Source organism: Echeneis naucrates, chromosome 2 (assembly GCF_900963305.1).
Source record: "Echeneis naucrates chromosome 2, fEcheNa1.1, whole genome shotgun sequence".
Lineage (NCBI taxonomy): Eukaryota > Metazoa > Chordata > Actinopteri > Carangiformes > Echeneidae > Echeneis > Echeneis naucrates.
In genome coordinates, this window is record NC_042512.1 from 7,100,827 (window position 1) to 7,378,307 (window position 277,481).

The 277,481-nt window shown below is 41.6% G+C and overlaps 3 protein-coding genes, 3 long non-coding RNA genes, 108 other non-coding genes and 1 pseudogene across 115 annotated transcripts; 56 read left to right on the forward strand and 59 right to left on the reverse strand.

Annotated features, from left to right (window-relative positions):
• Window positions 1-23,379: 23,379 nt before the first annotated feature.
• trnaa-agc (transfer RNA alanine (anticodon AGC)) lies at window positions 23,380-23,452 on the forward strand. The gene has a single exon. It is a non-coding gene; the product is annotated as a tRNA-Ala (tRNA).
• A 424-nt stretch (window positions 23,453-23,876) lies between these two features.
• trnac-gca (transfer RNA cysteine (anticodon GCA)) lies at window positions 23,877-23,948 on the forward strand. The gene has a single exon. It is a non-coding gene; the product is annotated as a tRNA-Cys (tRNA).
• Window positions 23,949-24,663: 715 nt separating this feature from the next.
• On the forward strand, window positions 24,664-24,736 carry trnar-ucg (transfer RNA arginine (anticodon UCG)). The gene has a single exon. It is a non-coding gene; the product is annotated as a tRNA-Arg (tRNA).
• Window positions 24,737-27,573: 2,837 nt separating this feature from the next.
• On the reverse strand, window positions 27,574-27,764 carry LOC115058555 (U2 spliceosomal RNA). Its single transcript, XR_003842110.1, has one exon. It is a non-coding gene; the product is annotated as a U2 spliceosomal RNA (small nuclear RNA).
• A 4,792-nt stretch (window positions 27,765-32,556) lies between these two features.
• Window positions 32,557-32,630, reverse strand: trnat-agu (transfer RNA threonine (anticodon AGU)). The gene has a single exon. It is a non-coding gene; the product is annotated as a tRNA-Thr (tRNA).
• Window positions 32,631-33,762: 1,132 nt separating this feature from the next.
• Window positions 33,763-33,834, forward strand: trnae-uuc (transfer RNA glutamic acid (anticodon UUC)). The gene has a single exon. It is a non-coding gene; the product is annotated as a tRNA-Glu (tRNA).
• A 714-nt stretch (window positions 33,835-34,548) lies between these two features.
• On the reverse strand, window positions 34,549-34,620 carry trnac-gca (transfer RNA cysteine (anticodon GCA)). Its single transcript has one exon. It is a non-coding gene; the product is annotated as a tRNA-Cys (tRNA).
• A 301-nt stretch (window positions 34,621-34,921) lies between these two features.
• Window positions 34,922-34,993, forward strand: trnae-uuc (transfer RNA glutamic acid (anticodon UUC)). The gene has a single exon. It is a non-coding gene; the product is annotated as a tRNA-Glu (tRNA).
• A 714-nt stretch (window positions 34,994-35,707) lies between these two features.
• trnac-gca (transfer RNA cysteine (anticodon GCA)) lies at window positions 35,708-35,779 on the reverse strand. Its single transcript has one exon. It is a non-coding gene; the product is annotated as a tRNA-Cys (tRNA).
• Window positions 35,780-35,895: 116 nt separating this feature from the next.
• On the reverse strand, window positions 35,896-35,978 carry trnal-cag (transfer RNA leucine (anticodon CAG)). Its single transcript has one exon. It is a non-coding gene; the product is annotated as a tRNA-Leu (tRNA).
• A 75-nt stretch (window positions 35,979-36,053) lies between these two features.
• On the forward strand, window positions 36,054-36,135 carry trnas-gcu (transfer RNA serine (anticodon GCU)). Its single transcript has one exon. It is a non-coding gene; the product is annotated as a tRNA-Ser (tRNA).
• Window positions 36,136-37,090: 955 nt separating this feature from the next.
• trnae-cuc (transfer RNA glutamic acid (anticodon CUC)) lies at window positions 37,091-37,162 on the forward strand. The gene has a single exon. It is a non-coding gene; the product is annotated as a tRNA-Glu (tRNA).
• A 227-nt stretch (window positions 37,163-37,389) lies between these two features.
• On the forward strand, window positions 37,390-37,461 carry trnam-cau (transfer RNA methionine (anticodon CAU)). Its single transcript has one exon. It is a non-coding gene; the product is annotated as a tRNA-Met (tRNA).
• Window positions 37,462-38,377: 916 nt separating this feature from the next.
• Window positions 38,378-38,451, forward strand: trnam-cau (transfer RNA methionine (anticodon CAU)). The gene has a single exon. It is a non-coding gene; the product is annotated as a tRNA-Met (tRNA).
• A 605-nt stretch (window positions 38,452-39,056) lies between these two features.
• trnan-guu (transfer RNA asparagine (anticodon GUU)) lies at window positions 39,057-39,130 on the forward strand. The gene has a single exon. It is a non-coding gene; the product is annotated as a tRNA-Asn (tRNA).
• Window positions 39,131-40,198: 1,068 nt separating this feature from the next.
• Window positions 40,199-40,271, forward strand: trnak-uuu (transfer RNA lysine (anticodon UUU)). Its single transcript has one exon. It is a non-coding gene; the product is annotated as a tRNA-Lys (tRNA).
• Window positions 40,272-41,231: 960 nt separating this feature from the next.
• Window positions 41,232-41,303, reverse strand: trnag-ucc (transfer RNA glycine (anticodon UCC)). The gene has a single exon. It is a non-coding gene; the product is annotated as a tRNA-Gly (tRNA).
• A 2,158-nt stretch (window positions 41,304-43,461) lies between these two features.
• trnat-ugu (transfer RNA threonine (anticodon UGU)) lies at window positions 43,462-43,535 on the forward strand. Its single transcript has one exon. It is a non-coding gene; the product is annotated as a tRNA-Thr (tRNA).
• Window positions 43,536-44,104: 569 nt separating this feature from the next.
• trnar-ucg (transfer RNA arginine (anticodon UCG)) lies at window positions 44,105-44,177 on the forward strand. The gene has a single exon. It is a non-coding gene; the product is annotated as a tRNA-Arg (tRNA).
• Window positions 44,178-46,990: 2,813 nt separating this feature from the next.
• Window positions 46,991-47,064, forward strand: trnat-cgu (transfer RNA threonine (anticodon CGU)). The gene has a single exon. It is a non-coding gene; the product is annotated as a tRNA-Thr (tRNA).
• Window positions 47,065-51,876: 4,812 nt separating this feature from the next.
• On the reverse strand, window positions 51,877-51,959 carry trnal-cag (transfer RNA leucine (anticodon CAG)). Its single transcript has one exon. It is a non-coding gene; the product is annotated as a tRNA-Leu (tRNA).
• A 4,851-nt stretch (window positions 51,960-56,810) lies between these two features.
• trnak-uuu (transfer RNA lysine (anticodon UUU)) lies at window positions 56,811-56,883 on the forward strand. Its single transcript has one exon. It is a non-coding gene; the product is annotated as a tRNA-Lys (tRNA).
• Window positions 56,884-57,149: 266 nt separating this feature from the next.
• Window positions 57,150-57,223, forward strand: trnat-cgu (transfer RNA threonine (anticodon CGU)). The gene has a single exon. It is a non-coding gene; the product is annotated as a tRNA-Thr (tRNA).
• A 476-nt stretch (window positions 57,224-57,699) lies between these two features.
• On the reverse strand, window positions 57,700-57,781 carry trnas-aga (transfer RNA serine (anticodon AGA)). The gene has a single exon. It is a non-coding gene; the product is annotated as a tRNA-Ser (tRNA).
• A 3,770-nt stretch (window positions 57,782-61,551) lies between these two features.
• LOC115057197 (uncharacterized) lies at window positions 61,552-65,013 on the forward strand. Its single transcript, XR_003841911.1, has 3 exons — window positions 61,552-61,600; window positions 63,008-63,109; window positions 64,953-65,013. It is a non-coding gene; the product is annotated as an uncharacterized LOC115057197 (long non-coding RNA).
• A 19,611-nt stretch (window positions 65,014-84,624) lies between these two features.
• LOC115057111 (NACHT, LRR and PYD domains-containing protein 1b allele 2-like) lies at window positions 84,625-88,786 on the forward strand. The gene is made up of 8 exons (XM_029523967.1): window positions 84,625-84,643; window positions 85,333-85,409; window positions 85,846-85,901; window positions 86,042-86,256; window positions 86,719-86,990; window positions 87,262-87,375; window positions 87,566-87,707; window positions 87,931-88,786. Exons 2-8 carry the CDS (start codon window positions 85,377-85,379, stop codon window positions 88,245-88,247), a joined length of 1,149 nt encoding a protein of 382 aa, XP_029379827.1. The 5' UTR covers window positions 84,625-84,643; window positions 85,333-85,376; the 3' UTR covers window positions 88,248-88,786.
• A 6,428-nt stretch (window positions 88,787-95,214) lies between these two features.
• trnag-gcc (transfer RNA glycine (anticodon GCC)) lies at window positions 95,215-95,285 on the reverse strand. The gene has a single exon. It is a non-coding gene; the product is annotated as a tRNA-Gly (tRNA).
• A 2,945-nt stretch (window positions 95,286-98,230) lies between these two features.
• Window positions 98,231-100,396, reverse strand: LOC115057135 (stonustoxin subunit alpha-like; the record flags this gene model as incomplete). Its single annotated transcript, XM_029524010.1, has 4 exons — window positions 98,231-98,858; window positions 99,227-99,273; window positions 99,351-99,524; window positions 100,239-100,396. Coding segments are annotated over 4 exons (906 nt in total), but the record flags the coding sequence as incomplete, so codon positions are not given.
• An 11,527-nt stretch (window positions 100,397-111,923) lies between these two features.
• Window positions 111,924-112,005, reverse strand: trnas-uga (transfer RNA serine (anticodon UGA)). The gene has a single exon. It is a non-coding gene; the product is annotated as a tRNA-Ser (tRNA).
• Window positions 112,006-112,030: 25 nt separating this feature from the next.
• On the forward strand, window positions 112,031-112,149 carry LOC115058331 (uncharacterized; annotated as a pseudogene).
• Window positions 112,150-114,070: 1,921 nt separating this feature from the next.
• Window positions 114,071-114,143, reverse strand: trnak-uuu (transfer RNA lysine (anticodon UUU)). Its single transcript has one exon. It is a non-coding gene; the product is annotated as a tRNA-Lys (tRNA).
• Window positions 114,144-115,937: 1,794 nt separating this feature from the next.
• Window positions 115,938-116,019, reverse strand: trnas-aga (transfer RNA serine (anticodon AGA)). The gene has a single exon. It is a non-coding gene; the product is annotated as a tRNA-Ser (tRNA).
• Window positions 116,020-116,668: 649 nt separating this feature from the next.
• trnar-ucg (transfer RNA arginine (anticodon UCG)) lies at window positions 116,669-116,741 on the reverse strand. The gene has a single exon. It is a non-coding gene; the product is annotated as a tRNA-Arg (tRNA).
• A 139-nt stretch (window positions 116,742-116,880) lies between these two features.
• trnaf-gaa (transfer RNA phenylalanine (anticodon GAA)) lies at window positions 116,881-116,953 on the forward strand. The gene has a single exon. It is a non-coding gene; the product is annotated as a tRNA-Phe (tRNA).
• Window positions 116,954-117,512: 559 nt separating this feature from the next.
• trnat-ugu (transfer RNA threonine (anticodon UGU)) lies at window positions 117,513-117,586 on the reverse strand. The gene has a single exon. It is a non-coding gene; the product is annotated as a tRNA-Thr (tRNA).
• Window positions 117,587-118,429: 843 nt separating this feature from the next.
• Window positions 118,430-118,501, reverse strand: trnaa-ugc (transfer RNA alanine (anticodon UGC)). The gene has a single exon. It is a non-coding gene; the product is annotated as a tRNA-Ala (tRNA).
• Window positions 118,502-119,746: 1,245 nt separating this feature from the next.
• trnag-ucc (transfer RNA glycine (anticodon UCC)) lies at window positions 119,747-119,818 on the forward strand. The gene has a single exon. It is a non-coding gene; the product is annotated as a tRNA-Gly (tRNA).
• Window positions 119,819-120,605: 787 nt separating this feature from the next.
• Window positions 120,606-120,677, reverse strand: trnaw-cca (transfer RNA tryptophan (anticodon CCA)). Its single transcript has one exon. It is a non-coding gene; the product is annotated as a tRNA-Trp (tRNA).
• A 1,082-nt stretch (window positions 120,678-121,759) lies between these two features.
• On the reverse strand, window positions 121,760-121,841 carry trnal-aag (transfer RNA leucine (anticodon AAG)). Its single transcript has one exon. It is a non-coding gene; the product is annotated as a tRNA-Leu (tRNA).
• Window positions 121,842-129,188: 7,347 nt separating this feature from the next.
• trnan-guu (transfer RNA asparagine (anticodon GUU)) lies at window positions 129,189-129,262 on the reverse strand. The gene has a single exon. It is a non-coding gene; the product is annotated as a tRNA-Asn (tRNA).
• A 4,483-nt stretch (window positions 129,263-133,745) lies between these two features.
• trnam-cau (transfer RNA methionine (anticodon CAU)) lies at window positions 133,746-133,818 on the reverse strand. Its single transcript has one exon. It is a non-coding gene; the product is annotated as a tRNA-Met (tRNA).
• A 1,159-nt stretch (window positions 133,819-134,977) lies between these two features.
• On the forward strand, window positions 134,978-135,049 carry trnam-cau (transfer RNA methionine (anticodon CAU)). The gene has a single exon. It is a non-coding gene; the product is annotated as a tRNA-Met (tRNA).
• Window positions 135,050-135,812: 763 nt separating this feature from the next.
• On the reverse strand, window positions 135,813-135,885 carry trnak-uuu (transfer RNA lysine (anticodon UUU)). The gene has a single exon. It is a non-coding gene; the product is annotated as a tRNA-Lys (tRNA).
• A 5,750-nt stretch (window positions 135,886-141,635) lies between these two features.
• On the forward strand, window positions 141,636-141,709 carry trnat-agu (transfer RNA threonine (anticodon AGU)). The gene has a single exon. It is a non-coding gene; the product is annotated as a tRNA-Thr (tRNA).
• A 917-nt stretch (window positions 141,710-142,626) lies between these two features.
• On the reverse strand, window positions 142,627-142,700 carry trnai-aau (transfer RNA isoleucine (anticodon AAU)). Its single transcript has one exon. It is a non-coding gene; the product is annotated as a tRNA-Ile (tRNA).
• Window positions 142,701-143,740: 1,040 nt separating this feature from the next.
• trnaa-ugc (transfer RNA alanine (anticodon UGC)) lies at window positions 143,741-143,812 on the reverse strand. The gene has a single exon. It is a non-coding gene; the product is annotated as a tRNA-Ala (tRNA).
• A 2,542-nt stretch (window positions 143,813-146,354) lies between these two features.
• On the reverse strand, window positions 146,355-146,545 carry LOC115057785 (U2 spliceosomal RNA). Its single transcript, XR_003841956.1, has one exon. It is a non-coding gene; the product is annotated as a U2 spliceosomal RNA (small nuclear RNA).
• A 1,385-nt stretch (window positions 146,546-147,930) lies between these two features.
• On the reverse strand, window positions 147,931-148,002 carry trnam-cau (transfer RNA methionine (anticodon CAU)). The gene has a single exon. It is a non-coding gene; the product is annotated as a tRNA-Met (tRNA).
• Window positions 148,003-151,314: 3,312 nt separating this feature from the next.
• On the forward strand, window positions 151,315-153,806 carry LOC115057212 (uncharacterized). Of its 2 annotated transcripts, none has more exons than XR_003841914.1 (3): window positions 151,315-151,375; window positions 152,243-152,366; window positions 153,749-153,806. It is a non-coding gene; the product is annotated as an uncharacterized LOC115057212 (long non-coding RNA). The 2 variants fall into 2 exon arrangements; XR_003841915.1 differs by lacking the exon at window positions 151,315-151,375 and adding an exon at window positions 151,907-152,133.
• Window positions 153,807-155,797: 1,991 nt separating this feature from the next.
• Window positions 155,798-161,899, forward strand: LOC115057078 (NLR family CARD domain-containing protein 3-like; the record flags this gene model as incomplete). Its single annotated transcript, XM_029523961.1, has 6 exons — window positions 155,798-155,848; window positions 156,000-157,800; window positions 157,906-158,079; window positions 158,167-158,340; window positions 158,428-158,601; window positions 161,734-161,899. Coding segments are annotated over exons 1-6 (2,526 nt in total), but the record flags the coding sequence as incomplete, so codon positions are not given.
• Window positions 161,900-164,569: 2,670 nt separating this feature from the next.
• trnad-guc (transfer RNA aspartic acid (anticodon GUC)) lies at window positions 164,570-164,641 on the forward strand. Its single transcript has one exon. It is a non-coding gene; the product is annotated as a tRNA-Asp (tRNA).
• A 6,370-nt stretch (window positions 164,642-171,011) lies between these two features.
• Window positions 171,012-171,083, reverse strand: trnad-guc (transfer RNA aspartic acid (anticodon GUC)). The gene has a single exon. It is a non-coding gene; the product is annotated as a tRNA-Asp (tRNA).
• A 2,124-nt stretch (window positions 171,084-173,207) lies between these two features.
• trnam-cau (transfer RNA methionine (anticodon CAU)) lies at window positions 173,208-173,279 on the reverse strand. The gene has a single exon. It is a non-coding gene; the product is annotated as a tRNA-Met (tRNA).
• A 6-nt stretch (window positions 173,280-173,285) lies between these two features.
• Window positions 173,286-173,358, reverse strand: trnar-ccu (transfer RNA arginine (anticodon CCU)). Its single transcript has one exon. It is a non-coding gene; the product is annotated as a tRNA-Arg (tRNA).
• A 1,220-nt stretch (window positions 173,359-174,578) lies between these two features.
• On the reverse strand, window positions 174,579-174,650 carry trnag-ucc (transfer RNA glycine (anticodon UCC)). The gene has a single exon. It is a non-coding gene; the product is annotated as a tRNA-Gly (tRNA).
• Window positions 174,651-176,599: 1,949 nt separating this feature from the next.
• On the reverse strand, window positions 176,600-176,678 carry trnas-uga (transfer RNA serine (anticodon UGA)). Its single transcript has one exon. It is a non-coding gene; the product is annotated as a tRNA-Ser (tRNA).
• Window positions 176,679-182,387: 5,709 nt separating this feature from the next.
• trnal-aag (transfer RNA leucine (anticodon AAG)) lies at window positions 182,388-182,469 on the forward strand. The gene has a single exon. It is a non-coding gene; the product is annotated as a tRNA-Leu (tRNA).
• Window positions 182,470-182,744: 275 nt separating this feature from the next.
• On the forward strand, window positions 182,745-182,826 carry trnas-aga (transfer RNA serine (anticodon AGA)). The gene has a single exon. It is a non-coding gene; the product is annotated as a tRNA-Ser (tRNA).
• Window positions 182,827-183,074: 248 nt separating this feature from the next.
• On the reverse strand, window positions 183,075-183,146 carry trnaw-cca (transfer RNA tryptophan (anticodon CCA)). Its single transcript has one exon. It is a non-coding gene; the product is annotated as a tRNA-Trp (tRNA).
• A 1,159-nt stretch (window positions 183,147-184,305) lies between these two features.
• On the reverse strand, window positions 184,306-184,387 carry trnal-aag (transfer RNA leucine (anticodon AAG)). Its single transcript has one exon. It is a non-coding gene; the product is annotated as a tRNA-Leu (tRNA).
• Window positions 184,388-184,938: 551 nt separating this feature from the next.
• On the forward strand, window positions 184,939-185,012 carry trnat-ugu (transfer RNA threonine (anticodon UGU)). The gene has a single exon. It is a non-coding gene; the product is annotated as a tRNA-Thr (tRNA).
• Window positions 185,013-185,425: 413 nt separating this feature from the next.
• On the reverse strand, window positions 185,426-185,507 carry trnas-gcu (transfer RNA serine (anticodon GCU)). Its single transcript has one exon. It is a non-coding gene; the product is annotated as a tRNA-Ser (tRNA).
• A 1,596-nt stretch (window positions 185,508-187,103) lies between these two features.
• On the forward strand, window positions 187,104-187,185 carry trnas-aga (transfer RNA serine (anticodon AGA)). Its single transcript has one exon. It is a non-coding gene; the product is annotated as a tRNA-Ser (tRNA).
• An 820-nt stretch (window positions 187,186-188,005) lies between these two features.
• Window positions 188,006-188,087, reverse strand: trnal-uag (transfer RNA leucine (anticodon UAG)). Its single transcript has one exon. It is a non-coding gene; the product is annotated as a tRNA-Leu (tRNA).
• Window positions 188,088-188,116: 29 nt separating this feature from the next.
• Window positions 188,117-188,198, reverse strand: trnal-uag (transfer RNA leucine (anticodon UAG)). The gene has a single exon. It is a non-coding gene; the product is annotated as a tRNA-Leu (tRNA).
• Window positions 188,199-190,632: 2,434 nt separating this feature from the next.
• On the forward strand, window positions 190,633-190,714 carry trnas-cga (transfer RNA serine (anticodon CGA)). Its single transcript has one exon. It is a non-coding gene; the product is annotated as a tRNA-Ser (tRNA).
• A 153-nt stretch (window positions 190,715-190,867) lies between these two features.
• trnar-ucg (transfer RNA arginine (anticodon UCG)) lies at window positions 190,868-190,940 on the forward strand. The gene has a single exon. It is a non-coding gene; the product is annotated as a tRNA-Arg (tRNA).
• Window positions 190,941-191,564: 624 nt separating this feature from the next.
• Window positions 191,565-191,637, forward strand: trnak-cuu (transfer RNA lysine (anticodon CUU)). Its single transcript has one exon. It is a non-coding gene; the product is annotated as a tRNA-Lys (tRNA).
• A 444-nt stretch (window positions 191,638-192,081) lies between these two features.
• Window positions 192,082-192,153, forward strand: trnaq-uug (transfer RNA glutamine (anticodon UUG)). Its single transcript has one exon. It is a non-coding gene; the product is annotated as a tRNA-Gln (tRNA).
• A 2,731-nt stretch (window positions 192,154-194,884) lies between these two features.
• trnar-ccu (transfer RNA arginine (anticodon CCU)) lies at window positions 194,885-194,957 on the forward strand. The gene has a single exon. It is a non-coding gene; the product is annotated as a tRNA-Arg (tRNA).
• Window positions 194,958-197,746: 2,789 nt separating this feature from the next.
• trnag-ucc (transfer RNA glycine (anticodon UCC)) lies at window positions 197,747-197,818 on the reverse strand. Its single transcript has one exon. It is a non-coding gene; the product is annotated as a tRNA-Gly (tRNA).
• Window positions 197,819-199,258: 1,440 nt separating this feature from the next.
• On the reverse strand, window positions 199,259-199,337 carry trnas-uga (transfer RNA serine (anticodon UGA)). The gene has a single exon. It is a non-coding gene; the product is annotated as a tRNA-Ser (tRNA).
• A 5,602-nt stretch (window positions 199,338-204,939) lies between these two features.
• trnar-ucg (transfer RNA arginine (anticodon UCG)) lies at window positions 204,940-205,012 on the reverse strand. The gene has a single exon. It is a non-coding gene; the product is annotated as a tRNA-Arg (tRNA).
• A 1,569-nt stretch (window positions 205,013-206,581) lies between these two features.
• On the forward strand, window positions 206,582-206,653 carry trnap-cgg (transfer RNA proline (anticodon CGG)). The gene has a single exon. It is a non-coding gene; the product is annotated as a tRNA-Pro (tRNA).
• A 1,284-nt stretch (window positions 206,654-207,937) lies between these two features.
• Window positions 207,938-208,009, forward strand: trnaw-cca (transfer RNA tryptophan (anticodon CCA)). Its single transcript has one exon. It is a non-coding gene; the product is annotated as a tRNA-Trp (tRNA).
• Window positions 208,010-209,495: 1,486 nt separating this feature from the next.
• trnas-aga (transfer RNA serine (anticodon AGA)) lies at window positions 209,496-209,577 on the reverse strand. The gene has a single exon. It is a non-coding gene; the product is annotated as a tRNA-Ser (tRNA).
• Window positions 209,578-211,826: 2,249 nt separating this feature from the next.
• Window positions 211,827-211,898, reverse strand: trnae-cuc (transfer RNA glutamic acid (anticodon CUC)). Its single transcript has one exon. It is a non-coding gene; the product is annotated as a tRNA-Glu (tRNA).
• A 721-nt stretch (window positions 211,899-212,619) lies between these two features.
• On the reverse strand, window positions 212,620-212,692 carry trnak-cuu (transfer RNA lysine (anticodon CUU)). The gene has a single exon. It is a non-coding gene; the product is annotated as a tRNA-Lys (tRNA).
• Window positions 212,693-213,158: 466 nt separating this feature from the next.
• Window positions 213,159-213,230, forward strand: trnap-agg (transfer RNA proline (anticodon AGG)). Its single transcript has one exon. It is a non-coding gene; the product is annotated as a tRNA-Pro (tRNA).
• Window positions 213,231-213,990: 760 nt separating this feature from the next.
• Window positions 213,991-214,062, reverse strand: trnap-cgg (transfer RNA proline (anticodon CGG)). The gene has a single exon. It is a non-coding gene; the product is annotated as a tRNA-Pro (tRNA).
• Window positions 214,063-215,974: 1,912 nt separating this feature from the next.
• trnaq-cug (transfer RNA glutamine (anticodon CUG)) lies at window positions 215,975-216,046 on the reverse strand. The gene has a single exon. It is a non-coding gene; the product is annotated as a tRNA-Gln (tRNA).
• A 535-nt stretch (window positions 216,047-216,581) lies between these two features.
• trnay-gua (transfer RNA tyrosine (anticodon GUA)) lies at window positions 216,582-216,663 on the forward strand. The gene is given in 2 exon segments: window positions 216,582-216,618; window positions 216,628-216,663. It is a non-coding gene; the product is annotated as a tRNA-Tyr (tRNA).
• Window positions 216,664-217,075: 412 nt separating this feature from the next.
• Window positions 217,076-217,147, reverse strand: trnae-cuc (transfer RNA glutamic acid (anticodon CUC)). The gene has a single exon. It is a non-coding gene; the product is annotated as a tRNA-Glu (tRNA).
• Window positions 217,148-220,847: 3,700 nt separating this feature from the next.
• Window positions 220,848-220,929, forward strand: trnal-aag (transfer RNA leucine (anticodon AAG)). The gene has a single exon. It is a non-coding gene; the product is annotated as a tRNA-Leu (tRNA).
• Window positions 220,930-222,102: 1,173 nt separating this feature from the next.
• trnak-uuu (transfer RNA lysine (anticodon UUU)) lies at window positions 222,103-222,175 on the forward strand. The gene has a single exon. It is a non-coding gene; the product is annotated as a tRNA-Lys (tRNA).
• Window positions 222,176-224,565: 2,390 nt separating this feature from the next.
• On the reverse strand, window positions 224,566-224,648 carry trnal-cag (transfer RNA leucine (anticodon CAG)). The gene has a single exon. It is a non-coding gene; the product is annotated as a tRNA-Leu (tRNA).
• Window positions 224,649-225,681: 1,033 nt separating this feature from the next.
• trnac-gca (transfer RNA cysteine (anticodon GCA)) lies at window positions 225,682-225,753 on the forward strand. The gene has a single exon. It is a non-coding gene; the product is annotated as a tRNA-Cys (tRNA).
• Window positions 225,754-227,024: 1,271 nt separating this feature from the next.
• On the reverse strand, window positions 227,025-227,214 carry LOC115057838 (U2 spliceosomal RNA). Its single transcript, XR_003841967.1, has one exon. It is a non-coding gene; the product is annotated as a U2 spliceosomal RNA (small nuclear RNA).
• A 2,438-nt stretch (window positions 227,215-229,652) lies between these two features.
• Window positions 229,653-232,188, forward strand: LOC115057163 (uncharacterized). Its single transcript, XR_003841902.1, has 4 exons — window positions 229,653-229,715; window positions 230,599-230,734; window positions 230,816-230,926; window positions 232,128-232,188. It is a non-coding gene; the product is annotated as an uncharacterized LOC115057163 (long non-coding RNA).
• A 7,052-nt stretch (window positions 232,189-239,240) lies between these two features.
• Window positions 239,241-239,310, forward strand: trnag-gcc (transfer RNA glycine (anticodon GCC)). The gene has a single exon. It is a non-coding gene; the product is annotated as a tRNA-Gly (tRNA).
• A 5,984-nt stretch (window positions 239,311-245,294) lies between these two features.
• trnad-guc (transfer RNA aspartic acid (anticodon GUC)) lies at window positions 245,295-245,365 on the reverse strand. Its single transcript has one exon. It is a non-coding gene; the product is annotated as a tRNA-Asp (tRNA).
• Window positions 245,366-245,851: 486 nt separating this feature from the next.
• Window positions 245,852-245,925, reverse strand: trnan-guu (transfer RNA asparagine (anticodon GUU)). Its single transcript has one exon. It is a non-coding gene; the product is annotated as a tRNA-Asn (tRNA).
• Window positions 245,926-246,687: 762 nt separating this feature from the next.
• Window positions 246,688-246,775, forward strand: trnay-gua (transfer RNA tyrosine (anticodon GUA)). Its single transcript is given in 2 exon segments — window positions 246,688-246,724; window positions 246,740-246,775. It is a non-coding gene; the product is annotated as a tRNA-Tyr (tRNA).
• A 771-nt stretch (window positions 246,776-247,546) lies between these two features.
• Window positions 247,547-247,619, reverse strand: trnaq-uug (transfer RNA glutamine (anticodon UUG)). The gene has a single exon. It is a non-coding gene; the product is annotated as a tRNA-Gln (tRNA).
• Window positions 247,620-247,751: 132 nt separating this feature from the next.
• On the forward strand, window positions 247,752-247,824 carry trnaf-gaa (transfer RNA phenylalanine (anticodon GAA)). The gene has a single exon. It is a non-coding gene; the product is annotated as a tRNA-Phe (tRNA).
• A 1,402-nt stretch (window positions 247,825-249,226) lies between these two features.
• Window positions 249,227-249,299, reverse strand: trnar-ccu (transfer RNA arginine (anticodon CCU)). Its single transcript has one exon. It is a non-coding gene; the product is annotated as a tRNA-Arg (tRNA).
• A 912-nt stretch (window positions 249,300-250,211) lies between these two features.
• Window positions 250,212-250,284, forward strand: trnak-uuu (transfer RNA lysine (anticodon UUU)). Its single transcript has one exon. It is a non-coding gene; the product is annotated as a tRNA-Lys (tRNA).
• A 2,388-nt stretch (window positions 250,285-252,672) lies between these two features.
• LOC115058096 (U2 spliceosomal RNA) lies at window positions 252,673-252,862 on the forward strand. Its single transcript, XR_003842024.1, has one exon. It is a non-coding gene; the product is annotated as a U2 spliceosomal RNA (small nuclear RNA).
• A 3,300-nt stretch (window positions 252,863-256,162) lies between these two features.
• On the forward strand, window positions 256,163-256,234 carry trnaq-cug (transfer RNA glutamine (anticodon CUG)). The gene has a single exon. It is a non-coding gene; the product is annotated as a tRNA-Gln (tRNA).
• A 262-nt stretch (window positions 256,235-256,496) lies between these two features.
• Window positions 256,497-256,569, forward strand: trnak-uuu (transfer RNA lysine (anticodon UUU)). Its single transcript has one exon. It is a non-coding gene; the product is annotated as a tRNA-Lys (tRNA).
• A 720-nt stretch (window positions 256,570-257,289) lies between these two features.
• trnas-aga (transfer RNA serine (anticodon AGA)) lies at window positions 257,290-257,371 on the reverse strand. Its single transcript has one exon. It is a non-coding gene; the product is annotated as a tRNA-Ser (tRNA).
• Window positions 257,372-257,657: 286 nt separating this feature from the next.
• trnal-aag (transfer RNA leucine (anticodon AAG)) lies at window positions 257,658-257,739 on the reverse strand. The gene has a single exon. It is a non-coding gene; the product is annotated as a tRNA-Leu (tRNA).
• Window positions 257,740-258,006: 267 nt separating this feature from the next.
• On the forward strand, window positions 258,007-258,080 carry trnat-cgu (transfer RNA threonine (anticodon CGU)). The gene has a single exon. It is a non-coding gene; the product is annotated as a tRNA-Thr (tRNA).
• Window positions 258,081-259,481: 1,401 nt separating this feature from the next.
• Window positions 259,482-259,552, reverse strand: trnag-ccc (transfer RNA glycine (anticodon CCC)). The gene has a single exon. It is a non-coding gene; the product is annotated as a tRNA-Gly (tRNA).
• A 776-nt stretch (window positions 259,553-260,328) lies between these two features.
• trnak-cuu (transfer RNA lysine (anticodon CUU)) lies at window positions 260,329-260,400 on the reverse strand. Its single transcript has one exon. It is a non-coding gene; the product is annotated as a tRNA-Lys (tRNA).
• A 418-nt stretch (window positions 260,401-260,818) lies between these two features.
• On the reverse strand, window positions 260,819-260,890 carry trnaf-gaa (transfer RNA phenylalanine (anticodon GAA)). Its single transcript has one exon. It is a non-coding gene; the product is annotated as a tRNA-Phe (tRNA).
• A 1,147-nt stretch (window positions 260,891-262,037) lies between these two features.
• On the reverse strand, window positions 262,038-262,119 carry trnal-aag (transfer RNA leucine (anticodon AAG)). The gene has a single exon. It is a non-coding gene; the product is annotated as a tRNA-Leu (tRNA).
• Window positions 262,120-262,726: 607 nt separating this feature from the next.
• Window positions 262,727-262,798, forward strand: trnae-uuc (transfer RNA glutamic acid (anticodon UUC)). Its single transcript has one exon. It is a non-coding gene; the product is annotated as a tRNA-Glu (tRNA).
• A 3,975-nt stretch (window positions 262,799-266,773) lies between these two features.
• trnak-uuu (transfer RNA lysine (anticodon UUU)) lies at window positions 266,774-266,846 on the forward strand. Its single transcript has one exon. It is a non-coding gene; the product is annotated as a tRNA-Lys (tRNA).
• A 2,215-nt stretch (window positions 266,847-269,061) lies between these two features.
• Window positions 269,062-269,133, forward strand: trnaa-ugc (transfer RNA alanine (anticodon UGC)). The gene has a single exon. It is a non-coding gene; the product is annotated as a tRNA-Ala (tRNA).
• A 613-nt stretch (window positions 269,134-269,746) lies between these two features.
• trnak-cuu (transfer RNA lysine (anticodon CUU)) lies at window positions 269,747-269,819 on the reverse strand. Its single transcript has one exon. It is a non-coding gene; the product is annotated as a tRNA-Lys (tRNA).
• Window positions 269,820-270,462: 643 nt separating this feature from the next.
• trnal-uag (transfer RNA leucine (anticodon UAG)) lies at window positions 270,463-270,544 on the reverse strand. Its single transcript has one exon. It is a non-coding gene; the product is annotated as a tRNA-Leu (tRNA).
• A 2,908-nt stretch (window positions 270,545-273,452) lies between these two features.
• Window positions 273,453-273,524, forward strand: trnag-ucc (transfer RNA glycine (anticodon UCC)). Its single transcript has one exon. It is a non-coding gene; the product is annotated as a tRNA-Gly (tRNA).
• Window positions 273,525-274,677: 1,153 nt separating this feature from the next.
• On the forward strand, window positions 274,678-274,788 carry trnal-uaa (transfer RNA leucine (anticodon UAA)). The gene is made up of 2 exons: window positions 274,678-274,715; window positions 274,743-274,788. It is a non-coding gene; the product is annotated as a tRNA-Leu (tRNA).
• Window positions 274,789-276,363: 1,575 nt separating this feature from the next.
• On the reverse strand, window positions 276,364-276,435 carry trnag-ucc (transfer RNA glycine (anticodon UCC)). The gene has a single exon. It is a non-coding gene; the product is annotated as a tRNA-Gly (tRNA).
• Window positions 276,436-277,481: the final 1,046 nt, after the last annotated feature.

The following is a 277,481-nucleotide window of genomic DNA, read 5'->3' on the forward strand; positions in this document are numbered from 1 at the left end:
TGATCAGTATAAATGTCTTGGCCTGACGTTGGACCAACACATGACATTTAACCCAGCTGTCAGTGTTTTAGCTCAGTCTGCAGGTAGAGCCCTGAACAAGTCTGAACACTGTGCTCATCTGGGAGTTCATACTTTCACTCTGTTCTGTAATGTGTGTGTGTGTGTGTGTGTGTGTGTGTGTGTGTGTGTGTCAGTCGATGCTTCTGCTGTCTGGGGATTCTGTGAATATTCTCTTTGTAATACTCAGCATCATAGAGCTATTGGTTATCTTACAGCAGTACACAAATGGACCTCAGTGTTGGCTCTTCATGGTGATTTGGGTTGGGAGCCCTCGAGTATCAGACATAAGAGACAAATGCTCCAGCTGTGGAACAGATCTGTGAAGCTGCCTCATCATAGAATTACTAAAAAGATATTTCATTCTGACACTTTGCATCACCATCCCTGGGCCAGTGAGCTGAAATTAATATTTTATACAAGTGATTTATGAATTCTTTCTTCATTTGTCCTGCTCGTGTGATGATTGACCTTTTCTTTGCAAAGAAAATAAAAATTTGTCGGCCGGAAAAAGTCTCTATTTCATTCTTCACCAGCAACAGAGAATTTCCACAACAGAAATTACACACAAATGTGTCTACAGTAGTGGACTAACAAAGGTCAGTGGAACTCCTCTCATGGGCTGTTGTCACAAGGAGCTTTGTGAACACTCCTACAGAGGTTAAATACCTGGGTCCAACTCCACTGTCTGTCAGACTAGTGAGGACTGATGAACTGATGAAGCCCCTGAGATAAGAGGCCAAACATCTTCTTAGACAAACCTAAGTGCAGTTGCTTTCAATTCAACATGCAAATAAATAAATAAATGAAAAAAACACACAAACTACAATCTGCATATCAACATACAGATATTCATTAATATATGATGTCCCCTTTCAGAAATAGAAGATTGATTGATAAACTGGTTGCAATTAAAATGTAATTTTCAAATTAATAGAAATCTGTTTTCCAAAGTTAATTTCAAACCATTTGACAGTTTAAATGTTAAAACCTGAAGAGGATTTTCCCTCATAAATATAAACCTGTCTGCAGGTCAGAGTCACCACAACTGTAACATCATATTAATCTGAGAGCAGAAATAAAACATGAGTCTGACCTCAGAGTCTCCAGTCTACAGTGAGGACTCTTCAGAAAACCACACAGATCCTTCAGTCCTGAATCCTTCAGGTCGTTCTGACTCAGCTCCAGTTCTCTGAGATGGGAGGGGTTGGACTTCAGAGCTGAGCCCAGAGAAGAACAGCTGATCTCTGACAAACTTGAGTTGTCAAATCTGAATAAGGAATAAAATATGCAGATAAAATCATTGATAATCAGTCAGAAATGTTCAGAAGACTTTAAAGTAAAGTTCCACCACATTCTGTCTGGATGTTTGATAGATATATACTTTTATTTATCCCAGTCTGGGAAATTGCTGTGAAACAGCAGCATTACACCCAGATATCAACCAACTTAGAGGGACATATACAGTAAAGATAAAATATATGCAGTAAACATAAAAATAATGAATATAATAAAAAATATCGAAGTGTTTTAGTGTAATTGTCATTTCAGCCACTGGAGGCTGAAGTTCAGCAGCTCCTCACTCTAAAACAAAGTGATTCATTCAGCTGACCTGCGGCTGCAGTGGAATACAGGACATACTTGTGTGTAGGAATACAGCAGGTGGCTGCTTCATAAATATGTGGCAGCAAAGGAAAGTTAGTTATTAGGACATTAGATTCAGTGGTGGATTAAAGATCTACCACAGTGGACTGACCTCAGAGTCTCCAGTCTACAGTCTGGACTCTCCACAAGATCACGCAGCTCCTTCACATCTGGATCCTGCAGGAGGTTTCCTCTCAGGTCCAGTTCTCTGAGATGGGAGGGGTTGGACTTCAGAGCTGAGGCCAGAGAAGAACAGCTGATCTCTGACAACCAACAGCATCTCAACCTGAAAAAGAAGAAATCATGGAGATCAGATGACTGATTATCAGCATACCTTTCAAGTATCCCGTTTTGGCTGGAATTTTCCCATATTTGACCCTCCTTTCCCAGCCCCCTCTGGTATTAGTATTTTCCTGTAAATTTCCTGTATTTAACCTGCATTTATTAAAAATAATAATAATACCCCAGTCTGACCTCTGCCACCTGCTACACTAACCTACTGCATGTACTGTAGGTGTCACAATGTTAGTGTGACATTGTCAGACTAGAGGGACAACAATGTGAGAGAAAAAAATAACGGCAGGGAAAAACAGAGATAAGGCAGGAAACCAGCTCCTTTGTTTCCTGTCTGACATTTTTGGACATACTGATTAATCCAGGTGTGACTGACCTCAGTAGTCATAACAACAATGGTCAGACACACCTGGATTAATCTGCATGTCCAATAATGAAAGACAGGAAACAAAGGAGCTGGCTGACGTTCAGGACATAGTGGAGCTGCATAAAGCCAATTGCAGTTTGTAGGTAGCTGACAAGTGGTGATTTTAGCTTTCTTGTCCATCTATCTAAAAATGTACGGGATACTGGAGCTTAGTTGGGGTGGTGGGACGTCTTGCAGCAGGTGCTGGAAAATATCCCTTATTTTCAAATCCAAAACTTGACAAGTATGAATCAGTCAGAAATGTCTTGATCCAGAACTTCTCCATCTCCTCAAACTCATCACCCACTTTAACATCTCAAATGTTGCTGGTCCACATCAGACCTTGTTCCAATACAAAGACCAAGACCAAGATTTAAAGATCCAGTCCAGATCCAAGACTAAGGTCTCCCTTGGTCCTGGTTTCTGTCTGGAGATCAAACATGTGAAACCAACTCTTTGGTTCCTGGAAGACTTTTCCTGATTAATATATTGAACACGTAAATTCAAGTTTTGGAAAAGACTGACAACTTGTATTATTATTATTAGAAACAACTGGAAACATGAAACAACAGCTATGTTTAATGAAGGTGAATACATTCAAGTTAAATGTGAATATAAATGCTGGATTAAACAAATCCTCAACAACAACTGAACAGACCTCAGAGTCTCCAGTCTACAATCTGGACTCTCCAGAAAACCACACAGATCCTTCAGTCCTGAATCCTGCAGGTCATTGTTGTGACTCAGGTCCAGTTCTGTGAGATGGGAGGGGTTGGACTTCAGAGCTGAGACCAGAGAAGAACAGCTGATCTCTGACAAACTGCAGCTCTTCAACCTGAGTAAAGAATAAAAGATGTGACTTTAGGAGACAAAGTTCCTGCTTGAATGTGTTCAATGTTTCATCATCTGTTCAGAGCTGAAGGTTTAGAAAGTAGAAGTTTAGAAATGAAAGTCCAACAGCTGAAACACATAGAACTGAGCTCTGGCAGGTAAGTCCACTCTAAAACCAGTCGAAACAGTCCGCAAACAAGCTTCAAAGTTCTACACAGAAAACCAAACTTATCATTAATGATACATTTGAAGATGACATGTCTTGGCCTGACGTTGGACCAAAACATCACATTTAACCCAGCTGTCAGTGTTTTAGCTCAGTCTGCAGGTAGAGCCCTGAACAAGTCTGAACACTGTGCTCATCTGGGAGTTCATACTTTCACTCTGTTCTATAATGTATGTGTGTGTGTGTGTGTGTGTGTGTGTGTGTCAGACGATGCTTCTGCTGTCTGGGGATTCTGTGAATATTCTCTTTGTAATACTCAGCATCATAGAGCTATTGGTTATCTTACAGCAGTACACAAATGGACCTCAGTGTTGGCTCTTCATGGTGATTTGGGTTGGGAGCCCTCGAGTATCAGACATCAGAGACAAATGCTCCAGCTGTGGAACAGATCTGTGAAGCTGCCTGATCACAGAATTACTAAAAAGATATTTCACTCTGTAACTTTGCATCACCATCACTGGGCCAGTGAGCTGAAATTAATATTTTATACAAGTGAATTATGAATTCTTTCTTCATTTGTCCTGCTCGTGTGATGATTGACCTTTTCTTTGCAAAGAAAAGAAAAATTTGTCGGCCGGAAAAAGTCTCTATTTCATTCTTCACCAGCAACAGAGAATTTCCACAACAGAAATGACACACAAATGTATCTACAGTAGTGGAGTAACAATGGTCAGTGGAACTCCTCTAATGGGCTGTTGTCACAAGGAGCTTTGTGAACACTCCTACAGAGGTTAAATACCTGGGTCCAACTCCACTGTCTGTTAGACTAGTGAGGACTATTCAGACCGATGGGTTGAACCGATGAAGCCCCTGAGATAAGAGGCAAAACATCTTCTTAGACAAAGTGCAGTTGCTTTCAATTCGACACGCAAATAAATAAATAAATGAAAAAACTACAAACTACAATCTGCATATCAACATACAGATATTCATTAATATATGATGTCACCTTTCAGAAATACAAGATTGATTGATAAACTGGTTGCAATTAAAATGTAACTTTAATTTGAAATAATTTGAAAGTTACTTTCAAACCATTTAAAAGTTTAAATGTTAAAAACCTGAAGAGGATTTTCCCTCATAAATATAAACCTGTCTGCAGGTCAGAGTCACCACAACTGTAACATCATATTAATCTGAGAGCAGAAATAAAACATGAGTCTGACCTCAGAGTCTCCAGTCTACAGTGAGGACTCTTCAGAAAACCACACAGATCCTTCAGTCTTGAATCCTTCAGGTCGTTCTGACTCAGGTCCAGTTCTCTGAGATGGGAGAGGTTGGACTTCAGAGCTGAGACCAGAGAAGAACAGCTGATCTCTGACAAACTGGAGTTGTCAAATCTGAATAAAGAATAAAAGATGCAGATAAAATCATTGATAATCAGTCAGAAATGTTCAGAAGAATTTAAATCAAAGTTCCACCACATTCTGTCTGGATGTTTGAAGTGTTTCTTTAGTGTAATTGTCATTTCAGCCACTGGAGGCTGAAGTTCAGCAGCTCCTCACTCTAAAACAAAGTGATTCCCTCAGCTGACCTGCGGCTGCAGTGGAATACAGGACATACTTGTGTGTAGGAATACAGCAGATGGCTGCTTCATAAATATGTGGCAGCAAAGGAAAGTTCTGCTTTGATGTGAAGATAAAGCTGTAAAATCTTCTAAATGAAGAACATTTCAACATGTGTGGGACTGTTTGTTTTCAAAGTGTGTAGAAGAGCTTTTTGATGTTGACTCCATCCACAGCAGCTCATCACTCAGCTTCTGTACCGCTGCTCTGAACTCCATCTACTGCAGTAACACACTGACTGAGTATGACCACACCACAAAGAAACACAACTATCACTGTGCTGCACATGAACTGTGCTCAGTGCAGGGAAACCTGTGGTGGAGCTCCAATCCTTTGGAAATAACAGCTTTCAGAGCATAGGGGGGCCACGGCCACGTGTCTGAAAGCCCCATGAGGGCTGGAGTCTCAACAACACAACTGACTCTGGTCCTCAGCTCCACACCCTCCAAGTCTGAAGACATTTATTAGGACATTAGATTAAAGATCTACCACAGTGGACTGACCTCAGAGTCTCCAGTCTACAGTCTGGACTCTCCACAAGATCACGCAGCTCCTTCACATCTGGATCCTGCAGGAGGTTTCCTCTCAGGTCCAGTTCTCTGAGATGGGAGGGGTTGGACTTCAGAGCTGAGGCCAGAGAAGAACAGCTGATCTTTGACAACCAACAGCATCTCAACCTGAAAAAGAACAAATCATGGAGATCAGATGACTGATAATCAGCATACCTTTCAAGTATCCCGTTTTGGCTGGGATTTTCCCGTATTTTACCCTCCTTTCCCAGCCCCCTCTGGTATTAGTATTTTCCCGTAAATTTCCTGTATTTAACCTGCATTTATTAAAAATAATAATAATACCCCACTCTGACCTCTGCCACCTGCTACACTAACCTACTGCATGTACTGTAGGTGTCGCAAGGTTAGTGTGACATTGTCAGACTAGAGAGACAACAATGCGAGAGAGAAAAATAACGGCAGGGAAAAACAAAGATAAGGCAGGAAACCAGCTCCTTTGTTTCCTGTCTGACATTTTTGGACATACTGATTAATCCAGGTGTGACTGACCTCAGTAGTCATAACAACAATGGTCAGACACACCTGGATTAATCTGCATGTCCAATCATGAAAGACAGGAAACAAAGGAGCTGGCTGACGTTCAGGACATAGTGGAGCTGCATAAAGCCAATTGCAGTTTTTAGGTGGTTGACAAGTGGTGATGTTAGCTTTCTTGTCCATCTATCTAAAAATGTACGGGATACTGGAGCTTAGTTGGGGTGGTGGGATGTCTTGCAGCAGGTGCTGGAAAATATCCCTGATTTTCAAATCCAAAACTTGACAAGTATGAATCAGTCAGAAATGTCTTGATCCAGAACTTCTCCATCTCCTCAAACTCATCACCCACTTTAACATCTCAAATGTTGCTGGTCCACATCAGACCTTGTTCCAATACAAAGACCAAGACCAAGATTTAAAGATCCAGTCCAGATCCAAGACTAAGGTCTCCCTTGGTCCTGGTTTCTGTCTGGAGATCAAACATGTGAAACCAACTCTTTGGTTCCTGGAAGACTTTTCCTGATTAATATATTGAACACGTAAATTCAAGTTTTGGAAAAGACTGACAACTTTTATGATTATTATTATTAGAAACAACTGGAAACATGAAACAACAGTGATTTTTAATAAAAGTGAATACAATCAAGTTAAATGTGAATATAAATGCTGGATTAAACAAATCTACAACAACTGAACAGACCTCAGAATCTGCAGTCTACAATCTGGACTCTCCAGAAAACCACACAGATCCTTCAGTCCTGAATCCTGCAGGTCATTGTTGTGACTCAGGTCCAGTTCTCTGAGATGGGAGGGGTTGGACTTCAGAGCTGAGACCAGAGAAGAACAGCTGATCTTTGACAAACTGCAGTTCTCCAACCTGAGTAAAGAATAAAATATGTGACTTTAGGAGACAAAGTTCCTGCTTGAAAGTGTTCAATGTTTCATCATCTGTTTTAGAAATGAAAGTCCAACAGCTGAAACACCTAGAATTGAGCTCCGGCAGGTAAGTCCACTCTAAAACCAGTAGAAACAGTCCACAAACAAGCTTCAAAAGTTCTACACAGAAAACCAAACTTATCATTAATGATATATTTGAAGATGACATGTCTTGGCCTGACGTTGGACCAACACATGACATTTAACCCAGCTGTCAGTGTTTTAGCTCAGTCTGCAGGTAGAGCCCTGAACAAGTCTGAACACTGTGCTCATCTGGGAGTTCATACTTTCACTCTGTTCTGTAATGTGTGTGTGTGTGTCAGACGAGTATCAGACATCAGAGACAAATGCTCCAGCTCTGGAACAGATCTGTGAAGTGCAGGCGTACCATTATAGTTCGAGGAACGGTCTTACATATATTATTTGTTGATGAAAACAAGCCGATTTTCCGGCACTCACCGTATAATATTAAGGAAGTGACGTCGTAACACCTTCCTGGTCACCCATTACCCTGGTGACATCATCTAAAGTGGAAACAAAAATCCAATTTTTTCCCCCTCCCCCCTTTTCTTATGTCTTTTATCTTTTTACATGTTTTAACATACATAGAGATTTCTTTACCTTCCTGTCTTAATCATTTCAATTTTAATGCCTTTTTTTTTTTTTTTACAATTAAATTAATACTTATATTTACCTACTTTTAGTATGGATTTATTTATCTATTCATTTATTTATATATATATATATATATATATATATATATATATATATATATATATATATATATATATATATATATATATATACTTTTATTTCTCACATATCACAACAGATCTCTCTTGTGCATGAATAAAATTAATATGCATGGAGTGACCTCTTTCCTTTTTTTAAGAAAAACATCTATTTATATTTTCTAAGAAAAACTAACTTGGTGTTCAAATTTGAAATTTTAACTAATACAGAATGCATTGTTGTTTTACTTTTTATACAAGCACTTACTAATTGCACTTATTAACTAATTTATTTATATTTACTTATAACCCTTCTTATGGAGATTATTATTTTTTTTATTTTTTTATTTTTTGTTCTTTTTCTTTCTGTTTATTTCATCTATCTTTACCTTGGACAGCACTAACTGAATTTTAGCTATATGGTACTGCCTGACATACTTACAATTGGGGAAAGGTATTTTGATTTTATTGTACAAACACAAACACACACAGCACACATCTCCTTTTTTTATTTTTATTTATTTATTTTTTTATATTTTTTCAATCTAATGTCTAATTTGTTCTTAAACTTTACTTTTACTTTTTATTTATTTTTTAGCCCCCTTTTTTTTTCTTTTGCCTCCAACCCACCCCACCTCCACCCCAATTCTAAACTTAACCCCCCCCCAAAAAAAATCCTAACCTAAACCCTTTCCCTCCCAAACCCTAACCCCTTCTCCTCCCATATCCTAACCTTAACCCTCTCCCTTCCTAACCTTAACCCTTTCCTTCCCTCTCTATCCTAACCTTAACCCCTTCCCCTACCTTTCTATCCTAAACTTAACCTTGTCCCCAGCCCCTAATTCCAAACCTCCCCCCCCCCCCCTTCCCCTTTTCTATTTATTTAATTTTTTATTTTATTTTTTTTTTCTCCGCCCCTTCCCCCCCCAAATAAAAAGGAAAAAAAGAATTAAAATATACCTTAAAAAGTTACTTAAGCCACCTGTGCCAGTGCGGCTCAAAGATGCCAAAATGAGCCTTTTGTCCCCCAAACCTAACCACCAGCCCTCACCCCCACCCTTTAACCTTCAAAAGGAAGTCACAAGGGGTATAGCTTTGCTTCTGTCGTTCTGACGTTCTGTCCTGGGGTGACTCCTCCTCCTGCTTCCAGCTCTGGATCATGCTGGGCTGTGCTGCATTGTGATTTGGGTTTAACAACTTTTGTTTTTTGTTTTGATTTTTACATGTGCAGTTTTGTTTTACTTGTTTATGTTACAAATAGCAGTCTTAGTAGCTGTCATAGCTTTAGGTGAGGGAATTTGTTTTTGTCAATCTTGTTCTCCTATTTCATCATCAGGGAAGTAGGGTTGTTTTTTTTATTTATTTTTCTTCAGGTTATATTTTTCAAACCTTACTTGACTATGATTAAAAATCAGATAAACAACAACAGAACAACAAACATACTCATTCAAGTCAAGACACAGTAACACAAACACTGTATAGTGATGCATTGATTCTGTTCTATGTTCAACCAATAGGTTGTGGTAGAAAACAAAACAGCAGAAAAGCCCTTTACCTCCTGACAGGAAAGGGAGGGGAAAAGGAGTGAGTGGAAAAAAAAAACAAAAATAAACATAAAAAAATGAGTTAACAAATGAGTGGCAACTGTGAACTGGTGGAAGGAAAAAGCTATTGACACAAACAGCAAGGAGACCAACAGAGAGGAGTGAGAGTGAGGGGAACAAAGAAAAGCTGTCCAGGTTCATTCAACTCTGCCTGCTAATCAAAGAAATGTTGGGAAAATAAGAAAGCAGTAACACGAGGAAGAGAACCAGCTGGATTCACTGGAGGTTTGGAAACCCATGGCCTGAGGAGTGGTGATGATCCCAGGAGTACCAAGGAGGAAAAAGGTGCCTGTATACTGGGACTCCATACCTGCCTGGAGGAGCCCCACAACAGAGCTAAGCGCACGCACACATCCTCATGCTGTTACACAGGAAGCTGGACTAACTGGTGGACTAACCCACACATCCCTCCATTCTTTTTGGGGCATTGATGATTTAAGTTTTGTGTTGCCATGATTTGTGATAACAGGGTGAACTGTGTACTGTGATATTTTGTTTATGCCGATTAACCTTCTGAGCAAATATTGTTTGGATAGATTTTGATTTGTAGTGTGTATATTGTGTTACACATTACAGGTGCTTGTTTTAAAGGAACCTCAATTTGATTTATGTATTAAAACCCCCTTTGATTTAGATTTAGCCTTGACATTTTCTCCACATATCTTTTTTGTAGGTAGGAGTAACAGCTATCCGGGTAATTTTTTTAGGTTACCCACACACCTAAATAATTACATCAAATCTGACAGGACAATAGTGTCTTTTGATCCAGCTCCTGTCTGCCGCCCAACTACAAAGTGTGTTTGTAACCGTTTCTAGACCCCAAGCTAGAAGGTTCATTCATCCACAGAGCATCATATCAGCAGTCCACTCAACCTCTGGAGTCTTTGAGCCCCTTAAATATTTCCTCCATCATCACAACTGTGACAGACAAAAGCAGCAGAAAGGTTGTGTCCACTTCTCTAGAAGTACATGATCCTCGGTGAACACAGAAGACACCACTACGAACCAAAACCTCTTCAGTTTTCATTTTTTACTCATTTAAATAAAAATTTATCATAAAAACCTAAATCCAGTTTTAGTATTCACACGAACATGAACTCTGACCTGAGAGTTTCCAGCTCACAGTGTGGACTCTTCAGTCCAGCAGACAGCAGCTTCACTCCTGAATCCTGCAGGTTGTTGTTACTCAGGTCCAGATCTCTCAGACTAGAGGACTGGGAGCTGAGGACTGAGGACAGAGCTTCACAGCTTCTGTCTGAGAGGTTACAGAGGCTCAGTCTGAAGAGGAATCAGCAAAATAAGTTAAATTATTAAAGAAACATGTTTTTGATTCTCAAGTAAAAAAAGATTCATTTGATCTGGTTGGATTTATTTGCACATACAGAACTTTGCTGGAGGCTTTGACCACTGGCAGCAGCCTCAGAAGAGCCTCCTCTGAAGCAGAGTATTTCTTCAGGTCAAACACGTCCAGATCTTTTTCTGATGACAGTAAGATGAAGACCAGAGCTGACCATTGAGCAGGAGACAGTTTATCTGTGGAGAGACGTCCTGATCTCAGGGACTGTTGGATCTCCTCCACCAGAGAACCATCATTCAGTTCATTCAGACAGTGAAACAGGTTGATACTTTTCTCTGGAGACAGATTCTTACTGATCTTTGTCTTGATGTACTGGACTGTTTTCTGATTGGTCTCTGAGCTACTTCCTGTCTGTGTCACCAGGCCTCGTAGGAGAGTTTGGTTGGTCTGCAGTGAAAGACCCAAAAGGAACCGGAGGAACAAGTCCAGGTGTCCATTTGGACTCTGTAAGGCCTTATCCACAGCACACTGGTTGAGACGTGTTGTTTTAGATCCAGTCCTTATTAGTTTAAACTTTCGAGTTTTTTGTTTTTCTGACATCAGATTGACTCCAGAGTTGATGAAGGTCAGATGGACATGAAGAGCAGCCAGAAACTCCTGAACACTCAGATGGACGAAGCAGAAGACCTTGTCCTGGTACAGCCCTGTCTCCTCTTTGAAGATCTGTGTGAACACTCCTGAGTAAACTGATGCTGCTCTGATATCGATGCCACACTCTGTCAGGTCTGATTCATAGAAGATCAGGTTTCCTTTCTGCAGCTGCTCAAAAGCCACTTTTCCCAGAGACTTAATCATCTTCCTGGTCTCTGGACTCCAGTGAGGATCTGACTCAGCTCCTCCATCGTACTTGACCTCCTTCAGTTTGGACTGAACCACCAGGAAGTGGATGTACATCTCAGTCAGGGTCTTGGGCAGCTCTCCTCCCTCTCTGGTCTTCAACACCTCCTCCAGAACTGTAGCAGTGATCCAGCAGAAGACTGGGATGTGGCACATGATGTGGAGGCTTCGTGAGGTCTTGATGTGGGAGATGATCCTGCTGGCCTGCTCCTCATGTCTGAACCTCTTCCTGAAGTACTCCTCCTTCTGGGGGTCATTGAACCCTCTGACCTCTGTCACCATGTCAACACACTGAGGAGGGATCTGATTGGCTGCTGCAGGTCGTGTGGTTATCCAGAGGCGAGCAGAGGGAAGCAGTTTCCCCCTGATGAGGTTTGTCAGCAGCACGTCCACTGAGGTGGACTCTGTAGGATCAGTCAGGACCTCAGTGTTGTGGAAGTCCAGAGGAAGTCGACACTCATCCAGACCGTCAAAGATGAACACAACCTGGAACTGATCAAAGCTGCAGATTCCTGCTTCTTTGGTTTCAGTGAAGAAGAGATGAACAAGTTCCACCAAGCTGAACTTCTTCTCTTTCAGCACATTCAGCTCTCTGAAGGTGAAGGGGAATGTGAACTCTATGTCCTGGTTGGCTTTGTCTTCAGCCCAGTCCAGAGTGAACTTCTGTGTTAAGACGGTTTTCCCAATGCCAGCCACTCCCTTTGTCATCACTGTTCTGATTGGTTGGTCTCTTCCAGGTGGGGGTTTAAAGATGTCTTCTTGTCTGATGCTTGTTTCTGCTCTGTCCTGTTTCCTGGATGCTGTTTCAATCTGTCTGACCTCATGTTCCTCATTGACCTCTCCAGTCCCTCCCTCTGTGATGTAGAGCTCTGTGTAGATCTGATTCAGAAGGGTTGGGTTTCCTGCTTTAGAGATCCCCTCAAACACACACTGGAACTTCTTCTTCAGGCCAGATTTGAGTTTACGTCGACAAACTTGAGCACGACTTTCTGAATAAACATAAAAATTATAAAAAAATAAACTACAAGGTATTTATTTACTTCTAAGGAATAAGAATGATAATATCTCTCTCTGTCTCCTGATTTAAAATGCCTAATTGATCCATCATGTTAAATCCTCTTACTGCTCTGCAGACAGTCAGCCAGCTCCTCCTGCTTCATCCTCCTCAGGAAGTTCACTGTGATCTTCAGAAATGCCTCTCTGCTCCTCCTCTGCTCTTCATCCACCTCATCATCCTCATTCTTCATGAATTGTGGGTAATCTGGACTCAGACTCCTTTTGATTTTCTTCAGCTCGTTCTTCACAAAACAGACGATGTTCTCCTCCAGCAGCTGGAACACAATAACATCCTGTGTAAAGTTCACTCTCAGTATAAACTGATGGATCAAAGCATCAGATCATCAGTCAGCAGAGTTCAACTTTAGCTGCTGCTGTATCATCTGCTGCCACGTCTCTTTCCAGAGCTACACAGAAAGATTCAGACCTGCTGACTTCACTAAACTAACTTCACTGGTGTAACTTACTAAGTTTGACTTTAGATTCTGACAACACAGAGATCCTGATCATCACATGAAGACCAAACTGATACAGCCCTTCAACACATCAACTTAGGAAGTGAAAATTCAGGGTATTAACTGTGACTGTGGCTGAAGATGGATCAGACCACCTGAACTAGTTCACTGATGAATTATTCCATCTTTAAACCCTGTAGAGACAGAGTCCATGGAGGTCCAGGACTGAATCTGATTAACTTTGGTCTTTGTTATTAAGTCACAGCTCAAATTATCTGGAAAACAACTAAATAAACTTTTCTTTAAGATTCACTGTAGATGAAGAAGGAGGAGCAGAAATGTCTTTGACTCAAGTCTTTGTTGGTGTCTGTTGTAGTCACTGGATGAACATTTACACACCATAAATATGGAGTCCAGGTCTGTGTGATGATGTTTGTCAGACTGAACTCTGAGGAGAAAAGACACAAACACACAGTTTGTTCCAGGAGTTTTCTATGAACACCAGAGAAACTGATAGACAAGCTTTGATACCTTTAATGAGTCAGACAACAACAAATGATCAGCTTTTACCTTTTTTCTTTGATAAAGTCATCCATAGACTGATCACTCTTCATGGACACACAGCTGGATACAGCAGACTGTTGTCCTCCCTTAAAGTCAATAGGACGATTCATAGACCGATCACTCTTCATGGACACACAGCTCAGTTCAGGAGAATCCGGTCTTGATTTCTGGTTGCTAGAAGAAACAGAGTTGACATTAACAGAATTAACCAAATAAATGGGCAGAAAATTATCAGTTTAAAATAAATCAGCCAGCTTTCATTTGTATCGCCACAAATCAACCAGAATATTTTATTGTGCAATGTTTTTATTGTTGTTGTTCATTTTAATAACATTTACATGTCAATGTGACTGTTTGGATGCTTTTCATTTGAATAAAGTGAAGTAAGTATTACTGAGTGCAAGTAGAAGTAGAAGAAGAAGAAGAAGAAGTAGAAGAAGAAGAAATATATCTCTACATGCAGGCAGCACAGCAGCATCGTAGTTAGTGCTGTTCCTCCACAACAGCCATGTCTGTAGGTCTGAGTGTGAGTGTGGCAGATTGTTTGTCTGTCTGTCTGTCTGTCTCTGTGTGTTGGTCCTGTGATGGACTGGTGAATATGAATGAATGAGTCTCCACATTCTGGTTGAGCTCCCAATTGAGACGAGGACAAACTAAACAGCAGCAGTAAAATACCAGTGAGAGTGAATAATGATGGAGCAGTGATCTGAGTGCTGAGCTCTGACAGATGGACAGTTAGAGATCCTCATCTCACCTCTGAGCTTTGGTCTGACTCTCATGTTCCCCACACAGAGTGGTTTTAGAGGGAGGGGCTCCCTCCTCTCTGTCCTCACACTGATTCATAGCTGAGCCTCCACCTTCACACAAACACAACAAAAAGATTTACATCACAGGACACATAATCATCATTATTGCCACTAATACGTCATTAACTTAAGACTTTTACTCACAACAACAAACTGTTTGACTTTTCGTTCTCTGTTTTGATTTCAGTCAGATTCTGTTATAAACAGAGAACATTCCTGATTCATGTTAATTCCAATCTGCAATGTTATACATTGGCATTAGCACTTTATTTCAAACGAACTCAGATCACCATTTACTTTTAGCAGTGCAAATGAAAGAATTATTGAACCTTGACACAGTTATGATCACCATAGTTTGGCACATTTGAAGGTCCAGAGTTTTAATGAAATAAATTTTTGAGGGCCAAATGATTCCTTCAGAAGCCAAGTTAAAAAAAAAAAAAACAAACGTTACAACTAAACCAGTCTGACCTGTCAGGAAACCCCAGACCAGAGGAAGTGGTTCTCTCATCTGATGAAAACGATAAACTTTAAACATTTGTTTCTTTGGCACATTATTTAAATAATGGGCCTCCACAATGTCACATAGAAATCTGTCTGATTTGTCAGTAATCAGAAAGTTTCAGAGAAATGTATCTCAGATCTGATGGTGCTTCTTCTCTCTGTTCACTAGATGGTGGTATCTGACTGTAGAATGTTTGACAGCACTGTGATTTAATTCATGTCACCTTATTGAGCAAATAACTTGTGACAATGTAAAGATTTGCCTCAATTGATTCCCAACAATAAAAACAAACCTTCAGTGGATTCACTGTATCTGGAAATGCTCAGAGTGGACCATTAACAGTCAGAGTTCAATTTACTGATCCAAGTTCGTCCAAAGTATCAGACCAGTTCTGACATGTTTGTTCTGTCATGGCTCAGCTAGGAAATCAAATTCAGCCTTATCAAGAAAGTTGATAAAACTTTCTGCTTCACTGAAGATTAATTTGTGGTGACCACTTAAACACCTTTAAAAAAAATAAAATCTGTTTTAACTCTGGTGATTTAAAATCTTGAGTTTACTAAGTCTAAGAATCTTACTTTATATCAGAGCAAGAACAAAGTGAAGGAACGATTCACTACAAATTCCAGATAAAATACTGATAGATTCAGTCTGTAAATAGGAAGAAAGGAAGGAAGGTAAATAAACAGCTCAGTGTGATCACAGTGATCCTGTTCAGACATTTACAGATTCTCACCTGCTGAACTCATTTCGGGGAGACTTTCTGACACTTTCCAGCTTCATGTGAAGAGAAGAAGCTGCTTGTTCTCCCTCATCAGTCCTGGTGTCTGTTTGATCTGAGGAAAAGTTACATCCTCATAACTTCAGAGTTCAATTATTAAAAGCTTTAGTGAGGTGAAAACTGTTCTAACCTGTGTTAGAAACCAAATCAGCACCAGAGGACTCTTTGGGATGGTGGTGTGATTCTGCAACAACACCTCTAATGTCCTGACCCTCAACTCAGCAGACGAAGATGTAAATGTGCTGCAACAATGTGAATTTCTAAGCATGGATAAAATTTAAGCAGTTAAGCGTCTGCGTGGTTTCCTCTGGGTACTCTTGTTTCCTCCCATCGTCCAAAGACATGCATGTACAGGTTAACTGGCGATGTTAAATTCACCGTAGGTGTGAGTGGTTGTTTGTCTCTGTTTCTCCTTATGTGTTGTCCCTGCAATGGACTGGTGACCTGTCCCCTTGCCCAATGTGAGCTGGGATTGGCTCCAGCAGCGCAGCAACCCGGATACGGATAAAAGCGGATGAAGATGAATGAGAGTAAGTGAGAAAACAAATCATTCAGAGCCAACAACAACAACAACTATGTCATCCTGAGTTCGACCAACAGATGGAGCCATCAGAAATCTGAATTTATTCATTACTTCAATGTCAATATTTGTATACCTCAGTAATTGTCAAAGAGGACAATAACATGTAATGAAGAAAAAAAAATTATGTAAAAACAAGACAAAACATAAATGTCCAGGGGCAAGTGTTTCCTATTTTTTTTTTTTTTTTTGTATTTTGTTGTTTGCTTCAACTTTAAAACGACATCTCTTTTCATCATCACCTTCTTCTCTGCTGTCTTCAGTTTTTCCACTTCCACAACTTTCCACTTCCATGTCTTTTGGTTTTGTTATTAAAAAGCAACAGAACTGAATAAATGCTTTCAGGAGACACAGACCTTGAATATTACATGTTTTCAATCAGTGTTCTCATGGATTAAAGTGATAAACAATAAAAAAATATGTTCCTAAGAAATTATTGTTGGCTCATCTTTGTTCTTGAACAATATGGAAAGATTTGACATTCGTGTTACTGAACCAGTTTTCTTCCTCATCACAGGAAACAAACATGATGTGATGAAGTTCTACTATCTGTCCACTAGATGGTGATAAACAATGTGGGAACATTTTACATTAAATCAGTCACAGTGTGGAGGAATCAAACTGTTTGTGCTGAACAAACTGGTCATATTAAAGTGCTGCCTTTGTTTCTTATTGTTTCTAAATGTATTGGAAGACAAATGAACCGAGGAAACTGAAGTCAAACTGAGTTCAGAGGCCTCTTAGAGAGCTGACCAGTTCTGAGGAACCTCCATCAATAAACTCAGATTATAATCAAACTGCTGCCAAATGTAACATAAATTCTAAATCAACAAGTACAATGTGATCACAGTGATCCTGTTGATCAGAAATATACAGATTCTCGCCTGCTGAACTCACTTCAGGTTGATTTACACACATTCCAGCTTTGTGTGTTCAGAAAACATGCTGCTGCTCGTTCTTCACTTCCTCATAACTCAACTTTTCTTCCTCCTTTTAAAAAACAAACAGGATGTAATGAAGTTCTACTATCTGTCCACTACATGGTGATAACCAACACACCTCAGTTGACTGGTTTGCATTTAGTTTAGTATTTTTCTTTAGGAAAAATTTCATGATTGTATAAGTAAGCAAAAAAGTAAAAGCTCAATTTTACTGAAGAGGAAACAATGATTGATCAAACTGACAAAAGAAAACACACATTTTTTGAAAGCCCAAGTTCTGACGTAAATGAAACAAGGTTAATGGCAGAAAGTAACTTTAGAAGAGAACACTGTTAGTCCTAAGATACAGATTGTCAGGGAATTGAAAAAGCAGCAGTCTGATTTAGAGCTGTGGCCAAGAAATACATTACTGCTCACAACATTAGTGTGCGATGCTGCTGGAGGAGGAGAGGGGACCCTGCTGCTCTCTACACTTGATGATCTATCCCAATCACACAGAATAATAATCTGACTGATGTAGATCATGCAGGTTTCTGTTTATTTCTATAAAGATCCTTATCATCATTATAATTATTAAAGTGTATAGTGACATTTACTCATAGATAGAATTATATTCATTCTTATTAGAAAAAAAAATCTTTTATCACTTTGTCTAGCTCCCTGTCTTTTTGTCATGTTCTTCAGCTCTTCAACAGCCCATCTCAGTTAGTAACTCTTCTTTATATATCTGAGAAGGTAGCTGGTTGAAAATGATCATCATGGTCTCAGATATGAGCATCAAACTGTCAGCTTTCAAAAAAAAAAAAAAGTAAATATCAATTGCTAAAAAATAGGTTTTCAAAAGTTGTTGATCCAAACACAGTCTGAGCTCTCTGTGGAAAACTGAATATGACTTACAGTAAAATCTGATTCCAGAGCAGCTCTGAACTTTCTGTATCAGGTAGATCCTTCATCCTTTGATACTATCAGACATTACGGTCTGTTCTCAGCTCAGCTGGAGTTTTTCTCTGTTCGTCAAAGTGAACTCTGACCTCCATGTCTCAGTGTCTCAGTGTTACAGAAGTCCACTGTGAGTCTTCGTCCCTCCACAGTCCACAGGGACAAACTGACAGTGAAATAATAATAATGTTAACACTCACCGGCCTCAGCCTTCAGTTTCCCTGCTTCTGCTCCGACAGCTTCAAAATGGAGGCTGAACTTTTAACACTTTCACATTCAGCTGCTGCTGCTGTCTCGAAATTAAAGCAGTTGTCCTAAATCCAGAATCTTGCCCCAATCATCCCGAAAATCACACTAGAGTAGAGTCTGGAGTTATTTCCTGATAAAACATTAAAAACTGATCTGATGGTTGAGTCCTCCTGCAGCCAGCTCCCTCCGATGATGAAAAGAGCGGAAGTCGCAGCCGCGAGAAGGAGCGATGAGACGTTGCAGTGCAGTCAGACAGTGTTGGAAAAGTTCCCTTTCTACATTAACTAGCTAATAGTTCAGTTTACAAGTTTTTAAATGAACTAGTTCAGACCATGGTTTATGAAAGTTTGCATTAAATTATGTACACAGTTTGTGAGTGAGCGGTCACTGTTTTGCTGTTTTTCTGACATGTCCCGAATTTTACCCATTCTGAATTGGTCACGTTAGTCCAGGGACATTTCTGTCTTTGTGCGCATGCGCTCATCCATTTGAAGCGAACGTGAGAGAGTGTGGATGCATCTGTGTCGCGTGGGAGATCAATGAAAGACAGGAACTGCCTTTGATCTCCAGTGACGTCACACAGCCTCGTTGTTGATGTTCTGTAAAAATCTGCATCAGTGAAACATTCATTCATACACAAGGACATCACGTATATTGTTGGAATAGAAAATCTTGTTTTTTCTGTGTGTGCTCCTGAGAAAGAGGCTCATGTGCTGGTTGAAGTGAATCAGCACAGCTTCTGTCAGGAACATCTGTTTGTTGCTGACAACATCTGGATTACAGATTACACATCAGACTGATATTATCTGTGTCATGGTGTTCAGAGATTTCAGCAGCTCACATCCAACACAGAGACTCTGAGCAGGCCAAAGCACCTGCTGGCCTTCGTGGCTAAGCAACAGAGTTCCATCACTCATGAACAAGACCTGAGATACTTGAACTCCTTCACTTGATACAAGGACTCATTCCCCACCTGCAGCAGAAACCACCATACTTTCTGTTAACAGAAGAATGCACTGAGCGATTGTGCCTCAGAGACATGATGAGCAGAGTGAAGCCCTGCTGGGTTTGAATGCAGGATGTCCTGTTTACAATACAGACACTTTAAGCAGATAAGCATCAGTACTGACTGTTTCTCTGCAGTCTGTCTCTGAAACCACGTCTGTGTGGGTGAACTCTTGTGCTCCTCACAGTTGTGTGTCACTTCCTCAAAGGTTTGAAGTGATGTGTGAGTCTGAAGCGCTGCTGCCTTTTGTGACGTCACTGCCGTAAAAGCTAAAAGCCCCATCAGGAAGTGCGTCCCTCGCCTGTAATCCAAGTTACCGGGAGGCTGAGGCTGGAGGAGCGTTTGAGCTCAGGAGCTCTGGGCTGCAGCGGACTATGTCGATCGGGTGTCCGCACTAAGTTCGGTATCGATATGGTGCTCCGGGGGGAGCCCGGGATCACCAGGTCGTCTAAGGAGGGGTGCACCGGCCCAGGTCGGACACGGAGCAGGTCAAAGCCCCCGTGAATAGACGCTGTAGTTCAGCCTGAGTAAGACAGCGGGACTCAGTCTTTATGCTGCCACTATATATATGTATATATACACACACACAACACGGCCTCATCCTTTATTCACACTGAAATCCTCCACAAACTGAAGGACTCTCCACCTGGAGCAGAGGACCAGACATCAACAACACAACAGTCTGTGAACTTCATTCATTTTAACATTAGAAAAAAGCTGCAGCTGCCACCAGATCAGGAAAATTAAAATGAACAGATTAAAATAGAATTCATATGTGTTTTATATTTTACTAACTGTAGCAGTGAGCAATAAAGGCATAAACAACAAAATAAAGGAATATTATGTTGTTGGATGACAATTGTGATGTGCGAAACCATGGACACTATCAACATTTCCTCCTTCAAGGGCTTGTTGGTGTACAGGTATGATTCTCACTCAGGGTGCAAGAGTTCCCAGTTTCAAATCCTGAACGAGCCCCTCATATGACATTTTGAATGAATTTGCTTTAACTCTTTATGAATGTCTTCTTCTATGGCAGATACAGTTTTCCAGCCCATTAATGTTGTTCACCCCTCTCCCCTCATTTATTGTTGTTTTTTATTGTTCAGTCATTTCTGACAAGGATTCATTTTCAAGTCCCACCTGCCCCCCAAAAAATGCCAATGAAATACACCAACCTTACAATTTTCAAATGTAATGAAGTAACATCAAGTAACATGATGTTTTTATCTGTCACCAACTTAAGTGGTCCATGTCATCAAGTTTTTTATCTGTTCTGATGACGATTGGAAATGTCTGTTTATTGTTTATCACTTGTTAGGATCCCTGTTAGCTGTCACTGAGGCAGCAGCTACTCTTCCTGGGGTCCAAATGAAAATGCACATCTGCAGTCAAACAGGTTCAGGTAGATGCAGAGTCCAACATTAAAACAAACCACAACAACAACCTCAGCTGTAGTATACACATTACACTTCCATTACCAGATCCTCTGCATATACATGTACTTCAGAGTGGTTCTGTGGCTTAGCTGGTCAAAGTGTCTGTCTAGTATACAAGAGGTCCTGGGTTCAAGTCCCAGCAGTACTTTGCTTCAGAATGTGACACATTGTTGATCTAACAAGCTGGCAGCTGAACCTTTTCTTGCCTGGACAAGCACTGAGCGAGGTGCCGTATTCCACCCTGAACAGTAAATGTTTCAGCTGTGTGCTGTACCTATGATACTTACATTGAGGTAACTCATCTGTACATGTGAGCCATGAAGGCCAGCACGTACTTTGGCCTGTGAGCTGTGAAGCATCGGACACAAAAACACACAAAGACAACACATGACGCCCTGAGAGACGATACCTGAGCAGGAGAACTAGTCACTGCATGTACAGCTGCTTCTTATCTGGAGTTTTTTTCTGTCATCTATAATAAAGTAGAAAAGAGACACAGCTCCACAGTAACAGAGGTGTGCTGCTGTAACGCTGAGTGCTGGATTCATGTTCAGTTTATGGTCTTAGAATCAGTGATGCATTCATGTAGAAACATCAGTTTAATGTTGCTGATTTCATCATGTTATATTCTGCTGACCAGACTGAATCAATAAAGTTTTGTTTCAACACGTCTTCGTTTAAATGTTGGTTGTATTTTGCATTTGTCAGCTGAATCCACAGAGTGACTGAAATGATGAAGTAAATCCAGGAAAGGAAAAACATTTGGCTCTGAATCTCAATGTAGATTTGAACAAAGAGCTCCAGCTGAAGAAAACAATGCTGTCTGTTTCCAGATGATGAAGAACTCAGTTCTCAGTTGATGCTCAGTTATCTCCATCTAGTGGACAGATGGTAGAAGTTGATTCCTGAAAAGAGGAAGTGACTTTTCCTCAGATCAAACTGTTGAAGGAGAACGAGCAGCTTCTTCCTCACTGACTCACTCAACCTCTGTCTCCTGGGTTTGGATTTAGGTCTGGGTCTGGGTCTGGGTCTAAGACCAGGTGAGCTGCTGAAATCTCTGAACACCATGACACAGATAATATCAGTCTGATGTGTCATCTGTAATCCAGATGTTGTCAGCAACAAACAGATGTTCCTGACAGAAGCTGCTCTGATTCACTTCAAGCAGCACATGAGCCTCTTTCTCAGGAACACACAGAAAAAATAAGATTTTCTATTATTCTATATTCTATTAATATACGTGATGTCCTCGTGTATGAATGAATGTTTCACTGATGCAGATTTTTCAGAACAACATCAACAACTAATAACTCCACAACGAGACTGTGTGACGTCACTGGAGATCAAAGGCATTTCCTGTCTTTCATTGATCTCCAACATGACACAGATGCATAAGTCATACTATCTCACGTTCGCATTAATCTTCAGCGTTGATTATGAAGCACAGGAAGTCTTTATCTTGCGCAACACCCTGATCTCTCAACTATCCACTCAGCTTGGAGCAATTTATCCTGTGTAGTCATCCTACCAAATTACCAAAGTGAACACAAGTGTAATGTGTATACTGCAGCTGAGGTTGATGGTAAAGTGGTTTGTTTTAATGTAGGAGCAAAAGTTGAACAATATGGAGACTTTACTTGGGACAGTTGTCATTGGAAGCTTGTTCACATTGTGAAGCTTTTAAATGCAGTTTATTTTACTGAGGACAAAGAAAAAGACCGATTCACTTGTAGAGCTGCTGGTAAAACAGGGACAGTCTGAGATTGCTTGGACATCCTGACTGCACAAAAGAGAGACATTTCAGGATGCCTGATCCAACAAACATTTGGCTCCTCGCCCAGTTTGGTTCTTTCTTCTGTCAGCAGAACTCAAAGGTATCTGGCAGGACCATGATTGTCTTTGGAGCTTCATTAACAGAGTGCACTCTACTGTGGAGGTCATGAGAAAAAGTGGGAGGAGTCTTTGATCTCTTTGATGTCATTAGAACCTTTGTGACAGACCTTTGTGTTTTCTTCCTCTACGATACAGACACAAACTGTCAGTACTGATGCTGAGCTGCTTAAAGTGTCTGTCTTGTAAACAGGACATTCTGCATCTCAGTCAGAGTTGACCTCACCCGAAGTACCCCATAACTCTTGCCAAATGACTTTTTATGACCTGCTTGTTTTGACCTACATTTCCAATATTCTGCCTCCTCTTTCAACCACACCATGAAATATTGTGAGGTTGAATGCTGCACGCTGACTGCTTGTGTGTCCAAATGGCTTCAAAGACATCTTTTTGCCATTCACTCCTCCAAACCTTTGGACACAGCTTTGAGCTTTCTCACAGGTGACACAGGTGTGCTGTATTCAGGCTCCAGTTTCTTGGCGTGGGTTCAAATCCCACCACTGCCAGGTCATCTCTCTCTCTGCCATTATTTAATATATATTATATTTATAATATAATAATATACATTATATTATATGTATATATATCATATTCACTTTGGGTTTGTTTCGAGAACATGGGGGTGATGGCTGGGGAATTAGCTCAAATGGTAGAGCGCTCGCTTAGCATGTGAGAGGTAGTGGGATCGATGCCCACATTCTCCACAAGACTTTAGCTCTTTGTTGGAACACAGCAACAAGTGAACTAAAAACAGCAGGTCCCTGAGTGGGCTTTGGAGGCTTTTGGTAAACAGGACATCCTGCATTCAAACCCCAGCAGTGCTTCACTCTCAGCTGTTACAGCTTTTAGTTGCAATCTCTGGACAAGACAAGAGAAACAGTAATTTAGTGGTTGTTGCGCAGGCGGAAATTTGGTGATTGACCGCTTTGCACAGGACACAAACTTTGGTAAGAGTCATGATGGTCAGCAACTGATATTGGCGAAATAACATAAGGGCTCGTCCAGGATTTGAACCCAGGACCTCTCGCACCCAAAGAATTCAAACCCCAGCAGTGCTGTGGTTCAGACTTTACAGTATGTTTTCAGTCAGACCTGCTGATCTGCAGTGATGGGCTGTGTGTGTTTATGGGGGGTGTAGCTCAGTGGTAGAGCCTTTGACTGCAGATCAAGAGGTCCCCAGTTCAAATCTGGGTGCCCCCTGCCAAACTACATGTTTTCATATGCAAACACAAACTCTGTTTGTCTGTGATGTTTCTCATTTCAGTGCACCTGGTGTTGGTATTATCTTTCACTGCCTTCTGTAACTTTTGTTCACAGGGAGACAGAAATGCCTGAATTACGCACCCTGCACAACACAGACTAACCTCAGGGGAACAGACCGCCAGCACAACAATGCTGTCGATAAGGATCTTTCCCATTTGGGTTACTTGAAGTGATGGTGGCCACTAATGCAACACTCCGTTTATAACAGTTTTACATTTAATTAAATACTTCACTGCAAAAATGACACACATATGACATTATGGGAAATCAAAACTGTGTACAAACGTTTGGAGGAGAAAATGGAAGAAAGATGTGTTTGACAGCCTTTTGGACACACAAGCAGTCAGCCTGATGCATCAACCTCACAATATTTCATGGTGTGGTTGAAAGAGGAGGGAGAACATTGGAAATGTAGGTCAAAGAAACCTGAGCTTGCACCTCACTCAGGTACCACCTCTGATGCCGAAACTCGGGATTGAACTGAGCTGAATTGAGCTGAGCTATTGAGCCCACTAATGCAGGATGTTCTGTTCACCATCCACTTCTCCAAAGTCCCACAGTGAAGGCATTCAAATGCACATCTCTCACAGTGTTATCATGCCAAGAGAAAGAACTGACTGATTCTGACAATGGGACATCACCATGGCCCAGTGACCACGTGGCCTAATGGACAAGGCGTCTGACTTCGGATCAGAAGACTGAGGGTTCGAGTCCCTTCGTGGTTGGACAGTTATGTGTTACAGGTTATACCATATTTAATGGTTCTGGTGAGAGGAGAGTGCAACTGTAATAACATCAACATGTAGTGGCAGTGATCAGCAAATTGATCAATATAGAATGTAGTTTGTTATTTGTATCACTGCCTCAGCAGAGGTGGGTTTTGGGCCCAGCACTCTTCCACTGCTCCACTGCTGCTTCACACTCTGCTGTGAACCGATCCAATGAGTGCTGTCGTTCTCAGGCTGATGGTGCTGAAAGGAGCACATCATCTGCAAAATCCTCCAGATACTGACCTGGAACCCCTCCTCACCACGGCTCTCAAAATAATTTTAATAAGAGTTTGGTCTAGACCTGCTCTATATGTACTTGACGTAACTTCATTATGATGTTTTGACGTGAGTTTAAAAAAAGAGGCCAAAACATTAGGAGTTTGCCTTTAAGTGGACTTCAATGGCTGCTGTTTTGTCATCACATGTACACTTGTGTTCACTTTGGTAATTTGGTAGGATGACTACACAGGATAAATTGCTCCAAGCTGCGTGGATAGTTGAGAGATCAGGGTGTTGCACAAGATAAAGACTTCCCATGCTTCATTATCAACGCTGGAGATGACGGGGGCCTCGGGGCCTCATACATGCAAAGCATGCACTCTACCACTGAGCTACATCCCCTGCATGGTGCACAATGCCAGCTGTTATGTTATGAACGACAGATGAATGACAGTGTGAAGTTTGCTGTCTGGTTGTGTTACTTGAAGGATCTTGACAAGACACTTGCCACAGTGAAGACGCCAGCTGAAGCCGTAACATAATGTCACATCAACGGCGTGGCCATTTGACTGCAGGTCAAGAGGTCCCCAGTTTTTGGGTGTCCCCTGCCAAACCTGCATGTTTTCATACGCAAGCATGAACTTTGGTTGACTGTGATGTTTCTCATTTCAGCCCACCTGGTGTTGGTATCGTCTTTCACTGGCTTCTATAACTTTTGTTCACAGGGAGATGAAAAATGCCTGAATTAGCTGATTAGTTTTCATTGACAAGAAACAAACTGGCAGTGGTGGGTGGTGACAGTGAAGGTTTCAAATCCAGTTCAGTCCAAATAGTTCCAGTTTTGTTGTTGCTTCTGTCTGCAGAACTCAAAGGTATCTGGCAGGACCATGATTGTCTTTTGAGCTTTATTAACAGAGGGCACTCTACTGTGGAGGTCATGACAAAAAAATGGGAGGAGTCTTTGATCTCTTTGATGTTATGAGAACTTTTGTGACATCACAGAATCAGCATCTCCTTTGATGGTTACTGATGGAACAGGAAAAGGTCAGATCCTGATATAATCTTGTGATCTTGTCAGACTTTCCTTCCTTAATTGTAGATACCTAACATTCTGCCTAATACTATACTTAAGGTAGTTGAACAGGGGTGCAGATTATTGGACACATTATGTGAATGGCTCGCACCCAAAGGGAGAATCATACCCCTAGACCAACGAGCCCTTGACATGCATGTGAGAGGGAGCTGGATCGATGCCCACATTCGTCACAAATCCATGACTGTGGTGTTATTAGCACCACGCTCTAACTTGATGAAGATTTGATACAACCATTTTGTGGACTGAACTTCCATCAAAGGCTTGCAGAGAAACAACACGGTAAAGCAAAGCACAAAACTGTCCTGAGGATCTATCCCACATATCCACTCAGCTTGGAGTGATTTATCCTGTGTAGTCATCCTACCAAATTACTGACTGAACACAAATGTACATGTGATGACAAAAAAACAGCCATTGGGAAGAAGCTGCATTGCCTGAACAGGGACTTGAACCCTGGATCCTCAGATTAAAAGTCTGATGCTCTTCAGGAAGCTCTGACTTCATTCTCCAAGCTGCCCCCTCGTGGTCATTTGATACACTGCAGGTGGAAATCTCAGTACCTTTTAACCACCACAGCTGCTTTGACACTACAACCTGAATGCAGCAAGCAGAGTGGTGCAGTGGAAGCGTGCTGGGCCCATAACCCAGAGGTTGAGAGGTCAAAACCATCCTCTGCTGTTTATACACACTGGATGTCCCATCATGAGACATGAGTTTATCAGCAGCACTGATTAACAGGAAAACATGTAGAATGTTGTCTGTCATATGTATAATATTGATGGTTGTAACCTACGGCTACACCTAGAGCATCAGACTTTTAATCTGAGGGTCCAGGGTTCAAGTCCCTGTTCAGGCGACATCACGTATATTGTTGGAATAGAAAATCTTATTTTTTCTGTGTGTGCTCCTGAGAAAGAGGCTCAAATCCAAACCCAGGAGACAGAAGTTGAGTGAGTCAGTGAGGAAGAAGCTGCTCGTTCTCCTTCAACAGTTTGATCTGAGGAAAAGTCACTTCCTCTTTTCAGGAATCAACTTCTACCATCTGTCCACTAGATGGAGATAACTGAGCATCAACTGAGAACTGAGTTCTTCATCATCTGGAAACAGACAGCATTGTTTTCTTCAGCTGGAGCTCTTTGTTCAAATCTACATTGAGATTCAGAGCCAAATGTTTTTCCTTTCCTGGATTTACTTCATCATTTCAGTCACTCTGTGGATTCAGCTGACAAATGCAAAATACAACCAACATTTAAACGATGACGTGTTGAAACAAAACTTTATTGATTCAGTCTGGTCAGCAGAATATAACCTGATGAAATCAGCAACATTAAACTGATGTTTCTACATGAATGCATCACTGATTCTAAAACCATAAACTGAACATGAACACTCTGTACACTCAGCGTTACACACATGAAGACAACATCATGTGTTTAAGGTGATGTTGAGCTGAACAGGACTTGTATTGAACACACAGAGGGAGTGCACCGTTCCTGGAGATACTGCAATACCAGGTCGATGCGTGGAGTGGACGGAGCAAGCCCCTATTCCATCTCCCTGTTCCAAAAATCTATTTAATATATGGTCCCCGGGTAGGGGACGTATCAGATATTAAACTGATAAGAACAGATACTACACTTGATCTTAGCCAAAAGGCCGAGAAGCGATACCGCTCAGCTGTCGGAGGTAACGGAGTGTTTCTCCGCACCGACCCGCTCAGTGAGGGGTCAGAGTCGGCTTCAGTAACAACATCACTCCAAGAGAGAGACACAAACAGAAGACATGAAGAAACGAAGGAGGGATCAGAAAACAACCACAGACATGTTATTTTCACAAAGTTACGTTGTAGAGCAAAGAAAACGTCTCTTCTTGGTCACCTGAAAAACTTCATATCTATGTCAATTTACCAGCTGAATATTATTGTGAAAACATCAGTTTGTCCTCTCATGTGATTGGCCTCATGGTGTGTCCATCAAAATAACCCCCCTGTCTGCACGGATTCTCTGAAGATTCGGCTCTCCTCGACTGAACTCGGCTTTTTTCGACCGAAAGTGAGAATAATAAAATGAAAGAGTAACTTTGTCATCCACAGAATAAAACCACAAATCACTGAACACTCATATATTTAAAATAGCATTAAAAGTACTTTAACCCAATATTAGCTTAATGCTAACATACAATGGAAAACGTCATAGACCGGCTAACGAGATTATCCATTTTCAGTTTAAATTATTTTCATGTTATGCCATGTGATGATTTTAGGCATAATACAACAAATTGTCACATAATTTCTGATACCAATGAAAAATCTAAAAACAACATGTTTCTATAAAGATGAGAGTTAGTAGAGCAAAAATCAACCTTTTTTGTGCCTCTTATTTAAATTTTTTACAAAACCCTTTTTTCTGGTATACATGTCACTGACCCAAACACAAATGAATGAGGACAAAAAACAGCAAAGCAAAAGTAAAAAAAAAAGACCAAATATGTTACAGTTTACTTTTGGTCAACCAGCAAATATCCTGCAGTCAGCCGCTTCGGTCTTTCTCTTTATAGTCATCACAACCAAACGGTTTCTCTTCTGTATGGACCTCCATGTGTAATTTAAGACTTTTTTTTGGCTTAAATCTTTTCCCATAAACATCACAGCTGAAGGGTTTCACTTCTGTGTGGACCTTCATATGTTGTTTAACTGTATTCTTTAGCTTAAATTGTTTCCCACAAAAATCACAGCTGAAGGGTTTCTCTTCTGTGTGGACTACCATGTGTGATTTAAGCATTCCCTTTAGTTTAAATCTTTTCCCACAAACATCACAGCTGAAGTGTTTCTCTTCTGTATGGACCATCATGTGTATTTTTAGGATTCCCTTCAGTTTAAATTTTTTGCCACAAACATCACAGCTGAAGGGTCTCTCTTCTGCGTGGACCTTCATGTGTTTGTTCAGGATTTTCTTAAATTTAAATCTTTTCCCACAAACATCACAGCTGAAGGGTCTCTCTCCTGTGTGGACTACCATGTGTGATTTAAGAGAATCCTGTCGCTTAAATCTTTTGCCACAAAATGAGCAGCCAAACGGTCTCTCTTCTGAGTGAACTACCATGTGAAACGTAAGATGGGCCTTCTGCAAAAAATTTTTCCCACAAACATCACAGCAGAACAGTCTCTCCCCTGTGTGGACTACCTTGTGAATCTTCAGATACCATTTTTTTTTAAACGTTTTCCCACACTTATGGCAGCTGAATGGTTTTTCACTGCTGTCACATCTTCTAATATTTACATCACCTTCATCTATTTTCACATCTAACTGGGCCACTCTGGTTTCATGATAATCATCTTCACTGATTTCAGTATCAGAGGAGTCTGAGGCCTCTTCCTCTGGATCTGGATCTGGTTGAAGAGGACTCTGTGGATCACAGCTCCTGGGCGGTTCATTCATCTCTTCATCCTCACTCTTCACCTGAAACGGCCTCAAAGGGTTCCTGGTCTCCTCCAGTCCTGGTACCTGGTCCTCCTCCTGTTCCTGTTTAAGGACTGGACTCTCTGAATCCTCCGGATCCGGACTGGAGGTGAACTCAGGAGGAACCTCTTTTTTCACCATCAGCTGCTGAACATCTGGAGGAAACGATTCAATAATGAATCCTCTTTATTAGCTACAATATGAACACAGTTATTCCTCCAGCTGCTTCATTCTACATCTGCCAAATACAGTCCTCAGCCTTTCTCCCTCATAAAAACAACCGACCCGTTTTGTGGATCAGGACTCGGGGCTGCAGCAGCTCCAGCTGGCTCCTCTGCCGGTCGATCTCCTGCCTGAAGCCCGAAGCCTCCTCCTCATATCCGGCTACCATTCTGTCCACGGCCGCTAAGATCTCCCGGGAGGCGGCAGCGAGTCTGTCGGTGACAAAACCCCGCAGGACTTCTGCTGTGGACATTTTACCTTGTTCACCTTTCAGCTGAGGAACAAAAGACCATCAGTCCTGTTTGTGTGCTGCAAATATACGGATATTATCAGTATGAGACACTTTATCAAAACATTTCCTATATTATTCTTTTAAACATTGATTCAATGTGGTCATTAACCTGCAATTTGCCCTTTAAGGTAACATTTGTGACTTTCTAACTACTTTCTTAACCCTCCACCCTCCATATCATTGATAAAACTTGCTGACTTGTGATTGACTTCTGAAATCACCAACATTACCCCAACAAATAGCACTTACTGCTCTCAGAACACAAGTCTGTGCTTCAGTTGGGGAAACGTTGGTGACAAATGCACTAATTCAGCTGATCTGAAGAAATTTATTAATTTTTGTCCAAATTCCATCCAGGACAACCCCAAAGAGAAGCACTTGTACAACAGGAAGTCTTCCGTCTTTTTATTTGAAATGATCATTGTTGCATTCTAAGAAGAAGTTGTTGTTTTTGTCAGTCAGCACTGCTCCAACAAGTAGCACTTACTGAATTCAACAGTCAAGTCAGTGCTCAAGTTAAGGTAACATTTGTGACTTTCAAACTACTTTCTTAACCCCCAATTGATAAAATTATAAAACTTCTTGTCCTGGTGATTGAATAAAAGACAGAATTGCATTCCTCGTTTTTTTTTTTTTTTTGTCCAATTTCCAACCAGGACAACCCCAAAGAGAAGCACTTATGCACAAAGACTTCATGAGTGTCTCTGATTGGAGTGATCCGGGTTAGATCTGAAGAAAACATAGCTCCAAAAATTACTGTTGTTTTTGTCAATTCACACTGAAAGTGGAAAAAGAGACCAATTGAATTGATTAAGTCACATTAACTTTCATTTTTACCTCACTTAGGATCTTCTCCTCAAGAGTCTTTGCATTAACTTCCCAGTCGTGTCCAATGGACTCCCTTTCAGGCTTCTACCTGAATTTATCTTATACCTGAATGAAACCACTCCCACAGCTCCCTGCCTACTTTGTTCGGGCGGTTTCAATGGTCTTGGTAATGGTTTGTAATGAAGAACATATTTAGTCCATCAGGAACAGACAACGATCCTCTTAAATTCATGAGGACCATTAGCATATGGTGAGAGGACTGTTAACTGCAGTGATTAGGGATTAGGGTTGTGTTGTTGCAGCTGATCTGAAGAAATCTATTTAAAATTGCAAATCATCATCATTTTTACTGAATTTCTGAGCAGGACAACCCCAAAGAAAATCATTTATGTAGAAAGGAATAATTGTAGCTGTCTGAGTTAGAGCTTGCTGTTGTGTTTGTCAGTCAACAAATAGCTCTAATAAATAGAGCCAGTGCCGTTGATAAAGATCAACTAACAGTCCTGTTGTTCCATGGTGTAATGGTTAGCACTCTGGACTTTGAATCCAGTGATCCGGTGGAACCTCTGTCTTTTCACCTGCTGCAGCAGCTCAGAGCCTCTGTGGTTCAGTAAAGGTCCAAAGAGGATGTAGCTCAGTGGTAGAGGACATGCCATATTGTGAATGAAGCTCACAGGACAGTCATGGTCACATACTCTTCTCTCCTCCAAACCTTTGAGGTTTCTCATCATGTCATTCCTTCTGTGAAGGTGGTAGAGTGGCCGAGCAGTCCGACCTGCTGGATTAAGGCTCAAGTCTCTTCAGAGGCAAATAGTTTCAACTGCCAGCTTGTTATATCTGTAGTATCTAACATTATGAACAAGGCACTGCTGTGATTCAAACCCAGCAGACAGGTGCTTTGACCAGCTAAGCCACAGAACCACTCTGAAGAACATGTATATACAGAGGATCTGGTGATGGAAGTGTAATGTGTATACTGCAGCTGAGGTTGATGGTAAAGTGGTTTGTTTTAATGTAGGACTCTGCATCTACCTGAACCTGTTTGACTGCAGATGTGCATTTTCATTTGGACCCCAGGAAGAGTAGCTGCTGCCTCAGTGACAGCTAACGGGGATCCTAACAAGTGATAAACAATAGACAGACATTTCCAACCATCATCAAAATGTTTTCTTTCATCAAATGTTCCTAAACTTCTATTAAAGGCAGCATTACTGCAGCAGTCAGCACCGTCGTACAGTGTTGGGGAAGTTACTTTAAAATGGAATCAGTGACAGATTACTAATCACTGTAAAAGGGATGAAACAGAACTATTTCATTCCTTCAAAATGCTATAAGATAAATATATTCAACCACTTTTTGATTCATTTTATTCCATTCAGAAAGTAAAAATAATATATTTTATGACATCATTACACACAGTGACATATTTCAAGTGTTTATTTCTTTTAATATTGATCATTGTGACCTACAGCTGATGAAAACCCAAAAGTAGTTTATTTCAACAACATTTGACTTCACCCACAAGGAACTGCTGGGATTTAAACAGACAGACTGCTGTGTCCTTTTAATTGAATTGAACTTCTGCAGTTACATGAGGACCCAGTCAAGTGGTGGTATGCTGATGAAATTTTGAAGTTAATATGGCCTTATCTCAACAAAGAGGCACTGCTGGGATTTGAACCCAGGATCTCCTGTTTACTAGACAGGCGCTTTGACCAACTAAGCCACAGCACCACCGTGATGGATAAAGATGTACAGAGGATCTGAAAATATCGCAATATAAGTGGCTGACCATCATGACTGCTACCAAAGTTTGTCTCCCGTGAAAAGCAGTCAATCACCAATTTCCCTTCTCCTCAGCACAGCATGAGCCACAAAGTTACTGTTGCTTCACTTTACAAGATACTGCAAATAACACAATCAGCCAACCTCACACAGCTCCATATAATAACAACAACGAAAAATACAGGTTCTGAGGTTATTCTGAGATGGAGAAATACTGAGTATCTGGTTCCAGAACAGCGGACAGGAGTCGGTTCAATCAACATTTAGAATAATTCTAGCTGGAACTGCAGACTGGAACATCATAAAGTACTTCAAAAAGTACTTTGTATTTTAAACATAACAGCTGAAGAAGGGGACGTTTTACTTCTAAATCCCTCCTGATAGCCGGCAGGAGCTTCACTTGGACTTTGCTCACACTTCTGGAATATCCAGGCAGGGAAGGTTGTTGTCTTGTTATTTTTACAATACTTAACTACAATACTTAAGTCAGGAAACTGTGACAAGGCTTTTGAAATTCCTTCCACCTGCCTCCAACAAAATGTTCATGAAATATGCCAAACTTTAAAATTTAAAATGTGATGAAGTAACAGTAATGAAGTAACATAGTTTGTTCGCAGTTGTGAACCATGACACAACTGAACATCTTCTTTTCTCACCTATTTTGCTTCATCTGCTTTTTAGTGTCCAGGACACAGAGGAAGAGGACGTCTCCACATGCACACTTGTTCTTGATGTTTTCACTTACTGTTAAATTAAAAAAATAAAATTTTAATTCATCCAAGTGTAATTAGTTGTTATGTGATATATATTATATATATTATATATATATATATACATAAAATAACTTTGTCCCCAAACACACCTGACAGCAGTAGAGGTGAAAGAAAAGCAGTTTCTGTCAGAAGTGGGATTTGAATCCACACATCAAGGGGAGGTTTTTCACTCAGACAGCTGTTTGCCACTGTTGGTCGAGGGCGTTCCTCCTTCCTGTTTCTCCACCATTCTGGGGCTGAGGGGCTCACAGTGGGCGGAGGCTGCATCCATCAGAGAATGTCTCTCCTATCTCTGATAAGAACGCATGTCCCATATGGTCTAGCGGTCAGGATTCCTGGTTTTCACCCAGGCGGCCCGGGTTCAACTCCCGGTATGGGAATTCTCTTGGATTACACGACACAAACTGGTGGAGGTGAAAAGGCTCCAGTGACGTAGAGCTCCTGGCACATCAGTAGACCTCCTTTTTGTGAGCTCCCCTGTCCTGGTGTAGAGGGCAACACCTGGCAGGTCCTGTAGGCACTCTGGACCCTCCAGATGTGCTCCATCCTCCCACTGCCCAGCAGGGTAACTCCAAAGGAGTCATTGCTACTGTTTCATCTGAAAATTCTGTCATTCCGTGAATCAAAATGGCCGCATGGTATTGCATGGTACGTCGCACAATACTGTAATTAATATTTAACCCTGACTAGTCTGCAGCTCAGCTGCCTCATACACAGCTAACTGCAACTGTGTAGCTGACACTGTGCTATCAAAGCTAGCATCAACTCTTCTGTTTCCTCATCAGAGACTGGCAGAATGAATGTGATGCAGATTTTTACAGAACATCCAACCTTCCAACCACCATAATTAATTGAATTTTTGGTAGGATGACTAGGATGACTATGCTGACTGGATAATTGAGAGATCAGTGTTAGACAAGATAAGTACTTCCTGTGCTTCATTAGCAGAGAGACAACAGGGTAAAGCAAAGCACAACACTGTCCTGAGGATCTATCCCACATCGAAGTGATGGTGGCCATTGGTGCAATCCTGAAATGAGAAACATCACAGTGAAAAAGTTTGTGTTTGCATGTGAAAACACTTAGCGTTTGGCAGGGGGCACCCAGATTTGAACTGGGGACCGCTTGATCTGCAGTGAAACACTCTACCACTGAGCTACACCCCCCATTAACACACACAGCAATTTTGGTCTTTTAAAAGTTTGGGCGGTCAAAAGTAGGCCAAAACAACTTTGTCCACAAACACACCTTGCTGCAGTAGAGGTGAAAGAAAAGCACTTTCTGTCAGAAGTGGGATTTGAATCCACACATCAAGGGGAGGTTTTTCACTCAGACAGCTGTTTGCCACTGTTGGTCGAGGGCGTTCCTCCTTCCTGTTTCTCCACCATTCTGGGGCTGAGGGGCTCACAGTGGGCGGAGGCTGCATCCATCAGAGAATGTCTCTCCTATCTCTGATAAGAACGCATGTCCCATATGGTCTAGCGGTCAGGATTCCTGGTTTTCACCCAGGCGGCCCGGGTTCAACTCCCGGTATGGGAATTCTCTTGGATTACACGACACAAACTGGTGGAGGTGAAAAGGCTCCAGTGACGTAGAGCTCCTGGCACATCAGTAGACCTCCTTTTTGTGAGCTCCCCTGTCCTGGTGTAGAGGGCAACACCTGGCAGGTCCTGTAGGCACTCTGGACCCTCCAGATGTGCTCCATCCTCCCACTGCCCAGCAGGGTAACTCCAAAGGAGTCATTGCTACTGTTTCATCTGAAAATTCTGTCATTCCGTGAATCAAAATGGCCGCATGGTATTGCATGGTACGTCGCACAATACTGTAATTAATATTTAACCCTGACTAGTCTGCAGCTCAGCTGCCTCATACACAGCTAACTGCAACTGTGTAGCTGACACTGTGCTATCAAAGCTAGCATCAACTCTTCTGTTTCCTCATCAGAGACTGGCAGAATGAATGTGATGCAGATTTTTACAGAACATCCAACCTTCCAACCACCATAATTAATTGAATTTTTGGTAGGATGACTAGGATGACTATGCTGACTGGATAATTGAGAGATCAGTGTTAGACAAGATAAGTACTTCCTGTGCTTCATTAGCAGAGAGACAACAGGGTAAAGCAAAGCACAACACTGTCCTGAGGATCTATCCCACATCGAAGTGATGGTGGCCATTGGTGCAATCCTGAAATGAGAAACATCACAGTGAAAAAGTTTGTGTTTGCATGTGAAAACACTTAGCGTTTGGCAGGGGGCACCCAGATTTGAACTGGGGACCGCTTGATCTGCAGTGAAACACTCTACCACTGAGCTACACCCCCCATTAACACACACAGCAATTTTGGTCTTTTAAAAGTTTGGGCGGTCAAAAGTAGGCCAAAACAACTTTGTCCACAAACACACCTTGCTGCAGTAGAGGTGAAAGAAAAGCACTTTCTGTCAGAAGTGGGATTTGAACCCACGCCTCCAGGGGAGACTGCGACCTGAACGCAGCGCCTTAGACCGCTCGGCCATCCTGACAACGAAAGCCAGCTAATGAGCCTGCTATTCCAGCTAGAATTATCCTAAATATCTGCCTTCGAGGTCATCAAACATGACGAGGTGGCCGAGTGGTTAAGGCGATGGACTGCTAATCCATTGTGCTCTGCACGCGTGGGTTCGAATCCCATCCTCGTCGGTGGTTGCTTTAGTCTGTCTAAGTTGCAGCCTGCTATTCCACTTAAAATTATCTATCCAGTCAGAATTATCCTCAAGGTCAGCTGGTGAGAGCGATCAAATCCATGACCACAGGGATTTGATCATACTGTGATAAATGACATTCTCCATGTTTTCCTGAACCCAAATCTGTAAACATTAGTCAAAGGAGACAGGAGACCTTTTATAGAGGTTGTGCATGTGTGCAACTCAACGTGAACATGAACCAACTAAGATCAGCTGTTCTGGAACTGGATACTCAGATTTTCAAAGAGAAATTGGCAGCACTGATGCTGAGCTGCTTAAAGTGTCTGTCTTATAAACAGGACATCCTGCATCCAAACCCAGCAGTGCTTCACTCTCAGTGGAGTTCCTGCTCATCACCTCAACTAAGCAGAAAGTCATCTCTGCAGTTGTTCTCTGAAACGTCTGTATCTGTATCGTAGAAGAAGTAAACATTTTACATTTTCTTGCAAAAGAAAAAAAAACACAGAAGCACACATTCACCATATAAGAAGTGGAGACAGTTTGGCTCCATCAATGACATGATCATGATCAGCTGACACTAGCTGTGGTTCCATGGTGTAATGGTTAGCACTCTGGACTTTGAATCCAGTGATCAGATGTCCAGTGATCAGAAAGAACAAGAGCAGTCACACCATACAAGCATTTGAAAATAAAGCTAATTTAGATTATTTTATTTGTATCTTTACCTCAACAAAGCGCAACACAGCGTGCCAGCATTCAACTTCCCAGCAGTGCCTCTTTATTGAAGTTTAAGGTTGTTGAGATAACCTCATGTAACTTCTTCTGCAGGAGTTTAGTCAGTAATTTGGTTGAGTAGTAAGCAGGATAATATGGAGCAGTTATTTCAGTAATTTCCAACACCGTGGAGATGATGTTTAGAACTATACGAGGCCGCATCGAGGTAGTATCTTTCCCTGATGGTCTAGTGGCTAGGATTTGGCGCTCTCACTGCCGCGGCCCGGGTTCAATTCCCGGTCAGGGAAAGTGATTTTTACTGAAAAATACAGGTGATTGAAAAATTGAATTATTTTGAACTCTCTCGAGATAGCTTTGAAACCTGTTGATGTTGTTAAAGCAGCCTTTTCTGTAATTACTGAAGTGTGCTTCGACAAACACAAAATCTTTCCCAGATGATCACATCCACTTTGACAGAAAGTGGATGTGGCGGTTAAAAATTACACTAATCTCCAGAGAAAATCTGAGCACCCTGAGCAGAGTGGCGCAGCGGAAGCGTGCTGGGCCCATAACCCAGAGGTCGATGGATCGAAACCATCCTCTGCTATTTATGCATACTGCTACATGTACATACTGGATGTCCCACTTTTTCAGCAGCACTGATTAACAGGAAGACATGGAGAATTTTGTCTGTCATATCTATAATATTGATCGTTGTAACCTACAGCTAATGAAAACCCCAAAGTAGTTTGTTTCTACAACATCTGACCTGAGCAACAAGGCTCTTTGATCAACTAAACCACAGCACCACTCTGATGTACAGGGATGTATTTTGGATCTGAAAATACCCCCAACATACGTGGCTGACCATCATGACTCTTACCAAAGTTTCTTTAGCATAAAATAAATTAATTACATTAATGTCCTGAATGTGCTGTGTGTAAATAATGAGGTTCATCAAAACAAAGTCAGAACCAGAAAGATGAAAGATGAAAGAAAATATATTCTTTCATGAAATGTTCCTAAACTTCTATTAAAGGCAGCATTATTGCAGCAGGCAGCACTCTATGGTGGAGGTCATGAGAAAAAGTGGGAGGAGTCTTTGATCTCTGTGATGTCATTAGAACCTTTGTGACATCACAGAATCAGCATCCCCTTTGATGGTTACTGATGGAACAGGAAAAGGTCAGATCCTGATATAATCTTGTGAATCCACAAGTATGCCTTTCTTTGTTTGTGTACCAACAGCCTGAGCTCTGGAACATTTAATTAAAGAATACATTTTGATGATGGTTGGAAATGTCTGTTTTTTGTTTATCACTTGTTAGGATCCCTGTTAGCTGTCACTGAGGCAGCAGCTACTCTTCCTGGGGTCCAAATGAAAATACACATCTGGAGTCAAACAGGTTCAGGTAGATGCAGAGTCCTACATTAAAACAAACCACTTTACCATCAACCTCAACTGCAGTATACACATTACACTTCCATCACCAGATCCTCTGTATATACATGTACTTCAGAGTGGTGCTGTGGCTTAGCTGGTCAAAGCGCCTGTCTCATAAACAGGAGATCCTGGGTTCAAATCCCAGCAGTGTCTCGTTCATAATGTAAGATGTTGCAGATAGGAAACACTTATACATGGGAAGTGCACGTTCTACCACTGAGCTACACCCTCTGCATGGTCTGGCAGCATTAGCTAACCAGATAGCTTCTGAGCTCCTGCAACACCGATCTGTCTGAGGAAGCCTTTTGGATGAGATGAGGACATTGATGATGCTGCTGAATTTAGGTCACCTGCATTTATGTCAACAGTCAGAGCGCCATACACAATAAGAGTACTGAAGAAAAATACTTTAAACATGAGCTATGTGTCACATTCATGCAGCTTGTGTAGAAACAGTTCATTCCATCAGAATAAACCTTCACCTGTTAAGGTAACAGTTTGGTAACAGTTGAGGAGGAAACTATCCAGGCTGGAAAATGAGAAGTCATTTCTACTGTGTGCTGTGCTGAAATAGTTCAATTGGGGGAGCGAACAAAAGGACCCACAACAGCTGCTGAAACCCAGGATTGAAACAGGGACCTTTAAATCTTTAATGTAACGCTCTCCCAAACAGGCAGGATCTCTGTGAGACAAAAAAGGCGCAACATTTAGGATAATTATAGCTGGAACAGCAGGCTGTAACAGGAACTGGTCAACTTGTCTCTGTGGCGCAATCGGTCAGCGCGTTCGGCTGTTAACTGAAAGGATGGTGGTTCGAGCCCACCCAGGGACGGTCTTTGTTTAATTCACTGGTATTATAGTTCACACATGGAAGACCGGAGGATTTTTAAGTTGATGCTCAGTTGTCTCCATCTAGTGGACAGATGGTAGAAGTTGATTCCTGAAAAGAGGAAGTGACTTTTCCTCAGATCAAACTGTTGAAGGAGAACGAGCAGCTTCTTCTCTTCACATGTTTCCTCACTGACTCAAATAGATGCAGAATGTCATTTATCTCTTCCTCCAGTAATGTGTACAGTTGTCACTGTGCTGCTCCTGACTCAGTGATGCTGTTGGATGCTTATAGGGCCGCCGTTCTTAAAGTGTGGGCTCCACCCCACTGGTGGGGAATAGAGACAAACAAATTTACAAATTTTACAAAACACTTTGTCAGGAGTCCATTCCATTGTAATTAATGGCTTGTTGGTCTAGGGGTATGATTCTCGAGTTCCAGAACAGCTGATCTTAGTTGGTTCATGTTCACGTTGAGTTGCTGACTGAGCTGACTGAGTGTCAGTTCTGCCCACACATCCACCATACTGTTGTGCACCATCAACAATGTCTCCCCTGATGCTGGAACATCAACCCAGCACCTTGACCCACATCCTGCAGCACCTGTAGCAAATATTCCCCAGAGATCAGGTAAGAACTCTACACTTGTCTTTTCTCTGTTTGCATGTGTTTTGGTTGACTTTTGACCGCCCACACTTTTAAAAGACTAAAATTCCTTTCAGAGAGTTTTTCAGATGTGCAGTCAGTCTTCCTGGAATTCAGATATTTTTCAAAAAGGTGGCTTATGTGTGAACACATTTTACCTCACTATCATATGAAGAAATATCACAAACCAGATGTGGAGATCAGATGAACTTCTCAATGTGATGATCAGAGAGCCTTTAGATTTCATCATCATATGACAGAAACATGTTGGTTTTTTTATGAATATATTTTCATTCGTAAATGGCAGAGAGGCCTTCAGGAAACAGAGAGAGAGAGAGATGACCTGCAGGATCAACCCCTAGCTGGGACAGGGCTATTTGTCCGAGTCAATTAATTTAACTTCATCTGAATTATGCACCTGTCAGAAGCCTGAGTAGCTCAGTTGGTAAAGCATCAGACTTTTAATCTGAGGGTCCAGGGTTCAAGTCCCTGTTCAGGTGATGCAGCTTCTTCCCTAACCACAGCACCACTCTGATGTACAGGGATGTATTCTGGATCTGAAAATACCCCCAACATACGTGGCTGACCATCATGACTCTTACCAAAGTTTCTTTAGCATAAAATAAATTAATTACATTAATGTCCTGAATGTGCTGTGTGTAAATAATGAGGTTCATCAAAACAAAACGCCACACAAGTCAGAACCAGAGGTCAGGCTGTTGGTACACAAACAAAGAAAGGCATACTTGTGGATTCACAAGATTATATCAGGATCTGACCTTTTCCTGTTCCATCAGTAACCATCAAAGGAGATGCTGATTCTGTGATGTCACAAAGGTTCTAATGACATCACAGAGATCAAAGACTCCTCCCACTTTTTCTCATGACCTCCACCATAGAGTGCTGCCTGCTGCAATAATTCTGCCTTTAATAGAAGTTTAGGAACATTTCATGAAAGAATACATTTTGATGACAATTGGAAATGTCCGTTTGTTGTTTATCACTCGTTAGGATCCCTGTTAGCTGTCACTGAGGCAGCAGCTACTCTTCTACTACAAGGACTATGATGAGGCAGTGGCCATTGATAATGCTGCCTGTCCTGCTGAATTTAGGTCACCTGCACGTTTGGCAACAGTCAGAGCTCCATACACAATAACAGTACACTGACACTGAATGTTCCTTTACATTATGAGACATGACCTTTAGCTGGAAAATGTCTCATGAAAGACACATGTGAAGTCACGCAAATTTTGAGCCTCTGTGCGATCTAATCAGGAAATCTTTGCGTGCTCACGTCGATGGGCTAATTTTTCAGCAAATTTTTTGGCAAACTTTTGAGCTTTTGTGGTTGCCTGAACACTCTGGCTTTATGTTGCTTCCCTTTGGATGGATGCAGACAAAGTTCCATGACTGTGAATAATGTCGAGAAAAGACTAACCTTCCTCTGGCAAAAGGTAAACTGCAATGGCCGGGAATCGAACCCGGGTCAACTGCTTGGAAGGCAGCTATGCTCACCACTATACCACCATTGCATGCGAAGGTGCAAACTCACAGTCCTTTTTTAATGAAACTGGTTATGGGAACTCACATGGCTGGATTTATGACAGAACATTATCCACACTTTAAATGAATCAAAGTAAACTCATCATCCCTCAACAGAGGCCTCAGATATGTCTTTCCTTCTTTCGTCCTCTGGTGGAGGCCACTAGAGGTGAAAAAAATTCCAAATGCCAATTCCAAAAGAGACAATATTTCTTCCTTGCTAAGCGTCACACCATGGAACCACAAGGATGCAGCTGAGGGTCTGCTGATGGTGTCCTGAGGTGACAGCAGTTTGTAGTCTGTAATATAATACAGACTGGAGTATAACAGACTGTCACTGATTTAGTGACCTGTTTTGTCTCAGCAAGAATTTGGTTCAGGTGTCATCAGAGGAAATGACATGATGAACAGCAAACAATGTTTGTTGCAAGGATCATGTAGCTCTGCATACTGTAGGGTATCATCAATATCACAGGTTGGTAACATCACGAGTGGGTAGGCTATTGCCTTAGTATGTATTTGTATCAATAAGTGACCGACACAGATGTGTTTTCAGAGACAGACTGCAGAGAAACTGGTCCGTTGGCATGATCACAGTGATCATGGCTGCTGATTGATTTTTCTGCTGGTGGGTGTGTTGATCAGTATGTGGGGAGTGTTCATTAGCCAATCAATGACCAGTGTCGGCTGGAACATGTCACACGCTGTTATGACTCTTACCAAAGTTTGTCTTCTGTGAAAAGCTGTCGGTCACCAAATTTCCATCCATTCCATTCCATTCATCAAAATATATTCTTTAATTAAATGTTCCTAAACTTCTATTAAAGGCAGCATTATTGCAGCAGGCAGCACTCTATGGTGGAGGTCATGAGAAAAAGTGGGAGGAGTCTTTGATCTCTGTGATGTCATTAGAACCTTTGTGACATCACAGAATCAGCATCTCCTTTGATGGTTACTGATGGAACAGGAAAAGGTCAGATCCTGATATCATCTTGTGAATCCACAAGTATGCCTTTCTTTGTTTGTGTACCAACAGCCTGAGCTCTGGAACATTTAATTAAAGAACAAATTTTGATGACGGTTGGAAATGTCTGTTTATTGTTTATCGCTTGTTAGGATCCCTGTTAGCTGTCACTGAGGTAGCAGCTACTCAACTGCAGTATACATCAACCTCAACTGCAGTATACTTCCATTACCAGATCCTCTGTATATACATCTCCTTCAGAGTGGTGCTGTGGCTTAGCTGTCTTGTCTTGTAAACAAGAGATGTTGTAGATAGACACTTACACATGGGAAGTGCATGTTCTACCACTGAGCTACATCCTCTGCATGGGCTGGCAGCATTAGCTAACCAGATAGCTTCTGAGCTCATTCAACACCGATCTGTCTGAGGAAGCCTTTTGGATGAGATGAGGACATTGATGATGCTGCTGAATTTAGGTCACCTGCACTTATGTCAACAGTCAGAGCTCCATACACAATAAGAGCACTGAAGAAAAATACTTTAAACATGAGCTCTGTGTCACATTCATGCAGCTTGTGTAGAAACAGTTCATTCCAGCAGAATGAACCTTCACCTATCACAGTATCTTAGAAGCCTTGGTGTCAGCCATGCAGGGGATGTAGGTCAGTGGTAGAGCACATGCTTTGCATGTATGAGGCCCCGTGTTCAATCCCTGGCATCTCCAGCATTTATAATGAATGGTATGAATGGTATGAAATGCTCAACTGCTCCTGCTTAGTCACTCAAACAAGTTACTGACAATGCCATCTCTTGTCATGACCTCCACCCTGGAGTGCACAATGTTAATGAAGCTCCAAAGGCAATCATGGTCTTGTCTTGTTCACACTTGAAATAAAAAAACACTCTGTATTTTTTTCAAAGTTTTTTGCAGTTCTAGCAGCCAGCTCAGTCGGTAGAGCATGAGACTCTTAATCTCAGGGTTGTGGGTTCGAGCCCCACGTTGGGCGATAAGCAGTTTCTTCAGACCCAAAGTTACCCAGCAGAACACTGCTTCTGCCAACTTGCCTTCTTCCACCCTGACTGGTCTGCAGCTCAGCTAACTGCAATGGACTGTATTCAGTCAGTTTTAAATAGTTTAGAGGTGTAAATAGGTTTAAACAGCTGCAGCTGCAGTGCATGTACGTGGTGCTGTGGCTTAGCTGGTCAAAGCGCCTGTCTTGTAAACAGGAGATCCTGGGTTCAAATCCCAGCAGTGCCTTGCTACTAATGTTAGATGATGTATATAGAAAGGACTCATACATGGATAGCACAAAATACACCTTACAGCAGTAGAGAAGCAGCTTCTGTCAGAAGTGGGATTTGAACCCATGCATCAAGGGAAGAATGCAGAAAGATAAACATGAGCAAACAATGAATGTTCCTTTACATAATGAGACATGACTTTAGCTGGAAAATGTCAGCAGTTTTTCAGCAGCAGTGATCTACAGGAAAACATGGAGAATGTAATTTTTCACTTTCTCCACTCATGTGTACAGTTGTCACTGTGCTGCTCCTTGCACTGCTCATCACAGTGATCAGTATGGATATACAGTATGTTTGCTGTCAGTGGAGGAAACTCTCAGACAGGACTAATAGTCATGTTTGGGATGTTCCTGGATTTGAGTTGAATGAGTGTAAATTCTCTCTGATTTTAACACACGTTAACATCATGGACCAACATGGATCGTTGGTCAGTGTTTCAGTATAAACATACATCATACAGCCCTGACCACTGTTGTATCCAGGCAGAGCTAACTGACTGACAATGGGACGTTACCATCGACCAGTGACCACGTGGCCTAATGGACAAGGCGTCTGACTTCGGATCAGAAGACTGAGGGTTCGAGTCCCTTCGTGGTTGGTCAGCTGTGTGTAGGTGAACGGACTAAACTGTGTCCATTTTACAGAAACAAGTGAGGTTTTTCAGATCTCCTCCACAGAAGGTGGATGTGATCTCAGGTCATGGCCAACACTGACCTCTGCTGCTTGATGCTGCCTTCATCCTGATGAATGTTGAAGCAATGAAATATGACAAGAACAGACACTAAACTGACAACAGGACATTAAAATGGGCCACACTCAGACCCCACATGGCCCAAAGGACAAGGTGTTTGACTTTGGATCAGAAGACCGAGGTAAAGATTTATGTTCACAGAGATCACAGAGAGTCTCTTGAACGGCTCTTTAATATGAATGATGGGAACCAAGTCACAGCCCCCCCACCATTTTTCTATTCGTGCCTCTGTGCCATCAAATAAAATTTTGTGAAGGATAACAAAAGAAAGACACAAAAGGTGAACTGTGATGGCAGGAATCATGGTGTGAACACAGTCAGGCAGCTCTTCAGGGAAATACACAGAACAGTTTGTCTTTTCTGGAAAAGCAGTGAAAAGCAGTCAATCACCAATATCCCTTCTCCTCAGCACAGCATGAGCCACAAAACTACCATTGCTCTTGCTTCAGTTGCCAAGATACTGCAACTAACAACCAGACAGCAAACCTCACACAGCTCCGTGGTGGAACAGTTGGCACCCATATTGACTCAAAGGCAACAGATGGGCTCGTCCAGGATTTGAACCCGGGACCTCTCGCACTCTAAGCAAGAATCATAAGATTTGAAGAATCGAAGGGAGCCATTAGTGCGTTCGTCTTCTTGTCTTCTTTGACTAATATTTACAGATTTGACATTACTTCACAAATCCAGCCACGTCTGAGTTAGCACAACTAGTTTCATTATAAATTCTGAATGCCACCAAAACAAAAATCACAGATTCAAATTAAATCAGATTCATTCATATATATTGCCAAATCTTAACAAAGTTGAATCACACTGAGTAACAAAAGGTGGTTGTCTCGTTGGAGGGGATCATCGGCATAGGAGTGAAAATTAGTTCCACAACTGAATCATTTGGGCAAAAGTTGAACAATATGGAGACTTTACTTGGGACGGTTGTCATTGGAAGCTTGTTCACTTTGTGAAGCTTTTAAATGCAGTTTATTTTACTGAGGACAAAAGAAAAAGACAGATTCACTTGTAGGGCTGCTGGTAAAACAGGGACAGTCTGAGATTGCTTGGACATCCTGACTGCACAAAAGAGAGACATTTCAGGATTCCTGATCCAACAAACATTTGGCTCCTCGCTCAGTTTGGTTCTTTCTTCTGTCTGCAGAACTCAAAGTTATCTGGCATGGCCATGATTGTCTTTGGAGCTTCATTAACAGAGTGCACTCTACTGTGGAGGTCATGAGAAAAAGTGGGAGGAGTCTTTGATCTCTTTGATGTCATTAGAACCTTTGTGACAGACCTTTGTGTTTTCTTCCTCTACGATACAGACACAAACTGTCAGTACTGATGCTGAGCTGCTTAAAGTGTCTGTCTTGTAAACAGGACATTCTGCATCTCAGTCAGAGTTGACCTCACCCGAAGTACCCCATAACTCTTGCCAAATGACTTTTTATGACCTCCATTTTCCAATTTTTCTGCCTCCTCTTTCAACCACACCATGAAATATTGTGAGGTTGAATGCTTCACGCTGACTGGTTGTGTGTCCAAATGGCTTCAAAGACATCTTTTTGCCATGAACTCCTCCAAACCTTTGGACACAGCTTTGAGCTTTCTCACAGGTGACACAGGTGTGCTGTATTCAGGCTCCAGTCTCTTGGCATGGGTTCAAATCCCACCACTGCCAGGTCATCTCTCTCTCTGCCATTATTTAATATATATTATATTTATAATATAATAATATACATTATATTATAATATATATATGACATTTACAATATAGAAATAGAATAGAAATACCAGAACGAAAGACAAAGAATTAATCAGTGTCTCTGATTGGAGTGACTCAATAGATTCTGTAATTGAAGTCATCTAACGTCTAAGAAGACATCAATTCCATGACTTGTTGTGTTTGGTAGGAAACACAGCACCAAGAAATAACACTATTAAATTCAAAACTCAAGTAAACGTTGAGGTTGCGTAATTAATTGCGACTTTCACTTTGTGGTGGCAGTTATGGCTCCCACCAAACCTGCTGTTGCCTTTGTCAGTCAGCACTGCCTCAACAAGTAGCACTTCGTGAATTCAACAGCCAAGTCAGTGCTCAGGTAAGCTAAAGTCTTGTGGAGAACATGGGCATCGATCCCACTACCTCTCACATGCTAAGCCAGCGCTCTACCATTTGAGCTAATTCCCCTGCATGCATGCTAGCATGCAAGCTAAGCTTTGCCCCCTCTGAGTTCACCATCAACAGGTTTCAAAGATATTTAGAAATCATTCACGATGGCCTTAAAGGCAGATATTTAGGATAATTCTAGCTGGAATAGCAGGCTGCAACAGGAAAAGTTCTGCATTTCTCTGTGGCGCAATCAGTCAGCGTGTTCGGCTGTAGCTCAGTGGTAGACGTTCACCAAAACAAAAGGCCACTCAAGGCAGAACCACTGCTCAGTCTCAAGACCAGACCGTGCTCAGACCACATCTTCAGCAAACATGACGAGGTGGCCGAGTGGTACTAGACCGTAACTTCATTGTGAAGTTTTGAGGTGAGTTAAAAAAAGAGGCCAAAACATTAGAGAACTTCATTCTCTGTTTGTTTTACCATCAACCTCAACTGCAGTATACACATTACACTTCCATCACCAGATCCTCTGTATATACATGTACTTCAGAGTGGTGCTGTGGCTTAGCTGGTCAAAGCGCCTGTCTCGTAAACAGGAGATCCTGCGTTCAAATCCCAGCAGTGCCTTCCGCCTAATGTTAGATGTTATAGATATAACAGATATCAACATGTAGAAATGTTGCTACGCCATCCTTGGTCTGGTCTTTAGCCTGAGCAGTGTTTCTGCTTTGAGTTGCCTTTTTTTTTGATGAACGTCTACCACTGATCTACATCTTCTTTGGACCTTTCCCAAACCACAGAGGCTCTGAGCTGCTGCAGCAGATGAAAAGAGGAACCATCTGATTCGAACCTGCGCGGGGAAACCCCAAAGGATTTCTACTCCATTGCCTTAACAACCATGCGCAGCAATGGTCAGAAACACTTCAAGAATATACTTGAAGCACGCCTCTGAAGAGACTGGAGCCTAAATCCAGCGCCTTGGACCGCTCGGCCACACTACCACATGTCCTGCCTAGCTTGCCTGCAATAATGCCACATGTTTCTGACCCCTGAAAGTTGCATCGAAATGTTTGGAGCAGAGAATGGCAGAAAGATGTCCTTGAAACGTCCTGGACACACAAACAATCAGCGTGTAGCATCCAACCTCACAAACTCTCAAGTCCAGCTTCTTTGTATCTTGGTGTATAGTGATGGGATGGTTCTATATTCCCACAGAACATCCCTGGGAACCTGGACACACACCTTCTCCAAAGTTTTGTGGAAGAGGTGAAACCAAACCAGATACTATCCAACAAAAACAGCTGAGTAGAGTGCTGTGGATTTGAGCCGGTAACAGGCTGAATGATTTCAGTGCAGATAAAGGTTGTGTATGTTGGCTGGTTAAAGCAGCCTGTGTTTAAATCCCAGCAGTTCCTTGTTGCTAAAGTCAGATGTTGTAGAAACAAACTATTTTTGGGTTTTCATCAGCTGTAGGTTACAACGATCAATATTATAGATTTGACAGACAACATTCTCCATGTTTTCCTGTTAATCAGTGCTGCTGAAAATCTCATGTAGTGTGTATAAATAGCAGAGGATGGTTTCTACCCATCGACCTCTGGGTTATGGGACCAGCACACTTCCGCTGCGCCACTCTGCTCGCTGCATTGAGGTCACAGTGTCCTCTGGAGTTTTATTATTTTTATTATTTTTCTTTTTAATGGAACTTATGCTGAGGAAGTTACATGAGTTTAACTCAACAACCTTAAACTTCATCAATGAGGCACTGCGGGGATTTGAACTAGACCGGCACTTTGACCAACTAAGCCACAGCACCACACTGATGTACAGGGATGTATTTTGGATCTGAAAATACCCCCAACATACGTGGCGGACCATCATGACTCTTACCAAAGTTTCTTTATCATATAATAAACTGTCACATTAATGTCCTGAATGTGCTGTGTGTAAATAATGAGGTTCATCAAAACAAAGTCAGAACCAGAGCTCAGGCTGTTGGTACACAAACAAAGAAAGGCATACTTGTGGATTCACAAGATTATATCAGGATCTGACCTTTTCCTGTTCCATCAGTAACCATCAAAGGAGATGCTGATTCTGTGATGTCACAAAGGTTCTAATGACATCACAGAGATCAAAGACTCCTCCCACTTTTTTGTCATGACCTCCACAGTAGAGTGCACTCTGTTAATGAAGCTCGAAAGGCAATCATGGTCCTGCCAGATACCTTTGAGTTCTGCCGACAGAAGCGACTGGAACTGTTTATATATTATAATGGATAAGGCACTGGCCTCCTAAGCCAGGGATTGTGGGTTCAAGTCCCATCTGGGGTGGCTTACAACAGAGTGCTGCAGTGGCACTTCTGTTGTTGGCTACAAGACATCCTGCAGTGCTTCGCTCTCAGTGGAGTTCCTGCTCATCACTTCCTTTATTACAGCTTTGTTCAGCAGAAGGAAATTTGGTGATTAACCGCTTTTCATGCTCGGAAAACTTTAGTAAGACTAATGACAGCCCGTCAGAAAGTTGTGTCCAAATGTTTAATTGATTTGGTTTAAACAGATTCTTATTTGAGAGAATCAGCACTCATCACAGTAATTTACAGTGACAAGCCTCCCTCTGTCGTTTCTTTCTCCCTTTGTAATTTCAGCCCCCCCCATCCCCATGTGAAAACATGCAGTGTTTGGCAGGGGGCACACACAGCCCATCACTGCAGATCAGCAGGTCTGACTGAAAACATACTGTAAAGTATGAACCACAGCACTGCTGGGGTTTGAATGTGTAGGGTGCGAGAGGTCAACACTTGTGCTCCTCACAGTTGTGTGTCACTTGTGTGTCTGAAGAGCTGCTTCAAATAATAAACAATGTTCTACGTTGCTCAAAGTGAGATTTACAGTTTACTTCATCCTCACACTACATGCTAATGTTAGCACAGTTGCACTGCCCCTTTCCTCTACATTGGTTTCTGTTTCCTCATCAGAGACTGGCAGCTGGACGAACATGTCAGGATGGTCTGTGGTCTAAGGCTCCAGACTCAAGGTTAACTCCTTGAGAGATGTTTGCTTTCCCACTAAAACTTGAAAACGTATCTAAGTAATACTTATCCAGAGCTTTCAGTTGTCACCCTACCACTCCAAATGTGAAACTGACATGTCCAAATATGGAATGATGCAATAACAGCCAAACAAGTAGTTGAGTTTGTGATTTCATTTATATTTAGCATGCAATGTCTCAGTCTCTGCTGTCTGATTCACAGAAGAACACGACAGCTCAGCGGGCCTCCTCTCTCTCTGGGACACTGGATCTGTCTGTCTGTATCCATGTCAGAAACTCTGATGTCAAAGTGTCCACCGGTCCACCAACCCACCATCGATATCTTGTGATGGTGTGAAGAACATGTGAGCAGGAGAGCAGCTGCTTAAGTTTATGATGTGTTCAGGAAACAGTCAAAGCTCCATACACAACAATAGTCCTGCTTCTGTTTACCAAAAGGCTCCAAAGCCCACCGAGGGACCTGCTGTGTTTAGTTCACTTGTTGCAGTAATCTCACTACCTCTCACATGCTAAGCGAGCACTCTACCATTTGAGCTAATTCCCCAGCCTTCAGCGCATGTTCTCTAAATGAACCCAAAGTGGTACCGTGATGCATATACTGATCTTTATTTGCACGTGCACAGTGTGATTATATATATTTTTATTTTGGCAGGTGACCAATTGTTTGCTAGTTTGTTCTCACAACTTTGGTAGCTGTGAAAGTATCTCCAGGAGTAAAATGATTAAATCAATACCTCGTTTTAATTGACAATTTCTATATTATATCAGAGGCCCTTTGTGGTGCATATACTTATCTTTATTTGCATTTGTATCTGTATACACACACACACACACACACGCACACAAACACACACACTACATTTTCCAGCCCTCATGGTTCTTGGGGAATCCATACATGTGGAAACCCTTCTCGGACTGATTGGAGCATCCAAACGCTGCACAGCCAACCATGGTATGCTACTGATCTACAAAATGTTAGTTGTTACCAATGAACCATGACACAACTGAACATCATCTGTTTCCATAATCTGACCCTGTAACTTTTGTTTTGTTTGGTCAACCCTCACATACGTTTAATTCAAAGGTTATCTGGACGTACTGTATCTTTCTGTTTTTTCTACACAAGACTTCAGCTCTTTGGAGATACGGCAACAAGAGAAGGCCAAAATAAGTAACTTAAAACTCCAATACCAGTTAGTCAGAAAAATATGATGAGCCAAGTCCACTGTGACAAATAACAAAGGATTTTCTTTAGCATAAAATAAACTGTCACATTAATGTCCTGAATGTGCTGTGTGTAAATAATGAGGTTCATCATTGAGTCCTGAGATCCACTGTCAGGGGACTCCAGGACACGTGTCAAACATGACGAGGTGGCCGAGTGTTTATGGCGATGGACTGCTAATCCATTGTGCTCTGCACGCGTGGTTTCGAATCCCATCCTCGTTGGTGGTTGCTTTAGTCTGTTTAAGTTGCACCCTGTTATTCCAGTCGGAATTATCCTCAACGTCAGCTGGTTAGAGCGTGGTGCTAATAACACCACAGTCATGGATTTGATCCCCATACTGTGATAAATGACAGGGAGGCTCACGGCTCCCTTCGATAGCTCAGTTGGTTGAGGCTTACAGCTGAAATCCTTGCTGCATGCTGCAAATTTGTCTGACATATAAGCTACCTTTTTAAAAAATATCTGAATTCCAGGAAGACTGACTGCACATCTGAAGGCTCTGTGTTAAAATACTGTTGGGATCAATGCTGGTGCTCTCCAAGTTTGTAGGCTGCCTTTTTGGTGTCTACACGGCCTCATGGATTTTTTTCATGGTGTCAAAAGAAGACGCTCAAAAAGCAGCATGCAATACTTGCACAGACGAGGTAATGTAGGGAGGAAAGGAAAGAGAAACATCACGTGGTGTGTGACTTCACTTCCTCTGTGGATAAACAAGGAGAATAAAGTTGTTTCCTAACAGCTTCTATCCAGAGACCTTTAGTGTGGCTGTGGTGAACATGACAATTTTTACATATGTTGGATTTTGGCAATTGAACCCAGGCCTCCCATTTGGCAAGTGCACGTTCTACCACCAAACCACCCAAGCTGACTGAGAGTCAGTTCTGCCCACATATCCACCGTATTCACACTGGAGATGGTTTTGTGGCATCAACGATGTCTCCCTTGATACTGGAACCTCAACCCAGCACCTTTCTCTGTTTGCATGTGTTGTTGTTTCCATTGTTTCCGTTGTTTCCATTTTCGAAGGACGGAGTAGCAATATTTCGACATGTCAAAGGAATTTTTGTCTTTTAAAAGTTTGGGCGGTCAAGAGTAGACCAAAACAACTTTGTCCTCAAAAAACACACCTTAATCAGTAGAGGTGAAATGAAAGTGGTTTCTGTCAGAAGTGTGATTTGAACCCACGCCTCCAGGAGAGACTGCGACCTGAACGCAGCGCCTTAGACCGCTCGGCCATTCTGACGACAAAAGCTGCAACAATAGCCAAAAAACTTGCAAAGCAGAAGTTTAAAGAAACTAGATGTAATAGCTTCAATTAGGTTGCCAAATAAGTTTTGTGGCTCTGAGCGGGTTTTAATTTGGTGGAAATGGGTTGTGTCCTGTTTGGGGGTCACCACAGAGGAGGAGCTAGTGAGGACAGGCAGCATTATCAATGGCCTCATCTCATCCAGAAGGTTTCATCAGACAGATCGCTGTTTTAGCTGCTGCAGGAGCGCTGCGTCTGCTGGGATTTGAACTTAATTAATTTAGCGAGATTAAGCGAGAATCATACCCCGCTAAATGACACATATGATGTCCTCCAAAGAGTCTATGCAGCCACTTCCTTGTTGTGTCGCAGTTCCAATGGACTCCCATTCAGGCTTTTACCCATCTTACATCTTCTACTTTGTTCATGCAGTTTCAATGGTCTTGGTAACGGTTTGTAATGAAGATCACATTTAGTCCATCAGGAACAATCCTCTTAAATTCATGAGGACCGTTAGCATGACACGGCACCAACAAACAGCATTTACTGCTTTATGTCCATACGTCTGTGTTTCAATTCAGGAAATGTTGATGACAACATTTTTATTGATATTCCAACCAAAGCTATCTGCATTTGTGTTGGCAGTTATGGCTCCCACCAAACCTGCTGTTGTCTTTGTCAGTCAGCACTGCCCCAACAAGTTGCACTTACTGAATTCAACAGTCAAGTCAGTGCTCAAGTTAAGGTAACATTTGTGACTTTCAGACTACTTTCTCAACCCCCAATTGATAAAATTATAAAACTTGTTGTCCTGGTGATTGAATAAAAGACAGAATTGCATTCCTCATTTTTTTTGTCCAATTTCCAACCAGGACAACCCCAAAGAGAAGCACTTATGCACAAAGACTTCATCAGTGTCTCTGATTGGAGTGATCCGAGTTAGATCTGAAGAAAACATGGCTCCAAGAATTACTACTGTTTTTGTAAATTAACACTGAAAGGGGAAAAAGAGAGCAAAGAGAATAGAAGTCACATTTACCTCTCATTTTTACCTCACATGATCTCCTCCAAAGAGTCTTTGCAGCCACTTCCTTGTTGTGTTGCAGTTCCAATGGACTCCCTTTCAGGCTTTTGCCCATCTTATACCTGAATGAAACCACTCCCACAGCTCCCTGTCTACTTTGTTCGGGCGGTTTCAATGGTCTTGGTAATGGTTTGTAATGAAGAACACATTTAGTCCATCAGGAACAGACAACGATCCTCTTAAATTCATGAGGACCGTTAGCATATGGTGAGAGGACAGCTAACTCTGGTGATTAATGTTGCTGCAGCTGATCTGAACAAATCTTTTCAAAATGGCCATCTTTTTTGTTGTTTTTATTTCAACCAAAACTTCTTTTCTACCAAATGGTTGCATAAACTCTGTCCTGATTAATGCTTTGACAGAATGAACAACTTTTGAAATCACCAACTCTGCCCCAACTAATAACACTTACTGTTCTGAAAACACAAGTCTTTGCTTCATTTGGGGAAATGTTGATGAGAAATGGATGCTTTTAACTGATCTCAAGAAACATTTCAACCAGAGCAAGCTCAAAGAATTAGTTAGAATTAGAATGCTTTTATTGTCATCATACACGATGTATAACAAACTTTAAAGACAACTCTGTTCTGCAAAATGCATTTATAAAATAAGAAAGACATAGTAAAAAAAGTTTGAATACATGCATACATACATACATGACTGCAGAGAACGGTGGAAATAAATATAATGTCCACTAAGAGAAGCACTGATCCACACGTCAATGCTCCAGTTAAGGTAACATTTGGGACTTCAAAAAAATTCTTTAGAGGTCACAAACTTTTCCCTTAAGAAGTAGCTATGACTGAATCCAACAGTGAAGGCAAGAAGAAAGAAAGGACACATTGACAGAACCACTGTGCTTCATACCAGGACACAGCAGCGTGACTCATGAATCATCATGAATCATGACTTTCAAACTACTTTCTTCACCCCCACCCACAAAAACACTGATAAAACTTGCTGTCCTTGTGATTGACTTTTGAAATCACCAACTCTGCCACAACAAATATCACTTACTGCTCTCAGAACACAGAGCTGTGCTTCACTTTGGTTAATGTTGGGGATGAATTCATGAAGTCAGCTGATTGCACAGAAGAATCTAAATCAAATCAAATCAAATCAGATTTATTTGTATAGCGCCAAATCATAACAAAGTTACATCAAGGCACTTTACATATAGAGCAGGTCTAGGCCAAACTCTTTATAAATTTATTTAAAGAGACCCAACAGATCCCCCGATGAGCAAGCACTTGGCAACAGTGGCAAGGAAAAACTTCCTTTAAGAGGCAGAAACCTCGAGCAGAACCAGGCTCAGGGGGGGCGGCCATCTGCCTCGACCGGTTGGGTTGAGAGAGAGAGAGAGAGAGAGAGAGAGAGAGAGAGAGAGACAGGCAGGCAGGCATTGGAGGGGGGGGGTGTAGGCAGGAACATGTTGTTGCATGAAGTTCATGGAGTTGAGCTGTAATACAGAATTCATGCTATATGGGACCAGCAGGTGTTGCAGGAACATGGGATGGAGATGAGTCACCACCTGCAGGATGAGGACAGGGAGAGAGAGGAGAGGAACTGGGAGAGACAGAGACTTTGGCAGAACATGGTTAGTAAATGCAGTATAAATGCTTAGAACTGGGTGAAACTGTTTGGTTTTTTTTTTGTTTGTTTTTTTTTTTTTTAAGAAGGATGGTTTTTATCAGCGCATGCAAGGAGGGAGTTAGAGAGAAAGAGGGAGAGACAGAGAGAGAGAGAGAGAGAGAGAGAGAGAGAGAGAGAGAGAAGCTCAGTCCTTCCCCCAGCAGCCTAGGCCTATAGCAGCATACCAAAAGAGTAGAGGACTTTTTAACTGTACGCTCTGTCATACAGGAAAGTTTTAAGCCTGGTCTTGAAAGTTACTAAAGAGTCCGCCCCCCGGACCGATGCTGGGAGTTGGTTCCATAGAAGAGGAGCCTGATAACTGAACGATCTGCCTCCAGATTTACTCTTGGAGACTCGAGGAACCACAAGTAAACCTCCATCTAGAGAGCGGAGTGGCCTGCTAGGACAGTAAGGATGGGAAATAAATGGCAATCTTTATCTCTTTTTCTTTTTTTTTGTGGACCATCGAACAAGAACAACTCCAAAGAGAAGCATTGATGCAGAAAATAATCATCAGTGTCTCTCACTGAATCCACCAAGTCACATAAAGCCTTTGTTTCAGATTAATCTTTGTGCCACCGTTGCAATGGACTCTCTTTCAGACTTACTTATTTTATTTTACTCACCTGACTTATCTTAAACTAAAATGATGCACCCTGTCCTCCTTCAGCAGAAAGTTTCAATTCCAGCCACATCTCACATCATAAGTCTTTGTTTCAGTTCAGGAAATGTTGATGACAAATTCATGAATTTAGCTGATCTCAAGAAACAAATAAAATATTTTGTCAAAATTCCAAACAGGACAACCCCAAAGAGAAACACTTTTGCAGAAATGAATCAACATTGTCTCTCTGACTGAGGTGATCTGAGTTAGATACTAAGAAGAAATTGATTCTTTACTTCTTTATTGTTTTTGTCAGTTAACGCTGCCCCAACAAGCAGCACTTCCTGAATTCAAAACTCAAGTCAACACTCAGGTTGGATAATAAATTGAGACTTTCTGAAAACCTTCTCGAAACTTTTTTCAAGCAGTGCGTTGAATAAATGTGTTGTCCTCCTTCAGCAGGAAGTTTCTGTGGTCTTGGTAACAGTTTGAAGAACAGAATGATCAGACAACGATTCTCTTAAATTCATGAGGTCCGTTAGCATATGATGAGAGGACTGTTAACTGCAGTGATTAGGGATTAGGGTTGTGTTGTTGCAGCTGATCCCAACAAATCTATTTAAAATAGCAGATCATCATAATTTTTGACTGATTTAAATTTTTTAAATTAACTGTTAGTAGAAACTGTGGCACCTTTGGCACCTTGACATTTCCTACATAGCTTTTTATCCCTCATTTCAGCATTAAGAAGCAATGCATGGTGTAAAAGGTATTCATGTGGGAGACCTAGAATCCATCATGTGTTAAACTGAGAACTCAGTCGTCACACTCAACTGATGTTGAATGCAGGATCCAGAGGAGTGTAGGCAACTGGCAGTGGTGGGATTCAAACCCACGCCTCCTAAAAGGGTGGAGCCTTAATCCAGCACCTTGGACACTTCAGAATGGTAATGACACCAATGTCACATTATGAGAAACCTTGATGCTGTGTCCAAAGGTTTGGAGGACAGAATGGTAGAAAGATGTCTTTGAAGCCTTTTGGACACACAACCAGTCAGCGTGCCAGTTGAAATATCAGCATGTTAGACAAAACAAGTACTTCCTGTGCTTGTTTAGCAATGCTGGGGATTGCACCAAAGGATTCATACATGGAAAGCACACATTCTACCACTGAGCTACATCCCCTGCGTGGTGTGGCAGCTTTAGCAGCTTTAGCTAACCAGATAGCTTCTGAGCTCCTGCGATAGCGAAAACAGCGATCTGTCTGATGAAACCTTTTGGATGAGATGAGCCCGTTGATAATGCTGCCTGTCCTGCTGAATTTAGGTCACCTGCACTTTTGGCAACAGTCACAGCTCACAACCCATACACAATAAGAGTACTGATTACTGACTGTCAATACATTATGACCTTAAAGATTTTATGATCAAATATGAAGAATAACAGGGAGAGAGAGAGGGATGACCTGCAGTATCAGGTCGGGTGCCCTGGCTGGTTCAACAAGCCAAGTTGGAATCAGTAATCAGAAGCCTGAGTAGCTCAGTCGGTAGAGCATCAGACTTTTAATCTGAGGGTCCAGGGTTCAAGTCCCTGTTCAGGCGATGCAGCTTCTTCCCTTTAGTGGTTCACATTATAGACTATCACAGCAGTGATAGGTGACACCATGAAGACGTTATGCACAATGAAACCATGAGTCTTCCACAAGCCGGATCGAGCAGGATATTGACAAGTGAAGCATGCGCAGTAGTAGTTTTGTGGCTCATGCTGGGTTTGGGAGAAGGAAATTTGTTGATTGGCTGCTTTTCACAGGAGACAAAATTTGGTAAGTCAGCTACTTATGTTGAAATATTTTAAGCATTTTAAGAGTGGTGCTGTGGCTTAGTTGGTCAAAGCACCTGGCTCGTAAACAGGAGATCCTGGGTTCAAATCCCAGCAGTACCTCTTTATTGAAGTTTAAGGTTGTTGACATAAACTCATGTAACATCTTCTGCATTCTTAATGTGATTTGTTCTGTGCTTTATACTTCCAATATTCAAACATCAGTAATGTGGAGTTCATGTTCAGATTTGTTTTACAGCTGTAGTAACACTAAATCTCCAGCAGGTGGAAGTATTGCTGCGCAGATGTCATGTACACTGTGGGACACACAATACTCACAGAGGACTTTATTGTGCTGCAGTGAGATGTATAAAAAGCTCCAGTTCTACAGTCAGAAGATGTCCAGTCTGAAGGTGGATGAGTTCTGACTGCAGAAGAAAGTTTCAGAGCTTCTTCCAATGGCTGATGATGAACACATGATTCTTGTGCTGGGCGTCCGGAGTAAAGGCAGTAACTCCAACAATTCATCCAATAAGACCAGGACTGTGACAGCAAAATGAAGAAGCGTGAAATCAGACCATACAGTGACAGCAACCAACCGTTGTTGGCAGGATTTGAACCTGCGCGGGGAAACCCCAATGGATTTCTAGTCTATCGCCTTAACCACTCGGCCACAACAACCACGCACAGCAATGCCCCCCCAACTCCAGCTTCTTCTTCTTCTTCTTCTGCTTCTTCTTCTTCTTCTTCTTCCTTCTTGTTGTGAGAAAGCACAGGTTCCAACTCTTTTTCCCACAGTTCATTGAGGGAATTATACTGGAGATGACAGACCTGGAGGGGAGTGGACATCTGGAGAGAATTGGACCTGGTAGACCTCCAAACCTACCTGGGTCTGAAAAGAGACAACAAAACAAGCCTGAGATTCTGCAAATGTGATGTCTATGTTTGTAAGGCCCACTCTGACCAGAGTGTCAAATGCCACTCGTGCATGAATTCACATACACACAAACACACACACACACACACACACACACACACACACACAACTTCATGTTGAGGAGTTTGGTCTCTGGTTTTCTATTTCTTTTTTTATTATTATTATTAGACAATTTTAACAGCTAAAGAGTGTTAAACAAAAATTTGGTGGTGATTGATGGTTTTTTTGTTAATTTAAGAGCAGTTAAAACAGAGCAGGAACACTAAAGTAAGGGGCGGGGGGTGAAAACGACAGGAGGGTTAAAGAGCAGATTCTCTCTGAGGGGACGGATGTTGCCACAATACACAGTGTGTGTGCCATCACATGTGGAAGATGTGTGCAGACTGAAGCCTTGGTCTGCCACCAGCTCAGAGGGGCTGCACTTCTACTGACCACCAGGTGGCTCCACTGGTTGTTTCACAAAGTCACAGTGTGTTGGAGTCTATCAGGGTTTTCAGTCATCCCGTTATAATATGTCTAAGGCAACCAGACTTGGTTCTACATTTCTGAAGACATTTGACCTCTCATCCAGGAGGCGTCATTAGACAGATTGGTGTTTTACCTGTCGCAGTATGTGTGGTCAGCCAAAGCCAACACATCGAGCAGGGGATGTAGTTCAGTGGTAGAGGCCATGCTTAGCATGAATGAGCAGCAAAGACCAGCTGCTGTTTTCACACAGGTGGCTGCTACATGGTGTACATATTGTGTAGTCACTTTGATGTGCTAATTTTTCAGCTAGTTTTTTTAGAGTCAGGATGGCCGAGCGGTCTAAGGTGCTGTGTTCACATTGCAGTCTCTCCTGGAGGTGTAGTTTCAAATCCCTCTTCTGACAGAAGCTGCTTTTCTTTTCTCTACTGTTGTAAAGTGTGTTTGGGGACAAAGTTGTTTTGGTCGACTTTGATGGGCAAATTTTTCAGCAAATTTCAGGCAGGAGTAGACCACACAACCATTATAATTTTAAGACTAAGCCACACAGAAAATATATATTACATAACAACTAATTACACATGGATGAATGAAATTTTATTTTTTTTATTTAACAATAAGTGAAAACACGAAGAATGAAGTGTGCATGTGGAGACATCCTCTTCCTCTGTGTCCTGGAAACTAAAAAGCAGATCTTTGAGACCTGTTGATGGTGAACTCAGAGGTTGTTCAAGGGGCCTTTTCGCAAAGCTTAGCTACAATGTGTTAAATACAACATGCTAGCATGCTAGCCCAGGGGAATTAGCTCGAATTGTAGAGCGCTCGCTTAACATTTGAGAGGTAGTGGGATCGACACACATTCTCCACAAGACTTTAGCTCTTTGTTGGAGATACAGCAACAAGTGAACTAAACACAGCAGGTCCCTGAGTGGGCTTTGGAGGCTTTTGGTAAACAGAAGCAGGACTGTCATGGTGTATGGAGCTTTGACTGTTACCTGAACATATCCTGAACTGAACCAGCTGCTGTTCTGCACACGGTTGTTTTAACTTTGACATGTTTTTTATTTATTTATTTTTTGTATGGATTCATATATTTTATTTTATTTTGCCATTTATTCTCATTTTATATGAATATTACTGCACAAAGTTGGTCTTAAATGATCAATAATCTTCTCAGCTGCTCTGAATGGTGACAGTGGGGCAGCCTTTGTGTTTACATCTGAATCACATTTGATTTTGGAAATTCTTCAAAGCAGCTTCAAAGGAGGAGTTTCATTCTGTGAGTATTGTGACATCATCAGGTGATGTATCAAAGGCAGCAGCTCTTCAGACTCACACATCACTTCAAACCTTTGAGGAAGTGACACACAACTGTGAGGAGCACAAGAGTTCACCGACACACACGTGGTTTCAGAGACAGACCACAGAGAAACTGGCAGTACTGATGCGGAGCTGCTTAAAGTGTCTGTCTTGTAAATTGGACATCCTGCATTCAAACCCAGCAGGGCTTCACTCTGCTCATCATGTCTCTGTGGCACAATCGCTCAGCGCGTTCGGCTGTTAACTCAAAGTATGGTGGTTCTAGCCCACCCAGGGAGGCACTTTGACTGATATTATAGTGATTTACAGCACTCATTATATCAGTTCACAGCTGAGTATGAAGCAGCAGGCCATCTGAGGCCATGTGATGGAACTCTGTTGCTTATGTAGTGGTGTGATGTTGTTGCGCTATATGATGAACATGGCAGTGAAGTGTTCACCCACACAGACGTGGTTTCAGAGACAGACCGCAGAGAAACTGGCAGCACTGATGCTGAGCTGCTTAAAGTGTCTGTCTTGTAAACAGGACATCCTGCATTCACCCAGCAGAGCTTCACTCTGCTCATCATCTCTCTGTGGCACAATCGCTCAGTGCATTCTTCTGTTAACAGAAAGTATGGTGGTTTCTGCTGCAGGTGGGGAATGAGTCCTTGTATCAAGTGAAGGAGTTCAAGTATCTCAGGTCTTGTTCATGAGTGATGGAACTCTGTTGCTTAGCCACGAAGGCCAGCAGGTGCTTTGGCCTGCTCAGAGTCTCTGTGTTGGATGTGAGCTGCTGAAATCTCTGAACACCATGACACAGATAATATCAGTCTGATGTGTCATCTGTAATCCAGATGTTGTCAGCAACAAACAGATGTTCCTGACAGAAGCTGTGCTGATTCACTTCAACCAGCACATGAGCCTCTTTCTCAGGAGCACACACAGAAAAAATAAGATTTTCTATTCCAACAATATACGTGATGTCCTCGTGTATGAATGAATGTTTCACTGATGCAGATTGGCATTTCCTGTCTTTCATTGATCTCCCGCGCGACACAGATGCATACACACTCTCACGTTCTCTTCAAATGGATGAGCGCATGCGCACAAAGATAGAAACGTCCCTGGACTAACGTGACCAATTCAGAATGGGTAAAATTCGGGACATGTCAGAAAAACAGCAAAACAGTGGCCGGTCACTGACACACTGTGTACATAATTTAATGCAAACTTTCATAAACCATGGTCTGAACTAGTTCATTTTAAAATTTGTAAACCGAACTATTAGCTAGTTAATGTAGAAAGGGAACTTTTCCAACACTGTCTGACTGCACTGCAACGTCTCATCACTCCTTCTCGCGGCTGCGACTTCCGCTCTTTTCATCATCGGAGGGAGCTGGCTGCAGGAGGACTCAACCATCAGATCAGTTGTTAATGTTTTATCAGGAAATAACTCCAGACTCTACTCTAGTGTGATTTTCGGAACAATCAGGGCAGGATTCTGGATTTAGGACAACTGCTTTAATTTCGAGACTGCCCCGATTTTTTTTGGGACGTCTGGTCACCTTAGCTGTGTTACATGTTTAAAAGTGAAGGGGGAAAATATTTCACAGTTACACTCACAAGAGGAAACACACACACACACACACACACACACACACACACACACACACACACACACACACACACAGAGGACCATGTGCTTCACCGCAGCAGCTGAAAGTGAAAGTGTTCAGAGTTCAGCCTCCATTTTGAAGCTGTCGGAGCAGAAGCAGGGAAACTGAAGGCTGAGGCCGGTGAGTGTTAACATTATTATTATTTCACTGTCAGTTTGTCCCTGTGGACTGTGGAGGGACGAAGACTCACAGTGGACTTCTGTAACACTGAGACACTGAGACATGGAGGTCAGAGTTCACTTTGACGAACAGAGAAAAACTCCAGCTGAGCTGAGAACAGACCGTAATGTCTGATAGTATCAAAGGATGAAGGATCTACCTGATACAGAAAGTTCAGAGCTGCTCTGGAATCAGATTTTACTGTAAGTCATATTCAGTTTTCCACAGAGAGCTCAGACTGTGTTTGGATCAACTTTGGAAAACCCATTGCTTGGGAATTAGTATTTACAAATTGTATTTGAAAACTGACAGTTTGATGCTCATATCTGAGACCATGATGATCATTTTCAACCAGCGACCTTCTCAGATATATAAAGATGAGTAACTAACTGAAAAGGGCTGCTGAAGAGTTGGAGAACATGACAAAAAGACAGGAAGATAGACAAAGTGATAAAAGAACACAAACTGCTCAGTTCTGTTTAATGTTCAGTATTAAAATAAACTGTATATTAATTTAAATGTTGCAGTCAGTGAATGCTTTAATCGTGATGATGAACCATCAAACTCCTCACAGCTCCCTGTTCAGATTCCAGATAAAGAGGGTTGGTTGTGGATGATGTGGTTACTTATTAACAAGATCTCTTCAAATGTTTGTGATAAAGACATGAGCTCATAAAATTACTGCTGAAAACATCAGCATGATATCAGTTAAACCAGCAGAATGTTATCTGACGATTCACTTGAACTGAAGATAGTGAAGTGTGAGCATTCTTTTTTTTTCTAATAAGAATGAATATAATTCTATCCTGAGTAAATGTCACTGTACACTTTAATAACTATAATGATGATAAGGATCTTTATACAAATAAACAGAAACATGCATGATCTACATCAGTCAGATTATTATTCTGTGTGATAAGGATAGATCATCAAGTGTAGAGAGCAGCAGGGTCCCCTCTCCTCCTCCAGCAGCATCACACACTAATGTTGTGAGCAGTAATTGTATTTATAGGCAGCAGCTTTAAATCAGACTGCTTCTTTTTTATTTCCCCGACAATCTGTCTCTCAGGACTAACAGTGTTTTCTTCTAAAGTTACTTTCTGCCATTCACCTTGTTTCATTTAGTTGCTAAGGTCAGAACTTGGGCTTTGAAAAATGTGTGTTTTCTTTTGTCAGTTTGATCAATCATTGTTTCCTCTTCAGTAAAATTGAGCTTCTTCTTCTTTGCGTACTTATTCTATAATAAAAATTTTCCCTAAGGGAAAATGCTAAACTAAATGCAAACCAGGTCGTTGAGGGTGTGTTGGTTGTCACCAGTGGACTAGTGAAAAGATAGTAGAACGTCATCACATCCTGTTTGTTTCTCAGAAAATTGGTTGAGTAATGAGGAAGTGAAGAATGAGCAGCAGCATATTTTCTGAACACACAAAGCTGGAATGTGTGTAAATCAACCTGAAGTGAGTTCAGCAGGTGAGAATCTTTAAATTTCTTATCAGCAGGATCACTGTGATCACATTGTACTTGTTGATTTAGATTTTTATGTTACTTTTGGCAGCAGTTTGATTATAATCTGAGTTTATTGATGCAGGTTCCTCAGAACTGGTCAGCTCTCTAAGAGGCCTCTGAACTCGGTTTGACTTCAGTTTCCTCGGTTCATTTGTCTTCCAATACATTTAGAAACAATAAGAAACAAAGGCAGCACTTTAATATGACCAGTTTGTTCAGCAGAAACTGTTTGATTTCTCCACACTGTGACTGATTTAATGTAAAATGTTCCCACATTGTTTATCACCATCTAGTGGACTTCATCACATCATGTTTATTTCCTGTAATGGGGAAGAAAACTGGTTCAGCAACATTAATGTAAAATCTTTCCATATTGTTCCAGAGCAAAGATGAGCTAACATAAAATTTTGAACAAACATTTATATTTTGTTTTGATTTTTCATAATTTTCCTCTTTATTACATGATATTGTCCTCTTTGACAATTACAGAGGTATATGAATAGTACAAATAATGAAATAATGAAGAAATCCAGATTTCTGATGGCTCTATCTGTTGGTTGAACTCAGAATGACACAGTTGTTGTTGTTGGCTCTGAATGATTTGTTTAGTGCTTACTGTTATTTTAAATTCCATCAAGACTTAGAAATTGATATTGTTGCAGCACATTTACATCTTCTTCTGCTGAGTTGAGGTGATAAGAGGTGTTGTTGCAGAATCACACCACCGTACCAAAGAGTCCTGTGGCACTGATTTGGTTTCTAACACAGGTTAGAACGGTTTCATGTCACTAAAGCTTTTAATAATTGGACTCTGAAGTTATGAGGGTGTAACTTTTCCTCAGTTCAAACAGACACCAGGACTGATGAGGGAGAACAAGCAGCTTCTTCTCTTCACATCAAGCAGGAAAGTGTCAGAAAGTTGAGTTCCTTGAACTGCTGTGCAACGTTATAGCTGAGGCATGACACAACAAACATGTCAGAACTCGTCTGACACCTTGGATGGACTTCGCTGAGTGACTTGAACTCTTACTGTTGATGGTCCACTCTGAGCATTTCCAGATACAGTGAAGCCATTGAAGGTTTAAAGCAGCACTCCTTGTTTTTATTGTTGGGAATCATTTAAGGCAAAACAGAAATCTTTAAATCTTTAAGTTGTTAGATCAATAGGGTGATATGAATTAAATCAGCTCCATCAACACATTCCACAGTCAGATACCGCCATCTAGTGGACAGAGAGAAGAAGCACCATCAGATCTGAGATGCATTTCTCTGAAACTTTCAGATTACAGACAGATCAGACTGATTTCTATGTGAAGTTGTGGAGGCACAGTATTTAAATTATGTGTCAAAGAAACCAATGTTTAAGGTGTATCCTAAACATCAGATGAGAGAACCACTTCCTCTGGTCTGGGGTTTCCTGACAAAGGTCAGACTGGTTTAGTTGTAGCTGTTGTTTGTTTTTTTATTTGGCTTCTGAAGGAATGATTTGGCCTTCCAAAATTTATCTAATTAAAATTCTGGACCTTCAAATGTGCCAACCTATGGTGATCACAACTATGTCAAGGTTCAATAATTCTTCAACTTGCAGTGCTAAAAGTAAATGGTGATCTGAGTTTGTTTGAAATTTAGTGTTTTTTTTCTGTTGATAGAAGAATCTGACTGAAATCAACAAAGAGAGAGAAAAGTCAAACAGTTTGTTGTTGGGAGTTAAAGGCTGAAGTAAGTGATGTATTAGTGACAGTAATGCTGATTATGTGTCCTGTGATATAAATCCTGTTGTAATAATCTTTTTGTTGTGTGTGTGAAGGTGGAGGCTCAGCTATGAATCAGTGTGAGGACAGAGAGGAGGGAGCCCCTCCCTCTAAAACCACTCTGTGTGGGGAACATGAGAGTCAGACCAAAGCTCAGAGGTGAGATGAGGATCTCTAACTGTCCATCTGTCAGAGCTCAGCACTCAGATCACTGCTCCATCATTATTCACTCTCACTGTCACTTACATTTTTTACTGCTGAACTTCTACTGCTGCTGTTTCTTTGTCCTTATTTTCACGGTGAGCTTAACAAACATGTTGAGATTTTATTATGAGTAATAATGATATTTCTACCTGTCTTTTTTTTTTTAATTCCCTCTCTTTCTTGGCATTTTCCTATTTGAGGTTGCCACAGCAATTCAGCTCTGTAACTTTCATGATTGATTTGGCCACAATTGTCATTACAGATGTTGCCCCAGCCCTCCCCATTTATCCGGGCTTGGGACCGAAACAAACCTACCACTGGGTTTGCAATCTGGTTGGGGTTTGAAACAGGACCCATGGATGACAGGCACCCAGCTCTACAACTGAGCTAGATCCCCAGGCTGATGATAATGATGATAATAATAATAATAATAATCATCTTTATTTGTCTTGCCCTTTTTAAAATCAGGCAACAAAATGCTCATGTGAGTCAAATTAAAAGTATCAAAAAAGTCTAAGTGCTATGTAAATTTTATTAAGATGAAAAAGAAATCAAACAATGAAAAATTGTGGGTCATTTGTGGCTGTATAAATGAATGTTGTGCTTGACGATGGCAACTAATTCAAAACTGATATTTTTCTGTTCACTTTCCTGGTTGTTGATTATTTTAATGTCAGCTTGGCTACTACTAGCAACCAGAAGTCAAGACCAGATTCTCCTGAACTGAGCTGTGTGTCCATGAAGAGTGATCGGTCTCTGGATCGTCCTATTAACTTTAAGGGAGGACAACAGTCTGCTGTATCCAGCTGTGTGTCCATGAAGAGTGATCAGTCTATGGATGATTTTATCGAAGAAAAAAGGTAAAAGCTGATCATTTGTTGATGTCTGACTCATTAAATGTATCAAAGCTTGTCTATCAGTTTCTCTGGTGTTCATAGAAAACTCCTGGAACAAACTGTGTGTTTGTGTCTTTTCTCCTCAGAGTTCAGTCTGACAAACATCATCACACAGACCTGGACTCCATATTTATGGTGTGTAAATGTTCATCCAGTGACTACAACAGACACCAACAAAGACTTGAGTTTGAAGCTGCACTCTTTAGACCAGTAGAGCTTTACTCTGTGACAGACAGGAGTTGAATTGGGATTGAACAGGTTTGGGGTGGGAGAGAGTGGGAGAGGACTGGGAGTTGTAGTTCACCACAGAGCAATAATCCATCAGCCTCAACAGATATGTTCTGTATGAATATGTTCTGTTGGAGACTTTTACAAAACAACAACATCTTCTTCATCTACAGTGAATCCTAAAGAAAAGTTTAGTTAGTTGTTTTCTAGATAATTTGAGCTGTGACTTAATAACAAAGACCAAAGTTAATCAGATTCAGTCCTGGACCTCCATGGACTCTGTCTCTACAGGGTTTAAAGATGGAATAATTCATCAGTGAACTAGTTCAGGTGGTCTGATCCATCTTCAGCCACAGTCACAGTTAATACCCTGAATTTTCACTTCCTAAGTTGATGTGTTGAAGGGCCGTATCAGTTTGGTCTTCATGTGATGATCAGGATCTCTGTGTTGTCAGAATCTAAAGTCAAACTTAGTAAGTTACACCAGTGAAGTTAGTTTAGTGAAGTCAGCAGGTCTGAATCTTTCTGTGTAGCTCTGGAAAGGGACGTGGCAGCAGATGATACAGCAGCAGCTAAAGTTGAACTCTGCTGACTGATGATCTGATGCTTTGATCCACCAGTTTATACTGAGAGTGAACTTTACACAGGATGTTATTGTGTTCCAGCTGCTGGAGGAGAACATCGTCTGTTTTGTGAAGAACGAGCTGAAGAAAATCAAAAGGAGTCTGAGTCCAGATTACCCACAATTCATCAAGAATGAGGATGATGAGGTGGATGAAGAGCAGAGGAGGAGCAGAGAGGCATTTCTGAAGATCACAGTGAACTTCCTGAGGAGGATGAAGCAGGAGGAGCTGGCTGACTGTCTGCAGAGCAGTAAGAGGATTTAACATGATGGATCAATTAGACATTTACTAAAGTATCAGGAGACGGAGAGAAATAATCAAATTCTTACTCCTGAAGAAAAGTAAACATCAACCTTGTAATTTACTCTTTGATGATATTTTCATTTTGCCCATTCAGAATTTAATGCGCCATTTTGTCGACATAAACTCAAATCTACTCTGAAGAAGAAGTTCCAGTGTGTGTTTGAGGGGATCTCTAAAGCAGGAAACTCAACCCTTCTGAATCAGATCTACACAGAGCTCTACATCACAGAGGGAGGGACTGGAGAGGTCAATGAGGAACATGAGGTCAGACAGATTGAAACAGCATCCAGGAAACAGGACAGAGCAGAAACAAGCATCAGACAAGAAGACATCTTTAAACCCCCACCTGGAAGAGACCAACCAATCAGAACAGTGATGACAAAGGGAGTGGCTGGCATTGGGAAAACCGTCTTAACACAGAAGTTCACTCTGGACTGGGCTGAAGACAAAGCCAACCAGGACATAGAGTTCACATTCCCCTTCACCTTCAGAGAGCTGAATGTGCTGAAAGAGAAGAAGTTCAGCTTGGTGGAACTTGTTCATCTCTTCTTCACTGAAACCAAAGAAGCAGGAATCTGCAGCTTTGATCAGTTCCAGGTTGTGTTCATCTTTGACGGTCTGGATGAGTGTCGACTTCCTCTGGACTTCCACAACACTGAGGTCCTGACTGATCCTACAGAGTCCACCTCAGTGGACGTGCTGCTGACAAACCTCATCAGGGGGAAACTGCTTCCCTCTGCTCGCCTCTGGATAACCACACGACCTGCAGCAGCCAATCAGATCCCTCCTCAGTGTGTTGACATGGTGACAGAGGTCAGAGGGTTCAATGACCCCCAGAAGGAGGAATACTTCAGGAAGAGGTTCAGACATGAGGAGCAGGCCAGCAGGATCATCTCCCACATCAAGACCTCACGAAGCCTCCACATCATGTGCCACATCCCAGTCTTCTGCTGGATCACTGCTACAGTTCTGGAGGAGGTGTTGAAGACCAGAGAGGGAGGAGAGCTGCCCAAGACCCTGACTGAGATGTACATCCACTTCCTGGTGGTTCAGTCCAAACTGAAGAAGGTCAAGTACGATGGAGGAGCTGAGTCAGATCCACACTGGAGTCCAGAGACCAGGAAGATGATTGAGTCTCTGGGAAAAGTGGCTTTTGAGCAGCTGCAGAAAGGAAACCTGATCTTCTATGAATCAGACCTGACAGAGTGTGGCATCGATATCAGAGCAGCATCAGTTTACTCAGGAGTGTTGACACAGATCTTCAAAGAGGAGACAGGGCTGTACCAGGACAAGGTCTTCTGCTTCGTCCATCTGAGTGTTCAGGAGTTTCTGGCTGCTCTTCATGTCCATCTGACCTTCATCAACTCTGGAGTCAATCTGATGGCAGAAGAACAAACAACAACTCGAAGGTTTACATTATTAAGGACTGGATCTAAAACAACACGTCTCTACCAGAGTGCTGTGGATGAGGCCTTACAGAGTCCACATGGACACCTGGACTTGTTCCTCCGGTTCCTTCTGGGTCTTTCACTGCAGACCAACCAAACTCTCCTACGAGGCCTGGTGACACAGACAGGAAGTAGCTCAGAGACCAATCAGAAAGCAGTCCAGTACATCAAGAAGAAGATCAGTGAGAATGTGTCTCCAGAGAAAAGTATGAACCTGTTTCACTGTCTGAATGAACTGAATGATGGTTCTCTGGTGGAGGAGATCCAACAGTCCCTGAGATCAGGACGTCTCTCCACAGATAAACTGTCTCCTGCTCAATGGTCAGCTCTGGTCTTCATCTTACTGTCATCAGAAAAAGATCTGGACGTGTTTGACCTGAAGAAATACTCTGCTTCAGAGGAGGCTCTTCTGAGGCTGCTGCCAGTGGTCAAAGCCTCCAACAAAGTTCTGTGTGTGCAAATAAATCCATCCAGATCAACTGGATCTTTTTTTAATTGAGACTCAAAAGCATGATTCTTTAATCACTTATCTTGTTTTTCTGATTCCTCCTCAGACTGAGTGGCTGTAACCTCTCAGACAGAAGCTGTGAAGCTCTGTCCTCAGTCCTCAGCTCCCAGTCCTCTAGTCTGAGAGATCTGGACCTGAGTAACAACAACCTGCAGGATTCAGGAGTGAAGCTGCTGTCTGCTGGACTGGAGAGTCCACAGTGCAGACTGGAAGGACTCAGGTTAGTTTAATGGTTTTGCATTAATAATTTATAGACATACTTTTACTTAAATTATAATATATACGTTTTGTTTTTTTTTACTCTTGTGATTCCTCTTCAGAATGAGTGGCTGTAACCTCTCAGACAGAAGCTGTGAAGCTCTGTCCTCAGTCCTCAGCTCCCAGTCCTCTAGTCTGAGAGATCTGGACCTGAGTAACAACAACCTACAGGATTCAGGAGTGAAGCGTCTGTCTACTGGACTGAAGAGTCCACACTGTGAGCTGGAAGCTCTCAGGTCAGAATAACATTTTTTGCAAGATTAACAGGTTCACAAATTCCTTCCCTCCCCTACAGCTACTAAGGCTACTGTTGGTCCAACATTACTGTCTCAAGATTAACAACAACTCAACTTCTCACACTTGATTTTGGCCTAAAATGCACCACTTGTGTTTTGTCTTGGTTTTCCATTAGTCTCCACTTCCAGCACCGTTTTGGAACAATGTTCAGCATAATGTGAACTTTTTTCCTTTCTTAATAGAATTACATGATCCACATGTCACATGGCTCTATCGATTCACTTTGGAATATTTCAGTCATACTGCCAATTTACCGTATTTTGTGTTCGGCACAATATAAATGAGCGGGTCGATTTTCATACATGAGGCGCACCGGGTTATAAGGCACATGATAAAACGTATATAAAGCGAAACAAAACAGTCAGGTAAATGGAACTTGCACTACATAATTAATTATGTAACGTTGTCTGATGTTGCAGTCCATATCCAACCAAGGACCAACGTTAATACAACGTGCCTGTGTCAGCTGGGAACGCTCCGACAATCCATCAAGCGTAGCTGCTTCGTCACTAACCAAAGTCATAGTAAAACATTTTGACAGATCTTTGAGTGCAGTGTACCACATAAAATTGGTTCGAGTTCATTAAGTCCAATAAGAATTCATACATAAGGTGCACTGCCGATTTTTGAGAACATTTAAGGACTTTTAGTTTGCCTTATAGTACGAAAAATACAATAGTTTGAATATCAGACATCAGACATTCAGACAGATTGTCAGAACTAATCTTGTCATTTCACAAGGAACCCTCCTACCTGGTCCATTATTAGAATAATAATGTTTACTTTAACCACTGACCCCAAAGCAGTTACATGAATGTAGAATCAGAGATAGAAATAAAGTTTGGCTGACTCTGCTGTTTGGTTATTTCTGATGTGTTCAAATCACAATGTTGACAGTTTGAGTCAGTTCAGGTTTTTTACAGTGTTGTTTCATTTTCTCATTAAAACTTGCCACTGTTTGAATTTGACTGTTGTGAAGCTGCTTCCTGTTGGTTCAGCTGTTTGACTTTCATTTTTTTAAACTTCTACTTTCTAAACCTTCAGCTCTGAACAGATGATGAAACATTGAATGCTTTCAAGCAGGAACTTTGTCTCCTAAAGTCACATCTTTTATTCTTTACTCAGGTTGGAGAACTGCAGTTTGTCAAAGATCAGCTGTTCTTCTCTGGTCTCAGCTCTGAAGTCCAACCCCTCCCATCTCAGAGAACTGGACCTGAGTCACAACGGCCTGAAATATTCAGACCTGAAGGATCTGTGTGGGTTTCTGGAGAGTCCAGATTGTAGACTGGAGACTCTGAGGTCAGTTCAGTTATAATTGTAGATCTTGTATGTTTAATCCAGATATTAATATAGAACATGAATTTATTCACTTTTTATCAGCAAAATCTTAAATTGTTGTCATTTCATGTTTCCAGTTGTTCTAATAATAATTCATGTTATGATTATGATAATATTATAGTAATTAATATAGTAATCAATATAGTAATTGTCATTCTTTATGACATATATTAATAAGGTCTTACAGGAACCAAACCGTTGGTTTCACATGTTTGATCTCCAGACAGAAACCAGCAGCAGGAGACCTTAGTCCTGGATCAGGAGTGGATCTTTAAAATCTTGATCTTGGTCTCAGTCTTTGTACTGGAACAAAGTCTTTTCTTTTTTTTTGTTGTTTTTGCTGCTTTTTTGGGTTTTTGTGTTGTTGTTTTTGTGCTTTTTGGTACCAGCTCAGCCCGCAACCTGCGACTGACGATATTTGCAAGCAATTTTACAGAACAAGAAGCCCAAAGTTGCTTATAATTAGCAGAACTGGTAAAACTGGGTATAACTTTGTTTTTGTTACATGCAGCTTGCGCCTAAAATATTGTACCAGCATCGTGTTAGTTTTTTGGGAGTTAAAACAGAAAAAGTCAGTGTAGCGGAGCCTTTGGGATTAAATGAACCATGACCTTTTAAAGCGCGGATAATAGTAAAATCAGTTCTCTGAGGTCAGACTCATGTTTTATATCCAGTTTTATATCCAGTATTGTTTTGCTGTTTTGCAGCCATTTTAGATTTAGTCTCAGTCTTAGTCTTATGGACAAAAATGTTTAGTCAAAAAGTTTTAGTCAAATGTTGGTCATTTCTACATGTGATGGTTTTAGTCAACTAAAGCTCAACGCAGGTGGAGGCGTGAGCATGCAGCACCATTGCTGATACTTTTTTAGCTTTTGACAGACAATAGGCAGAAATGTAATGCATTTTGAACGCCTTTTTTTTTCCCTGATAATCATCAACTCACTGACACACTCTAACTGAAGAGTCCTCCACTCTCAGCCACCAACATTCCATGCAATGCATACACATGGAAACTGTCATTTTCAGCAGAAATGAAGTGAGACGAGCATGACACTTGAATAATTGCTGATCAAAAAGTATAAAAGATATCAGAAAGATGAAAACGTGACTTGAAAGAGAACACATTTTCCTCCGTTTTAAAGGTTTAAAGGACTGTGTAACTGTAAGTATGCCAAAGTATTGTTGGGAAGCTGCTTCATTTTGGTTCAACTGTCTGACTTTCATTTTCGAATCTTTTGCTTTCTAAACCGTCAGTTCTGAACAGATGAACGCTTTCAAGCAGGAACTTTGTCTCCTAAAGTCACATATTTTATTCTTTACTCAGGTTGGAGAACTGCAGTTTGTCAGAGATCAGCTGTTCTTCTCTGGTCTCAGCTCTGAAGTCCAACCCCTCCCATCTCAGAGAACTGGACCTGAGTCACAACAATGACCTGCAGGATTCAGGACTGAAGGATCTGTGTGGTTTTCTGGAGAATCCAGATTGTCGACTGGAGAGTCTGAGGTCAGTTCAGTTATTGTTTTAGATTTTTTTTAATGTTTAATCCAATTATTATCTTCATATAGAAGTCAAATATATTCCCTTTTTTTTAAAATAATTGTTGTTTCATGTTTCCACTTTATAATAACAATAAAAGTTGTAATTCTTTTCCAATAGTTGAATTTACTTGTTTAATGTATTAATAAGGAAAAGTCAGAAACCAGGACCAAGAGGGACCTTAGTCCTGGATCAGGACTGGATTTTTAATGTCTTGGTCTCTGTGTCTGGATTGGAACAAGGTCTGATGTGGACCAGCAACATTTGAGAACTTGAAAAGGTGGAGAAGTTCTGGATTAGGACATTTCTGACTGATTATTTGTTCATTTCCAGGTTGAGATGCTGTTGGTTGTCAGAGATCAGCTGTTCTTCTCTGGCCTCAGCTCTGAAGTCCAACCCCTCCCATCTCAGAGAACTGGACCTGAGAGGAAACCTCCTGCAGGATCCAGATGTGAAGGAGCTGCGTGATCTTGTGGAGAGTCCAGACTGTAGACTGGAGACTCTGAGGTCAGTCCACTGTGGTAGATCTTTAATCTAATGTCCTAATAAATGTCTTCAGACTTGGAGGGTGTGGAGCTGAGGACCAGAGTCAGTTGTGTTGTTGAGACTCCAGCCCTCATGGGGCTTTCAGACACGTGGCCGTGGCCCCCCTGTGCTCTGAAAGCTTCTATTTCCAAAGGATTGGAGCTCCACCACAGGTTTCCCTGCACTGAGCACAGTTCATGTGCAGCACAGTGATGGTTGTGTTTCTTTGTGGTGTGGTCCTTCTCAGTCAGTGTGTTACTGCAGTAGATGGAGTTCAGAGCAGCGGTACAGAAGCTGAGTGATGAGCTGCTGTGGACGGAGTCAACATCAAAAAGTTCTTCTACACACTTTGAAAACAAACAGTCCCACACATGTTGAAATGTTCTTCATTTAGAAGATTTTAGAGCTTCATCTTCACATCAAAGCAGAACTTTCCTTTGCTGCCACATATTTATGAAGCAGCCAACTGCTGTATTCCTACACAAGTATGTCCTGTATTCCACTGCAGCCGCAGGTCAGCTGAGGGAATCGCTTTGTTTTAGAGTGAGGAGCTGCTGAACTTCAGCCTCCAGTGGCTGAAATGACAATTACACTAAAGAAACACTTCAAACATCCAGACAGAATGTGGTGGCACTTTGTTTTAAAGTCTTCTGAACATTTCTGACTGATTATCAATGATTTTATCTGCTTCTTTTACTCATTATTCAGATTTGACAACTCCAGTTTGTCAGAGATCAGCTGTTCTTCTCTGGTCTCAGCTCTGAAGTCCAACCCCTCCCATCTCATAGAACTGGACCTGAGTCACAACAACCTGAAGGATTCAGGACTGAAGGATCTGTGTGGTTTTCTGAAGAGTCCTCACTGTAGACTGGAGACTCTGAGGTCAGACTCATGTTTTATTTCTGCTCTCAGATTAATATGATGTTACAGTTGTGGTGACTCTGACCTGCCGACAGGCTTATATTTATGAGGGAAAGTCCTCTTCAGGTTAACATTTATACTGTTAAATGGTTTGATAGTAACTTTGGAAAAGTCATTTTTATTTATTTGAAAATGACATTGGAATTGGACATAGTTTATCACTCTGTGTTGTATTTCTGAAAGGGGACATCATATATTAATGAATATTTGTATGTTAATATGCAGATTTTAGTCTGTGGTTCATTTCATTCAGTTATTTATTTGCACCTCATAAAAAAGCCCAACCCACATGGGTTTATAAGACATGTATTTAATTGTACAGTGGCTGTTACAACATTAACTCTCATATCTGCATATAAGCATTCACAGATACATTATTATCCTTTTCTGAAGTCATAGTTACGTAATATTTTAAACACAACAAATAACCAAACAAAATATTTATCTGCGTGCCCTCCGCCTTGGAAATAAAATCAGCTACCACATGAGTCTCTTTGCTAATTAGGAACTCATGTTTCTCTGAATCATCCAAATCAGAGAAATCAACATAAATATAAACCATTTAGCCAACTAAAACACCTCTGAGGTGTTTGTACGCAGAACAAAAAACAAAAACAATGGATTTGACTTTCTACTTCATCCAGTTTGCATAGTGAACAAATCCGGTCTTCCTCAGGTGTGGCATTAAAGCTCCCTGTTTCTGGGACTAATGGAAGTGTTCCTGAACACAATTGTCCATTATGATCTCTTAATATCTCTATGCTTTAGGAACAGTTTGTTTATAATATCTGTAATATCACAACATCATTTATGAATGAAAATATCTGATAAATCACTCATATAGAATATTAATTTCAGCTCACTGGCCCAGGGATGGTGATGCAAAGTGTCAGAATGAAATATCTTTTTAGTAATTCTATGATCAGGCATTTTCACAGATCTGTTCCAGAGCTGGAGCATTTGTCTCTTATGTCTGATACTCGAGGGCTCCCAACCCAAATCACCATGAAGAGCCAACACTGAGGTCCATTTGTGTACTGCTGTAAGATAACCAATAGCTCTATGATGCTGAGTATTACAAAGAGAATATTCACAGAATCCCCAGACAGCAGAAACATCGTCTGACACACACACACACACACACACACACATTACAGAACAGAGTGAAAGTATGAACTCCCAGATGAACACAGTGTTCAGACTTGTTCAGGGCTCTACCTGCAGACTGAGCTAAAACACTGACAGCCGAGTTAAATGTCATGTGTTGGTCCAACGTCAGGCCAAGACATTTATACTGATCAGTGTAGGACAGCAGTACTGTCCCAAGATTAACAACTACCCAACTTCTCACACTTGATTTTGGCCTAAAATGCTCCACTTTTCTTTTGTCTTGGTTCTCCATTAGTCTCCACATCCAGCACCGTTTTGGAACACTGTTCAGCATAATGTGAACATTTTTCTTTCTTAGCCAACAGAATAGATCATCCACATGTAACATGGCTCTGTTGGTTGAGTTTGGGATATTTCAGTCATAATGCCAATTTAGTTTGAATATCAAACAGATTGTAAGAACTAATGTTTTCATTTTCCAAGGAACCCTCCCACCTGGTCCATTATTAGAATAATAATGTTTACATGAACCACTGACCCCAAAGCAGTTACATGAATGTACATGACCAACACACTGCAGCAGTGGAAATAAGGTGGCTCCAAACGACTTATTGTTTTGAGTTGTTAGGTGCCACAGCTGGTCCTGGTGACCTGACTCACATATTGACGCATGAATGGAGAGAAGGCCTCTGGACCTTGTACTTCCTCTACAAGACCCAATTTTTTTTTGTTTTTGTTTTTGGTTATTAAAATTTGTTAGTTTTCATGCCACCACAACAACTTATCCAGTGTTAACTTGATTACAATTCTCTTTAAATAGACAAAAGAATGTCAGGATTCTGTATTTCATCTAAAGAGGGACACTTAGAGTCAGATGGCAGACAGTACTAGTTACAAAAACTAATACAAAGCAATAAACACTGAGGGGAAAAACAGACGAAAACCCAACACACAAGATTTTGACATGATATATACTTTTTTTTACTACTATACAATGGTACACCAGGAACTCAAAACGGGAAGTTAATGTGTCCTTGCAGAGCTCCTACCGCTAGCAGACTTTAACCTTATTGTTTTGGCTCCGGGAATCCTTTAACGGATTATGATCCTGGACAAGCCGCCACTTATGTTACGACCCCGACCTAGGGAAAGGAGGAACCAACACAAAAATCCAGATGTAATTTTAAGTAAGTTTAGTCCAATCAGTTTTTGTAACACCCATCCCTATAATCCATTAAAGATCACATCTTTTGACATCTTTTATTCTTTACTCAGGTTGGAGAACTGCAGTTTATCAAAGATCAGCTGTTCTTCTCTGGGCTCAGCTCTGAAGTCCAACCCCTCCCATCTCAGAAAACTGGACCTGAGTTGGAACAACCTGAAGGATTCAGGACTGAAGGATCTGTGTGGTTTTCTGAAGAGTCCTCACTGCAGACTGGAGACTCTGAGGTCAGACTGATGTTTTATTTCTGCTCTCAGATTAATATGATGTTCCAGTTGTGGTGACTCTGACCTGCAGACAGGTTTATATTTATGAGGGAAAATCCTCTTCAGGTTTTAACATTTAAACTGTTAAATGTTTGAAAGCCACTTTTGAAAACTGATTTTTAGGGGGACATCATATATTAATGAATATTTGTATGTTAATATTCCACTGCTGTAGACACATTTGTGTGTCATTTCTGTTATGGAAATTCTCTGCTGCTGGTGAAGAATGAAATAGAGACTTTTGCCGGCCATCAAGTTTTTATTTTCTTTGCAAAGAAAAGGTCAATCATCACACGAGCAGGACAAATGAAGAAAGACCCCAAGCATAGGGAGAGCTAAACATTTATACTTGAGAAATGCCCCCAACCCAAAGGTGTGTTTTCACATCCTCTGGTCTGCCCAAAGGATCTGACATCCTGGTGAGGAAAAGTCAAGTAGGGTATCCCAAGTAGATCAAATGTAAGGAACTGAAATTACCATTACATTTCATAAAAATGTCCAACCCACATGGGTTTATAATACATATATTTAATCATACAGTGGCTGCTGTAACAACTCTCATATATCTGCATATAAACATACACAGATACATTATTATCCTTTTCTCAGGTAATAATGTTGCATAATATATTACATATTATACATAAACAAAAGATTTAGCTGTGTTTCTGAAGCCTTGGAAATAAAATAAAATATGGGGTTCCCCAAGGGTGAAATTTAGGTCTAACTCTTTTTAATGTTTACATGCTTCCCCTTGGGGATATAATCAGGAAGCACAGCATCCACTTTCATAATTATGCTGATGATATGCAATTGTACATTGCCATGACTCCTGATGACACAGGGCCTTTTGATACCTTTTATAACTGTATTTTAGATGTCTAGTCATGAATGGAAGCAAATTTCCTAAAGCTCAACCAGGACAAACAGAGGTTTTAGTCATTGGTCCTGAAGGCCAGAGAGAGAAACTTCAAGCTAATTTACAGGATTTCAAACTGTCACAGTCTGTAAAAATCTAGGTGTGATTTAGCAATCATCCGACCAACAGGAAAGTAACGTAATTAACAACCTGTAGTGATAAAGGTAACACTTAGAGTTTCAAACACGCACAACTTAGGAATCACCAACAATATGTACAGCATTACACACTCTACAACCTCTCTTGCTGGCGGATACTGGAAACCGGGCAGCACGCAGGTGAAATGACATCACGGTCCTTTGGGTCCGTTTGGTGGTTAACCCCTGACTGCCTGACAGGTGAGAGCAGGGGAATTTGCAGGCTTCTTCTCATATTTAATCTTCATTTTATATGATTTTAGCTGCATGCTTTAATTCCGTTTTAATGCTTGTACTTTGTTTATTTTGTACCTTCTATCTTACTGTCTTACTGTTTTAGTAGTTTTAGTCCATTAGTTTTTTTCCTCAGTGTTTCCTCATGGGGGTCTCCTGATGAAGGTTCTGTCCTGTGGATGGCTCCACACCTTGGTGTGGGGCCTCCTGTCTGCCTGGGTTGGGGTTGTCTCTGTGGCAGCTCTCCCTAGCTGTGGGCCTGGAGCCCTCTCAGGGTGGTTGGCCCCCAAAGGTGGCTTTCTTCTCACCTAGGGTCTTGGTGCCTGATCATGTCTCTCTAATGACAGCTACTGCATGCGGGTTGAACTTGTGTGTGTGTGTGTGTGTGTGTGTGTGTGTGTGTGTGTGTGTGTGTGTGTGTGTGTGTGTGTGTGTGTGTGTGTGTGTGTGTGTGTGTGTGTGTGTGTGTGTGTGTGTGTGTGTGTGTGTGTGTGTGTGTGTGTGTGTGTGGTGTGTGTGTGTGTGTGTCTATTTGTTGCAGTTGGTTAGGGTTGGGGCCTTTTTCTTCCTCTTGTTGATTTTAGTTGATTTTAGCTTATGTGAGGCACTTTGTGTTTCTTTTATGTATGAGAAGTGCCATCCAAATAAAAATTGATTTGATTTAATTTAGACGGTGCCCAGTAAATTGTGTTTCGGATTTTAAATTTGATAATCCTTGTTCTAAGATCTCTGGACAAGTTTCTAAATATCAGGTTCCACTCTCCACCTGGAAATGATGTGTTCAGGTCAGACTATCTGAACTACGAAGTAACACAGAGTAATAATGTTGCTGATTCATGGCCTGACCCAAACACCTTAAATATCTGTGTGGGAATATCTGCATTAGTAGGTGGAGTGGAGGGAAATCTGAATGTTTAAACCAAACATACCTAATGTAAACATCAGCACCTCAGGAAAACATCCATTTTGCTGTGATTGTGTAGCAAAGCTTTAGTCCAATCAGCTGCAGTGGTTTGGTTCCACACTAAGATAAGGATTGGCTCTAAGGGCTGGTCTGCTGGGGGAGCAGTTGCCCCGTTGCCCTCCTCTCTCTGCTGCAGGAAACATGTTTGCTCCGTCTGCCTCGCTGATCTCCCAGCTATGTTAAATATCAGTCTCAGGATTCTACGGACTGATATCAGATCATACAAATGAAGATCGGTTAGAATCAGGATTTTTTTTTTTTTACCCATCGCTATAATCCATTAAAGATCACATCTTTTGACATATTTTATTCTTTACTCAGGTTGGAGAACTGCAGTTTGTCAGAGATCAGCTGTTCTTCTCTGGTCTCAGCTCTGAAGTCCAACCCCTCCCATCTCAGAGAACTGGACCTGAGTCTGAACAACCTGGAGGATTCAGGACTGAAGGATCTGTGTGGTTTTCTGAAGAGTCCTCACTGCAGACTGGAGACTCTGAGGTCAGACTGATGTTTTATTTCTGCTCTCAGATTAATATGATGTTACAGTTGTGGTGACTCTGACCTGCAGACAGGTTTATATTTATGAGGGAAAATCCTCTTCAGGTTTTAACATTTAAACTGTTAAATGTTTGAAAGCCACTTTTGAAAACTGATTTTTAGGGGGACATCATATATTAACGAATATTTATATGTTAATATTCACATTTGAATCTGTGAATCATTTCATTTATTTATTTATCTGTCGAATGGAAAGAAACTGCACTTAGGTTTGTCTAAGAAGATGTTTGGCCTCTTATCTCAGGGGCTTCATCAGTTCATCAGTCCTCACTAGTCTGACAGACAGTGGAGTTGGACCCAGGTATTTAACCTCTGTAGGAGTGTTCACAAAGCTCCTTGTGACAACAGCCCATTAGAGGAGTTCCACTGACCTTTGTTAGTCCACTACTGTAGACACATTTGTGTGTCATTTCTGTTGTGGAAATTCTCTGTTGCATAAATAGGCCCAACCCACATGGATTTATAATACATATATTTAATCATACAGTGGCTGCTGTAATAACATAAACTGTCATATCTGCACATAAACATACACAGATACATTATTATCCTTTTCTCAGGTAATAATGTTAAATAATATTTTAAACAAAAAATAACCAAATCAAAGATTTTGTTGTTCCGTCAGCCTTGGAAATGAAATCAGCTACCACATGAGTGTCTCTGCTAAAAAAGGAACTCATGTTTCTCAGAATCATCCTAATCAGAGAAATCAACATAAATATAAACCATTTTACCAACAACAACACCTCTGAGGTGCTCGTACACAGAACAACAAAACAAAACATGGATCTGACTTTCTACTTCATCCAGTTTGCATAGTGAACAAATCCGGTCTTCCTCAGGTGTGGCATTAAAGCTCCCTGTTTCTGGGACTAATGGAAGTGTTCCTGAACACAACTGTCCATAATGATCTTTGTCTTTTAGTTCACTTATTCTTAATGTAAGCTTCCACACTGTAAGTGTTCTTATGAAGACAGTAGGTTCTTCATTTTGGCTTCCTCCAAACATCCAGAGACCGTTTATCTCTCTGCTTTAGGAACAGTTTGTTTATAATATCTGTAATATCACAACATCATTTCTGAATGAAAATATCAGAGCAATCACACATATAGAATATTAATTTTAGCTCACTGGCTCAGGGATGGTGATGCAAAGTGTCAGAATGAAATATCTTTTTAGTAATTCTATGATCAGGCAGCTTCACAGATCTGTTCCACAGCTGGAGCATTTGTCTCTTATGTCTGATACTCGAGGGCTCCCAACCCAAATCACCATGAAGAGCCAACACTGAGGTCCATTTGTGTACTGCTGTAAGATAACCAATAGCTCTATGATGCTGAGTATTACAAAGAGAATATTCACAGAATCCCTGACACACACACACACACACACACGTACGTTTTTGAACAGAGTGAAAGTATGAACTCCCAGATGAGCACAGTGTTCAGACTTGTTCAGGGCTCTACCTGCAGACTGAGCTAAAACACTGACAGCTGGGTTAAATGTCATGTGTTGGTCCAACGTCAGGCCAAGACATTTATACTGATCAGTGTAGGACAGCAGTACTGTCTCAAGATTAACAACTACTCAACTTCTCACACTTGATTTTGGCCTAAAATGCACAACTTGTCTTTCATCTTGGTTCACCATTAATCTTTTTGTTTTCACCATCCCTATAATCCATTAAAGATGATATAGATCAGAATAGATTCTGCATATTCAAATATGATTTCCTCATTTAACTGTTCATGTTTCTTGACATATCATTATTAATCATGAGTTTGGTTTTCTGTGTAGAACTTCTGCAGCTTGTTTGTAGACTGTTTGACTGGTTTTAGAGTGGACTTACCTGCCAGAGCTCAGATTGTTATACAGGAGTTCATATGTGGCAGAATCAGAGATAGAAATAAAGTTTGGCTGACTCTGCTGTTTGGTTATTTCTGATGTGTTAAAATGACAACGTTGACAGTTTGAGTCAGTTCAGGTTCTTTACAGTGTTGTTTCATTTTCTCATTAAATCTTTTCACTGTTTGTATTTGACTGTTGTGAAGCTGCTTCCTGTTGGTTCAGCTGACTCTCATTTTCTCAACTTGTACTTTCTAAACCTTCAGCTCTGAACAGATGATGAAACATTGAACACTTTCAAGCAGGAACTTTGTCTCCTAAAGTCACATCTTTTATTCTTTACTCAGGTTGGAGGGCTCCCGGTTGTCAAAGATCAGCTGTTCTTCTCTGGTCTCAGCTCTGAAGTCCAACCCCTCCCATCTCAGAAAACTGGACCTGAGTTGGAACAACCTGCAGGATTCAGGACTGAAGGATCTGTGTGGTTTTCTGGAGAGTCCTCACTGTAGACTGGAGACTCTGAGGTCAGACTCATGTTTTATTTCTGCTCTCAGATTAATATGATGTTACAGTTGTGGTGACTCACAATGTTGACAGTTTGAGTCGGTTCAGGTTCTTTACAGTGTTGTTTTATTTTCTCATTAAATCTTGTCATTGTTTGTATTTGACTGTTGTGAAGCTGCTTCCTGTTGGTTCAGCTGTTTGACTTTCATTTTATAAACTTGTACTTTCTAAACCTTCAGCTCTGAACAGATGATGAAACATTGAACACTTTCAAGCAGGAACTTTGTCTCCTAAAGTCACATCTTTTATTCTTTACTCAGGTTGAAGAACTGCAGATTGTCAGAGATCAGCTGTTCTTCTCTGGTCTCAGCTCTGAAGTCCAACCCCTCCCATCTCAGAGAACTGGACCTGAGTCACAACAATGACCTGAAGGATTCAGGACTGAAGGATCTGTGTGGTTTTCTGGAGAGTCCTCACTGCAGACTGGAGACTCTGAGGTCAGGCTCATGTTTTATTTCTGCTCTCAGATTAATATGATGTTACAGTTGTGGTGACTCTGACCTGCAGACATCAGGCTGATATTATACTGATCCTCACTGAGGATCTTCATGCTGACGTCTGTTTTATCATTCTCTGGTTTAGTCCAGTCACTGTGGCAGAGAAATGTTGAACTACAGATTTAAAAGATTAAGAAAAGGAGAAAAATCCTTCAGTATTTGAATGACAGGAAATATTTTTCCACACTGACATGAGCAAATATATTTTCAGTGTTTTCTTGTTCCAACACGACTATAAAGTCATGTGACTAAAGCAGACTGACTGAGAGATTCAGACCAAACTTAGCATGTTTGTTAAAAGTGGTCACAGCTGAATGAAGTGAAGATGTTCCAGATGTTGTGAACCAAGTCATGATTTTTCTCCAGAGTCAGTCTGACATTTTTGTTGTCTTTGAAAACTTGAGGATGTTTAGTAGAATGTCTAATAAACATGAGTTCGTACAGATGGAGCCACAGGTGGAGCTGGTAGAGTTTAGGAGGTGGAGTCAGTACGTCTTTATGGAAGTAGCAGCATGTTGTAATTAATATTAGTAAGGGCTGTTTGACTGTTGTGAAGCTGCTTCCTGTTGGTTCAGCTGTTTGACTTTCATTTTCTAAACTTCTACTTTCTAAACCTTCAGCTCTGAACAGATGATGAAACATCAAACCCTTTCAAGCAAGAATTTTGTCTCCTAAAGTCACATCTTTTATTCTTTACTTAGGTTGGAGAACTGCAGTTTGTCAGAGATCAGCTGTTCTTCTCTGGTCTCAGCTCTGAAGTCCAACCCCTCCCATCTCAGAGATCTGGACCTGAGTAAGAACAAGCTGAAGGATTCAGGACTGAAGGATCTGTGTGGTTTTCTGGAGAGTCCTCACTGCAGACTGGAGACTCTGAGGTCAGTAGAGGGTTGGACTCGGTCCATGTAGCTTTCAGCAGTCCTGCAGTGAATTCACTATCAGAGCAATGACTCAGTGTTTAAAAGTTCCAACTAACCAATGAAACTTTGAGAAGAGAAAATGACTGGAGGATTGGACAAAAAAAATGACAAAACAGTCAACCAGTCAGATGTCATTAATCCGGAACCAACCAATGTCAGTAAGCTGATCTTTGTCTTAACTTGCTGTTGGTTTTTTTCTGATGTGTTAAAATCACTATGTTGACAGTTTGAGTCAGTTCAGGTTCTTTTCAGTGTTGTTTCATTTTCTCATTAAATCTTGTCACTATTTGTATTTTACTGTTGTGAAGCTGCTTCCTGTTGGTTCAGCTGTTTGACTTTCATTTTCTAAACTTCCTCTTTCTAAACCTTCAGCTCTGAACAGATGATGAAACATTGAACACTTTCAAGCAGGAACTTTGTCTCCTAAAGTCACATCTTTTGTTCTTTACTCAGGGTGATGAAGTGCAGTTTGTCAGAGATCAGCTGTTCTTCTCTGGTCTCAGCTCTGAAGTCCAACCCCTCCCATCTCAGAGAACTGGACCTGAGTCAGAACGACCTGAAGGATTCAGGACTGAATGATCTGTGTGGTTTTCTGGAGAGTCCTCGCTGCAGACTGGAGACTCTGAGGTCAGACTCATGTTTTATTTCTGCTCTCAGATTAATATGATGTTACAGTTGTGGTGACTCTGACCTGCAGACATCAGGCTGATATTATACTGATCCACACGGAGGATCTTCATGCTGACGTCTGTTTTATTCTGTTCTGATTTAGTCAGGTCTGGTTTAAAAAAAGGCCTTCAGTGTTTTCATGAAAGCAAACAGTTAGTCAACCAATCAGACATTTGTAACCAGGAACCAACCAAAGTCAGATGAATGTAAGTCAGCTAATCTTTGTCTTTTTCTTGGTGAATCTATAGAAAAATAAGGGTTGCTGACTCTACACTGAAGTTTAAAATTTAAAGGATGTGAGGCAGGTTCAGTATCAGTACAGCAACACACAAAAATACTGTTCCAGGGATCTGACAGGTTCAGAGGCAGCTTGTTAAAATGTTTTGATACCACCCTTAAAACGAACCTGCTCCAGAGCTGGCTTCCATCAGTTCTCAAATGTTAGTTACCAGGATGTTAATAACTAGTAATATTAAAGTGAATCGCAGGGCACCATGTTATTGTGAGGAAAGAGACAACTCATGCTTGATAATATTCAGTGAAATCACATTCTCTGGAAACAAAGTGTGTGATTAGAGAAATGATAAAGCATCAGTTAATATTTATCTGCTTAGACTGATGTTGGATCATCACTATCTGTTTTTAATAAACTTACTCTCACAGTATGTTCCTCAGTATGCTCCACTCACGGTTGTGGTTGTTTTTGTCTCTATAGGTTCAAAGACAGAGTGAGAAAGAGACAGAGACAGAGACAGAGAGAGAAAACCTGTGAGTACTGAACCTCTGAGTCCTGTTCACCAAACTGACTGTGTTCTCTTCATCAAGATCTTTATATGTTACATTTTGGTAATGTCATTGGTCTTATGTGACGCTAAATGTATTGGCGACATGAAGCTTGTTGCCCGTAAAAATCCATAAATCAGTCACATCTTTGTTTAAGATGCAGGGTTCAAAGCGTGTGAAAAAAGTAGTGGTTTATAATCCAGAAATTACGGTACATTAAAGGTTTCAGGCAAACTGCAACTAAAATTCACAATACCATATTATTTAACATGGTTGATTATTGTATTTAGGTTATTTTTGGATCATTTAGTTCTATAGAATTATTTTATCTGCTCATCCACACAGAGCTAATCCCAGATTGATTTTAATTTCACTTTCTACAGCACAGCAGCTGTTTATCAGTCAGTCTATAAATACAACATGTGGCTGCAGCTGGTGACGTTTACTGAATAAAGACAGCTACAGACTGAGTCCAGTCAGCAGATTTTTGGAACCGCTTACTCAGATTGGTACACAGCCAATAGAAAACCAGAATCATCTGAGAGAAAAGGGATGACAGGAGGTTTTGAGCTGCTGCTGCAGGATTCCACAATTTCCTCTATCATCAGATCTGAGTCAGAGGATGCGAGCAAACACTGATTTCTGCCCTCTACTGTGTCTTCTCCTCCCACCAGGTGATTCTGGTGTCAAACAGAGTCCAAATACAGCAGAGACAACAATGGATGTGTCAGAGGACACAAAACTGGACAAGGTGAGAGGTCAAACATCTTTCCTGATGCTCCAGACTGATTTAGAGGCTCGGCACATGGCAGGAAATGGAGAACAAATATTAATCCGATATCTCCTGTAGCTGGCAATGATTTAATCTATTTGGGCAGAGAAAGAGAAAAGGACCGAAACTGAAACTATTATTTTTTATATTGAGTGATAGAAAAGGAGTTTCTGAGTTACATCACAATAACACTGAAGGCAGAGACACATACAGTTTCAGTCCAGTTTATTCCCTCACATGAAGTTTTTTAAATCCAGACAAACATCATTTTGAGGTCACGATCACTGATCAATTAGCTGATTGATCAGCAGTCTGGCTACTGTCTGATTTCCAACATGGCTGCTGCTTCAGTTCAGATTGACCTGTGTGTTGCTTATTTCCAGTCAAACTGATGATGTTTCTTTCTGGACCACAGTCTCCACAGAGCTTCACACCTGAACTGAAAACTGAATCTACCAAAGTGTCATACAGGTAATTCAGCTGATGCCATCTCTGCAGTGTTGGTGGTCTCATGGATGGTTCCTCCTCTTCACCTTCATGCTCAGTGTGCTCCTCTTAGACAGTTATATGGTGTTTGTGTGTCGGCTCATTCTACCTTCTGTGTCCTGCAGGTTCAGGTGTCCTGGTCCAGGTATGTTCCAGTGTTCTTTAACTGGACTGGTGTTTGTTGTTGATCAGGAGGCGGAGCTCCTCTACAGCACTGTCCAGTGGGATGAAAGCCTCCTCCAATCAGCTGGCAAGATGGCTGCTGGGCCGCTGTTCAATATCCACTGTCCTGAGGACGCTGTCTGTGAGCTCCACCTCCCACACTGTGAGGCAGAAGATGGTGAGATAGAGATTAGTGCTTTTTACAGTGATGTGTTATCTGCTTTAACATCCCTGCTGTGATGCCACAGTTCCCATTCAGACTTTGTCAGAGTTAGTTTTATTTTGAACTTCAATCTCAGCCTGACAATGTTACAGTCACAGTCCACTGACTCAACATACCTCACTAAGGCACTCTGAAGAGTTTAATAGTTAATAAAGCAATGAAAGTTTTCCTTTGGTAAAATGGTGGAAAAGAAAGACTTTTCTAACATATAGATCAAAGGATGAGATATTTCTATAGCAAGTTGATGTTGTCAGATGTGTGATATCAATCACACATTGATATCACTTCAAGAAGACTAGTTTGGATTTTGGGAAACTAACGAAGGCTTGAACATCACAAAGACACACAGCTCTTCCTGTCCTGGATATAGAATAAGACCATCACTATCATTTTATAGAATGTGTCTCTGTTTTCCAGCTCTGCCCTCTGAAGGTCTGCTGTCTGTCGTCCACGTCACTGATGATGGAATGAGCTTCTTCAAACCTTTGGAGATCACACACAGTCATGTGATTGTCAAAGTCTCTCATCTCTCTGCCTTTGGCCTCGTCTGGTTGGGAGAGATGCTACAGAGGTTATTCAACAACAAGAAACCTATTTGTGCCCAAGTTCTCCTGTTCCTCCGACCTCCGGACAGAGGCATTCAAATACTGGATGTGTTTCTCCTGCCAAGCAACCTCCCTTTGTCTGAGGTGAAGTTTGTTTCAGTGACTTTAACTATCAAACTTCATCAAACATTCTCATACTGTGACTCTTGGAAACTTGACATCTGAACTGTTAACCTTTAAATCTCTTCTGTTGGTGTTAATTTCTGCCTGCCAGTTCAGCATGTGTCACAAACAGCAGCTTAATGAGTCCAAATAATCAAACAGTACAGAATGGAGCTTTAGATCAGGATCTTTATGTGTGTTTTTCAAAATGAGTCTACTCTTCCAGCGCTAACACTATGTCTTGCTGCTGAAGGTTTCTGAACAACAAAAGGCTGATCACATCACGCTCCCTTCTGCCTGCAAACTGATAGTTGACCAAAGATACAGTGTCCTCTCTGCTTCAGAGGAATTTGAAATACAGCCTGAGGTGAGTCAAACCTCCATACACTTCTAACAGATATCAAAACCATAAAACTGTCGTCCTATTCCTCTGAGAGCTGTGTCACTGTTTGAAATCATTTCATCTAGTCACTTTGCTGTAGAATCACTGTCGTAGAACGAGTAGTGGATTTAGTAGATAAACATTTTCTTCCTCTGTTTTGTCTCTCCTTTCACAGTCTGCTGAGTTTTACTTAAATTATGGGCCAAATTTCTTTCCTACATTTATGGTTTTCCTGACTCCAAACACAGAGACACTGACTGTGATGGTCAAAGATGAAGACGGAACAGAAGTGTGGAAATGCAAAGTCCTTCTGCCAAGTAAAAATTTAATCTTCCTTTATTTAAAATATATGAAAAAGTGTCTCACACTAAATGAAGTTTGAGGCCAAAAAAATGTCATTTGACATGAAATAAAGGTACACAGTCATTGCTGTTGCACTGTCTGAATTGGACAAAGTTTCAACAAAGATCCCAACAATGTCTTAAAGTGCTGGTTGTTATTGGTGATTATTAAACAGTCTTTCATCTGGTTTCATGTTAGGTCCAAAAAGGGGAACTGGTCGAAGCAGCCTCCCAGCTGACGACAGCCTTCAGGCAGAAGAGAGGCTGCTCCTCGCTCGGGCAGAATTCATTCAGAGAGTGTCTGACACTGTTCTCAACCAGCTTCTGGATAAACTGCTTGAGCGTGGTGTTATCAGTGATGAAGAAATGAAGTCAGCCAGAACAAAATCCACAGCAGATAAAGCCAGAGATGTGATTGACTCAGTGAGAAGAAAGGGAAGCGAAGCCAGCTCATTTCTGATTGCTGCTCTCTGTCAGCTGGATCCATGTGTTTCCAGAGAGCTCTCATTAAGATGAAGCCAAAGACACAAAGACTCTGAATATGGATGGAAATATTAACATGCAAAGTTTTGCTCTAAAGTCTCTTTTCTTAAGTATTTAAGAACAGAGGTCTCCGCCGGATCCCACAGTACTTCGGGCCCTGGGATTTATTTTCTAACATTTTTATATGTTAAAATGTGTCTGTGTTTACTGTTGGGAGCCGTTTTTAAAGGAAAAATAAAGGTCCAAAACAGGACCAGTTATTGTTCAGTCAGATCAACAGCAGGCTGCCATCGACAGCATACTGATATCAAAATGTTCAGCTAATTCAGGACATGATTGCTGAGACTTTTCAGCCTTTTCACTTTTACATTTTTTTATCATTAACTTTTTGTAGGTTTATTTATTTTTTACATTTTTAATGAATGGGACAAATCTTCAAACGCTCTTCATGCTTTTTCATCTTTGATCTCCTTCTGCGTACTTTCAACTAGAGACTCCATTCAAACTTTAAAATGTTCACAAAACCTTCAACTATTAAACTTGTGTTCAACTTTTAAAAATCTTGTCCACTTTCTGAAATTTGACAGTTTAAACCTCGTACTAATTTCTGCTGTTTCTGACTTTATGATGGATGTGTATTGGACAGAATGTTCACAGCTGGAGTGGAGAGGAGTCGAAAAATCCTCTTTAACTCGTTCCATCAGTTTTACATCAGAATGGTACGGTGGCCGATAAGTACAAAACAAAAATACAAAGTGCGAAACGATTTTACAAAGCGTCAAACAAATGTACATGTTGGGAAATATTTTTACATTTTATTAAAACAAAATTACCATAAACACTTTTAACACGGACAAAACAAATGTACATTTTAGAAAGCTAGTTTACAAGTGGCAGAACACTTTTACAAATCTCGAAACAAATTTCCAAACGACAGAATCTTCCGGAAGGGGAATGTACCAAATACCGGAAGTGATCCAGAAGAAGATTGACTGTGAGCTCAAAAAGTTTGTATCGGTTTGTGTGGCGGGAAAACTTTGCAGAGTGAAAGTTTATGGCAGCATGGAGTAAATGATGTTTTGGCCGTTTTGTGGAAACAACTTGAGCCAATTTACGCGGTTGTGTTTTCCGTGCGGACGATCTGTAGAATGTTTAACGTTGATGAACGGACCAGACTGAAGGAGCACGCGCACAGGAGACATCTAATAAACAGCCGGAAAATGCTAAACAAGCTAAGTGTAGCATCGCGCTAACTAGCTGAAGCCGCTGTCAGACATGCAGTGAATTAAAGTGCACCGTTTCATTTAGCAGCCAATCGTTGTCTTCACGGAATAGCAACGCGTTTAGTTAGTATGCGCTGATAGTTTTTATTTTATTTTAGGCCTACAGTTATGCTAAATGCACAATTGTTGCTGATTGTTTTAGCTGCTGCTAACTTTCTGTTTTGATACGGAACTCCGTTCATTCCAGCAGAACAACCATGAACATCATATAAACAATTCATGGAGGACAGAAAGTCAAAGTCAAAAGAACTGTGGGCCGAAAGGAGACAGGTCCAGGTACGTGTGTGGATATATCTGTAAAATATGGAAGTCAATATGTGTGAGTGTGTGAAATGAATGATATCTTTTTGTTATTTTAGCAGATAAACATGGATTGATGGCGCCACATGGAGCTGATTTAAAAGCTCAGAGAGGGAAAACACTCCCATTATATACAGATCCGGAGGTAGCAGCACCTGATCTACTGAAGCAAGCTGTCCAAGAAATGAGAACATTTAACAAGAAGATGGATGAAGGAGCAGACCTTCTTTTGTATCCAGACTGTTCAGAGGTGCTCCATGTGCCTGGGTCAGAAAGCCCATTCAAACTGGCAGAATATAAAAAGGAAATAGGAAAGGCACTTTTTTCATTTGCCTAGAAACACACTTTAGAGGAGGTTTGTGGATCTCTTCATTCAATATTTTTACATATTTATGTACTCTCATGTAGCATAATTAATAATGTGTTGTTTGTTTTTACTAAAGAGGTTGATACATCAGACTCTGATTCTTAAATTGTCATCACATCGAGGAGCACAGCTGAATTCAATGCAGCTGACACTGTGGTACGTTCATTTTTACCTTTTGTACTTTGATTACGTTTTGTTTTTTTTATTATTATTTATTTATTGATAGGATATGCATTTGGTTTCAAGCATTAAGTCTAAGAACCAAGTCTTGATTATTTGGCATTTACTATTCCAATCAGACACCCTGATAACCTTTCACCATTGATATATACTGTATGTGGTGAGGGAACAATAATGAAAGCTGTTTAAAGTTGCTGACAATTGTGTGCTTTTCTTCTCAGGTTTTTGAACCAAAAAAACACAGTTCTCCCAAACACAAACCTGAAGATAAAGGGTAGGTATTAGTTTTTACAAAAGAAGTCATTTGTCTTTAAGTTGTTGATGTGATTGTGATGAACATGTGGTAGAAAATATCATACGTGTGATATAATTTATAACAAAATCATCTTATTTATAAATCTGATGGTTCCTCTCTACCTCTAAATGTTACTCAAAGCTCTGTTATACTCTGTATCATAAAGTTCATCAGTTTATCAATTTTATCATGTTTCAGAGATTCATCCACAGCTCAGCCTGGACAGGTATTAAGGCAGATTATGGCAGCCTGATGTTCTTTGCTTTCAGTGTGTTGTTTCAGACATTTTCATTTGTTTTTCAGACAGTAATATCTGACACTGAGGATCTGGATCCACCTGAAACAAATCCAGTCAGGAGTACTTGCTACGGGTAAGTAAAAAAAACAACGGTGATTCACTTAATTTTAATATTAATTTATTGATTACATGGGAAAGATATTTGCATTTGTAAGATGTTCAACATATTCTGAAACTTGTGACATGCTGGTAAAATTCACAGATGATGCTGCTGTTTTGGAAGAAGGAATTGACACAGGTGGGCCGAGACGAGAGTTTTTAACTCTACTGATGAAACATCTGAAAGACCGGCCCATTTCTGATGGACCAGAAGGACATCAGTTCTTGGTGTACAATGCAAATGGTATGAACAGGGTTAGATGTAAACAACACTAATGGTTAATGATCATTAACTTTATATATCACATGACATACGCTTTGTTGCTTGAACTATTTTTCAAAAACATTTACCCTGCCAAGTGCAAAGCAAGACAGAGTTCTTCTTTAAATCAGTAATGTTCAACACACAACCATTTTTACTCATTTCTATATGTTTGGGTGGATAGTCATTTTAGAAAACATTGAAGTTTCTTTCGGTCATTTAAATGTGAAACAATGTTTGTGGTGACTTTTTAGATTCAAAGATGGTCTTTCAGCTCTTCAGTTTCTGACTGCACTGCAGCAACAGCCTACTTTGCTGGCCCCTGTCCTGTGCCACTCTGAAAAGCCACTCACTGGTCTGGAACTTGAGACTCTTCAAACCTGACCTCAGTCCATCAGGAAGTAACAGGAGACTTAAAGAAAGTCAAACTTTGGGCTACAGGGCGGACTGTGTCTTTTATTGTGAAGGTTTGTAAATCACATTTTTTATATATATATTTTTTTTTAGAATTTGTTGAGAAAATACATTGCCAAGATGTAACTGAAGGTTTTTCTTTGCAGAAGGTCAGGCTGCTGTGTCTCTGGAGGATGTTTTGATGTTTGCAGCTGGGCTGACTTCACCTCCCCCGTCCGGATTGGAACCATCGCCAAGAATAGAGTTCCTGGATGACTCTCCATTCCCAGTTCCCAATACATGTTCAAACACATTGAAATTAGCACTCCTAGATTCACACACTGTGTTTAAGTCACACATGGACTTGTAACTGTAACTTGTAATTGGTAACTGGATCACCCCTCGAGACCAGAAAGTTTCAGACAAAACAAATTATTTCAAGAAGTTTTGTATTCCATACTTACAAAAATATAGGACTCATTACTTTACTATAATTTTTATCAATTGATTTCAAACTCAGCAAAAATGAATCTGTGACACTTGGTGTTCAGACAGACTGCAGTGTTCCACCACTCCAAATCAGATTTCATAGCTTGTCATTCACTTTTCCTTGTGATGTTTCCAAATGATTCTGGTACCTGTTCATCTGAAGAAATGAAACAATGGGAATGCAAATGTTATGTTTACAAACAATAAAAAAATTACAAATATTTCCTTCTGATTGCATCTGTGATAGATTGGTTATGAGTTTTTTCCAAACTATTTTAAAACAAAAAAATTGCATGTTTTTCAGTCATGGCAATATTTGATTAAATTCTGGGTTACTTGTCTAATACCAAATCACAGCACAGTCATCTCATGGCTCTTGACATGTATATTAAAAAAATTAATTAATTTAAAAAATAAATAAAATAGAAATAGGACAGAAACTCCAATGAGAAGCACTTGATAATGCAGGAAGGGAAAATTCCCTTTGTCACTGACTCACAGCTGAGCAGTTTCTTTCAGCTTCATGTACAGTTCTGTTGCAGACTCCCAGTTCTCTGGCTTCTGTAGTTGTTTGTGCTCCATAACAAAGTCAAAGTCCTCCTGCATGTTTGAGTCCCCACATGGAGCTATTGACAGGCTCGCCTCTGGAACAGCATCCAAATCAGCTGGTTCAATCTCAAATCCAGTCTGTGGAGCCAAATCTGTGTTAGATACAATAAATAGCATTTATATTATTTATTTATATTTAAGCAATAAATAATAATAAAACAAACATGGAAATATCAATCATCACCAATATTACCTGTGTGGTCAGCAGTACAGTTCATTGGACATGACGCTGTTCTGGAAGTGTGAATCCTGTGACTGTTCCACAGTCTCACACACTCATCCAACATCACCATAGCAACATCTCAGAAGGCACTGATGCTCATGGCTCCCGTTGCAGTATCCAGCAAACAACTCCATCCAGAACTGAGACCTGTAGAAATGGATAGAATCAGAAGTAAATATATATTATTAGTAGAAGTGGGACTCCATTAAAATAAAAATCTAATTCATTAAAGGCTTTGTAGTGAATGAATTGAAATGAACGTGTTAAAGTCGCAGCCTCAATTATTATATATGTTTAGAGGAGTTCATCTGCGATAGAACAAAGATAAAAATCAAATGAAAGGTTAGTCATAATAAAATGACTTCATGAAGGCCACTTACCTTCCCCTTCTAAATATGGCCCACCAGGATTCAACACGCTGCTTATTCGTGGATGAGCCATACATGTGGCTGGACGGCCCAGAGCAGCAGTCATCATGATGGAGGCGTAGGGGAGACTGAATGGCAGCCATAATGCCATTCTCCGTGCCACAATCAGTCCTCAGTCTCATGAGAGGAGATTCTCAGCGATCACTGTTGGCTTCTTGTTATTTGTCACAGCACTTTAGGTGAAAAAATCCATCCATGCGTCCTGAGAGAGCCAGTTTATCAGAACCATCTGCATGCCACATACAGTTCGCTCCCATTGAGGAGCAGCTTCTTCTTAGAAACCTTCTGCGTGCTCTCTCATTCATCACATCATCTCTCTTCACTCGAAGATTGGACTTTTGTCTGAGTACCTGCCACATCGTCCGATAGCCAAACAGTTGTCCAGGTCCACGAAGTTCCAACCTGATGGCGTTTGGAGAGGAATCATCCTTTTAAGAGTCCGCAGGCTGATGTTTGCACCGTGTAAACTTCACATCATGCTTCAGTAGATCAGGTGCTGCTACCTCCGGATCTGTATATAATGGGAGTGTTTTCCCTCTCTGAGCTTTTAAATCAGCTCCATGTGGCGCCATCAATCCATGTTTATCTGCTAAAATAACAAAAAGATATCATTCATTTCACACACACACATATTGACTTCCATATTTTACAGATATATCCACACACGTACCTGGACCTGTTTCCTTTCGGCCCACAGTTCTTTTGACTTTGACTTTCTGTCCTCCATGAATTGTTTATATGATGTTCATGGTTGTTCTGCTGGAATGAACGGAGTTCCGTATCAAAACAGAAAGTTAGCAGCAGCTAAAACAATCAGCAACAATTGTGCGTTTAGCATAAATATACGCCTAAAATAAAATAAATAAAAACTAGCAACGCATACTAACTAAATGCGTTGCTATTCCGTGAAGACAACGATTGGCTGCAAAATGAAACGGTGCACTTTAATTCACTGCATGTCTGACAGCGGCTTCAGCTAGTTAGCGCGATGCTACACTTAGCTTGTTTAGCATTTTCCGGCTGTTTATTAGATGTCTCCTGAGCGCGTGCTCCTTCCGTCTGGTCCGTTCATCAACGTTAAACATTCTACAGATCGTCCGCACGGAAGACACAACCGCGTAAATTGGCTCAAGTTGTTTCCACAAAACGGCCAAAACATCATTTACTCCATGCTGCCATAAACTTTCACTCTGCAAAGTTTTCCCGCCACACAAACCGATACAAACTTTTTGAGCTCACAGTCAATCTTCTTCTGGATCACTTCCGGCATTTGGTACATTCCCCTTCCGGAAGATTTCTTTTGGAAATTTGTTTTCTAACATGCGAATTTGTTTTGTCCGGGGTAAAAGTGTTTTTCTTATGTAATTTTGTTTAATAAAATGTAAAAATATTTCCCAACATGTAAATTAGTTTGACGCTTTGTAAAAGTGTTTGGCACTTTGTAATTTAGTTTTGCACTTACCGGCCACCGTATCAAACAGAGCAGGAACACTAAAGTAAGGGGCGGGGGGTGAAAACGACAGGAGGGTTAAAGAGCAGATTCTCTCTGAGGGGACGGATGTTGCCACAATACACAGTGTGTGTGCCATCACATGTGGAAGATGTGTGCAGACTGAAGCCTTGGTCTGCCACCAGCTCAGAGGGGCTGCACTTCTACTGACCACCAGGGGGCTCCACTGGTTGTTTCACAAAGTCACAGTGTGTTGGAGTCTATCAGGGTATTTTCCAAGCAGCACTGTGTTTCTAACATCTGGATGTTGGTAAAGAGTTACTCTGCATTGGCCGGGAATCGAACCCGGGCCTCCCGCGTGGCAGGCGAGAATTCTACCACTGAACCACCAATGCTTGTGTAATGAGTTTTACCATGACGTCACGATTCTCCAGGCATCAGCAGCCTTCAACACTTGCTGCATGTTCAGAAGAACTTCCTGCATTTTATAACGTGGCAACTAACCCGATCAGGGAGAGTCTTCTTTTTTTTCTGTTTTTCTCACACAGGTTCCTCCTTTGTTCCTCCGCTGAGTGAGACGGCAACATTTTTTACAGATGATTATTGTAATTTCTGTGTTTATATCCAACAATGTATTTACATTAAAGCTGATATCTTTCTATAATAATCCATCATGGACACTTTGATATCAGTAAATCCACCGTGTTTTAAAGAAGTTCAGAGTGTTTCAGAGTTTCTGACATGATACAGACAGACAGATCCAACAAAGCATTTAAATGAACTCAGACCAGCAGAGAGAGCACACACACACACACACACACACACACACGCACACACACACACACACACACACACACACACACACACACACAGTGGACGAGGTGCGCAACTTCGCTCAGTCTGTGAGTCTGTGAGCGAAAGCAGGAAAAGAAGCATTTTAATAAGTAGAAGGAGGAACAAACCAACAGATTTGATTTTAGTTCAATTTAACGCCATGTATTTATCTCATAACAGATGATTTGTGTTTCACTTTATTCGTTCGCGAGATAAGCGTGAGTTTCTTTGCGCGCATGCGCCGTTCCGGCTGAATCTAATGCGAGTGTGACGTTTGAGTTGGTGTCGCGTGGGAGAGCGATGAAGGGCAGGAAATGCCTTTGATCTCCAGTGACGTCACACAGTCTCTTTGTGAGGTGAGTAAACGGTTGTTGATGTTGTCAGCGAAACATTCATTCATCCTCAGAGTCATCTGCTTCTACCGATCTCCATTTTCATTTCCAACCACTCAGAGAGACAAGAACACACACAGACACACTCTGACTAACCAAACCATTCCAGGAACAATCAGGATGATTCTGGCTCAGGGTGTGATAGGTCCGGGGTTCAAATCCCAGATGAGCCCTTTGTCAGCTGTTGTAAGAAGTGAAAAAGCCTCCTAAATGTGGAGGGAGGCCGACTCTGTCAGAGAGCAGTGTGCATTCTAGCTTCCTTTAGCTGTCAGCCTCTGATCATCAACTCTTCAGCTTCTATGACTTCAACAATTCCTTCTGAATGCAGTCTGAGGCAGTGATTGTGAAACTTTCATTTAGACAGAGATCCCACATTCAGAAGAAAACAGCCACACACAAACAAAGTCATCATGAACAGCCTACATGGAGCCTAAATGAAAAGAAGCAGGAACTAAAGTGTGAAAATAATGATGAACAAAGTGTCACACAGAGAGGCTGCAGCCTGGTGTGGACTATAACGTCAGAAAATGGATCAGTCTGTGACACGGAGCACTAAAGTTGGAAGGCTGAGTTCAGCTTCAGCTTCTTTCATGTTCTCCCTGTGAAAGAAAGAAGGTGAACATGAGCTTGATATGAGAACACAGCAGTGTGCATCATGGTGCTCATGTTCATATAGAAAGAAGGAGGAAAAGCAGCAGCTCTGGTTTGCTGTTTCACTCCCTTTCCCTCCCCGCTATGAGCTGTCACTCACCCACAGCACATACTGTAGACTGGTTCACAGTCAGACTCATGATTCATGACTCATTGGTTCAGAGTGGAACTCATGAGTCCCAGTTCAGCAGCAGCACATTCACACACTGAGCTGAGAGTCTGCTGCACGACTCCAATAGAACATTATTGGACTGTATTATAGCAATCAATCATTTAAACTTTATTTATACAACATTTTGCAAACAAAAGAATAATGTTGCACAAAGTGCTTTATACATTAAAACAACAAATATAAACAAGATCATTCATAAGAATGATCCTTTCAGAAAATACTCTGCTGCAGTGTCCTCTGTTGAGTTCTGCTCTTTCAGCACACTGTTATTTGACTGAATAATTTTTGCCACATGTGGGTAAAAATAATTATTCGAGATAAGAATTATTACATAGAGAATATATTTAAATTTTATGAAGGGAAAAAAGGGACAATTTCAAAGCTTCATCTAAGTCAGTGGGGACTTGGAGGAGCTTGTGTGTGCACTGACTCAGTGACTCAAATGACCGATTGACTTTGGTGAGTGACTCATAAGAACTGGAATCAGATGAAGGAAAAGAGTTTCCCATCACTCCCTCAAAGCCGATGTTTGGTTCGAGCAGACACTTCATATCCTTTCACCGGCACAAGATGAGAGAAAGCCGGTAAAGTCTTTGATCAAAAGCTCAGTAATGTATCTGACAGCAGTCCATGTAAACTCCCTCCCAGAGCTCTGCTGTTTTAACTACGGGTGAAAAGATAGATATTATTAAAACAGCCAAACAGGCTGAACTAGTTTTTTGGGTGAATGGGGCTGTTCAGCTGACCAAAGAAGGGCAAACTGTTTTTAACCCTCTTTGGGTCCAACAGTATCACTGAGATTGACGGAGCTACTAACCAGGAACCAACACCAAGAAATAACCCGTTTGGGTTCATAACAGAACTTATATATAACATGTATGGATATGTTAGTATCTAAACTGTGGACGTCTCACCTCTAATTATATGATGGAATATTTTAACAGTTTACAGTTCGTTAGAACACATTTACTAATGAACTCTACCTCCTCAGCCTCCACAGTGTTAATCATTTGATGATAGCCAGACAGGCTGGAACAGCAGATGACTGCTGTGATGATGAACTGAGTTCCTGATGATTCTCTTGGAGGAACTGAACGGTTCCTCTGGTCCATGTTTGTCTCATTCTGATGCTGAGAAGTTCAGATCTCATCATCGATCCAGCCATCGCATCTTTTCTTCCCTTTTCACTCTTGAAGAAAAAATTCTCAGTTACACAAGACAACCAAAACACAAAGGAAAAGTAATGAGTGTGCAGGCTGATGGAGTTTCAGGAACACAATGAGATTTAGACAATAAATCCAGATCTGTCTCCAATATGTAACTGACGGAGGCTCCAGAGCTGAGAAGTGAAGCCAACAGTGAAGTGTCTCAGTTTCTAGTTTCACGTCTCCTTCAATACAACTCCCTCAGAGACACTGAAGAACCAGACCAGATCAAGAACCCAGGATAGAGAGGTTCAGTGAATGTGGTGTTGAAGGTGTGGAGGTGGATCAGTGAGTCAGAGGAGACTCTGTAGAAGGACAGAGAGCCAGCAGGACAGTCCACATACACTGCTACTCTGTTAGAGACAGGGGAGGATGAGAGGGATTTTTTTCTGCTGTTGTGCCAGACAGAGTAACCACCATCAGAGCAGAACAGACTCCAGGACTGATTATATCCAAACAAACAGTCAGCACTGCCTCCTTTCCTTCTGATTCTTCTGTAGCTCACTGAGATATAAACCTCTCCACTCCACTCGACCTCCCAGTAACAGCGACCAGTCAGACCATTTCTACACAACAGCTGACACCAGTTATCAAATCTGTCTGGATGATCAGGATATGACTGATCCTCTGCTACACGTGTCACCTTCCTGTTGTTGTCAGACAGTTGGAGGTTTCTCTGGATTGTGTTTGTGTCCAGTTCCAGTTCACAGACATCTGACGCAGAGAACAAGAAACAACAGCTGCAGTTAACATCTGTTCATTTATCAACAACTTTACTGAAAGTGAATCATTCAAACTTACATTTCATCAGCTGTGAACAATGTTTGACTACATTTAAATGAAAAGCCAACAATCCAGTTAGAACATCAACAGTTACTGAACATGAGAGTCAAGATGTCAGCAATGTTCTGCTGTTTTTCTGCTGTGGAGTCAAAGATGACGGCTGATGGAGATCCACATCAATAAACACATGAAGTGTTGATCCTGAATGAAACTCATCTTTGTACTTCAGTCAGAAATGTAAAAATCTAGTGTAACATGAGCAGCTGAGTTTTCATGAATCAAAGTGAAAACACACTCACACTTCCTCAGACCAGGTCTCAGTCTCTGTGGTCCACCATGGTCCACCCTGGAGGAAGAAACAGAGTCAGGATCAACTTGATCCACCATCAAACATGAAGCAGAGTTCCTCAGAGCTGTCCAGACCTGAGAGTGTCCAGTCTCCAGTCTGGATCCTCCAGTCCAGCAGACAGAAGCTTCACTCCTGAGTCTCCTGGATGATTGTAGCTCAGGTCCAGTTCTCTCAGATGGGAGGGGTTGGAGCTGAGAGCTGAGGCCAGAGAAGAACAGCCTTCCTCTGAGACCAGGCATCCTGACAGACTGAACACACACATCAAGAACACAAACAAAAACATGTTATGTGAATAGGATGTCAGATGAAAGAACAATTGAATAAAAATGAGCAAAGGTTCACTTTCTACACTAGTAGAACATCATGTCATCTGCTCGAGTGTAGTTAAAATTAAGCAGGCAATAACTTAAGAACAGAAGTGATCAATAATAGATAATCAAGTCTTGCAGAAGGAACAACAAGCACTCGTGAGCTGCATGAATTAAACTAGCTGCCATGTTTTAAAGAATCAGCAGAACAAAGACACCCTTTGAGAGAAAACCCAGAGACAAACAACAGCAGAGAAACAACAGCTTAAACACAAACACACTGATTAAAGTAAACACACAGTTGCTGTCTCGGTTACACAAACACTGCATAGTGATGCTCTGTGTTCAACCAGGTTCATTCATCCACAGAGCATCATATCAGCAGTCCACTCAACCTCTGGTGTCTTTGAGCCCCTTAAATATTTTCCTGAATGAGAACTCCATCATCACAACTGTGACAGATGCCAAAAGCAGCAGAAAGGTTGTGTCCACCTCCTTAAAAAGTAAATGATCCTCAGTGAACACAGAATTCACCACTGGAGGATTCAGCATTCACCATATGAAATATAACCACTTTCATTAGCGTAGCTATAATATAATGAAACGTCACAAGAATTAAAAAGAAAAATTCTTGACAAAAACGTGAACTCTGACCTGAGAGTTTCCAGCTCACAGTGTGGACTCTTCAGTCCAGCACACAGCAGCTTCACTCCTGAATCCTGCAGGTTGTTGTTACTCAGGTCCAGATCTCTCAGACTAGAGGACTGGGAGCTGAGGACTGAGGACAGAGCTTCACAGCTTCTGTCTGAGAGGTTACAGCTGCTCAGTCTGAAGAGGAATCAACAAAACAATATAAGTGATTAAAAAAAACTTGTTTTTTAATCTCAACTAAAGAAAAATATTTAGTTGCTCTAGATGGATTTATTTGCACTTACAGAACTTTGTTGGAGGCTTTGACCACTGGCAGCAGCCTCAGAAGAGCCTCCTCTGAAGCAGAGTATTTCTTCAGGTCAAACACGTCCAGATCTTTTTCTGATGACAGTAAGATGAAGACCAGAGCTGACCATTGAGCAGGAGACAGTTCATCTGTGGAGAGACGTCCTGATCTCAGGGACTGTTGGATCTCCTCCACCAGAGAACCATCATTCAGTTCATTCAGACAGTGAAACAGGTTGATACTTTTCTCTGGAGACACATTCTCACTGATCTTTGTCTTGATGTACTGGACTGTTTTCTGATTGGTCTCTGATCTACTTCCTGTCTGTGTCACCAGGCCTCGTAGGAGAGTTTGGTTGGTCTGCAGTGAAAGACCCAGAAGGAACCGGAGGAACAAGTCCAGGTGTCCATTTGGACTCTGTAAGGCCTCATCCACAGCACTCTGGTAGAGAATTAAAGGTTCAGGTTTGTGTCTAAACAGTTTTGACCACAGGGAGGTTGTTTGTTTTTCTGCCATCAGATTGACTCCAGAGCTGATGAAGGTCAGATGGACATGAAGAGCAGCCAGAAACTCCTGAACACTCAGATGGACGAAGCAGAAGACCTTGTCCTGGTACAGCCCTGTCTCCTCTTTGAAGATCTGTGTGAACACTCCTGAGTAAACTGATGCTGCTCTGATATCGATGCCACACTCTGTCAGGTCTGATTCATAGAAGATCAGGTTTCCTTTCTGCAGCTGCTCAAAAGCCACTTTTCCCAGAGACTCAATCATCTTCCTGGTCTCTGGACTCCAGTGTGGATCTGACTCAGCTCCTCCATCGTACTTGACCTTCTTCAGTTTGGACTGAACCACCAGGAAGTGGATGTACATCTCAGTCAGGGTCTTGGGCAGCTCTCCTCCCTCTCTGGTCTTCAACACCTCCTCCAGAACTGTAGCAGTGATCCAGCAGAAGACTGGGATGTGGCACATGATGTGGAGGCTTCGTGAGGTCTTGATGCAGGAGATGATCCTGCTGGCCTGCTCCTCATGTCTGAACCTCTTCCTGAAGTATTCCTCCTTCTGGGGGTCACTGAACCCTCTGACCTCTGTCACCATGTCAACACACTGAGGAGGGATCTGATTGGCTGCTGCAGGTCGTGTGGTTATCCAGAGGCGAGCAGAGGGAAGCAGTTTCCCCCTGATGAGGTTTGTCAGCAGCACGTCCACTGAGGTGGACTCTGTAGGATCAGTCAGGACCTCAGTGTTGTGGAAGTCCAGAGGAAGTCGACACTCATCCAGACCGTCAAAGATGAACACAACCTGGAAGTGATCAAAGCTGCACATTCCTGCTTCTTTGGTTTCAGTGAAGAAGAGATGAACAAGTTCCACCAAGCTGAACTTCTTCTCTTTCAGCACATTCAGCTCTCTGAAGGTGAAGGGGAATGTGAACTCTATGTCCTGGTTGGCTTTGTCTTCAGCCCAGTCCAGAGTGAACTTCTGTGTTAAGACGGTTTTCCCAATGCCAGCCACTCCCTTTGTCATCACTGTTCTGATTGGTTGGTCTCTCCCAGGTGGGGGTTTAAAGATGTCTTCTTGTCTGATGCTTGTTTCTGCTCTGTCCTGTTTCCTGAATGCTGTTTCAATCTGTCTGACCTCATGTTCCTCATTGACCTCTCCAGTCCCTCCCTCTGTGATGTAGAGCTCTGTGTAGATCTGATTCAGAAGGGTTGGCTTTCCTGCTTTAGAAATCCCCTCAAACACACACTGGTACTTTTTCTTCAGGCCAGATTTGAGCTTACGGTGACAAACAAGACTATGAGTTTCTGAATGAACAAAAACAACAAAAGGGATTTAAAAAATTCAAACTACAAGGGTTGTGTTTACTTCTCCTAACGAATAAGAATATTCCATATTTTTCTCCATCTCCTGGGATGTAAATGTCTAATTGATCCATCAAGTTAAATCCTCTTACTGCTCTGCAGACAGTCAGCCAGCTCCTCCTGCTTCATCCTCCTCAGGAAGTTCACTGTGATCTTCAGAAATGCCTCTCTGCTCCTCCTCTGCTCTTCATCCACCTCATCATCCTCATTCTTCATGAATTGTGGGTAATCTGGACTCAGACTCCTTTTGATTTTCTTCAGCTCGTTCTTCACAAAACAGACGATGTTCTCCTCTAGCAGCTGGAACACAATAACATCCTGTGTAAAGTTCACTCTCAGTATAAACTGATGGATCAAAGCATCAGATCATCAGTCAGCAGAGTTCAACTTTAGCTGCTGCTGTATCATCTGCTGCCACGTCTCTTTCCAGAGCTACACAGAAAGATTCAGACCTGCTGACTTCACTAAACTAACTTCACTGGTGTAACTTACTAAGTTTGACTTTAGATTCTGACAACACAGAGATCCTGATCATCACATGAAGACCAAACTGATACAGCCCTTCAACACATCAACTTAGGAAGTGAAAATTCAGGGTATTAACTGTGACTGTGGCTGCAGATGGATCAGACCACCTGAACTAGTTCACTGATGAATTATTCCATCTTTAAACCCTGTAGAGACAGAGTCCATGGAGGTCCAGGACTGAATCTGATTAACTTTGGTCTTTGTTATTAAGTCACAGCTCAAATTATCAAGAAAACAACTAAATAACAACCTTTTCTTTAAGACTCTCTGTAGTTGAACAAGAAGGAGCAGAAATGTTTTGTAAAAGTCTCCAACAGACCATATTCATACAGAACATATCTGTTGAGGCTGATGGATTATTGCTCTGTGGTGAACTACAACTCCCAGTCCTCTCCCACTCTCTCCCACCCCAAACCTGTTCAATCCCAATTCAACTCCTGTCTGTCACAGAGTAAAGCTCTACTGGTCTAAAGAGTGCAGCTTCAAACTCAAGTCTTCGTTGGTGTCTGTTGTAGTCACTGGATGAACATTTACACACCATAAATATGGAGTCCAGGTCTGTGTGATGATGTTTGTCAGACTGAACTCTGAGGAGAAAAGACACAAACACACAGTTTGTTCCAGGAGTTTTCTATGAACAGCAGAGAAACTGATAGACAAGCTTTGATACCTTTAATGAGTCAAACAACAACAAATGATCAGCTTTTACCTTTTTTCTTTGATAAAATCATCCATAGACTGATCACTCTTCATGGACACACAGCTGGATACAGCAGACTGTTGTCCTCCCTTAAAGACAATAGGTTGATGCATTGACCGATCACTCTTCATGGACACACAGCTCAGTTCAGGAGAATCTGGTCTTGACTTCTGGTTGCTAGAAGAAACAGAGCTGACAGTAAAATAATCAACAAACAATAAACTGAGAAGAAACTCAAGAATGGTTTTCCTTTGTATAGCTAAGAATCACCCAGAATATTTTATTGTTTAAATTCTTAAATCTTTTTATTAAATTTACTTGTCACTTGGACAGTTTGAATGTTTTTGAAGGGTGCAAATAAAGATAATAAGACAAATACAGATTATTATTATTGTTGTTGTTGTTGTTATTATTAATTATCGTAATATCTCCACATGCTAGTTGAGCTCCCTGTGAAAACAAAGACAAATAAAAAAACAGCAGTAAAAAATGTAAGTGACAGTGAGAGTGAATAATGATGGAGCAGTGATCTGAGTGCTGAGCTCTGACAGATGGACAGTTAGAGATCCTCATCTCACCTCTGAGCTTTGGTCTGACTGTCATGTTGCCCACACAGAGTGGTTTTAGAGGGAGGGGCTCCCTCCTCTCTGTCCTCACACTGATTCATAGCTGAGCCTCCACCTTCACACAAACACAACAAAAAGCTTCATTACAACAGGATTTACATCACAGGACACATAATCAGCATTACTGTCACTAATGTGTCATTATCTTCAGCTTTTAACTCCCAACAGCAAACTGTTGTTTATTACAGAATCTGACTGAAATCAACAGAGACAGAAAATCCAGAAACAACATTCAAGATTAATGTTCATTCCAACATTCAATTATTTATATTTGCATTATACACACAATTTCTAATTGCATCAGATAAATATTGACATTTTGTAACATTTAAAAAAACAAAAACTTACAATTTATCAAATAATTACAAGCCTAATCAAACATCAGTTACATCTAAACCAATTTCAGGAAACCCTAGACTGGAGAGGTGGTTCCTTCATCTAATGTTTAGGATGCACCTTAAACATTTGTTTCTTTGTTCGACATATTATCTAAATACTGTGGCTCCACAACTTCAGACACATATCAGTAATCTGCAGGTTTCAGAGAAATGTATCTGAGATCTGATGGTGCTTCTTCTCTCTGTCCACTAGATGGTGGTATCTGACTGTGGATGTGTTGATGGAGCTGTGATTTATTGATACATTATTATTATTATACATTATTGATCAGACTACATGTGATAATGTAAAGATTTCTGTTTTGCTTCTAATAATCCAACAATAAAAACAAGGAGTGCTGCTTTAAATCTTCAGTGGCTTCACCATGTCTGTAAATACTCAGAGGGGACCATTGACAGTAAGAGTTCAATTCATTGAGCCAAGTTCATCCAAAGTATCAGACAAGTTCAGACATTTTTGTTCTGTCACGCCTCAACAGAAACAAGGCATTCCAGTTCAAGGTTAATAAGTTAAGATTAATTTGTTAACCAACTTTCCAAAAATAAATCTGGTTTAAGTTTGATGATTTAAAATTATTTAAATTCTTGACTTTTTTTCAGTGAATCTTATTTTATATTAGAACAAGAATAAAATGAAGAAACAGATATGGTTGGTAATGATACTCAGGCTTTTATTTATTGTTTGATAATTCCAAATCTGTTTTATCACACAGAAGTTGTATTTGTTTTCAAATTTAGCCCAACTGTATTGATAGAGGGTGGATTATCTTGGTGAAATAAATTGGAAATAAATTCAATAATACATCTGTTTTATTATCCAAACTCTGATACTGTGTTTCTGAGAAATCACACACAGTTTAGGCAAAGACAAGTCTGTTTTAGTGTTAGTGATAATTATAGATGTTGATCTTTTAAAGAACTAATACCTCAGTCATGATCTGAGCTGTCAGACCAGTTCTGTCACTAAACTCTGTCAACTCACACTGAACAGACGTGCTCTGTTGATTCTATTAATGGCCGTTAATACAACTGATCCTTAAATCATCGTCGAAGAGAAACTCTCATTATTATTATTATTATTATTACATATCTGAAAGCAGACATGTTATGTTATACAGAAGGCCTGGGGTCCTTTGTCTCCTGTGTGTCTCTGAGGGCCGCCACCGGTCAGGGGCTGCTGCTCCTGTGTTTTCCTGCGGGTCAGTGCATGGGTCTTCCCTATGTTATGTGTGTGCCCCCCCCCCCCCTTCTGCCTTTGCTCTCTCATTCTACCCAATCCTGAAACTCAGTTGAATATTTTTATCAATAAACCAATACCATTGCCCATAAAGTTAAACTTAAATGGCAACAGAAGGAGTATGTCAGAGACACACAGAGAAAAATGTCAGCACAACGAGGCACCAGGAGCGTTCATATTGTCTGCCCCAACTGCTGAACAGGACAGGATCCAAAAAAGAAAAAAGTTCTCCTGTCCAGTCAAACAGTGAAACAACACAATGTGATCACAGTGATCCTGTTCACACATTTACAGATTCTCACCTGCTGAACTCACTTCAGGGAGACTTTCTGACACTTTCTAGCTTCATGTGAAGAGAAGAAGCTGCTTGTTCTCCCTCATCAGTCCTGGTGTCTGATCTGAGGAAAAGAGACACCCTCATAACTTCAGAGTCCAAAGTATGAAACAGAGTGACGTTAAAACCAGTCCAAACTGAGTCTGTGCCAGAATAACTTCGGTTAGTTGTTTTAGTATTGCTATTGGTCAACAACACATGCAAAGTCCTCTTTAAGGACAATCTGGAACCTGACTGCAGTGAAACTGAACCGGTGTATATGACAAACACGAAGTGACATTTTAGTGAAAAGACTGCAGCCAATCTAAATCCAAACTTGCTGCCAAAATAACACTGCTTGTTGCATCTTTTGTCCCCCTCATGTAGAAAATCCTGCTCTGGTTCACTTACCTGCAGCAGGGCTGCTACAGGGCCACAGGAGGGCCCCAACATGGGGGCCAGCTCTGGCACTGACTCCCTCTTCTTGCTGAGCTCCAGGAGGGCTTTTCTCTGTTCTCTGCACTGTAAAAAAAAAAAATAAATAAATATTTTTATGTATTTTTATGGATGTAACTTTTTGGATTTGCAGCAATTTTATGTTTTACGTTTAAAATTAGTTAATTAATTATATTAGAATAATATTTTTGAATGACAATTTATTGTATTTGTACATCTTTAACTGCACTTTTGCATACAAGTTGTTTTTTTTACTGTTTTCCATAAGAGAACAACTGTAAATTAAGAGATGCTAGCTGAAATTTTAAGATTTACCTTTAGAATTACAAGTAATTAACGATAATATAATATTACATTATCATTAAGTTTTTTACGGTAATTTCACATATTTTTTGTATTCAAATGTAATTTTTCATAAGATATGTAATCAGCGCCAGGTTTGAAGCAGAAATGCAGATTTGGACTGCTCAGTAATCTGTTTGCGGTTGATGTGGAAAGTGCCCCAGCCAACCTCCAAATGGAGCTGACTGAAATCCAGTGTAGTGACACGCTCAAGTCAAAGCATGAGTCTGTGGGTGCTGCTCCCCGACACACTGCCCCAACTCCGTGCCCAAGCTGCTCTCTACAGATCGTTCAGTTATCAGGCTCTTCTTCTCCTCTTCTACTCTTTAGCTATGCTGCTGTAGGCCTAGGCTGCTGGGGGAAGGACTGAGCATCATCTCTCTTTCTCCCTTCCCTTGCATGAAATCCCTGTTTCTCCCAGTTCTAAGCATGTGTACTGGATTTACTAACCACGTTTTACCAAAGTCTCTGTCTCTCCCAGTTCCTCTCCTCTCTCTCCCTGTCCTCATCCTGCAGGTGGTGACTCATCGCCATCCCCTGTTCCTGCAACACCTGCTGCTCCCTTATCCCCATGAATTCTGTACTACTACTCCATGAACTCCTTGCAGCATCATGTTCCTGCCTACACCTGTTTGAATATCCCCTTTTCTTGCTCTCATTCTCTCTCTCTCCCAATCCCACACTCAACCCAACCAGTTGAGGCAGATGGCCGCCCCCCCCTGAGCCTGGTTTTGCCCGAGGTTTCTGCCTCTTAAAGGAAGTTTTTCCTCTTCACTGTCGCCAAGTGCTTGCTCATTGGGGGATCTGTTGGGTCTCTTAAAATAATTTTATAAAAAAGAGTTTGGTCTTTATATATGTAAAGTGCCTTGATGTTTGTTATGATTTGGTGCTATACAAATTCATCTTTGATGAAGATGAACAAATCACCACTATGGAGTCGTCTCCCTGATGAACATTTTCACTCAGTTCTGAGGATTTCCTCAGCCCAGAGCCTAACCCCAGACATTGATACACTTGCATTTAAGAAGAGATGTCAGGTATCTGGTCCGAAATGTGCATCAGAGTAAATCAGTCCTGAAAGCCAAAAACCCTTTTAACCTTTTAAATTGTTATTTAGAGATATTATATTTCATGAGCAGATATGGTTAGAAATACATTAAAGTGAATTGTCAGAAAGCATCCTGCTGGGTTAATTAACAGCATGCTGATGTTTTTATTTCAATTTTATGAGTTAACGTCTTTATCACAAACATTTGAAGAGATCTTGTTAATAAGTAACCACATTATCCAAAACCAACCCTCTTTATCTGGAATCTCAACAGGAAGCTGTGAGGAGTTTGCTGGCTCATCATCACGATCAAAGCATTCACTGGCTGCAACATTTAAATTATTTTAACAGTTTCCTTTAATAGTGAACATTAAGGGTTACAAAACTGAACAGTTTGTGTTCTTTTATCACTTCTTCTATCTCCCTGTCTTTCTGCCATGTTCTTCAACTCTTCAACAGTCCTTCTCAGTTAGTAAATATATCAGAAGGTAACTGGTTGAAAATGATCATCAAGGCCCCAGATATGAGCATCAAATTATCAAATCAAATTTGTAAATATAATTTCCTCAATAATATATTATTTCTTGATTTGTAGAAGTCAGAAGGAGCAAAGTTCAGTATTTATGTTCAGTAGTATGTCAATGCAGCTAAATCTTTTAATATTTCCATTTTGTTGACTTTAATATCTGTTTTTAAATCAGTTCAACATTCACTGACACAAACAGGATGAAGGCTGTTGGTTACGTTACCTGATGGTCGAACTGATCTTCATGCAGCTGATGAGTGAAGGTGAACTTTAACTGCAGCTTCCATGAAAAAACTAAAGACAATATATCCATGTATGTCTCACAGCAGGAGGTTTTCTAAAGTTGTTGATCCAAACACAGTCTGAGCTCTCTGTGGAAAACTGAATATGACTTACAGGAAAATCTGACACCAGAGTAGTTTCTGAACTTTGGAATGAATTGAAGTCAATCATTAACAGACAGAAATAATCCACATCAGGTAGATCACAAGGCTCCAATGACCTTTGATTTATACGATGTGATGTACAATATGATCCTTTATCTTTTAATACAATTAGAAAACATTATTACACATGCTCAGATACACAGTTATGTTTGTCTACAATGATCAGATTAGAAATGGCATAATGTCATAATATATAAAACCATATGAAGATGGTGTAGTTTAAAGTGTGTTTGTCTACAGTGTGTAAAGGGACAGTTTGTTTTCCTACGGTGTATATCCAGCGTTTTCTGGTGAGACACATAACATCTTCAGCATCAACTTATCAGCAGATCACCGTATCTCTTCGACAGATGCTGCCTCCTTCAAAGAGCAAAGAGACACTGAAGAACCAGATGCCTGTATCACAAAGCTGGATTAACATGCCTGGGATCTGTTTTAGTGATCCGGCTTCACTTACCCAGACATCCACAGTCCTAAAACAATCCTAATCCTAAAATAAGTGGTCTCACAAAGCTATCAACTTGCTAATCAAAACCTGGTTTTCCATCTAGATCTGTGCATGTTCACATAAAAGGGGCTGGGTGTGCTGCATCCGACCAACTGAACCATGGAGAAGACACAAAACTGCATTTAACAGCTATAAAATTAAAAAGAAAACATAAATAATATAAATCAATAAGTAGAGCAAAAAGCAACAGTTGCAACTGTAAATTGTAAAGAATTCTGGGAAATAAATCACAGACTGTCAATGAGTAAATTACTGAGATTATAATATTAACTCTCCAGCACATTCAATATAAATACACATTATACAGCCCTGACCACTGTTGTATCCAGACTGTGCTGACTGCTGCTTTTCATGGAGAGAAGTTGTGTTTTATATGTGTTGGATATTCCAAGCAGCACTGAGTTTCTTCTTCTTTCTTTGGATGTTGTGAAGAAAGTAAGTTATTTAAAAAACACCCTGAATATGTTTTGAACTACAAATGAACTGTCCTCTGTCTACTCTTCATTTCTTGTTTGTCACAATTGCAACCCTCCTCCTTTATCAGGCTAAAGAGAGACAGAAGCATCTCCACGTCCTCCCCCTGAACACAGGAGCCAGCCATCCATAACCAGATGTGGACAAACCTCCTCCCCACAACATCACCCAAAAACAATCAACCCTCATCATCACTCCATCACAGAAAGGACCTTCTGCTGCTGTCATCAGATTCAGTGACGTCTTCATCAGGTCATCAAGTTTACACATCATCAACTGTCTTTGAGGAGAAATAATCAAACACCAAGTCAATTTCTCCTTCTCTGTATTTTCACCTGTCGGTCCAGGTGTGCTCTGACTAACAGTACTTCAGCCTGCTGACCTACACTGAGCTGCTCTGTTTCCTCTGAAAGAACAAGTCTTTAATTCGAGTTCAAACTGAGGCTGTAACTGCAACAGGGAGAAATGTTTTTCCATGCTAACGAAGCCTAATTAGCTAATTAAGATACGTCAGCATGCTAGCTAAATTAACAAAGTTAGCATGCTAACCAAATTAGCTAACTTAGCTATGTTAGCATAACGACGTAACGACCCTCAACAAGGAGGACTCTGCTCAACATGTCGATTAAATGTTTAAGAACAGTTTCACATGCAAACAGAGAAAAGACAACTTTACACAAATTCAGCGTTAAAGTTCTCATTAAAGTTCTTACCTGAACTCCGGTGAATATTTGCTACAGCTGCTGCAGGAAGACGGAAGTTTGTTTCAAAACTCAGACGGGTGAATTTACAGCATTTAGTTTGCAGCACAACTTCCTGAACTTGTTTTCAGCACTGCTCCTCTTTTCAGTTCACTTCTAAGTTTTATTTTGTTTTCCATTTTCTCACAAAATGCTGCGAGCTGTAGCCACTGAAACAACTTTACACAACGCGCTGTCACTCCAAATGAATGACACCACTGAGAGCCAATGACAGCTGAGGGGACATGGAAGGACCAATCAGGTTTTCGGGGGAGGGAGCCTCCCTGTATCATCAGTTTCTCAGTTGACTTGCTGTGAAATGTCTCCTGTTGATTCACAAGTTACAATGGCACAGCTGATCGGCGGACGATCCGACTTTCGGTCCTCTATGGTCGACAGTAAAAGACGAAGTGGAGAGAACTGAACCGATCTGTAGATACTGAGGAGACAGAACTTCACAACTCTCCGACAGAGAAGCTGGATGCTGCCGTCTCATCCTGATCACACCTCCATTCACATTTTGATGGGCAAATAGAAATGAATCATTCATCTGTGATCACGAGAGAATATTCTCATTCACTTGACTCTTTCCTTCTCCTTATTTGTCCTAAAAAGGAACCAAGAAAGCCATCAAAGCTGAGCCACTTGGTTTTTCTTCATGCCAATCTGAACCAAAGACGAGATAAAACTGTTAGGATTTTCATTTACATCCTGTTGTATCATCCTTCATACTTGTCTATGTGGTTTAAATGTAAATAGTTAAACGTTTTTAAATGATTTACATTTAATTAAAGAGGGTTAAAAATATTTTCAAACTGAGTTGGATCTTTGGGTTTTTGTGCATTTTCATTTATTATTTGTCATTATTCATTCGTTTGCGAAACGAGTCGTGTAGTCTTTCTGCACATGCGCTCATCCATCTGATACGAACGCCAGAGTGTCACGCGTGGGAGAGCGATTAAAGACAGGTAATGCCTTTGATCTCCAGTGACGTCACACAGTGTCGTAGCTCCATGTAGGTTGGAGCTGAGGATGTGATTTGAGAATGAAGTTGTTCTGAGCACACTCAGAAAAAGGACAGGAAGTGTCATTTCTCCTGACGTGTCGCATGATTTTTGTGCTGGAAGTTGTTCATCAAACATAACCAGAAGCAACCAATTTAAAGACGCGTGAAACCAGAACATGCTGTGATCCATCCAACCGTTGTTGGCAGGATTTGAACCTGCGCGGGGAAACCCCAATGGACTTCAAGTCCATCGCCTTAACCACTCGGCCACATCAACCATGCACACCACACCATGACCGATGATACCCGGGGACCATATATTAAATAGATTTTTGGAACAGGGAGATGGAATAGGGGCTTGCTCCGTCCACTCCACGCATCGACCTGGTATTGCAGTATCTCCAGGAACGGTGCACTCCCTCTGTGTGTTCAATACAAGTCCTGTTCAGCTCAACATCACCTTAAACACATGATGTTGTCTTCATGTGTGTAACGCTGAGTGTACAGAGTGTTCATGTTCAGTTTATGGTTTTAGAATCAGTGATGCATTCATGTAGAAACATCAGTTTAATGTTGCTGATTTCATCAGGTTATATTCTGCTGACCAGACTGAATCAATAAAGTTTTGTTTCAACACGTCATCGTTTAAATGTTGGTTGTATTTTGCATTTGTCAGCTGAATCCACAGAGTGACTGAAATGATGAAGTAAATCCAGGAAAGGAAAAACATTTGGCTCTGAATCTCAATGTAGATTTGAACAAAGAGCTCCAGCTGAAGAAAACAATGCTGTCTGTTTCCAGATGATGAAGAACTCAGTTCTCAGTTGATGCTCAGTTATCTCCATCTAGTGGACAGATGGTAGAAGTTGATTCCTGAAAAGAGGAAGTGACTCAGATCATACTTCTTCTCTTCACTTGTTTCCACATTTGAGGTTTAAACGCAACCACTAACTCCTCATTATTAACTAAAGCTGTGCCCCGTGGGAGGCTCGAACTCACGACCTTCAGATTATGAGACTGACGCGCTGCCTACTGCGCCAAGCAGGCCTGGAACAAGCAGAGCACCCAAAGGACCCCGGGCACGTCGGGGGCACCCTGCACAGCACAGACTAACCTCAGGGGAACAGACCGTTGCCAAAAGGAACATCATCAAAATCAAAAACGTGGCAACTTTCATTTATTATTTTTGTTTTTATATATTTTATTGTATTTTACGTTGCATATGTTTACTTGTGTTGGTCTGTAGCAGCAGGGTGGCAGTGGGGGGTTAGAAATTACGGGGAAAAAGAAAAGACAGAAGGACGCTTGTTACTGTAAATTACTGTGATGAGTGCTGATTCTCTCAAATAAAAATATGTTTAAAACAATCAAACAAACCAAATCAATTAAACGGCTTTGCTTTGTTGTGACACGTGTTTCCCACACAGGTTCAAACACAAGCTCCTCCTTTGTTCTTCTGCTGAGTGAGACGGAGCTCTGATGTAACTCCTCAGTAAGGAAAATCGCTATTGGCTGTCCTAAAAGTCAATAGAATTCAGTTCATATTATTTGATAATTGTTTATTCATTATTCTTTTTTTTAATGGCTTATGGTCTACAGACGTCTCCCATGACACTGGAGCCTCAAGCCAGCACCTTTGACCCACATCAAATCATGGACCTGTTGTTCCATCAGGTAATGGTTAGCACTCTGCACTTTGAATCCAATCTAGACTATGTAGTCTGTAGTTAATAATGAGAATTTAGTGGTTGGGTCTAGAACCTGAGATGGATGGATGTTCAGTAAACATCAGAGGGTCATTCTGTGGAATTCATGTGCAGCTGTATGATTTAATGTCCTCCTGATGTGTTACCAGTAAAAGAGATTTACAAAATTCACCTGCTGAAAAAAATCCCCAAAACTGTCAAAGAAATGCAGCACTTGGACCGTCAGATTTAGGAGGGCAGATCTAGAAACTGAAATACTGCAGGTGGGTGCAGGTCACAGGTGAATTATGTCAAGTATTGGAACTGTAACAGATTGGTTTCAGACATTTATGTGACACACAGTCAGGCCATGTCCTCTGTGTCTCTGCAGTTTTACAAACACAAAACAAAACATTATAATGCTGCCTGTCCTGCTGATATCAAAGCGAGCATTAACTTTTCTGTTTCCTCACCAGAGACTGGCAGCTGGACACGTGTCAGGATGGCTCAGTGGTCTGAGGTCACAGACTCAAGATCTTTCCTGCACAAATGGGCCTTGAACATTAAAGACTCATGGTTTCATTATTTCATAGATCAGTGTCACCTATCACTGCTGTGGAGTCTATAATGTGAACCACTAAAGGGAAGAAGCTGCATCACCTGAACAGGGACTTGAACCCTGGACCCTCAGATTAAAAGTCTGATGCTCTACCGACTGAGCTACTCAGGCTTCTGATGGCTGTATAATTCAGATGGAATTCGATAAATTATTTCAACTTGACTCATTGAACAAACAGCCCTGTCCCATCCAGGGGTTGATCCTGCAGGTCATCTCTCTCTCTCTGTTTCCTGAAGGCCTCTCTGCCATTTACTAATTAAAAAACAACATGTTTCTATCATGTGATGATGAAATCTAAAGGCTCTCTGATCATCACATTGAGAAGTTCATCTGGTTTGTGATATTTCTTCATATGATAGTGAGGTAAAATGTGTTCAGTGGGATGTGTGTGTATCCAGCAGGACTGACAGCTTCATGTGGGATTCTCACAGAGATGATTCTAACACACGTTCACACATCCACCTCTATTCAGACAGTTTACATATTTTTTGGAATTCTAATGTGAATGTCACAGACAGCATTTTTTGTCAACACTTGTTCTTATTGTTAATGTTAAGACCCAGAAAGCAGCATGTTTGATTGATTGTTGTACCAACCTGAAGATGATCAGTGTTTATAGCTCATAACCTGATCACAGATCAATAATCAGCCATTGGAAGACGCTCTGAAACTTTCTTCTGCAGTCAGAACTCATCCACCTTCAGACTGGACATCTTCCGACTGTAGAACTGGAGCTTTTTATACATCTCACTGCAGCACAATAAAGTCCTCTGTGAGTATTGTGTGTCCCACAGTGTACATGACATCTGAGCAGCAATACTTCCACCTGCTGGAGATTTATTGTTACTACAGCTTTAAAATAAATCTATCAGAACATGAACTCAGTCTGTAGAATCCAGAAGATTAATGACACACTTTGTCCTGCTGTTATGGAATCAAATCCTACTTTAGGTTTTCTATATTTTAAACTAATGAGCACTTTTGGGGATCAAACAGAAAAGGACAGAGGTATGAAAGGATATTATTTTTTTCTTTTAATTAAAAGAAACAGTGTCACAAGAAATAAAACTGGAAATAAGGAAAAATAAGGAAATATAACTCTAAAAAATTGACAATTATAGGCCCTATTTAAGAAAGGTCAACTAAGCATAAGGAGACTGAAGCTTAAACATAAATGAACAGAACATACCTGACTCACAAATCCCAGACGAGCCCATCTGTTGTCTTTCAGTCAATAGGATACACTATGGAGCTGTGTGAGGTTTGCTCTCTGGTTTGATTAATGATTAAAGTAATCATTAACAGCCTGTATGGAGTCTAAATGAAAAGAACATCAGATGGAGACTAAAAGTTGTGCCCCTCTGACAGGAACTGCTTTTCTTTCAAATCTACTGCTGTAAGGTGTGTTCTTCTAGGTCTTGGTCTACTTTTGACTTTGACTTGAAACAGTGGATCCTGGTGCCATGTGTTCACCAGGCAGGTGATGCCCCCTGACTGGTCTGCATCTCAGCTGCCTCATACACAGCTGACTGCTGTGCACTGTGTAGCTGACACTGTCCTATCAAAGCTAACATTAACGTTTCTGTTTCCTCATCAGAGACTGCCACACATGTAAGGATGGCCGAGTGGTCTAAGGCGCCAGACTCAAGGTTAATTCCTTCCTGCACCAAAGGGCGTTCTTGTCTCTGAATGGAGATGTGGGTTTGAATCCCACTCCTGACAAAGTACGCATTTCGCAAAATTTTTGATCCAAACTCTTCCAAAGTGGATGAAAAATCTGTATAAAATGTGAATTTGACTTTTTCACAATAAAGGGGTTAGGACTGAAAACACTACAGCCTGTGGTCTGTGGTCCCAGCTGTGTCTCTCCCCAAATGGGAAACTTGCACCATAAAAGGAAGTAAACATTGTTGGCAGGATTCAAACCTGCGCGGGGAAACCCCAATGGATTTCTAGTCCATCGCCTTAACCACTCGGCCACAACAACCTGACCCTTTCTAATGACATCAAAGAGATCAAAGACTCCTCCCACTTTTTTGACAGAAGCAACAACAAAACTGGAACTATCTGGACTGAACTGGATTTGAAACCTTCACTGTCACCACCCACCACTGCCAGTTTGTTTCTTGTCAATGAAAACTAATCAGCTAATTCAGGCATTTTTCATCTCCCTGTGAACAAAAGTTATAGAAGCCAGTGAAAGACGATACCAACACCAGGTGGGCTGAAATGAGAAACATCACAGTCAACCAGAGTTCATGCTTGCGTATGAAAACATGTAGGTTTGGCAGGGGGCACCCAAATTTGAACTGGGGACCTCTTGACCTGCAGTGAAATGGCCACGCTGTTGATGTGACATTATGTTACGGCTTCAGCTGGCGTCTTCACTGTGGCAAGTGTCTTGTCAAGATCCTTCAAGTAACACAACCAGACAGCAAACTTCACACAGCTCCATGGTGTAATTGTTAGCACTCTAAATCTGTAATTCATATAATAGTGGGCGTTGTGCACCATGCATGCACTCTACCTCAGTGGTAGAGCTGATGTTGATGTTACGGCAGTTGCACTGCCCCTTTCCTCTACTTTGGTTTCACCAGAACCATTAAATATGGTATAACCTGTAATACATAACTTCCCAACCACGAAGGGACTCGAACCCTCAGTCTTCTGATCCGAAGTCAGACGCCTTGTCCATTAGGCCACGTGGTCACTAGGCCACAGTCTCATTGTCAGAATCAGTCAGTTCTTTCTCTTGGCATGATAACACTGTGAGAGATGTGCATTTGAAGCCTTCACTGTGGGACTTTGGAGAAGTGAACAGAACATCCTGCATTAATGTGGTCAGCCAGCCGAAATAGCTCAGTTGGGAGAGCGTTAGACTGAAGATCTAAAGGTCCCTGGTTCAATCCCGGGTTTCGGCATCAGAGGTGGTACCTGAGTGAGGTTCAAACTCAGGTTTCTTTGACCTACATTTCAAATATTCTCCGTCCTCTTTCAACCACACCATGAAATATTGTGAGGTTGGATGCGTCACGCTGACTGGTTGTGTGTCCAAAAGGCTGTCAAACACATCTTTCTTCCATTTTCTCCTCCAAACATTTGTACACAGTTTTGAGATTTCCCATAATGTCATATGTGTGTCATTTTTGCAGTGAAGTATTTAATTAAATGTAAAACTGTTATAAACGGAGTGCTGCATCAGTGGCCACCATCACTTCAAGTAACCCAAATGGGAAAGATCCTTATCGACAGCATTGTTGCGCTTTGCTACATCTGAACTAAAGATACAAATAAAATAATCTAATATAATCTAATCTAATAATCTAAAGTACTTTGCAGTTTAAACATAACAGCTGAAAAAGATGACATTTCACTACTAAATCCCTTCTGACAGCCAGCAGGAGCTTCACTCACACTTCTGGAATTTTCCTGTCCAGGCAGGGAAGGTTTCAGCTGCTGTCTTACTTAACTTTAACAATGAGGCACTGCTGGGATTTGAACCCAGGATCTCCTGTTTACAAGACAGGCGCTTTGACCAGCTAAGCCACAGCACCACTCTCTTAGCTGTAGGATGTGATGATGGAATTGTAATGTGCATGCTACAGTTGGGTTGGATGATAAAGGGGTGGAGTTTCTTTTTGTATTGTTTTAAAGTCAGCTCTGCCTGGATACAACAGTGGTCAGGGCTGTATGATGTATGTTTATACTGAAACACTGACAGCTCTCCTCCATCTCCCTCTTTTACTTACTCTGGGTTCCAGGCCTCGTTGGTGCAGCAGGCAGCACGTCAGTCTCATAATCTGAAGGGTTACCGCCAGTAAAGGGACTAATGTTCATTGTATGCTGAAGATACCTCATCCTAAGTATCCCACAAAGTCATGACTCCTGCCAAATCATGAAATTTTCTCCTCCAAACCTTTGGACACAGCTTTGAGCTTTCTCACAGGTGTCATTATTTCAGTGAAGATGTATGTATGGATGTATTCCCCCTGAATCCTGCGATTCACAGCTTCCACCAAATGGAGCCAAATAAGACACAAAACTTATTGTGATGTGAGTCTGAAGAGCTGCTGCCTTTGATACATCACCTGATGATGTCACCTGATGATGTCACAATACTGCCAGAATGAAACTCTTCCTTTGAAGCTGCTTTGAAGAATTTCCAAAATCACATGTGATTCAGGTGTAAACACAAAGGCTGCCCCACTGTCACCATTCAGAGCAGCTGAGACAATTACTGATCATTCATTGGTTGATTATTAATGATCAGCTCAGAACCAAACAGTGTATCTGAAGCACAGGAAAGAGTTCTGCTCTCCAACACTCTGATCCCTCAATTACCGCTCCACAGCAGCCTGTGACATGTCTCTCCTGACAATGTGCTTCATTATCAACAATGGAGATGCCGGGGATTGAACCCGGGGCCTCATACATGCAAAGCATGCGCTCTACCACTGAGCTACATCCCCTGTGTGGTGTGCTAGCTTTAGCAGTTTTAGCAGCTTCAGCTGTACTGTACAGCTTTAGCTGTACTGTACCTATGATACTTACATTGAGGTAACACATCTGTACATGTGAGCCATGAAGGCCAGCACGTACTTTGGCCTGTGAGCTGTGAAGCATCAGACACAAAGACACACAAAGACAACACATGACACCCTGAGAGACGATACCTGAGCAGGAGAACTAGTCACTGCATGTACAGCTGCTTCTTATCTGGAGTTTTTTTCTGTCATCTATAATAAAGTAGAAAAGAGACACAGCTCAGACACAGATTCTGTGATGTCACAAAGGTTCTAATGACATCAGAGAGATCAAAGACTCCTCCCACTTTTTTCTCATGACCTCCACCATAGAGTGCTGCCTGCTGCAATAATGCTGCCTTTAATAGAAGTTTAGGAACATTTAATTAAAGAATATATTCTGATGAATGGAATGGATGGAAATTTGGTGACCGGCAGCTTTTCACAGAAGACAAACTTTGGTAAGAGTCATAAGAGCGTGTGACATGTTCCAGCCGACACTGGTCATTGATTGGCTAATGAAGACTCCCCACATACTGATCAACACACCCACCAGCAGACACATCAATCAGCAGCCATGATAACTGTGATCATGCCAACGGACCAGTTTCTCTGCAGTCTGTCTCTGAAAACACATCTGTGTCGGTCACTTCTTGATACAAATACACACTAAGGCAATAGCCTACCCACTTGTGATGTTACCAACCTGTGATATTGATGATACCCTACAGTATGCAGATCTACATGATCCTTGCAACAAACATTGTTTGCTGTTCATCATGTCATTTCCTCTGATGACACCTGAACCAAATTCTTGCTGAGACAAAACAGGTAACTAAACAAGTGACAGTCTGTTATACTCCAGTCTGTATTATATTACAGACTACAAACTGCTGTCACCTCAGGACACCATCAGCAGACCCTCAGCTGCATCCTTGTGGTTCCATGGTGTGACGCTTAGCAAGGAAGAAATATTGTCTCTTTTGGAATTGGCATTTGGAATTTTTTTCAACTCTAGTGGCCTCCACAAGAGGATGAAAGAAGGAAAGACATATCTGAGGCCTCTGTTGAGGGATGATGAGTTTACTTTGATTCATTTAAAGTGTAGATAATGTTCGGTCATAAATCCAGCCATGTGAGTTCCCATAACCAGTTTCATTAAAAAAGGACTGTGATTTTGCACCTTCACATGCAATGGTGGTATAGTGGTGAGCATAGCTGCCTTCCAAGCAGTTGACCCGGGTTCGATTCCCGGCCATTGCAGTTTACCTTTTGCCAGAGGAAGGTCAGTCTTTTCTCTACATTATTCACAGTCATGGAACTTTGTCTGCATCCATCCAAAGGCAAGCAACATGAAGCCAGAGTGTTCAGGCAACCACAAAAGCTAAAAAATTTGCTGAAAAATTAGCCCATCAACGTGAGTACGCAAAGATTTCCTGATTAGATCGCACAGAGGCTCAAAATTTGCATGACTTCACATGTGTCTTTCATGAGACGTTTTCCAGCTAAAGGTCATGTCTCATAATGTAAAGGAACATTCAGTGTGTGTGCTCATCTTTCTGCGTTCTCCCCTTGATGCGTGGGTTTGAATCCCACTTCTGACAGAAGCTGCTTTTTCTTTCACCTCTACTGCTGTAAGGTGTAGTTTGTATTTTCCATGTGCAAACATGAGGAAACATCTAACATTAGGAGCAAGGCAACAACAAAACTGGAACTATTTGGACTGAACTGGATTTGAAACCTTCACTGTTGGACTTTGGAGAAGTTGGCAGGTTCAAATCCTGCCAACAACGGTTGGTTGTTTTCATGGACCATGTTTCACATGTTCCCTGTTTGAGAATCTCTGTAATCTGCACAGCCTTAAAATATGACACAGCTGAGTGCTGTTGTTCAGACTCATCTAAAAGGATCAGAGCACTCACTGATGATCAGTTAGCATTATGAGGGCAGGCATAGGGGCACACCTTTAGTTCCACTTCCAGATCATGGAAGCAATAATGAGAAGTCATTTCAGCTGTGTGCTTACCAACAGTGCAGAGAACAGATGATCTGACCCTGACGTGATTTGAACACGCAACCTTCTGATCTGGAGTCAGACGCGCTACCATTGCGCCACAGAGTCTTCCTGTGTGCTGGGTGCTGATCTAAAGATAAACAAGGCTAATCAGTTAATCAGTAGCCTGCAGGGCGGGGGAGTTGTCAGCGTCTCCACACCACTTTGGTGGTGTAAACTGATGTGAAAGCGCACATCGCTCTGCAGCTCTCAACAGCGGGTGCTGCCGTCCCAAAGCCCTCACCTATTCAATCTATTTATGAAACATTTCAGAAGCCAAGCAGTCCAAGGTGCTGCATTCATTCTGCGGTCTCTTCAAAGGGTCGGTTTGAATCCCATCGCTACTAATTACCTCTATTCCTCTGAATGTAACCTGTTTACAACATCAGTTGAGTGTGATGACTGAGCTCTTAGTGAAACACATCACGGGTTCTAGTTCTTCCACGTGAATGCCTTTAATAGCAGGCATTGCTTCTTAATGCTGAAATGAGAGATAAAAAGCTATGTCGGAAGTTTCAAGGTGCAAACACAGTTTGTACTAACAGTTAATTGAGGAATCAGCTGAATGAGGACAGATGTGACTTAAAGCACAACAAAGATCTTTCCCAGAAGGCCCTCAGACAAAGAAGCTGGGTAACAGCACAGACTGTCAGGAGTGGTATTTGAACCCTCAATTCGCTCGACCAAAGCGTGAGACACCTGTGAGAAAGCTCAAAGCTGTGTCAAAAGGTTTGGAGGAGTGAATGGCAGAAAGATGTCTTTGCAGCATCTTTGCAACACTCCGTTTATAACAGTTTTACATTTAATTAAATACTTCACTGCAAAAATGACACACATATGACATTATGGGAAATCTCAAAACTGTGTACAAATGTTTGGAGGAGAAAATGGAAGAAAGATGTGTTTGAGAGCCTTTTGGACACACAACCAGTCAGCGTGACGCATCCAACCTCACAATATTTCATGGTATGGTTGAAAGAGGAGGGAGAATATTGGAAAGGTAGGTCAAAAAAACCTATGTGACTGTGATGTTTCTCATTTCAGCCCACCTGGTGTTGGTATCGTCTTTCACTGGCTTCTGTAACTTTTGTTCACAGGGAGAAAAAAAATGCCCGAATTAGCTGATTAGTTTTCATTGACAAGAAACAAACTGGCAGTGGTGGGATTTGAACCCACGCCTCCGAAGAGACTGGAGCCTTAATCCAGCGCCTTGGACCGCTCGGCCACACTACCCTGTGAACAAAATTCAAACCCACTACACACTGAATGGTCTGCAGCTCAGCTCCCTCATACACAGCTAACGGCAATGGTTTGAGTGTGGCGCTGATAACACCAAGGTCATGGGTACCATTTGAGCTAATTCCCCACCCGTCAGCACATGTTCTCTAAACGAACCCAAAGTGGTACCGTGATGCATATACTGATCTTTATTTGCACAGTGTGATCATATATAGTGAAAGTATCTCCAGGAGTAAAATGATTAAATCACTACCTCAATCTCAATTGACAATCTCTGTATTATATCAGAGGCCCTTTCTGGTACATATACTTATCTTTATTAGCATTTGTATCTGTACACACACGCACACAAGCACACACACCACGTTTCCAGCCCTCGTGGTTCTTGGGGAATCCATACATGTGGAAACCCTTCTTGGACTTGGACTTGAACAGGGACTTGAACCCTGGATCCTCAGATTAAAAGTCTGATGCTCTTCAGTAAGATCTGACTTCATTTTCCAAGCTGCACCCTCGTGGTCATTTGATACACTGCAGGTGGAAATCTCAGTACTTTTTAACCACCACAGCCGCTTTGACAGAAAGTGGATGTGGTGGTTAAAAATTACACAAAACTCCAGAGGACATTGCAACCTGAACATAGTGAGCAGAGTGGCGCAGCAGAAGCGTGCTGGGCCCATAACCCAGAGGTCGATGGATCGAAACCATCCTCTGCTGTTTATACACACTGGATGTCCCATCATGAGACGTGAGTTTATCAGCAGCACTGATTAACAGGAAAACACGGAGAATGTTGTCTATCATATCTATAATACTGAGAGTTGAGCAGCAGAGTGGTGCAGTGGCACTTCTGTTGTTGGCTACAAGACATCCTGCAGTGCTTCGCTCTCAGTGGAGTTCCTGCTCATCACTTCCTTTGTTCAGCAGAAGGAAATTAACTGCTTTTCACGCTCGGAAAACTTTAGTAAGATTAATGACAGCCTGTCAGAAAGTTGTGTCCAAATGTTTGGGTGTCACGACAAAGCAAAGCCGTTTAATTGATTTGGTTTGTTTGTTTTAAACAGATTCTTATTTGAGAGAATCAGCACTCATCACAGTAATTTACAGTGACAAGCCTCCCTCTGTCTTTTCTTTCTCCCTTTGTAATTTCAGCCCCCCCCACCCCCATGTGAAAACATGCAGTGTTTGGCAGGGGGCACACACAGCCCATCACTGCAGATCAGCAGGTCTGACTGAAAACATACTGTGAACAACACTGCAACACTTGTGCTCCTCACAGTTGTGTGTCACTTGTGTGTCTGAAGAGCTGCTGCCTTTGATACATCGCCTGATGATGTCACAATACTCACAGAATGAAACTCCTCCTTTGAAGCTGCTTAGAAGAATTTCCAAAATCACATGTGATTCAGATGTAAACACAAAGGCTGCCCCACTGTCACCATTCAGAGCAGCTGAGAAGCTGATTGATACAAATACATGCTAAGCCAGCAGCCTACCCATTAAGATAACTTAGTATGTGCTCACTAATTCAGATGTTAGCTGGAGGATTTTGGCCATTGGCCTGAGATCAATAGTATTTCAGGATTTCAGGATTTCTGGAAGGAAAACAAACGTAAAACACAAAGTTAAATTGTTGACACACAGTTAAAATGCACTGGCCGGGAATCAAACCCAGGTCATCTGCTTGGAAGGCAGCTATGCTCACCACTATACCACCATTGCATGGAAATGGGAAAATCACATCCTACCTGGAACACCCTGCAGGTGCATGATAACATATTTATGTCATGGCGTCAATCACCTGTATTTTTCAGTAAAGAAAGGCATTTTCCCTGACCGGGAATCGAACTCAGGCTGCACAACCATTTTTTTGGACTGTACTTCCATCAAATCATAAATGCGGTGTGTAACATTTTGAATGCCATTGAAGTCTTACTGCTAATGGCTTGTTGGTCTAGGAGGATGAATCTTGCTTAGGGTGCGAGAGGTCCCTGCTTCAAATCCTGGATGAACCCATCATGTTACGTTGCAATCACAAGTCCCTGACTGCCATGTTTCTTACTGAGGTCTGTCTTCTGTAAAAAGAGGTCAATCACCACATGTCTTTCTGCTAAACACAGCACCAACCACTAAAATACAGTTTCTCTTCTCCAGATGCTGCAGGTAAAGTTTTTAATACAGGAATTGATGTTTTTCCTCAGTTTGTTTAATTGATGTGCAGGAACTCCACTGAGAGCGAAGCACTGGTGGGGTTTGAATGCAGGATGTCCTGTGACACAGACCAGGAAAGTTGACCAAAGATAGAACATCTTTAGTGCAGAATGTCCAACGATACATGAGGGGAGAAAGATGTGCGGCATTAATGACCTGGCAAACCACATTTGTCATTCAGTAAGACATTTCCAATCACTTGGAGCAGATTCAAAGGAACCTGTTCAAGTCAGAGAACACTTCCTTAACTCTTGTTGCCTGAACACAACATTGAGCAGTCCACTGCAGGAACCTGCTGAGTTGTGACTCCCCCCCTTCAGATGAGATGAGGAAAAAAAGAATGTTCGTACATAAAGAAGATAGAATGTTCAGGCATATAAAAAAAGAATGTTCATGTCCATAAAAAAGAAAGAATGTTAGTGTCCATAAAAAAGGAAAGAACGTCCATGAGAAAGAAAGAATGTTTGCGTACATAAAAAAAGAATGTTCATGTCCATAAAAAAGAAAGAATCTTCGCATACATATAAAAGAATGTTCTTGTATATAAAAAGAAAGAATGTTCACGTACATAAAAAAGGAAAGAATGTTCATGTCCATAAAAAAGAAAGAATGTTAGTGTCCATGAGAAAGAAAGAATGTTCGTGTATATAAAAAAAGTATGTTCATGTCCATAAAAAAAGAAAGAATTTTTGCGCTTGTTAGAAGATACCACCTTTCTTCCAAAAGCTCTATCAGCTGCTCCAGGTGAGACTTGAACTCACAACCTCAGCATCACTCTGCAGGTTACTGTCATATAGCACCGCTGGCCAATTGTGCCACTGGAGCCTGTGATGTGTTTCTGCTAACACATGTCACAGGAGCACATCCAGCAGTAGAAGGTTCAGGTTTGAACCAGCTCGAGGGATCTACTTTCCTGTAGCTTACTTCCTGTGTTTAGTTCCAATGTTTGTGAGATCACTTCCCCCTGAATCCTGCGATTCACAGCTTCCACCAAATGGAGCCAAATAAGACACAAAACTAATTGTGATGTGAGTCTGAAGAGCTGCTGCCTTTGATACGTCGCCTGATGATGTCACAGTACTCACAGAATGAAAATCCTCCTTTGAAGCTGCTTTGAAGAATTTCCAAAATCACATGTGATTCAGATGTAAACACAAAGGCTGCCCCACTGTCACCATTCAGAGCAGCTGAGAAGATTATTGATCATTCATTGATTATTAATGATCAGCTCAGAACCAAACAGTGTATCTGAAGCACAGGAAAGAGTTCTGCTCTCCAACACTCTGATCCCTCAATTACCGCTCCACATTATCCTGCTTAGTCACTCGTCACTCAGTCTTGTCTAACACTCTGATATTTCACGCTGACTGGTTGTGTGTCCAAAAGGCTTCAAAGACATCTTTCTGCCATTCTCTCCTCCAAACCTTTGGACACAGCATCCAGGTTTCTCATAATGTGACATGGGTGTCATTACTGCTGTGAAGGTGGTAGTTGGGCCAAGCGGTCCAAGGTGCTGCATTCATTCTGCGGTCTCTTAGAGGGGTCGGTTTGAATCAGAACAGGAAACGAGAAATCATCTGATGAAGCCTCCTCTCTGTTTTGGGTGGTGGGTGCATGTTATTCACATGTTATATAGGTGAAGGTTATTCTCAATCCCTCTCACACTAAATCAGATGGCAGAGGTTCCACTGAGAGCTGAACTCAGATCAGTGGATTCAAAGTACACAGTCCACAGAAAGTCCGACTTCCTGCCTCCCTCATGTAAAGACAGAACAGTCAGTGAGTGTCCCTCACCTGTCTCTGTGACACAATTATCAATGTGTTTGGCAACACCAGAGGAAGGTTAGTCTTTTCTCTACATTATTCACAGTAATGGAACTTTCTTGTCTGCATCCATCCATCCAGCAATGGGAAGGTTCAGGATCACAAAGGAAGCAACATTTAGGATAATTATAGCTGGAACAGCAGGCTGAAACAGGAACTGGTCATCATGTCTCTGTGGCGCAATCGGTCAGTGCGTTCGGCTGTTAACTGAAAGGATGGTGGTTCGAGCCCACCCAGGGACGATCTTTGTTTAATTCACTGGTATTATAGTTCACACATGGAAGACCGGAGGATTTTTAAGTTGATGTTCAGTTATCTCCATCTAGTGGACAGATGGTAGAAGTTGATTCCTGAAAAGAGGAAGTGACTTTTCCTCAGATCAAACTGTTGAAGGAGAACGAGCAGCTTCTTCTCTTCACATGTTTCCTCACTGACTCAAATAGATGCAGAATGTCATTTATCACTTTCTCCACTAATGTGTACAGTTGTCACTGTGCTGCTCCTGACTCAGTGATGCTGTTGGATGCTTATAGGGCCGCTGTTCTTAAAGTGTGGGCTCCACCCCACTGGTGGGGAATAGAGACATGACAGGTGGGGCATGACAGACTGGAGGAAATGTTCCTTTTCATTCTGATCTTTGTTAAAGCCTTTCTTTATGAACAACAAAGATCTGACATTCAAAACAGCCACACACAAACAAAGTAATCATTAACAGCCTGCATGGAGTCTAAATGAAAAGAACATCAGATGGAGACTTTTCATTTGAACATTTTAAGATGGGCATGTTTCTTCAGCATTTTGTTGGGGCAGGTGGGACTTAAACACTGACGCTTGTTGAAAGTTGCAGTTTGGCAGGGGACACTCAGAGACAAGTGCTGTTGGAGATCAATGAAAGACAGGAACAGGGACTTGAACCCTGGACCCTCAGATTAAAAGTTGGATGCTCTACCGACTGAGCTTCATCAACAGGTTTCAAAGCTTTTTCGAGAGAGTTCATAATAATTCAATTTTTCAATCACCTGTATTTTTCAGTAAAAACACTTTCCCTGACCGGGAATCGAACCCGGGCCGCGGCGGTGAGAGCGCCGAATCCTAGCCACTAGGGAAAGATGCTGCCTCGATGCAGCCTCATATAGTTCCATCATCATCTCCACGGTGTTGGAAATTACTGAAATTACTGCTCCATATTATCCTGCTTAGTCACTCAACCAAATTACTGACTAAACTCCTGCAGAAGAAGTTACATGAGGTTATCTCAACAACCTTAAACTTCAATAAAGAGGCACTGCTGGGAAGTTGAATGCTGGCACGCTGTGTTGCGCTTTGTTGAGCTAAAGAGGCAAATAAAATTATCTAAATTAGCTTTATTTTCAAATGCTTGTGTGGTGCTTTCTGTACCTCAAAATGTTTTACATCTGAATGTATGAATGTTTACATCTGAATCACATGTGATTTCACAAAGGCAAAGTAAAGTAAACACAAAGGCTGCCCCACAGGGGCCTCCTGTCAGATACAGTGAGAGTTCACTTCTGTCACTCTGGTTAATGAGACATTAGAGAAAAATGCCCGTGGTTTCCCCGTCGGGGAATCGAACCCCGGTCCTTTGCGTGACAGGCGGAGATACTGTCCACTATACTAAAGAGCTTTAACTGCTTACACTTCCAACCAGTGGAGCCCCCTGGTGGTCATTAGATAGACTGCAGGTGGAAGTCTCAGTACTTTTTAACCAGCACATCCACTTTTATAGAAAGTTTATGGTCATTAACTTATCAGATACAACAATAACACAAAGTTACAATGATCAGTCCAGGGACACTTCTGTGCGCCTTTCTGCGCATGCGCTCAACCATTTGAAGCGAACGTGAGATAGTATGACTTATGCATCCGTGTCATGTTGGAGATCAGTGAAAGACAGGAAATGCCTCAGACCGCTGAGCCATCCTGGCACGTGTGTCCAGGTGCCAGTCTCTCTCTCTCAACCCAACCGGTCGAGGCAGATGGCCGCCCCCCCTGAGCCTGGTTCTGCCTCTTAAACAAAGTTTTTCCTTGCCACTGGCACCAAGTGCTTGCTCATCGGGGGATCTGTTGAGTCTCTAAATAATTTTAGAGTTTTGTCGAGACCTGCTCTTTACGTGAAAATGATTGATGTAACTTTGTTGTGATTTGGTGCTCTACAAATAAATCTGATTTGATTGGTGGAGCGGCAGTGGAGCATTGTTACGGTTGTAATGATTCAATCCATTGTGCTCTGCACGCGTGGGTTGGAATCCCATCCTCGTCGGTACATATTTGCCCATCAAAGTGAGTCCACAATTCACAAAGACCGCCTGATTAGATGGCACAGAGGCTCAAAATTAGCATTTCTTCACATGTGTAGAGTGGACAAATACAGGTTGTTTCCATTTTCCATTCTTTGATCAGCTAAGCCACAGCACCACTCTGAAGTTCATGTATATGCAGTTATGATTCTTAACAATTTTTGTCACCTGTGAAAAGTGGTCACCAAATTTCCTTCTGCTAAACACAAAATTAAAATGCAGATTTGAAACCATCTGATGAAGAGATGAAAAGGAGCAGTCAGCTGGGTACAACAGTGGTCAGGGCTGTATGATGTATGTTTATATTGAAACACTGACAGGTCTCCACTAATGCCATCTTTGATTTACTCTGGGTTCCAGGCCTCGTTGGTGCAGTCGGCAGAGTGCTAATCTCATAATTTGAAGGTGGTGAGTTGGAGCCTCACACCTTTAGTTCCACTTCCAGGCCATGGAAGCAACAATGAGAAGTCATTTCCACTGTGTGCTAGCAGTGGATGGTTTCCATCATCCACCTCTGGGTTTTGGGCCCAGCACTCTTCCACTGCTCCACTCTGCTCACAGGTGATGTTACCAACCTGTGATCTTGATGATGATTTCTTTACTTTCTGCTTCAAATCTTAAAAAAATAAATAAAAATCCATCAATGACGGAGAATTCTCGGTTAATGCAAGCCCTGGTGGTAAGCATAGCTGTCCTTCCAAGCAGTTAGCCAGGGTTTGATTCCCAGCCATCGTAGCTTACTAAAAAGAGCACATCATCCGCGAAGTCCTCCGGATACTGACCTGGAACCCCTCCTCACCACGGCTGTGCCTCAAAATCCTGTCCATGAATATCACTAATAGAATGGGACAGCAAGCACAGCCCTGCTGGACGCCAACACCCACAGCTTACTGCCACAGTGTAGCCACAATGTCCCCTCAGGGAATCAAAATCCCAGTCTTCCACATGACAGGCAAAAATCCTGTCTGCAAGGGTTTAAAATGACGATCGTCCCTGGGTGGGCCCGAACCACCATCCTTTCGGTTAACAGCCGAACGCGCTGACCGATTGCGCCACAGAGACACATGAAGTTTTCCATGTTCGAGACTGAAGTTCCAGCTAGAATTATCCTAAATTGGTCCATCTTGAATGATTTCCAAATATCTTTGATATGAGGATTTAACATGGGACGTCCCTGGGTGGGCTCAAACCTCCATCCTTTCAGTTTACAGGCAAACACGCAACACACTCACCATCATAAGACAGGTCATTTTCACAGCAAGGAACAACTCACTGTATGAAAATAAGGACATGGACAGATGGAAACTATTCACAAATACATTCAAAAATCATGTAAGAACAACATCCACGGGGTACAAACTGAAATTCCAAAGATCTTTCTTGAACAAATCAACATTGATAAATAATAACAAGGTAAAATGAATTGGAATTCACACTGTAAATACTGGGGGTGTACACAAGGGTTTGTATGTATGTATGTATGTATGTATGTATGTATGTATGTATGTATGTATTTATTTATTTATTTACTTATCTATCTGCTCTGGTTGAATGCTCTAAAAGTGTGTGACTTTTCTTTCTCAACTAGTACATAATGTCCAATGTTGTGTCTATTTATTCATTTCTGTAAATAGTGCATATGTTGGAAACGTGAAAATAACTGATAGATTTTTTTTTTTTTATAATAAAAGAGAAAAAAACACCTGATCTCATGTGATCTTGGAAGCTAAGCAGGGACAGGCCTGATTAGTAGTTGTATGGGAGACCGCCTGGCAATACCAGGTGCTTTAAGCTTTTTCACTTAGAGGACAGTGCTGTTCTAATGTGACAAACCAAAACAGCATTTTATCATTTATTTTGAGCATGTTTGGACTTTTGGACACAGTACTGATCACATCAAAAACTGAAATTACCTTCTTCTATCGTATAAATTTGACAATGTGAGAGAAAACAAAGAGGAAATACAGTTTAAAGAAAGACAAATGAGTGACTGAACATACTGAAGAAGGTAGCAAGTCACTTGAAAGTAATACAGTAATAGTTGAATCATCCTGAAGCTCTAACGAATGCTGTAAATGAACTACGATCTGTAATAAACAATTTAACTATAGAAAATGATTCTGCGACTGAGCCCCCCGTCTCTCCTCATTTCTCTGGGCTTGATTCACCTTCTCCACCGGTTGTTGGAATGCCATAGACAGGGCCATACAGCTGTTAGAGATTCAGGAGGGGGGAAACGCCGGTGTAGTTTCAGAAAAAACTAACCTTCCTCTGGTGTTCGGGTCGGGATTTTTTGGATTTTCTGCTCACAGGTGATGTTACCAACCTGTGATCTTGATGATACCCTACAGTATGTAGATCTACATGATCCTTGCCAAATACTATTTGCTGACTGGTGAAAAATAGCAGCTTTTCAGACTCACAACAAAGTGGTTGCTGTGTTGAACAGATGGAAATTTGGTGATTGACTGCTTTTCATAGGAGACAATTGTGTCACAACGGCCAGGCATATTGGCAACGTAACACTAAGGGCTCGTCCGGGATTTGAACCCGGGACCACCGTAAGCGAGAATCCTACCCCTAGACCAACGAGCCATTAGCAGCACTGTCTTTTAGGGAGCAGAGCACACCACGCACACCACGTTTGTCTTTGGAGCTTCATTAACTGTGTGCATTCTACTGTGGAGTTCATGAGAAAAATGGGAGGAGTCTTTGATCTCTCCACCACAGAGTGCACACTGTCAACGAAGCTCCAAAGACAAATGTGGTCCTGCCAGATACCTTTGAGTTCTGCAGACAGAAGCAACAACAAAACTGGAACTAATTTTCAGATGTTGCCCCTTACTTTAGTGTTCCTGGTCTGTTTTAACTACTCTCAAATGAACACTTAAGTTTTTATTTTAAACTCTTCAGCTGTTAAAACTGTCTCAGAGTGTGTCTCAGTTAACATGAGTAACTGCAGTGAAAATAAAACTGGGCACTGAAAATGTATTCCAAAATGAACATGTAAAAAAGAAGTAGATAACCAGAGACCAAACTCCTCAACATGAAGTTGTGTGTGTGTGTGCATGTGAATTCATGCACATGAGTGGCATTTGGCACTCCCTGCACACGCTAGCATGTTAGCACAGCGAAGTTAGCTCAATGGGTAGGCTGCTGGCTTAGTATGTATTTGTATCAATAATCTTCACAGCTGCTCTGAATGGTGACAGTGGGGCAGCCTTTGTGTTTACATCTGAGAGGGATTGAGAATAACCTTCACCTATATAACCTGTGAATAACATGCACCCACCACCCAAAACAGAGAGGAGAGAGGAGGCTTCATCAGATGGTTTTTCTTTTCGCCTTCTGCTTTCGACAGCTTTGGGTTTCCAAGATACTGTGACAGGTAAAACACCACTGCTCAGAGGTGGCTGTGCTGCAGTCTCCTTTAGCGCCGTAGGTTCAAATCTCACTCCTGACAGCCTGTGCTCTGACTCAACTTCTTTGTCTGAGGGCCCTCTTATTTTCAAAAATTACTGAGTGTTTGAGATTCAAACCAACGACCTTCTTATTGTAGGTCAACATTTAGCCTGTAACCAGGACTAATCAACTTGTCTCTGGGGCGCAATCGGTCAGCGCGTTTGGCTGTTAACTGAAAGGATGGTGGTTTGAGCCCACCCAGGGACGTACTACCTTTAATTCACTGGTATTATAGTTCACAAATGGAAGAACAGAGGTTTTTACGTTGATGCTCAGTTATCTCCATTTAGTGGACAGATGGTTGAAGTTAACTCCTGAAAAGAGGAAGTGACTTTTCCTCAGATCAAACTGTTGAAGGAGAACGAGCAGCTTCTTCTCTTCACATGTTTCCTCACTGACTCACTGCAGATTTTTACAGAACAACATCAACAACTAATAACTCCACAACGAGACTGTGTGACGTCACTGGAGATCAAAGGCATTTCCTGCCTTTCATTGATCTCTCACGTGACTCATGTTCACTTCAAATGGATGCGCACAGCTCCTCATTAGTATAGTGGTATAGTATAGTATTTATTATTTTTTTTTATATATTTTATTGTATTTTACGTTGCATATGTTTACTTGAGTTGGTCTGCAGCAGCAGGGTGGCAGTGGGGGGTTGGAAATTAAAGAAAAGACAAAGGGACTTTTGTTACTGTAAATTACTGTGATGAGTGCTGATTCTCTCAAATAAAAATATGTTTCAAACAAACAAACAAACCAAATCAATTAAACGGCTTTGCTTTGTCGTGACACCGTGTTTCCCACACAGGTTCAAACACAAGCTCCTCCTTTGTTCTTCCACTGAGTGAGACGGAGCTCTGATGTCACTCCTCAGTAAGGAAAGTCGCTATTGGCTGTCAATAGAATTCGGTTCATTTTATTTGATAATTGTTTATTCATTATTCTTTTGTATGCTGACAGCATACAGTATGTTTGCTGTCAGTGGAGGAAACTCTCAGACAGGACTAATAGTCATGTTTGGGATGTTCCTGGATTTGAGTTGAATGAGTGTAAATTCTCACTGATTTTAACACACGTTCACACATCCACCTCTATTCAGACATGGAGTTTACATATTGTTTGGAATTCTAATGTGAATGTCACAAGCAGCATTTTTTTTATTATTAATGTTAAGACCCAGAAAGCAGCATATTTGATTGATTGTTGTACCAACCTGAAGATGATCAGTGTTTATAGCTCATAACCTGATCACAGATCAATAATCAGCCATTGGAAGACGCTCTGAAACTTTCTTCTGCAGTCAGAACTCATCCACCTTCAGACTGGACATCTTCTGACTGTAGAACTGGAGCTTTTTATACATCTCACTGCAGCACAATAAAGTCCTCTGTGAGTATTGTGTGTCCCACAGTGTACATGACATCTGAGCAGCAATACTTCCACCTGCTGGAGATTTATTGTTACTACAGCTGTAAAATAAATCTATCAGAACATGAACTCAGTCTGTAGAATCCAGAAGATTAATGATACACTTTGTCCTGCTGTTATGGAATCAAATCCTACTTCAGGTTTTCTATATATTCAATTAATGGGCACTGTTGGGGATCAAACAGAAAAGGACAAACGTATTAAACAAGATTTTTCTTTTCTTTTAATTAACAGAAATTTACATCATTCTGAAGTAAAACTAAAAAAATGGACAAAAACAGGCCCTGTTTAAGAAACGTTAACTAAGCATAAGGAGACTTAAGCTTAAACTGACTCATAAATGGCACACTGCAATTTACAACATTTCCTGTCATAGCATATGCACTACTTGAAATTTTGAGGAAATCGTTTGCCTCGTAAGTAAAACAGTGCAGTTTTTCCTGGACCTCATAGGCCAAAGTAGCAATCGTGCGCGTTGCATAATGCCCAGCTCTGCTCTGGATCCAGCCTGTGTACAAAATCAGGTGAATGTGATGGCTGATGATGACTGAGCTCTTAGTGTAACACATCACGGATTCTACTTCTCCCACATGAATGCCCACATGAATTGAGGTTTAAACCACTAACTTCTCATTATTAACTAAAGTTGTGCCCCGTGTGAGGCTCGAACTCACGACCTTCAGATTATGAGACTGACGCGCTGCCTACTGCGCCAACGAGGCCTATAATGAACAGAGCACCCAAAGGATCTCGGGCGCGTCGGGGGCACCCTGCACAGCACAGACTAACCTCAGGAGAACAGACCGTTGCCAAAAGGAACATAATCAAAATCAAAAATGTGGCAACTTTCATAAATCTGACCTGCAGGGATTATCACAACATTCACAAAAACCAACAACAACCCAAATCAAATGTTTTTATATATTTTATTGTATTTTACGTTGCATATGTTTACTTGTGTTGGTCTGTAGCAGCAGGGTGGCAGTGGGGGGTTAGAAATTACGGGGAAAAAGAAAAGACAGAGGGACACTTGCTACTGTAAATTACTGTGATGAGTGCTGATTCTCTCAAATAAAAATATGTTTAAAACAAACAAACAAACCAAATCAATTAAACGGCTTTGCTTTGTCGTGACACCGTGTGAAACTCCTCCTTTGAAGCTGCTTCAAAGAATTTCCAAAATGTGATTCACACCTAACACAAAGGCTGCCCCACTGTCACCATTCAGAACAGCTGTGAAGCTTATTGATCATTCATTGACTGATTATTAATGATCAGCTCAGAACCAAACAGTGTATCTGAAGCACAGGAAAGAGTTCTGCTCTCCAACACTCTGCTATCCACAGTTCATCACTTTTATTTTCTCAACATGTCTCAACATGTCTCTCATATATGCAGAGGATCTGGTAATGGAAGCGTAATGTGTATAATGCAGGTGGCCTTTACTGTAAAGTGGTTTGTTTTAATGTAGGACTCTGCAAGTTTCCCGGTTGGGGAGCTACAGAGGATGTTGGAGAATCTCTGTAATCTGCACAACATTAAAATCTGACAGTGTTATAGTTGGCTTTGTTTAAAGACAGCATGTATCCTTACTCTGTACTTTTCCACTGAACCTAAGTTTCTGTTTTTCACCTGTCCACTGAGCTCCTGTTACACAGTGTGTGACCTTGAAGGTCCAGAATTATAAGATAACATTTATAGAACTGGTCTACAGACCAGGAGGAGGATGAAACTGTTCTATCTATTCAGCTACAGTCGGTCTGTTACAGTAGATACACACCCACAACAACACCCACACACATTGTTGAACACATTCTAAGAACAAGTCATGGACAGAGGACACTGCAAACTGAACGTTTGCATGTCAAACTGAACGTACTGAGCAGAGTGGCGCAGTGGAAGCGTGCTGGGCCCATAACCCAGAGGTCGATGGATCGAAACCGTCCTCTGCTATTTATACACACTACATGAGATTTTCAGCAGCACTGATTAACCGGAAAACACTGAGAACTCTGTCTGTAATATCTATAATATTGATCATTGTAACCTACAGCTGATGAAAACCCAGAAGTACTTTTTATTCTACAACATCTGACTTTAGCAATAAGGAACTGCTGGGAGACATGAAGACTGTGCAGTTAAGTGACTGGTCAGAGAGAGTGCTGTGTCCTTTTAATGAAACTGTTATGAATTTAACTCAACAACCTTAAACTTTATCAATGAGACACTGAACCCAGGATCTCCTGTTTACTAGACAGGCGCTTTGACCAACTAAGCCACAGCACCACTCTGATGTACAGGGATGTATTTTGGATCTGAAAATACCCCCAACATAAGTGGCTGACCATCATGAGTCTGAACAAGGTTTCTTTAGCATAAAATAAACTGTCACATTAATGTCCTGAATGATCTGACCTTTTCCTGTTCCATCAGTAACCATCAAAGGAGATGCTGATTCTGTGATGTCACAAAGGTTCTAATGACATCACAGAGATCAAAGACTCCTCCCACTTTTTAGTCATGACCTCCACCATAGAGTGCACACTGTTAATGAAGCTCAAAACACAAACGTAGTCATGCCAGATACCTTTGAGTTCTGCCAACAGAAGCAACAACAGAACTGGAACTACTTTTCACTGCTATGCCGATGATCCCCTCCTGTTTGTGCCTAACAGCTGTGACTATAATGTGAACCACTGAAGGGAAGAAGATGCATCACCTGAACAGGGACTTGAACCCTGGACCCTCAGATTAAAAGTCTGATGCTCTACCGACTGAGCTACTCAGGCTTCTGATGCTCGCATAATTCAAATGAAATTCGATTAATCATTCCAACTTGGCTAATTGGACAATCAGCCATTTCCCAGCCAGGGTCTGATACTGCAGGTCATCAAGACTGTTAAAGGAACTGAGATTCTAGTCCCAACCACTAACTTGTGATTATTAACAAGTCAGTGCTCAGGTTAAGGCAACATTTGTGACGTTCAGATGTTCTTAATCCCCATGTCCCGACCATTGATAAAACTTGCTGATTTGAAATCACCAACACTACCCCAACTAATAGCACTTACTGCTCTCACAGCACAAGTCTGTGCTTCAGTTCGGGAAATGTTGATTCATGAATTGACTGATCTCACAAAGAGAGAGAAGACCTTATGCACAAGAATCCATCAGTGTCTCTGATTGGAGTGATCCGGGTTAGATCTGAAGAAAACATGGCTCCAAGAATTAATGTTGTTTTTGTAAATTAACACTGAATGTGGAAAAAGAGAGCAAAGAGAATAGAAGTCACATTCAGCAATTTTTTACCGTACATATGATCTGAGGAAGTGACTTTTCCTCAGATCAAACTGTTGAAGGAGAACGAGCAGCTTCTTCCTCACTGACTCACTCAACTTCTGTCTCCTGGGTTTGGATTTGAGCCTCTTTCTCAGGAGCACACACAGAAAAAATAAGATTTTCTATTCCAACATTATACGTGATGTCCTCGTGTATGAATGAATGTTTCACTGATGCTGATTTTTCAAAACAACATCAACAACTAATAACTCCACAACGAGACTGTGTGACGTCACTGGAGATCAAAGGCATTTCCTCTCTTTCATTGATCTCCAACATGACACAGTGCATACGTCACACTCTCTCACGTTCGCTTCAAATGGATGAGCGCATGCGCACAAAGACACACAGTCCCTGGACTGATCACTGTAACTTTGTGTTATTGTTGTAAATGAAGTCAGAGTGTATTGAAGTCTATGGGGTTTCATATGGCGGTTTCACAAAAGTCACACACCACATAATGTTCCTCGTTCTTGCTCTTAGTTAGTATAGTGGACAGTATCTCCACTTCTCACGTGGAAGACTGGGGCTCGATTCCCCGACGGGGAGAGCAAGTGCATTTTTAGCTCATTTTAGTTCAATAGCTCATTAACCAGAGTGATAGAAATGAACTCTCTCTGGATCTGACTAATCATATTCGTCGCGCTCGCTGCCAGCTGTTTTGTTTTGAAAACCAACTGGATTCTCTTGCATTTTGAAAGCCCGACTTCCTGCCTGTCTCATCGGCGAGAAAATAAAAGATACAGTCAAATAAAGAAAAAATGAAAAACAAGTCCCTCATTTTTTTGAGGGAGTTCCTGTTTTCTGTTGAAGTGAAGTGAAAGAGCATCCCCGTGACCTTACTGTGACCTGTGGATCTCATTTCTGCCAGCCAGAGTCTGCTACACGTGAAAATAACGTACCTTTATGAATGGTAGAATCTGAAAACTTTCACAGGATACATAGAAAATATTATCAGCAAAAGTCACAAATATTTTTAGAATTTTATTGCAAAGAATATCACAATACGTAGAAAATATGTTGTAAGACCGACGGCATAGGTCTCACATTGAGTGATGATTTAGAAAATATTCATTTTACACCAAAATATAAAAAAGAAAACTTTTTCTGGTATATATGTCACTGACCCAAACACAAATGAGCGAGGACAAAAAAAACCAAAACAAAGCAAAGCAAAAAAAAAAAAAACAAAGACCAATCAAGTTACAGTTTACGTTTGGTCAACCAGCAAAGATCCTGTCTTTTTCTTGACAGTTGTCACAACCAAACGGTTTCCCTTCTGTATGGACCTCCATGTGTAATTTAAGGCTTTTCTTTCATCATCTTTTCCCAAAAACATCACAGCTGAAGTGTTTCTCTTCTGTATGGACCTTCATATGTGGTTTAATGCGTTTCTTTAGTTTAAATCTTTTCCCACAAACATCACAGCCGAAGGGTTTCTCTTCTGTATGGACCCTCATATGTGGTTTAATGCTTTTCTTTAGTTTAAATGTTTTCCCACAAACATCACAGCTGAAGGGTTTCTCCTCTGTATGGACCTTCATGTGTATTTTAAGTATTCCCTTTTCTTTAAATGTTTTCCCACAAACATCACAGCTGAAGGGTTTCTCTTCTGTATGGACCTTCATGTGTGGTTTAATGTTTTTCTTTAGTTTAAATGTTTTCCCACAAACATCACAGCTGAAGGGTTTCTCTTCTGTATGGACCTTCATGTGTATTGTAAGTATTCCCTTTAGTTTAAAATTTTTCCCACAAACATCACAGCTGAAGGGTCTCTCTTCTGCGTGGACTGCCATGTGTGATTTCAGGTTTCGCCTTAGTTTAAATGTTTTCCCACAAACATCACAGCTGAAGGGTCTCTCTTCTGTGTGGACTACCATGTGTTTTTTAAGGTTTTCCATTAGTTTAAATGTTTTCCCACAAACATCACAGCTGAATGGTCTCTCTTCTGTGTGGACTACCATGTGTTTTTTAAGGTTTCCCACGAAATTAACCGTTTTCCCACAAACATCACAGCTGAAAGATTTCTCCTCTGTATGGACCGTCATGTGTTTTTTAAGGCCTGCCTTTAGTTCAAAAATTTTCCCACAAACATCACAGCTGAATGGTTTCTCTCCTGTATGGACCCTCATGTGCATGTTAAAGATTCCCTTTCGGTTAAATCTTTTCCCACAAACATCACAGCTGAAGGGTTTCTCTCCTGTGTGGACTACCATGTGTGATTTAAGATCATATTTTCGCTTAAATCTTTTGCCACAAAATGAGCAGCCAAACGGTCTCTCTTCTGCGTGAACTTGCATGTGAAAATTAAGATTGCCCTTCCACAAAAAACTTTTCCCGCAAACATCACAACGGTGATGTTTCTCCCCTGTGTGGGTCTTCATATGAGTCTTAAGAAAAAACGTTTTTTTCCCACGCTCAGGGCAGCTGATGGGTTTCTCATTGTTGTCACGTGTAACATTTACATCATCTTCATCTATTTTCACATCTGACTGGGCCACTCTGGTTTCATGATAATCATCTTCACTGATTTCAGTATCAGAGGAGTCTGAGACCTCTTCCTCTGGATCTGGATCTGGTTGAAGAGGACTCTGTGGATCACAGCTCCTGGCCGGTTCATTCATCTCTTCATCCTCACTCTTCACCTGAAACGGCCTCACAGGGTTCCTGGTCTCCTCCAGTCCTGGTACCTGGTCCTCCTCCTGTTCCTGTTTAAGGACTGGACTCTCTGAATCCTCCGGATCCGGACTGGAGGTGAACTCAGTAGGAACCTCTTTTGTCACCATCAGCTGCTGAACATCTGGAGGAAACGATTCAATAATGAATCCTCTTTATTAGCTACAATATGAACACAGTTATTCCTCCAGCTGTTTCATTCTACATCTGCCAAATACAGTCCTCAGCCTTTCTCACTCATAAAAACAACCGACCCGTTTTGTGGATCAGGACTCGGGGCTGCAGCAGCTCCAGCTGGCTCCTCTGCCGGTCGATCTCCTGCCTGAAGCCCGAAGCCTCCTCCTCATATCCGGCTACCATTCTGTCCACGGCCGCTAAGATCTCCCGGGAGGCGGCGGCGAGTCTGTCGGTGACAAAACCCCGCAGGACTTCTGCTGTGGACATTTTACCTCCTTCACTTTCCAGCTGAGGGACAAAAGACCGTCAGTCCGGTTTGTGTGCAGCAAATATACGGATATTATCAGTATGAGACACTTTATCAAAACATTTCCTATATTATTTTTCTAAACATTGATTCAATGTGGTCCTTAACCTGCAATACGCCCTTTAAGGTAACATTTGTGACTTTCTAACTACTTTCTTAACCCTCCACCCTCCATATCATTGATAAAATTTGCTGACTTGTGATTGACCTCTGAAATCACCAACATTACCCCAACTAATAGCACTTACTGCTCTCAGAACACAAGTCTGTGCTTCAGTTGGGGAAACGTTGGTGACAAATGCACTAATTCAGCTGAAGAAATGTATTCATTTTTGTCCAAATTCCATCCAGGACAACCCCAAAGAGAAGCACTTGTACAAAAGGAAGTCTTCCGTCTTTTTATTTGAAATGATCATTGTTGCATTCTAAGAAGAAGTTGTTGTCTTTTTCAGTCAGCACTGCTCCAACAAGTAGCACTTACTGAATTCAACAGTCAAGTCAGTGCTCAAGTTAAGGTAACATTTGTGACTTTCAGACTACTTTCTCAACCCCCAATTGATAAAATTATAAAACTTGTTGTCCTGGTGATTGAATAAAAGACAGAATTGCATTCCTCATTTTTTTTGTCCAATTTCCATCCAGGACAACCCCAAAGAGAAGCACTTATGCACAAAGACTTCATGAGTGTCTCTGATTGGAGTGATCCGAGTTAGATCTAAAGAAAACATGGCTCCAAGACTTAATGTTGTTTTTGTCAATTAACACTGAAAGTGGAAAAAGACAGCAATTGAATTGACTAAGTCCCATTAAGCTTTCATTTTTACCTCACTTAGGATCTTCTCCTCAAGAGTCTTTGCATTAACTTCCCAGTCGTGTCCAATGGACTCCCTTTCAGGCTTCTACCTGAATTTATCTTCTACCTGAATGAAACCACTCCCACAGCTGCCTGCCTACTTTGTTTGGGCGGTTTCAATGGTCTTGGTAATGGTTTGTAATGAAGAACACATTTAGTCCATCAGGAACAGACAACGATCCTCTTAAATTCATGAGGACCGTTAGCATATGGTGAGAGGACTGTTAACTGCAGTGATTAGGGATTAGGGTTGTGTTGTTGTAGCTGATCTGAAGAAATCTATTTAAAATTGCAAATCATCATCATTTTTTACTGAATTTCTGAGCAGGACAATCCCAAAGAGAAGGATTTATGCAGAAAGGAATAACTGTAGCATATCTGAGTTAGAGCCTCAGATATGGCTTGCTGTTGTTTTTGTCAGTCAACAAGTAGCTGAGCTGTGTAGTTGTGTTGTGCTACACACCAAACATGTCCAGAAAAGACAGACTGTTCTGTGTATTTCCCTGAAGAGTTGCCAGACTGTGTTCACACCATGATTCCTGCCATCACAGTTCACCTTTTGTGTCTTACTTTTGTTATCCTTTCCAAAATTTTATTTGATGGCACAGAGTGACACGAGGCACTAATAAAAAAAGGAGGGGGGCCTGAAAGTGTGACTTGGTTCCCATCGTTCATATTAAAGAGCCGTTCAAGAGACTCTCTGTGATCAGCTTAGGGTTAGCTGTCATGTTTCTAAAAGCATGTCTGAGGAAACAAAGCGTCAACAAGTGTTCAAGGCTTTTGATGGTGTAGTGGTGGTCAGTCATCATTGGTGGTTCATCTGTAGAATTCTCACTGGCAATATAACACTAAGGGCTCGTCCGCGATTTGAGCCAAGGACCGTTCACACCCGAAGCAAGAATCATTCCCCTAGTCCAACGAGCCATTAGCTGCAATGACATAAAGCACGCAGGCTTTAGTGTTTTAAGTCCTAACTCCTTTATTATGAAACAGTCAAAGTTTCAGAGACCAGAATGCCCTTTAGTGCAGGGGCATTACAGGGCCTGTACATCTGAACAGGAAAAGGTCAGATCCTGATATAATCTTGTGAATCCACAAGTATGCCTTTCTTTGTTTGTGTACAAACATACGTTGGTAATACGTTGAGGGTATTTTAAGATCCAAAATACATCCTGTCCTATCAGTGTGGTGCTGTGGCTTAGTTGGTCAAAGCGCCTGTCTAGTAAACAGGAGATCCTGGGTTCAAATCCCAGCAGTGCCTCATTGATCAAGTCTAAGGTTGTTAAACTAAATTAACTGTCACAGTCTTCATGTCTCTCTTTGGAGCATCCTCAAGTTTTGTGGAAGAAGTGAAACCAAACCAGATACTATCCAACAAAAACAGCTGAGTAGAGTGCTGTGGATTTGAGCCGGTAACAGGCTGAATGATCTCAATGCAGATAAAGGTTGTGTATGTTGGCTGGTTAAAGCAGCCTGTGTTTAAATCCCAGCAGTTCCTTGTTGCTAAAGTCAGATGTTGTAGAAAAAAACTACTTTTGGGTTTTCATCAGCTGTAGGTTACAACATGATAAGCACATGATAAGCACTTCCTGTGCAAAAGGCCACTCAAGGCAGAGCAGTCTAGACCTGCTCTATATATACTTGACGTAACTTCATTATAATGTTTTGACGTGAGTTTAAAAAAAGAGGCCAAAACATTAGGAGTTTGCCTTTAAGTGGACTTCAATGGCTGCTGTTTTGTTATCACATGTACACTTGTGTTCACTTTGGTAATTTGGTAGGATGACTACACAGGATAAATTGCTCCAAGCTGAGTGGATAGTTGAGAGATCAGAGTGTTGCGCAAGATAAGTACTTCCTGTGCTTCATTATCAACGCTGAAGATGGCGGGGATTGAACGCAGGGCCTCATACATGCAAAGCATGCACTCTACCACTGAACTACATCCCCTGCATGGTGCACAATGCCCGCTGGAAACTAATCACTAAACTGTTACAAAGGAAATGATCAATATGCAGTCTTTGCTCTGATCATTGTAACTTTGTGTTATTGTTGTATCTGATAAGTTAAGCTGCACTTCTAATGACCACCAGGGGGCAGTTCCACTGGTTGGAAAAAGACTTCAGGCTGCATTGAAGTATACGGAGAGAACAACACCAAGTTCTGAGAGGCTGCATGTGGCCAGTATGGGGATTGAACCCATGACCTTGGCGTTATTAGCACCACGCTCTAACCAGCTGAGCTAACCGGCCTCCCGCATCTAGCTCTTCCACAAAACGTCAGGATGTTCCAAAGGGAGACATGAAGACTGCAGTTACCTGATTGGTCAGAGACTTTTAATGGAACTCCTGCTGGTGCAGGACAACTATTCACTGCTTTTTTTCCAAAGCTTAGCTTGCATGCCAGCCCAGGGGAATTAGCTCAAATAGTAGAGCGCTCGCTTAGCATGTGAGAGGTTGTGGGGCTCATCTGCATAGCAGTGAAAATTAGTTCCAGTTTTGTTGTTGCTTCTTTTCTTTTCTTTTTCTTTTTTCTTTTCTTCTTACTTATTTTGGCCTTCTCTTGTTGCTGTAACCACGGATACAGTACATCCAGATAACCTTTGAATTAACCTTAAACAGGTTTCAAGGACATTTAGCGATAGTTCAAGATGGATCTAAAGTCTGACGTTTAGGATTATTCAGCCAAGAACAGCAGGCTGCAACATGGACAGACCAAAGTGAGGTGAATGTGCACTTTACGGTGGAGGTCATGAGAAAAATTGGGAGGAGTCTTTGATGTCATGGTGGCATGACAGAATCTTTTTTTTTTTTTTTTTGCACCAGAGGTGCTTCAACAAGATACCAACTTTCTTCCAAAAGCTCAACCAGCTGCTCCAGGAACTCACAACCTCGGCATCACTCTGCAGGTTACTGTCATATAAGTACCGCGCGCTAACCGATTGCGCCACTGGAGCCTGTGATGCATCCGTCCTGACACGTTCTATGAAACAAACTCTTCCACCAGAAATGGCTCAGTTGGGAGAACGTTGGACTGAAAATCTGAAGGTCCCTGTAAACAGCCCTTTTTATGTGGACATGCACAGAGCCTGCTGAGGAAAGCCTGGGTGGACAAACCAATTTGATAACCACCATCGTGATACTCGTTATCTCTGGTTGGAGCTTTCGACTTTGTCGAGCCAGCTCACCCAAACAAAGCCCGGCTCTGTTGAGCTTCCTTCATCAGATACCCCTCTGCTCTCATCGTAAAAATCTAAGTTTTAGACAAGATAAGGACTTCCTGTGTTCCATGCTGGAGATGCCGGGGATTGAACCCGGGGCCTCATACATGCAAAGCATGCGCTCTCCCACTGAGCTACATCCCCTGCATGGTGTGATAGCTTTAGCAGTTTTTTTTCCCAGACTATAGGAAGAAGAGGAGACAGCGATCCAGAAGAAACGATAGCGACACACTTTTAGTTCCACTTTCGGGGGAGAACTGCAACACTGCAACAGTGTTTCTGCAAAAAAGGCAAGAGAAGAAGCCTGACAAAAAATTTCAGATCATGGAAATTGACATAGAACAAACTAGCTCACCTTCAAAAATTAGTCTTTGTTTTTCTCTCACAGGTGGGAGGATGCATCTCTGCCTCCCCTGCCGTGAGACTTCTCCTCAGCACAGCATGAGCCACAAAACTACCATTGCTCTAGTTGCCAAGATACTGCAACTAACAACCAGACAGTAAACCTCACACAGCTCCATGGTGTAACAGTTAAGGTTATTCTCAATCCCTCTCACACTAAATCAGATGGCAGAGATTCCACTGAGAGCTGAACTCAGATCAGTGGATTTAAAGTACACAGTCCACAGAAAGTCTGACTTCCTGCCTCCCTCATGTAAAGACAGAACAGTCAGTGAGTGTCCCTCACCTGTCTCTGTAACACAATTATCAATGTGTTTGGCAACACCAGAGGAAGGTTAGACTTTTCTCTACATTATTCACAGTAATGGAACTTTCTTGTCTGCATCCATCCAAAGGGAAGGTTCAGGATCACAAAGGAAGCAACATTTAGGATAATTATAGCTGGAACAGCAGGCTGTAACAGGAACTGGTCATCACCTCTCTGTGGCGCAATCGGTCAGCGCGTTCAGCTGTTAACTGAAAGGATGGTGGTTCGAGCCCACCCAGGGGCGATCTTTGTTTAATTCACTGGTATTATAGTTCACACATGGAAGAACAGAGGATTTTTAAGTTGATGCTCAGTTATCTCCATCTAGTGGACAGATGGTAGACGTTGATTCCTGAAAAGAGGAAGTGACTTTTCCTCAGATCAAACTGTTGAAGGAGAACGAGCAGCTTCTTCTCTTCACATGTTTCCTCACTGACTCAAATAGATGGAGAATGTCATTTATCTCTTCCTCCAGTAATGTGTACAGTTGTCACTGTGCTGCTCCTGACTCAGTGATGCTGTTGGATGCTTATAGGGCCGCCGTTCTTAAAGTGTGGGCTCCACCCCACTGGTGGGGAACAGAGACATGACAGGTGGAGCGTGACAAACTGGAGGAAATGTTCCTTTTCATTCTGATCTTTATTAAAGCCTTTCTTCATGAACAACAAAGATCATAAATTCAAAACAGCCACACACAAACAAAGTAATCATTAACAGCCTGCATGGAGTCTAAATGAAAAGAACATCAGATGGAGACTCTTCATTTGAAAATTTTAAGACGGGCGTATTTTTCCAGCATTTTGTTGGGGCAGGTGGGACTTAAACACTGACCTTTGTTCAAAATTGCAGTTTGGCAGGGGACACTCAGAGACAAATGTTCTACCACTGAGCTTCTGCGTAACTGTCCACTATACTAACGAGGATCCCGCATGTCTCTGAGACATGCTTGACCATCAAGGATCTTTAACTGCTTACACTCTGACTTCATTTTCCAACCAGTGGTCCCCCTGGTGGTCATTAGATAGACTGCAGGTGGAAGTCTCAATTCTTTTTAACCACCACATCCACTTTCATAGAAAGTTTATGGTCCATAACTTATCAGATACAACAATAACACAAAGTTACAATGATCAGTCCAGTCAGACATTTCTGTGTGTCTTTGTGCGCATGCGCTCAACCATTTGAAGCGAATTTGAGATAGTGTGAAGTATGTATCTGTGTCATGTTGGAGATCAATGAAAGACATGAAATACCTTTGATCTCCAGTGACGTCACACAGTCTCGTTGTGGAGTTATTAGTTGTTGATGTTGTTCTGTAAAAATCTGCATCAGTGAAACATTCATTCATACACAACGACATCACGTATATTGTTGGAATAGAAAATCTTATTTTTTGTGTGTGTGCTCCTGAGAAAGAGGCTCAAATCCAAACCCAGGAGACAGAAGTTGAGCGAGTCAGTGAGGAAGAAGCTGCTCGTTCTCCTTCAACAGTTTGATCTGAGGAAAAGTCACTTCCTCTTTTCAGGAATCAACTTCTACCATCTGTCGACTAGATGGAGATAACTGAGCATCAACTGAGAACTGAGTTCTTCATCATCTGGAAACAGACAGCATTGTTTTCTTCAGCTGGAGCTCTTTGTTCAAATCTACATTGAGATTCAGAGCCAAATGTTTTTCCTTTCCTGGATTTACTTCATCATTTCAGTGACTCTGTGGATTCAGCTGACAAATGCAAAATACAACCAACATTTAAACGATGACGTGTTGAAACAAAACTTTATTGATTCAGTCTGGTCAGCAGAATATAACCTGATGAAATCAGCAACATTAAACTGATGTTTCTACATGAATGCATCACTGATTCTAAAACCATAAACTGAACATGAACACTCTGTACACTCAGCGTTACACACATGAAGACAACATCATGTGTTTAAGGTGATGTTGAGCTGAACAGGACTTGTATTGAACACACAAAGGGAGTGCACCGTTCCTGGAGATACTGTAATACCAGGTCGATGCGTGGAGTGGACGGAGCAAGCCCCTATTCCATCTCCCTGTTCCAAAAATCTATTTAATATATGGTCCCCGGGTAGGGGACGTATCAGATATTAAACTGATAAGAACAGATACTACACTTGATCTTAGCCAAAAGGCCGAGAAGCGATACCGCTCAGCTGTCGGAGGTAACGGAGTGTTTCTCCGCACCGACCCGCTCAGTGAGGGGTCAGAGTCGGCTTCAGTAACAACATCACTCCGAGAGAGAGACACAAACAGAAGACATGAAGAAACGAAGGAGGGATCAGAAAACAACCACAGACATGTTATTTTCACAAAGTTACGTTGTAGAGCAAAGAAAACGTCTCTTCTTGGTCACCTGTAAAACTTCATATCTATGTCAATTTACCAGCTGAATATTATTGTGAAAACATCAGTTTGTCCTCTCATGTGATTGGCCTCATGGTGTGTCCATCAAAATAACCCCCCTGTCTGCACGGATTCTCTGAAGATTCGGCTCTCCTCGACTGGACTCGGCTTTTTTCGACCGAAAGTGAGAATAATAAAATGAAAGAGTAACTTTGTCATCCACAGAATAAAACCACAAATCACTGAACACTCATATATTTAAAATAGCATTCAAAGTCAGTTTAACCAGAATTACTGCCATCATTTTATCTTAACATAAAGTCCGTTATGTCCGTTTAATGCTAACATACAATGGAAAACGCCATAGACCGGCTAACGGGATTAGCATCAGTACCGCGATCATTTTAAAGCGTCAGTGAACTTATTTCATCTCAAACATGGCAGTAATACTTCGGGGAGAGCCGATACCAAAGTAACATGGGACAAATATAACACTCCTAATCGGATAAATGTCGACGCATCAAATGACGTCACACTTCCACGAAGTTGTTGCCGGAAAATTGTTTTTGAGACCGAAAAGTAAATTTGTCTGAGCTGTGAACCCTTAGATTTAAACATTGTGATGATCATTTCCTGTGTCATATCTGTAATGATATAATATGTGATTTTGTTTTCTAACACATCCTGAAGTTTCAAATGAAGTTTTGCGGTTTCGGAGAAAGTCTGGCGTAAATGTTGGTCCCTGTCTGGACGAGAGTAATGCAGCCGCACTCTGCGAGTTAACAGCTTATCAAAACACAACAATTCTGTATTGTTATGACAGACAAAAGTCTCAAGAGAACAACACAGAGAGGGCTGGTTCCGAACACTAACCCTGGTTTATGTGCAATTCGTTGAAAATTTGTAATCTTGTAAATGTAAATTTTGTAAAAAAAAAAAAAAAAAAAAAAGATGACAGAAATGTAAGCAATTCCAGTTCACAATTTGATTGTGTTACTTTCCGGGCGGAAAGACACACTTTAAGAACGGCGGCCCGAAAAGCATTCAACAGCATCACTGAGTCACAAGCAGCACAGTGAAAATTGTACACATTAATGGAGAAAGTGACATTCTGCATGTTCTTCTGATAATCAATGCTGATGAAGTTAAACTCGTATCTCATGATGAGACATCCAGTGTGTTAGAGTAGCAGAGGATGGTTTCGATCCATCGACCTCTGGGTTATGGGCCCAGCACGCTTCCGCTGCGCCACTCTGCTCATAGCTACGTGTGTTTGCAGTCTCTTCTGGATCTGTGGGTTATATATATAATTAAAAGAAAAGAAAAATCTTCTCTAATACGTTTGTCCTTTTCTGTTTGATCCCCAACAGTGCTCATCAGTTTAATATATCGAAAACCTAAAGTAGGATTTGATTCCATAACAGCGGGACAAAGTGTGTCATTAATCTTCTGGATTCTACAGACTGAGTTCATGTTCTGATAGATTTATTTTATAGCTGTAGTAACAATAAATCTCCAGCAGGTGGAAGTATTGCTGCTCAGATGTCATGTCCACTGTGGGACACACAATACTCACAGAGGACTTTATTGTGCTGCAGTGAGATGTATAAAAAGCTCCAGTTCTACAGTCAGAAGATGTCCAGTCTGAAGGTGGATGAGTTCTGACTCATGCACAATAAAATATGTTGCTTCTTGGGTATTTAACATGAATTAAAAGAACAAGTGTTTACAAAAAATGCTGTCTGTGACATTCACATTAGAATTCCAAACAATATGTAAACTCCATGTCTGAATAGAGGTGGATGTGTGAACGTGTGTTAAAATCAGAGAGAATTTACACTCATTCAACTCAAATCCAGGAACATCCCAAACATGACTATTAGTCCTGTCTGAGAGTTTCCTCCACTGACAGCAAACATACTGTATATCCATACTGATCACTGTGATCAGGTTTGAATCATCTCTGTGAGAATCCCACATGAAGCTGTCAGTCCTGCTGGATACACACACATCCCACTGAACACATTTTACCTCACTATCATATGAAGAAATATCACAAACCAGATGACCTTCTCAATGTGATGATCAGAGAGCCTTTAGATTTCATCATCATATGATAGAAACATCCAAACAGCTCCATCTGCTGGTTCTGCCCTTTTTTCTGAATGTGTCCCAAACTGCACACACGCTGAATTACACAATAAAGCTCTAACGGAGATGATCAGAATCAGAAACGCTTTATTCAAAATTCTGCTGTTTGGTGTCTAATCTTCTAACAGTTCAGGAGTTGTAAAGTGAGAATGAATGATTTTCTGGATCTTTCCGTCCTACATGGTAAATAGATGAACAGTCCACCGCTGTGCTTTCTCTGATCCACTAGGATGGTATGAAGTGGATGGTCCGAGTATTTTAGGATGCTCTCAGCCTTCCTCTGTGTGGATCACTACGCAAAACATTTACTATTTAAAATCGCTGTTTTGTCAAGTTTCAGTCCAAAAGTAGAAAACAGGTCACACAGCTGATCGGCGGACGAGCTGACTTGCGGTCCTCTGAAGTGGAGAGAAATGAACTGATCTGTAGATACTGAGGAGACAGAAGTTCACAACTCTGACAGAGAAGCTGGTGTTGTGTCTTTAAACTGGAAAAGTGAGATAACACCTGCTATGTGATTCTTTAGGTTTACGTCATGTAAACCAGAGAGTGTTCCAGGAACTATTTTAGCCACTCTCCCTTTTTTCAGAGGCTGTTTGAATCAACACATGATGATTAACACACATCCATGTTAAACATGACAATCTTTTCTCTTTTTGATTCCCCATTCTTCATTGACACATCTCTCTGCACAGCTACAATTACAGTTTCAATCAGACTGTATTAGCTGTTTATTTATTTGCTGGCTGTTTGCTGCACTGTTAAAAAGGAGGCTTGACTATTTTTTTACAAAGTGAAAACATAAACCCCCCCCCGAAAACATTTTGTATTTTGAAGTATTCCTTTCTCGAAGGGTGACCTGACTGAGATTAATGCTTTAAAATGCAGGCACTGGATGTTTAAAAGGAAACTTTTTTTTTTACAAATGAACAGCAAGCTTGTACTCGGGTGATTTGCGTTTGATAGATTAACATCTGACTATATCCTCATCTAACTTCCTCTACAGAAGTTCCATTAAAAAGACACAACGATCTCTCTGACCAATCAGTTAACTGCACAGTCTCCATGTTTTGTGGAAGAGGTGAAACCAAACCAGATACTATCCAACAAAACCAGCTGAGTACAGTGCTGTGGGCTTGAACCGGGAACAGACAGTGAAACGCTAAATGATTTCACAACCAATGCAGATAAAGGTCTGCAAATGCAAATCTCACACAGAGCAATGTAGAACACTGTTTATGATCTGAATCTTTACTTTCTTCTGTTCACACAGTACCTTGGAATATGAAAGACCATATTTTATATATTAATATATATATTATATATTAATGTTTAACATTCGTTTTTACTGTGTGCTGCAAAAATAATTTTTCCAAATAATGGAAAAATAAAAAACTAATATCAATATAATTATCCTTAACAAGCAAGTGGAAAGTTTAGAATCATTACGATACAGTCTGACTGATAAAGCTCAATTAACTTCAATATATTCATTTCACCGTTTTATACATTTTCAGGAATTTTTTTACAATGTGAAAACATTAAAAAAAAGTTTGTATTTTGAAGTATTCCTTTCTTCATTTCTTTATCAAGAATGATCTGACTTTGAGTTTAATGCTTTAGAATGGGGGCACTGAATATTTAAAAGGCAATTTTTTTACAAATGAGCTACGAGCTTGTACTCGTGTGATTTGTGTTTGATAAATTTGCGTCTGACTGGATCCTCATCTAACTTCCTCTACTGAAGTCCCATTAAAAGGACACAGCAGTCTCTCTGCACAGTCTTCATGTCTCCCTTTGGAGCAGCCTGAAGTTTTGTGGAAGAGGTAAACCAACAAAAACAGCAGAATACAGCTGTGGACTGAAACAGGCTGAATGATAAAGGTTGTGTATGTCAGCTGCTTCCTTGTTGCTAAAGTCACGTGTCCCCCGGCCCCTCCCCCCTGTGTTCTGTCCCAGTGGGCGTGTCCTCTCTCCTAATGAGGCACACCTGTCCTGCATTTCCCGCCAATCAGCCCACATAGATTCCCTCCTCGGACTTTTCTTCAGTGCCGGAGTATTCTGTCTTTTCTTATTGGTACCGCTGCTCTATTATTGTTATTATTATTATATTATTTTTACTTTGTTAGTTTTTCATAAAGTCCAGCTCAGTCTGTGTTTCCTCTTTTTGTTGGACTTTTGTATCCCTACCGGACTGTTTCTGTTGGACTCTAACTGTAGATAAAGACCCTAACCGTTTTACCGGATCTGTTTCTCTGTTGGCTCTTTTTTTTTCGCTGACTAACAGCAGCAGTACAACAACAAACCAAAAACAGGTTGGACCGGTTTTAATGTTTCATACTTTGGACTCTGAAGTTATGAGGGTGTAACTTTTCCTCAGCTCAAACAGACACCAGGACTGATGAGGGAGAACAAGCAGCTTCTTCTCTTCACGTGAAGCTGGAAAGTGTCAGAAAGTCTCCCTGAAGTGAGTTCAGCAGGTGAGAATCTGTAAATGTGTGAACAGGATCACTGTGATCACATTGTGTTGTTTCACTGTTTGACTGGACAGGAGAACTTTTCTGGATGCTGATTGGCTGCTTTCAGATGTGGACAAATTATACTTTCTTTTTGAGTCAAAGGATGATGATTTGAAGAAAAATTGTGTTCATGGCCGTTAAACAAATCAACAGAGCACTGATTTTCAGTGTGTCTGCCTGCTTTTGTCCTCATAGTTGAACACCACAGTTGTGCCATCTGACAGTTTAATAACAGAACTGGTCTGACAGGTCAGATAATGACTGAGGCGTTGTCTTTTGACTTTTTTTTTTTTTTTTAAAGATCAACATCAATAATTATCACTGACACAGACAGACTTGTCTGCACTGAAACTGTTTGATTTCTCAAACACAGTATTGTAAAAGGCATAGTAAAATAGGTGTATTCATTTATTTTACAAGTTTTTTTTCTTTACATGAAAACAGTTGTGCTGAATTTGAGAACAAATACAACTTTTGTGATAAATAATTAGTAACACATAAGTAACACATTTGTGACTATAAATCAATAACCAAATGTAGAGCTGCTGTCACAGATAAAGATGGTTTGCCTTAGTACTTATTTCTTCCATGTTAATGAGCCAGGAGAGAACTAACGTCCTGTGATGGGTTAGTTGGAGAGGATCAGATCTGTAAATATCTAATGACCATGATTACTGAGATCAGACTGTAACTAAGACGACGACTCCACTTGTTGTAAAGTAAGTCTGATTGTAATGAATACTATGGGAAAATAACTACATTTAATTAGTAACAGCTACCTCTTGGGATTATTTACTGTCTGACTTCCAGACTTTATGGTTCTTTCAGGTGTCAACAATAGCAAACATTAAACGGGAAACAGAACAGGGAATTGTTATCTCCTGAGAATTGGACAAATATTAATGCAAAAATGACCACCACAGCTTCACAACAATGGAAGGACATGGAAACGGTGTGTTTTTTTTTTTTTAAGACCAAATCAAAACTTATTTTTAATTTAAACTTTTTTTAACATTTAAAATATAACACCTGTCACAAATGACTTTGATTGTGATAACTTAAAAAATTTTAACATAATTTCTTTTGTGTTCTCAGGTATAGGCAGAAATGTGAAGACAACCCCAGATTATTACCATTTATTACTTATCTGTCAATATTTTATCTGTAATTAGTAGAGAACAGTTTCTTCACTTAATTCTTGTTCTAATATAAAGTAAAATTCACTGATTAAAGTAAAGAAATTTCAAATTTAAATTCAGATTTCATTTTTTTTTAAGTAGCTTAAATTATCACAAATAAGACATCTAAGTGAAAACCTAATTTGTTTTTAACAACTTTAATGATGAAGTTGATTTCCTTGAACTGGTGTGCTGTGTTACAGTTGAGCCATGACAGAACAAACTTTGGATGAACTTCACTGAAAGAATTCAGCTCTTACTGTTAATTATACACACTGAGTATTCCCAGATGAAGCCATCTAAGGTTTAAGGCAGCACACCTTGTCACGTGACATGAATTAAATCAAAGCACCATCACTACATCCTACAGTCAGATAACACCATCTAGTAGATGGAAGAAGCACCATCAGATCTGAGATGCATTTCTCTGAAACTTCCTAATTACTGACAGATCAGACTGATCCATGTGATGTTGAGGAGGCACACTATTTAAATAATGTGTCAAAGAAACAAATGTTTAAGGTGCATCCTAAACATCAGATGAGAGAACCACCTCCTCTGGTCTGGGGTTTCCCGACATAGGTCAGACTGGTTCAGTTGTAACTTTTTTCCCTTGGCTTCTGAAGGAATTTTTTGGCCCTCAAATTTATTTTATTAAAATTAAATTAAAAAGTAAATGGTGATCTGAGTTTGTTTGAAATAAAGTGCTAATGCCAATGTATAACATTGCAGATTGGAATTAACATGAATCAGGAATGTTCTTTGTTTATAAGAGAATCTGACTGAAATCAACACAGAGAGAAAGTCAGTTTGTTGTTGGGAGTTAAAGGCTGAAGTTAATGGCAATTAGTTAATGTTTTCCTGTTAATCAGTGCTGCTGAAAATCTTGTTTCACACCTTTTGTCCTTTTCTCTTTGATCCCCAACAGTGCTCATGAGTTTAATATATAGAAAACCTGAAGTTGGATTTGATTCCATAACAGCAGGACAAAGTGTGTCATTAATCTTCTGGATTCTACAGACTGAGTTCATGTTCTGATAGATTTATTTTACAGCTGTAGTAACAATAAATCTCCAGCAGGTGGAAGTATTGCTGTTCAGATGTCATGTACACTGTGGGACACACAATACTCACAGAGGACTTTATTGTGCTGCAGTGAGATGTATAAAAAGCTCCAGTTCTACAGTCAGAAGATGTCCAGTCTGAAGGTGGATGAGTTCTGACTGCAGAAGAAAGTTTCAGAGCGTCTTCCAATGGCTGATTATTGATCTGTGATCAGGTTATGAGCAATAAACACTGATCATCTTCAGGTTGGTACAACAATCAATCAAATATGCTGCTTTCTGAACAAGTGTTGACAAAAAATGCTGTCTGTGACATTCACATTGGAATTCCGAACAATATGTAAACTCCATGTTTGAATAGAGGTGGATGTGTGAATGTGTGTGAAAATCATTCAACTCAAATCCAGGAACATCAGTAGTGACAGTATTGATGATGTATTTGTCCTGTGATGTAAATCTCATTGTTGTTTGTGTGAAGGTGGAGGCTCAGCTATGAATCAGTGTGAGGACAGAGAGGAGGGAGCCCCTCCCTCTAAAACCACTCTGTGTGGGGAACATGAGAGTCAGACCAAAGCTCAGAGGTGAGATGAGGATCTCTAACTGTCCATCTGTCAGAGCTCAGCACTCAGATCACTGCTCCATCATTATTCACTCTCATTGTTACTTAGGTTTTACTCCTGAACTTTTACTGCTTCAGTTTTTTTTTTTGCCCATGTCTCCATTGGGAGCTCAACCAGGATGTGGAGATTCATTCATATTGGCCATGTAAATGTCATTAGAATGAACAAAAACATTTCACAATAAAATTATCTCAGCTGATTTATTTTAAACTGATAATTTGCTGCCCATTTTCTTGGTGGTTAAGTCTTCTAATGTCAACTCTGTTTCTACTAGCAACCAGAAGTCAAGACCAGATTTTCCTGAAATGAACTGTGTCTCCATGAAGAGTAATCAGTCTTTGGATCGTATTATTAACTTCAAGGGAGGACAACAGTCTGCTGTATCCAGCTGTGTGTCCATGAAGAGTGATCGGTCTATGGATGATTTTATCAAAGAAAAAAGGTAAAAGCTGATCATTTGTTGTTGTTTGACTCATTAAAGGTATCAAAGCTTGTCTATCAGTTTCTCTGGTGTTCATAGAAAACTCCTGGAACAAACTGTGTGTTTGTGTCTTTTCTCCTCAGAGTTCAGTCTGCAAAACATCACACAGACCTGGACTCCATATTTATGGTGTGTAAATGTTCATCCAGTGACTACAACAGACACCAACAAAGACTTGAGTTTGAAGCTGCACTCTTTAGACCAGTAGAGCTTTACTCTGTGACAGACAGGAGTTGAATTGGGATTGAACAGGTTTGGGGTGGGAGAGAGTGGGAGAGGACTGGGAGTTGTAGTTCACCACAGAGCAATAATCCATCAGCCTCAACAGATATGTTCTGTATGAATATGGTCTGTTGGAGACTTTTACAAAACATTTCTGCTCCTTCTTCTTCATCTACAGTGAACCCTAAAGAAAAGTTTATTTAGTTGTTTTCCAGATAATTTCAGCTGTGACTTAATAACAAAGACCAAAGTTAATCAGATTCAGTCCTGGACCTCCATGGACTCTGTCTCTACAGGGTTTAAAGATGGAATAATTCATCAGTGAACTAGTTCAGGTGGTCTGATCCATCTTCAGCCACAGTCACAGTTAATACCCTAAATTTTCACTTCCTGAGTTGATGTGTTGAAGGGCTGTATCAGTTTGGTCTTCATGTGATGATCAGGATCTCTGTGTTGTCAGAATCTAAAGTCAAACTTAGTAAGTTACACCAGTGAAGTTAGTTTAGTGAAGTCAGCAGGTCTGAATCTTTCTGTGTAGCTCTGGAAAGAGACGTGGCAGCAGATGATACAGCAGCAGCTAAAGTTGAACTCTGCTGACTGATGATCTGATGCTTTGATCCATCAGTTTATACTGAGAGTGAACTTTACACAGGATGTTATTGTGTTCCAGCTGCTGGAGGAGAACATCGTCTGTTTTGTGAAGAACGAGCTGAAGAAAATCAAAAGGAGTCTGAATCCAGATTACCCACAATTCATGAAGGATGAGGTGGATGAAGAGCAGAGGAGGAGCAGAGAGGAATTTCTGAAGATCACAGTGAACTTCCTGAGGAGGATGAAGCAGGAGGAGCTAGCTGACTGTCTGCAGAGCAGTAAGAGGATTTAACATGATGGATCAATTAGACATTTACTCAAGTCTGAGGAGACATAGATGAATATGATCATATTCTTATTGGTTAGTAGAAGCAAACATAAACCTAGGAGTTTGATGTTTTTAATCTCATTTGTTTTTTGTTTATTCAGAAAGACATGCTCCAGTTTGTCAGCATAAACTCAAATCTTCCCTGAGGAAGAAGTTCCAGTGTGTGTTTGAGGGGATCTCTCAAGCAGGAAACCCAACCCTTCTGAATCAGATCTACACAGAGCTCTACATCACAGAGGGAGGGACTGGAGAGGTCAATGAGGAACATGAGGTCAGACAGATTGAAACAGCATCCAGGAAACAGGACAGAGCAGAAACAAGCATCAGACAAGAAGACATCTTTAAACCCCCACCTGGAAGAGACCAACCAATCAGAACAGTGATGACAAAGGGAGTGGCTGGCATTGGGAAAACCGTCTTAACACAGAAGTTCACTCTGGACTGGGCTGAAGACAAAGCCAACCAGGACATAGAGTTCACATTCCCCTTCACCTTCAGAGAGCTGAATGTGCTGAAAGAGAAGAAGTTCAGCTTGGTGGAACTTGTTCATCTCTTCTTCACTGAAACCAAAGAAGCAGGAATGTGCAGCTTTGATCACTTCCAGGTTGTGTTCATCTTTGACGGTCTGGATGAGTGTCGACTTCCTCTGGACTTCCACAACACTGAGGTCCTGACTGATCCTACAGAGTCCACCTCAGTGGACGTGCTGCTGACAAACCTCATCAGGGGGAAACTGCTTCCCTCTGCTCGCCTCTGGATAACCACACGACCTGCAGCAGCCAATCAGATCCCTCCTCAGTGTGTTGACATGGTGACAGAGGTCAGAGGGTTCAATGACCCCCAGAAGGAGGAGTACTTCAGGAAGAGGTTCAGACATGAGGAGCAGGCCAGCAGGATCATCTCCCACATCAAGACCTCACGAAGCCTCCACATCATGTGCCACATCCCAGTCTTCTGCTGGATCACTGCTACAGTTCTGGAGGAGGTGTTGAAGACCAGAGAGGGAGGAGAGCTGCCCAAGACCCTGACTGAGATGTACATCCACTTCCTGGTGGTTCAGTCCAAACTGAAGAAGGTCAAGTACGATGGAGGAGCTGAGTCAGATCCACACTGGAGTCCAGAGACCAGGAAGATGATTGAGTCTCTGGGAAAAGTGGCTTTTGAGCAGCTGCAGAAAGGAAACGTGATCTTCTATGAATCAGACCTGACAGAGTGTGGCATCGATATCAGAGCAGCATCAGTTTACTCAGGAGTGTTCACACAGATCTTCAAAGAGGAGACAGGGCTGTGCCAGGACAAGGTCTTCTGCTTCGTCCATCTGAGTGTTCAGGAGTTTCTGGCTGCTCTTCATGTCCATCTGACCTTCATCAACTCTGGAGTCAATCTGATGTCAGGAAAACAAACACCTTGTAGGTCTAAACCAATAAGGACAGGATCTAAAACAACACGTCTCTACCAGAGTGCTGTGGATGAGGCCTTACAGAGTCCACATGGACACCTGGACTTGTTCCTCCGGTTCCTTCTGGGTCTTTCACTGCAGACCAACCAAACTCTCCTACGAGGCCTGGTGACACAGACAGGAAGTAGCTCAGAGACCAATCAGAAAACAGTCCAGTACATCAAGACAAAGATCAGTGAGAATGTGTCTCCAGAGAAAAGTATCAACCTGTTTCACTGTCTGAATGAACTGAATGATGGTTCTCTGGTGGAGGAGATCCAACAGTCCCTGAGATCAGGACGTCTCTCCACAGATAAACTGTCTCCTGCTCAATGGTCAGCTCTGGTCTTCATCTTACTGTCATCAGAAAAAGATCTGGACGTGTTTGACCTGAAGAAATACTCTGCTTCAGAGGAGGCTCTTCTGAGGCTGCTGCCAGTGGTCAAAGCCTCCAACAAAGTTCTGTGTGTGCAAATAAATCTATCCTGAGCAACTGAATGTTTTTCTTTAGTCAAAATCAAAACACACTTTTTTCATCACCTTTTCTTGTTTTGCTGATTCCTCCTCAGACTGAGTGGCTGTAACCTCTCAGACAGAAGCTGTGAAGCTCTGTCCTCAGTCCTCGGCTCCCAGTCCTCTAGTCTGAGAGATCTGGACCTGAGTAACAACAACCTGCAGGATTCAGGAGTGAAGCTGCTGTCTGCTCAACTTCACAGTCCCTATTGTCAACTGAACAGACTCAAGTTCGTGTGTAACTGTTTTCTATTAATTACTAATATGTTCCTTAAATATCGAGTGTGTAAATCGATTTTTCTGTGATTCCTCTTCAGACTGAGCCTCTGTAACCTCTCAGACAGAAGCTGTGAAGCTCTGTCCTCAGTCCTCGGCTCCCAGTCCTCTAGTCTGAGAGATCTGGACCTGAGTAACAACAACCTGCAGGATTCAGGAGTGAAGCTGCTGTCTGCTCAACTTCACAGTCCCTATTGTCAACTGAACAGACTCAAGTTCGTGTGTAACTGTTTTCTATTAATTACTAATATGTTCCTTAAATATCGAGTGTGTAAATCGATTTTTCTGTGATTCCTCTTCAGACTGAGCCTCTGTAACCTCTCAGACAGAAGCTGTGAAGCTCTGTCCTCAGTCCTCAGCTCCCAGTCCTCTAGTCTGAGAGATCTGGACCTGAGTAACAACAACCTGCAGGATTCAGGAGTGAAGCTTCTGTCTGCTGGACTAAAGAGTCCACACTGTGAGCTGGAAACTCTCAGGTCAGAGTTTATGTCAAGAATTTTTATATATTTTTATGATTTTTCATTAAATGAAGTAAAATGAACTGAAGATGTCTTTAGATTTGGGAGATTGTCATCAGTGTAAAATACAATACAAAACACAACCTTTCTGCTGCTTTTGGCATCTGTCACAGTTGTGATGACGGAGTTCTCATTCAGGAAAATATTTAAGGGGCTCAAAGACACCAGAGGTTGAGTGGACTGCTGACATGATGCTCTGTGGATGAATGAACCTGGTTGAACACAAAGCAGAATCAATGCATCACTATACAGTGTTTGTGTAACTGTGTCTTTACTTTAATCAGTGTGTTTGTGGTTCAGCTGTTGTGTTGCTCTGCTGTTTATCTGTTTTCTTTCAGTGTTTCTTTGTTGCTGCTGATTCTCTAAAAAGTAGCAGCTTCTTTAATTCATGCAGCACAAGTGATGAAGTACAAATACTTCGTTACTGTATTTAAGTAGTTTTTTCAGCTATCTGTACTTTACTTGAGTATTTATTTCTCTGACGACTTTTTACTTTTACTCCCTAGATTTATACACAAAAATATGTATTTTCTACTCCTTACATTGTAAAAACAGGCTCGTTACTTAAAAAAAAAAAAAAACTCCACAGACAGACTAGAGAGGGAGAAGGGGGGACAGATAGAGAGAACTGATAACTTGTATTCAGTAACGGTGGGGGTGCTAGAGGGGGCTGGATTTTTCATTGGGGGGGCTTATGAATTTTAACTGTCTGTCAGTCACACATAGACACACATGCTAGCTCTCTCGTATGCACACAACTTTTTCGTAATGCGTGATTTGATTGGTTTCATACGTATGTTACAGTTTTGACAGCTCTCCTAGCAACGGTATAGCAGCGCTATATTTGATTTGATGATTGTGGATGCTGCTTACAGTATTTTTATTTTTGCTTGGGGGGCTTAGACTTTTTGAGGATGTACGGCAAATGGCAAAAATTCATTTTTACTTTTTACTTTTACTTTGAAAGTACATTTCAGAGCCTGTACTTTCTTACTTTTACTTGAGTAAAGAAGTTGAATCAGTACTTCTTTTAACAGATTATTTTTTCCACATGTATCTGTACTTCTACTTCAGTACAGAATATGAGTACTTTTGTCACCTATGTGACCTCCTCATGAGTGCTTGTTGTTCCTGCTGCAGTATCTAAAGACCAGATTATATATGATTGATCACTTCCCTTAATTTATCTGAGTTATTTTCTGGTTAATTGTAACTGCACCCATGAAAATGGTGATATTTTATACTCAGCTGTCTGCACAGTCATCAGAGTCAGCTGTTTGATTTTTGAAAAATTTGATTTTAATTTGATTTTGAAAATTTTTAATGTTCCCAAAGGTCAATTTGGTTTGTAGCTGAAGTTAAAACAATCATTTTTTTACATGACAATAAAATTATTAGTACACATATAAAATGCATAATACACAGTCATCACAGTTTCACGGGTGTATCACTCCCAACAAGCTCACCTACAGCTTATTTAAAAATCAAATAGCAGATGGAACAAAGGAATTAAGATATGTTTTATTTAGCCCTACTGGGGAAAGTGTACCTTCTCTTAGAAGGGAGAAGCTGAAACTCTCCATGAAGAGAGTTCTCCAGAATGGTCTTTGCCCTCTGAGTGGCTCTAGCTTGATACACCTTTCCCAGATCATTGAGGCTGATGCCAATGTTTTTTTTGTTGTTTTTTTTTTTTTTTCAGTTTGACCACATTCCTCAGCTTGTTCCTATTTGAAATGCTGAGGTTATCAAACCAACAGATAAAAGCAAAAGTTAAAATGGTCTCAGCAACAGATGAATAAAATACTTTCAGAAGCCTTTTTCAACATTAAATCACCTCAGTTGCATCAGATAAAACAGCCTTCTTTAGCCTTGTTACAAATGGCATCTGAGTTTATCTCAAAGGACAGTCTGTCATTCAGGATGATACCTTAGTACTTACACTGACTCACTATTTCCACTGCTGTACCTTTAACAAAGGTTTGGGCTTTGACAGGAGGGTTCTTGCGGAAGTGAAGGACCATGTCTTTTATTTTAGACACATTAAGCTGCAGGTAAGGGTCATCAGACCATTGAACAAAATAGTAAATGACAGTTCCATGGCCCATCTTGTGGTCCTGCAGGAGGCTAACAATCACATCTGCAAATTTTATGATAAGCCTTGACTCAAACATGCTCTTACAATCATTGGTGTCAGGGAAGAACAGAAGCGGTGGAACGCAATAAGGCCTCAGACAGGGTTTCATTAACACCAGTTCTCTGCAGCCTCGTCAGAAAATCAACGAACCAACATATGGTTCCAAAATCAATGCTGGGAATTTCTGAAAGCCTCTGAGCAAGAACATGAGACTGCATATAGTTAAAGGCTGATGAAAAGTCAGCAAAGCATAGACGTGCATGTGATTTCCTTTCATTGTCATTTCATTGTCTGTGTCATTGAAAGCAAACGTTTTTTAACCAGGGGCTCAAAATTCTTCATCACCACTGAGGTGAGGGCCACAAGACGATAATCATTTAATATCTTTGGGGTTGGTACCTTTGCCATTGAAACAATAATGGATTCTTTCCATTATGAGGAAATTTTAAGTAACAAGGACCCCTGAAAAATGTTAAGATTTCATTTAAGAATGGGACACAACTTTTAAGTAGTCGACCTGTTGCCATCAGGTGCATGACTTTTCCTAGCATTCATCTTTTCAAAAATGTTCCACACACTGATTTCATCTATCTGAATCAGGCTGCTGACTGCAGCAGCCCTGAGTTTGAATCGATTTTCAGAAAAGTCCTTTGAGTCAAATCTCAGATAAAATTGGCTGAGCTCTTCTACCAGAGTAGTCAAATTTGCCAGTATTACACTCTTTTTTTTTTTTTTTTTTTTTTTTTTTTTTTCTCCCCTTAAACCATAACCTTATCCTTTATAGAAAAGGAAAGTATTGTTTTGTACATAAGGTTCCACTGAAGCGGAGCAGATGGCATGATATTGTTCTATTAGTGTAGAAAGTGAAGCTGTTTTCTTAATTTTATTCAATAGTTCTTTCATCTGACATTGTTATTCTCACAAAACATTTATTTTGTTTGTGTGTGTTTGTTCAGTCTGTCAGGATGCCTGGTCTCAGAGGAAGGCTGTTCTTCTCTGGCCTCAGCTCTCAGCTCCAACCCCTCCCATCTGAGAGAACTGGACCTGAGCTACAATCATCCAGGAGACTCAGGAGTGAAGCTTCTGTCTGCTGGACTGGAGGATCCAGACTGGAGACTGGACACTCTCAGGTCTGGACAGCTCTGAGGAACTCTGCTTCATGTTTGATGGTGGATCAAGTTGATCCTGACTCTGTTTCTTCCTCCAGGGTGGACCATGGTGGACCACAGAGACTGAGACCTGGTCTGAGGAAGTGTGAGTGTGTTTTCACTTTGATTCATGAAAACTCAGCTGCTCATGTTACACTAGATTTTTACATTTCTGACTGAAGTACAGAGATGAGTTTCATTGTGTTTATTGATGTGGATCTCCATCAGCCGTCATCTTTGACTCCACAGCAGAAAAAAAGCAGAACATTGCTGACATCTTGACTCTTATGTTCAGTAACTGTTGATGTTCAAACTGGATTGTTGGCTTTTAATTTAAATGTAGTCAAACATTATTCACAGGTGATGAAATGTAAGTTTGAATGATTGAAGTTGTTGATAAATGAACAGATGATAAACTACAGCTGTTGTTTCTTGTTCTCTCCATCAGATGTCTGTGAACTGGAACTGGACACAAACACAATCCACAGAAACCTCAAACTGTCTGACAACAACAGGAAGGTGACACATGTGAGAAAGGATCAGTCATATCCTGATCATCCAGACAGATTTAATAACTGGTCTCAGCTGCTGTGTAGAAATGTTCTGACTGGTCGCTGTTACTGGGAGGTTGAGTGGAGTGGAAAGGTTTATATCTCAGTGAGCTACAGAGGAATCAGAAGGAAAGAATACAGTGCTGACTGTGTGTTTGGATATAATGATCAGTCCTGGAGTCTGTTCTGCTCTGATGGTGGTTACTCTGTCTATCACAACAGCAGAGAAACATCCCTCTCCTCCTCCTCTGTCTCTGACTCTGTCTCTCACAGAGTAGCAGTGTATGTGGACTGTCCTGCTGGCTCTCTGTCCTTCTACAGAGTCTCCTCTGACTCACTGATCCACCTCCACACCTTCAACACCACATTCACTGAACCTCTTTATGCTGGGTTCTTGATCTGTTCTGGTTCAGTGTTTCTGAGGAAGTTGTATTGAAGCAGACTTGAAACTAGAAACTGATACACTTCACTGTTGGCTTCACTTCTCAGCTCTGGAGTCTCCACCAGTACCAGATTGGAGATAGATCTGGACTTTACTGTCTAAATCACTTTTAGTTCCTGAAAGTCCATCAGTCTGCACACTCATGTTTCCATCATGCTCTGGTTGTTTTCTGTAACCAAGAATTTTTTGCTCCAAGAGGGAAAAGGGAAGAAAACATGTGATGATGATGCTGAACGTTTCTCAGCATTAGTGCTGAATATCTTCAGAGGAATTGTTGTCTGTGGCCTTTATTTTCTTCTTCCTGCCTCCTGTTGGACTGTCAGTTTATTTCAGTTCCACTGATCTGTTCATTAGCATGATGTCCCCGGGACTTCAGGCTGCAGTCTGAATGAGACAAACATGGACCACAGGAACCGTTCAGTTCCTCCAAGAGAATCATCAGGAAGTCATAGTTCATCATCACAGCAATCAGCTGCTCTTCAAGCCCGTCTGGCTTTTAAAGGGAGCCTGAGATGGCACTTCCCACCCAGAACTCTCCAGGATTCATTCAGAGCCTTAATCCAACCCTTTTGGACCAGGCTGCTCCCACAGTGACTGAAACAGGAAAAGTCATTTCCACCTCCTGCTTTGGAGCGTTATAACAGCTCTGCAGCAAACTGAGCTCTCTGATCTGTACAGGTGAGCCATGAAGGCCAGCACGTATTTTGGCCTGTGAGCTGTGATTATGGGACACAAAGACACACAAAGACAACACATGACACCCTGAGAGACGATACCTGAGCAGGAGAACTAGTCACTGCATGTACAGCTGCTTCTTATCTGGAGTTTTTTTCTGTCATCTATAATAAAGTAGAAAAGAGACACAGCTCCACAGTAACAGAGGTGTGCTGCTGTAACGCTGAGTGCTGGATTCATGTTCAGTTTATGGTTTTAGATTCAGTGATGCATTCATGTAGAAACATCAGTTTAATGTTGCTGATTTCATCAGGTTATATTCTGCTGACCAGACTGAATCAATAAAGTTTTGTTTCAACACGTCATCGTTTAAATGTTGGTTGTATTTTGCATTTGTCAGCTGAATCCACAGAGTGACTGAAATGATGAAGTAAATCCAGGAAAGGAAAAACATTTGGCTCTGAATCTCAATGTAGATTTGAACAAAGAGCTCCAGCTGAAGAAAACAATGCTGTCTGTTTCCAGATGATGAAGAACTCAGTTCTCAGTTGATGCTCAGTTATCTCCATCTAGTGGACAGATGGTAGAAGTTGATTCCTGAAAAGAGGAAGTGACTTTTCCTCAGATCAAACTGTTGAAGGAGAACGAGCAGCTTCTTCTTCACTGACTCACTCAACCTCTGTCTCCTGGGTTTGGATTTAGGTCTGGGTCTGGGTCTGGGTCTAAGACCAGGTGGGCCTGCTCAGAGTCTCTGTGTTGGATGTGAGCTGCTGAAATCTCTGAACACCATGACACAGATAATATCAGTCTGATGTGTCATCTGTAATCCAGATGTTGTCAGCAACAAACAGATGTTCCTGACAGAAGCTGTGCTGATGATGATTCTGGATTGAAACTGGGAGGAAATAACTTTATGCTCCTTTTGTTTTTCCACGGAGGAAGTGAAGTTACACCACGTGATATTTCTCTGTCCAGCTCCTCGTTAGTATAGTGGACAGTATCTCCGCCTGTCACGCGGAAGACCGGGGTTCGATTCCCCGACGGGGAGAATATGTGCATTTTCTTGAATAGCTCAGTGACAGAAGTTAACTCTCTCTGGTCAGCGGCGTCCCGCTCGCAGACAGCAGTTTTATTTTGAAAATCAACCGGATTCTCTTTGCTTTAGAAAGTCCAACTTCCTGCCTGTCTCATGAAAAGACAGAACAGCAGATCTGAGTTAGTTCGATTAACTCGGAGTAGTTAAGCGTGTGCACCCCAACTCTAAACTACGGTGGCCGGTAAGTGCAAAACAAAATTACAAAGTGCGAAACACTTTTACAAAGCGTGAAACAAGTTTACATGTTGAGAAACATTTTTACTTTTTATTAAACAAATTTACACCAGAAAAAACCTTTTACCACAGACAAAATTAATTTATATATCTAAAAAAGACTAATTTACAAGTGGCAGAACACTTGTACAAATCCCGAAACAAATTTCCAAACGACAGAATCTTCCGGAAGGGGAATGTACCAAATGCCGGAAGTGATCCAGTAGAAGATTGACTGTGAGCTCAAAAAGTTTGTATCGGTTTGTGTGGCGGGAAAAATTTGCAGAGTGAAAGTTTATGGCAGCATGGAGTAAATGATGTTTTGGCCGTTTTGTGGAAACAACTTGAGCCAATTTACGCGGTTGTGTTTTCCGTGCGGACGATCTGTAGAATGTTTAACGTTGATGAACGGACCAGACGGAAGGAGCACGCGCACAGCAGACATCTAATAAACAGCCGGAAAATGCTAAACAAGCTAAGTGTAGCATCGCGCTAACTAGCTGAAGCCGCTGTCAGACATGCAGTGAATTAAAGTGCACCGTTTCATGGAGGACAGAAAGTCAAAGTCAAAAGAACTGTGGGCCGAAAGGAAACAGGTCCAGGGACGTGTGGATATATCTGTAAAATATGGAAGTCAATATGTGTGTGTGTGTGTGTGTGTGTGTGTGTGTGTGTGTGTGTGTGAGAAATGAATGATATCTTTTTGTTATTTTAGCAGATAAACATGGATTGATGGCGCCACATGGAGCTGATTTAAAAGCTCAGAGAGGGAAAACACTCCCATTATATACAGATCCGGAGGTAGCAGCACCTGATCTACTGAAGCATGATGTGAAGTTTACACGGTGCAAACATCAGCCTGCGGACTCTTAAAAGGATGATTCCTCTCCAAACGCCATCAGGTTGGAACTTCGTGGACCTGGACAACTGTTTGGCTATCGGACGATGTGGCAGGTACTCAGACAAAAGTCCAATCTTCGAGTGAAGAGAGATGATGTGATGAATGAGAGAGCACGCAGAAGGTTTCTAAGAAGAAGCTGCTACTCGATGGGAGCGAACTGTATGTGGCATGCAGATGGTTCTGATAAACTGGCTCTGTCAGGACGCATGGATGGATTTTTTCACCTAAAGTGCTGTGGCTCCAATGTGGACCGACAAATAACAAGAAGCCAACAGTGATCGCTGAGAATCTCCTCTCATGAGACTGAGGACTGATTGTGGCACGGAGAATGGCATTATGGCTGCCATTCAGTCTCCCCTACGCCTCCATCATGATGACTGCTGCTCTGGGCCGTCCAGCCACATGTATGGCTCATCCACGAATAAGCAGCGTGTTGAATCCTGGTGGGCCATATTTAGAAGGGGAAGGTAAGTGGCCTTCATGAAGTCATTTTATTATGACTAACCTTTCATTTGATTTTTATCTTTATGTTCTATCTCAGATAAACTCCTCTAAACATATATAATAATTGAGGCTGGGACTTTAACGCCTTCATTTCAATTCATTCATTACAAAGCCTTTAATTAAATATATTTTTTTAATGGAGTCCCACTTCTACTAATAATATATATTTACTTCCGATTCTATCCATTTCTACAGGTCTCTGTTCTGGATGGAGTTGTTTGCTGGATACTTCAACGGGAGCCATGAGCATCAGTGCCTTCTGAGATGTTGCTATGGTGATGTTGGATGAGTGTGTGAGACTGTGGAACAGTCACAGGATTCACACTTCCAGAACAGCGTCATGTCCAATGAACTGTACTGCTGACCACACAGGTAATATTGGTGATGATTGATATTTCCATGTTGGTTTTATTATTTTATCCCTTAAATGTAAATAAATAATATAAATGCTATTTATTCTATCTAACACAGATTTGGCTCCACAGACTGGATTTGAGATTGAACCAGCTGATTTGGATGCTGTTCCAGAGGCGAGCCTGTCAATAGCTCCATGTGGGGACTCAAACATGCAGGAGGACTTTGACTTTGTTATGGAGCACAAACAACTACAGAAGCCAGAGAACTGGGAGTCTGCAACAGAACTGTACATGAAGCTGAAAGAAACTGCTCAGCTGTGAGTCAGTGAGAAAGGGAATTTTCCCTTCCTGCATTATCAAGTGCTTACTCATTGGGGTTTCTGTCCTATTTCTATTTTTTTTTTAATTAATTAATTTTTTTAATATACATGTCAAGAGCCATGAGATGGGTGTGCTGTGATTTGGTATTAGACAAGTAACACAGAATTGAGTCAAATATTGCCATGACTGAAAAACATGCAATTTTTCTATTTTAAAATAGTTTGGAAAAAACTCATAACCAATCTATCACAGATGCAAACAGAAGGAAATATTTGTAATTTTTTTATTGTTTGTCAACATAACATTTGCATTCCCATTGTTTCATTTCTTCAGATGAACAGGTACCAGAATCATTTGGAAACATCACAAGGAAAAGTGAATGACAAGCTAAGAAATCTGATTTGGAGTGGTGGAACACTGCAGTCTGTCTGAACACCAAGTGTCACAGATTCATTTTTGCTGAGTTTGAAATCAATTGATAAAAATTATAGCAAAGTAATGAGTCCTATATTTTTGTAAGTATGGAATACAAAACTTCTTGAAATAATTTGTTTTGTCTGAAACTTTCTGGTCTCGAGGGGTGATCCAGTTACCAATTGCAAGTTACAGTTACAAGTCCATGTGTGACTTAAACACAGTGTGTGAATCTAGGTGTGCTAATTTCAATGTGTTTGAACATGTATTGGGAACTGGGAATGGAGAGTCATCCAGGAACTGTATTCTTGGTGATGGTTCCAATCTGGACGGGGGAGGTGAAGTCAGCCCAGCTGCAAACATCAAAACATCCTCCAGAGACACAGCAGCCTGACCTTCTGCAAAGAAAAACCTTCAGTTACATCTTGGCAATGTATTTTCTCAGCAAATTATAAAATTTTGTGATTTACAAACCTTCACAATAAAAGACACAGTCTGCCCAGTAGCCCAAAGTTTGACTTTCTTTAAGTCTCCTGTTACTTCCTGATGGACTGAGGTCAGGTTTGAAGAGTCTCAAGTTCCAGACCAGTGAGTGGCTTTTCAGAGTGGCACAGGACAGGGGCCAGCAAAGTAGGCTGTTGCTGCAGTGCAGTCAGAAACTGAAGAGCTGAAAGACCATCTTTGAATCTAAAAAGTCACCACAAACATTGTTTCACATTTAAATGACCTAAAGAAACTTCAATGTTTTCTAAAATGACTATCCACCCAAACATATAGAAATGAGTAAAAATGGTTGTGTGTTGAACATTACTGATTTAAAGAAGAACTCTGTGTCTTGCTTTGCACTTGGCAGGGTAATTGTTACTCTACAGACTGCAAGAATTACGCACACAAACACAAGACTGGAATGACATGAGCACCTTTTGATTGGCATAAGACAGAGGAAGGGGAGACAGACATCACACAGCAATTATACTAAACTAAGGCACACATTCTGACACACTGACTCAGAGCTAAAAAATATACATTCTTAATAAACCACAGAGGGGGATGATGAGGCATTTCAAACTAAAATATCTTAAATACAAAAAAATAAAAATCACATCTTCATTACAAATATGATCTTACCTGTCAATTACAGATGAGTTGCGGTCAATAATGTCCCATCAGAGGGAGTCTGACACGATTTCTTTCTTTTCTTCAACAGGAGCAACACGTCTCAGACAGCCTGCTGTCTCTAACATTGTGCCGTGACTCATAATGATGTCGTCTCATCATTTAAAAAAAAATCTTACAAACCAAAATATCTTTCCCATGGAATCAATAAATTAATATTAAAATTAAGTGAGTCAGTTGTTTTTTTACTCACCTGTAGCAAGTACTCCTGACTGGATTTGTTTCAGGTGGATCCAGATCCTCAGTGTCAGATATTACTATCTGAAAAACAAATGAAAATGTCTGAAACAACACACTGAAAGCAAAGAACATCAGGCTGCCATAATCTGCCTTAATACCTGTCCAGGCTGAGCTGTGGATGAATCTCTGAAACATGATAAAATTGATAAACTGATGAACTTTATGATACAGAGTATAACAGAGCTTTGAGTAACATTTAGAGGTAGAGAGGAACCATAAGATTTATAAATAAGAGATTATTTTGTGAAATGATATTACACGTATGATATTTTCTACCACATGTTCATCACAATCACATCAACAACTTAAAGACAAATGACTTCTTTTGTACAAACTAATACCTACCCTTTATCTTCAGGTTTGTGTTTGGGAGAACTGTGTTTTTTTGGTTCAAAAACCTGAGAAGAAAAGCACACAATTGTCAGCAACTTAAAACAGCTTCCATTATCGTTCCCTCACCACATACAGTATATATCAATGGTGAAAGGTTATCAGGGTGTCTGATTGGAATAGTAAATGCCAAATAATCAAGACTTGGTTCTTTGACTTAATGCTTGAAACCAAATGCAAATCCCATCAATAAATAAATAATTAAAAACTGAATCAAAGTACAAAATGTAAAAATGAACGTACCACAGTGTCAGCTGCATTGAATTCAGCTGTGCTCCTCGATGTGATGACAATTTCAGAATCAGAGTCTGATGTATCAACCTCTGTAGTAAAAACAAACACATTATTAATTACGCTACATCAGAATGAATAAATAAATATGTAAAAATATTGAATGAAGAGATCCACAAACCTCCTCTAAAGTGTGTTTCTAGGCAAATGAAAAAAGTGCCTTTCCTATTTCCTTTTTATATTCTGCCAGTTTGAATAGGCTTTCTGACCCAGGCACATGGAGCACCTCTGAACAGTCTGGATACAAAAGAAGGTCTGCTCCTTCATCCATCTTCTTGTTAAATGTTCTCATTTCTTGAACAGCTTGCTTCAGTAGATCAGGTGCTGCTACCTCCGGATCTGTATATAATGGGAGTGTTTTCCCTCTCTGAGCTTTTAAATCAGCTCCATGTGGCGCCATCAATCCATGTTTATCTGCTAAAATAACAAAAAGATATCATTCATTTCACACACACATATTTACTTCCATATTTTACAGATATATCCACACACGTACCTGGACCTGTTTCCTTTGGCCCACAGTTCTTTTGACTTTGACTTTCTGTCCTCCATGAATTGTTTATATGATGTTCATGGTTGTTCTGCTGGAATGAACGGAGTTCCGTATCAAAACAGAAAGTTAGCAGCAGCTAAAACAATCAGCAACAATTATGCATTTAGCATAACTGAAAGCCTAAAATAAAAAAATAAAATAAAAAGCAACACATACTATCTAAACGCGTTGCTATTCCGTGAAGACAACGATTGGCTGCAAAATGAAACGGTGCACTTTAATTCACTGCATGTCTGACAGCGGCTTCAGCTAGTTAGCGCGATGCTACACTTAGCTTGTTTAGCATTTTCCGGCTGTTTATTAGATGTCTCCTGTGCGCGTGCTCCTTCCGTCTGGTCCGTTCATCAACGTTAAACATTCTACAGATCGTCCGCACGGAAAACACAACCGCGTAAATTGGCTCAAGTTGTTTCCACAAAACGGCCAAAACATAATTTAATCTATGCCTGTAAAGTTTTCCCGGCACACAAACCGATACAAACTTTTTGAGCTCACAGTCAATCTTCTTCTGGATCACTTCCGGCATTTGGTACATTCCCCTTCCGGAAGATTCTGTCGTTTGGAAATTTGTTTCGGGATTTGTAAAAGTGTTCTGCCACTTGTAAATTTGTTTTTTAAAATATAAATTTATTTTGTCTGTGGTAAGAGTGTTTTTATTATGTAATTTTGTTGAATAAAAGATAAAAATGTTTCCCAACATGTACATTTGTTTCACGCTTTGTAAAAGTGTTTCGCACTTAGTAATTTTGTTTTGCACTTACCAGTCACCGTAGTTTCCGAGTTGATCTAACTAACTCAGATCTGCTGTTCTGTCTTTACATGAGACAGGCAGGAAGTTGGACTTTCTAAAGCCAAGAGAATCCGGTTGATTTTCAAAATAAAACTGCTGTCTGCGAGCAGGACGCCGCTGACCAGAGAGAGTTAACTTCTGTCACTGAGCTATTAAAGAAAAACACACGTGCTCTCCCCGTCGGGGAATCGAACCCCGGTCTTCCGCGTGACAGGCGGAGATACTGTCCACTATACTAACGAGGAACTGGAAAGAACGATATCACGTGGTGTAACTTCACTTCCTCCGTGGAAAAACAAAAGGAGAATAAAGTTATTTCCTCCCAGTTTCTATCCAGAATCATCATCAGCACAGCTTCTGTCAGGAACATCTGTTTGTTGCTGACAACATCTGGATTACAGATGACACATCAGACTGATATTATCTGTGTCATGGTGTTCAGAGATTTCAGCAGCTCACATCCAACACAGAGACTCTGAGCAGGCCCACCTGGTCTTAGACCCAGACCCAGACCCAGACCTAAATCCAAACCCAGGAGACAGAGGTTGAGTGAGTCAGTGAGGAAGAAGCTGCTCGTTCTCCTTCAACAGTTTGATCTGAGGAAAAGTCACTTCCTCTTTTCAGGAATCAACTTCTACCATCTGTCCACTAGATGGAGATAACTGAGCATCAACGTAAAAATCCTCTGGTCTTCCATGTCTGAACTATAAAATCAGTGACATGAGACATGGTGACCAGTTTCTGCTACAGCCTGCTGTTCCAGCTGGAATTATCCTAAATGTTGCCCCACAATAAGAAGGTCGTTGGTTTGAATCTCAAACTGTCAGCCGTTTTTGAAAATATTGTCAGAGCAGTTTACTGAACAAACTGTTCCCTGATGGTCAAAGCACACGGTCCAAATATCTGATTGATATGAGTTCCAGCCAATGATGTTAGTGATAAGAGACGGCTTGACATGACGGGTTTCAATTTTAAATCCCTTTGAGGAACCGATGGAAAATAATCCTGTTGTTTCTGAATAGTCCTAATTGGTGGTTTTTCTGCTGCTCTTATTTCATTTCTTGTGGTTGTCCTGCAGAGTTGGTTGTCTGACTCTTCTCTGTGTTATTGATGCAGTTAAAAAGCTTTGTGAGCTCTTGACGTGTTTCGTGGCTTCGTTGGTCACATTTGCTCCCTTTGTGTCTGACAGAGATCCTGAACCTTCCCATTGCTGGATGTACTCCTGTGATGTGTGTTGGCCAATTTATTTCAAATGTTTCTAAATCTGTCAGAAGGTCATTTCCCATCTGTGTTCTTTGATCTTATGGTTAGCACTGTGGACTTTGAATCCAGTCATCTGAGTTCAAATCTCAGTGGAACCTCTGCCATCTGATTCAGTGTGATAGTGATTAAGAATAACACCCAAAACAGATGCTCACCGACCTCTGTGGTTAGGTAAAGGTCCAAACAGGATGTAGATCAGTGGTAGACGTTCATCAAAACAAAAGGCCACTCAAAGCAGAACCACTGCTCAGGCTAACATTCAGACAACAAATTGACAACAAACATGACGAGGTGGCCGACGACTCTCTCCTTCATTGCTGATAGATACATTAATGTGAGCAGTTAACTATCCGTCTATTCACACACAGTCCAGGTCGCTGCATGCTGAGGTGGCAGAGTGTTTAAGGCGATGGACTGCTAATCTTCTGTATCCTGTGTGTGGGTTCACATCTCATTGTCTTCTGTGTTCAGCTGTCCATGTTGCAGCCTGCTATTCTAGGTAGAGTAATCCTAAACGTCTGACTTCAGGTCCATATATCAATCAAACCTGTTGAAGTTTAATTCAAAGGTTATCTGGATGTGTTGTATCTGCTTTCAAAGTGGTTGTCAGGTCATTAAGATTAAATAAGGAGCTTACAACTCCAATACCAGTTCGTCAACAAAACATGATGAGCCAAGTCCACTGAGACAAATAACAAAGGATTTTCTTTAGCATAAAATAAACTGTCACATTAATGTCCTGAATGTGCTGTGTGTAAATAATGAGATCCTGGGTTCAAATCCCAGCAGTGCCTTGCTCCTAATGTTAGATGTTGTGGATAGAAAGGACTCATACATGGAGAGCACAAAATATAAAATACATTTGTCCCCAAAATACACATTACAGCAGTAGAGGTGAAAGGAAAAGCAGCTTCCATCAGAGGTGGGATTTGAACCCACGCATCAAGGGGGAAAATGCAGAAAGATAAACATGAGCACACACTGAACGTTCCTTTACATTATGAGACATGACTTCAGCTGGAAAATGTCAGTTTTTCAAGCAGCACTGATTTACAGGAAACGACGAACATTGGATAGTGAACAGCTAGCTGTTGCTAAAAAGCTGTTAGCAGAGGATGGTTTCGATCCATCGACCTCTGGGTTATGGGCCCAGCACGCTTCCGCTGCGCCACTCTGCTGTAAACCACCCCAGATGGGACTCGAACCCACAATCCCTGGCTTAGGAGGCCAGTGCCTTATCCATTAGGCCACTGGGGCACAAAAAAAAAATGGGAGGAGCCTTTGATCTCTTTGATGTCATTAGAACCTTTGTGACATCACAGAATCAGCATCTCCTTTGATGGTTACTGATGGAACAGGAAAAGGTCAGATCCTGATATAATCTTGTGAATCCACAAGTATGCCTTTCTTTGTTTGTGTACCAACAGCCTGAGCTCTGGTTCTGACTTTGTTTTGATGAACCTCATTATTTACACACAGCACATTCAGGACATTAATGTGACAGTTTATTTTATGCTAAAGAAACCTTGTTCAGACTCATGATGGTCAGCCACGTATGTTGGGGGTATTTTCAGATCCAAAATACATCCCTGTACATCAGAGAGGTGCTGTGGCTTAGTTGGTCAAAGCGCCTGTCTAGTAAACAGGAGATCCTGGGTTCAGTGTCTCATTGATAAAGTTTAAGGTTGTTGAGTTAAATTCATAGAAGTTTCATTAAAAGGACACAGCACTCTCTCTGACCAGTCACTTAACTGCACAGTCTTCATGTCTCCCAGCAGCTCCTTGTTGCTAAAGTCAGATGTTGTAGAAAAAAAGCACTTCTGGGTTTTCATCAGCTGTAGGTTACAATGATCAATATTATAGATATGACAGACAGAGTTCTCAATGTTTTCCTGTTAATCAGTGCTGCTGAAAATCTCATGTAGTGTGTATAAATAGCAGAGGATGGTTTCGATCCATCGACCTCTGGGTTATGGGCCCAGCACGCTTCTGCTGCACCACTCTGCTCGTTACGTTCAGTTTGCAGTGTCCTCTGGAGTTTTGTGTAATTTCTAACCACCACATCCACTTTCCCGGTGTTACACCTGCAGTCTATCTAATAACCACCAGGGGGCGGCTCCACTGGTTGGAAAATGAAGTCAGAGTGTGTTGAAGTCTATGGGGTTTCATACAGACAGGAGAGAGAGAAGAAATCAAGTTTTGAGAGGTTGCATGTAGCCAGTATGGGGCTTGAACCCACGAACTTGGCGTAAACTGAATATAACTGGCCAGTAACCAGGGTGATGGACAGGCCAACCACTGTCCATGACTTGTTCTTAGAATATGTTAATGTGTGTGGGTGTGTATCTACTGTAACAGACCGACTGTAGCTGAATAGATAGAACAGTTTCATCCTCCTCCTGGTCTGTAGACCAGTTGGGCAGCATTGGCATGAGATCTACAGGATCTCAAGTTAAATTGTAGACACACAGTTAAACTGCAATGGCCGGGAATCGAACCCGGGTCAACTGCTTGGAAGGCAGCTATGCTCACCACTATACCACCATTGCATGCAAAATGGTGAGCATCCACTCCGAATGGATGCGAAATGGTACCGTTTGTTTGCGCTGTAAAAATTCTTATTTGTGCTGCTACGGTTTTATCAATGTTAGACATTTTAATTTCTGGTGATGAAGTCACACAGATGGTGTCACCCAGCCTGCCACGTTCTCTGAATGGACCTGAAGTGGTACAGTTCCTTTGTGCTAGATTGTGCCATAAAAAAGGTTTGTCTCTCTGCTAGATGAGTCCTAACAACAGCACTCAGCTGTGTCATATTTTAAGGCTGTGCAGATTACAGAGATTCTCCAACATGCTCTGTAGCTCCCCACCTGGGAAACTTGGTCCATGAAAGTGTTGAAGAAAAAACAATCTGAGTCTAGTTCCAGGTTGGCTGAGGTGGTGTGAGTTTATTGAAGTTCCAGGTCATGGTGAGCCTACCGACACAGAGTGGGTCCGGTAACAGAGATTGACCGACACTGGCCGACCGACAGACTGACCGACAGAGACTGCCAGAGACTCACAGAGAGACTCTCAGAGGGACTGACCCAATGTAGGGCCAGCTAACAGATATACCCTGTCCCCGGGTGTGGTCACAGACAGTTCATGCATGGATCGTATAGTGGGATGTGTATTACCGATAAACACAGGAGGGTGAACTCAGTAGGGGGCAGGGATGGTTCCCAGACAAGGCCACAGACAAAGGAACAAAAGGACAAAGGAATGACACTCAGGTAGACACTGATCGGCAGGGGAGCGAAGACAGGAGGAAATATCATTTGGTTGGGTTTGCCCCAGACGTGTAATGGCAAGTCCCTTTTCAAAGGAAATGTATCTAAGTTTGTAAATTCTTCTTCAAAAGCAAACAACCATCAGAGTCAGGCCGACCACAGAGCCTGTTCTCCTGATCAGCCTGTTCAGTCTCTGTGTGTCTCCTTTTTGTTGCTGTCTGCTTTAGTTTAGTTTATTTGCACATTAGAAGCACACTGATAAAGACTTCATGATAAAACACTGTGCAGGGGAAGTTAGAAGTCACAAAAGGTTTATGGGAATACTTAAAGCATCAGACTTTTCATTTCCACATTATTAGACTCTATTATTTATCAATGAATTCAAACTCTTCACGTTCTTAATGAATTTCACCACCGGGTGAAATTGCCATACCTTTTGGTGACGTCACTGCAATAAAGGCTAAAAGCCCCATCAGGAAGTGTGTCCCTCGCCGGGTGCGGTGGCGCGCACCTGTAATCCAAGTTACCGGGAGGCTGAGGCTGTAGGAGCGTTTGAGCTCAGGAGCTCTGGGCTGCAGCGGACTATGTCGATCGGGTGTCCGCACTAAGTTCGGTATCGATATGGTGCTCCGGGGGGAGCCCGGGATCACCAGGTCGTCTAAGGAGGGGTGCACCGGCCCAGGTCGGACACGGAGCAGGTCAAAGCCCCCGTGAATAGACGCTGTAGTTCAGCCTGAGTAAGACAGCAGGACCCAGTCTTGATGCTGCTATATATATATATATATACGGCCTTGGCACGGCCTCATCCTGTATATATATATGGCTCCGGAGCCACAGGTTGCTGACCCCTGCCCTAATCTAAGTGATTTCCATGTATTCTTCATTGTGAGACAATGTTAAGGAGGGAATGAAAGTTATATAATGATGCATTATATCAATTTCCATGGTCTGAAATTTTTTGTCAGGCTTCTTCTCTTGCCTTGTTTGCAGAAACACTGTTGCAGTGTTGCAGTTCTCCCCCGAAAGTGGAACTAAAAGTGTGTCGCTATCATCGACCTTGATAATGAAAACTGAGCACCAGTTAGTGCTCTGATCCTCTTAGATGAGTCCGAACAACATCACTCAGCTATTCACTATATCACTATTTTAATGCCGTGCCAATTACAGACGTTCTCTAACATGGTCTGTAGCTCTCTAAGTGGGAAACTTGCTCCTTGAAAACAACTAACCGTTGTTGACAGGATTTGAACCTGCGCAGGGAAACGATTGATTTCAAGTCCATCGCCTTAACCACTCGGCCACAACGACATTAGCCACACGAAAAGTAGAAATACACAAAATAAAACACAAAAAACTAAAAAAGCTGAGCAGAGTGCTGTGGACTTTTGAAGGTGCTGTGTTCAGGTAACAGTCTCCTCTGGAATTGAGGGAAAGATCTTTGTTGTGACAGTCACATCTGTCCTCATTCAGCTGATTCCTTCAATTAACTGTTAGTACAAACTGTTTGTAAATGTTTGCACCTTGAAACTTCCGACATAGCTTTTTATCTCTCATTTCAGCATTAAGAAGCAATGTCTATGGCATTCAAACATTCTGTGTGTGAAACAACTGGTGGAGAAGGAGAAATGAGCAGAGACGGGGGGCTCGGTCGCAGAATCATTTTCGATAGTTAAATTGTTTATTACAGATCGTAGTTCAATTACAGCATTCGTTAGAGCTTCAGGATGATTCAACTCATCTATAGCGAAGTTTATTGCAAGAAAAGGGTCGTCTGAAAAACTCCTGCAGTCGTCATTACCTTTTTGTTCCATGTCACACTTTTTTTTTTTTAACTCAAACCACATTAAAACATCATATCCTCATATGCCAGTGCATACAACCTGTTAAGGAATCTATGGAGGTGTCTGCATGGAATCCTCCTGTGGTTGTACGAGCAGTTTGGTGATCTTCTGTAGGATGGCGACCTGAACAAATTTTCACTGCTATGCAGATGAGCCCCACAACCTCTCACATGCTAAGCGAGCGCTCTACCATTTGAGCTAATTCCCCTGGGCTGGCATGCAAGCTAAGCTTTGGAAAAAAAAAAGTGAATAGTTCGAAGGATGCAGACTGGGTACTCAGCACTAAAACAACATTTGAAATTTGCTTTACTTCCACTGCTAAGGAAAACTGCTGGGAGTTAATACTGAAGTTTGTTTTCAAGACTGAAGATCTTCCCTCTTCAGCTTCAGTATGGCATTGTTACTATTGTCATGATGTCATCTTCAAATACGACAAACTTTGGATAGTGAACAGCTAGCTGTTGCTAAAAAGCCATTAGCAGAGGATGGTTTCGATCCATCGACCTCTGGGTTATGGGCCCAGCACGCTCCCGCTGCGCCACTCTGCTCATAGGACAACTGCAAAGAGAAGCACTTGTACAAAAGGACGTCATCAGTGTTTCTAATTGAAATGATCAGTGTTGTATTGTAAGAAGATGTTGTTGTCTTTGTCAGTCAGCACTGCCCCAACAAGTAGCACTTACTGAATTCAACAGCCAAGTTAGTGCTCAAGTTAAGGTAACATTTGTGACTTTCAATTACTTCCTCAACCCTCACCCCCCATATCACTGATAATATCTGCTGTCCTGGTGATTGAAGAAAAGAAGGAATGACATTCCTCATCTTTTTTGTCCAAATTCCAACCAGGACAACCCCAAAGAGAAGCACTTATGCACAAAGACTTCATCAGTGTCTCTGATTGGAGTGATCCGGGTTAGATCTGAAGAAAACATGGCTCCAAGAATTACTGTTGTTTTTGCCATTTAACAATGAAAGGGGAAAAAGAGAGCAAAGAGAATAGAAACATTCATGGAGAAAATAGTCATCAATGTCTCATTGAATTGGCTAAGTCACATTAAGCTTCAATTCTGACCTAACTCTGGTGATTAGTGATTAGGGTAGTGTTGTTTCAACTGAAGAAATCTGTTAAAAATGGGAATCATTTTGTTGAAATTCTAACCAGGACAACCCCAAAGAGAAGCACTTTTGCACAAAGAATTCATCAGCGTTTCTGATTGAGGTAGTCTGAGTTAGATTCTAAGAGTCTAATGGGAAATGGGTAAAGGAAGGAAAACTTCTGAAATCACCAACATTACCCCAACTAATAGCACTTACTGCTCTCAGAACACAAGTCTGTGCTTCAGTTGGGGAAATGCTGATGACAAATTAATACATTACACAACTAATCCTGCTAACTAATTTTTCCTCAATATTCCAACCAGGACAACCCCAAAGAGAAGATGTTGTTGAATCATCAATTGCTTTCTCCTTTCACCTCCTTTCACCACCCCAAAATTGATAGAACCTGCTGTCCTTGTGATTGACTTTTGAAACCACCAACATTACCCCAACTAATAGCACTTACTGCTCTCAGAATACAAGTTGGTGCTTCAGTTCGGGAAATATTGATGACTCATTCAACTGATCTGAAGAAAACTGTTTTTTTTTTATTCCATCCAGGACAACCCCAAAGAGAAGCACTGATACAAAAGGCATCAGTGTTTCTAATTGAAATGGTCAGTATTGTATTCTAAGATGTCGTTGGTTTTGTCAGTCAGCACTGCCCCAACAAGTAGCACTTACTGAATTCAACAGTCAAGTCAGTGCTCAAGTTAAGGTATCATTTGTGACTTTCAAATTACTTTCTTCACCCTCACCCCCCATATCATTGATAGCAATTGCGGTTGGGGTGATTGATGAAGAAGGAATGGCATTGCTCATGATTTTTGTCCAAATTCCAACCAGGACAACCCCAAAGAGAAGCACTTATGCACAAAGACTTCATCAGTGTCTCTGATTGGAGTGATCCGGGTTAAATAGCTCACATATGATCTCCCACAAAGAGTCTTGCAGCCACTTCCCTGTTGTGTCTGAATGAAACCACCCCCACCTGTCTACTTTGTTGAGACGGTTTCAATGGTTCATATCAGGAACAGACAACGATCCTCTTAAATTCATGAGGTCCTTTAGCATATGGTGAGACGGCAGCTAACTGTGGTGATTGGTTATTAGGGGAGTGTTGCTGCAGCTGATCTGACCAAATCTGTTCAAAATGGGAATCTTTGCTTTTTTTTTTGTTTTCTTTTGTTTTCCAATTCCAATTCCAACCAAAACTAGAGATTCAAATTTGTGTTATTCATTGACACAGCACCAACAAAGAGCATGTACTACTTTCTGAACACACGTCTGTGCTTTGGTTCAGGAAAGGTTGATGACAAATTCAGCTGCTTTTAAGAAATTTATCAAAACTGGTTAACTCCATCCAGGACAACCCCAAAGAGAAGCACTTTTACAAAAGGACGTCATCAGTCTTTCTAATTGAAATGATCAGTGATGCATTCTAAGATGTCTTTGTCAGTCAGCACTGCCCCAACAAGTAGCACTTACTGAATTCAACAGCCAAGTCAGTGCTCAAGTTAAGGTAACATTTGTGACGTTCAAATTACTTTCTTAACCCCCACCACCCAAAAATTGATAGAACCTCATCTGCTTGTGATTGGCTTTTGATATCACCAACATTACCCCAACTAATAGCACTTACTGCTCTCAGAATACAAGTCTGTGCGTCAGTTCGGGAAATGTTCATGACAAATTCGCGAATTTAGCTGATTTTAGCTGAGAAATCTATCAAAACTTTAATTCCATCCAAGACAACCCCAAAGAGAAGCACTTATGCACAAAGACTTCATCAATGCCTCTGATTGGAGTGATCCGAGTTAGATCTGAAGAAAACATGGCTCCAAGAATTAATGTAGTTTTTGTGAATTAACCCTGAAAGGGGAAAAGAGAGCAAAGAGAATAGAAGTCAGATTGAGCTCAAATTTTTACCTCACATGATCTCCTCCAAAGAGTCTTTGCAGCCACTTCCCAGTTGTGTTGCAGTTCCAATGGACTCCCTTTCAGGCTTTTACCTGAATTTATCTTATACCTGAATGAAACCACTCCCACAGCTCCCTGTCTACTTAGTTTGGGCGGTTTCAATGGTCTTGGTAATGGTTTGTAATGAAGAACACATTTAGTCCATCAGGAACAGACAACGATCCTCTTAAATTCATGAGGACCGTTAGCATATGGTGAGAGGACAGCTAACTCTGGTGATTAATGTTGCTGCAGCTGATCTGAACAAATCTTTTCAAAATGGCCATCTTTGTTGTTGTTTTTATTCCAACCAAAACTTTTCTCCTACCAAATTGTTAAATAAACTCTCTGTCCTGGTTAATCCTTGGACGGAATGAAAAACATTTGAAATCACAAACTTCACCCCAACAAATAGCACTTACTGCTCTGAAAACACAAGTCTGTTCTTCAGTTGCAGAAATGTTGATGACAAATTCATAGATTTAGCTGATCTCAAGAAATCATTAAAAACGGGTCAAATTTCCACCAGAGCAACCTCAAAGAAGTAGAGTTAGAATTAGAATGTTTTTATTGCCATCATACACAACGTATAACAAACTTTAAAGACAACTCTGTGGTACAAAATATAATTATAAAATAAGAAAGATAAAAGATGAAGTAAAAAATAAAATGTATGAATATATTTACAAAAGGAGCCAGTAAGAATATATGTACAGTTGAGAATTAGCATGACTGTAGATAACGGTGGAAATAAATAAAAAAGTAAAAAAAACAAAAAGTAGCTATTCCTGAATTTAACAGTTAAGGTAACATAAGGTAAGAAGAAAGAAAGGACACATTGACAGAACCACTGTGCTTCATACCAGGACACAGCAGCGTGAATCATGAATCATCATGAATCATGTTCGGGAAATGTTTATGACAAATTCATGACTTTGGCTGATTTAAAAAAATAAATATAAATAAATAAAACATTCTGTCCAAATTGCAAACAGGACAACCCCAAAGAGAAACACTCATGCAGAAAGGAATCAACAGTGTATCTGACTGATGTGATCTGAGTTAGAAGACATTGATTCTTTACTTCTTTATTGTCTTTGTCAGTTAATGCTGCCCCAACAAGCAGCATTTACTGAATCCAAGTAAATCAAGTCAACAAACACGTTGGATAATTAATTGTGACTCTGGACTTTTTTCCAGTTTGTTGAATAAATGTGTTGTCCTCCTTCAGCAGGAAGTTTCTGTGGGCTTGGTAACAGTTTGAAGAACAGAATGATCAGACAACGATCCTCTTAAATTCATGAGGACCGTTAGCATATGATGAGAGGACTGTTAACTGCAGTGATTAGGGATTAGGGTTGTGTTGTTGCAGCTGATCCCAAGAAATCTATTTAAAATAGCAAATCATCATTTTTTTACTGAATTTCTGAGCAGGACAACCCCAAAGAAAAGCATTTATGGAGAAAGTTGACAAGCAGCTGTGTTGTGTTAGAAACACCAAACATGTCCAGAAAAGACAAACTGTTCTGTGTATTTCCCTGAAAAGTTGCCAGACTGTGTTCACACCTTGATTACTGCCATCACAGTTCACCTTTTGTGTCTTTCTTTTGTCATCCCTCACAAAATTTTATTTGCTGGCACAGAGGCACGAATAGAAAAATGGCGAGGGGGGCTGTGACTTGGTTCCCATCATTCATATTAAAGAGCCGTTCAAGAGACTCTCTGTGATCTCTGTGAACATAAATCTTTACCTCGGTCTTCTGATCCAAAGTCAAACACCTTGTCCTTTGGGCCATGTGGGGTCTGAGTGTGGCCCATTTTAATGTCCTGTTGTCAGTTTAGTCTGTTCTTGTCATATTTCATTGCTTCAACATTCATCAGGATGAAGGCAGCATCAAGCAGCAGAGGTCAGTGTTGGCCATGACCTGAGATCAGATCCACCTTCTGTGGAGGAGATCTGAAAAACCTCACTGATTTCTGTAAAATGGACACAAAAAAAACAACAACATCTTCTTAGAATACAATACTGACCATTTCAATTATGAAACACAGACTTCACTTTTGGACTTTGGAGAAGTGGGTGGTGAACATCCAGCATGAATTTAGACAGTCATACAGTGGTAGTGTGGCCGAGCGGTCCAAGGCGCTGGATTAAGGCTCCAGTCTCTTCGGAGGCGTGGGTTCGAAGCCCACCACTGCCAGTTTGTTTCTTGCCAATGAAAACCAATCCACTAAGTCAGGCACTTTTCATCTCCCTGTGAACAAAAGTTACAGTGACAGACGATACCAACACCAGCTGGGCTGAAATGAGAAACATCACAGTCAGCCTTTTTAGACCCAGGTAGGTTTGGAGGTCTACCAGGTCCAATTCTCTCCAGATGCCCCCAAACACACGGTTTGTCATCTCCAGTATAATTCCCCCGATGGACTCTGGGAAAAAGAGTTGGAAGCTGTGCTGGGAGCTTTGCTGTGCGTGGTTGTTGTGGCCGAGTGGTTAAGGGGATGGACTAGAAATCCATTGGGGTTTCCCCGCGCAGGTTCAAATCCTGCCAACAACGGTTAGTTGTTTTCATGGACCAAGTTTCACATGTTCCCAAGCATATTTGAGAATCTCTGTAATCTCCACAGCCTTAAAATATGACACAGCTGAGTGCTGTTGTTCGGACTCATCTAAAAGGATTAGAGCACTCACTGATGATCAGTTAGCATTATCAGGGCAGGCATGGGGCACACCTTTAGTTCCACTTCCAGATCATGGAAGCAATAATGAGAAATCATTTCGGCTGTGTGCTGAGAACAGATGATCTGACCCTGACGTGATTTAAACACGCAATCTTCTGATCTGGAGTCAGACGCGCTACCATTGTGCCACAGAGTCTTCCTGGGTGCTGGCTACTGATCTAAAGATAAACAGGGCTAATCAGTTAATCAGCAGCCTGCAGGGCGGGGAAGTTGTCAGCGTCTCCACACCACTTTGGTGGTGTAAACTGATGTGAAAGCGCACATCGCTCTGCAGCTCTCAACAGCAGGTGCTGCCGTGAGCCCCGTCCCAAAGCCCTCACCTATTCAATCTATTTATGAAACATTTCAGAAGCCAAGCAGTCCAAGGTGCTGCATTCATTCTGCGGTCTCTTAGAGGGGTCGGTTTGAATCCCATTGCTACTAATTACCTCTATTCCTCTGAATGTAACCTGTTTACAACATCAGTTGAGTGTGATGACTGAGCTCTTAGTGAAACACATCACGGGTTCTAGGTCTTCGACGTGAATGCCTTTTATAGCAGGCATTGCTTCTTAATGCTGAAATGAGAGATAAAAAGCGATGTCGGAAGTTTCAAGGTGCTAACATTTACAAACAGTTTGTACTAACAGTTAGTTGAGGAATCAGCAGAATGAAGACAGATGTGACTTAAAGCACAACAAAGATCTTTCCCAGAAGGCCCTCAGACAAAGAAGCTGGGTAACAGCACAGACTGTCAGGAGTGGTATTTAAACCTTTAATTCGCTCTACCAAAGCGTGAGACACCTGTGAGAAAGCTCAAAGCTGTGTCCAAAGGTTTGGAGGAGTGAATGGCAGAAAGATGTCTTTGAAGCCATTTGGACACACAAGCAGTCAGTGTGACGCATCCAGCCTCACAATATTTCATGGTGTGGTTGAAAGAGGAGGCAGAATATTGGAAATGTAGGTAAAAAAAACCTGAGCTTGCACCTCACTCAGGTACCACCTCTGATGCCGAAACCAGGGACCTTTAGATCTTCAGTCTAACGCTCTCCCAGCTGAGCTATTTCAGCTGGCTGAGCCCACTAATGCAGGATGTTCTGTTCACCATTCAGTTCACCGTTCAGTTCAAATCTGGGTGCCCCCTGCCAAACCTACATGTTTTCATACGCAAGCACGAACTCTGGTTGACTGTGATGTTTCTCATTTCAGCCCACCTGGTGTTGGTATCGTCTTTCACTGGCTTCTATAACTTTTGTTCACAGGGAGACAAAAAATGCCCGAATTAGCTGATTAGTTTTCATTGACAAGAAACAAACTGGCAGTGGTGGCATTCGAACCCACGCCTCAGAAGAGACTGGAGCCTTAATCCAGCGCCTTGGACCACTCGGCCACACTACCCTGTGAACAAAACTCGAACCCACTACACACTGAATGGTCTGCAGCTCAGCTCCCTCATACACAGCTAACGGCAATGGTTAGAGTGTGGCGCTGATAACGCCAAGGTCATGGGTACCATTTGAGCTAATTCCCCAGCCGTCAGCACATGTTCTCTAAATGAACCCAAAGTGGTACCGTGATGATATACTGATCTTTATTTGCACAGTGTGATTATATATAGTGAAAGTATCTCCAGGAGTAAAATGATTAAATCACTACCTCAATCTCAATTGACAATCTCTGTATTATATCAGAGGTCCTTTGTGGTGCATATACTTATCTTTATTAGCATTTGTATCTGTACACACACGCACACAATCACACACACCACGTTTTCCAGCCCTCATGGTTCTTGGGGAATCCATACATGTGGAAACCCTTCTCGGACTGATTGGAGCATCCAAACGCTGCACTCCTACATTAAAACAAACCACTTTACCATCAACCTCAGCTGCAGTATACACATTACACTTCCATCACCAGATCCTCTGTATATACATGTACATCAGACTGGTGCTGTGGTTTAGCTGGTCAAAGCGCCTGTCTTGTAAACAGGAGATCCTGGGTTCAAATCCCAGCAGTGCCTTGTTCATAGTGTTAAATGTTATAGATATAACAGACACAGCTTTAGTTAATAATGAGAATTTAGTGGTTTCAACCTCAAATCCTTGAACACTGTCTGGTTAACATGTTTCGGTGATATTAGACTTCTATGGACCATTTTTGCAGAATCAACAACTAATAACTCCACAACGAGACTGTGTGACGTCACTGGAGATCAAAGGCATTTCCTGCCTTTCATTGATGCCCCACGCGACACAGATGGATACGTCACACTCTCACGTTCGCTTCAAATGAATGAGTGCATGCAGTTTCTGTAGTGTAGTGACCATCGTGACTCTTAACAAAGTTTGTCGCCTGTTAAAGAAGGGCAATCACCACATTTTAATCTGCTCAACAGCAGGGTACAACTCAGACTGACTAAAGCCAGCTGAACACCGACGAGGATGGGATTCGAACCCTCGCGTGCAGAGCACAATGGATTAGCAGTCCATCACCTTAACCACTCGGCCACCTCGTCATGAACCCAAAGGTACATGTGATGACAAAAAAACAGCCATTGGGAAGAAGCTGCAGCACCTGAACAGGGACTTGAACCCTGGATCCTCAGATTAAAAGTCTGATGCTCTTCAATAAGATCTGACTTCATTTTCCAAGCTGCCCCCTCGTGGTCATTTGAAATCTCAGTACTTTTTAGCCACCACACCCACTTTGACAGAAAGTGGATGTGGTGTTTAAAAATTACACAAAACTCCAGAGGACATTACAACCTGAACATAGTGAGCAGAGTGGTGCAGCGGAAGCGTGCTGGGCCCATAACCCAGAGGTCGATGGATCGAAACCATCCTCTGCTGTTTATACACACTGGATGTCCCATCATGAGACATGAGTTATTCAGCAGCACTGATTAACAGGAAAACACAGAGAATGTTGTCTTTCATATCTATAATACTGAGAGTTGAGCAGCAGAGTAGTGCAGTGGCACTTCTGTTGTTGGCTACAAGACATCCTGCAGTGCTTCGCTCTCAGTGGAGTTCCTGCTCATCACTTCCTTTATTACAGCTTTGTTCAGCAGAAGGAAATTTGTGATTAACTGCTTTTCACGCTCGGAAAACTTTAGTAAGACTAATGACAGCCCAAGAAGGGTTACAGCATGTATGGATTCCCCAAGAACCATGAGGGCTGGAAAACGTGGTGTGTGTGTTTGTGTGTGTGTGTGTATACAGATACAAATGCAAATAAAGATAAGTATATGCACCACAAAGGACCTCTGATATAATATAGAGATTCTCAATTAAAACAAGGTATTGATTTAATCATTTTACTCCTGGAGATACTGTCACAGCTAGCAAAGTCGTGAGAACAAACTAGCAGAAAATTGGTCACCTGCCAAGATAAAAATATATATAATCACACTGTGCACGTGCAAATAAAGATCAGAATATGTATCACGATACCACTTTGGCTTTGTTTAGAGAACATATGTTGACGGCTGGGGAATTAGCTCAAATTGTAGAGTGCTAGCTTAGCATGTGAGAGGTAGTGGGATCAATGCCCACATTCTCCACAAGACTTTAGCTCTTTGTTGGAGATACAGCAACAAGTAAGCGAAACAGCAGGTCCCTGCGTGGGCTTTGGAGTAGCAGCTGTCACTCAGGCAGCAGCTACTCTTCCTGGGGTCCAAATGAAAATGCAAACAGGACAGGATTGAAACAGGGACCTTTAAATCTTTAATGTAACGCGAAGTTACAAAGACAGAAAGACATCTTTGAAGCCTCTTGGAAACACAACCAGTCAGCGTGCAGCATCCAACCTCACAAACTTTAAATAATATTTAACTGTTTGGATGAAAGAGGAGGCAGAATACCTGAAATATGGCAGCTCCTCTACCACTGAGCTACATCCTCTTTGGATATTTACCTAACCACAGAGGCTCTGAGCTGCTGCAGCAGGTGAAAAGAAGAACCATCTGATGAAGCCTCCTCTCTGCTCACAAGGCTTCTGCTCTGTTTTAGGTGGAGGGCGCATGTTATGAAAAATATTTCCTTTCCTTTTATTTCTTTTTAGAGATCTATAGCTCAATCACCTATGATATAAGGCTCAGGGGCTCTATGTAGTTGTTGTGGCAGAGTGGTTAAGGCGATGGACTAGAAATCCATTGGGGTTTCCCCGCGCAGGTTCGAATCCTGCCAACAACGGTTAGCTGTTTTCGATTCCATGAAAAAGCATGTTAGAGAATCTCTATAATCTGCACAGCGTTAATATAGGGATTTCTTTATATTTTCCTGTTAATCAGTGCTGCTGAAAAACTGCTGACATATTCCAGCTAAAAGTCATGTCTCATGATGGGACAGTGAGGGAACATCCAGTGCGTAAGAACAGCAGAGCATGGTTTCCATCATCCACCTCTGGGTTTTGGGCCCAGCACTCTTCCACTGCTCCACTCTGCTTACAGGAGGTTTTAACAACCTGTGATCTTGGTGCCTCTACATGAGCTGCGTATCAGCACTCTTCTTCCCAAAGGAGACGTCGTTTTGACTTTGCAATCTGATGGGCTCCTCTGCTTTGACGAACAGTCTGGATGGCCGAGCGGTCCAAGGAGCTGTGTTCAGGTCGGAAACTGCTTTTCTTTCACCTCTACTGCTGTTAGGTGTGTTTGGGGACAAAGTTGTTTTATGTATATAATATGTATTACATAACAACTAATTACACTGTTGTTTCTGCATCACTGTTCAGTCAGATCAACAGCAGGCTGCCATCCACAGTTCATCACTTTTATTTTCATTCCTTCTTCAAATCTTTATTTTTATCATTTGATATGTTTTGCTGGGTTTCAACTTTTAGCTACAGAAAGAACAAGAGCAGTCGCACCGCTAATAAAAGCAGATTTAGATTATTTAATCTTTATGTCAGTCCCCACTTCAGTAACTCAAAGTGATGGTAGCCACTGGTGGAACACTATATTCATAAGAGCTTTAGATTTAAACACTTCAAGATTATACTGTAGAGTGCAAAGCTTGGCAGTGGTGGGATTCGAACCCACGCCTCTGAAGAGACTGGAGCCTAAATCCAGCGCCTTGGACCGCTCGGCCACACTACCACATGTTGTTCCTAGCAGAGTGCAAAGCTTGGCAGTGGTGGGATTCGAACCCACGCCTCTGAAGAGACTGGAGCCTAAATCCAGCGCCTTGGACCGCTCGGCCACACTACCACATGTTGCGCCTAGCTTGCCTGCAATAATGCCACATGTTTCTGACCCCTGAAAGTTGCATTGAAATGTTTGGAGCAGAGAATGGCAGAAAGATGTCCTTGAAACGTCCTGGACACACAAACAATCAGCGTGCAGCATCCAACCTCACAAACTCTCAAGTCCAGCTTCTTTGTATCTTGGTGTATAGTGATGGGATGGTTCTATATTCCCACAGAACATCCCTGGGAACCCGGACACACACCTTCTCCAAAGTTTTGTGGAAGAGGTGAAACCAAACCAGAAACTATCCAGCAAAAACAGCTGAGTAGAGTGCTGTGGACTTCAGCCGGTAACAGGCCGAATGATTTCAATGCAGATAAAGGTTGTGTATGTTGGCTGGTTGAAGCAGCCTGTGTTGAAATCCCAGCAGTTCCTTGTTGCTAAAGTCAGATGTTGTAGAAACAAACTATTTTTGGGTTTCCATCAGCTGTAGGTTACAACGATCAATATTATAGATTTGACAGACAACATTCTCCATGTTTTCCTGTTAATCAGTGCTGCTGAAAAAGTCATGTCTCATGATGGGACATCCAGTGTGTATAAACAGCAGAGGATGGTTTCAATCCATCGACCTCTGGGTTATGGGCCCAGCACGCTCCCGCTGCGCCACTCTGCTCGCTGCATTGAGGTCACAGTGTCCTCTGGAGTTTTGTGTAATTTTTAACCACCACATCCACTTTCTCTCAAGGTGGATGTGCTGGATGTGCTGTTGTATCCAGGCAGAGCTGACTGCTGCTTTTCATGGAGAGCAGTGACCACATACAGCTGCTAGCTTCACTGCACTAATGCCACATGTCTCACATTTTGTGTCTCCTCAAAGCTGCGTCCAAAGATACCTTTGAGTTCTGCAGACAGAAGCAACAACAAAACTGGAACTAATTTTCACTGCACTGACCGACTGCGCCACAGATGTTGCCCCTTACTTTAGTGTTCTTGGTCTGTTTTAACTGCTCTTAAATGAAAACTCTTATTTTAAACTCTTCAGCTGTTAAAACTGTCTCAGAGTGGTTAACATGAGTAACTGCAGTGAAAATAAAACTGGGCACTGAAAATGTCTTGTGGATGGTATCTGGTTTGGTTTCACCTCCACAAAACTGCAGGCTGTTCCAATGAGAGACAAGAAGACTGTGCAGTTAAGTGACTCCTCCCACTTTTCCCGGGTTCGATTCCCGGTCAGGGAAAATATTTTTAACAGATATTGATAACGGTATGGGGGAAAAATTTCATATCGGTGCATCAGTAGTTTGAAGGTTTGAAGTCTTCTATGTGACAGGCAGAGATACTGTCCACTATATTAACGAGGAGCAGGAAAGAGAAACATCATGTGGTGTGTGACTTCACTTCCTCTGTGGAAAAACAAACTGTGAATGAAGTTCTCTAATGTCTTGTGAATGATAGTCCAATAGTCCTCCTGGAATTTTAAAATTGTCTGTGATGTGAAGAAATGAAATGGATCATCAGAAAAACACTTCCTGCTGCACCACAGAGTATGTGAGGGTTTACCAAAAGTGCAAACAGATGATCTGACGTGAGTTGAACACACAACCTTCTGATCTGGAGTCAGACACGCTACCATTGTGCCACAGAGTCGCACAGTCTTTCGAAACTGTGACAACCTTGAGATAGCTCAGTTGGTAGAGCGGAGGACTGTAGAGGCTGGTTGTTAAAATCTTCAATGATCATTCAATATGGACCTAAAGTCAGAAGTTCACTAATTGAACCCGGGCCTCTGGCATGAGCGGCAAGAGTTCTATCACTTTGGTGGTGTAAACTGATGTGAAAAGCGCACATCGCTCTGCAGCTCTCAACAGCGGGTGCTGCCGTGAGCCCCGTCCCAAAGCCCTCACCTATTCAATCTATTTATGAAACATTTCAGAAGCCAAGCAGTCCAAGGTGCTGCATTCATTCTGTGGTCTCTTCAAAGGGTCGGTTTGAATCCCATCGCTACTAATTACCTCTATTCCTCTGAATGTAACCTGTTTACAACATCAGTTGAGTGTGATGACTGAGCTCTTAGTGAAACACATCACGGGTTCTAGGTCTTCCACCTGAATGCCTTTTATAGCAGACATTGCTTCTTAATGCTGAAATGAGAGATAAAAAGCTATGTCGGAAGTTTCAAGGTGCTAACACAGTTTGTACTAACAGTTAAGTGAGGAATCAGCTGAATGAGGACAGATGTGACTTAAAGCACAACAAAGATCTTTCCCAGAAGGCCCTCAGACAAAGAAGCTGGGTAACAGCACAGACTGTCAGGAGTGGTATTTGAACCCTCAATTCCAGAGGAGACTGTCACCTGAGCACAGCACCTTCAAAAGTCCACAGCACTCTGCTCAGCTTTTTTAGTTTTTTGTGTTTTATTTCGTGTATTTCTACTTTTCGTGCAGCTCATGTAGTTGTTGTGGCCGAGTGGTTAAGGCGATGGACTCGAAGTCCATTGGGGTTTCCCCGCGCAGGTTCAAATCCTGTCAACAACGTTTAGTTGTTTTCAAGGAGCAAGTTTCCCATGTTCACCATCCACTTATCCAAAGTCCCACAGTGAAGGCTTCAAATGCACATCTCTCACAGTGTTATCATGCCAAGAGAAAGAACTGACTGATTCTGACAATGGGACATCACCATGGCCTAGTGACCACGTGGCCTAATGGACAAGGCGTCTGACTTCGGATCAGAAGACTGAGGGTTCGAGTCCCTTCGTGGTTGGGAAGTTACGTATTACAAGTTATACCATATTTAATGGCTCTGGTGAAACCAAAGTGGAGGAAAGGGGCAGTGCAACTGTCGTAACATCAACATGTCGTGGCAGTGATCAGCAAGTTGATCAATGTAGATGGTTCCGAAAGGAGCACATCATCTGCAAAATCCTCCAGATACTGACTTGGAACCCCTCCTCACCACGGCTCTCAAAATAATTTCAATAAGAGTTTGGTCTAGACCTGCTCTATATGTACTTGACATAAGTTCATTATGATGTTTTGACGTGAGTTTAAAAAAAGAGGCCGAAACATTAGGAGTTTGCCTTTAAGTGGACTTCAATGGCTGCTGTTTTTTCATCACATGTACACTTGTGTTCACTTTGGTAATTTGGTAGGATGACTACACAGGATAAATTGAAATCATTTTGTTTTGATGAACGTCTACCACTGATCTACATCCTCTTTGGACCTTTACCGAACCACAGAGGCTCTGAGCTGCTGCAGCAGGTGAAAAGAGAAACTGTCTGATGAATCCTTCTCTCTGAAAGATACAAATAAAATAATCTAAACCGGCTTTTATTTTTAAATGATTTTTGCCGATTTTTTTGGAGGATGTTTTGCATTTCTAGCAGCCCGGCTAGCTCAGTCGGTAGAGCATGAGACTCTTAATCTCAGGGTCGTGGGTTCGAGCCCCACGTTGGGCGATAAGCAGTTTTTTTTTAGACCCAAAGTTACAGTAATGTGTACAGTTGTCACTGTGCTGCTCCTGACTCAGTGATGCTTTTGGATGCTTATAGGGCCGCCGTTCTTAAAGTGTGGGCTCCACCCCACTGGTGGGGAATAGAGACATGACAGGTGGGGCTTTGTTAATGCCTTTCTTTCTGGACAACAAAGATCATAAATTCAAAACAAAACACCCCCACACACACAAAAAGTCATCATTAACACTTAACACAGAACAGGTCCTTTTCTTTCAGCTCACTTTTAAGTTTTATTTTATTTTACATTTTCTTGCAAAAGAAAAAAAAAAACACAGAAGCACACATTCACCATATAAGAAGTGGAGACGGTTTGGCTCCATCAATGACATCCCTTGACACTGGAACCTCGAGCCAGCGCCTTTGATAAAGATCAGCTAACAGTCCTGTGGTTCCATGGTGTAATGGTTAGCACTCTGGACTTTGAATCCAGTGATCTGAGTTCAAATCTCGGTGGAACCTCTGTCTTCTGATTTTGTGGGATAGTGACTACATATAACAGTAACTCCACTCCACCCAAACAGTGATCCACCCCTGAGCAGAGAGGAGGCTTCATGAAACAGTTTATCTTTTCACCTGCTGCAGCAGCTCAGAGCCTCTGTGGTTCAGTAAAGGTCCAAAGAGGATGTAGCTCAGTGGTAGAGGACATGTCATATTGTGAATGAAGCTCACAGGACAGTCATGGTCACATACTCTTCTCTCCTCCAAACCTTTGAGGTTTCTCATAATGTCACATGGGTGTCATTCCTTCTGTGAAGGTGGTAGAGTGGTCGAGCTGTCCAGCATGCTGGATTAAGGCTCAAGTCTCTTTGGAGGCAAATAGTTTCAACTGCCAGCTTGTTATATCTGTAGTATCTAATATTATGAACAAGGCACTGCTGTGATTCAAACCCAGGAGACAGGCGCTTTGACCAGCTAAGCCACAGCACCACTCTGATGTACATTTATATGCAGAGGATCTGGTGATGGAAGTGTAATGTGTATACTGCAGCTGAGGTTGATGGTAAAGTGGTTTGTTTTAATGTCGGACTCTGCATCTACCTGAACCTGTTTGACTGCAGATGTGCATTTTCATTTGGACCCCAGGAAGAGTAGCTGCTGCCTCAGTGACAGCTAACGGGGATCCTGACAAGTGATAAACTATAAACAGACATTTCCAATTGTCACCAAAATGTATTCTTTCATCAAATGTTCCTAAACTTCTATTAAAGGCAGCATTACTGCAGCAGTCAGCACCGTCGTACAGTGTTGGGGAAGTTACTTTAAAATGGAATCAGTGACAGATTACTAATCACTGTAAAAGGGATGAAACAGAACTATTTCATTCCTTCAAAAAGCTATAAGATAAATATATTCAACCACTTTTTGATTCCTGACCTGTTCCAAAATGAATTGCTTATCAGACAGCCCCCCATTTCAGGTGCATGTGATGACACTGAAATAATATCAAAGATTTGTTTTATTTCATTTTATCCCATTCAGAAAGTAAAAATAATATATTTTATGACATCATTACACACAGTGACATATTTCAAGTGTTTCTATTAATATTGATCATTGTGACCTCCAGCAGATGAAAACCCAAAAGTACTTTATTTCATCAACATTTGACTTCACGCACAAGGAACTGCTGGGATTTAACCAGCAAACATACACAACCTTTGTCTGCATTGGTTGTGAAATCATTCAGCCCGTTTCCGGCTGAAGTCCACAGCACTGTACTCAGCTGTTTTTGTTGGATCGTACCTGGTTTGAAGACTGTGTGGGTTAGTTGGTTGGTCAGACAGACTGCTGTGTCCTTTTAATTGAACTTCTGAAGTTACATGAGGACCCAGTCAAGTGCTGGTATGCTGGTGAAATTTTAAAAGTTAACATGGCTTTATCTCAACAAAGAGGCACGGCTAGGATGTGAACCCAGGATCTCCTTTTTACTAGACAGGCGCTTTGACCAACTAAGCCACAGCACGGCCCTGAAGTGCAAAGATGTACGGAGGATCTGAAAATATCGCAATATAAGTGGCTGACCATCATGACGGCTACCAAAGTTTGTCTCCTGTGAAAAGCAGTCAATCGCCAATTTCCCTTCTGTGCAGCACAGTTACAAAGTTACTGTTGCTTCACTTTACAAGATACTGCAAATAACACAACCAGCCAACCTCACACAGCTCCATATAATAAGGGTTAGCTCCCCTGATAACTGCAAGGCAACAGCTGGGCTCTCCCAGGATCTCTCGCACTCTAAGCGAGAATCATACCCCACAAACCTCCCTGGTGGTCTCGTAGCTAGGATTCAGAGCTCTCACCACTGTGCCTGGTGAGAGGACTGATTGTAAAACTAAAGAAAAATACTTTAAAAAAATACTTTAAACATGAGCTCTGTGTCACATTCATGCAGCTTGTGTACAAACAGCTTATTCTATCAGACAGCTGAAACACCTCCTGTGTGGGGAAACTGTCAGGGTTTGGATGAAAGATACACTGTTTGGTTCTGAGCTGTTCATTTATAATCAATCGATGAATGTCATGCCATGTTGCAATCATAAATGCCTCACTGTGATGATTCTTAACATTTTTTGTCTCCTGTGAAAAGTGGTCAATCACCAAATTTCCTTCTGCTAAACACAAAATTACAGTTTCTCTTGTTCACAGACTGCAGGTAAAAGCTGTAGTACAGGAAGTGTCTTGGGTTGAAATCCCAGTCGAGCCCATAATGTCTTGTAGCCAACAGAAGTGCCTCACTCTCATGACTCTTACCAAAGTTTGTCTCCTATGAAAAGGCACTCACCAATTTCCTTCTGCTAAACACAGGACCGTGCAACAACATTTACATTTTCTCTTGTCTACTGCAGCCAGGGCCTCAAACCCTCAGTCTTCTGATACAAAGTCAAACACCTTGTCCTTTGGGCCATGTGGGGTCTGAGTGTGGCCCATTTTAATGTCCTGTTGTCAGTTTATTGTCTGTTCTTGTCATATTTCATTGCTTCAACATTCATCAGGATGAAGGCAGCATCAAGCAGCAGAGGTTTCTGTAAAATGGACACCGTTTAGTCCGTTCACCTGTAATACAGAGCTGCCTAACCACAAAGGGACTCAAACCCTCAGTCTTCTGATCCGAAGTCAGACACACCATGGAACCAGAAGGGGTTGTCTGGGACTAAACACTAAACACAGCCATTCACTTATTGTCACATCTGCCCCAGTGGCCTAATGGATAAGGCACTGGCCTCCTAAGCCAGGGATTGTGGGTTCGAGTCCCATCTGGGGTGGTTTAGCGTGGTTAAGGGCCTGTTCGCGTGGTTGGTTATATTTGTTACAACTGTAACAATGCTCCAATGCCACTCCACCAATCAGATTTATTTAGAATTTCAGATGTAAACACAAAGGCTGCCCCACTCAGTGACCCTTGAAGTTAGAAGTCAGAAAAGATTTATGGAAATTTTAATGACCAGGTGTTCTAAGGAGGGGTGCACCGGCCCAGGTCGGACACGGAGCAGGTCAAAGCCCCCGTGAATAGACGCTGTAAGACAGCGGGACCCAGTCTTTATGCTGCCACTACACACACAACACGACCTCATCCTTTATTTTCACTGAAATCCTCCACAAACTGAAGGACTCTCCACCTGGAGCAGAGGACCAGACATCAACAAAAGAACAGTCTGTGATCTGACTTCATTCATTTTAACATTAGAAAAAAGCTGCAGATGATTATTTTAATTTTTGTGTTTATATCCAACAATGTATTTGAATTGAAGTTGATATCTTTCTATAATAATCCATCATGGACCGCTGGACACTTGCATATCAGTAAATCCACCGTGTTTTAAAGAAGTTCAGAGTGTTTCAGAGTTTCTGACATGATACAGACAGACAGATCCAGTGTCCCAGAGAGAGAAGAGTCCCGACACTCCCTGATCTCACCGCGGGGTGGTCACGTGGTTCATGTCAGCCGACTGAGCTGACCGGAAGAGAGCTACAACGGAGTCCTGTGGGAGTGTGGCCATTTTGTTTTACTTCTATCGCTCTGGTTAATAACATATTATAGAAAAACACATGTGCTCTCCCCGTCGGGGAATCGAACCCACGTCTTCCGCGTGACAGGCAGAGATACTGTCCACTAACTAAAAATTGCTGAATGTGACTTCTATTCTCTTTGCTCTCTTTTTCCACTTTCAGTGTTAATTTACAAAAACAACATTAATTCTTGGAGCCATGTTTTCTTCAGATCTAACTCGGATCACTCCAATCAGAGACACTGATGGATTCTTGTGCATAAGTGCTTCTCTCTCTTTGTGAGATCAGCTAAATTCATGAATCAACATTTCCCGAACTGAAGCACAGACTTGTGCTGTGAGAGCAGTAAGTGCTATTAGTTGGGGTAGTGTTGGTGATTTCAAATCAGCAAGTTTTATCAATGGTCGGGACGTGGGGATTAAGAACATCTGAGCGTCACAAATGTTGCCTTAACCTGAGCACTGACTTGTTAATAATCACAAGTTAGTGGTTGGGACTAGAACCTCAGATCCTTTAACAGTCTTGATGACCTGCAGTATCAGCCCCTGGCTGGGAAATGGCTGATTGTCCAACAAGCCAAGTTGGAATGATTAATCTGAGGGTCCAGGGTTCAAGTCCCTGTTCAGGCGATGCATCTTCTTCCCTTCAGTGGTTCACATTATAGTCACGGCTGTTAGGCACAAACAGGAGGGGATCATCGGCATAGCAGTGAAAAGTAGTTCCAGTTTTGTTGTTGCTTCTGTTGGCAGAACTCAAAGGTATCTGGCATGACTACGTTTGTGTTTTGAGCTTCATTAACAGTGTGCACTCTATGGTGGACGTCATGACTAAAAAGTGGGAGGAGTCTTTGATCTCTGTGATGTCATTAGAACCTTTGTGACATCACAGAATCAGCATCTCCTTTGATGGTTACTGATGGAACAGGAAAAGGCCAGATCCTGATATAATCTTGTGAATCCACAAGTATGCCTTTCTTTGTTTGTGTACCAACAGCCTGAGCTCTGGTTCTGACTTTGTTTTGATGAACCTCATTATTTACACACAGCACATTCAGGACATTAATGTGACAGTTCATTATATGCTAAAGAAACCTTGTTCAGACTCATGATGGTCAGCCACGTATGTTGGGGGTATTTTCAGATCCAAAATACATCCCTGTACATCAGAGTGGTGCTGTGGCTTAGTTGGTCAAAGCGCCTGTCTAGTAAACAGGAGATCCTGGGTTCAGTGTCTCATTGATAAAGTTTAAGGTTGTTGAGTTAAATTCATATAAGTTTCATTAAAAGGACACAGCATTCTCTCTGACCAGTCACTTAACTGCACAGTCTTCATGTCTCCTAGCAATTCCTTGTTGCTAAAGTCAGATGTTGTAGAAAAAAAGTACTTCTGGGTTTTCATCAGCTGTAGGTTACAACGATCAATATTATAGATATGACAGACAGAGTTCTCAATGTTCTCCTGTTAATCAGTGCTGCTGAAAATCTCATGTGGTGTGTATAAACAGCAGAGGATGGTTTCAATCCATCAACCTCTGTGTTATGGGCCCAGCACGCTTCCGCTGCACCACTCTGCTCGTTACGTTCAGTTTGCAGTGTCCTCTGGAGTTTTGTGTAATTTCTAACCACCACATCCACTTTCCCGGTGTTACACCTGCAGTCTATCTAATAACCACCAGGGGGGCGGCTCCACTGGTTGGAAAATGAAGTCAGAGTGTGTTGAAGTCTATGGGGTTTCATACAGACAGGAGAGAGAGAAGAAATCAAGTTTTGAGAGGTTGCATGTGGCCAGTATGGGGCTTGAACCCACGAACTTGGCGTAAACTGAATATAACTGGCCAGTAACCAGGGTGATGGACAGGCCAACCACTGTCCATGACTTGTTCTTAGAATATGTTAATGTGTGTGGGTGTGTATCTACTGTAACAGACCGACTTTAGCTGAATAGATAGAACGGTTTCATCCTCCTCCTGGTCTGTAGACCAGTTGGGCAGCATTGGCATGAGATCTACAGGATCTCAAGCTAAATTGTAGACACACAGTTAAACTGCAATGGCCGGGAACCGAACCCGGGTCAACTGCTTGGAAGGCAGCTATGCTCACCACTATACCACCATTGCATGCGAAACGGTGAGCATCCACTCCGAATGGATGCGAAATGGTACCGTTTTTTTGCGCTGTAAAAATTCTTATTTGTGCTGCTGCGGTTTTATCAATGTTAGACATTTTAATTTCTGGTGATGAAGTCACACAGATGGTGTCACCCAGCCTGCCACGTTCTCTGAATGGACCTGAAGTGGTACAGTTCCTTTGTGCTAGATTGTGCCATAAAAAAGGTTTGTCTCTCTGCTAGATGAGTCCTAACAACAGCACTCAGCTGTGTCATATTTTAAGGCTGTGCAGATTACAGAGATTCTCCAACATGCTCTGTAGCTCCCCACCTGGGAAACTTGGTCCATGAAAGCAAACAACCGTCAGAGTCAGGCCGACCACAGAGCCTGTTCTCCTGATCAGCCTGTTCAGTCTCTGTGTGTCTCCCCTTTTGTTGCTGTCTGCTTTAGTTTAGTTTATTTGCACATTAGAAGCACACTGATAAAGACTTCATGATAAAACACTGTGCAGGGGAAGTTAGAAGTCACAAAAGGTTTATGGGAATACTTAAAGCATCAGACTTTTCATTTCCACATTATTAGACTCTATTATTTATCAATGAATTCAAACTCTTCACGTTCTTAATGAATTTCACCACCGGGTGAAATTGCCATACCTTTTGGTGACGTCACTGCAATAAAGGCTAAAAGCCCCATCAGGAAGTGTGTCCCTCGCCGGGTGCGGTGGCGCGCGCCTGTAATCCAAGTTACCGGGAGGCTGAGGCTGGAGGAGCGTTTGAGCTCAGGAGCTCTGGGCTGCAGCGGACTATGTCGATCGGGTGTCCGCACTAAGTTCGGTATCGATATGGTGCTCCGGGGGGAGCCCGGGATCACCAGGTCGTCTAAGGAGGGGTGCACCGGCCCAGGTCGGACACGGAGCAGGTCAAAGCCCCCGTGAATAGACGCTGTAGTTCAGCCTGAGTAAGACAGCAGGACCCAGTCTTGATGCTGCTATATATATATATATATACGGCCTTGGCACGGCCTCATCCTGTATATATATATGGCTCCGGAGCCACAGGTTGCTGACCCCTGCCCTAAAAGTGATTTCCATGTATTCTTCATTGTGAGACAATGTTAAGGAGGGAATGAAAGTTATATAATGATGCATTATATCAATTTCCATGATCTGAAATTTTTTGTCAGGCTTCTTCTCTTGCCTTGTTTGCAGAAACACTGTTGCAGTGTTGCAGTTCTCCCCCGAAAGTGGAACTAAAAGTGTGTCGCTATCATCGACCTTGATAATGAAAACTGAGCACCAGTTAGTGCTCTGATCCTCTTAGATGAGTCCGAACAACATCACTCAGCTATTCACTATATCACTATTTTAATGCCGTGCCAATTACAGACGTTCTCTAACATGGTCTGTAGCTCTCTAAGTGGGAAACTTGCTCCTTGAAAACAACTAACCGTTGTTGACAGGATTTGAACCTGCGCAGGGAAACGATTGATTTCAAGTCCATCGCCTTAACCACTCGGCCACAACGACATTAGCCACACGAAAAGTAGAAATACACAAAATAAAACACAAAAAACTAAAAAAGCTGAGCAGAGTGCTGTGGACTTTTGAAGGTGCTGTGTTCAGGTAACAGTCTCCTCTGGAATTGAGGGAAAGATCTTTGTTGTGACAGTCACATCTGTCCTCATTCAGCTGATTCCTTCAATTAACTGTTAGTACAAACTGTTTGTAAATGTTTGCACCTTGAAACTTCCGACATAGCTTTTTATCTCTCATTTCAGCATTAAGAAGCAATGTCTATGGCATTCAAACATTCTGTGTGTGAAACAACTGGTGGAGAAGGAGAAATGAGGAGAGACGGGGGGCTCGGTCGCAGAATCATTTTCGATAGTTAAATTGTTTATTACAGCAATTCGTTAGAGCTTCAGGATGATTCAACTCATCTATAGCGAAGTTTATTGCAAGAAAAGGGTCGTCTGAAAAACTCCTGCAGTCGTCATTACCTTTTTGTTCCATGTCACACTTTTTTTTTTTTTAACTCAAACCACATTAAAACATCATATCCTCATATGCCAGTGCATACAACCTGTCAAGGAATCTCTCGAGGTGTCTGCATGGAATCCTCCTGTGGTTGTACGAGCAGTTTGGTGATCTTCTGTAGGATGGCGACCTGAACAAATTTTCACTGCTATGCAGATGAGCCCCACAACCTCTCACATGCTAAGCGAGCGCTCTACCATTTGAGCTAATTCCCCTGGGCTGGCATGCAAGCTAAGCTTTGGAAAAAAAAAAGTGAATAGTTCGAAGGATGCAGACTGGGTACTCAGCACTAAAACAACATTTGAAATTTGCTTTACTTCCACTGCTAAGGAAAACTGCTGGGAGTTAATACTGAAGTTTGTTTTCAAGACTGAAGATCTTCCCTCTTCAGCTTCAGTATGGCATTGTTACTATTGTCATGATGTCATCTTCAAATACGACAAACTTTGGATAGTGAACAGCTAGCTGTTGCTAAAAAGCCATTAGCAGAGGATGGTTTCGATCCATCGACCTCTGGGTTATGGGCCCAGCACGCTCCCGCTGCGCCACTCTGCTCATAGGACAACTGCAAAGAGAAGCACTTGTACAAAAGGACGTCATCAGTGTTTCTAATTGAGATGATCAGTGTTGTATTGTAAGAAGATGTTGTTGTCTTTGTCAGTCAGCACTGCCCCAACAAGTAGCACTTACTGAATTCAACAGCCAAGTTAGTGCTCAAGTTAAGGTAACATTTGTGACTTTCAATTACTTCCTCAACCCTCACCCCCATATCACTGATAATATCTGCTGTCCTGGTGATTGAAGAAAAGAAGGAATGACATTCCTCATCTTTTTTGTCCAAATTCCAACCAGGACAACCCCAAAGAGAAGCACTTATGCACAAAGACTTCATCAGTGTCTCTGATTGGAGTGATCCGGGTTAGATCTGAAGAAAACATGGCTCCAAGAATTACTGTTGTTTTTGCCATTTAACAATGAAAGGGGAAAAAGAGAGCAAAGAGAATAGAAACATTCATGGAGAAAATAGTCATCAATGTCTCATTGAATTGGCTAAGTCACATTAAGCTTCAATTCTGACCTAACTCTGGTGATTAGTGATTAGGGTAGTGTTGTTTCAACTGAAGAAATCTGTTAAAAATGGGAATCATTTTGTTGAAATTCTAACCAGGACAACCCCAAAGAGAAGCACTTTTGCACAAAGAATTCATCAGCGTTTCTGATTGAGGTAGTCTGAGTTAGATTCTAAGAGTCTAATGGGAAATGGGTAAAGGAAGGAAAACTTCTGAAATCACCAACATTACCCCAACTAATAGCACTTACTGCTCTCAGAACACAAGTCTGTGCTTCAGTTGGGGAAATGCTGATGACAAATTAATACATTACACAACTAATCCTGCTAACTAATTTTTCCTCAATATTCCAACCAGGACAACCCCAAAGAGAAGATGTTGTTGAATCATCAATTGCTTTCTCCTTTCACCTCCTTTCACCACCCCAAAATTGATAGAACCTGCTGTCCTTGTGATTGACTTCTGAAATCACCAACATTACCCCAACTAATAGCACTTACTGCTCTCAGAATACAAGTTGGTGCTTCAGTTCGGGAAATATTGATGACTCATTCAACTGATCTGAAGAAAACTGTTTTTTTTTTTATTCCATCCAGGACAACCCCAAAGAGAAGCACTGATACAAAAGGCATCAGTGTTTCTAATTGAAATGGTCAGTATTGTATTCTAAGATGTCGTTGGTTTTGTCAGTCAGCACTGCCCCAACAAGTAGCACTTACTGAATTCAACAGTCAAGTCAGTGCTCAAGTTAAGGTATCATTTGTGACTTTCAAATTACTTTCTTCACCCTCACCCCCCATATCATTGATAGCAATTGCGGTTGGGGTGATTGGCGGAGAAGGAATGGCATTGCTCATGATTTTTGTCCAAATTCCAACCAGGACAACCCCAAAGAGAAGCACTTATGCACAAAGACTTCATCAGTGTCTCTGATTGGAGTGATCCGGGTTAAATAGCTCACATATGATCTCCCACAAAGAGTCTTGCAGCCACTTCCCTGTTGTGTCTGAATGAAACCACCCCCACCTGTCTACTTTGTTGAGACGGTTTCAATGGTTCATATCAGGAAGAGACAACGATCCTCTTAAATTCATGAGGTCCTTTAGCATATGGTGAGACGGCAGCTAACTGTGGTGATTGGTTATTAGGGGAGTGTTGCTGCAGCTGATCTGACCAAATCTGTTCAAAATGGGAATCTTTGCTTTTTTTTTTGTTTTCTTTTGTTTTCCAATTCCAATTCCAACCAAAACTAGAGATTCAAATTTGTGTTATTCATTGACACAGCACCAACAAAGAGCATGTACTACTTTCTGAACACACGTCTGTGCTTTGGTTCAGGAAAGGTTGATGACAAATTCAGCTGCTTTTAAGAAATTTATCAAAACTGGTTAACTCCATCCAGGACAACCCCAAAGAGAAGCACTTGTACAAAAGGACGTCATCAGTCTTTCTAATTGAAATGATCAGTGATGCATTCTAAGATGTCTTTGTCAGTCAGCACTGCCCCAACAAGTAGCACTTACTGAATTCAACAGCCAAGTCAGTGCTCAAGTTAAGGTAACATTTGTGACGTTCAAATTACTTTCTTAACCCCCACCACCCAAAAATTGATAGAACCTCATCTGCTTGTGATTGGCTTTTGATATCACCAACATTACCCCAACTAATAGCACTTACTGCTCTCAGAATACAAGTCTGTGCGTCAGTTCGGGAAATGTTCATGACAAATTCGCGAATTTAGCTGATTTTAGCTGAGAAATCTATCAAAACTTTAATTCCATCCAAGACAACCCCAAAGAGAAGCACTTATGCACAAAGACTTCATCAATGCCTCTGATTGGAGTGATCCGAGTTAGATCTGAAGAAAACATGGCTCCAAGAATTAATGTAGTTTTTGTGAATTAACCCTGAAAGGGGAAAAGAGAGCAAAGAGAATAGAAGTCAGATTGAGCTCAAATTTTTACCTCACATGATCTCCTCCAAAGAGTCTTTGCAGCCACTTCCCAGTTGTGTTGCAGTTCCAATGGGCTCCCTTTCAGGCTTTTACCTGAATTTATCTTATACCTGAATGAAACCACTCCCACAGCTCCCTGTCTACTTAGTTTGGGCGGTTTCAATGGTCTTGGTAATGGTTTGTAATGAAGAACACATTTAGTCCATCAGGAACAGACAACGATCCTCTTAAATTCATGAGGACCGTTAGCATATGGTGAGAGGACAGCTAACTCTGGTGATTAATGTTGCTGCAGCTGATCTGAACAAATCTTTTCAAAATGGCCATCTTTGTTGTTGTTTTTATTCCAACCAAAACTTTTCTCCTACCAAATTGTTAAATAAACTCTCTGTCCTGGTTAATCCTTGGACGGAATGAAAAACATTTGAAATCACAAACTTCACCCCAACAAATAGCACTTACTGCTCTGAAAACACAAGTCTGTTCTTCAGTTGCAGAAATGTTGATGACAAATTCATAGATTTAGCTGATCTCAAGAAATCATTAAAAACGGGTCAAATTTCCACCAGAGCAACCTCAAAGAAGTAGAGTTAGAATTAGAATGTTTTTATTGCCATCATACACAACGTATAACAAACTTTAAAGACAACTCTGTGGTACAAAATATAATTATAAAATAAGAAAGATAAAAGATGAAGTAAAAAATAAAATGTATGAATATATTTACAAAAGGAGCCAGTAAGAATATATGTACAGTTGAGAATTAGCATGACTGTAGATAACGGTGGAAATAAATAAAAAAGTAAAAAAAACAAAAAGTAGCTATTCCTGAATTTAACAGTTAAGGTAACATAAGGTAAGAAGAAAGAAAGGACACATTGACAGAACCACTGTGCTTCATACCAGGACACAGCAGCGTGAATCATGAATCATCATGAATCATGTTCGGGAAATGTTTATGACAAATTCATGACTTTGGCTGATTTAAAAAAATAAATATAAATAAATAAAACATTCTGTCCAAATTGCAAACAGGACAACCCCAAAGAGAAACACTCATGCAGAAAGGAATCAACAGTGTCTCTGACTGATGTGATCTGAGTTAGAAGACATTGATTCTTTACTTCTTTATTGTCTTTGTCAGTTAACGCTGCCCCAACAAGCAGCATTTACTGAATCCAAGTGAATCAAGTCAACAAACACGTTGGATAATTAATTGTGACTCTGGACTTTTTTCCAGTTTGTTGAATAAATGTGTTGTCCTCCTTCAGCAGGAAGTTTCTGTGGTCTTGGTAACAGTTTGAAGAACAGAATGATCAGACAACGATCCTCTTAAATTCATGAGGACTGTTAGCATATGATGAGAGGACTGTTAACTGCAGTGATTAGGGATCAGGGTTGTGTTGTTGGAGCTGATCTCAAGAAATCTATTTAAAATAGCAAATCATCATATTTTTTTTTTACTGAATTTCTGAGCAGGACACCCCAAAGAGAAGCATTTATGGAGAAAGTTAACAAGCAGCTGTGTTGTGTTAGAAACACCAAACATGTCCAGAAAAGACAGACTGTTCTGTGTATTTCCCTGAAGAGTTGCCAGACTGTGTTCACACCTTGATTACTGCCATCACAGTTCACCTTTCGTGTCTTTCTTTTGTCATCCTTCACAAAATTTTATTTGCTGGCACAGAGGCACCAATAGAAAAATGGCGGGGGGGCTGTGACTTGGTTCCCATCATTCATATTAAAGAGCCGTTCAAGAGACTCTCTGTGATCTCTGTGAACATAAATCTTTACCTCGGTCTTCTGATCCAAAGTCAAACACCTTGTCCTTTGGGCCATGTGGGGTCTGAGTGTGGCCCATTTTAATGTCCTGTTGTCAGTTTAGTGTCTGTTCTTGTCATATTTCATTGCTTCAACATTCATCAGGATGAAGGCAGCATCAAGCAGCAGAGGTCAGTGTTGGCCATGACCTGAGATCAGATCCACCTTCTGTGGAGGAGATCTGAAAAACCTCACTGATTTCTGTAAAATGGACACAGTTTAGTCTGTTCACCTTCACACAGCTGCCCAACCACGAAGGGACTCGAACCCTCAGTCTTCTGATCCGAAGTCAGACGCCTTGTCCATTAGGCCACGTGGTCACTGGGCCTTGGTAATGTCCCGTTGTCAGTCAGTCAGCTCTGCCTGGATACAACAGTGGTCAGGGCTGTATGATGTATGTTTATACTGAAACTCTGACAGCTCTCTTCCATCTCACTCTTTTACTTTCTCTGGGTTCCAGACCTCGTAGGCAGCGTGTCAGTCTCATAATCTGACCAACGATCCATGTTGGTCCATGATGTTAACGTGTGTTAAAATCAGAGAGAATTTACACTCATTCAACTCAAATCCAGGAACATCCCAAACATGACTATTAGTCCTGTCTGAGAGTTTCCTCCACTGACAGCAAACATACTGTATATCCATACTGATCACTGTGATCAGGTTTGAATCATCTCTGTGAGAATCCCACATGAAGCTGTCAGTCCTGCTGGATAGGAAGTAAGCTACAGGAAAGTAGATCCCTCGAACTGGTTCAAACCTGAACCTTCTACTGCTGGATGTGCTCCTGTGACGTGTGTTAATAGAAGCGTGGCACAATCGGCCAGTGTGTGGTTCTTATATGACAGTAACTTGCTGAGGTTGTGAGTTCAAGCCTCAGCTGGTTGAGCTATTTGAAGAAAGGTGGTATCTTCTTACAGCGCAAAAATTCTTTCTTTTTTTGTGGATGATGTCACAATACTCACAGAATGAAACTCCTCCTTTGAAGCTGCTTTGAAGAATTTCCAAAATTACATGTGATTCAGATGTAAGCACAAAGGCTGCCTCACTGTCACCATTCAGAACAGCTGTGAAGATTATTGGTCATTCATTGATTGATTATTAATGATCAGCTCAGAACCAAACAGTGTATCTGAAGCACGGGAAAGAGTTCTGCTCTCCAACACTCTGATCCCTCAGTTACCATCGAGTGCACACTGTTAATGAAGCTCAGGTAGACACAGGTAGATGAATAGTCCTACATTAAAACCGTGGATGGATTTCCCCAACAAGCCTTTTGATAGCAGCTGTAGAAGGTGCTGTGATCAGGTGACAGTCTCCTCTGGAATTGAGGGTTCAAATACCACTCCTGACAGTCTGTGGTGTTACCCAGCTTCTTTGTCTGAGGGCCTTCTGGGAAAGATCTTTGTTGTGCTTTAAGTCACATCTGTCCTCATTCAGCTGATTCCTCAACTAACTGTTAGTAGAAACTGTTTGTAACATATCACATACATCTTCACTGAAATAATGACACCTGTGTCACCTGTGAGAAAGCTCAAAGCTGTGTCCAAAGGTTTGGAGGAGTGAATGGCAGAAAGATGTCTTTGAAGCCATTTGGACACACAACCAGTCAGCGTGCAGCATTCAACCTCACAATATTTCATGTGGTTGTGGTGTGGTTGAAAGACGAGGCAGAATATTGGAAAAGTAGGTCAAAACAAGGTCCACCTCTGATGCTGAAACCCGGGATCAAACCAGGAAACTCATTCATGCACTATGCAATGTTGAAAAGGCACATAAAATGGGAATTTGACTGTTTCATAATAAAGGATTTAGGACTTAAAACACTAAAGCCTGTGTGCTCCCTGTGGCTCCCTCAGATCCAGGACCTTTATGTCATTGCTACTAATGGCTCGTTGGTCTAGGGGTATGATTCTCGCTTCGGGTGTGAGAGGTCCCGGGTTCAAATCCCGGACGAGCCCTGTGTGTTATATTGCCAATATCTTCCTAAAGTTTGTCTCCTGTGAAAAGCAGTCACCACATTTCCATCTGTTCAACACAGCAACAACCACTTTGTCTTGTCCAGAAACTGCAACCAAAAGCTGTAATGCAGGAACGCCACTGAGAGTGAAGCACTGCTGGGGTTTGAATGCAACATGTCCTGTTTACAAGACAAGACTTATTGATACTAATACATACTAAGCCAGCAGCCTGCCCATTGAGCTAATTCCGCTGTGCTAACATGGGAGAGCGCTAGACTGAAGATGTAAAGGCCCCTGGTTTTTGGCATCAGAGGAAAGAAAAGCAGCTTCTGTCAGAAGTACAGGACACAATACAGGAAGTGATGATTTCATCAGCTTGTTTCAGTGATGAGCAGGAACTCCACTGAGAGTGAAGCTCTGCTGGGGTTTGAATGCAGGATGTTTTGTTCAGTACTGCCAGTTTCTCTGCAGTCTGTCTCTCAGTGAACTTTTGTGCTCCTCAGAATTGTGTCCCACTTCCTCAAAGGTTTGAAGTGAAGTGAGTCTGAAGAGGTGCTGCCTTTGATCCATCACCTGATGATGTCACCTGATGATGTCACAGTACTAAAAACTGAGCTGACTCCTGTGTACTGTAGCTCAGTGGTAGAGTGCATGCTTTGTATGTATGAGGCCCCGGGTTCAATCCCCAGCATCTCTAGTATTTATAGTGAAGTGTGTCTCTGAATGAATGAGTCTCTCTCAGTTGATCCCCATGTGTGTTAAAATAGTTGAGTCTTCTGTAAGCAAGAAGAGGGCTTGTTGTCATTATGACCTTCAAGATTTTATGATCAAATATGAAGAATAGCAGGGACAACAAAGACAGAGAGAGACAGTCTCAGTACTTTTTAACCTACTCATCCACTTTTATAGAAAGTTTATGGTCCTTAACTTATCAGACACAACAATAACACAAAGTTACAATGATCAGTCCAGGGACATTTCTGTGCGACTTTGTGCGCATGCGCTCATCCATTTGAAGCGAACGTGAGATAGTGTGACTTATGCATCTGTGTCATGTTGGAGATCAATGAAAGACAGGAAATGCCTTTGATCTCCAGTGACGTCACACAGTCTCGTTGTGGAGTTATGAGTTGTTGATGTTGTTCTGTAAAAATCTGCATCAGTGAAACATTCATTCATACGCGAGGACATCACATATATTGTTGGAATAGAAAATCTTATTTTTTCTGTGTGCTCTGAGAAAGAGGCTCCTACTTCCTGTACTTCCTGTGCTTCATTACCATAGACTCTGTGGCGCAATGGTAGCGCGTCTGACTCCAGATCAGAAGGTTGCGTGTTCAACTCACGTCAGGGTCAGATCATCTGTTTGCACTTTTGGTAAACCCTCACATACTCTGTGGTGCCGCAGGAAGTATTTTTCTGATGATCCATTTCATTTCTTCACATCACAGACAAATTCAGAATTTAAGGAGGACTATTGGACTATCTTAGCATCTCTGACTGCACATCTGAAGGCACAAGATGACGACTTCAAATCCCTGTAAGATCAAAGCTGCTGCTCTCCAAGTTGACGAGCTGCCTTTGTGGCTGCAGGCTGTCATGTAGCTCAGCTGCAAACCGATCCAATGAGTGCTGTAGATCTCAGGCTGATGGTGCCAAAAGGACCACATCATCTTAAAAACCCTTCGACCTTCCACGTCTCCACGACAATACCATTTGACAACTTTGACAACCTTTGAGTTCACCATCAACAGAAACACAGCAACACAGAAAGGTCAACATGTCTCTGTGGTGCAATCGGTCAGCGTGTTCGGCTGTTATCTGAAAGGATGGTGGTTCAAGCCCACACAGGGATGTTCTTTGTCTAAACCCTGATGTGGACAGGATCTCCGCCTGTCTTGTGGAAGACTGGGATTTCAATTCCTGAAGGGGGAATGTGTCTTGTGCTGTGTGTGTAAATAATGAGGTTCATCAATACAAAACACCACACAAGTCAGAACCAGAGCTCAGGCTGTTGGTACACAAACAAAGAAAGGCATACTTGTGGATTCACAAGATTATATCAGGATCTGACCTTTTCCTGTTCCATCAGTAACCATCAAAGGAGATGCTGATTCTGTGATGTCACAAAGGTTCTAATGACATCACAGAGATCAAAGACTCCTCCCACTTTTTTCTCATGACCTCCACCATGTTGTTTGCCTCCTTTTTGAGTGGTGGTTGAATGTTATTTTATTTTTTACTTTAGAATGCACATCCGGTGAAACTTCCGACATCGCTTTTTATCTCTCATTTCAGCATTAAGAAGCAATGCCTGCTATAAAAGGCATTCACGTGGAAGACCTAGAACCTGTGATGTGTTTCACTAAGAGCTCAGTCATCACACTCAACTGATGTTGTAAACAGGTTACATTCAGAGGAATAGAGGTAATTAGTAGCGATGGGATTCAAACCCACCCTTTGAAGAGACCGCAGAATGAATGCAGCACCTTGGACTGCTTGGCTTCTGAAATGTTTCATAAATAGATTGAATAGGTGAGGGCTTTGGGATGGGGCTCACGGCAGCACCCGCTGTTGAGAGCTGCAGAGCGATGTGCGCTTTCACATCAGTTTACACCACCAAAGTGGTGTGGAGACGCTGACAACTTCCCCGCCCTGCAGGCTACTGATTAACTGATTAGCCTTGTTTATCTTTAGATCAGTACACAGGACTCGGACTCATCCTCTTTGATGAGTCCGAACAACAGCACTCAGCTGTGTCATATTTTAAGGCTGTGCAGATTACAGAGATTCTCCATCATGCTTGGGAACATGTGAAACTTGGTCCATGAAAACAACTAACCGTTGTTGGCAGGATTTGAACCTGCGCGGGGAAACCCCAATGGATTTCTAGTCCATCGCCTTAACCACTCGGCCACAACAACCACACACAGCAAAGCTCCCAGCACAGCTTCCAACTCTTTTTCCCAGAGTTCATTGAGGGAATTACACTGGAGATGACAAACCATGTGTTTGGGGACATCTGGAGAGAATTGGACCTGGTAGACCTCCAAACCTACCTGGGTCTGTAGACCAGTTCTATAAATGTTATCTTATAATTCTGGACCTTCAAGGACACACACTGTGTAACAGGAGCTCAGTGGACAGGTGAAAAAAAGAAACTTAGGTTCAGTGGAAAAGTACAGAGTAAGGATACATGCTGTCTTTAAACAAAGCCAACTGTAACACTGTCATATTTTAATGTTGTGCAGATTGCAGAGATTCTCCAACATCCTCTGTAGCTCCCCAACCGGGAAACTTGGTTTCATGTTATTTTTCATTTGATGTTTAAAATATTTCCTTCAGTTCTGAGTTCCTGGCAGGAAGTTAAATATGGAGAGGAAGGCCCACAAGAAGTGGAGCAGAGCATTGGTGGAGGAAGAGCAGGGAGCAGGTTTTCAGCTTCTATTTAGTTTGATTGATAGTTTTTTTCAAACAAAATGGCCACACTCCCATAGGACTCCGTTGTAGCTCTCTTCCGGTCAGCTCAGCAGGCTGACATGAACCACGTGACCACCCCGCAGTGAGATCAGGGAGTGTCGGGACTCTTCTCTCTCTGGGACACTGGATCTGTCTGTCTGTATCATGTCAGAAACTCTGAAACACTCTGAACTTCTTTAAAACACATTGGATTTAATTCTCTTCATTCTGTGACATCATCAGGTGATGTATCAAAGGCAGCAGCTCTTGAGACTCACACATCACTTCAAACCTTTGAGAAAGATCTAAGATCTGGACTAAAGCAACCACCGACGAAGACGGGATTCCAACCCATGCGTGCAGAGCACAATGGATTAGCCGTCCATCGCCTTAACCACTCAGCCACCTTGTCCCCGAATCCCACCACTGCCAGTTTGTCTCTTGTCAAGGAAAACTAATCAGCTAATTCAGGCATTTTTTGTCTCCCTGTGAACAAAAGGTCCAATTCTCTCCAGATATCTTGGCTGGAAAATGCTGAGTAATGCTGGCATTGGTGTGCGTGGTTGTTGTGGCCGAGTGGTTCAGGCGATGGACTTAACCAAATCCTGCCAACAACGGTCTGTTGTTGTCACAACACGTTCCGGTTTCATGCTTCTTTGTTTTACTGTCACAGTCCTGGTCATATTGGAACTGTTGGAGTTACTGCCTTCACTCCTGACGTCCAGCACAAGAATCATGCTACATGTTATGACACTAAATAAATGACACTTCCTGTCTGAATACCCAAAGAACAACTCCAATCTCCTCCTTAAAGTTGCATCCTCATTCTGATCACCTGGCTCTAAATGCAAACTAAATGCTGTAAATTCGCCACTCATGAGTCTTGAAACAACCTTCTGTCTTCCTGCAGCACCTGTAATAAATATTCACCAGAGCTCAGGTAAGAACTCTACAATCGTCTTTTCTCTTTTTGCACCACAGGGAGCCACAGGCTTTAGTGTTTTCAGTCCTAACCCTTGATTGTCAAGCAATCATATTCCCATTTTATGCAGATTTTTCATGCACAACACACACACACAACAATCTTGAATTTTTTAATTAAATCTAAAACTTTTATGAGTGACAGATTTAGAGTGCTAACGATTACACCATGGACCGTACAATTTTTTATTGTATTTGTATTTATACTTTTATCATTTAATATGTTTTGCTGCGTTTCAACTCATTAACGCTTTAAGCTAAAGAAAGAACAAGAGCATTTCAAAATAAAAGCCAATTTATATTAGTTTATTTGTATCTTTAGCTCAGATGTCGCAAAGCGCAACAATGCTGTCAATAAGGAACTTTCCTATTTGGGTTACTTGAAACATTTAGTGCAGTAGGCAGCAAGTCAGTCTCATAATTTGAAGGTCGTGAGTTCGAGCCTTATACGGGGCACAGCTTTAGTTAATAATGAGAATTTAGTGGTTGGGACTAGAACCTCAGTTCCTTTAACATGCTTCGATGATATATTAGACTTCTATGGACCAATTCACCGCTCTGCATAGACAAGTATAAAGAATGACACAACAGGTATCATCTCACTATTTTCCAGTTTAAATGCACAACAGCAGCATCCAGCTTCTCTGTCAGAGAGTTGTGAAGTTCTGTCTCTGCATCAACACCATGAACCACAAAATTATCATTGCAATCTCTGGACAAGAGAAACAGTGATTTCCCTGACCGGGAATCGAACCCAGGCCGCGGCGGTGAGAGCGCCGAATCCTAGCCACTAGACCACCAGGGAGCGTGTAGGCAAGATACCTTTGTCCCAAAACCTTACAGCAGTAGAGGTGAAAGAAAATCTGTCCTTTCACACAGTGAAGGTTCCAATGTGAAACCTTAACCTGTAGACAACCTGTTTTGTCCACTCCACACGTGTGAGCAAGTGCAAACTCTGAGCCTCCATGTGATCTTATCACATCGTGGTCATTGTGTATTGGAATGACTGGACTCACTTTGATGGGCAAATTTTTCAGCTTCTGTCGTCAGAATGGCTGAGTGTTCTAAGGTGCTGCGTTCAGGTCGCAGTCTCCCCTGGAGACTCCAGGACAAGTATCAAACCTGACGAGGAGGCGGAGTGATTAAGGTGATGGACTGCTAAACCGTTGTGCTCTACATGTGTGGGTTCGAATCCCATCGTCGTCGGTGGTTGTGTTAGTCTTTCCATGTTGCAACAACAACAAACATAAATGTTACTGAGTGTTATTTTCCCATTTGTTTTTACTTCTTCTACGATACAGATACAGACGGTTTCAGAGAACAACTGCAGAGATGACCCTTTCAAACCCACGCCTCCAGAGGAGACTGCGACCTGAACACAGCGCCTTGGACCGCTCGGCCATCCTGACTGTTTTTGTCAACCAGTTGGATAGACTGCAGGTGGAAGTCTCAGTACTTTTTAACCTGCTCATAACCAGGCAGTGTTCTGCTGGGTAAGTTTGGGTCTAAAAAAAGAAACGACTTATCGCCCAACGTGGGGCTCGAACCCACGACCCTGAGATTAAGAGTCTCATGCTCTACCGACTGAGCTAGCCGGGCTGCTAAAGCTGCAAAAAATGATCCAAAAAATTTCCAAAAAATACAGACTGTTTATTTTTATCATTATGCTGTGTTTCAACTCCTTGATGCTTTGAGCTGCAGAAAGAGCAAGAGCAGTTGCACCATACAAACATTTCAAAATAAAAGCCAATTTAGATTATTTTATTTGTATCTTTAGTTCAGATGTAGCAAAGCGCAACAATTCTGTCAATAAGGATCTTTCCCATTTGGGTTATTTGAAGTGATGGTGGCCACTGATGCAACACTCCGTAGCAGCACCACTCTGATGGACAGGGATGTATTTTGGATCTGAAAATACCCCCAACGTACGTGGCTGACCATCATGACTCTCACCAAAGTTTCTTTCAAAGGAGATGCTGATTCTGTGATGTCACAAAGGTTCTACTGACATCAAAGGGATCAAAGACTCCTCCCACTTTTTTGTCATGAACTCCGCAGTCCACATGGCTCGTTGGTCTAGGGGTATGATTCTTGCTTAGGGTGCGAGAGGTCCTGGGTTCAAATCCCGGACGAGCCCATCTGTTGCCTTTCAGTCAATAAGGGTGCTAACTGTTCCACTATGGAGCTGTGTGAGGTTTGCTGTCTGGTTGTTAGTTGCAGTATCTTGGTAACTGAAGCAAGAGCAATGGTAGTTTTGTGGCTCATGCTGTGCTGAGGAGAAGGGATATTGGTGATTGACTGCTTTTCACAGGAGACAAACTTTGGTAGGAGGATTAGATGATGGTCACCCACTTACTTTACAATATTTTCAGATCCTCTGTACATCTTGGTACTTCTTTGTACTACTTTTGTGGTGCTGACATAACATGATGTTCTATCTGTCACCATCTTTACTGGTCCATGATTATGATGCATATAATGATCTTCATTTGCACGTGCACAGCGTGATTATATATATTTTTATCTTGGCAGGTGACCAATTGTCTGCTAGTTCACGATGTCCTTAAAGGCAGATATTTAGGATAATTCTAGCAGGAATAGCAGGCTGCAACAGGAAAAGTTCCAGTCTGACCTCTCGCACCCGAAGCGAGAATCATACCCCTAGACCAACGAGCCATTGACAGCCATCTTGTCTTGTAAACAGGACATCCTGCATTCAAACCCCAGCAGTGCTTCACTCTCAGTGGAGTTCCTGCTCATCACTTCCTGTATTAGAGCTTTCGCTTGCAGTTTCTGGACAAGACAAAGTGGTTGTTGCTGTGTTGAGCAGATGGAAATGTGGTGACCGCTTTTCACAGGAGACAAACTTTGGGAAGATATTGGCAATATAACACTAAGGGCTCGTCCGGGATTTGAACACTGGACCTCTCACACCCGAAGCGAGAATCATACCCCTAGACCAACGAGCCATTAGCTGCAATGACATAAAGGTCCTGGATCTGAGACACTGACAGCTCTCCTCCTTCTCACTCTTTTACTTACTCTGGGTTCCAGGCCTCGTTGGTGCAGTAGGCAGTGTGTCAGTCTCATAATCTGAAGAACGTCAGCATGTCGTGTTCATGGAACAGACCCTGTCTTCAGGTTTGTAGACAGATTAAATTTGTTCTCCAAAGAACAGAAAAATGATGAGACAGGTCAGGAGTTTTTCAGCAGCACTGATTAACAGGAAAACATGGAGAATGTCAAGTTGTGTATGTTGGCTGGTTAAAGCAGCCTGTTTAAATCCCAACAGTTCCTTGTTGCTAAAGTCAGATGTTGTAGAAATAAACTACCTTTGGATTTTCATCAGCTGTAGGTTACAACATGATAAGCACTTCCTGTGCAAAAGGCCTCTAGCGATTGTGCCATAAAAAAAAGGTTTTTCCTCTCTGCTAGATGAGTCCTAACAACAGCACTCAGCTGTGTCATATTTTAAGGCTGTGCAGATTACAGAGATTCTCCAACATGCTCTGTAGCTCCCCACCTGGGAAACTTGGTCCATGAAAGCAAACAACCGTCAGAGTCAGGCCGACCACAGAGCCTGTTCTCCTGATCAGCCTGTTCAGTCTCTGTGTGTCTCCCTTTTTGTTGCTGTCTGCTTTAGTTTAGTTTATTTGCACATTAGAAGCACACTGAAAAAGACTTCATGATAAAACACTGTGCAGGGGAAGTTAGAAGTCACAAAAGGTTTATGGAAATACTAAAAGCACCAAAAAAGCTGTAATGTGTATTTTGGGGACAAATGTATTTTATATTTTGTGCTCTCCATGTATGAGTCCTTTCTATCCACAACATCTAACATTAGGAGCAAGGCACTGCTGGGATTTGAACCCAGGATCTCATTATTTACACACAGCACATTCAGGACATTAATGTGACAGTTTATTTTATGCTAAAGAAAATCCTTTGTTATTTGTCACAGTGGACTTGGCTCATCATGTTTTGTTGACTAACTGGTATTGGAGTTGTAAGCTCCTTATTTAATCTTAATGACCTGACAACAACTCTGAAAGCAGATACAACACATCCAGATAACCTTTGAATTAAACTTCAACAGGTTTGATTGATATATGGACCTGAAGTCAGACGTTTAGGATTACTCTACCTAGAATAGCAGGCTGCAACATGGACAGCTGAACACAGAAGACAATGAGATGTGAACCCACACACAGGATACAGTAGATTAGCAGTCCATCGCCTTAAACACTCTGCCACCTCAGCATGCAGCGACCTGGACTGTGTGTGAATAGACGGATAGTTAACTGCTCACATTAATGTATCTATCAGCAATGAAGGAGAGAGTCGTCGGCCACCTCGTCATGTTTGTTGTCAATTTGTTGTCTGAATGTTAGACTGAGCAGCGGTTCTGCTTTGAGTGGCCTTTTGTTTTGATGAACATCTACCACTGATCTACATCCTCTTTGGACCTTTACCTAACCACAGAGGTCGGTGAGCATCTGTTTTGGGTGTTATTCTTAATCACTATCACACTGAATCAGATGGCAGAGGTTCCACTGAGATTTGAACTCAGATGACTGGATTCAAAGTCCACAGTGCTAACCATAAGATCAAAGAACACAGATGGCAAATGACCTTCTGACAGATTTAGAAACATTTGAAATGAATTGGCCAACACACATCACAGGAGTACATCCAGCAATGGGAAGGTGCAGCATGTCTGTCAGACACAAAGGGAGCAAATGTGACCAACGAAGCCACGAAACAGGTCAAGAGCTCACAAAGCTTTTTAACTGCATCAATAACACAGAGCTGACACTGTCCTATCAAAGCTGGCATTAACAACATTTTTACAGGACTGTCAGTGTTTTATTGGTAAAACTCAGGTTCCACCGAGACTCGAACTCAAATTGCTGGATTCAGAGTCCAGAGTGCTAACCATTACACCATGGAACCGTGCAGGTGTTTCACCTCTGCCAAAAAACGTCAGGCTGTTCCAAAGGGAGACATGAAGCCTGTTCAGTTAATTGATTGGTCAGAGAGACTGCTGTGTCCTTTGAATGGAACTTCTGTAGAGGAAGTTAGATGAGGATACAGTCAGATGTTAATCTATCAAACACAAATCACCCGAGTACAAGCTCGCTGTTCATTTGTAAAGAAGTTTCCTTTTAAACAACCACAAGAAAAGAAAATAAGAGCAGCAGAAAAACCACCAATGGCTGATTATTGATCTCTGATCCACTAGGATGGTATGAAGTGGACGGTCAGAGTATTTTAGGATGCTCTCTGCCTTCCTCTGTGTGGATCACCATGCAAAATCTTTACAACTTAAAAATTGCTGTTTTAAGGGGACATTTTACTTCTAAATACCTCCTGATAGCCAGCAGCAGCTTCACTTGGTCTTCACTCACTCATGTAGGACTCATTCATCGACCTGTGTCTGTAAGTTGGACAGTACATAAGTCACAGCACCAATCCAGAGAGTGTTGTACCTTCAATAGCTCAGTTGGTAGAGCGGAGGACTGTAGTTGTTCATCATCCTTAGGTTGCTGGTTCCAATCCGGCTTGAAGGAGACCATTTTTTTCATCGGCCTCATCCAGCACAGTGATGAGTCTGCCTACAGACAGCAGGTGGACAGACTGGTCGTCTGGTGTGGTCAGAACCACCTGGAGCTAAATCTGAAGACAGTGGTTTTCAGGACACTTGTTATTTTAATCAAATTATGTACTAGACCGTAACTTCATTGTGAAGTTTTGACGTGAGTTAAAAAAAGAGGCCAGAACATTAGAGAACTTCATTCTCTGTTTGTTTTTCCACAGAGGAAGTGAAGTCACACACCACATGATGTTTCTCTTTCCTGCTCCTCGTTAATATAGTGGACAGTATCTCTGCCTGTCACACAGAAGACTTCAAACCTTCAAACTACTGATGCACCGATATGAAATTTTTCCCCGATACCGTTATCAATATCTGTTAAAATTATTTTCCCTGACCGGGAATCGAACCCGGGCCGCGGCGGTGAGAGCGCCGAATCCTAGCCACTAGACCATCAGGGAGTGTGCGGACACTAAATGTTGTAGTGTGTGAGATTTTTGATTTGAGATGTGAGCTTTGAACTAGGGACCTCTTGAGCTGCAGTCAAATGCTCTCCCACTGAGCTACACCCCCCATAAACACACACAGCCCATCACTGCAGATCAGCAGGTCTGACTGAAAACATACTGTAAAGTATGAACCACAGCACTGCTGGGGTTTGAATGTGTAGGGTGCGAGAGGTCAACACTTGTGCTCCTCACAGTTGTGTGTCACTTGTGAGTCTGAAGAGCTGCTGCCTTTGATACATCGCCTGATGATGTAACAATACTCACAGAATGAAACTCCTCCTTTGAAGCTGCTTTGAAGAATTTCCAAAATCACATGTGATTCAGATGTAAACACAAAGGCTGCCTCACTGTCACCATTCAGAGCAGCTGAGAAGCTGATTGATCATTCAAAAACTCTGTGCAGTCATTTTCAAATAATAAACAATGTTCTACATTGCTCAAAGTGAGATTTACAGTTTACTTCATCCTCACACTACATGCTAATGTTAGCACAGTTGCACTGCCCCTTTCCTCTACATTGGTTTCTGTTTCCTCATCAGAGACTGGCAGCTGGACGAACATGTCAGGATGGTCGGTGGTCTAAGGCTCCAGACTCAAGGTTAACTCCTTGAGAGATGTGTTTGCTTTCCCACTAAAACTTGAAAACGTATCTAAGTAATACTTATCCAGAGCTTTCAGTTGTCACCCTACCACTCGAAATGTGAAACTGACATGTGCAAATATGGAATGATGCAATAACAGCCAAACAAGTAGTTGAGTATGTGATTTTATTTATATTTAGCATGCAGTGTCTCAGTCTCTGCTGTCTTTTCCACAGAAGAACATGAAAGCTCAGCGGGCCTCTTCTCTCTCTGGGACACTGGATCTGTCTGTCTGTATCCATGTCAGAAACTCTGAAACACTCTGAACTTCTTTAAAACACGGTGGATTTACTGACATGAAAGTGTCCACCATCGATATATTGTGATGGTGTGAAGAACATGTGAGCAGGAGAGCAGCTGCTTAAGTTTATGATGTGTTCAGGAAACAGTCAAAGCTCCATACACAACAACAGTTCTGCTTCTGTTTACCAAAAGGCTCCAAAGCCCACCCTCCAACAAAGAGCTAAAGTCTTGTGGAGAATGTGGGCATTGATCCCACTACCTCTCACACGCTCAGCGAGCGCTCTATCATTTGAGCTAATTCCCCAGCCGTCAGCACATGTTCTCTAAACGAACCCAAAGTGGTACCGTGATGCATATACTGATCTTTATTTCAGGTCAGGTCAGGTCAGAGACATGAGTCTCATGCTCTACTGACTGAGCTAGCCGGGCTGCTAAAGCTGCTCCTTGATGCTTTGAGCTGCAGAAAGAACAAGAGCAGTTTTACAAACATTTCAAAATAAAAGCCAATTTAGATTATTTTATTTGTGTTGTAGAAAAAAAAGATGGGATGGGATGAGGCCATTGATAATGCTGCCTGTCCTCACTAGCTCCTCCTCTGTGGTGACCCCCAAACAGGACACAACCTCAGTATCATGACAAGTCATGCTGCTGAACAATTAATGTTACAAGGATTCATTTCAGCGTCACTTTAACAGATTGGATTCATACATTTATGTGACACACAGTCAGGTCATGTCCTCTTTCTGTAGATCAAAGTGTTCAGGAGTTCAAACACAGCAAAACATACTGAATGATAAAAATGACGATTTGAAGAAGGAATTAAAATAGAAGTGATGAACTGTGGATGGCAACCAAACCAATGAGAAGAAAGCACAGCCCTGCTGGACGCCAACACCCGGAGCTTACTGTCAGATCGACAAAGCCCCTCAGGGAATCGATATCCCAGTCTTCCACCTGACAGACAAAAATCAGGCAGTGACATTGGCAACGCAATACTCAGGGCTCGTGAAAAAAGCTCGTGAAAAAAGTACCCATTTAAAATCAATATGATACCAAATATGATATAGGAGGAATATCCAATGATTAAAATTAATTATTAAGTTGTTGTGATGGTTCAGAAATTAAATAAAATCGGCCCCCTTGTCCGGCCACAGCAACCGTTTAGCTGTCTTTCCATCTTCCATCTTACATAAATAAAAAAATAAAACGTCACTCACTGTTGAAATAGAAAAAAACTTCATTTATAATGGGTTATAGTTTTCAATAAAATAATTGGATTCTATATTCAATTTCTAAAACCTAATAAATATAACCATATAAAACAGCCAAATGACAACATTAATGACGTTTTAAATGACAGGAAACGTCATGTTACCATGACAGCAAAGAGTTAGGGGGGAAGCCCGAAAGCAATTTCCAACGTTATGGGAGTTCTATGTTCGTCAGTCAGGCTACCCAACTCGTCCAGAATGACGAATAAAGGGTGCTCCCTGAGCCTGTTGACACATTGGGAGTGAGAACATGTTGGAAAAACATGTGACATGCTTCTTATGTGAGGTGATCATCAGGGATCGCCTCTCTGTTCAGCTCCATTGGGTCGTACAGTCCAATATGTCCCATGTGGTCTGGCAGTGAGGATTCCTGTTTTTCACCCAGGCGGCTTTCAGAATGAGGGTCAGCAATGTAAGGATCTGGTACAGAAGTCATGTGGTTGTGTGATGTTGTGGTGACCCCCAAACAGGACACAACCTCAGTATCATGACAAGTCATGCTGCTGAACAATTAATGCTACAAGCTCTTTCTGTAGATCAAAGCGTTCAGGAGTTCAAACACAGCAAAACATACTGAATGATAAAAATGAAGATTTGAAGAAGGAATTAAAATAGAAGTGATGAACTGTGGATGGCAGCCTGCTGTTGATGCAACCTGTCAGTGTTTCAAGGTAAACATACATTATGCAGACCTGACCACTGTTGTGTCTGTTAGATCTTCAGTCATTCAGCCATTAATGCTGGATGTTCGGTCCAAAAGTCTCCAAAGTCCCACAGTGAAGGCTTCAAATTCACATCTCTCACAGTGTTATCATGACAAGAGAAAGAATATTTGGACAGACTAAGGTGAGCAGAACACAGATGATGAAGGGATTCCAACCCACGTGTGCAGAGCACAATGGATTAGCAGTCCATCGCCTTAACCACTCAGCCACCTCGTCATGTTTGTTGTCAAAAAGATGTGGTCTGAACGTTAGACTGATCAGTGGTTCTGCCTTGAGTGGCCTTTTGCACAGGAAGTGCTTATCTTGTGCAACAATCTGATCTCTCAAATATCCACTCAGCTTGGAGTGATTTATCCTGTGTAGTCATCCTACCAAATTACTGACTGAACACAAATGTGCATGTGATGACAAAAAAACAGCCATTGGGAAGAAGTTGCAGCACCTGAACAGGGACTTGAACCCTGGATCCTCAGATTAAAAGTCTGATGCTCGTCAATAAGATCTGACTTCATTTTCCAAGCTGCCCCCTCGTGGTCATTTGATACACTGCAGGTGGAAATCTCAGTACCTTTTAACTACCACACCCACTTTGACACCACAGCCTGAATGCAGCAAGCAGAGTGGTGCAGTGGAAGCGTGCTGGGCCACTAACCCAGAGGTTGAGAGATCAAAACCAGCCTCTGCTGTTTATACACACTGGATTTGAAACCTTCAATGTTAGAAGAAGAAGTGGGTGGTGAACATCCAGCATGAAGTTAGACATCCAACCAGTGGTAGTGTGGCCGAGCGGTCCAAGGCGCTGGATTAAGGCTCCAGTCTCTTCGGAGGCGTGGGTTCGAATCCCACCACTGCCAGTTTGTTTTTTGTCAATGAAAACTAATCGGCTAATTGTCTCCCCGTGAAAACATGTTCAAACTCGTCGTATGAGTGCATGAAGATGTTTAATTCTATCAGGGTGAAAATCGCGGCTCTCCGCTTCCCCCACATGATTTCAATACACTCTTACACTTATTCAACCTCACAATATTTCATGGTGTGGTTGAAAGAGGATGGAGAATATTGGAAATGTAGGTAAAAAAAAACCTGCGCTTGAACCTCACTCAGATACTACCTCAACTTCCTTCGACATATTAGAACAGGATGACTGAAAACCTACGCAGACGTCTTCCACAACAATTTAGGATGAGCACCCTCAGAATAGTATGGGAGTTTTCTCACCTGAGGTCTCCAGTTTAATGTGGGTCAAAATTGCAGACTACAGAATCCACCTGTTATAATGTGAATAGATGGCAACAATGATTGGTTGTTTTCATTGACCAAGTTTCCCAGTTGTGGAGCTACAGAGCATGTTGGAGAATCTCTGTAATCTGCATGACCTGAAAGTATGCCAGTTAGGACTCATCTAAGAGGATCAGATAACTCACTCAGTACTCAGTTATCATTATCAAGGCCGGTGATGTGGATGTGATGTGTGGATCGGTTCACAGCTGAGTGTGAGCTGAGTGTGAGTTTTCCGGGAACTCTGGCTTCTCCGGTGTGTTGAGGGGCCCTTGCTGGCAGTCTGTTCCCCTGAGGTTAGTCTGTGTTGTGCAGGGTGTGTAATTCAGGCATTTTTATCTCCCTGTGAACAAAAGTTACAGAAGGCAGTGAAAGATGATACCAACACAGTCTACGCAACAACCATTAAATTACTATTTCTCTTCAGTGGAGCAGGAACTCCACTGAAAGTGAACCACTGCTGGGGTTTGAATGCAGGATGTCCTGTTCACAAGGCAGACACTTTAACTGCTACAATCTAAGCAGCTAAGATTCAGGTTCCACCTGAAGATTTGAACTCGAATTGCTGGATTCACAGTCCAGAGTGCTAACCATTACACCATGGAACCAGGCAGGCGTGTGTGTTCATGCGGATGTGAAAGGAATTTTAGTCTTTTCCAAGGCAAAAGTCGATCAAAATACCTTTGTCCCCAAACACACCTCACAGCAGGAGAGTTGAAAGAAAAGTGGTTTCTTGCAGAAACTCGGAAGCCTGAGTAGCTCAGTTGGTAGAGTATCAGACTTTTAATCTGAGGGTCCAGGGTTCAAGTCCCTGTTCAGGTGATGCAGCTTCTTCCCTTTAGTGGTTCACATTACAGACTCCACAGCAGTGATAGGTGACGCTGATTTATGAAACCATGAGTCTTTCATGTTCAAAGGCAGTAAACTTTGATCAGTGTATTTTGTTATTTGCATCACTGCCTTAGCAGAGGATGGTTTCCATCATCCACCTCTGGGTTTTGGGCCCAGCACTCTTCCACTGCTCCACTGCTGTTTCACACTCAGCTGTGAACCGAACCAATGAGATCCCCGGCATCTCCAGCGGTGATAATGAAGCACATTGTCAGGAGGGACACGTCACAGGCTCCAGTGGAGCGGTAATTGAGGGATCAGAGTGTTGGAGAGCAGAACTCTTTATTGTGCTTCAGATACTCTGTTTGGTTCTGAGCTAATCATGAATAATCAACAAATGAATGATCAATAAGCTTCACAGCTGTTCTGAAGTGAGGCAGACTTTGTGTTTACATCTGAATCACGTGATTTTGGAAATTCTTTGAAACAGCTTCAAAGGAAAGACTTTCATTCTGTGAGTATTGTGACATCATCTGGTGATGTATCAAAGGCAGCAGCTCTTCAGACTCACATCACAATAAGTTTTGTGTCTTATTTGGCTCCATTTGGTGGAAGCTGTGAATCGCAGGATTCAGGGGGAATACATCCATACATACATCTTCACTGAAATAATGACACCTGTGAGAAAGCTCAAAGCTGTGTCCAAAGGTTTGGAGGAGTGAATGGCAGAAAGATGTCTTTGAAGCCATTTGGACACACAACCAGTCAGCGTGCAGCATTCAACCTCACAATATTTCATGTGGACTGGACTCACTTTGATTGGCTATTTTTCAGCTTCTGTCGTCAGAATGGCTGAGCGGTCTAAGGTGCTGCGTTCAGGTCGCAGTCTCCCCTGGAGACTCCAGGACAAGTATCAAATATGACGAGGTGTCCGAGTGGTTAATGTCTCAAAAGTTAGGTTAGCTCAGCTGGTTGGAGCGTGGTGCTAATAACCCCAGTCATGGATTAGATCCCCACTCTGCGATAAATGACATTCTCCATGTTTTCCTGTAAATCAGTGCTTCAAAAATGTTGAAATGGAAACATAAATGTTACTGAGTGTTATTTTCCCATTTGTTTTTACTTCTTCTACGATACAGATACAGACGGTTTCAGAGAACAACTTCAGAGATGACCCTTCTGCTTTGTTGAGGTGATGAGGAGGAACTCCACTGAGAGCGAAGCAGCTGCTCCTTTCTGATGCTCCACTGACTGAGCTACAGATGATTCAGTAACAGCTGAGTTATCTTTAGTCCAACAACTGCTGTCCATTCCTACCACAGGGAGCCACAGGCTTTAGTGTTTTCAGTCCTAACCCCTTGATTGTGAAAAAGTCAAATTCACATTTTATACTGATTTTTCATCCACTTTGGAAGAGTTTGGTGAACAAACTTTACAAAACACTGTCAGGAGTCCAGACCAGAATGCCCTTTAGCACCTTTAAGGCATTGCAGCTAATGGCTCATTGGTCCTGGGGGTATGATTCTCGCTTCGGGTGTGACAGGTCCTGGGTTCAAAGACAAGCCCTTAGTGTTATGTCGCCAATATCAGTTCCTGACCATCATGACTCTTCCCAAAGTTTGTCTCCTGTGAAAAGCGGTCAATCACCACATTTCCATCTGCTCAACACAGCAACAACCACTTTGTCTTGTCCAGAAACTGCAAGCAAAAGCTGTAATACAGGAAGTGATGAGCAGGAACTCCACCGAGAGTGAAGCACTGCTGGGTTTGGATGCAGGATGTCCTGTTTACAAGACAGACACTTTAAGCAGCTCAGCATCATAACCTCTATAAAAAGCCATCATCAATGGAGATCCAGTTATTTCAACCCAGGGGAGTTGGAGGTCTGAAAGCAGGCCCATGGAGAGGATGAGAACATGTTTCCCCGTAAATATAACACCGCTGCAGCAGCAAAGGAGAAACAGCATGAGAAGCATTTACTACTCAAGTCAACGTGTAAGTTTGGATGTACTCTTCAATTGATTTTACATTTACCTTTAAGAGATCGTAGTTTACAGTTTACAGTTCCTTAGTCTTAAAATTATAATGGTTGTGTGATCAACTCCTGCCTGAAATTTGCTTAAAAATTTGCCCATCAAAGTGAGTCCACAATACTCAAAGACTGCCTGATTAGATCGCACAGAGGCTCAAAATTTGCATTTCCTCATACGTGTGCAGTGGACAAAACCAGGTTGTTTCAATTTTCCAAGGACGGAGTGGCAATATTTCGACACGTCAAAGGAATTTTGGTCTTTTAAAAGCTTGGGCGGTCAAAAGTAGACCAAAAGAACTTTGTCCCCAAACACACCTTGCTGCAGTTGAGGTGAAAGAAAAGTGATCTCTGTCAGAAGTGGGATTTGAACCCACGCCTCCAGGGGAGACTGCGACCTGAACGCAGCGCCTTGGACCGCTCGGCCATTCTGACGACAAACGGTGCAACAATAGCCGAAAAATTTGCTGAAAAATTAGCCCATCAAGAGACAGAGACATGCAGATCTTTTCCTGTTGCAGCCTGCTATTCCAGCTAGAGTTATCCTCAATATCTGCCTTTAAGGCCGTGAATGATTTCTAAATATCTTTGAAACCTGTTGATAGTGAACTCAGAGGTTGTTAAAGGGCCTTTTCCCAAAGCTTAGCTTGTATGCTAGTATGCCAGTACAGGGGAATTAGCTCAAATGGTAGAGCACTAGCTTAGCATGTGAGCGGTAGTGGGATCGATGCCCACATTCTCCACAAGACTTTAAGTTGCACCATTGGCCACCATCACTTTGAGTTACCGATGTGGGATAGATCCTCAGGACAGTTTTGTGCTTTGCTTTACCGTGTTGTTTCTCTGCAAGCCTTTGATGGAAGTTCACTCCACAAAATGGTTGTATCAAATCTTCATCAAGTTAGCTGCTAATAACACCACAGTCATGGATTTGTGACGAATGTGGGCATCGATCCAGCTACCTGTGACATCCATGTCTGGGGCTCGTTGGTGTAGGGGTATGATTCTTGCTTTGGGTGCGAGATGTCCCGGGTTCAAATCCCTTTACATAATTAAAGTACTTTGAATGCTATTTTAATCATGTAATTTGAGGTTTTATTCTGTGGATGACAAAGTTATTCTCTCAGCATCTCCATCAAAGGAGATGCTGATTCTGTGATGTCACAAAGGTTCTCATGACATCACAGAGATCAAAGACTCCTCCCATTTTTTTCTCATGACCTCCACAATAGAGTGCACTCTGTTAATGAAGCTCCAAAGACAAACGTAGCGTGTCACTTCCTTGAAGGTTTGAATGATGTGTGAGTCTGAAGAGCTGCTGCCTTTGATCCATGTAACAGTGTATCTTTCATCCAAAGTCACAACTTTGAGAAGTTAGACAATGTGAGACATGTGGCATTATTGCAGTGAAACGGGTGTAGTTCAGTCAGACCTGCTGATCTGCAGTGATGGGCTGTGTGTGTTCATGGGGGGTGTAGCTCAGTGGTAGAGCATTTGACTGCAGATCAAGAGGTCCCCAGTTCAAATCTGGGTGCCCCCTGCCACCACCATGAGACTACATGTTTTCATATGCAAGCGAAAAGAAAAATCTTGCCTTTGTCTTTTTCTGTTTGATCCCCAACTATGCCCATTAGTTTAATATATAGAAAACCTAAAGTTGGATTTGATTCCATAACAGCAGGACAAAGTGTGTCATTAATCTTCTGGATTCTACAGACTGAGTTCATGTTCTGATAGATTTATTTTACAGCTGTAGTAACAATAAATCTCCAGCAGGTGGAAGTATTGCTGCTCAGATGTCATGTACACTGTGGGACACACAATACTCACAGAGGACTTTATTGTGCTGCAGTGAGATGTATAAAAAGCTCCAGTTCTACAGTCAGAAGATGTCCAGTGTGAAGGTGGATGAGTTCTGACTGCAGAAGAAAGTTTCAGAGCGTCTTCCAATGGCTGATTATTGATCTGTGATCAGATTATCAATCAAATATGATGCTTTCTGGGTCTTAACATTAATAATAAGAACAAGTGTTTACAAAAAATGCAGTTGAGGTTGATGGTAAAGTGGTTTGTTTTAATGTAGGACTCTGCATCTACCTGAACCTGTTTGACTGCAGATGTGCATTTTCATTTGGACCCCAGGAAGAGTAGCTGCTGCCTCATTTGTGAAACATTCATTCATACGCGAGGACATCACGAATATTGTTGGAATAGAAAATCTTATTTTTTCTGTGTGTGCTCCTGAGAAAGAGGCTCAAATCCAAACCCAGGAGACAGAAGTTGAGTTAGTCAGTGAGGAAGAAGCTGCTCGTTCTCCTTCAACAGTTTGATCTGAGGAAAAGTCACTTCCTCTTTTCAGGAATCAACTTCTACCATCTGTCCACTAGATGGAGATAACTGAGCATCAACTGAGAACTGAGTTCTTCATCATCTGGAAACAGACAGCATTGTTTTCTTCAGCTGGAGCTCTTTGTTCAAATCTACATTGAGATTCAGAGCCAAACGTTTTTCCTTTCCTGGATTTACTTCATCATTTCAGTGACTCTGTGGATTCAGCTGACAAATGCAAAATACAACCAACATTTAAACGATGACGTGTTGAAACAAAACTTTATTGATTCAGTCTGATCAGCAGAATATAACCTGATGAAATCAGCAACATTAAACTGATGTTTCTACATGAATGCATCACTGATTCTAAAACCATAAACTGAACATGAACACTCTGTACACTCAGCGTTACACACATGAAGACAACATCATGTGTTTAAGGTGATGTTGAGCTGAACAGGACTTGTATTGAACACACAGAGGGAGTGCACCGTTCCTGGAGATACTGCAATACCAGGTCGATGCGTGGAGTGGACGGAGCAAGCCCCTATTCCATCTCCCTGTTCCAAAAATCTATTTAATATATGGTCCCCGGTTGGGGACGTATCAGATATTAAACTGATAAGAACAGATACTACACTTGATCTTAGCCAAAAGGCCGAGAAGCAATACCGCTCAGCTGTCGGAGGTAACGGAGTGTTTCTCCGCACCGACCCGCTCAGTGAGGGGTCAGAGTCGGCTTCAGTAACAACATCACTCCGAGAGAGAGACACAAACAGAAGACATGAAGAAACGAAGGAGGGATCAGAAAACAACCACAGACATGTTATTTTCACAAAGTTACGTTGTAGAGCAAAGAAAACGTCTCTTCTTGGTCACCTGTAAAACTTCATATCTATGTCAATTTACCAGCTGAATATTATTGTGAAAACATCAGTTTGTCCTCTCATGTGATTGGCCTCATGGTGTGTCCATCAAAATAACCCCCCTGTCTGCACGGATTCTCTGAAGATTCGGCTCTCCTCAACAGGACTCGGCTTTTTCCGCCGAAAGGGAGAATAATAAAATTAAAGAGTAACAGAATAAAACCACAAATGACCGAATAAACAGATATTTAAAATAGCATTCAAAGTCATTTTAACCAGCATTACTGCCATTATTTTATCTTAACATAAAGTCCGTTATGTCCGCTTAATGCTAACATACAATGGAAAACGCCATAGACCGGCTAACGGGATTAGCATCAGTACCGCGATCATTTTAAAGCGTCAGTGAATTTATTCCAACTCCAACATGGCAGTAATACTTACAAACACAGTTGGCAGAATTCAGACCTGCAAAGGGAAACCACACTGGATCATTAGTGTAAATGAGGTGCTGCACAATTTATTATTTTTATCTAAAAACTCACTGGCGATATCTCTGTCCTTCGTTTTACTGCTGTCACTCCAACATCTTTCTCCTCTGCTTTAGCAACCAACTGTTGCGTCTTGCCTAATAATCTTTTGATTGGCTGACGTGGTGCATTTTTCCACCAATAGGAAAGGGGGCGCCATGTTTCTTTCTGCTTGTGAGCGCTTCCCTTTTTTACTGAACGGGACAACAACATTCAGCAAAGAGCATAAAGAATGATGCAGATTGTTTATTACTCGGCCTATCAGTCAGGTTTAAAAACAGTATATAGTTTGAAGACCTCACTTTGGACACAAGTTGAAATGGAGACTCAGTGAGGCTGCGTCTTCCTGCTACATCATCTTAAATCGGTCATTTGGTTTGGACGCACCGTCAACTCCAATGAGCATGTCTAAAAGTGAAGAAGGAAATATGTGACAGTTACACTGACAACAGAGGAAACAGACACACACACACACACACACACACAGGGTCGTGTGACTTCCAGTAACCGCAGCAGCTAAAAGGAGAAGTGTTCAGAGTTCAGCCTCCATTTTGAAGCTGTCGGAGCAGAAGCAGGGAAACTGAAGGCTGAGGCCGGTGAGTGTTAACATTATTATTATTTCACTGTCAGTTTGTCCCTGTGGACTGTGGAGGGACGAAGACTCACAGTGGACTTCTGTAACACTGAGACACTGAGACATGGAGGTCAGAGTTCACTTTGACGAACAGAGAAAAACTCCAGCTGAGCTGAGAACAGACCGTAATGTCTGATAGTATCAAAGGATGAAGGATCTACCTGATACAGAAAGTTCAGAGCTGCTCTGGAATCAGATTTTACTGTAAGTCATATTCAGTTTTCCACAGAGAGCTCAGACTGTGTTTGGATCAACAACTTTTGAAAACCTATTTTTTAGCAATTGATATTTATACATTTTTGTTGAAAACTAACAGTTTGATGCTCAAATCTGGGACCATGATGATCATTTTCAACCAGCTACCTTCTCAGATATATAAAGAAGAGTTAGTAACTGAGATGGGCTGTTGAAGAGTTGAAGAACATGACAAAAAGACAGGAAGACAGACAAAGTGATAAAAGATTTTTTTTCTAATAAGAATGAATATAATTCTATCCTGAGTAAATGTCATGATACACTTTAATAATTATAATTCTGATAAGGATGTTTGTAGAAATAAACAGAAACGTGCATGATCTACATCAGTCAGATTATTATTCTGTGTGATTGCGATAGATCATCAAGTGTAGAGAGCAGCAGGGTCCCCTCTCCTCCTCCAGCAGCATCACACACTAATGTTGTGAGCAGTAATGTATTTCTAGGCAGCGGCTTTAAATCAGACTGCTTCTTTTTCATTTCCCCGACAATCTGTCGCTGAGGACTAACAGTGTTCTCTTCTAAAGTTACTTTCTGCCATTCACCTTGTTTCATTTAGGTCAGAACTTGGGCTTTCAAATAATGTGTGTTTTCTTTTGTCAGTTTGATCAATCATTGTTTCCTCTTCAGTAAAATTGAGCTTCTTCAATAATTACATTTTTCCGAAAAAAAAAAAAAGTACTGAGCCAAATGCAAACCGGGCAAATGAGGGTGTGTTGGTTATCACCATGTAGTGGACAGATAGTAAAACTTCACATCCTGTTTGTTTCTTATAAGGAGGAAGAAAACTGGTTGAGTAATGAGGAAGTGAAGAACGAGCAGCTACATGTTTTCTGAACACACAAAGCTGGAATGTGTGCAAATCAACCTGAAGTGAGTTCAGCAGGTGAGAATCTTTATATTTCTGATCAACAGGATCACTGTGATCACATTGTGCTTGTTGATTTAGAATTTTATGTTACTTTTGGCAGCAGTTTGATTATAATCTGAGTTTATTGATGGAGGTTCCTCAGAACTGGTCAGCTGGCTAAGAGGCCTCTGAACTCAGTTTGACTTCAGTTTCCTCGGTTCATTTGTCTTCCAATACATTTAGAAACAATAAGAAACAAAGGCAGCACTTTAATATGACCAGTTTGTTCAGCAGAAACTGTTTGATTTCTCCACACTGTGACTGATTTAATGTAAAATGTTCCCACATTGTTTATCACCATCTAGTGGACAGACAGTAGAAGATTCATGTAATCTTTCCACATTGTTCCAGATCAAAGATGAGCCAACAATACTTTTTCAGAAAAATTATTGTTGGCTCATGTATATCACTTCAATCCATGAGAACACTCATTGAATACACATAATATTCAAGGTCTGTGTCTCCTGAAGACATTGTCTCAGCTCTGTTGCTTTTGAATAACAAAATCAAAAAACATGGAAGTTGACAGTTTCTAAACTGAAGACAGTAGAGAAGAATGTGATGATGAAAAGAGATGTTGGTTTAAAGTTGAAGCAAACAACAAAATACAAAAAAATAAGAAACACTTGCCCCTGGACATTTATGTTTTGTCTTGTTTTTGCATCATTCTTTATTACATGATATTTTTCCTCTTTGACAATTACAAAGCTATATGAATAGTAGAAATTAGAATTAAATATTGAAATAATGAAGAGATCCAGATTTCTGATGGCTCCATCTGTTGGTTGAACTTAGAATAACATAATTGTTGTTGGCTCTGAATGATTTGTTTAGTGCTTACTGTTATTTCAAATTTCAGACTTAGAAATTCACATTGTTGCAGCACATTTACATCTTCGTCTGCTGAGTTGAGGGTCGGGACTTTAAAGGTGTTGTTGCAGAATCACAGCACCATCCCAAAGAGTCCTCTGGCACTGATTTGGTTTTTAACACAGGTGAGAATGGTTTTCATGTCACTACAGGTTTTTTTTTTTTTTATTGAACCCTGAAGTTACAAGGATTTGACTTTTCCTCAGCTCAAACAGACACCAGGACTGATGATGGAGAACAAGCAGCTTCTTCCCTTCACATGTTTCTTTGACACATAAAGCTGGAAAGTGACTGTTGACTTCAAGTGAGTTCAGCAGGTGAGAATCTGTAAATGTCTGAACAGGATCACTGTGATCACACTGAGCTGACAACAGTAGACATGTTTACTTACCTTCCTTCCTTTCTTCCTATTTACAGACCTAATGTATTAGTATTTTATCCGAAATTTGTAGTGAATAGTTCCTTTGCTTTGTTCTTGTTCTGATATAAAGTAAGATTCTTTGACTTCGTAAACTCAATATTTTAAATAACCAGAGTAGAATCCAGATTTTATTTAAATGGTATTTAAATGGTCACCACAAATTAATCTAAAGTGAAGCAGAAGTTTTTATCAACTTAACTTTCTTGACAAGGCTTAAGTTGATTTCCTTGAACTGGCATGGAGTGTTATCGTTGAGCCATGACAGAACAAACGTCAGAACTGGCCTGAAATCTTGGATGAACTCGGCTGAGTGAATTGAACTCTTACTGTTAATTCCACAGTTCATATATTTCCAGATTATGTAAAGCCATTGATTGAAGTGGGACTCCTTGTTTGTATGAATTGTTCGATCTATAAGGTGACATTAATTAAATCACAATTCCATCAACACATCCCACAGTCAGATACCGCCATCTAGTGGACAGAGAGAAGAAGCACCATCAGATCTGAGATGCATTTCTCTAGAACTTGCAGGTTACTGACAGATCAGACTGATTTCTATGTGAAGTTGAGGAGGCACACGATTTAAATAATGTGTCAAAGAAACAAATGTTTAAGATGCATCCTGAATATCAGATGAGAGAACCACCTCCTGTGGCCTTGCAATTCCTAACACAGGTCAGAATGGTTTAGTTGTAACTGTTGTTTTTTTTTTCCTATTTTACTTGGCTTCTGAAGGAATGATTTGGCCCTCAAAAATATATATCATTAAATTGTAGACCTCAAAATGTGCCAAGCTATGGTGGTCATAACTGTGTCAAGGTTCAATAATTCTTCAACTTGCACTGTAAAAAGTGAATGGTGATCTGAGTTTGCTTGAAATTTAGTGTTAATGCCAATGTATAACATTGAAGATCGGGATTAACATGAATCAGGAATGTTCTCTGTTTATAACACAATCTCACTGAAAGCAACACAGAGAGAGAAAAGTCAAACAGTTTGCTGTTGGGAATTAAAGGTTGAAGTTAGTGATAAATTAGTGACAGTAATGCTGATTATGTGTCCTGCAATGTAAATCTTGTTGTGTTTGTGTGAAGGTGCAGGCTCAGCTATGAATCAGTGTGAGGACAGAGAGGAGGGAGCCCCTCCCTCTAAAACCACTCTGTGTGGGGAACATGAGAGTCAGACCAAAGCTCAGAGGTGAGATGAGGATCTCTAACTGTCCATCTGTCAGAGCTCAGCACTCAGATCACTGCTCCATCATTATTCACTCTCACTGTTACTTAAATTTTTTACTCCAGCTGTTTCTTTTTTGTCCTTGTCTCCATTGGGATCTCAACCAGAATGTGGAGATTCATTTATTCATATTGCCAGTCCATCTCAGGACCAACACACAGAGACAGACAGGACAAACAATCTGCCACACTCACACTCGGACCTACAGACATGGCTGTTATTTTTGTTGTTAATGTTATTTTTTTTTTATTATTATTATTATCATTATTCAACTTGCACGTCAATAATACTTGCAAAACACTTCACTTTAGTCAAATGAAAAACATCCAAACAGTCAGTGTGATATGTAAATAAAAACATTGCCCAATAAAGTGATCTGGATGATTTGTGGCTATACAAATGAAAGCTGGATGGATGAACTTGGCTGATTTATTTTAAACTGATAATTTTCTGCCCATTTTCTGGGTTGTTGATTCTTTTACTGTCAACTCTGTTTCTACTAGCAACCAGAAGTCAAGACCAGATTCTCCTGAACTGAGCTGTGTGTCCATGAAGAGTGATCGGTCTATGGATCGTCCAATGAACTTTAAGGGAGGACAACAGTCTGCTGTATCCAGCTGTGTGTCCATGAAGAGTGATCGGTCTATGGATGACTTTATCAAAGAAAAAGGTTAAAAGCTGATCATTTGTTGTTTGACTCATTAAAGGTATCAAAGCTTGTCTATCAGTTTCTCTGCTGTTCATAGAAAACTCCTGGAACAAACTGTGTGTTTGTGTCTTTTCTCCTCAGAGTTCAGTCTGACAAACATCATCACACAGACCTGGACTCCATATTTATGGTGTGTAAATGTTCATCCAGTGACTACAACAGACACCAACAAAGACTTGAGTTTGAAGCTGCACTCTTTAGACCAGTAGAGCTTTACTCTGTGACAGACAGGAGTTGAATTGGGATTGAACAGGTTTGGGGTGGGAGAGAGTGGGAGAGGACTGGGAGTTGTAGTTCACCACAGAGCAATAATCCATCAGCCTCAACAGATATGTTCTGTATGAATATGGTCTGTTGGAGACTTTTACAAAACATTTCTGCTCCTTCTTGTTCCTCTACAATGAATTCTCAAAAAAAGTTTTAGTTGTTTTCCAGATAATTTCAACCGCGACTTAATAACAAAGAACAAATTAGATTCAGTCCTGGACCTCCATGGACTCTGTTTCTACAGGGTTTGAAGATGGAATAATAATGATACATTTTATTATATGGGGCCTTTCAGGTCCTCCAAGGTCGCCTGACAGAGAATAAGCATATTAAATCAAAATCAAATCACATCAGATTAAACCACACAGCACCAAAGTCACACCAAGGCACCCCACACACAGAGCAGGTCCAGACCCAACTCCCCACAAAACTATCCAGAGACCCTGTAACAGATCCACCGATGAGCAAGCACTTGGTGACAGTGGCAAGGAAAAACATCCTTTTAAGAGGCAGAAACCTCGGGCAGAAACCAAACCCAGGGGGGCAGCCATATGTCTTGACGCATGGGATGAACCATTATTAAGATATATAATTCATCAGTGAACTAGTTCAGGTGGTCTGATCCATCTTCAGCCACAGTCACAGTTAATACCCTGAATTTTCACTTCCTAAGTTGATGTGTTGAAGGGCTGTATCAGTTTGGTCTTCATGTGATGATCAGGATCTCTGTGTTGTCAGAATCTAAAGTCAAACTTAGTAAGTTACACCAGTGAAGTTAGTTTAGTGAAGTCAGCAGGTCTGAATCTTTCTGTGTAGCTCTGGAAAGAGACGTGGCAGCAGATGATACAGCAGCAGCTAAAGTTGAACTCTGCTGACTGATGATCTGATGCTTTGATCCATCAGTTTATACTGAGAGTGAACTTTACACAGGATGTTATTGTGTTCCAGCTGCTGGAGGAGAACATCGTCTGTTTTGTGAAGAACAAGCTGAAGAAAATCAAAAGGAGTCTGAGTCCAGATTACCCACAATTCATGAAGAATGAGGAGGATGATGAGGTGGATGAAGAGCAGAGGAGGAGCAGAGAGGCATTTCTGAAGATCACAGTGAACTTCCTGAGGAGGATGAAGCAGGAGGAGCTGGCTGACTGTCTGCAGAGCAGTAAGAGGATTTAACATGATGGATCAATTAGACATTTACTAAAGTCTGAGGAGACGGAGAGAAATATGATCATATTCTTAATCTTTAAGAGAAATAAACATCAACCTGGTAATTTATTCTTTGATCTTAATTGTATTCACCCATTCAGAGGTTTATTGCCCCAGATTGTCAGCGTAAACTCAAATCTGGCCTGAAGAAGAAGTTCCAGTGTGTGTTTGAGGGGATCTCTAAAGCAGGAAACCCAACCCTTCTGAATCAGATCTACACAGAGCTCTACATCACAGAGGGAGGGACTGGAGAGGTCAATGAGGAACATGAGGTCAGACAGATTGAAACAGCATCCAGGAAACAGGACAGAGCAGAAACAAGCATCAGACAAGAAGACATCTTTAAACCCCCACCTGGAAGAGACCAACCAATCAGAACAGTGATGACAAAGGGAGTGGCTGGCATTGGGAAAACCGTCTTAACACAGAAGTTCACTCTGGACTGGGCTGAAGAACAAAGCCAACCAGGACATAGAGTTCACATTCCCCTTCACCTTCAGAGAGCTGAATGTGCTGAAAGAGAAGAAGTTCAGCTTGGTGGAACTTGTTCATCTCTTCTTCACTGAAACCAAAGAAGCAGGAATCTGCAGCTTTGATCACTTCCAGGTTGTGTTCATCTTTGACGGTCTGGATGAGTGTCGACTTCCTCTGGACTTCCACAACACTGAGGTCCTGACTGATCCTACAGAGTCCACCTCAGTGGACGTGCTGCTGACAAACCTCATCAGGGGGGAAACTGCTTCCCTCTGCTCGCCTCTGGATAACCACACGACCTGCAGCAGCCAATCAGATCCCTCCTCAGTGTGTTGACATGGTGACAGAGGTCAGAGGGTTCAATGACCTCCAGAAGGAGGAGTACTTCAGGAAGAGGTTTCAGACATGAGGAGCAGGCCAGCAGGATCATCTCTACATCAAGACCTCACGAAGCCTCCACATCATGTGCCACATCCCAGTCTTCTGCTGGATCACTGCTACAGTTCTGGAGGAGGTGTTGAAGACCAGAGAGGGAGGAGAGCTGCCCAAGACCCTGACTGAGATGTACATCCACTTCCTGGTGGTTCAGTCCAAAGTGAAGAAGGTCAAGTACGATGGAGGAGCTGAGTCAGATCCACACTGGAGTCCAGAGACCAGGAAGATGATTGAGTCTCTGGGAAAAGTGGCTTTTGAGCGCGGCAGAAAGGAAACCTGATCTTCTATGAATCAGACCTGACAGAGTGTGGCATCGATATCCGAGCAGCATCAGTTTACTCAGGAGTGTTGACACAGATCTTCAAAGAGGAGACAGGCTGTACCAGGACAAGGTCTTCTGCTTCGTCCATCTGAGTGTTCAGGCGTTTCTGGCTGCTCTTCATGTCCATCTGACCTTCATCAACTCTGAGTCAATCTGATGTCAGAAAAAAAAACTACTCGAAAGTTTGAATTAATAAGGACTGGATCTAAAACAACACGTCTCTACCAGAGTGCTGTGGATGAGGCCTTACAGAGTCCACACTGGACACCTGGACCTGTTCCTCCGGTTCCTTCTGGGTCTTTCACTGCAGACCAACCAAACTCTCTACGAGGCCATGGTGACAGAGACAGGAAGCAGCTCAAAGACCAATCAGAAAACAGTCAAGTACGTCAAGACAAAGATCAGTGAGAATCTGTCTCCAGAGAAAAGTATGAACCTGTTTCACTGTCTGAATGAACTGAATGATGGTTCTCTGGTGGAGGAGATCCAACAGTCCCTGAGATCAGGACGTCTCTCCACAGATAAAACTGTCTCCTGCTCAATGGTCAGCTCTGGTCTTCATCTTACTGTCATCAGAAAAAGATCTGGACGTGTTTGACCTGAAGAAATACTCTGCTTCAGAGAGGCTCTTCTGAGGCTGCTGCCAGTGGTCAAAGCCTCCAACAAAGTTCTGTATGTGCAAATAAATCCATCCAGATAAACTAAATCTTTTTATGTGGTTGGAATCAATAAGCGTTTTGTATAACAATTTTTATAATAGTCTTCTCTTGTTTGCTGATTCCTCCTCAGATTGAGTGGCTGTAACCTCTCAGACAGAAGCTGTGAAGCTCTGTCCTCAGTCCTCAGCTCCCAGTCCTCTAGTCTGAGAGATCTGGACCTGAGTAACAACAACCTGCAGGATTCAGGAGTGAAGCTGCTGTGTGTTGGACTGAAGAGTCCACACTGTGAGCTGGAAACTCTCAGGTCAGAGTTCATGTTTGTGTCAAGACTTTTGATTTAATTTTTATTTTTATTTTATTTAATATTTTCATTAAATTGAGTAAAATGAACTGAAGAGGTTTGTAGATTTGGGAGATTTGTCTTCAGTATCAAATAATAATAATCCAGTATGGAGCTTAATGTTCCATAATGACTCACTGATTTGATTCAACTCTGAGAACACACTCAGTGAAATCAAACACACACACACACATGTTGCTCAGCCAACAGGTGAATGCTGGGTCATGCTTGTGTCCTCCTGGTGAATCCTCCAGTGCTTACTTCCATATTCACTGAGGATCATTTCCTTTTAGGGAGGTGGACACAACCTTTCTGCTGCTTTTGGTATCTGTCACAGTTGTGATGATGGAGTTCTCATTCAGGAAAATATTTAAGGGGCCTCAAAGACTCCAGAGGTTGAGTGGACTGCTGATATGATGCTCTGTGGATGAATGAACCTGGTTTGAACACAGAGCAGAAGCAATGCATCACTATACAGTGTTTGTGTTCCTGAAAAAGTAACTCTTTTTACTTTAATCAGTGTGTTTGTAGTTCAGCTGTTGTGTTGCTCTGCTTTGGTTTATCTTTGTGGATTCTCTCATGGTGTTCTTTGTTCTGCTGTTCATTCGAAGTGTTTGCAATGTCTGTAGACCTGAATTCTATAGTATTTATCAGGTCAGGTGGGGGAGGGACTCCAAGAAGACTAATGCTGACCTGATTTTGGTGAATAATCACAGACCAAGTCAGAGTCACAGAGTGTGTGTATGTGTTGTGTGTTCAGTCTTTCAGGATGGTCTGCTCTCAGAGGAAGGCTGTTCTTCTCTGGCCTCAGCTCCAGCTCCAACCCCTCCATCTGAGAGAACTGGACCTGAGCTACAATCATCCAGGAGACTCAGGAGTGAAGCTTCTGTCTGCTGGACTGGAGGATCCAGACTGGAGACTGGACACTCTCAGGTCTGGACAGCTCTGAGGAACTCTGCTTCATGTTTGATGGTGGGATCAATTGATCCTGACTCTGTTTCTTCCTCCAGGGTGACCATGGTGGACCACAGACACTGAGACCTGGTCTGATGAAGTGTGAGTGTGTTTTCACTTTGATTCATGAAAACTCATGCTGCTCATGTTACACTAGATTTTTACATTTCGGACTGAAGTACAAAGATGAGTTTCATTCAGGATCAACACTTCATGTGTTATTGATGTGGGATCTCCATCAGCCGTCATCTTTGACCTCCACAGCAGAAAAAAAGCAGAACATTGCTGACATCTTGACTCTGTTGATGTTCTAACTGGATTGTTGGCTTTTCATTTAAATGTAGTCAAACATTATTCACAGGTGATGAAATGTACGTTTGGAATGATTCACTTTCAGTAAAGTTGTTGATAAATGAAACAGATGATAAACTGCAGCTGTTGTTTCTTGTTCTCTCCATCAGATGTCTGTGAACTGGAAACTGGGACACAAACACAATCCACAGAAACCTCCAACTGTCTGACAACAACAGGAAGGTGACACGTGTAGCAGAGTATCAGTCATATCCTGATCATCCAGACAGATTTAATACACTGTCCTCAGCTGCTGTGTAGAAATGGTCTGACTGGTCGCTGTTACTGGGAGGTCGAGTGGAGTGGAACTGGTTTATATCTCAGTGAGCTACAGAGGAATCAGAAGGAAAGGACACAGTGCTGACTGTGGTTTGGAAGAAATGATCAGTCCTGGAGTCTGATCTGTTCTGATGATGGTTTACGCTGTCTGTCACAAACAACAGAGGAAAACACCCCTCTCCTCCTCCTCCTGCCTCTGACTCTGTCCCTAACAGAGTAGCAGTGTATGGGGACTGGCCTGCTGGCTCTCTGTCCTTCTACAGAGTCTCCTCTGACTCACTGATTCCACCTCCACACCTTCAACACCACATTCACTGAACCTCTCTATCCTGGGTCAGGATCTGGTCTGGTCAGGTCTCTGAGGAAGTTGTATTGAAGGATACAAGAAACTGAGATGCTTCACTTCTCAGCTTTTGAGTCTCCATCAGTTCCAGATTGGAGACAGAACTGGACTTTACTGTCTAAATCTGTGTGTTCCTGAAATGCAGACCTCTGGGGTGTAGTTTACATTGTGTGTGTAACACACAGTGTGTGTGTGTGTGTGTGTGTGTGTGTGTGTGTGCTCTCTCTGCTGGTCTGAGCTCTCAGTTCATTTAAATACTTTGTGGATCTGTCTGTCTGTATCAGGTCAGAAACTCTGAAACACTCTGAACTTCTTTAAAAACACGCTGGATTACTGATATCAAAGTGTCCAGCAGTCCATGATGATCATTATAGAAAGATATCAGCTTTAATGTAAATACAGAAATTACAATAGTCATCTGTAAACTTGTAAAAAAATGTTGCCGTCTCACTCAGCGGAGGAACAAAGGAGGAGCTTGTGTTTGAACCTTTGTGAGAAAAACAGAAAAAATAAGACTCTCCCTGGTCGGGTAGTGCCACGTTATAAAATGCAGGAAGTTCTTCTGAACATGCCAGCAAGTGTTGTAGGCTGCTGATCTGGAGAATCGTGACGTCATGGTGAAACTCAATAAATAAGCATTGGTGGTTCAGTGGTAGAATCTCGCCTGCCACGCGGGAGGCCCGGGTTCGATTCCCGGCCAATGCAGAGTAACTCTTTACCAAATCCAGATGTTAGAACACAGTGCTGCTTGGAAATACCTGATAGACTCCAACACACTGTGACTTTGTGAAACAACCAGTGAGGCCCCCTGGTGGTCAGTAGAAGTGCAGCCCCTCTGAGCTGTGGCAGACCAAGGGCTTCAGTCTGCAACACATTTCTTCCACATGTGATGGCACACACACTGTGTATTGTGGCAACATCCGTCCCTCAGAGAGAATCTGCTCTTTACCCTCCTGTCGTTTTCACCCCCGCCCCTTACTTTAGTGTTCCTTGCTCTGTTTGATACGGTGGCCGGTAAGTGCAAAACTAAATTACAAAGCGTGAAACTAATTTACATGTTGGGAAATATTTTTTACATTTTAGTCAACACAATGACACAAGAAAAACACTTTTCCCACGGACAAAACAAATTGGACATTGAGGAAAACAAATGTACAAGTTGCGAAACAATTTTCCCAACCGACAGAATCTCCGGAAGGGGAATGTACCAAATGCCGGAAGTGATCCAGAAGAAGATTGGACTGTGAGCTGAAAAGTTTGTATCAGTTTGTGTGGCGGAAAAACTTTGCGGAGTGAAAGTTTATGGCAGCATGGAGTAAATGATGTTTTGGCCGTTTTGTGGAAACAACTTGAGCCAATTTACGCGGTTGTGTTTTCCGTGCGGACGATCTGTAGAATGTTTAACGTTGATGAACGGACCAGACGGAAGGAGCACGCGCACAGGAGACATCTAATAAACAGCCGGAAAATGCTAAACAAGCTAAGTGTAGCATCGCGCTAACTAGCTGAAGCCGCTGTCAGACATGCAGTGAATTAAAGTGCACCGTTTCATTTAGCAGCCAATCGTTGTCTTCACGGAATAGCAACGCGTTTAGTTAGTATGCGTTGCTAGTTTTTATTTATTTTAGGCTTTCAGTTTCAGTTATAAATGCACAATTGTTGCTGATTGTTTGAGCTGCTGCCAACTTTATGTTTTGATACGGAACTCCGTTCATTCCAGCAGAACAACCATGAACATCATATAAACAATTCATGGAGGACAGAAAGTCAAAGTCAAAAGAACTGTGGGCCGAAAGGAAACAGGTCCAGGTACGTGTGTGGATATATCTGTAAAATATGGAAGTAAATAGTGTGTGTGTGAAATGAATGATATCTTTTTGTTATTTTAGCAGATAAACATGGATTGATGGCGCCACATGGAGCTGATTTAAAAGCTCAGAGAGGGAAAACACTCCCATTATATACAGATCCGGAGGTAGCAGCACCTGATCTACTGAAGCATGATGTGAAGTTTACACGGTGCAAACATCAGCCTGCGGACTCTTAAAAGGATGATTCCTCTCCAAACGCCATCAGGTTGGAACTTCGTGGACCTGGACAACTGTTTGGCTATCGGACGATGTGGCAGGTACTCAGACAAAAGTCCAATGTTCGAGTGAAGAGAGATGGTGATGAATGAGAGCACGCAGAAGGTTTCTAAGAAGAAGCTGCTACTCAATGGGAGCGAACTGTATGTGGCATGCAGATGGTTCTGATAAACTGGCTCTCTCAGGACGCATGGATGGATTTTTTCACCTAAAGTGCTGTGGCTCCAATGTGGACCGACAAATAACAAGAAGCCAACAGTGATCGCTGAGAATCTCCTCTCATGAGACTGAGGACTGATTGTGGCACGGAGAATGGCATTATGGCTGCCATTCAGTCTCCCCTACGCCTCCATCATGATGACTGCTGCTCTGGGCCGTCCAGCCACATGTATGGCTCATCCACGAATAAGCAGCGTGTTGAATCCTGGTGGGCCATATTTAGAAGGGGAAGGTAAGTGGCCTTCATGAAGTCATTTTATTATGACTGACCTTTCATTTGATTTTTATCTTTATGTTCTATCGCAGATGAACTCCTCTAAACATATATAATAATTGAGGCTGGGACTTGAACGCGTTCATTTCAATTCATTCATTACAAAGTCTTTAAGGAATTAGATTTTTTTAATGGAGTCCCACTTCTACTAATAATATATATTTACTTCCGATTCTATCCATTTCTACAGGTCTCAGTTCTGGATGGAGTTGTTTGCTGGATACTTCAACGGGAGCCATGAGCATCAGTGCCTTCTGAGATGTTGCTATGGTGATGTTGGATGAGTGTGTGAGACTGTGGAACAGTCACAGGATTCACACTTCCAGAACAGTGTCATGTCCAATGAACTGTACTGCTGACCACACAGGTAACATTGGTGATGGATTGATATTTCCATGTTTATTATTTTATTGCTGAAATGTAAATAATATAAATGCCATTGATTCTATCTAACACAGATTTGGCTCCACAGACTGGATTTGAGATTGAACCAGCTGATTTGGATGCTGTTCCAGAGGCGAGCCTGTCAATAGCTCCATGTGGGGACTCAAACATGCAGGAGGACTTTGACTTTGTTATGGAGCACAAACAACTACAGAAGCCAGAGAACTGGGAGTCTGCAACAGAACTGTACATGAAGCTGAAAGAAACTGCTCAGCTGTGAGTCAGTGAGAAAGGGAATTTTCCCTTCCTGCATTATCAAGTGCTTACTCATTGGGGTTTCTGTCCTATTTCTATTTATTTTTTAAATTAATTAATTTTTCTAATATACATGTCAATAGCCATGAGATGACTGTGCTGTGATTTGGTATTAGACAAGTAACACAGAATTGAATCAAATATTGTTTTTCTGTTTTAAAATAGTTTGGAAAAACTCATAACCAATCTATCACAGATGCAATCAGAAGGAAATATTTGCAATTTTCTTTATTGTTTGTCAACATAACATTTGCATTCCTATTGTTTAATTTCTTCATATGAACAGGTACCAGAATCATTTGGAAACATCACAAGGAGAAGTTAATGACAAACTATGAAATCTGATTTGGAGTGGTGGACAAAGACCACTCAAAGACACAGTCCGCCCAGTCGCCCAAAGTTTGACTTTCTTTAAGTCTCCTGTTACTTCCTGATGGACTGAGGTCAGGTTTGAAGAGTCTCAAGTTCCAGACCAGTGAGTGGCTTTTCAGAGTGGCACAGGACAGGGGCCAGCAAAGTAGGCTGTTGCTGCAGTGCAGTCAGAAACTGAAGAGCTCAAAGACCATCTTGAATCTAAAAAGTGACCACAAACATTGTTTCACATTTAAATGACCTAAAGAACTTCAATGTTTTCTAAAATGACTATCCACCCAAACATATAGAAATGAGTAAAAATGGTTGTGTTGAACATTACTGATTTAAAGAAGAACTCTGTGTCTTGCTTTGCACTTGGCAGGGTAAATGTTTTTGAAAAATAGTTCAAGCAACAAAGCGTATGTCATGTGATATATAAAGTTAATGATCATTAACCATTAGTATTGTTTACATCTAAACCTGTTCATACCATTTGCATTGTACACCAAGAACTGATGTCCTTCTGGTCCATCAGAAATGGGCCGGTCTTTCAGATGTTTCATCAGAGTTAAAAACTCCCGTCTCGGCCCACCTGTGTCAATTCCTTCTTCCAAAACAGCAGCATCATCTGTGAATTTTTCAGAATATGTTGAACATCTTACAAATGCAAATATCTTTCCCATGTAATCAATAAAGTAAAATTAAAATTAAGTGAGTCGCTGTCGTTTTTTTTACTTACCCGTAGCAAGTACTCCTGACTGGATTTGTTTCAGGTGGATCCAGATCCTCACTGTCAGATATTACTGTCTGAAAAACAAATGAAAATGTCTGAAACAACACACTGAAAGCAAAGAACATCAGGCTGCCATAATCTGCCTTAATACCTGTCCAGGCTGAGCTGTGGATGAATCTCTGAAACATGATAAAATTGATAAACTGATGAACTTTATGATACAGAGTATAACAGAGCTTTGTGTAACATTTAGAGGTAGAGAGGAACCATAAGATTTATAAATAAGAGATGATTTTGTTATAAATGATTTTACACATATGGTATTTTGTACGACATGTTCATCACAATCACATCAACAACTTAAAGACAAATGACTTCTTTTGTAAAAACTAATACCTACCCTTTATCTTCAGGTTTGTGTTTGGGAGAACTGTGTTTTTTTTGGTTCCAAAACCTGAGAAGAAAAGCACACAATTGTCAGCAACTTTAAACAGCTTCCATTATTGTTCCCTCACCACATACAGTATATATCAATGGTGAAAGGTTATCAGGGTGTCTGATTGGAATAGTAAATGCCAAATAATCAAGACTTGGTTCTTAGACTTTATGCTTGAAACCAAATGCACATCCCATCAATAAATAAAGGAACAAGAAAAAAAAAAAAAGGAATCAAAGTACAAAATGTATAAATTAACGTACCACAGTGTCAGCTGCATTGAATTCAGCTGTGCTCCTCGATGTGATGACAATTTCAGAATCAGAGTCTGATGTATCAACCTCTGCAGTAAAAACAAACAACACATTATTAATTATGCTACATCAGAGTAAATAAATGTGTAAAAATATTGAATGAAGAGATCCACAAACCTCCTCTAAAGTGTGTTTGTGTTTCTAGGCAAATGAAAAAAGTGGCTTTCCTATTTCCTTTTTATATTCTGCCAGTTTGAATGGGCTTTCTGACCCAGGCACATGGAGCACCTCTGAACAGTCTGGATACAAAAGAAGGTCTGCTCCTTCATCCATCTTCTTGTTAAATGTTCTCATTTCTTGGACAGCTTGCTTCAGTAGATCAGGTGCTGCTACCTCCGGATCTGTATATAATGGGAGTGTTTTCCCTCTCTGAGCTTTTAAATCAGCTCCATGTGGCGCCATCAATCCATGTTTATCTGCTAAAATAACAAAAAGATATCATTCATTTCACACACACACACACATATTGACTTCCATATTTTACAGATATATCCACACACGTACCTGGACCTGTTTCCTTTCGGCCCACAGTTCTTTTGACTTTGACTTTCTGTCCTCCATGAATTGTTTATATGATGTTCATGGTTGTTCTGCTGGAATGAACGGAGTTCCGTATCAAAACAGAAAGTTAGCAGCAGCTAAAGCAATCAGCAACAATTGTGCATTTAGCATAATTGTAAGCCTAAAAAAATAAATAAAATAAAAAAGAAACTAGCAACGCATACTAAATAAACGCGTTGCTATTCCGTGAAGACAACGATTGGCTGCTAAATGAAACGGTGCACTTTAATTCACTGCATGTCTGACAGCGGCTTCAGCTAGTTAGCGCGATGCTACACTTAGCTTGTTTAGCATTTTCCGGCTGTTTATTAGATGTCTCCTGTGCGCGTGCTCCTTCCGTCTGGTCCGTTCATCAACGTTAAACATTCTACAGATCGTCCGCACGGAAAACACAACCACGTAAATTGGCTCAAGTTGTTTCCACAAAACGGCCAAAACATCATTTACTCCATGCTGCCATAAACTTTCACTACGCAAAGTTTTCCCGGCACACAAACCGATACAAACATTTTGAGCTCACAGTCAATCTTCTTCTGGATCACTTCCGGCATTTGGTACATTCCCCTTCCGGAAGATTCTGTCGTTTGGAAATTTTGTTTCGGGATTTGTACAAGTGTTCTGCCACTTGTAAATTAGTCTTTTATATATATATAAATTAATGTTGTCTGTGGTAAAAGTTTTTTTCTGATGTAAATTTGTTTAATAAAAAGTAAAAATGTTTCTCAACATGTAAACTTGTTTCGCACTTTGTAATTTTGTTTTGCACTTACCGGCCACCGTAGTTTAGAGTTGGGGTGCACGCGCTTAACTACTCCGAGTTGATCTAAGTATCTCAGATCTGCTGTTCTGTCTTTACATGAGACAGGCAGGAAGTTGGACTTTCTAAAGCAAAGAGAATCCGGTTGATTTTCAAAAAAACTGCTGTCTGCGAGCGAGACGCCGCTGAGCAGAGAGAGTTAACTTCTGTCACTGAGCTATTAAAGAAAATTATAGGAAAAAAAATGCACTTGTTCTCCCCGTCGGGAATCGAACCCCGGTCTTCCGCGTGACAGGCGGAGATACTGTCCACTATACTAACGAGGAGCTGGACGAGAAACATCACGTGGTGTAACTTCACTTCCTCCGTGGAAAAACAAAGAGAGAATAAAGTTATTTCCTCCCAGTTTCTATCCAGAATCATCATCAGTACAGCTTCTGTCAGGAACATCTGTTTGTTGCTGACAACATCTGGATTACAGATGACACATCAGACTGATATTATCTGTGTCATGGTGTTCAGAGATTTCAGCAGCTCACATCCAACACAGAGACTCTGAGCAGGCCCACCTGGTCTTAGACCCAGACCCAGACCCAGACCTAAATCCAAACCCAGGAGACAGAGGTTGAGTGAGTCAGTGAGGAAGAAGCTGCTCGTTCTCCTTCAACAGTTTGATCTGAGGAAAAGTCACTTCCTCTTTTCAGGAATCAACTTCTACCATCTGTCCACTAGATGGCCATAACTGAGCATCAACTTAAAAACCCTCCGTTCTTCCATGTGTGAACTATAATACCAGTGAATTAAACAAAGATCGTCCCTGGGTGGGCTCGAACCACCAACCTTTCAGTTAACAGCCGAACGCGCTGACCGATTGCGCCACAGAGACATGATGACCAGTTCCTTTTACAGCCTGCTGCAGGAACAAGAAGAAGGTCGTTGGTTTGAATCTCAAACTGTCAGCCGTTTTTCTGATTGATATGAGTTCCAGCCAATGATGTTACTGATAAGAGACGGCTTGACATGACGGGTTTCAATCTTTATTTACACACAGCACATTCAGGACATTTATGTGACAGTTTATTATATGCTAAAGAAAATCCTTTGTTATTTGTCACAGTGGACTTGGCTCATCATGTTTTGCTGACTAACTGGTATTGGAGTTGTGTAGAAAAAAAAGAAAGATCTGACAACAGCTTTGAAAGCAGATACAGTCCATCCAGATAAACTTTGAATTAACCTTAAACAGGTTTCAAGGATATTTCGAGAATGTTCAAGATGGATCTAAAGTCTGACGTTTAGGATAATTCCACCAAGAACAGCAGGCTGCAGCAGACCAAGTGAGGTGAATGTGAACTTTGTGGTGGAGGTCATGAGAAAAAATGGGAGGAGTCTTTGATGTCATGGTGGCATTACAGAATCTTTTTTTTTTTTTTTTTTTGCTTCAACAAGAAACCAACTTTCTTCCAAAAGCTCTATCAGCTGCTCCAGGTGAGGCTAGAACTCACAACCTCAGCATCACTCTGCAGGTTACTGTCATAAGTCATACTGTCATATCTAAAGCCTGTGGCTCCCTGTGGTAGAAATGGACAGCAGTTGTTGGACTAAAGAAAACTCAGCTGTTACTGAATCCGCTGCACAGCAGCAGCTCCCTTCGATAGCTCAGTTGGTAGAGCGGAGGACTGTAGAGCCTTACAACTGAAATCCTTAGGTCGCTGGTTCAAATCCGGCTCGAAGGAGGCTGTTTTTTTTCATCGGCCTCATCCAGCACAGTGATGAGTCTGACTACAGACAGGAGGTGACCACAGTTGCATCACTTTTCATGTAGAGCAGCTGTGTTTTATACTGCAGGCAGCACTGAGTTTCTAACATTTGGATGTTGTTAAGAGGATCATTACCATCAGCTGAGAATCAAACATGTGCAGCACGCAGGAATTCTACCACTGAAGTTCAACGAGCATCAAGGCTTTTGACCATTTCTGTGAATAATGTGGAGAAAAAACTAACCTTCCTCTGGCGTTCCGGTCGGGATTTTTTGGATTTTCTGCTCACAGGTGATGTTACCAACCTGTGATCTTGATGTTACTCTACAGTATGTAGTACATGATCCTTGCCAAATACTATTTGCTGACTGGCGATATATCAAAAGCAGCAGCTCTTCAAACTCACTCATGACAAAGTGGTTGTTGCTGTGTTGAGCAGATGGAAATGTGGTGATTGACCGCTTTTCACAGGAGACAAACTTTGGTAAGAGTCACGATGGCCAGGCACTGATGTTGGCAACTTAACACTAAGGGCTCATCCGGGATTTGAACCCGGGACCCCAAGCGAGAATCATACCCCCAGACCAACGAGCCATTAGCAGCATCTATTGAAAAGTTGACATGTCAGTTAACCAGCTCCAGTCTAGTCAGACCAGTTTCCAAAATCACCTTTCAGTGAACAGCCACTTCAGTGAACACGCTGACCAGAGCCATTAAATATGGTATAACCTGAAATACATAACTTCCCAACCACGAAGGGACTCGAACTCTCAGTCTTCTGATCCAAAGTCAGACGCCTTGTCCATTAGGCCACGTGGTCACTGGGCCATGGTGATGTCCCGTTGTCAGAATGGCATGATAACACTGTGAGAGATGTGCATTTGAAGCCTTCACTGTGGGACTTTGGAGAGGTGGATGGTGAAAGAACATCCTGCATTAGCGGGCTCAGCCAGCCGAAATAGCTCAGCTGGGAGAGCGTTAGACTGAAGATCTAAAGGTCCCTGGTTCAATCCCGGATTTCGGCATCAGAAGTACCTGAGTGTGGTTCAAGCTCAGGTTTTTCTGACCTACATTTCCAATGTTCCCCCTCTTCTTTCAACCACACCATGAATTGTGAGGTTGGATGCGTCACGCTGACTGGTTGTGTGTCCAAAAGGCTGTCAAACACATCTTTCTTCAATTTTCTCCTCCAAACATTTGTACACAGTTTTGAGATTTCCCATAATGTCATATGTATTTTTGCAGTGAAGTATTTAATTAAATGTAAAACTGTTATAAACGGAGTGTTGCATTAGTGGCCACCATCACTTCAAGTAACCCAAATGGGAAAGATCCTTACTGCAGAGTTGGTTGTCTGACTGTTCTCTGTGTTATTGATACAGTTAAAAAGCTTTGTGAGCTCTTGATGTGTTTCGTGGCTTCTTTGGTCACATTTGCTCCCTTTGTGTCTGACAGAGATCCTGAACCTTCCCATTGCTGGATGTACTCCTGTGATGTGTGTTGGCCAATCCATTTCAAATGTTTCTAAATCTGTCAGAAGGTCATTTCCCATCTGTGTTCTTTGATCTTATGGTTAGCACTGTGGATTTTGAATCCAGTCATCTGAGTTCAAATCTCAGTGGAACCTCTGCCATCTGATTCAGTGTGATAGTGATTAAGAATAACACCCAAAACAGATGCTCACCGACCTCTGTGGTTAGGTAAAGGTCCAAAGAGGATGTAGATCAGTGGTAGACGTTCATCAAAACAAAAGGCCACTCAAAGCGGAACCGCTGCTCAGTCTAACATTCAGACAACAAATCGACAACAAACATGACGAGGTGGCCGACGACTCTCCTTCATTGCTGATAGATACATTAATGTGAGCAGTTAACTATCCGTCTATTCACACACAGTCCAGGTCGCTGCATGCTGAGGTGGCAGAGTGTTTAAGGTGATGGACTGCTAATCTACTGTATCCTGTGTGTGGGTTCACATCTCATTGTCTTCTGTGTTCAGCTGTCCATGTTGCAGCCTGCTATTCTAGGTAGAGTAATCCTAAACGTCTGACTTCAGGTCCATATATCAATCAAACCTGTTGAAGTTTAATTCAAAGGTTATCTGGATGTGTTGTATCTGCTTTCAGAGTTGTTGTCAGGTCATTAAGAATAAATAAGGAGCTTACAACTCCAATACCAGTTAGTCAGAAAAATATGATGAGCCAAGTCCACCGTGACAAATAACAAAGGAAAATAAACTGTCACATTAATGTCCTGAATGCGCTGTGTGTAATAATGAGATCCTGGGTTCAAATCCCAGCAGTGCCTTGCTCCTAATGTTAGCTGTTGTAGATAGAAAGGACTCATACATGGAGTGCACAAAATATAAAATACATTTGTCCCCAAAAGACACCTTACAGCAGTTGTGCTGCGCCACTCTGCTGTAAACCACCCCAGATGGGACTCGAACCCACAATCCCTGGCTTAGGAGGCCAGTGCCTTATCCATTAGGCCACTGGGGCACAAAAAAAAAAAAAATGGGAGGAGCCTTTGATCTCTGTGATCAAAGGATCAATGTGTCTCATTGATAAAGTTTCAGGTTGTTGAGTTAAATTCATATAAGTTTCATTAAAAGGACACAGCACTCTCTCTGACCAGTCACTTAACTGCACAGTCTTCATGTCTCCCAGCAGTTCCTTGTTGCTGAAGTCAGATGTTGTAGAAAAAAAAGGACATCTGGGTTTCCATCAGCTGTAGGTTACAATGATCAGTATTATAGATATGACAGACAGAGTTCTCAATGTTTTCTGTTAATCAGTACAACAATCAATCAAATATGCTGCTTTCTGGGTCTTAACATTAATAATAAAAAAAATGCTGCTTGTGACATTCACATTAGAATTCCAAACAATATGTAAACTCCATGTCTGAATAGAGGTGGATGTTTGAACGTGTGTTAAAATTAGAGAGAATTTACACTCATTCAACTCAAATCCAGGAACATCCCAAACATGACTATTAGTCCTGTCTGAGAGTTTCCTCCACTGACAGCAAACATACTGTATATCCATACTGATCACTGTGATCAGGTTTGAATCATCTCTGTGAGAATCCCACATGAAGCTGTCAGTCCTGCTGGATACACACACATCCCACTGAACACATTTTACCTCACTATCATATGAAGAAATATCACAAACCAGATGAACTTCTCAATGTGATGATCAGAGAGCCTTTAGATTTCATCATCATATGATAGAAACATGTTGGTTTTTTATGAATGTATTTTAATTAGTAAATGGCAGAGAGGCCTTCAGGAAACAGAGAGAGAGATGACCTGCAGGATCAACCCCTGGCTGGGACAGGGCTGTTTGTTCAACGAGTCAAGTTGAAATAATTTATCGAATTCCATCTGAATTATACAGCCATCAGAAGCCTGAGTAGCTCAGTTGGTAGAGCATCAGACTTTTAATCTGAGGGTCCAGGGTTCAAGTCCCTGTTCAGGTGATGCAGCTTCACATTATAGACTCCACAGCAGTGATAGGTGACACTGATCTATGAAATAATGAAACCATGAGTCTTTCATGTTCAAGGCCCATTTGTGCAGGAAAGATTGAGTCTGTTACCTCAGACCACTGAGCCATCCTGACACATGTCCAGCTGCCAGTCTCTGGTGAGGAAACAGAAAAGTGAATGATAGCTTTGATATCAGCAGGACAGGCAGCATTATCATGTTTTGTTTTGCGCCTGTAAAACTGCAGAGACACAGAGGACATGGCCTGACTGTGTGTCACATAAATGTCTGAAACCAATCTGTTACAGTTCCAATAGTTGAATAATTCACCTGTGACCTGCACCCACCTGCAGTATTTCAATTTCTAGATCTGCCCTCCTAAATCTGACGGTCCAAGTGCTGCATTTCTTTGACAGTTTTTGGATTTTTTCAGCAGGTGAATTTTGTAAATCTCTTTTACTGGTAACTGGGAACACATAAGGAGGACATTAAATGATACAGCTGCACATGAATTCCACAGAATGACCCTCTGATGTTTACTGAACATCCATCCATCTCAGGTTCTAGACCCAACCACTAAATTCTCATTATTAACTACAGACTACATAGTCTAGATTGGATTCAAAGTCCAGAGTGCTAACCATTACCTGATGGAACAACAGGTCCATGATTTGATGTGGGTCAAAGGTGCTGGCTTGAGGCTCCAGTGTCATGGGAGACGTCTGTAGACCATAAGCCATTTAAAAAAAAAGAATAATGAATAAACAATTATCAAATAAAATGAACTGAATTCTATTGACAGCGACTTTCCTTATTGAGGAGTGACATCAGAGCTCCGTCTCACTCAGCAGAAGAACAAAGGAGGAGCTTGTGTTTGAACCTGTGTGGGAAACACGGTGTCACAACAAAGCAAAGCCGTTTAATTGATTTGGTTTGTTTGTTTCTTTTAAACATATTTTTATTTGAGAGAATCAACACTCATCACAGTAATTTACAGTAATAAGCGTCCCTCTGTCTTTCTTTTTCCCCGTAATTTCTAACCCCCACTGCTACCCTGCTGCTACAGACCAACACAAGTAAACATATGCAACATAAAATACAATAAAATACATAAAAACAAAACTAATAAAAACATTTGATTTGGGTTGTTGTTGGGTCTTGTGAACGTTGTGATAATCCCTGCAGGTTACATTCATGAAAGTTGCCATGTTTTTGATTTTGATGATGTTCCTTTTGGCAACTGTCTGTTCCCCTGAGGTTAGTCTGTGCTGTGCAGGGTGCGCTGAATCACATTTGATTTTGGAAATTCTTCAAAGCAGCTTCAAAGGAAGAGTTTCATTCTGTGAGTATTGTGACATCATCAGGTGATGTATCAAAGGCAGCAGCTCTTCAGAGTCACACATCAGTTCAAACCTTTGAGGAAGTGACGCACAACTGTGAGGAGCACAAGAGTTCACCGACACAGACGTGGTTTCAGAGACAGACTGCAGAGAAACTGTCAGTACTGATGCTGAGCTGCTTAAAGTGTCTGTCTTGTAAACAGGACATCCTGCATTCACCCAGCAGAGCTTCACTCTGCTCATCATGTCTCTGTGACACAATCTGAAGGGGTCAGTAGTGTGACAGCAGGTTTTTAATGATGTAGCAGATAGAAACAGACAGGTAGAAACTAAATTCCTGCTGTTTTATTGTTCTGCAAGAGCCGAATACATGTCTGTAAGTGTTGTTGTACATGTCTGTATTACTGCCATGTTTGAGTTGGAATAAATTCACTGACGCTTTAAAATGATCGCGGTACTGATGCTAATCCCGTTAGCCGGTCTATGGCGTTTTCCATTGTATGTTAGCATTGAATGGACATAGCGGACTTTATGGTAAGATAAAATGATGGCAGTAATTCTGGTTAAAATGACTTTGAATGCTATTTTAAATACGTGGCTGTTCAGTCATTTGTGGTTTTATTTTGTGGATGACAAAGGACAAACGAATTTATTATTCTCTTTCGGTCGAAAAAAGCCGAGTCCAGTCGAGGAGAGCCGAATCTTCAGAGAATCCGTGCAGACAGGGGGGTTATTTTGATGGACACACCATGAGGCCAATCACATGAGAGGACAAACTGATGTTTTCACAAAATATTCAGCTGGTACATGACATAGATATGAAGTTTTACAGGTGACCAAGAAGAGACGTTTTATTTGCTCTACAACGTAACTTTGTGAAAATAACATGTCTGTGGTTGTTTTCTGATCCCTCCTTCGTTTCTTCATGTCTTCTGTTTGTGTCTCTCTCTCGGAGTGATGTTGTTACTGAAGCCGACTCTGACCCCTCACTGAGCGGGTCGGTGCGGAGAAACACTCCGTTACCTCCGACAGCTGAGCGGTATCGCTTCTCGGCCTTTTGGCTAAGATCAAGTGTAGTATCTTTCTTATCAGTTTAATATCTGATACGTCCCCTACCCGGGGACCATATATTAAATAGATTTTTGGAACAGGGAGATGGAATAGGGGCTTGCTCCGTCCACTCCACGCATCGACCTGGTATTGCAGTATCTCCAGGAACGGTGCACTCCCTCTGTGTGTTCAATACAAGTCCTGTTCAGCTCAACATCACCTTAAACACACGATGTTGTCTTCATGTGTGTAACGCTGAGTGTACAGAGTGTTCATGTTCAGTTTATGGTTTTAGAATCAGTGATGCATTCATGTAGAAACATCAGTTTGATGTTGCTGATTTCATCAGGTTATATTCTGCTGACCAGACTGAATCAATAAAGTTTTGTTTCCACACGTCATCTTTAAATGTTGGTTGTATTTTGCATTTGTCAGCTGAATCCACAGAGTGACTGAAATGATTAAGTAAATCCAGGAAAGGAAAAACATTCGGCTCTGAATCTCAATGTAGATTTGAACAAAGAGCTCCAGCTGAAGAAAACAATGCTGTCTGTTTCCAGATGATGAAGAACTCAGTTCTCAGTTGATGCTCAGTTATCTCCATCTAGTGGACAGATGGTAGAAGTTGATTCCTGAAAAGAGGAAGTGACTTTTCCTCAGATCAAACTGTTGAAGGAGAACGAGCAGCTTCTTCCTCACTGACTCACTCAACTTCTGTCTCCTGGGTTTGGATTTGAGCCTCTTTCTCAGGAGCACACCCAGAAAAAATAAGATTTTCTATTCCAACAATATACGTGATGTTCTTGTGTATGAATGAATGTTTCACTAATGCAGATCTTTCAGAACAACATCAACAACAAAAACTCCACAACGAGACTTTGTGACGTCACTGGAGATCAAAGGCATTTCCTGTCTTTCATTGATCTCCAACATGACACAGATGCATAAGTCACACTATCTCACGTTCGCTTCAAATGGTTGAGCGCATGCGCAGAGAGATGCACAGAAATGTCTTACTGGACTGATCATTGTAACTTTGTGTTATTGTTGTATCTGATAAGTTAAGGAACATAAACTTCTATAAAAGTGGATGTGCTGGTTAAAAAGTACTGAGACTTCCACCTGCAGTCTATCTAATGACCACCAGGGGGCTCCACCTGTTGGAAAATGAAGTCAGAGCGTCCAGCAGTTAAAGCTCCTTGATGGTGACGCATGTCTCAGGGACATGTGGGATCCTCGTTAGTATAGTGGACAGTTACGCAGAAGCTCAGTGGTAGAACATTTGTCTCTGAGTGTCTCCTGCCAAACTGCAACTTTGAACAAGGGTCAGTGTTTAAGTCCCACCTGCCCCAACAAAATGCTGAAGAAATATGCCTGTCTTTAAATGTTCAAATGAAAAGCCCCACCTGTCCTGTCTCTATTCCCCACCTGTGGGGCGGCCCGATAAGCATCCAACAGCATCACTGAGTCAGGAGCAACTGACTGTTCAGTTCAACTCTCACCATCAGTGCAACACATTGCCTGTTGCCTGTCTCATCATTTTTCCGTTCTTTGGAGAACAAATTTAATCTGTCTACAAACCTGAAGCCAGGGTCTGTTCCATGAACACGACATGCTGATGTTCGCACAGTTGTGCTGTCCTTTTCCTCGACTTTGGTTTCACAAGAACCATGAAATATTGTTTGAGAGTTTGTCACCGAAGTGGAAAAGATCCTTCTTGACGACAGTGTTGTGTTTTGCCTACATCTGAGCTAAAGATACAAATAAAATAATCTAAATCGGCTTTTATTTTGAAATGCTTGTGTGGTGCGACAGCTCCTGTTCTTTCTGTAGCTCAAAGCGTGAAGGAGTTCAAACACAGCAAAACATGTTAAATGATAAAAATAAAGATTTGAAGAAGGAATGAAAATAAAAGTGATGAACTGTGGATGGCAGCCTGCTGTAGATCTGACTGAACAGCGATACAGACAAGCCTCTCTCTGTCTTTTCTTTTTCCTTTGAAATTTCAACCCCCCATGTGAAAACATGTAGTTTGGCAGGGGGCAATAACAGCAATAACAGCCAAACAAGTCGTTGAGTATGTGATTTTATTTATATTTAGCATGCAATGTCTCAGTCTTTGCTGTCTGTTCCACAGAAGAACATGACAGTTCAGCGGGCCTCCTCTCTCTCTGGGACACTGGATCTGTCTGTCTGTATCCATGTCAGAAACTCTGAAACACTTTGAACCTCTTTAAAACACGGTGGATTTACTGATATCAAAGTGTCCACCGGTCCCCAACCCACCATCGATATCTTGTGATGGTGTGAAGAACATGTGAGCAAGAGAGCAGCTGCTTCAGTTTATGATGTGTTCAGGAAACAGTCAAAGCTCCAAACACAACACAGTCCTGCTTACCAAAAGGCTCCAAAGCCCACTCAGGTACCTGCTGTGTTTAGTTCACTTGTTGCTGTATCTCCAACAAAGAGCTAAAGTCTTGTGGAGAATGTGGGCATCGATCCCACTACCTCTCACATGCTAAGCTAGCGCTCTACCATTTGAGCTAATTCCCCAGCCATCAGCACATGTTCACTAAACAAACCCAAAGTGGTACCGTGATGCATATACTGATCTTTATTTGCACGTGCACAGTGTGATTATATATATTTTTATTTTGGCAGGTGACCAATTGTCTGGTAGTTTGTTCTCTCAGGGGAATTAGCTCAAATGGTAGCTCAAACCACTTTACCATCAACCTCAGCTGCAGTATACACATTACACTTCCATCACCAGATCCTCTGTATATACATGTACTTCAGAGTGGTGCTGTGGCTTAGCTTGACCAGCGCTTGGACCTTAGCTGGTCAAAGCGCCTGCAGCAGTTGAACTGCAATGGCCGGTAATCAAACCCAGGTCAGCTGCTTGGAAGGCAGCTATGCAAACCAAGCAAAGCTCCATATAGCAGATACCAGGTCCATCCACAGCTACTGATCAGCTGAAAGCTAAAAAACTGAGCAGAGTGCTGTGGACTTGAGTGAAACAGTGAAAGGATTTCCCCAACAAGCCTTTTGATCGTAGCTGTAGAATGTCATAAAGATGTTCTGTGGCTTAGCTGCTCACAGGGCCTGTTTCTGCAAACAGAAAATCACCGCACCTCCACTGATGTGATTCAGTTTTCAATTCCTCTGATTCCTCAATCAACTGTTAGTAGAAACTGTGGCACCTTTGGCATTTCCTACAAGCTTTTTATCTCTCATTTCAGTATGCATGGTATAAAAGGTATTCATGTGTGAGACCTAGAATCCATCATGTGTTAAACTCAAAACTGACATACAGCTGGTTGTTCTGTGAAGTTTTATAAAAAGCCCAAAAAGAAGTTCATATAGGCCGGTTAGCTCAGTTGGTTAGAGCGTGGTGCTAATAACGCCAAGGTGGGAAAAAGAGTTGGAAGCTGTGCTTCCTCACAACAAGAAGGTATCAATTTTTTGGCTACACCTGCAGGGTTCCATGGTGTAATGGTTAGCACTCTGGACTCTGAATCCAGTGATCCGAGTTCAAGTCTCGGTGGAACCTGAATCTTACCAATATAACACTGAGAGTGCTGTGAAAATATTGCCACTCTGTCCTTCGAAAATGGAAACAACCTCGTTTTGCCCACTCTACATGTATGAATGCATGCAAATTGTCTGATGAAGCCTCCTCTCTGCTTTATCTTCAGCAAGAAAATGTAAAATAAAATTAATTTTAGGATCAACCCTGGCTGGGACAGGGCCGTTTGTTTGAGTCAAGCTGAAATAATTAATTTAATTTCATCTGAATTATCTACCTGTCAGAAGCCTGAGTAGCTCAGTCGGTAGAGCATCAGACTTTTAATCTGAGGGGCCAGGGTTCAAGTCCCTGTTCAGGTGCTGCAGCTTCTTCCCTTTAGTGGTTCACATTATAGACTCCACAGCAGTGATAGGTGACACTGATCTATGAAATAATGAAACCATGAGTCTTTCATGTTCAAGGCCCATTTGTGCAGAACAGAGAGAAGGCTTCATGAGATGATTTCTCTTTTCCCGTTCTGCAGTAGCTCAGAGCCTCTGTGGTTAGGTAAAGGTCCAAAGAGGATGTAGATCAGTGGTAGACGTTCATCAAAGTAACAGGACATGCTTGCGGTAGGTCCATTGTTGTGAAGTAAATTCCCAGAAGTTGAGTTGGGACGGCAGCACCCGCTGTTGAGAGCTGCAGAGCGAAGTGCGCTTTCACATCAGTTTACACCACCAAAGTGGTGTGGAGACGCTGACAACTTCCCCGCCCTGCAGGCTACTGATGAACTGATTAGCCTTGTTTATCTTTAGATCAGTACCCAACCCACAGGAGGACTCTGTGGCGCAATGGTAATGCGTCTGACTCCAGTTGAGAAGGTTGCGTGTTCAAATCACTCTGTTTCATTATTGCTTCCATGATCTGGAAGTGGAACTAAAGGTGTGCCCCACTGTTAATGGTAACTGATCATCAGTGAGTGCTCTCATCCTTTTAGATGAGTCCGAACAACAGCACTCAGCTGTGTCATATTTTAAGGCTGTGCAGATTACAGAGATTCTGATGGACCATGTGAAACTGGGTCCAGGAAAACAACCAACCGTTGTTGGCAGGATTTGAACCTGCGTGGGGAAACCCCAATGGATTTCTAGTCCATCGCCTTAACCACTCGGCCACAACAACCACGCGCAGCGAAGCTCCCAGCACAGCTTCCAACTCTTTTCCCAGAGTCCATCGAGGGAATTATACTGGAGATGACAAACCTGGAGGGGAAGCGTGTGTTTGGGGACATCTGGAGAGAATTGGACCTGGTAGACCTCCAAACCTACCTGGGTCTGAAAAGGCTGACTGTGATGTTTCTCATTTCAGCCCAGCTGGTGTTGGTATCGTCTGTCACTGTAACTTTGGTTCACAGGGAGATGAAAAGTGCCTGACTTAGTGGATTGGTTTTCATTGACAAGAAACAAACTGGCAGTGGTGGGATTCGAACCCACGCCTCCGAAGAGACTGGAGCCTTAATCCAGCGCCTTGGACCGCTCGGCCACACTACCACTGTATGACTGTCTAAATTCATGCTGGATGTTCACCACCCACTTCTCCAAAGTCCAACAGTGAAGGTTTCAAATCCAGTTCAGTCCAAATAGTTCCAGTTTTGTTGTTGCCTTGCTCCTAATGTTAGATGTTTCCTAATGTTTGCACATGGAAAATACAAACTACACCTGACAGCAGTAGAGGTGAAAGAAAAGCAGCTTCTGTCAGAAGTGGGATTCAAACCCACGCATCAAGGGGAGAATGCAGAGAATGCACTCCTTCAGAGTGGTGCTGTGGCTTAGCTGGTCAAAGCGCCTGTCTCGTAAACAGGAGATCCAGGTTTCAAATCCCAGCAGTGCCTTGTTCATAATGTAAGATGTTGTAGATGGACACTTATACATGTCACACATATCAACTCCCTCCCTTCTCCTGCACTTTTGTTATGTTCTAATATGTCTCTGACTCCACCTTAAACTTTGCTGTCTTACTGTATGATAAATGTGCTATGCAACATGACAACGGGCTTGTCCGGGACCTCTCGCACCCCAAGCGAGAATCATACTCCTTGACCAACGAGCCTTTTACAGCAGGATATTTATGGCATTTAAAATTTAGTCAAAGGAGAACGAGCAGCTTCTTCTTCACTGACTCACTCAACTTCTGTCTCCTGGGTTTGGATTTGAGCCTCTTTCTCAGGAGCACACACAGAAAAAATAAAAATTTCTATTCCAACAATATACATGATGTCCTCGTGTATGAATGAATGTTTCACTGATGCACATTTTTACAGAACAACATCAACAACCAATAACTCCACAACGAGACTGTGTGACGTCACTGCAGATCAAAGGCATTTCCTGCCTTTCATTGATCTCCAACATGACACAGATGCATACGTCACAATATCTCACGTTCGCTTCAAATGGATGAGAACAGACACATAGAAATCACTCTGGACTGATGATGTCACAATACTCACAGAATGAAATTCCTCCTTTGAAGCTGCTTTGAAGAATTTCCAAAATCACATGTGATTCAGATGTAAACACAAAGGCTGCCCCACTGTCACCATTCAGAACAGCTGAGAAGCTTATTGATACAAATACATGCTAAGCCAGCAGCGTACCCATTAAGATAACTTAGTATGTGCTAACTAATTCAGATGTTCTTCACCCCCACACCCTAAAAACTGATAAAACTTGTCATTGACTTCTGAAATCACTAACACTATCCCAACTAATAGCACTTACTGCTCTCAGAACACAAGTCTGTGCTTCAGTTCGGGGAATTGTTGATGACAAATTCACTCACTCAGCTGATCTGAAGAAATCTATCAAAACTGGTTTTAATATGTTAGAATAAATGTACATAAAGTGATTATCACAGTGCTGCTCAACTTTTACTGACCCTGCAAGAATGCAGAAACCTGTGTTTTTACTAGCAGGAGCAGAGGTCATACCTCCGAAGAAGCAACGACCTTCGAAGAAGATTTATGAAGAAAGGGAGGATGTCGAAGCGAGATTACTTCGTTCATAAACTAACCCTCAATGTGTTTGAGTTTCTTGTGACTTATAACTTGAATATAAATCATAACAAGCGTCTATTCATTCACTACTTGCAGCTGTGTATTCTCACCTTTAGAGCTGCAAGATTTTGTAACTAGGGACCACCCTAAGGAAATAAAAAGGGGGAGAACAGAAAAGATACCACTGTTGTATCCAGGCAGTGCTGACTGCTGCTTTTCATGGAGAGCAGTGGCCATTGCATTGGCCAGGAATTGAACCCCGGCCTCTCGCATGGGAGGCGAGAATTCTACCACTGAACCACCAATGCTGACTGCACAGCCAAACCCACCTCCAATATGATGGCAATGCAGAGTAGAGCGTATCATATCTCCACTTGTCATATGGAAGTAATTCAAATTCAATGAACACTCTGTTTGTCAGGATGGCTGAGTGGTCTAAGGCGCCAGACTCAAGGTAAACTCCTTCCTGCACTAAAGGGTGTTCTGGTCTCTGAATGGAGACGTGGGTTCGAATCCAGCTCCTGACGAAGAAAGGCTTTTGCAAAATTTGTGATCCAAACTCTTCCAAAGTGGATGAAAAATCTGTATAAAATGTGAATTACACTTTTTCACAATAAAGGAGTTAGGACTGAAAACTCTAAAGCCTGTGGCTCCCTGTGGTAGGAATGGACAGCAGTTGTTGGACTAAAGACAACTCAGCTGTGACTGAATCATCTGTAGCTCAGTCAGTGGAGCATCAGAAAGGAGCAGCTGTTCTACTCCGAGTCTCTCCCAGATGTCAAATTCAAATAATACAATAAATTCAATAAATCCCAGCACTTCCTTGTTGCTCAGGTCAGATGTTGTAGAAACAAACTACTTTGGGGTTTTCACAGCTGTAGGTTACACCTGTGAGACAGCTCAAAGCTGTGTCCAAAGGTTTGGAGGAGTGAATGGCAGAAAGATGTCTTTGAAGCCATTTGGACACACAACCAGTCAGCGTGCAGCATTCAACCTCACAATATTTCATGTGGTTGTGGTTGAAAGACGAGGCAGAATATTGGAAATGTAACTTGGGTCTTAAAAAAAAAAAAAAACTGCTTATCGCCCAACGTGGGGCTCGAACTCACGACCCTGAGATTAAGAGTCTCATGCTCTACGACTGAGCTAGCCGGGCTGCTAGCAATGCAAAATCATTTCAAAATAAAAGCCGGTTTAGATTATTTTATTTGTATCTTTAGCTCAGATGTAGCAAAGCGCAACAATGCTGTCAATAAGGATCTTTCCCATTTGGGTTACTTGAAGTGATGGTGGCCACTGATGCAACACTCCGTTTATAACAGTTTACATTTAATGAAATACTTCACTGCAAAAATGACACACACATGACATTATGGGAAATCTCAAAACTGTGTACAAATGTTTGGAGGAGAAAATGGAAGAAAGATGTGTTTGACAGCCTTTTGGACACACAACCAGTCAGTGTGACGCAACCAACCTCACAATATTTCATGGTGTGGTTGAAAGAGGAGGGAGAACATTGGAAATGTAGGTCAAAGAAACCTGAGCTTGAACCTCACTCATACCACTTCCGATGCCGAAACCGGGATTGAACCAGGGACCTTTAGATCTTCAGTCTAACGCTCTCCCAACTGAGCTATTTCGGCTGGCTGAGCCCACTAATGCTGGATGTTCTGTTCACCATCCACTTCTCCAAAGTCCCACAGTGAAGGCTTCAAATGCACAGCTCTCACAGTGTTATCATGCCAAGAGAAAGAACTGACTGATTCTGACAATGAGACCATGGCCCAGTGACCACGTGGCCTAATGGACAAGGAGTCTGACTTGTCTAACGTAGCTGAGTTAGATGTAACAAACTTAAGTTTCCAAGGAGAACTCTGCTAATCATGTGTATTCAATGTTGTTTAAGAACAGTTTAACGTGCAAACAGAAAACAAACAATTGTAGAGTTCTTACCTGAGCTCCGGTGATGCAACACTCTGTTTATAACAGTTTTACATTTAATAAAACACTTCAAGATTGTACTCGCTCAGCCACACTACCACATCATTCTGCCAGCTTCACTACATGACAATGACACACATATGACATTATGGGCAACGTGAAGACAAACGTTGTGTGTCATTTCCTTAAAGGTTTGATTCGTCACCTGATGATGTCACAATACTCATAGAAAGAAGCTCTTCCATTCATTGACTATTGATGATCAGCTCAGAACCAAACAGTGTATCTTTCATCCAAACTCGACAGTTTCTCCACACAGACGGTAATTTGACCATTTATTCCTCTTTGGATCTTTACCTAACCACAGAGGCTCTGAGCTGCTGCAGAAGGGGAAAAGAAAAACCATCTGATCTCTGTTTTGGGTGGTGGGTGCATGTTATTCACATGTTATATAGGTGAAGGTTATTCTCAATCCCTCTCACACTAAATCAGATGACAGAGGTTCCACTGAGAGCTGAACTCAGATCAGTGGATTCAAAGTACACAGTGCTAACCATTACACCATTTTAAGTCCTTGAAGTATCCAATCATATGCAATTACTGCGTGGCATCTTTTACAAATGTGACTTTTTTCACAGATATAATTATTTCATTCAGTTCAAATCTGGGTGCCCCCTGCCAAACCTACATGTTTTCATACGCAAGCACAAACTCTGGTTGACTGTGATGTTTCTCATTTCAGCCCACCTGGTGTTGGTATCGTCTTTCACTGGCTTCTATAACTTTGTTCACAGGGAGACAAAGAAATGCCCGAATTAGCTGATTAGTTTTCATTGACAAGAAGCAAACTGGTAGTTGTGGGATTCGAACCCACGCCTCCGAAGAGACTGGAGCCTTAATCCAGCACCTTGGACCGCTCGGCCACACTACCCGGTGAACAAAGCTCGAACCCACTACACACTGACGAACGAGCCTTGTACAGCAGGAGATTTGTGGAATTTAAAATGTTCTGAGGGGGAGAACATTTCAGTCATCAAAAAAAAGCTCACAAAGCATTGATCATACACTACAACATTTGGCGCCCCACACTCCCTGGTGGTCTAGTGGCTAGGATTCGGCGCTCTCACCTGGTCAGGGAAAATGTTTTTACTGAAAAATACAGGTGATTGACCCAGAACATAAATATGTCATCATGCACCTGGGGGGTATTTCAGGTAGGAGTTTCAACAAACTTTGAGTCTATCCCTGAACTCTGAGTTGACTTACTCTGAGATGAGAAACTCTAAGTATCTGGTTCCAGAACAGCTGATCTTAGTTGGTTCAATCAACTCTGAGTATGTTCACCTTGAGTTGCGCACATGCACAACCTCGATAAAAGCCATCATCAATGGAGTCCCGTCAAGCTGCTAAAGCTACCACACCATGCAGGGGATGTAGCTCAGTGGGCGAGCGTACCGCACAGCTGGGGCAAACTGGCAGTGGTGGGATTCGAACCCACGCCTCTGAAGAGACTGCCGCCTAAATCCAGTGTCTTTGAATCCCATATGGTCTAGCGGTCAGGATTCCTGGTTTTCACCCAGGCGGCCCGGGTTCGACTCCCGGTATGGGAATCTGCTTTACAACAATGGACCAATGAACATCTACCACTGATGTACATCCTCTTTGGGTTCAAATCCCACTTCTGACAGAAATGTCTTTTCTTTCACCTCTACTGCTGTTAGGTGTGTTTGGGGACAAAGTTGTTTTATGTATATATATGTATTACATAAACTAATTACACTTGGATGAATTTAAATTTGATTTTTTTACTTTAACAGTAAGTGAAAACATGAAGAACAAGTGTGCATGTGGAGACGTCCTCTTCCTCTGTGTCCTGGACACCTTTATTGCCATTATTTAGCTTGATATTGATTAAGAAAACCAATAACATCCAACCACCACCCAAAACAGAGGTTCATGATGACCCTGTAGTTGGCACACACCCTCTGGTCCCCCTTTCTTGAAGGGCTGTTCATCATTATTTTGTTTGTGTAGCTGTTCTGTTCTTAATGTTGGATCTTTCTTGTCAATAAAGAACGCTTGAATGAAGATCAGCCAAAACATTATACATTGCACCACAGAGACACGTTGAGAAAATAAAAGTGATGAACTGTGGATGGCAGCCTGGCATTGTGCATCAATTTGGAGAGCAGCAGCGGTCAGGTGGACAGGTTTCCTTCAGCAGTTCTGCCCTCTGTGAATACACCTGTTTGGTCACACCCTGTGTAGTCATTGTTTTCACCAGCTTGAGGAATTGGTTGTCACATTTGTTGCTGCTAACAACCTTTTCAAAAGAAAAGCTGTCACAAAAAGAACAACAGCATCAAACGCACGAGTGTTGAGCACAGAGACTTTCGATTTGCAAAGTTTAACAGGCTGTTGATGGTTTCTGTTTTTAACAGATGCCCCTTGACAAGCAGAGAGATCAGAACTCATCTTCCTTTCTTTTGGCTGGAACTACAAAGCCTCTTCAGTTTTCAACATTTGGTCTTTTAAAAGTGTGGGCCAGTCAAAAGCTGACCAAAACAACTTTGTCTAGACAGGATGTCTATGTTTAGCTCACTTGTTGTGAACTTGTGGGATCTTCATCCTCTTTGGCATGATGTTTGTGTTTGTCAGTGTGCTTCGCTGTAATTCTCCTGTGCATGTACTGTGATGTGACTCTGTCTGCCAGCTGGTATTTACATGGAATTATGGGGAGCCAATGACATCACAGTCACTTCAAAGGCAACTGAATCATTTCAAAGGCGATGGAATCTTGTCCCAGTAATGTCTTATAGAGCAGAAGACAGAGTTTAGTTTTTTTAATTATGTATTATATTATCTTCTACCCACGTTCATTATTCTAATTGACCACTAGCGTGCAGTTACAGTCTATTGGTGGAACACATCATGGATTCTAGGTCTCCCACATGTTTGTCACCTCGTCATGTTTGCTGAAGATGTGGTCTGAGCACGGCCTGGTCTTGAGACTGAGCAGTGGTTCTGCCTTGAGTGGCCTTTTGTTTTGGTGAACATCTACCACTGAGCTACAGCCGAACACGCTGACTGATTGCGCCACAGAGAAATGCAGAACTTTTCCTGTTGCAGCCTGCTATTCCAGCTAGAATTATCCTAAATATCTGCCTTTAAGGCCATCGTGAATGATTTCTAAATATCTTTGAAACCTGTTGATGGTGAACTCAGAGGTTGTTAAAGGAGCCTTTTTAAAGGGTCTAGCATGCCAGTATAGGGGAAGCTCAAATGGTAGAGCGCTCGTTTAGCATGTGAGAGGTAGTGGGATCGATGCCCACATTCTCCACAAGACTTTAGCTTACCTGAGCACTGACTTGGCTGTTGAATTCACTAAGTGCTACTTGTTGAGGCAGCGCTGACTGACAAAGGCAACAGCAGGTTTGGTGGGAGCCATAACTGCCACCACAAAGTGAAAGTCGCAATTAATTATGCAACCTCAACGTTTACTTGAGTTTTGAATTTAATAGTGTTATTTCTTGATGCTGTGTTAACTACCAAACACAACAAGTCATGGAATTGATGTCTTCTTAGACGTTAGATGACTTCAATTACAGAATCTATTGATTCACTCCAATCAGAGACACTGATTAATTCTTTGTCTTTCATTCTGGTATTTCTATTCTATTTCTATATTGTAAATGTCATATATATATTATAATATAATGTATATTATTATATTATAAATATAATATATTAAATAATGGCAGAGAGAGATGACCTGGCAGTGGTGGGATTTGAACCCACACCAAGAGACTGGAGCCTGAATACAGCACACCTGTGTCACCTGTGAGAAAGCTCAAAGCTGTGTCCAAAGGTTTGGAGGAGTTAATGGCAAAAAGATGTCTTTGAAGCCATTTGGACACACAAGCAGTCAGCGTGCAGCATTCAACCTCACAAACTCTCAAAACTATTTAATGGTTCTACATTTAACATTTACATTTAATCATGGTGTGGTTGAAAGAGGAGGCAGAATATTGGAAATGTAGGTCAAAACAAGCAGGTCAAAAAGTCATTTGGCAAGAGTTATGGGGTACTTCGGATGAGGTCAACTCTGACTGAGAGCGAAGCTCTGCTGGGGTTTGAATGCAGAATGTCCTATTTACAAGACAGACACTTTAAGCAGTGAAGCATCAGTACTGCCAGTTTGTGTCTGTATCGTAGAGGAAGAAAACACAAAGGTCTGTCACAAAGGTTCTAATGACATCAAAGAGATCAAAGACTCCTCCCACTTTTTCTCATGACCTCCACAGCAGAGTTCACTCTGTTAATGAAGCTCCAAAGACAATCATGGTCCTGCCAGATACCTTTGAGTTCTGCAGACAGAAGAAAGAACCAAACTGGGCCAGGAGCCAGATGTTTGTTGGATCAGGCATCCTGAAATGTCTCTTTTTGTGCAGTCAGGATGTCCAAGCAATCTCAGACTGTCCCTGTTTTACCAGCAGCCCTACAAGTGAATTGGTCTTTTTCTTTGTCCTCAGTAAAATAAACTGCATTTAAAAGCTTCACAATGTGAACAAGCTTCCAATGACAACCGTCCCAAGTAAAGTCTCCATATTGTTCAACTTTTGCTCCTACATTAAAACAAACCACTTTACCATCAACCTCAGCTGCAGTATACACATTACACTTGTGTTCACTTTGGTAATTTGGTAGGATGACTACACAGAATAAAGTGGATAGTTGAGAGATCAGGGTGTTGCACAAGATAAAGACTTCCCGTGCTTCATAATCAACGCTGAAGATTCATGCGAACGTGAGATAGTGACTTATGCATCTGTGTCATGTTGGAGATCAATGAAAGACAGGAAATACCTTTGATCTCCAGTGACGTCACACAGTCTCGTTGTGGAGTTATAGTTGTTGATGTTGTTCTGAAAAAATCTGCATCAGTGAAACATTCATTCATACACGAGGACATCACGTATATTGTTGGAATAGAAAATCTTATTTTTTCTGTGTGTTCCTGAGAAAGAGGCTCATGTGCTGCTTGAAGTGAATCAGCACAGCTTCTGTCAGGAACATCTGTTTGTTGCTGACAACATCTGGATTACAGATGACACATCAGACTGATATTATCTGTGTCATGGTGTTCAGAGATTTCAGCAGCTCACATCCAACACAGAGACTCTGAGCAGGCCCACCTGGTCTTAGACCCAGACCCAGACCCAGACCTAAATCCAAACCCAGGAGACAGAGGTTGAGTGAGTCAGTGAGGAAGAAGCTGCTCGTTCTCCTTCAACAGTTTGATCTGAGGAAAAGTCACTTCCTCTTTTCAGGAATCAACTTCTACCATCTGTCCACTAGATGGAGATAACTCTGAGCATCAACGTAAAAATCCTCCGTTCTTCCATGTGTGAACTATAATACCAGTGAACTAAACAAAGATCGTCCCTGGGTGGGCTCGAACCACCATCCTTTCAGAAACAGCCGAACACGCTGACCGATTGCAACCCTGGCTGGGACAGGGCCGTTTGTTTGAGTCAAGCTGAAATAATTAATTTAATTTCATCTGAATTATGCAGCCATCAGAAGCCTGAGTAGCTCAGTCGGTAGAGCATCAGACTTTTAAGCTGAGGGTCCAGGGTTCGAGTCCCTGTACAGGTGATGTAGCTTCTTCCCTTTAGTGGTTTGCATTATAGACTCCACAGCAGTGATAGGTCACACTGACCTATGAAATAATGAAACCATGAGTCTTTCATGTTCAAGGCCCATTTGTGCAGGAAAGATCTTGAGTCTGTTACCTCAGACCACTGAGCCATCTTGACACGGTGTCCAGCTGCTAGTCTCTGGTGAGGAAACAGAAAAGTTAATGATAGCTTTAATAGGACAGTGTCAGCTCTCTCCTCCCTTCTCAACCCAACCGGTCGAGGCAGATGGCTGCCCCCCTGGTTTTGCCTCTTAAAGGAAGTTTTTCCTTGCCACTGGCACCAAGTGCTTGCTCATCGGGGGATCTGTTGAGTGTCTAAATAATTTTGAGTTTTGTCTCGACCTGCTCTTTATGTAAAGATGATTGATGTAACGTTGTTGTGATTTGGTGCTATACAAAAAATCTGATTTGATTGGTGGAGCATTGTTACGGTTGTAATGACACAATTTTCAAATATAACCAGCCATAGATCGCGAACAGCTAGCTTAGCAGAGGATTGGTTTATTCATCAACCTCTAGGTTATGGGCCCATAACCACGCAACACCACTCTGCTGCAAACCACCTGTCAGGTTTAAACCACCTAGAACATTATTAAACACACAGGGAAGAAAGACAAAGGACAACAGCGGTCATTTTACTTGCAAGGAGAACAGACAGAGATGTGCTCAGTGACACTCTCTACCCGCTCTGGAGTATCTCTTCTGTTCTCCCCCTTTTTATTTCCTTAGGGTGGTCCCTAGTTACAAAATCTTGCAGCTCTAAAGGTGAGAATACACAGCTGCAAGTAGTGAATGATTTATATTCAAGTTATAAGTCACAAGAAACTCAAACACATTGAGGGTTAGTTTATGAACGAAGTAATCTCGCTTCGACATCCTCCCTTCTTCATAAATCTTCTTCGAAGGTCGTTGCTTCTTCGGAGGTATGACCTCTGCTCCTGCTAGTAAAAACACAAGTTTCTGCATTCTTGCAGGGTCAGTAAAAGTTGAGCAGTACTGTGATAATCACTTTATGTACATTTATTCTAACACCACCCCAGATGGGACTTGAACCTAATAGTGACTTGTGGGTTCAAGTCCCATCTGGGGTGGTTGCACGCTGCAACAACATGTCTCTGTGGGCCAATCGGTCAGCGTGTTCACTAAAGCAGCTGTTCACTGAAAGGATGGTGGTTCAAGCCCACCCAGGGAAGTGCTTTGTCTTATTCACTGGAACTTTAGTCGACACATGGAAGATTTGATTTGGAGAAGGTGTGTGTCCGGGTTCCCAGGGATGTTCTGTGGGAATATAGAACCATCCCATCACTATACACAAAGAGACATAGAAGCTGGACTTGAGAGTTTGAGAGGTTGGATGCTGCACGCTGATTGTTTGTGTGTCCAGGACGTTTCAAGGACATCTTTCTGCCATTCTCACGTGGTAGTGTGGCCGAGCGGTCCAAGGCGCTGGATTTAGGCTCCAGTCTCTTCAGAGGCGTGGGTTCGAATCCCACCGCTTTGCACTCTGCAGTATAATCTTGAAGTGTTTAAATCTAAAGCTCTTATGAATAGTGTTCCACCAGTGGCTACCTTCACTTGAGTTACTGAAGTGGGGACTGACATACAAATAAAATAATCTAAATATGCTTTTATTAGCAGAGTATTAGCGGTGCGACTGCTCTTGTTCTTTCTGTAGCTAAAAGTTGAAACCCAGCAAAACATATCAAATGATAAAAATAAAGATTTGAAGAAGGAATGAAAATAAAAGTGATGAACTGTGGATGGCAGCCTGCTGTTGATCTGACTGAACAACAATGCAGAAACAACAGACAAAGTCAAATGAATCAGAATTAAGAATTAAGAATTAAAGGTTCAATTCAGTATAAAATGTCTTTTTAATCATCTGACATCACAGACCTTCTGACATCATAGATCATCTGACATCACAGACCTTCTGACATCATAGATCATCTGACATCACAGATCGTCTGCCATGGCAAAAGCAGCGCAAAAGTTCACTGCAAATGCAGTAAAAAAAAAATATCACTGCAAATGCACTGCAAACTCAACTGAGAGTGAAGCACTGCTGGGGTTTGAATGCAAGATGTCCCTTTTTATAAGACAGACACTTTAAGCAGCTCAGCATCAGTGCTGCCAGTTTCTCTGCAGCTTTTTTTCTAAAACCACAAACCAGAGGATGTAGCTCAGTGGTAGAGTGCATGCTTTGCATGTATGAGGCCCTGGGTTCAATCCCCGGCATCTTCAGCGTTGATAAAGAAGGAGGGAAATGTCACAGGCTCCAGTGGAGAGGTGATCAGCAGGATCAGAGTGTTGGAGAGCAGAACTCTTTCCTGTGCTTCAGATATACTGTTTGGTTCTGAGCTCATCATTAATAATCAATGAATGATCAATAATCTTCTCAGCTGCTCTGAATGGTGACAGTGAGGCAGCCTTTGTGTTTACATCTGAATCACATGTGATTTTGGAAATTCTTCAAAGCAGCTTCAAAGGAGGAGTTTCATTCTGTGAGTACTGTGACATCATCAGGTGACATATCAAAGGCAGCAGCTCTTCAGACTCACATCACAATAAGTTTTGTGTCTATTTGGCTCCATTTGGTGGAAGCTGTGAATCGCAGGATTCAGGGGGAATACATCCATACATACATCTTCACTGAAATAATGACACCTGTGAGAAAGCTCAAAGCTGTGTCCAAAGGTTTGGAGGAGTGAATGGCAGAAAGATGTCTTTGAAGCCATTTGGACACACAACCAGTCAGCGTGCAGCATTCAACCTCACAATATTTCATGTGGTTGTGGTTGAAAGACGAGGCAGAACATTGGAAATGTAACTTTGGGTCTAAAAAAAAATTGCTTATCCCCCAACGTGGGGCTCGAACCCACGACCCTGAGATTAAGAGTCTCATGCTCTACCGACTGAGCTAGCCAGGCTGCTAGAAATGCAAAACATCCTCCAAAAAAATCGCCCAAAATCATTTCAAAATAAAAGCTGGTTTAGATTATTTTATTTGTACCTTTAGCTCAGATGTAGCAAAGCACAACAATGCTGTCAATAAGGATCTTTCCCATTTGGGTTACTTGAAGTGATGGTGGCCACTGATGCCACACTCCGTTTATAACAGTTTTACATTTAATGAAATACTTCACTGCAAAAATGACACACATATGACATTATGGGAAATCTCAAAACTGTGTCCAAATGTTTGGAGGAGAAAATGGAAGAAAGATGTGTTTGACAGCCTTTTGGACACACAACCAGTCAGTGTGACGCATCCAACCTCACAATATTTCATGGTGTGGTTGAAAGAGGAGGGAGAACATTGGAAATGTAGGTCAAAGAAACCTGAGCTTGAACCTCACTCAGGTACTACCTCCCATGCTGAAACCCGGGATTGAACCGGGATTGAAGCAGTCGCACCGCTAATACTCTGCTAATAAAAGCAGATTTAGATTATTTTATTTGTATCTTTAGCTCAGTAACTCAAAGTGATGGTAGCCACTGGTGGAACACTATATTCATAAGAGCTTTAGATTTAAATAAACACTTCAAGATTACACCGTAGAGTGCAAAGCTTGGCAGTGGTGGGATTTGAACCCACACCTCTGAAGAGACTGGAGCCTAAATCCAGCGCCTTGGACCGCTCGGCCACACTACCACATGTCAATCCCAGCTTGCCTGCAATAATGCCACATGCTAACCCTGAAAGTTGCATCGAAATGTTTGGAGCAGAGAATGGCAGAAAGATGTCCTTGAAACGTCCTGGACACACAAACAATCAGCGTGTAGCTGAAATTAAATTAATTATTTCAGCTTGACTCAAACAAACAGCCCTGTCCCAGCCAGGGGTTGCAATCGGTCAGCGTGTTCGGCTGTTTTCTGAAGGGTTGGTGGTTCGAGCCCACCCAGGGACGATCTTTGTTTAATTCACTGGTATTATAGTTCACACATGCAGCAGGCAGCACTCTATGGTGGAGGTCATGACAAAAAGTGGGAGGAGTCTCTGTGATGTCATTAGAACCTTTGTGACATCACAGAATCAGCATCTCCTTTGATGGTTACTGATGGAACAGGAAAAGGTCAGATCCTGATATAATCTTTAATCTTCTTTAATCTTCTTTTATAATCTTTTATAATCTATAATCACAAGTATGCCTTTCTTTGTTTGTGTACCAACAGCCTGAGCTCTGGTTCTGACTTGTTTTGATGAACCTCATTATTTACACACAGCACATTCAGGACATTAATGTGACAGTTTATTATATGCTAAAGAAAATCCTTTGTTATTTGTCTCAGTGGACTTGGCTCATCATAGTTTGCTGACTAACTGGTATTGGAGTTGTGTAGAAAAAACAGAAAGATCTGACAACAGCTTTGAAAGCAGATACAGTCGGTCCAGATAAACTTTGAATTAACCTTAAACAGGTTCCAAGGATATTTAGAGAATGTTCAAGAAGGACCAACATGGACAGGCAGGATTCGAACCCACTACAAAGATCTGACATTCAAAAACACCCACACATAAAGTAATCATTAAAGCCCTGCATGGAGTCATCATGAGCAAACACCAGCTGCTGTTTTCACCCAGGTGGCTGCTACATGGGTTAACCTTGTGACTGTGTCAGCAAAAACGTTTTTCTGTTAGGAACTCCTGAATGACTTCAAGGACTTTGTAGCTGGCCAGTACGGGGATTGAACCCATGACCTTGGCGTTATTAGCATGTATTAGTATCAATAAGCTTCTCAGCTGTTCTGAATGGTGACAGTGAGGCAGTCTTTGTGTTTACATCTGAATCACATGTGATATTGGAAATTCTTCGAAGCAGCTTCAAAGGAAAAGTTTCATTCTGTGAGTATCATGACATCATCAGGTGATGCATCAAAGGCAGCAGCTCTTCAGACTCACACATCACTTCAAACAGTTGAGGAAGTGACACACAACTGTAGCAACCTGGCTAGTTCAGTCGGTAGAGCATGAGAGTCTAAATCTCAAGGTTGTGGGTTTGAGCCCCAGTTGGGTGATTAAATAGCTTTATAGACCCAAAGTTACCCAGCAGAACTCTGCCTCTGCCAGCTGGCCTTCTTCCACGGTGGATCCTGGTGCCATGTGTTCACCAGGCAGGTGATACACATGGTAAGCAAGAATCCAGGACCCCTTAAATAAAGAACCTGATCCAGTCTGTTCAATTAAAAATAACAGAATATTTGCTTGTTGGCTCTTTTGGTTTTGTTTCTCAGCTGGTTCCTCAGACGTTGACTTAAACCTCCATGTGACTCTTCTGTGGTGCACTTCCTGACGGTGATGCTTCAGCTCAAAGGAAAATGAGTTCAAACCTAAAATGAGCTGGAATCACTTTACATGTGAATAATGCTGGTCTGCTAGAACTGACTAGAACTTGAACAGGTTTCTTTAAATGTGCTCCAAGTCATTGTAAATGTCTTACTGAATGACAAATGTGGTTTGCCAGGTCATTAACGCCGCACATCTTTCCCCTCATGTATCGTTGGCCATTCTCCACTTAAGATGTTCTATCTTTGGTCAACTTCCCTGGTCTGTGTCACAGGACATCCTGCATTCAAACCCCACCAGTGCTTCGCTCTCAGTGGAGTTCCTGCACATCAATTAAACAAACTGAGGAAAAACATCAATTCCTGTATTAAAACCTTTACCTGCAGCATCTGGAGAAGAGAAACTGTGTTTTAGTGGTTGGTGCTGTGTTTAGCAGAAAGACATGTGGTGATTGACCTCTTTTTACAGAAGACAGACCTCAGTAAGAACCCTGGCAGTCAGGGACTTGTGATTGTGACCTCTCGCACCCTCAGCAAGATTCATCCTCGACCAACGAGCCATTAGCAGCAGCAAGACATTAATGGCATTCAAAATGTTACACACCGCGTTTATGAGCTGCTTTGAGTTCAACATGTTTCCCACCACATTTATCATACACTAAGACAGTAATGTTTACGGTGGCGTCATAAACATATTAGAACATTTTTAACAAACATGTTTGTCCAACTGTTTGTCTGGATCATTTTGTTTGTTTATTTTTTTTGTCTGTATCTGTCTGTGTTGCAATGGACAACAGATAAACCCTTGACCCCAGAATCCTCCCTGCAAAGAGGGGGCGCATGGCTGTTGCAATGAAGTTTGACCACATTCTCACTGAAGCCAGGGTGAGTAATTATATCATACTTTACCTGAGTATACATGTGGGTGACAGGGAAAATGGCTTTGAATACAGGTCATTGATTAAACTTATCATGCACCTGAAGTCTCAGTCGGTACCCTCACAGATGCATCTACTGGCACCGGATGTGCAATCAAAAGTCAGAGCTAAACTATTCTTTCCACTGACAGCGTTCTAATTCAGCATGTAAGCCTTTGATGGAAATTCAGTCCATAAAAATGGTTGTGCAGCCTGAGTTCAATTCCCAGTCAGGGAAAATGCCTTTCTTTACTGACCCCATGACATAAATATGTTATCCTGCACCTGCAGGGTATTCCAGGTAGGAGGTTCAATAAACTCTGAGTCATACAAAAGGGCTGTGATTTTGGCCTTTTCCATGCAATGGTGGTATAGTGGTGAGCATAGCTGCCTTCCAAGCAGTTGACCCGGGTTTGATTCCCGGCCATTGCAGTTTACCTGTGTGTCTACAATTTAACTTTGTGTTTTACGTTTGTTTTCCTTCCTGAGATCCCAAAATCCTGTAGATCTCAGGCCGATGGTGCCAAAGTCCTCCAGCTACAGACCTGTAACCCGTCCTCACCACAGCTGTACATCTGTTACACCCTGTAGTTGTCTCGGGGAAAGGGAAGCTTATTGTCATATAGTGATGGGATGGCTCCATACTCCAGAACATCCCTGGGAACCGGTCATACACCTTCTCCAGATCAAATCTTCCATGTGTCGACTAAAGTTCCAGTGGATAAGACAAAGCACGTCCCTGGGTGGGCTCAAACCACCATCCTTTCAGTGAACAGCCGAACACATTGATAATTGTGTCACAGAGACAGGTGAGGGACAAATTATGTGATAATTCTGTTTAAACTGCTCTAATTTGTTGCCAGATTGGGCTTCTTTTGATGAAATTGGGTTTCGCAAGATGGAAATTGGGCTGCTTTGGAATACATATGGGGCTTTTTGTTTAAATATTGTGAGCAATGTTACAGAACAAACTGTCCCCTGATGGTCAAAGCACATGGTCCAAATAAAGAAATATCTGATTGATATGAGATCCAGCCAATGATGTTAGTGATCAGAGACAGCTGGACATGGCAGGTTTCAATCTTGGTGAAGTCCCTTTGAGGAACAGAGGGAACATCATCCTGTTGTTGATGAATAGTCCTGATTGGTGGCTTTTCTGTCATTTCTTGTGGTTGTCCTGCAGATTTGGTTCTCTGACTGAACTATAAATGTTGTAGTGTATGATCTATGCTCTGTGTGAGATCTTTGATGACCTGAAAGTTCTCCCCCTCAGAAAAAGTGTGTAGTTGGAGCTAATGGCTCGTTGTTCTAGGGGTATGATTCTTGCTGAGAGTGCAACAGATCCCATATTCAAATCCCAGACGAGCCCTTCGTGTTATGTCGCCAATATCATGACTCTTACCAAAGTTTATCTCCTGTACAAAGCGGTCAACCGAATTTCCATCTGCTCAACTCAGGTAAAAGTTGTAATACAGGAATGATTTTTGTGGGAATTTTTGGATGTCAGATCTTGTAGTCCATAAAGAAAGGATGAGCTAGCATTAACTTTTCTGTTTCCTCATCAGAGACTGGCAGGTGGGCACATGTCAGGATGGCCGAGTGATCTAAGGCGCCAGACTTAAGTTACGCTACTTCCTGTGAAGCGGGGAATTCTGGTCTCTGAATAGAGGCGTGGGTTCGAACCCCACTCCTGACAACTTTTTGTAGATGAAAAATCTGCATAAAATGGGAATATGATTGCTTGACAATCAAGGGTTAGTACTGAAAACTCTAAAGCCTGCGGCTCCCTGTGGTAGAAATGGACAGCAGTTGTTGGACTAAAGAAAACTCAGTTTCTCTGTTACTGAATCACCTGTACAGGCTGACTGAGTACAGCTGAGTTAGATGTAGCAAACTTAAGTTTCACAGTTTAATGTGCAAAAAGAGAAAAGACAATTGTAGAATTCTTACCTGAGCTCCGGTGAATATTTGCTTACTTACCAAACTTTGGTAAGTCCTGATGGTCAGGCATTGATATTGGCGACATAGCTAGCAGCTTCAAAGGAAGCTTGAGCTACCACTGAACTACATCCCCTGCATGCTGGATTTGATGGCTTGATGGAATAAACTGTTTCTGCACAAGCTACATGAATGTGACAGCTGCAGCACGTTGAATAGACACGGTGAGCAGAGTCCTCATTGGAAACTTAGGTTTGTTACATATAACTCAGCTATGTTAGACAGACAAGTACTTGCAGCTAATGGCTCGTTGGTCTAGAGGTATGATTCTCGCTTTGGGTGCAAGAGGTCCATCATGACTCTTACCAAAGTTTGTCTCCTGTTAAAAAAGGGCAATCACCAAATTTTCATCTGCTCAACACAGCAACAAACACTCAACAACTGTTTCTCTAGTCCAGAGACTGCAAGCAAAAGCTGTATGGCAGAACCAAGATTGCCTTTTGAGCTTCATTAACAGAGTGCACTCTATGGTGGAGGTCATGAGAAAAAAGGGGAGGAGTCTTTGATCTCTGTGATGTCATTAGAACCTTTGTGACATCACAGAATCAGCATCTCCTTTGATGGTTACTGATGGAACAGGAAAAGGTCAGATCCTGATATAATCTTGTGAATCCACAAGTATGCCTTTCTTTGTTTGTGTACCAACAGCCTGAGCTCTGGTTCTGACTTTGTTTTGATGAACCTCATTATTTACACACAGCACATTCAGGACATTAATGTGACAGTTATTATATGATAAAGAAACCTTGTTCAGACTCATGATGGTCAGCCACGTACGTTGGGGGTATTTTCAGATCCAAAATACATCCCTGTACATCAGAGTGGTTCTGTGGCTTAGTTGGTCAAAGAGCCTGTCTAGTAAACAGGAGATCCTGGGTTCAGTGTCTCATGATAAAGTTTAAGGTTGTTGAGTTAAATTCATATAAGTTTCATTAAAAGGACACAGCACTCTCTCTGACCAGTCACTTAACTGCACAGTCTTCATGTCTCCCAGCAGTTCCTTGTTGCTAAAGTCAGATGTTGTAGAAAAAAAGTACTTCTGGGTTTTCATCAGCTGTAGGTTACAACGATCAATATTATAGATATGACAGACAGAGTTCTCGATGTTTTCCTGTTAATCAGTGCTGCTGAAAATCTCATGTAGTGTGTATAAATAGCAGAGGATGGTTTCGATCCATCGACCTCTGAGTTATGGGCCCAGCACGTTCATCGTTGGCACCATTGGCATGAGATCTACAGGATCTCAAGTTAAATTGTAGACACACAGTTAAACTGCAATGGCCGGGAATCGAACCCGGGTCAACTGCTTGGAAGGCAACTATGCTCACCACTATACCACCATTGCATGCAAAATGGTGAGCATCCACTCCGAATGGACGCGAAATGGTACCGTTTGTTTGCGCTGTAAAAATTCTTATTTGTGCTGCTACGGTTTTATCGATGTTAGACATTTTAATTTCTGGTGATGAAGTCACACAGCCCCCCATGTTCTCCAAATGGACCCAAAGTGCAGTTGTCACCAAATTTATCAAACAGTAATGTCAGATGTCAGATGTCAGTAATGTAAGATGTTCAATCTTAAATAATTACATAGCCTATCGTAGCTCAAAGCTTTTGATCCAGTGAGACATTTATAAGCAGTTAGTTCCATTAGGCCACTGGGACAGATACTTAATATCTCCAAGAAGCGAGAATAGATTAGGAAGGATACTAAATGTTGTAGTGTATGATCAATGCTCAGAAAACGTTTGACTACATTTTAAATGCCATAAATGTCCTGCTGTCAATGGCTCGTTGGTCTAGGGGTATGATTCTCGCTTCGGGTGCGAGAGGTCTGACTGGAACTTTTCCTGTTGCAGCCTGCTATTCTGCTAGAATTATCCTAAATATCTGCCTTTAAGGACATCGTGAACTAGCAGACAATTGGTCACCTGCCAAGATAAAAATATATATGATCACGCTGTGCACGTGCAAATGAAGATCATTATATGCATCATAATCATGGACCAGCAAAGATGGTGACAGATAGAACATCATGTTATGTCAGCACCACAAAAGTAGTACAAAGAAGTACCAAGATGTACAGAGGATGTGAAAATATTGCAAAGTAAGTGGCTGACCATCATCTAACCCTCCTACCAAAGTTTGTCTCCTGTGAAAAGCAGTCAATCACCAATATTCCTTCTCCTCAGCACAGCATGAGCCACAAAACTGCCAGAAAGCAAACCTCACACAGCTCCATAGTGGAACAGTTAGCACCCTTATTGAGTGAAAGGCAACAAATGGGCTCGTCGGGATTTGAACCCGGGACCTCTCGCACCTAAGGGAGAATCATACCCTAGACCAACGAGCCATGTGGTCTGGGAGTTCATGACAAAAAAGGTGGGAGGA

Excerpts from the sequence above, each read along its gene's own strand:
- LOC115057111 (XM_029523967.1), top strand. The coding sequence starts at position 85,377 with ATGGATGTGTCAGAGGACACAAAACTGGACAAG. Across the intron at positions 85,410-85,845 it reads AGGACACAAAACTGGACAAG|TCTCCACAGAGCTTCACACC; the intron begins GTGAGAGGTCAA and ends TCTGGACCACAG. Across the intron at positions 86,257-86,718 it reads ACACTGTGAGGCAGAAGATG|CTCTGCCCTCTGAAGGTCTG; the intron begins GTGAGATAGAGA and ends TCTGTTTTCCAG.